This window comes from Plodia interpunctella, chromosome 11 (assembly GCF_027563975.2).
Source record: "Plodia interpunctella isolate USDA-ARS_2022_Savannah chromosome 11, ilPloInte3.2, whole genome shotgun sequence".
Lineage (NCBI taxonomy): Eukaryota > Metazoa > Arthropoda > Insecta > Lepidoptera > Pyralidae > Plodia > Plodia interpunctella.
The window spans coordinates 1,455,338-1,742,470 of NC_071304.1; the positions used below are offsets into that span (position 1 = coordinate 1,455,338).

Consider the following 287,133-nt stretch of genomic DNA (forward strand, 5'->3'; position numbering starts at 1 on the left):
ATTTGTTCGGGAGGTCTAGATAATTATTTTCGAATGATTATTAATTTAAAATGCTAAAGGCTTCGTTTGCCATTGTTTTATCGTGACGGCCGTTTTATAAACTACCTACTACAAGACCTAACTACCTACTACTAGATAACAATAGCATCTCCAAAGAGGATTGACGTCAGGCGACCAGTTGTAAAAGCATAGCCAACATTTCATGGGTGATTTTTTAAATAATCCCTGGGCGTCGGAGCGTCACAACTCCCAATGAAACCTAACACGCGAGAATGAGAAAGAGAGATTTCACAAAACCTTCCCATTAATCGCCTACCTACTAAGGTAGTTAGTTAGTTAATAAACTTAGTAGTTTATTCCCAAAAGACAGATTATCATGGAATTAGTAGGTACTACGGATTACCTGGATTCAAAGCAGATTATACTATACGTATACTTATATACACGTGACAGCAGACACTTATTTAACCTTGTCCACAAAGCACGGAACGTCATTCTTGCTCGGAATTGGTCTGGGTGAAATGGTCTCAGTATAGGAGGACTGTTCACTCGTCTGGTACTCGTCCAGGCGTCCCCAAAACTAATAATAACCTTGTCATAAGGGCTGTAAGTACAAACTTCGCACCAAAGACATAATTCCCTGAAGGGTTTTCCTCGAAGTTACATACGAGTACCGCCTGTCATGTGTGAGAATATACAGATTATTTTCAGGGTTTACTTGTGGTTACTGTGTATTTAATATAATGTAATTTTTATGTTACAATACTCTTTATGGCTTAATGAAAAAATAATTAATTACATGGATATTTCTGTCCTCGAAAACTATTCATTATTTACATTAAATTTAATATACGTAAATTAAATACAAGCAAAACTGACATGCACACACTCTCCGTTCATTTTCGCACTTTATCTACTCATGACACAAGGAAACTTCTTAAAATTACGCATATAGGTATGGTATATATACTTGATATAAGTCTGTCGGTCCATAGTGTGCTTTTTAGAGTGGTTCTCGTAGCAAAATCACGCGGACCAAGCCGCAGGCAAACTCTAGATAATTGGATTGGATTAAACCACACGAGGTTGAGGATTGAAAATGCGTATTTTATAAATCAATCATAATTTTATTCCCTTCGCGCCGTCACTAGGTTGACAGACAAAGAATACAGGATCCCCGCGATACTTCGATAGTATCAGCTTCTTTAAATTGTCCACTTGGTCTTTCTTCACCTGAAACAAGAATTCATTACAATAACAACAGTTCTAACAGCTGACTGTGTAGTTCTCCCATACATATTTTTTACTAATTGCGCCCCGGGTCTACGCTTCCGTTAGTTAAACGATACAAAAAAATGAGATTGAAAAAAAATTTTTTTTTTTTTTCAAACTATTTTTTTTATGTCTTTCCTATACAGATATACCTGGCCTATCGTACCATAAACAAAGAACATATAATATAATGGATAACCCGATATTATGTGGCATTTATCGGGCCAAAGCCAACATAGAGCCTTTTTAATGTCATTATTAATCATTATAGTTTTAAACAAATTTGGACTTTCTCAGCGGGACGTATAAAAAGACCAGGCTTACCAAAGTAACAACACAGCCACCGAAACCGCCGCCAGTCATCCTGGCACCGAGCACTCCTGGCGCCGGCCTAATAATTCTCACCAGCTCGTCCAGCTCGGGACACGAGATTTCCATCAATTTGCTCATGGACTCGTGTGACTCGTAGAACAGTCTGCCCACCTGAAATATGGAAATTATGGTAAACTAGCTTCGCCCCGGGGCTTCGGTCCCGTGGGAATTTCGGAATAAAGGGTACCCTGTGAGTTATTCCTGGTTATACTCTACCCGTGTACCAAATTTTATAACAATCCGTCCAGTAGATTTTGCATGAAAGAGTAACAAACATAGACATTCGCATACATCCTCACAAACTTTCGCATTTATAATATTACTAGGAAGTAGCATAGGATGGGAAAGATAGTCTTTATTAGGCTACCATGAAACATAAAACACGTAGCACGTTTCGTGGTAGGCCTACTGTTAGTCCGGGGCTAAGTTGACCGAAGCAAACGGAACGTGGAGAAATTTAGTTATAGCATGGGTGCTGTGTGTGGATATAGTCCCGGCACAAATGCGGTTGGCGTTGGCATCGTGTGGTTTTAGTGGGTTCAAGTCCCACACACCTGGCCGGCTTCCCGTGGCCGGATGGACGGGACGAGGGTCTTTCCACACGTTAAAAAAAAATGGGTGCTGTGTGTGGATGGTTGGTAGGCGTAACAGTCACGTCAGATAAGACGTGGAATAAAATCTGATACCAGTGTTAGCTTTAACACATTCGATAAGAAAGAAAACACGGATGCTGCCTTCCGTATTAAACTTAAAATGAAAAAATGATATCCTACTGTTATTCTTCTCTCCAAAAAGTGAGACAGAGAGAGAAAAAGTGGACACGTGAAAAATTCATGAAATGTAATGAATCCCTTTCTGAAAATAGGTTAAGCATAGCTCATATACATATTGGAGAAATAAGTATTGACATAATTAAAGAACATTGATGACAAGTAGGAAGTTACTTACAAGTAAAAGCCGTACTTGTATGGATCTAATACCGTTTCAGACATAGAGTGATATTATAATAGATACAATTACTTGTATTAGAATATGGTATGTGGTCCCACCATAGAATAGAACCATGCAATTTAAAATGTTTCTATTGATATTCAAAGAGAAAACGCAGCAAGCGTTATGGACGCCCTCGGTCTCAGGTACGATTCGGGTTTTTTTAATTTTAATTTACTACCTATCTACCCCGATCATGTGTTGGAATAAATAATTCTTTTTACCAAAAAAGGTCTAATTAAGCTTGTGTTAATTCAAGGTAATGACGATGGGATAGGTTAACTGAAATTTGCAGTTAGTAATAAATCCGTATCAACAACTACTAGTGGAACTTACTTTGAACTTTAGTGTGTGCAGTGTTTTTTGAACGTTTTCGATATTGCAACAAAGAGAATGACAAACAAGAACTTATATGTACTTAGTAGATATCAAAATAAGGTATTAAATTATTCAGATAGTTATATATTTATATAACTATCATAGATAGTTATATAATTTTTCATTCAAAGCCTCTTTGCCAATTAAAATGAGACTATAGGCGTGAAAAACTGACATGCTACGTACCATAATATTTTATGGTAATGCGGTATCTAGCCTGTTATCAATCTAAGGTTTCAGCAATGTATTTGTGTGATTTATTCATCAAAAGGCAAAGATGAAAGCAATCTCTACTTTAAATATTTTTTAAAGAAATTCGAATCAAATTATCAGAATGATATTCTTATCAGATGAATCTGAAAATTTTTCAATATACCTTTTGAACTTTTAACATGGAACAGGATATTAAATAACCTAATGACCTAATTGATTTTATCAAAAGCGTCTCATATAAAACGAGCGCATCAAAAACCATTCAATTGAGGGGATGCGACATTTAATTACATAAGTATCTAAATTAATTAGTATCTGTCCCATTCGTCTTTTTTTATTGTTTCTGCGTCTTAATCAGCAAAAAGAACTCTCATAAAAACGTTGTTCGTCTAGTATTATATTAACACTTACACTAACTGCGCCCCGGGGCTTCGCTCCCTTTGGAATGTCGGGATAAAAAGTACCCTATGTGTTATTCCAGGTTATATACCACACGTGTACCAAATTTCATAACAATCCGTCTAGTACTTTTTGCGTGAAAGAGTAACAAACATACATCCTGAAACTTTCGCATTTATAATTTTAGTAGAATAGTACCATATAGTGGGATTGTCACACGTAATGGAATCACATCCCCTAGTACCTATACGGCATTCCCCATTGGCCTATAAATATAGAATCCGGCAAAAAGCAATTTCTTAAAGCTCAAGGTAAAGGGACAAGTAAGTACTGAACCCTCAATCACCGAAAAGGTGTTATAGCCGAACGAAAGCGAGTTTTGTTTTCGGCTGATTTCCTGAGAGAAACCAGGTATCGGCTACCTGCAAAATTTACACCTTGGTAAGTAATAATCTTCAATTACATTACATTTTCAGGTAATCCTAATATTATAAACTAGCACATCGTCTCGGCTTCGCTCGGGTAAAACCTTAATAAAAAAATGGCCTTGGTTACTCATAAATGTCGGTTTCGTTTGCCTAAGTTAATTCGGTTTCATTTGCCTAAGTTAATGAAAATTGATCCAGTAGTTTTTAAGTTTATTAAAATGTATACATTTTTTTTCTCTATAATATAAATATACAAGCGGCCCGCCCCGGCTTTGCTCGGATAAAACCATAATAAATTAAACACCTAAACCTTACTCAGGAATCTATTGATGAAAACCAAACAAAAATCCGTCCGGTATTTTTGAGTTTATCACATTCATAAAGACAGACAGACGCGAAAGGGGACTTCTTTTTATACTAATATGTAAGTAAGTGATTTTATACTAGTATGCGAGCATCGATGTGAGTAATTTATTACTACGCAAATTTCGATGAAATTTGGTACACGGGTAGAATATAAGTTGGAATAGATATAGGATTAATTTAATATAAAATATGTTCTTTTTAAGCATACCTTATGTTAGAAAAAATGTCAGTAACTGCAATCCACTGTCGACTAGAATTTTTAAAATTCTTACCCTTTCTAGATCATTCTCTCGGAAACTCTTGGCGACCTGCTGCGTCCTCTCTATCTCTTCTATCACGTGCTGAGCTCTTCTCAACACTAATTCATCACAGTTCATCTGTTTCAATCCTGAAATCAATTTACATCTTGTAATTTGTAGCTAAAATCCCGCCACAAAAACCTATTAACATAAATAATCTTGTTTCTTTGCAAATTGTAGCCGGCCCATAATTAAATACAGACAAATAAGCTATTGTTTATTATATTTAATCTAAGGAAATTACCAATTAACAAAACATTCCCCAAGGATTTCTATAAATTATAACGTTTGCGTTTGCTATGCTCGAGTGCCGCAGACGGTAGTTGCTGAAATAATTCCGCAAATAGGCACAGTCTAGCCTCCGTAAGAATGTATATTTGTCTGTTCGTGAGCGATAGTAAAAGTAGCTTCGACATGGCGATATAATTACGTTATTACACGACGATAAGTTTACTCAACTGTTACTTAACTGTATACTATTTTGAAGCGGTGGTGGCCCAGTGTGTAAGACGGTCGTATGGTCTCAGTTTCGAATCTTACTTATGCCATATGAGTTTGTATACCAATCTGACTCATGTATAGTAGTTTTCATGTATCGATCACCACTTGTTTTCGGTGAAGGAAAACATCGTGAGGAAACCTGCACACTGGTGAACAGTTCAATTCACTAGTGTGTATGCGACTACTTGCCACTAGATGGCGGTAAGCAGTCGTAAAAGTCGTGTCGGATGCCTTTAAAAGACTTGAATAAAATACCAATGGCTGACCTCAGCGATAGACATTGGTTAGTCTGCGGACCAGATCCAGCTACAACCTTTTCGTGCTGTGTTTCGAGTGTACCCACTTGAAGCACGAAGAACGTACCAGTTAAGTAGGTCAAGATGAAAACTTACTTTCCAAATCAGCTGTCTTAGCCGACCTCAGCGAAGGTAGACCGAGCCGGGAGGCCGCTTCCTCACACTGTGCACGTCTCTGAGGGTACTCGCTGCCAGTCAGCTTGTGCTTGACATTGGAGTTCGTCACCAGAACTACATAGTCTCCTGTCTTCATTGGGACGTGGGTGGAGCCGAATGATCTGAGTGAGGCAGACACAGCATCACGTCTTTATCCGTCACGTCAAAAGATGAATATTGAAACCTTATATAAGATCTGTCTGTCTGTCAAGGCCCGTTTCTCATGTACGTGATATTAATATCAAATAAATACTAGATGTCTTTTAGCTGGGTAAAAATCAAACTTGTAAGTCAACTTAATAGATCAAAAGATATGAAAATGTATGTCCCATATTTTGCGATTTCACAAGGGAATAAAATACCTTTTGGATTACGTCTACCTACTCAGATAGAATCATGAAATCTGTCAAGAAGTAAGGGTTTATCCTAATATTATAAAGATGAAAGATTTGTATTTTTGTTTGTAATTAATAAACTCTAAAACTACTTGATCGTTTTAGATTAAATTTGGCTCAGACGAAACTACTCATCAGGATTAAAAAGACTAAGGTAAAAGCACCTAATTCCGCGGTGTTTTCCTCCAAAGTTAAATGAACGTCAAAATTTAAGTATTTAGTGTACCTTTTTGTAGAATTGGCCATTATTATCAGCAGTGACATTTATCTTAGTTTTAAAATATACCTAAAGTTTGATAGTAAACAAATTTTATAAATGTAAAATTATTTAAAAACATAAATGAGTCCGAGGGCCCTTATTCCGATTTAAAAATCTTAATTCCGACTCATATTGATCCTAAATCCGAGTGTACGAAATATATGTTCAAAAATCAAGTGTATTTTTTGTCTTTGGATTTTAAATAAATCTTACCTATTCTCTTTGTACTTTATTTACAAATTATATTTTTTACTTTTTTGTTTTATCACGTTTATCTGTCAATGTAGTTTCTGGAATATTATATTGTCGAGAATCTTTATAAACGCTACTGCTAATAATGGCTATTATTAATTGCTATGATAGCATTTTGAAGATCTTCTTTTGTGTATTTCTTCTTGGGTTCATTATTTTACAGCAAACAGTAAATTGTAAGTGATTGTAATTGTGCGTAGATAAATCTGAGTAGGTACATCGGATAAGAAAACTTAAGTATTTTAAATGTTTCAAAGGTATTACACTTAATAACTGAAACTATGTGAAATAAGTGCGTGAGAAAATGAACACCCTGTATTTTGCTGTATCAATACCACAGAATTAGGTATTCATATAATCTTTTTCCGTCTTAAATACATCGGAATTGCGTTTTCTAACTCTCTGGCAATTCTTTTATTCCGAGTAATAAAAAATGAAACATTTGTCAATATACTGTAAGTAAATTAAACCTAAATTTCAATACCTTTCGAAACATATACAAAACATACCAGGAATTAGATCAGAACATATCAATAATTTAATTTTTCGTCTTTACTTTTCAATTCAATGAATCAATAAAGTACATAAATAAATATTCTTTAACCTATTATAACTAATAAATGCGACGCTGAAGTGTACCTCGGAAATACATTTTTACGTGTATTGGTTATTCAAGTAATCAGTACTAAAATACTAAATTCCTAATCATAATAATGCATCGAATTGCAAACACACTAAAACAATCCTTTGCTCACATAAACATGATTAAATAAATTATTTACCGTATAACATATTTTGCGAACAAAAATAACTTGTTAATTAAATAAAAACACCGCTTTTCTAAATACATCGTAATATGGTGCCAGTTTTGGAACCCCTCGTAATTGAGTGCCTTTACCTTATTTTTTTTATTATGGTTTTATTCAAAGCCGGGATGGACCGCTAGTAATAATACCTATGTATATTGGGGGAAAAAAACGGTTTTTGTAGTAGTTGGCTACTTGTATATGTGCTTACACTAGTTACATACATATATTCTGTACAATAAGGCTTAATCACACTTAACTGAGATAATAAGTTCATTACTAAAGACATTTACATTGACGACCTCGGTGGCGCAGTGGTAAAGTGCTTGCCTCTGAACCGAGAGGTCCCGGGTTCGAGCCCCGGTCGGGTTATGATGGAAAATGATCTTATTCTGATTGGCCCGGGTCTTGGATGTTTATCTATATATGTATTTGTTATAAAATATAGTATCGTTGAGTTAGTATCCCATAAAACAAGTCTCGAACATACTTTGGGGTTAGCTCAATCTGTGTGAATTGTCCTAATAATATATATTTATAAATACGATATATATATAGCGATCTTACAAATACGTAGCAACGACCCAACTGCGTTCATTTTTCTTGAGCTTCCACATTAATTAAGTATAAATAACTGGCCTATAAAATGTGCCCGACATAGATCCTATGAAATTGATAACAGGTTCCGTATATTTACTTACTTATTTATTTATATACACAGCATAACAGTGTAAATATAAAACGCACAAAATATAGGAAACTAAGTACTACTTATTTCCATAGAAATATCTTCCAGTGGACCCGCGAAAGAATAATGCAAGAAGAGAGACATATCCGATCATATAAAAATCATGACCGCGCAGTAATCTCTTTAGGAGTTCCGTCGTCGAAAGCCGTTTCTGGGGTACACCATCAAGGCATGCTTATCATAATAACGCATTGTCATCCAAACTAAACGTATTTGCATAATGTCAGCTCAATCGATTCAAGATGTCTGCTTCAAAATAGCGTTACAAGATTCTAAAATCAAAAAATCAAAATCAAATCATTTATCAGGCCTTCACAGGCACTTTTTCACGTCATATTCTAAATTAAATGATGTTTATCAAAGCTACAAACTATTAACATTTCGGAACGACCACTGCTGAGAAAAAACGCCGAAAGAAACTCATTCAAACAGTGTTGGTCCCTATTATGCCAGAAAGGCTTACCATTTTTTAAATATAAATTTATGTATAATTTTTTATCAGTAATATAACAATGCTCTCTAATCTATCTGAACATCATCACCCTTGACAACCTTATTTGTCCTACTGGGAATAATATACATACATACATTGCAAGTTAATTAATTTATAATAAAATAATGAAATTCAAACATGTAACACGCTGTATATATGTATAAGACCTACATTTGTTAATTGACGTCTTTGGAGAAAAGACCGCGGTGAAGTTTGTTGCGCCGCTTCTTCTTCACCTGCGCTTAAGTAAATTTTTGACGAATAAAGAATTTTGAATTTGAATTTTCTGTCAAAAATGTATGAAATTATCTTACAAAAAGTCTTCATATCTCAACTTTGGGCGCGCATTGTACGATCTGTCTAAATCCAACTTCGGTTTAATTTTCTTCGACTGCAGAACCCTAAAAAATGTTATTATAAGGCTATTGACCTAACCTATTAAAAGACGGAACACTCTTTCCTATTTGTAGAAGCATATACATTATGCATGCAAATAGGAACTGGGGCAATTTAAAATAACCGAGTGATTTTACAATGCAAATAGATAAATAAACTGGAAGAAATTGCATGACCGTTCTCTCGGGGTCTTTTGGTGCTGTGGTATACAGTCAACAGAAAATCGACATATTCAAAATTGTTACAAATTCACCAGCTACACCACCGCATAAGGTTCCAAGTCGACAGGAACAGTGATCAATTACAACAATGCAATCTAGACGTAGGTATTAAGAAAGCATGAACAATTGTTCAATTGAATTTCGCGTTAAATCGACATCTCAGTCGCTAGAAATTTTACTTTTTCACTTTTTTCCACAAGAGAAGCCACCGTTAACTGCTTATTATAAAATAAAATATAATATTCTGAAATTTGGGTGAAAAGTATTCAAATTCTATTTAATAGAAAAGACAAATAAAGATATAAATTTTAGTCCAAGAGAAAATAATTAGTTATTTAGTAATTACACTCATTTGATTCTTACCCAGATATAATGTATAATGGTATCTTTAATTTAAAAAGAAACGATTTTTTAATACTTCAAACGATCTGGTAACAAGCTCCTTTTACTGTAAATAAAAAATTATTCCAATGTATAATATAAAATAAAGCTATCCTTTTTAACGCCAAGACCAAAATCCATTAACGATTTAATTTATATTTCGAAGTAAATCAATATGGGTATTGTCGATATTGTTAAGCGTAGTAAAAACAGTTCCTTTATTACATTTAATTGAGATGTCAAAACTCGGGCTTTCACTCAATGCCAACAAGTCTCAAGTTAATAATCGACAGTCAGCATTACGTTGCTAAAAATAAATCCTCTCCTACCCTTTATGTAAAACTAGATCATAAAATTACTCCCTTCACTTCTACTGTCAAAAACCTAGGAGTGCATCTGTGACGAAGTCCTTTTTTGTGTTCCCCAAGTCAACAAGGTCAGTTGTAAAGATTTTATGTGGCTTTCTTTCTCTACTTATTCCTATTTTTACAAAATTTTATTTATTGTCTCCTGTCCGTAATCAAATCTTACATGTTAGATTCTCCTACACTTACTTCATAGTCGTATCCGAGGGTCGGTCGTGGTCATTACGTGGAATGAGACAAACACAACAACTTTCTTGGCGTTATTAATAGAGTGGTTTGCCATTGCCTTCTCCATTTCACACACAAGTTAATAATAATCAACCAGTGTGCATGTTTCCTCACGATGTTTTCCTTCACCGGAAGCAAGTGGTGGTCGATTAAAATTACTATACATGAGTCATACAAACTCATGTGACACGAGTAGGATTCGAACCTGGGACCTTTCGATCCACAGGCTTAACCATTACACCACCACCGCTTATACAGTTGACCTACACAGTTGAAATTTCCCACGTCGCTTCAGTTTCCATGACAATGCTTATTATGATAAGCATGGCTTAATGATGCTGATCGTCTCCAAACGAGGGAACTCCTCAACCGTTTATAACACGGACATGGGTTTTATGTCAGGTGTTAAATGCCATAAGATCTCTCCGATGACAATAAAAGCTTGTGTCAAAAATGACATTTTTGTAAAGAAACTTGTTGAAATTCCGTAGATGTTACTGCGCCATTGAGCTCCTATTTTGTAAGAAATATTAAATACAGTCCCATTAATTTATAAAATTCACACTAAAATGGAAAGCTTGAGATGAATAATTATCTCCTTGTGTGAATGATGAAGCACCCACCCGCTTTTTTAACGTCTGGACTGCTTAAGGACGTTATTTTTAAGTTTTGTTTCTGATACCAAGAAGAACTGAAAATAAATATAACAATAACATGATTTTTCCTCAAACAGATGCCTGGAACTATTAATCCGACTCGAAAAATTTTTTCCTTAAACGAGTGGGAAAGAAATTTCAAGAAATATGTATAATATACGTAGGCTGTAGGTGTTCTTAGAAGTAATAAGTGGGAACTGTACATAAAAGAGATTCCAAAGCATACTTTAAACTAAAGTATGTTTTGCCCCTTTCTGTCTATACTTAGTTTTGTAAAGTGTAATGGTAACAAAACATAGCTAGACTAGGCTATATTGCTTCCACACACAAACAAAGCTAACATAATATTAATCTTATTTAAACGATTTATCTGTCACAAAATGGAAGTAAAATCTGGAAGCAAACATTAATCGCTACATCGTGCAACAATTTAAAAGTGACCTCATCCAAAACGTATGTATACTTTAAAATTTTCTAAGTTAAATACATGACATTAATAAATTCCTGTGAATGAAAATGTATTGTAGTAATGTGGAGCCCACAAACAGTTTGAGTAGAAACAACGCGACGCGACGCGCGCTCCGTTCAGCGCGCTCCCCACCACCGCGCGAGTTGTGCCGTGATGCGAATTACGTGTGCAGTATCAATGTTGTACTATATGTGAATATTGTAAAATAAATTATTCTACTTCCATTCTTCTCATTGGCATTTTATTTCGAGTAGTCTAAGCACACTACAGTAGTTTTTATTGAAATGAACAATTGTTAAGTAAGGTAATTTAAATTGTTAAAGTGGTGTTATTGAGAGAGAGAGGACGAAAGGCTTACCGACAGTCGATAAGCAGAGCGGTGTCCTTCTTCGCCATAGAGACGATATACTGGTCCATGACGCCGCACGGGACGCCAGGAAACTCGTGTTCCGCACTCTGGCACAGCCTCGCCTTCTCCACAGGACTATGAGAAAAATATAGGGTTTTTTTTACAAGTTTTTATTTAGTTTCACCTGTCCCGTTGTCTGTCTGTAATTATATCTTGCAAGTTAGATTTATATGTACTACTTCCAGTTGTCGTACAGAGTTGAAGTTTTCCACGTCGCTTCAGTTTCCATTACAAAGCGATGAATCTTTGCAACTAAATTTTAAAGCAGCTGTTCGACGACATTGTGGAGCCGGCGTTAGATTGCAGGGTTGAATGACCTTGCTAAAATTTTCATAAAACGTAAATTGCAAGGACAAAATACTTAAACATTTTGAAGATTTAAGGTCCGGTTACATCAGTCAATTTCGACGTTAACGGTAAAGTACGTCGCCATTTGTCTAAGCAACCGCGGTGCGCAGGTTAAAGTCAACGTCAAATTTGACTGGTGGAACCCACTCTAAATGTTTGCCAATAAAAAAACAAAATCAAAATGCCGATAACAATGTGTTTTTATGAATAACAATTTGTATTTTCCTCACCTTGGGAATTATGGGGATTAAAAGCGTCTAGACGCGAAATCGTTTTTTTATTGGAGATTTATTTTGTATATTTTAACATGATTTAACACGGACAGAGCAGTGCATTGACCAAGTCGTCCAACTATTACACAACACGAAAACAAAACGAGGATTAGTTGGTATTTAGTGTATTGTGTATCTAATATATATCTGTACTAATTATTATAAAGAGATAAGCGTTTGTGAGTTTGTATGTTTGATGCGGGTAATCTCCGAAACTACCGAACCGATTTCAAAAATTCTATCACCATTAAAAAGGGACATTATTTAATATGGCTATATTATATCTCCCACGAGAGCGAAGCCCCGGGCAACATCTAGTTTTGTATATTTAAACACGGACAGAGCAGTGCAGTGACCAAGTTGTCTATTATTGGGATAATAAACTGTCACTGCACTTCGGGACTGTTGTGTTCTGGGGAACAAATACAAAAGGAGGATTCATTGGTATTTAGTGTATTGTGTATCTAATTTAAAATAAATTAAAGAGAAATTTAAAATGAGCAATATGATAAAACTTGATTGGAAATTAATGTGTAGGTAAATTTACAACACCAAAAGAAGATAATTATTTAGACTAGTTGCGCCACAGATATTCGCCGCTCCCGTGGTAATTTCGGAATGAAAAGTACCCTATGTTTTATTCCACATTATATTTTACCCGGGTACCAAATTTCATAATAATCCGTCCAGTAGATTTTGCGTGAAACAGTATCAAACACACACACATATATACTCACAAACTTACGCATTTAGATTTAGAAGATTTAATTTCTGAATAAATGTTTTGATATTAAGAAGAAGAAGAAACTCATACGTACTCAACTGTCAGTCCAGTTAGTACCTCCAGGAATGTACAGACTGCCACCTCGAGAGACGCGCTGCTCGACAACCCAGCTCCCATGGGCACATCTGACGTAATAGCCATATTGAATCCTTGCACTGGCTCTGTGGGGGAAAACATTTATGGTTACCTGCATCTAAATTTCCATTGGGATAGATAAATACATTATAAACATAAAGGTACAAATCACACAGATTGAGCTAGCCCCAAAGAAAGCGAGATTTATGTTAAGGGATACTAACACAACGAAACTATATTCAAATTCACATCCAAGAGCCAGCTCAATCTGAAAAAGATAATTTTCTATGTTGACTTGACAGGGAATCAAACCCAGGACTTCCAGTGTAGCAGTCTGGCATGATGACCATTAGGCCACGAAGGTTGTTAAAAGATAAAATCCTGGGTGGAGGTCCCGGGTTCGATCCCCGGACAGGCCAACATGGAAAATTATCTTTTTCAGATTGACCTGCGTCTCTTGGATGTTATGTAATATAGACGATCCATGGGCAATTTTATTTGCCTGTGGTTCTATCAGTCGGACTATTCTATCACACGTCGCTAGTACTATTGTATAAATAGGAAATGGCATTAAGCGGCTATATTTTATGTCGAAGCCGCTGACATTTCGGAGAAATGACCTCTGCAAAAAAAATACCCCAATTATATTAAAAGGTCTGATTATGTTTACACTCTCGCCCTGTCGCCATTTCTGGGTAGAATAAAATAAAATAAAAATATCCTTTTGCGCACAAAATGACACGTGGTGTTGTTGTTCCGCCCTAAAATTGGCTACATATCCTAACATGGCTGCCGTACGAGGCGACTATGAAACAGCGTTTGCAGCTGAATAGACAACAATCGCATTCCCAAAGAAGGTAATCTTTATGTAGGCGGCAAATATTCAGGCTAAAATTACAATTTTCTTACTTGGAAACTTTGATACCGTTCCTTTCACATAGTTCGCCCAGGCGGGCTCACCGGGCGTCAGCTTGGCAACGCTGGTTGCGGGAAAGGCCGTGCTGACCACGTCCCCATTGGCTAAGACTGAGATCACGTGACATTCGTCAGTGTCGTTATAGCCGCCCACCACTACTGTCACGAAGGGAATCGCCTGCAAAGAAAAATTAGAATTCAGAATAAGGCACAACATTATCGCGTTCTTTTAAATTGAAATCTTATTAACACGAACGAAATTAATTTTCTTGTGAAATAAATAATGTTAATTATTACTAGCTCTTGACCGCGGCTTCAACCGCGTCATTTCGTGAGACCGCTCTTAACTTGTTATTGTCACTATATCGGGTTCTATATTTTTCACGTATCGCGATAAAATCTATACAAGATTTTAAGTTAGACCATCCGCTATACACTAATTTACTAATTATTTAATTTTACCTAAATTAGCAATAAATTTGCTGTGTATTTTAACATAGCAAACTTCAATGAGGTCGCGACGCGCGCTGCCTAAGTTCGCGGCGAACAACTAGACACTTGGTTTTAGCCATAGCTAATTCAAACCACATATGATTTGAATAATGGACTGAATTACTAGTTTGGTCATGGAGTGTTATGGAGTGAGATCTCTACATCTACATTCAAATTAGTCCGGCCTAGTTTGAGTCGCCAGGACTACAAGAAATTGTTGTGTATCCTTATATTGTTGTATTGTGTTTGAAATTGTGTATACTTGTGGAGTAAAGAATTGTGTAATATCTCACAACAAATTTAGTTTATCATAATCTACAGCCATTTAATCGTACCTATTGCTAGGGCACAGGCCTTTCGGATGAAGAAGGAGTAGGTATGGGCCATCACATAACAGTTAAAACCCTCAATGTGCCCGCGTGGTGGGTCATGGCCCACACACATTTAAATAATAATAATAATAAAGCACCCAACACTTTAGCACTGCGCCATCGAGATCGTCAAATTATTATTTAGTTATTATTAAAAATAATATGAGCTAAATTTTATCATAAACATCCACAATAAATGATACGAAGCTGATTTATTTAGCGTGAAAACATTCGGAATGTCTCCGAAATCGCTGTTATGTTCCCATTTTACGAGTTTTACGCTTTACGCTCAGATAAGTGTTGCGACTCCAGGGGTCTTCTATGCACAGATTTATAACAAGCTAGATACCGCAAACGCGCTCATGTTTTTTTTGACAATGAGAAATATGACACAGTCTTGACGCAGCTTACAAATTTTGAAATTGATTAGCCGTTCCTCTTCTGAACGTTTTCCCGATTTTTCCTCAAGTGTTAAGCATCAGAGCATATATATAACCATATGGAGATACAATTTGGTCTTTCGTTTTTATGATGCGTTCTATCTGTGTTAGTTAACATAGTTTTAAATTCACTTACTAATTGTTGTTGTGGGTCATCATCATCATCATGAAATATACGACTTAAGGACTTGAAGATAACTCTTCCCGTGTACACAGAAATAATGTTAATTTCATTCATTTTGTTGTGTCACTGTTTCACTTCACACGACACTCCCTATCTGAACACCCAGTCCACTTCTCTACGAGTATTCCATGAGTATTGACTCAATGTGGGTGTGATATTGAAATCGTTACAAAATGTAAGTTATTTCTTTGTTGAAATTAATGCTTATTTTAAGGTAAGTCTTATTCAGATAGGTTGTAAGAATTTAAACCATGAGGTTTTAATACGCACCGTTGCGTTTGCCATTGTGTAATCTGGTTGTTACGAGTACAAGCGACATGCGTTTTCTAGGTTTTATAAATCTGTGTTTCTATTATTCGTTTATATTTCTGTTTATAGTGCTTCCCAATAGATAGCGATAAGGCTGCCTTGGACGCAGAGAATATTTATCTTCCTTATATATATTTATATATGTTTTGACAATGTAATAAATACATGTAAACTGAGGGTTTGTGTTCCTTTTGTAATAAATAATGCCGAAGAGATATTTGATCACATTTTGTTGACTTGATCGCGGATTATACGGACGGATATTGTTTGGTGCTCTGATTTTATATATACAGATTAAGTTTCACGCAGTCAAGACCCTATAAGGGTCACCCTTACGGGGTAGACAGAGGCAGCCAAGAGTAATGAAACTAGGAAGAAGAATTTCTTCATTTATTTTGGCACATAACAGCAGTTATTATACAAATGAACATTATTTAGGTTTTTTATTACAAAGAGATTTTAATCGACAGTGTTCTTAGCCTATATTTGGGAAAATGTGCGTTCGACCGGATTGGAAACAGTCAGCACTTGTCTAGCAAGTGGGAGGAAGCCATTAACGCGGAGATGGTTTCATAAATTTTCAATTTAGTTTTCTAAATAATTGCTTGTTTATTGAATAAATTCGAATCTGGGACTTGCTCGACTCGGGCTTCAAAGGCTATTTATAAATAAAACTTTCTGAAATTTGAAAGTTCATCGAAATTGATTTTAATTATTGTCAAAGTTTGGATAAGAACACCATCTGAGCTCGTTTTATCGGCTATTCTCAATTTCTTCCTTAGCAATTTATCTTGATCTTATTAATCCGATTCCAAATTGCCGTAATCGGTATCGATTATTGAACATCACATCAAAAGTAAAGTTAGTGATTATGAAAGAAAGTGCCAGCTGTTTTCAAAGTCAGCGTCGATATTAAAAGTAGGTAATGATACTGATATGGTAATGATACACTGCGTTTAATATGATGTGTGGATCCGCCCTAAAATAGGACCACTTCACACTCCAGAGAGAGAAAACGCTGCGTGTTATAAAATGAAACAAACTCTGTATTTCTGTTGAGATATTCTGAAAAATACAGATTAAATGAGCTCAGTTAATACAACTGCAGAAGGAAAAGACGACCAAACAGAAGATGGCGGAACAATTTTTCATAAAAATGGCCAGATTTTGCCATCTACGGATAAAATGTTTGTCCTACATAATCTATATAGGCTAATAAAACATTATACTATAGTATCCTAAAATCTATGAAATACAAACATACCATAGACACTTTTTTAACAGGATAGCATACCTACAGATAACATCCAATTGATTGCTGTTTTCCATCACACAAAACTTGTTAACTTTGTAAAAATCGCAATCTATTTTCACGGGAGTGGAAAATTCATTTCTATGGAGTGTAAAATTTTCCAACAGTAATTTTAAATTAGCAGATTATTTCTTGACGTCATCTAGACGACGTTAATTTCAAAAAGCGCCGCCAGTTAATTTCATTAAACTGTCATTTGGAACGCTTGCGAAATTTTAAAATAACATTTTCAAATTCAATCAATCCAGTGTAATTAATATTGTTTTCCTTTTCGAGTGTGTTTCAAGTCGCCTTGGTATCACATGACTTTTACTTTACTCTTGTACATATATATATTATAACCACATACATATTAGTGAACTTAAACTGTCAGTGTGTTCACGATGTTTTCCTTCGCCGGAAACAAGTGATGGTCAGTGAAAATTAGTATACATTAGTCAGATTGGTAAACAAATTCATGTGGCACGAGTAGGATTCTAACCTGGGATCTTTCGCTCACAGGGAGACATTTTAGATCGTCTTAACGTCGAAGTTGACTGTTGCAATCCAACCGCACAATTGCCAACGTATTCTGTAAGCACTAACAATTTATTCTCTCATGATAATGACAAATTGAATTATTTAAATTGTGAAGCACAACATCTTTAGAAACAAGTTAATTTACTCGTCGTAATTAAGAAGTTCTAAGATTTCTTCGTGTTTTGCATAATTAATATCGTTTGAACGAAACTTATATTTGAATAGGATAGGATGAGTATCATTAGCCGACAGTAAATTTTATCTTCCTAACTAAATTACTTACGTATTTTACAAAACACATTTTTGAATGCGTTATAAACCTGTGTTATTTTATTTGGTGGATTGAAGACTCGAAGCCGAAGAAGCAAGATTATTCTACAAGCTTACATCCCTTTTGCTACGGTTATCAGAATAACATTAAATATATGCGCTTTTCTAATCTAGAAATTTCCAGTTCTGCCCAACCACAATAAAAAATCCGTCTGTTGATCAAAGAAACAAAAATGAACATCATACTAACCTAGCATTATTACGAAGCATGATTCCAATTAATATTATTACGGTACATGTCAAACTTGTTATTGTCAAAATTTGTATTGCACCCACGTTTGTCTTGTGATTCAGTCGCAAACCCTCCCATCAAACCCACGCCAGTTCGAATCCTACAGGACACCCCCATGGTTGTTTCAAAATAGCTAATTTTGCAATGTTAAGAGCACTTTCGTCTCTTTTGAGTGGTAATTCCATCTAATCCTGTTTACTGAATTTCTACTCTTATTTTTAGTATAAATTAATTTCGTACTTTATACCAGCATATGTACCTACAAAAGTGTGTGTCTGGGACTCCAAATTAATGGTAAGTATTTGTCGAGTTACCTATTTAATATGAACTACGTAGTCGAAGACGCGACGAGATGTTTGTCGCAAGGCTTTCGCAACTAAGTTAGGTACTCTTTAACCCCCAACTCAAAAAGAGGGGTGTTATAAGTTTGACCGCTGAGTGTGTCTGTTTTTCTGTGTACGTGGAACCGTACCGTGGTGGCAACGTGTGAACCGATTTGTTTTTTTTTTTTTGTTAGTTGAGACCCAATGAAGTCTGATATTTGTTACAAGTCAATCGCAACTTGTATTTACTTACCACAGGTAATACGTATCCTTCACAATAGTCGACATGCTCGCCAATGAGGTTGACGCGGCCAGGCGCGCTCGACGCTGCGACTGCCGCGCGACCGAATGAAGACTGATATTTGTCGCAAGCCTGTTGCAGCAATGTCGCTTCGCCGACTGGGACCGCGTCGTGGCTCATCTGTTTGATGACAAACAGACAGTTGTACATAAAAACAATATATATTATCCTGTTAATATCCCTCCCTACGTATTATAAAAATAAGTCCCCTATTCTCGTCGTCTGTCTGTATGAACACGATAAACTAAACCACGTTTTATGTTTACAGGATACACAGGATTGTAGCCTAGTGTGCAGCCACTGGTTTTGTGTAACCATATATAATAATATGTGTACATAATTATATTATATAATGTAATAGAAACATTAAATAAATTTTAAGTATTAGAGCATTCGTGTAAAAAAAATATTAGGTAGACGTTTTTCGCGCCTTCGTACCTATACTTAATAACTATTTAATGTAATTATTTAACGCAAATGAACGTACTATCACACGACTATGGTATAATTTGAAGCGTAATCTGTAATTAGATAACCCACAGCCACAGTTCATTAGTGGCCTATTCAGATTCACGTCATGTCATCGTAGAGTTTAGGTACGCGAGAGTGTTGAAGATATTTTTTTTTATTATTTATTAAAATATTCCGACCAATAGTTAATGAGACGACCTGCTGCGGTTTCGCCCAACACTCCTTCCAAGCCTTTCTATCCGATTCCTGATCCAAGTATTTCTTCCTAAAGCTTCGCAGATCATCTGTCCAACGCTTCCTTGGTCTACAAACTACCACCTTTCCTCTTTCCATAACTTTTCCTTTAGATTGTTTATTTAATATTTTCAGATAGTATTTCCATTTTGATGGTAGGAAAGCGGACCCTGGGCTCAGATGCTCAACAACTGAGAAGGAGGAACAGGGAAAAGATTATTAATTATTTGAGTCGATAACGCGTGAGGAGTTACAAACCAATGAACAAACTTACTTCCACATTTATAATATTATAGTTTTTATTGGGATATAAAATATACAAAATACGTTTTTAGGTGATAAACAAATTCAATTTAATTCAATTCAAATTATTTATTGCATCCTTAATGTACAGTATACAGGTCATAATTATCAAAATAAAGGAACAATTAAGGACCCTGTCGGGCGCTTTAAAAATAATTCAAATACCTATCAAAAGTATACTAACTTAAAAATTATAAAGTCACGCTTTGTGTCCATGCATCATATCTGATTTTGTGAAAGAAAACCTTTATTGACCTCAATCAATCATCACCGCGATATAAAGCATTATTGGAAGGAACTTTTATTCATTACTATCTTGGATGACTTGCATCAATCTTCCATTTAAATAATTGAGCCGGCCTTGAACTTGTGTTTCGCCTTGTGTTTCGCCATGTTACAGCTTTATATTTCATAGTAAACTAGGTTTTACGGGATGATAAGCGTGAACTAAAGCTATTGTTCCGGAAAAGTCCTTATGTTTTACTTCGCACTTGAAACTACGTGCACCTATGCAAAATTTCAAGAAGATTCGTGTGAGTAAATAAAGCGTGAAGTGATAAAAAACCAACTTATTTTCGCATTTATATACTAGGATTAGTTAGGATTAGGATAAGGTAGGATTAAGATAAATTAAAATTATAAAAAATTATAAAATAGGATTAAGATTAATTAAATTATATAAGCCCAGGAGTCCCACACTCAGTGCGTAACAAGCATTCCCCTGGGTAAACAAAAAAAAAAGGATTAAGATAAATTACATTTTAAAAATATCAACTACGTTTTCGTTTCTCTATATTATGATGTGTTAACGGTGACTAAGGGTCAAATGTTTATAATATTTGAGTGGATTTTATCGATGTTAAATTAACATCGATAAATACAATAACTTTAAACCTCTCCTAAATAAAACTGTTGAACCTGCTGACCTGTAAAGGCATGGATTTTGTCAAATGTGATAATGAAATAATCTGATAAGTACCCACGCACTGAATCCATTAGCGAGGGTTATCCAACACGTGACTATAGAATACAAACAAAACATCTACAACGTCTCATTTTGTCTTATTTTGAGACTGAAAGAAAACCATATTGCTAAAAGGTTTACGCTAAAAGTTAAAGTCAAATATATCCGGAATAGAAAAAACCAAAGAAAAGACAAGAGGTTAGTTGATGGCGTTCAAGAAAGTATGAACTCAAACTCAAACTCAAACATCTTTATTGCAGTAACTGTGTAGTACAAGGTGTGGCACATACAATACATATAGTTTCAACAGTTTACCCTTTCAGGCATGCAATATTAGCGTTATGTTACACTTATAACACATACTATATTTCTATATATGGATAAGTACGTGCATATATGGATAAGTATGTACATGAATATACATATATAATACTTATACTATACAGAGGAAGTTAAGTGAAATGAAGAACACAAGAATACAACAACACCCAACGGCCCACAACACGCACGGACAGAAAAACACAAACATAACTCACCACCATTAGCGGTAATTAAAAATAGGTAGGTAGTTACGTAGATGAAAGTCGAACATAATTTCTTTGTACAAATCACTTTTTACGATCGCGTGCGTGCCATGGCCATAAACTGGTAAGACTTGAAAAAACAATTCTAGACTTTTTAATCATGCTTACCTTATATCAGCTGATATTCTGTTCCCACTTAATACAATAAACTGCGTTAAAATCACGGAATTTTCATTAGCAAACTTAGCTACCTAGGTAGGTACCTACATTAAATAGTCACATACATTCATTTGAGGCAGCATTCATTTGATAACTTCTTAAAACAAAATAAAATCCAAGAATTCATCGTTACACGTAAGTTTCGTTTCTAAGTTATTTAAGATGGCCGCTCACCTCTAATCACCTGGAGACCAGAACACAATTATAACCTCAAACACAAATAATATTCTTCAGAATGAGAACAGAAACGCGTCGACTCGTCTCATTAGCTAGCAAGCTGTTGTTCAACATAAATTTATCGTCATTAAGCCGAGTGCTCATGATACGACGATAAATAAATTTACTGTGAGATGCTGGCTTGTTGATTCAATTAATTCCACGGTCTGCGGGATATTCGGGCTCCTTGTTTACCCACATATAACTAAATATGTTTCAACAAAATTATGTAACATATTGTTTTCATTTTATTGTCCTGAACAAGTTCAACCCCCGTAGAACTGCGGCTGCCATTCCTAACCATTTTTGTCATTTTCGAATAGCTATTTTAAATGCTATTAGCAAAAATTAAAAAAAAATGTACTCAATCAAATCAAAATCAAATCATTTATTCAGAAATTAGGCCTTCACAGGCACTTTTTCACGTCATATTCTAAATTAAATGATGTTTACTAAAGCTACAAACTACTAGCAATTCGGAACGACTGCTGAGAAGAAATGCCCAAAGAAACTCATTCAAACAGTGTTGGTCCCTATTATGCCAAAAGGGCTTACCATTTTTTCAATATTATTTATGTATAATTTTTTATCAGTGTAAGTATAACAATGTAAGTACACAATAAAGTACATGGTCAAAAGGTATACTGAAACATATTATGATTGTGATCAAGTGCTGATGAAAGGAAAAAATATATATATACTACTATACTTGTAAAACTATATTACTTAATTATTAATACATAACGGTAATAGGTACACCAAGTCTAAAGGTGTTACTCGCGACGGTGGTCGGATTACGACTGAGGTCCATTTGTCCATGGGATACACCCGCAAGGGACGCGTATACACAAGCTAACCGTGTGAGTTTACATTCGTTTGATATTCATTATATGACATTTTGGGATAAAATCTAACTACCCACTTAGATTTTATCCCAAAAAGTACTACCCACTCACTTATCCTATGTACCTTATCCTATCCATATCTTTAGGTCTATTCTGTTTGAAGTGTGTGTAACAATTAGTTGTTAACACTGGTGTTGTTCAGTGTCGCCTAAAGGCACGACATTACTTTAAAACAATTGAAATTGAATGAGACAGAAGATAAAGAAAGGGAAAGCAATACATACAATGCATCATCGGCCTAAGGACTGAGTTGTAAATGTTATCAAGCGGTCAACGAATATTGTTTTATTGAGTGTTGTTGATATGTTATCTGGCATTGTAAAACGCAACGATATTACAGTCATAAAAATACTCCTTTCGGATTTAATTATACGCGAAGATAGTACACAAACAACCAGATCATATTATAGATCTCACTGTTAGTAGTTAAACATTTTATAGTCATTTGTCAACGCTGGCTTGGACCTGGATCTTGAGAGAAGGGCGTGTGACATCCAATAATTTCATTCTATCCATACTAATATTATAAAGAGAAAAGATTTGTTCTTTTGTTAATAATGAACAAACTCAAAACTACTGCACCGGTTTTTGATGAATTGGCACTGGCTGACACAGAGATAGACAAAACCTTGCGACCATTTTACCATTAAATATTACATAGCCTTTTTTATGTAGCTGTCAGGTCCCACTGCTGGACAAAATGGTTGGAAAGAGAAAGTGGAAGCTTCCACTTTCTGTTTCCAACCACTTACATCCCTCGCCAGTTTTTTTTTTATTTTTTATTTATTTTTCATAGAATCAACAGCACTTGAACAAAAATTACATTTTATCTTACAGGGTTAAACTTAATGCCAATTACAGATTCTTGTTTTGCAAATTAAAAAGTTATAAACAGCTCAGAACAGAAAGGGAAGAAAAACAATAGACAAACATGCATGTTGCCTAGTGTGAGACCAATTGTATAAGCAATGTAGCAAAGTTTTGTTTATTTAATAAATATCATTTCATTTTATTTCAAACAGGGACGCATCACGTTATGTGTGTAATGGGTATAGGCTATCACATTATATGTGTGTAATAGATATACTAATTAATTAGACCAATGAAGTTATCTGTTACATAGGATGGAAGAAATAAGTTTTTTAAATGCCGCTTTGGAATGAAAGAAAATGTCAACAGATGATGATATATTATTATAATTATCTGAAGTGCGTAAAATAGTTGAATGACTTGCGTAACTACAGTGGCAGATAGGAACATAGGAAAGATTGGTTTTTCTTGTGCGTTTTACGGATGTTCCAAATTGTAGGAATAAAGTTACCAATTCTTGTGAGTCAATATTATTGTTGCAAACATCATGTATGAATAACATTTGAAGTAGCTCACGCCTGTCTGATAAGGCCATTAAGCCTTGATGTTTACAGAAATCCTCATAAGTAGACTGTTGTACTGTGGATCTGGTACGATAATTTAAAACATTGACGAACTTCCTTTGAATCTTTTCTATTTCTTGAATATAACACAAATAACTAGGACTCCGCACAATACAACAATACTCCAGAATACTTCGTACATAAGAGAAATATAACACTTTAATGCACTCAATATCAGAAAAAGGAGGACTGGTACGCAAAACAAAGCCTAGATTCTTATAAGCTTTGGACACTGCTGCATAAACATGATCTGATAATAACATTTTAGAATCAAGAAGAACTTCTAAATCTTTAACAATGGTTGTCCTATCCAGGTGAACATTGTCCAGTTCGTATTGAAATGTTACTTTATTTATTTTACGCGTAAAAGTAATTTGGACACATTTAGAAACATTAACACTAATGCGGTTCTCCTTGTAGTAATTGCACAACTTATTAAGATCACATTGTAGTTTACGCGCATCGTCTTCATCTTTAATTTGACCGTATATTTTAGTATCGTCTGCATACATTGGAAATTTGCATATTTAAAACAATTACTAATATCATATAAGTATGCTACGTATAATAAAGGTCCTAATATAGAGCCTTGTGGGACTCCTGAAGGAATATGCACAAGATTAGAACGATGTCCTGCTACTACGACTGCTTGCGAGCGATTTCGTAAGTATGACTCCATTCACCGGAGGAGATTACCACGAATTCCTAGCTCCTGAAGCTTACGCAAAAGTATTATATGATCAACGCGATCAAACGCCTTCTCAAAATCTGTGTATATGGCATCTATTTGAACATTTCTATCCATGCCATGAAGAACGTCATTAAGAAAAATAACGAAGTATTAGTTGAGCGACCTCGAACAAAACCATGTTATTGTTGAGGAAGACATCGAACTATGTGTTGATAAATGTGGTTATGAACTACTCTTTCCATTAGCTTACTCAGCACGTTTAGAATAGATATTCCCCTGTAGTTAGCAATTTCCGTCTTAGATCCTTTTTTATGAATGGGAACGATGTTAGCCGTCTTCCAAATATCAGGAAAAAATCCCTCTCTAAAACAAAATATAGACAAGGGTGCCACCAATGAGTCTGCAGATTTGACGAAGAAGTAAGGTTTCATCGCAACCCGCGCCTTTATTACAATCAAGGTTCTTGATAAGTTTCAACATTTCATCCTCTGAGATGTTAATATCACTAATAACATTACCTGATATGTAACGTTCTGAAACATTCCGTATATTGTTGCATCGGCGCAGGCTGGCTGAAATTTCTACAGAAAAAAGTATTAAAGGCATTACAGATGTCACGCTCACCAGTGACAATGGCTTGGTCCAGTTGCATTGTATGAGGATATTCCGTCTTGTTTTTTCTTTTTGATTTAATATAGGTCCATAAAAATTTGGGTGTAGTTTTAATTTTCTCCTGTGCAAACCTAATATAGGATGCATAACATTCCCTTTCCAGAGTTCTAACGCGCGATCTCAATAAGGAAAAAGAATCATAACCGTTGGGGTTCTTGAATTTTTTCCAAAGCCTATGAAATTTCACCTTTTTTAATCATCTTAATTAAAGCTTTAGTGTACCAGACTGGGTATGAATATGTGTGTGAGACAATTTTTTGAGGTATATATTTTTTAACTACCATATTTTAATATTTCATAAAATTTGTCGATGCAAACCAGTAGGTTCTCAGAAATCAGAAAAGACCAATCAGTACTTAACAACTCATTGTTTATACCAAGTTAATCGCCTTTTCTAAATTGATACATTTTCTTAACGGGAACAGATTTAGTGGGATGCATAATATACAGCTGTTGCCATCCCATCATTAAAGGACTACAGTGCGTCGTACTATCGTATTTTCGACTTGCCTTGCGATCTTTTCCCATCAGTTCGCTATTGTAATATTTTTTTGTTTTTATTTAGAACTTTTTCGTGCGTCCACTCGTAAATTCTTATTGTCAATATCTCAGATTCTAAGCAACGTAGGATGAAACGTACGAGATTTTAAGTTAGATTATCCGTTACACAAATATGAAAACGCCATCCAATTCCATCCAGTAGTTTTTGCGTGATGCGCGAACAAACATACAACCAGAAAGACAAAAATTTTAAAAAAATATTTTGGCTTGTATTAGTAACATTATAAATATTTTTTCTTCAATATCTCCTATGAGAGACATAGCCCAGTTACGGTTTTATTATATGTATAAAACATAAATACAATGTTTTTCTACCTTAGTAATTCAGAACAATATAAATAATATGTATATTCTAAGTTCTAATTCTAATTTTAGAAGTAAATTTTTATACGTATAAGTCGATGGACTGAGTTTCAAAGAGCTCTGTGTAATCTAACGGTCATATTGCATTAGACAGAGTCTCCTCTGACGGCAATAATGCACAATGCTAAGTTATTGTAGAATAAAACTGGCCAAGTGCGAGTCTGACTCGCGTACAAAGGTTTCCGTACCATTATATATCTAAAATAAAAGGGTAAAAATAATGTCTGTTATATGTATAGGAGCCCCTATTTAAATATAATTCTATTGTTTTCTAATATTTATTGTTATGACAGCATTCTAACAAAAATACATAATCTGAGAAAATATCCACTTTCTAACTTATTACAGTTCATGAGATAAGCCTGGTGACGTACATACCGTTTTACCCTTTGGGTAAGGAACCCTAAAAATCAGGGGCTTGTTAAAACTATCGTATATGAAATTATCATCTTTTGTATACACGTACACAGTTTTGCAAGAAATGTTTTTGACTTCCATTTCAGTATGTCCAACCAGCTGTAATCTTCTCATAAACATCATATTTACAATTATATAATAATAGGTAATTGTATTTTATAAATATTAACTCTAAAACAAGGAAAAAGTTTACCCTCAAATAAATTATTTATAAGATCCAGAATGAATTGACACAAGACCTTCAAAGGGCAAACATAGGTACGCTACGATGAAAATACTTGCTCATATCGGTCGATGAACCGTGGTGCATTGGGATGAAATAAATGTGCATAATGTGTCTGACAAGTTGAAGCAAGATTGCCGTCGATTGCTTATACAGTGTTACAGGTATCAAACGCAAAACCTTCAATAGATTACTTGGGTACATCAAAACTTATTTTACTCTACGACTTTTCTTAATTCGTAGTTTTTTTTTTTTTCATGTAAAAAAAAATACAATCTAATTTGCGATTCTACACATCTTAACTCTATGTAATAGCCAAGCGGTGGTGGTGTAAATGGTAATACAAATCTGACTCATGTATAGTAGTTTTCATCGACCACCACTTGCTTCCGGTGAAGGAGAACATCGCGAGGAAACCTGCACACGTGATTGATCATTATTAACTTGTGTGTGAAATGGAGAAGGCAATGGCAAACCACTCCATTAATACCTAATGCGAGGAAAGTTGTTGTGTGTGTTTCATGTGAATGCGCCTTTGGAAGGTTAATGCGTTTGATACCAGTAACCCTGTATAATTACTCGCTGGCGGCAAAATACTTACAATATATAAATTCAAATTCAAATCATTTATTCAGAAATTAGACCTTCACAGGCACTTTTTCTCGTCAATCTTTATATTTATTTCTCACAAGCTACAAACTACTGGCATTTCGGAACGACCACTGCTGAGAAGAAATGCCGAAAGAAACTCATTTGAACAGTGTTGGTCCCTATCATGCCAGATCGGCTTACCATTATTGTTTCTTACAATGTTTTTTTTCTTTCTAATAATATATAAAAGTACATAATGTACATAGTCAAAAGGTATATCAAAACAGGTTATGATTGTGATCCGATGGCTGATTATATATATATATATATATTTAGCAGCTTTTATATATCTTGTACTTAGGTAGATATAAGAAGTTCAGTCGCAATCTAGAGAACATACCTAACCATCATCATCAAGTCATTTTTATGACGTTCGTAAAAATTCACGATTGTTATTTTGTTATTACAGTTCGTTTCGAAAACAGATGTTACGGGAGTCAGTAGGTAATTGGGAAAGGGAGTGAGTTTGATAGCATAGGGATCACTCCCAGAAACATTATAGGTATGTAAGTAGGTACCTACCTAATGCTTGAATGATCTCACCGTACATTTGGATTTCATAATAAATTAGGTATTCCTAAAGATTCAAATCATTAGGTATTCCTAATATCCTGACATATTATTAAAAGAAGACCCCCTGTTATGTCTGTCTGTATGTGCGCGACGAACTCTTAAACTACCGGACGGATTTTTGTACAGTTTGCGCCGATATATAGGTAAGTATAGTGTGTTTCCAAAGGAAACCTTTATCCAAACGAACTAAAGGTGCTCATTACGCCCCCTTTAGTTCGTACATATTAATAATGTTCACAACCTAGGCATTTGCCGGAGCGAATTAGTTTAGTTTTTTACATAAATTATACTTATCTAGATCATCATCTGCAGCCCTCCGTGTGACCCACTGCTGGGCATAGGCCTCCTTCCGTCTCCGCCAACCATCTCTGTCCTGGGCCATCCCCATGTTGTTGCCAGCAATTTCCTTTACATTGTCGACCCATCTAGCCGCCGGATGTCCTACGCTCCATTTTCCAGTTCTGGGGTCCCACTCATTCACAGCTTTACTCCACCTTCCATCATTCCTTCTGGCCCAGCCCAATTCCATTTTAAAGTCGCGACTCTGGAGACCACGTCTTGAACTTTCGTTCGACGACGTATCTCCAGGTTGCGAACTCGATGTTGTAATTTGATGCCGAGCATGGCTCTATATTACTTATCTAGATATAATTAAACAATTTATCTTATCAATTGTTTAGTTTATGAAACTAAACTAAACAATTATTATGAAACTAAACAATTGATAAAATATGTATAAGTATTTTACTTTAAATGGATTTGTTATACATGTCACACATGCTATTTTATTTTAGTTTCATAAACTAATATACTTACCTACTAATTAATATTGTACCTAAATACAAAAGTACACGGCTAAACCGCTGGCGCTGCGTCGATTTTCATGTAAGTTATAGCTAAATTAGATACCTAAACCCAATCATAGGCCAATTGCAGTCAACAGCTATATACGGTATCACGTCTGTATCCCTTACGAGGTAGACAGAGCCAACAGTCGCGAAACAAACCACGTTTAGCTGTGTGGTGAGGTTATTAGAAGAATTAAATATAAATAGTGGCAGGTTGCTACCTCATCGTCTAAAGGACGAATCTCCAGATTATCTTTTCTTTTGACTGACTTTTACAATCTTCACGGAAAGAGAAACCAGCTACTTTCTATCATTGTATTTCCAGACCAACAAAAAAAGTTAAATATTTCATTAAAATAGTTCCGTCGCCATTTTCTCACGACATCAATCCACGAACTACGCCACGCAGAGCGCAATAAAACGAACCGAGTGAGATAAACAGGTAAATATTGCAAGGGCGACTGTTTATTTATCTCCAACGGGTAAACACAATTTGAATTTTCCCAATGATCCGCACCAATCCTGTCGGAAAAAGTTTTATGAGTGTATTTAAGTATTTGTTGGTATGTTTTTCACGTGTTTGCCTTACTACATATAGTGCGTCGCAGACATGAAAGTATATTTATAACTATTCTAAAGTAAATATCTGTTTACGGAATCGGTTTGTATTGCGTGAGTTTTTTTTATTTCTTCACAGATATAAAAACATTGGGTTTCTTTATATAGCCAAGCCATGTATATCTATCGTTATATCTATTTACATCTCAGCGATGTACTCACAAAATTAAAATAAAAACAGATTTATACAGAAATATAATTTGATACAACTCACTACGACAATGAATGTGTCAGTGAATAAATAAAATTATGTGGTTTTATCACAAAAAAATAATTATACTGAATGTCTGTGGGTTTATTTTCTTGTTTTAGTAAATTGCTCTGCTAATTCCCCTTGAGGAAACAAATATGTACTAATGTCACTGTCATGTCATGTGTGTCGTTTCGGATAAATAGGTAGTCGAGGTTTTGTGATTTCTGTTGTATTTGTATAGGTAATTGCGGTTTTTATCTAAATTAATTAATTTACTTACAGGAAATTTAGACATAACATCACATTTTATTTTGAAGTCGCATAATGTCTTTGAACACTAAGGATGTGGTGCTCAAAGAGGATAGACCCAAAACATTGTTATTACAAAAACACTCTGACTACTTAGCTCAATACGGACTAAACAAGGATGACTATGAATTTTGTATGACGGAATATCTCAGGATGTCTGGAATATATTGGAGTTTAACAGCTATGGAACTTATGGGACAATCATCAAGGTAAATCATCTAATAGATACTTAATCAAAGTAATTATTTTGTCTTCAAAATTAACTGATCCAATCTAGCACAAGTTGATGCAATAGGTGCTCATCACTGCATATTATAATATAATCAGCTTCGTGAATAGATTTGCAAAACTGATTATTCGTAGATATATTAAGTGTAAACTGAAAGTAAAGTTCTTAAAATAGGTAACAAAACAGTGACTACAACCCACAAAGATTATGGTTGTTTTTTCAGAATGCAGAAGGAAGAAATCATAGAGTTCATCAGTTCGTGTCAGGACAGTGAGAGTGGAGGGATCTCAGCCAGCATTGGACATGATCCTCATATGCTGTACACACTCAGTGCTGTACAAGTGAGTACATTACACAACAATTCTAGTTAGATGTCGCCAATGTTCACACGTCCCTTGCACATTCTAAGCCGTAATTATTTCCTGTTCGGGGACGCCAGCACGGGGATTGGTCCTCCCATTGACCATTTCACATATACACAATATCTAACATAGGCACTAAAGCACAAGATTCTAGAAGGCATCATGGGATAATGAACAATGAAGAAACTAATTTTTTAAATGTTGTCTGTAGGTTCTAGCTATGTACGACCGTTTGGATGCTATTGATGTGGAAGGAGTTGTCCGATTTGTTTCCACTCTGCAGCAAGAAGATGGAAGCTTTTTTGGTAATACAATGTACAAATAATTTGAAATTCTCTCTTAAAAGCAATTGATAAATGATGTGTATTTTTGTGTACTAGGTGACAAATGGGGGGAAGTGGACACTCGTTTCTCGTTCTGCGCCGTCATGTGCCTTTCTCTGCTCCATCGTATGGATGCAATTGATGTTAGCAAAGCAGTGGACTTTGTGCTCAGCTGTATGAACTTTGATGGTGGTTTTGGGTCCAAACCGGGCTCTGAGAGTCATGCAGGTCAGTGACATGCTTGGGAGAACATTACATTCCCTTGTTTTTTAATAATAACTATTGTATGAAAAGTGAAATATAATTTAATACAAGAAAAATCATGTACAACAAATGGATTATCGACATTAATCGCACATCGAACTTATCCCATGGAGAAATCTGTAAAGTCAAACAGTGAGTTAAAAGTCCTATTATAATGATTAGTATACAGTGAGCAACAAGTGACTGGATTCCTATGGATTGACTATGCATAAAAAAATACAAAGACAATTATTTAAATGTAATAAATTGAGAGTTGCAAAATCAAAATCAAATCATTTATTCAGAAATTAGGCCTTCACAGGCACTTTTTCACGTCATATTCTAAATTAAATGATGTTTACCAAAGCTACAAACTACTAGCATTTCGGAACGACCACTGCTGAGAAGAAATGCCGAAAGAAACTCATTCAAACAGTGTTGGTCCCTATTATGCCAGAAGGGCTTATCATTTTTAAATGTTAATTTATGTATAATTTTTTATCAATAATAGTAATATGTAAGTACACAATAAGAAGTACACAAAGAGAAGTACCTACTGGCAAAAGCCCTTCTCTGTGTGTGTATGTGTCTTAACAAACAATAAAGTTGATTATATTTCTATACATATACTATACAGGGCTAATATTCTGCTGTGTGGGTACGCTATCTATCTGCAATCGCATGGATGCTCTGAAGGCCGACGAGCTGGCGTGGTGGCTGTGTGAGCGACAGTTGCCCAGTGGTGGGCTTAATGGGAGACCGGAGAAATTGCCGGACCTGTGCTATTCTTGGTAAGGAACTTTAGATTTTCTTCCAAATGTCTCTCTCTTGTATGTTTCCGACTGCATTTGGGCGTCCCTTTTCAAATGTCTTCATCAACAGCCATTTAAACATCCCCACTGCTGGGGCACTGACCTTTCTTACGGATTGATAAGGAGTTTGGGCCATGACCCACCACGCGGGCCCATTGCGGATTGGCGGGTTTTAACGACTGCAAATACAACCGTAACCAACTGCTTTGCGTGCCTTCCGCAGCTCGGAGGAGCTCAAGATAATTTAGGTCACCAATCCAATAACCGACCATTGTGAGAGTGTCTTAACCGCCACTATCACAGGCCGAACACGCTAACCATGGTTGATTTAGAACAAAATTTATCTGTTTCTAAAAAATATTTCGATGAATTCGAAGTCCTCCTTTTTAAAAGTAGTTTAAAAATAATAGTATAGAAAGGTTTATTGTTTACATAAACTTAGTCAAACAGACTTCTGAAGGTCATCGCTATGGATATGGGGTGCTGTGATGGGCCACCTTATTAAAATTACATTATCTTTAGTTAAATATATACACTAACATAGAATAATTTGTACTAACACGATGGATCTTGGTTGTCTGAATAAATGATTTTTCACATATCATAATGTGAATAAAAAAAATATTTTTATTTTGTTTTAAGGTGGGTAATGTCATCCCTGTCAATGCTAAACAGGATACACTGGGTGGACAAGAAGAATCTGGAACAATTCATCCTAGCCTGCCAAGATCCAGAAACTGGAGGTTTCAGTGATCGACCCGGAGATATCACTGACCCATTCCACACCCTGTTTGGCTTAGCAGGCCTTTCCCTCCTAGGAAACACCAGTATCAAACTAGTAAATCCTACTTATTGTATGCCCCAAGAAACAATTGATAGGTTAAGATTGAAACCACAGATATTAAATGTTTAAGAATTAATTTATGGACAATTTTGTATATTTTATTTTTGTTATTAAAGTTTATTTATGACAATGTTTTAAGTATTTTCCTTTAATAGATAGCGAGTAATCTAAAAGGTAATGAGAATTATACACATTTTATGGGATGTTGCAGTTTTGTGCATTACAGGCGTAATGCACAAAACTGCAACACATACTTTAAATAATGTAACATAGGCACGTTGCATTATTTAAAGTAGAGAAACTATTTTATTATTCTACGTGGATTTTGTTGATATAATGATCCATATCATAAGATAATGGTGGGTTCCATTCCATTTTTTAATTATGTATCTACCTAGGTACTTTTTAAGAATATACTCGAGACATTTTTCTACATTATCCAAAATTAATTGTTGGCTTTTTATAGCTCGAAATTTGTATCATAGTGGACATTATTATATCTACTTCATCATATTTCTTTTTAGACTAGTCACTTAACTCGAACTTATTTTAGATAGTATGAGGCTGTAGAAATTCTGACACTGCAGACCAAATAAAAATAAAGTTTTAGAATCTGTCAATATCAATAGTGTCAAATTCATATCAAACAAAACTTCGAATGTAAACATAACCTAAAATGTGTATTTTAATTTTGCCGTTTTTAAGATTTTGTCACTATTTTGTAAGAATTTAATAAAATAATGGCACTTGTTCATTGTTTTCAGTTTTTCTTACTGAGTGTATGCATTAATTCCTTTACGATATTCATGTACGTGATTTATTACGGTGATTTACTGTGGACTTCGTACAATCAGAATGTTGAAGAGGAATATGACTATATCATTGGTAAGACACCCTATTAGCTTATTATTAAAGGTTTCACTATATCTCAGGCTACAAAATCAGCTATCGTCACTACAGTCTGTTACGAACATAATAAATTACAAAAACATCGATTTGGTAGTCTCATTACTAGGCAACATGATTCCTACCTACTTACCTATTCCAACACTTTAAATAAATATTGAAACAACACTTACTTCTTCAGTTTCATGGGACTGTCGGTTCATGGGCCTTTCTTCTCAGCAGTGGTACAAATGGAACAAGTGGAAATGCTAGTAGTTTGTAGCTTAGAGAGAATATAATAAATTTAAATTTAATGTGAAAAAGTCCTATACATAGATAAATGCTTTATATACCATCCTGTATCACCTAAGTTCTCTGTTATAGTTCACCCAGATATAAGAGCATTGATAAATTACACATATATTTTTCAGTTGGCTCTGGAACAGCAGGATCAGTAATAGCCCAAAGGCTGGCTACAGAGACATCATTCACCTTTGTAGTACTGGAAGCTGGTGGAAATGGCAACTTTCTGTATGATGTTCCTGTCCTCGGGCCTTTGCTGCATGGGTCTATGTACGACTGGCAGTATGAAACTGTGCCACAAGAAAATGCTTGCTATGCAATGGAAAATAAGGTACAAATTAGATTCTGATTTAAATGTCACTCAAATTTACATTGCAGTTTTACATTTACTGCTATAATGATAACTGCTGCATTATATCAAAAAATACTTTAAATGATTATGAATATGTTTGTCTTAGTTTTATACAACTATTATTGTTCAATTTTGATTAACATTTGAAGAAAAATATTATGAATCAGGTTTATATAATAGTTTTCATAGAAGATGAAAGAGATATTTAGCTAAAATCTCTATTTTGACTTATCAACCTCATATAATAGAACAATTTATTTCATATCCAAATGATTTCATTTTTTCAGAAGTGCCAATTGTTTCAAGGCAAAATAATTGGGGGTTCCTCCAAGCTCAACAATATGGTGCATGTACGAGGTAACATCTCCCATTATCTTGATTGGTTCCATGGCAAATATGATGAGGAATTCATCAAAAGACAGTTTGAGTTTGTGGAAGAAAATGTTATGAGTCTGGACGAAATTAGATTCCACAGTGAATTAGCTGACGCCATATTGGAAGCTGCTGAAGAACTAGGATATTATACCATCAATGTTGAATTCGAACAGGGTTTTAGAAAAAGTAAAGTGTCACAAAAGAACGGCAAAAGATGGTCGTCATGTAATAATCTAGACAGTAAATATGTTAAAAGTGATGCTCTAGTCGAAAAAGTTTTAATTAGGAATAACATGGCATATGGAGTTAAAGTCTTAGTTTCAGATAAGGAGAAAATATTACGAGCGAGACAGGGAGTTATATTATCAGCAGGGTCATTAAACACACCAAAAATTCTTCAACTCTCAGGGATAGGTCCCTCAGAGTTGTTAGAATCTTTAAATATTCCCATTGTCAAAGATTTACCTGTTGGTAAAAATTTGCAAGACCATATAGGCACGGGTTTAGATCTTATCATGTTTAACAAATCCCTATCAATAAGCGCGATTGATATGCTAAATTTGTATTATGCAACACAATATTTTATGTACGGGAAGGGGCCATTCACAACGCCAGGATGTGAGGTTGTCGGTTTCATTTCTACAAAAAATGAAACAACTCCAGATCTACAATTTATGGTCTTACCAGTTGGAATATCATCGGATAGGGGAACTAGATTACGGACTAGTTTAGCCATTAGTGATTCCACATGGTATAATTATTTCGCTAAATCATTTGAAAAACACACTGCAACTATACTTCCTCTAATATTACATCCTAGAAGTAAAGGAGACGTTAGAATAAAGAATACAGATCCTAAAGCAGCTCCATTGATTGATCCAAAATATTTGTCAAAACGGGACGATGTAGATACATTGATTAGGGGTCTAAAATTAATTGTGAAGTTTGTAGACACACATGCAATGAGAAAAATCGGTGCACATATAAACCCAGTCCCGTTTCCTGGTTGTGAGAGATACGTGATATTTTCAGATCAGTATTGGGAGTGTTATATCAGACATTTGACATTGACGAGTTACCATCCTGTAGGGACTTGTGCTATGGGGCTCCCAACTTCGAAAGACAGTGTTGTTGATACGTCATTTAGGGTTTTAGGAATTACGAGCTTGTTTGTAGCTGACGGCTCTGTTTTGCCCACATTACCTAGTGGTAATATTAATGCTGCTATAACAATGATGGCAAGTGTGTTCTTTGAAGCTAATTTTATTGCAAAACCAAAGTTTCGTACAAAGCTTGCGTGTTTTAAGGATGATTATGTCAATGAGTGTTTATTAAAAGTCTGTATATTAACATGAATTGTTGTGATATTAGTTCTAGATCAATTACTAATAGTACAATAATATAGTTTTAAATTTTAAGTACAAATGTTTGCAAATAAAGCTGAGTTACAGAGTAGGTACTCACAAGTAGTTGTCCAAGTTGAAATGCAGTGGTGGTAGATAAAACATAGCCTATAACAATCTAGGATAATGAACTTTTCTAATGGAGAAAGAATTTTTGAAATCGGTTAGGTAGTTTCGGAGATTATCCACCTCAAACATACAAACTGACATACGCTTACCTATTTTATAATAATAGTATAGATATATCCTTATTCTTACATATTGTAAAACAAAGTCCACTGCCACATCTGTCTGTCTGTTCGCGATAAACTCAAAAACTGATGCATGGATTTTCATGTGGTTTTCACCAATAGATAGTGTGATTGCAGAGGAAGGTTTAGGTGTATAATTTATGCGAAACCTGGACGGGCTGCTAGTGTTATATACACACTATCATCATAAATCCCAAAGTCTGTTTGTTACGGTTGAACCACTGAGCCGATTTTGATGAAACTTGGAATAGATATAGATAATGGCCCGAGGGGGCAGCTACCGCAGGCGAAATTGCAGGCCAACTAGTAATACTATTATACTACTAAATGTTAAACTATTTATAGGTATTTACGTATAAGGGTTGCCACTGGAAAAAATGTTTTAATGTTTAACACTTTATTGAAAGTAGTAAGGACACTTCTAAACATGAAATATTGTGTACAGGACAATTTGAGCTCTGTTATCGGTACAACCATTTCATGTATCACGAATACTAACTAATGTTAAGGTAAAATATATGTATAATACGGTTAGTGACTATTTACCAAATGCCTGAACACACTATGAAATTACATGAAAACCTACTATATTCTAAATTGCTTATGGTTTTTCTTTTAACATTAAATAGTATGAAATACAGGCTACTCGACTCAAGAACAACCATTTTATACATACTTGATGAAATGAGATCATTTGTCCGACCAGAATAATTTTCACGGCAATAGTAGCCAGTAAATTTGAAAATGTAATTTATTTTTATAAACATATTTATATCTCACTTGGTTTGCTACACTGCATAAATCGTGCACAGATCTGTGAAACACCACTGCAATTTTATTTTTGTTGTTAAAAACACATTTTTTACAAATACGTAAACAGATTTTACAAGTACATTGTTTTTCAAAATTATGAAAGCACTTTTGTTGATGACATTACCTTACATAAAAATTAACGTGCTAATTTGTGCACATCAGATTGAGTCGTATAATAAATACATGGTACTTATTATTTTATTGATTAAGATGTACTCCGTAGCGAAAGTAATTTACAACAATTAAAAATAATAATTAAGTATTGTGAGAGAGTACCGTGTACGGTACTCTCTATGAAACTATGTATAGTTTCACTGCGATTCGAAATAGTCATATATAAAATCAATTACTTACTGTTAACTTATTAAAAGATTCTCTACTATCTACTACACTTATTAAAAACACCACGACTAGTATTTGGTATTATATTTAATAGATGACTTTGTTCTTTCGAAGTGTTACATATTGTTATTAGAAAAAATATTTTTACTTATAACTATCATTATATAATATAGAAATGTGACTGATAATCAGCTACTGACTGTCAGCTAATAGTACTTAGGGTTGGTAGTAATCCCCATTTTCCTTTTTGCACAATCAATTGTCAATTGTGCATACCAGTTAGTCAAAAAGGAAAATGTCATTAGGACTATATTTTTAAAAAATTAATCGCATAAGCTCAACTAGCCAATTTCCAATTAATTTTACTATCCAAAAACATATTTAACGCATTTTTATCAGGCATTTTTTTTTTATTATTATTACATGTAATTTATATTGATCATCTAAAATTATATCGTCTTAGTAGAATAGTCTCGACAAAAAGAAAAGATAATTTTGAAATTAATTACAATTTAGTACAGTAGTCAGTTATTGCTGTTAAATTCTAATTAGCATTAGTTATTAAGTATAATAAAATATTAACTTACACTTCACTGTTTCTTTATTATCAAATTATTTCAATAACCAACTAACCAACCATTCGGCTGTTTTATATTAACAAACACTTCGCTGTTTCTTTATTATCAAATTATATCAATAAGCTAACCAACCATTCGGCTGTTTTACCATTAAGACACTCATGGACGGAAGATAAAAAGACTCCTATACTGCCTAAACACCATTTTTTTCGATTTCGTAAATCGAGTTTTGTGCTCTAACAAATATACACCAAAACATTTATTTATAAATATGTATATACACTTCGTGCTGAGCAAAATTTATTCATAATGCAGCTACTGCACATAATTATAATACTGGACGGATTCCTGATAATTCGATATTATACAATATTTAATTTTTGAAATATATTGCCACACTTACAAAAAATACGTAAACACTTTCGTACGCAATAATACTGAGCGGTAAAACGTCATTTATATACAACTTACTATTATAAAACAAATCAAACATCCTTAAATCTAATTTGTCAATTTTGGACGGAAACGTAATTAATTTAAATTTAACAAAAGTTTTCAAACTTCATTAAGTTATTTAAAATTTATTTGTATAATTTATGAAGATTTCCTTTAGATATTTTAAACTAAGGAAAGTTGTTAAAAAGCTTTAATTTTCGTCATAAAATAATTATCAATTTTAATGACTTTCGTATATTCAAATTAATTGTCTGATAATACTGAGCTTTTCATTTTGTTGAGCAACACTATTACTGTGTGAGCTGAAGTATTTGATACTTTTCTATTCGTGTATACACAAGCTTATTTTCCTTAATATTAGTTGTGCAAGGTCGACTACAAATTGTAATTCGTAAAAATTTAATTCTCTATTTATAAAAAATCCACTCTTTCGCATGAGCCGTTGACTAGACTATTTTTATTAACGTTATTACTAATATAATTAATTATTTTATTCAATAACTGTATTTACTTGTGTCGTAAACGCATTACATAATTTTCTACTTTCGAAAATTGAAATCTATTAAACGTAATAACAGTTTGCATACAAATTCAAAATCCAATTAACCAACGCAATAAAACACAACACTTGAGTTCAACTCAAAGCAATAAAAGTCTTACTTGAAACACGAATCCAAGTAGTTATCAAGCATGTCCAGTTGCAGGTCATCCCAATCTGTAGGGTTTAGAAGTAAAGAGGATAAGTCATCTTCTTGAATAAGTGGAGGAGGCGCCACTGGTTCCACAATCACGTTAGCTCCTATATTTGTTTCCAAATCTATATCAGATATAGGTTGTATGCCATTTAGTGTAAACTCGGGAAGATGTAGTGTAACTGCATTATCTGTGGCCATTTCTTCAACAAATTCAACTTGAGGGATATTGGACACTGCAACACTTTCTTCAGATACTTTAGGTTCGTTTGTGTCAGAATGCTTTTTCTTCTTATGTGGTCTGTTCGATATGCGCTTGGTCCCTTCCAAATGCGCTAAATCCAGTTTCCAGAAGCCACCTTTGCCGGGTTCGTGCTTCGACCTTGCTACTTTTACAAACACTTTGTTTAGAGACAAGTTGTGTCGTATTGAATTCTGAAACAAAATAATTTCGTTAGTAGGTATCCATCGACCAGGCTACACTGGTGAATCGAAGAAAATTCTCCTGGCATAAAGAAATATATTTGAAATGAATGAATTTTTTCAGACAACGTGCAGTTCGGATGACGAAGAACAAATAAATACCACAATGTTTAAAACTCATAAGGCTTACTTTATGTAGGTATAAAAAATAATAGCGCCAAATAACATTCTGCACAATTTTATGCTGATTGCTTATCCTATAGCCCGGTTTCGGTACTCGAGCCGGTCCCCGTAGGCAATTAGTTGTTATCTAATCAACGATCACTATTTGATTTAACGTTTATTAAATAAGCCCCCAGTGTTCACTACCGCTGAATTGATCGTTATTGAAACATAATGTACAAACTCACAAATATGAAACGACTTCAAAAAGGAGCTATTCAACTCTACCTTCACGAACGTTCACGACACGAAAATTTTGATGCTAAAAATTCAAATTTTGCACCATGAAAAGCGCGTGTTGTGCATAAATCGCAAGAAGTCTCACCTGCCAAGTGGGATCGGCGTTCCTGTAATATTTGAAGTTTTCGCGGATCCACGAGTAGATCGCTGAGAGCGTCATCTTATCGTTGTTATATCTCATGGCCATACAAATCAACGTACTGTACGAATACGGTGGCTTCTTCTCGCTGTCGTTCTGATATTGTTCCTTGTTTTCAGTAAAATCTCTTTGACATTTAGCAATAGTTTGGTTGAACTTCTGTAGCCTCGTGTTTTGCGGCTGCGTCTTCACTTGGGGATTCGGTGACATAGGTGGGATCGGAAACTGTGGCACCGCCATTATATTCGTTATATTTTGAAGCCATGTTAAATTTGTTAAGTCCGTCTCTGTATCATCTATCGGCTGAGGCTTGTGCTTGCTTTTGATCTTTTTGGTGAAACTATCGTCTTTTGTTTTAAAATTTTGTATTTTCACTGTGTCTTCTTTAAGTGCAACATCTGGTTGTTCGTACACGTATTCTATTTCTACCGTATGCGAAGATTCTGGAACCGCGTGGTCTATCTGAAAAGAGGTGCCACAGTCTCCGGAATCACCATAGAAATTTAAAGTGGATGTGTCGAGCATCTCTCCTGAAGCCGGCGATAGTCCTGAGGTGATATGCATATTGTACTACATAGCTTGACCTCCTGAAATGACAAAGAAAACGATGACTCACGACTTTATGATTCATTAGTTTAAATGTCAAAGTTATTGGATTGCAATAGTCAAAGTTGTTTCGAATAAAATTGTTTTTCTATTTAAACTTTTAAACAATAATACTAATACTTTTTACTCATAAAATTTTTGCAACGGTTTTCCAAACTTAGATGAAGTCGCAAAATAAGATTGTAATTTTGTAATTTTAAAGTATTTTAAAACTCTTAATTTATTATTTAATCACATATACATACATCAACTAGTTATATACATACATACACTGTTCAAAACCTAAAAGAATCAGTCCTAAAATATAATTTCTAAAGACTTACCGGTGTGAAAGAATGGTGGTGTCCAGCCAAGATGCCGGACTATCGATCCGCGCAATGACGTGGTGGCGGTCAGCGTCGTGGTGGTGGGTCTGTGCGTATGTGCGCCCGTGCCGACTGCTCCGCTCGTATTGGGCAGGTGCGCGAACCCCATTCCGAACAGGTGTGTGGTACGATCGATATTTTTCCGCCCGCTAGGAACCCGCATACGATAGTAAAGGACAATTAACCACGGTTGTCGAAGATGGGGGTACTTCCGGTTCAATGGTGGTGATAAATCTGGAGGCGTTTATGTCTTTCGCTCGTGCTAAGGATGATGGCTTAAGTACAACATGACCTACGACAAGGCTTTTAAAAAAATGGGAGAAACGTGGAACGTAGGAAACTTCATACATTTCAGACAATATTATTATTTTTTTTTTTCTTTTCATTAATTTTTTCCTCTAAAACCTCAGCAGCATTAATGAGAATCGTTAATTTATTAGATATCCTAAAGTATACCTAGAACTAATAAACGTTCGTATTTATAAACATATCCAAGTATTGTTTATTAGGAATAATATCCAATTTAGGTCTAGTCTCTATTCATACTTATATTGATAGTATATTAGATTTGGTAGATTAACAGAGAATGAAGAAATCTTGTCTAGATAAGAAATAGGAGATTTCTAAATCTGTTAAGAATAAAAAAGGTACTATCAAGTATCACCATTAATTTGTAGACAAATTGATGAAGTAGCAACACACGGCACTCTCCTAAAGCATAGTTTACACAGACCATGTTTTCCCAAGTCCCCTTTATTTGTCCAAGACGAATGGCGCTTCAATTAGTTTGGTTGGGGCCATTATCGCGGGAAAACTTCCAATTACTTAAGGATATTGGGAGGTGCAAGTGCTTGTCAAGTTCGTGCGAAGTGTCACCTTGACTTTATTGCGAGGTTTTTGTTACTTCTTCGTGTAAAGGATCGAAAAAGCAATTACCTACAAGCAACTTTATTAGGTACAGAAACGAATTGCAAACAGCGACATATTTTGGGCAACTATTAGTGCTGTGTGCAATATTTTAAAATTGAACATTACTTTTGTATTTTCTATTCGTCATTATTATATAGAAGATAATAAGATAAACATATTTAAACACACAGAGTAAAGCTCTGCTTTGTGTGAATAAATAGGCACACATAAAATATTTTTCCAGTCATAATACAATATAGTTACGTTAACTAGTATTATATAAAAAAAATATCCACTTTTCCATTCGAGTGTACCTCGATCTTGATTTTTATTAAATAGTTTCTAACTCTGGTCGCAAAAATTTAAAGCCTGAAGCATTTGAACTATTGCTTTTCTGTCAGCATTGGATCTCTACATTACATGGGCTAAAGAAAAATATAGTTCAAAATGTAGAATAGAAGTCTTGTCTAGCCGATAATGACAAAATACAATGCGCGCAACGACCTTTGAATAATGATGTGAATAATTAGCCCGAAGTTAATAGGTTCCGTGGTAAGGGTGGTCGACCTCAGCCCAACAAACTTAAGTTCTAAATAAACATATTCTACTAGCTTTTGACCGTGGCTTCGCCTGCGTTAAATTCTCTGCGAAAGCCCCCCATAATAGTTATTCTATGAAATATTTTGGAAGAAAATTTTATTATACTAGATTTATCGTTATGTCAATCGATTCAGATTCATTCAGTAATTTCAATAAAGTTTTTAGTTTTAGAGGAAATAAAATATGGAACCCTCGCATTTAAAACAGCTGCAAGCTAAACAAAAAAACAATGATTTCATCAATGTTGCAATTAGAATAGTATAATAACAAGGGCTGCATGGAGTCGGGAGCGGACCGCCTGGCACTGGCGCCCGCTTGGGGACGCAACAAAACGCAACGTCAGTGTAAAAACGCGGGAATTTTTTATCGTTTTTCGGCAAACATGTGACGTTGCCGGAAGGGGTTTGGGATTTTATTCTGGGAATTAAAAATCGTTGTTTATTTTCCGTGTGACGATTTCAAGTGTCAAATGAGAAATGTAAAATTATGTACTCGTGTGCTATTTATCAATATCACGACTTGATAATTTTGTTTCAAATAACGCCGAAAAGGGGACAGATGGATCTACCGTAGATCGATAAAAGTTGTCATTGGACCTTTTGGACATTTTGGATCCATTTTCGGGTTCCATTACCTACCATACCGGAACTATAGATGTCTATAGTTCCGCGTAGAAGCACAAAATAACATAGAGTAATGACAAACAGTAGTGCAAACAAATATCGCCCCTATTTTCGCGCCATTAAATGGTGCATGAAATCGCCCTTGTAGACATGACAGTCTGAAGCCGTATCCCTTCATATGCCCTATAGCTTTCAATTCCCTCGAGTGCAGTCAATATAAATTTTCCACTTCACTCCCTAATTAATTGTTGAAACAATTGTCCAGTGTCCAGGTAACACCAGCTCGTTCTATACCTTCATAATGATAGAAGGGTAATGTTACATGGAGTGATACAAACGTTAGACGAACAACGATAGATGACGTAACTAATTAATTTATAAATCTTTTTTTTGTTTATTAATTGTAATTTATATACAAGTATGTAATGAAATTGGTATATTTTTATTCCATTAGTTTTAAATAGTTTTGATAATAGGTACATGCTTTTGAACCACATTTTTTAACTAAATTTGAAAATAGAACCCATGGAATTAGTAGATATTCCATACAACGGAGTAGTACCTACTAATTCCATGATTCTTCCATTGATGTATTGATTTTTTGTTTACGCTTTGGCATTTCATTTCTCTCACTATTTTTTTTTTCACTTGCGTTTGTTGTCACAAGGGTTTGAGAAGTTATTCCTTTGCCATATTTATCAGAATTTTCTTGAAATACTAGAGAACTATATCATAAAGTTACTACTTACAATAACTAGGATGAAATTCACATGTTAGAAAAGAAGACTACCTATTGCGGCTCTTATTTCTTACTTTACCTGCCGCTTTAAAAGTCGGCAATTGAGCTTTATATCCTTGACGATGTGGCGACATCTATCACGTCATATCGATATGGTCAGGGTAGTACGAAAATTTACTGTCCATCTGCTAAATTCTCTATCAATGGCAAGGGACACATGTCGCGCGCACCTGTCCTGTCTGACCGCCCCACTAATCTACCATTTGCTCAAACCGTATCATTTTACGTTCTTTATTGTTCATTAGTATATCAGACTGACACTTTGTTCTTTCTACGAAATGGTCTAAATAAGTACATTCATTTTTTGTAGAACTTGTTAATGGAGGTCATTGCAAATTGATTTTAAAATATTTTTTTTATTGTTTCAACTGAAGTAGTATATTTTCTGACTAGCTGTTGTCCGCAACTCTGTTCGATCCCGTGTCTTAGCGGATTTAACTATGTCTATTCCATATTTCGTCAAAATCGGCCCAGCGCTAATGTCATTGCTCCGTCTTTACGTGAGTGATGGACATACAAATAATACTTTTATGTATTAACTATGGATTTACTCTATATACCATTTACTAGTACTAGGGGTAAATAACAAGATCACGCGTGTCCAATATATATAAACACTTTATTACAAAATAAAAAATGTAACATTACACTAATAACAACTTTGATTGCTTTACGAATCTAACAGTTTTCTTGAGCAAGATTTGAACAATTATTTCTTAATAAAGAAATGCAAGTTTACAATAGGAACACTAATTAACAATTATTATGCCGGCTCCACACTATCGCGGAACAGTTCGCCGAACTTCGCGGATTCGGTATACATTGCTGGTTTTTCATTGCGGTAAATAAAAGCACTCATACTAACTACGCAAAGTTCATGCATTCGCGTCGGCATGTGTCCGAGTTCGGCGAACAGTGTGTAGCCTAAAATATATTCTTTAGGTGTTATAGATTCTTTGATGGAGTCCTGCTATGGGGGAACTCAACATTAATAAATCAATTTTTTATCGCACAAAAAAAATGCGTTCGTGCTATAAGTAAGGCGTATCCATTGGATTCATGAAGACCCTTGTTTAAAAAATTAAGTATACTAACGCTTACATCTTTATACATATTAGAAGCAGGAATATTTGCAAAAAGACACCCAATACTGTTTAGGAAAGCTAATGAGAACAGAAGGTATTTATCTAGAGATCCAACTAAACTGTATTATCCAATTACCCACTCAACATTATATCAAAAAAAATGTTATGTTATGGTTATAAAAATATTCAACAAGATTCCAAAATATCATACGCAAATTGCCATTAAATCATTTTAAAAGACAATTAAATAACACAATCAAAGATTTTTTGGATTGCAATGACATTAATTAACATACATGTAGGTTGGAAGTGACATTTTATCTTAATTTAATCTGATGTCATTTTATAGTTTTTTGAATATGCCATTATTAAAATTTGCACGCTATTGACAACGGCTAAATAGGCTTGTTCTAAACCATTATGTGGATATTGTATTAACCTACACTATTTAAGCAAATAAAAATGATTTGATTTGATTTGATTTGATTTGATACGGCTGGTACCGCATTATGACAACAAGTATTGGGTACATTTAGAGCTTGTTTCTACAACTTTCTGGTAAAATATGATATTGTAATCTGACAGATGAACTAACTGATAGATAAATCTATTGGAAATGATTGGTCAATTCGCCCTATTCAATACTTTTGAAACACAATCAGCAAGCGGCGAAACAGGTTCTTGGGCATAAAAATATATTTATGTGCATGTCCAATTTATCGTAGTATCGGTTTGATGTTACACAAAACATTATTTCAAATTTATAACAAAATATATTACATAACATACAACATTCTTAGACGTGACGTTCCACAAGAAAAGGTCAGTCTCTTACGATCTATTATCCAAAACACTACATAGAATAAAACATAGTCGCTTCCCACTGTCTGTCTGTCGCTATGTATGCTTAGATCTTCAGCATCAGCACTACGCAACGGATTTTGATTCCGGTTTTTAATAGTGAATTAAGAGGAAGATATAAGTGTATAATTGTTTACGGTTTTACCCGAGCGGGACGTGCTAATATTATAAATGCGAAAGTTTGTGAGGATGTATGTATGTCTGTTACTTTTTCAAACGAAATCTACTGGATGGTTTGTTATGAAATTTGTTACACGGGTAGAATATAACCTGGGAGTTATTCCAGGTTATATTCTATCCTATGTACCCTACCCTAGTGTTAACATAATGGTACTTTTTATCCCGAAATTCCCATGGGAGCGTAGTCCCGGGGCGCAGCTATGCCCTATAGCTTTCAATTCCCTCGAGTGCAGTCAATATAAATTTTCCACTTCACTCCCTAATTAATTGTTGAAACAATTGTCCAGTGTCCAGGTAACACCAGCTCGTTCTATACCTTCATAAAGATAGAAGGGTAATGTTACATAGAGTGATACAAACGTTAGACGAACAACGATAGATGACGTAACTAATTAATTTATAAATCTTTTTTTTGTTTATTAACTGTAATTTATATACAAGTATGTAATGAAATTGGAATATTTTTATTCCATTAGTTTTAAATAGTTTTGTTAATAGGTACATGCTTTTGAACCACATTTTTTAACTAAATTTGAAAAAGGGACCCATGGAATTAGTAGATATTCCATACAACGGAGTAGTACCTACTAATTCCATGATTCTTCCATTGATGTATTGATTTTTTGTTTACGCTTTGGCATTTCATTTCTCTCACTATTTTTTTTTTTCACTTGCGTTTGTTTTCTCAAACCCTTGTGACAAACAAGGGTTTGAGAAGTTATTCCTTTGCCATATTTATCAGAATTTTCTTGAAATACTAGAGAACTATATCATAAAGTTACTACTTACAATAACTAGGATGAAATTGACATGTTAGAAAAGAAGACTACCTATTGCGGCTCTTATTTCTTACTTTACCTGTCGCTTTAAAAGTCGGCAATTAAGCTTTATATCCTTGATGATGTGGCGACATCTATCACGTCATATCGATATGGTCAGGGTAGTACGAAAATTTACTGTCTATCTGCTAAATTCTCTATCAATGGCAAGGGACACATGTCGCGCGCACCTGTCCTGTCTGACCGCCCCACTAATCTACCACTTGCTCAAACCGTATCATTTTACGTTCTTTATTGCTCATTAGTATATCAGACTGACACTTTGTTCTTTCTACGAAATGGTCTAAATAAGTACATTCATTTTTTGTAGAACTTGTTAATGAAGGTCATTGCAAATTGATTTTAAAATAATTTTTTTATCGTTTCAACTGAAGTAGTATATTTTCTGACTAGCTGTTGTCCGCAACTCTGTTTGATCCCGTGTCTTAGCGGATTTAACTATGTCTATTTCATATTTCGTCAAAATCGGCCCAGCGCTAATGTCATTGTTCCGTCTTTACGTGAGTGATGGACATACAAATAATACTTTTATGTATTAACTATGGATTTACTCTATATACCATTTACTAGTACTAGGGGTAAATAACAAGATCACGCGTGTCCAATATATATAAACACTTTATTACAAAATAAAAAATGTAACATTACACTAATAACAACTTTGATTGCTTTACGAATCTAACAGTTTTCTTGAGCAAGATTTGAACAATTATTTCTTAATAAAGAAATGCAAGTTTACAATAGGAACACTAATTAACAATTATTATGCCGGCTCCACACTATCGCGGAACAGTTCGCCGAACTTCGCGGATTCGGTATACATTGCTGGTTTTTCATTGCGGTAAATAAAAGCACTCATACTAACTACGCAAAGTTCATGCATTCGCGTCGGCATGTGTCCGAGTTCGGCGAACAGTGTGTAGCCTAAAATATATTCTTTAGGTGTTATAGATTCTTTGATGGAGTCCTGCTATGGGGGAACTCAACATTAATAAATCAATTTTTTATCGCACAAAAAAAATGCGTTCGTGCTATAAGTAAGGCGTATCCATTGGATTCATGAAGACCCTTGTTTAAAAAATTAAGTATACTAACGCTTACATCTTTATACATATTAGAAGCAGGAATATTTGCAAAAAGACACCCAATACTGTTTAGGAAAGCTAATGAGAACAGAAGGTATTTATCTAGAGATCCAACTAAACTGTATTATCCAATTACCCACTCAACATTATATCAAAAAAAATGTTATGTTATGGTTATAAAAATATTCAACAAGATTCCAAAATATCATACGCAAATTGCCATTAAATCATTTTAAAAGACAATTAAATAACACAATCAAAGATTTTTTGGATTGCAATGACATTAATTAACATACATGTAGGTTGGAAGTGACATTTTATCTTAATTTAATCTGATGTCATTTTATAGTTTTTTGAATATGCCATTATTAAAATTTGCACGCTATTGACAACGGCTAAATAGGCTTGTTCTAAACCATTATGTGGATATTGTATTAACCTACACTATTTAAGCAAATAAAAATGATTTGATTTGATTTGATTTGATTTGATACGGCTGGTACCGCATTATGACAACAAGTATTGGGTACATTTAGAGCTTGTTTCTACAACTTTCTGGTAAAATATGATATTGTAATCTGACAGATGAACTAACTGATAGATAAATCTATTGGAAATGATTGGTCAATTCGCCCTATTCAATACTTTTGAAACACAATCAGCAAGCGGCGAAACAGGTTCTTGGGCATAAAAATATATTTATGTGCATGTCCAATTTATCGTAGTATCGGTTTGATGTTACACAAAACATTATTTCAAATTTATAACAAAATATATTACATAAGATACAACATTCTTAGACGTGACGTTCCACAAGAAAAGGTCAGTCTCTTACGATCTATTATCCAAAACACTACATAGAATAAAACATAGTCGCTTCCCACTGTCTGTCTGTCGCTATGTATGCTTAGATCTTCAGCATCAGCACTACGCAACGGATTTTGATTCCGGTTTTTAATAGTGAATTAAGAGGAAGATGTAAGTGTATAATTGTTTACGGTTTTACCCGAGCGGGACGTGCTTGTCCTGCTAATATTATAAATGCGAAAGTTTGTGAGGATGTATGTATGTCTGTTACTTTTTCACACGAAATCTACTGGATGGTTTGTTATGAAATTTGTTACACGGGTAGAATATAACCTGGGAGTTATTCCAGCTTATATTCTATCCTATGTTACCCTAGTGTTAACATAATGGTACTTTTTATCCCGAAATTCCCATGGGAGCTTAGCCCCGGGGCGCAGCTAGTCTATACTAAAAATCAGCAAGTGAAACTTCTTAATCGACTTCCCTTCATAAGGTGCCTGTTCTCGTGGGACGTTAAATACGCAGCTTTTAAACGTAACGAGTGTTTCACAGAGCGTTTCGCCCGCTGCGGCCGCGCTTTCATTACGATCCGTCAATTTTCATGAGGAAGGAATCATTTCCGAAATCAATCATTCACAAAATTGACATTACCGCATTCTTTAAAGTCGGATCGTGAAACTATTTCTTGTCTCTGTTGACATTTGACAAATTATAATGACAGCGCGGACACGGCATTCGTAACGCTCTGAGAAACACCCTAACACGAGTAAATCTTATAGGTTTAGGGGAAATGCTGCAGGAACCAATGCATGCCGTTGATCAGGTTATCCATTTCAGCTGCTGGCGAAGACAGGGAGTGGTTATCGTCGTACATGTATACCCTGGAGATTAGATATAGTAGTCATCACATTTTACAACTCTTTATAGGCCTTTATTTTATTTAAGTATACATATATATCCTCAAATATTTCTATAAATATATGTCTGTTCGCAATAAGGAAGAGTGAGGTGTATAATTTTTTACACAACAACTTCGCATGTGACTAATAATCAGTTTCCCGTGGGAATTTTAGGAAATCCCTTCGTAGTGCTCCCCTACACTCTCCTAGGAACCTAAACACCAAATTTCAGCTTTCTACGCAAAGTAGTTTCGGCTGTGCATTGTCTGTTAATTAAGTCACTCAGTAACGCAAGTGTTATATATATATATATATATATATATATAGATTTTCTCGAAAATTTCCTTTTAATTCCTGCAGATTTCCAAGAGAAATTCTCATTCTAAATTTCATAGAAAATTCCCGGGAATATCCGAGAATTTTCCACGGCTGTGTCCGTGCATGCCCACGAGGCACAGCTGATCCTCCATATATAAGGAAGACGAGCTAACATTGGGTACATCAAAATAGCTGGTGACTTACCTAGTGGCGACCCCATTAGCCTTCAGTCTCCTAGCATACTCCAGTCCCTGATAGTGCGGCACCCGTTTGTCCCCAGAGCCCAACATGAGCGCAGTCGGGGCCTTCACCTTGTGCACATGAGCGAGAGGGGAACATCTCCTCATGGCTAGCAACTCTTCTTCGGAAACTGGACCTGATTCTTTGAATTCGAAGCCCGCTTCTACGGCGCACCTGTAAGTTTTATATCTATTCGACTGTTGGAAGTATGGAGTGTAGTATTTCTCAAGGTTAAATTTTATTATAAACAACATGTAAATTGACCACAAGCCTGAGGCTTCTACCAATCAACAAAGAACATTTTTTTCATGTATGGTTCATCCTTATTTCAGTAACAAAAAGCACGAATCATAATGCTGAACATAAAAATATTTCACATCTAAACCCATTACCAGATAAGGATGTATGAGGCTTCACTAGATTCCATATTTAGCATCAAATAATGACGTTATTTGATGTGACATGACAATATCACAATACCACGACGTATCGAACAGAAAAAGGCGAATACATAATAATATATTAATGCTATTGTAAAACATATATTGAAACTATTATGAAAGCAATTTTTAAGTTTCACTTGAAAAAGTTGTAATTATTTGCATAACAAATTTAATGAAAAACCTAAAGTTCAGAGCTTTATCAGAGATTTCTTCACATATAAATATTTATTTACCCATCAGAATTATCAGCATAGTGCCCCTTCGAAGCTAAATCTATCAGGGGATTTCTCAACACAACAGCTTTAAATTTATCCGGATATCTTCCCGCCAAATGCGCGTTGATAAACCCACCATAACTCCCGCCATAGAGAAACACTCTAGAATTGTCTATGGCCTCTTCTAGGGAGGTTATGGTTAATAGGCAATCGTCTACATCTATGGTCCCAGATTTTCCGAGTAGGCTTCGTAAATTTCTATCGCCGTGGCCCACGGAGCCTCTGTAGTTTATTCTGACGGAAGCCAGGCCTAAGACGGAAAGGAAATTTAATTTAAAAATAAATAAAATTATGATTTATTACACAGTTCAATAAAATATATACATATATTTAAATCAATAAAAAATAATACTACTTATTCAGTAATCGAGTTATGCGTTATAATTAATAATATATATATACATTTTACTCGAATATCAAACAACCATAGTTAATAAAAATAAGATTAAATGTGCTTCGTAATTTAGCTCAGGTCAGGCCTCCGCAGAAAGTAACTTACCTAGCGAAAAATAGGCAGGTCGATAGTTTAGCAGTTTTTTTTTCTTAGTATAATTATATGCAGGTAGCAAGACAGTGACTGCACCATATCGGGGAATTTAATAATTTTTAAACGTTGTTTTTCTCTCTAAATTTATTTATAACCTCATGCAAATTTGTTTCTCAATATGGCTTCCGTCACTTTTTGTAAGTTTACAGCTTAATCCTTAAAACATACTTACTTTTAGAAAACTTCTACGGAGGACCAGGTTTTTGTGTCGAATGTAAAGTTCGTGTAACAAACTTACCTTAGTTAGCGCTAGTTAGACTGAGGAGAGAAACAGGTAAACCCTTCGCTTTGTGAGAGAGAAAGACATATTCTCCACAAACAATGGCTCGTCTCTCAACCATCTGCACTCAAGGCTGGCCTGATCGCAGCCACAAATTAAGCCACTAAAGTAGCTCATTTTTGGAAAGATATTTGACCTTATCTCGTCATCAAATGCCATCGACACGCAAAGAGATATGTAACTAAACTTACCAATCAGCAATGTCCGTCGAATTAAACATACTAGCGACATCTATCACGGGGTTTCTCGTAACAACTGCTTTATACGTCTCCGGGTATTGTCCGCTCAAATGTGTGACAAGGAACCCTCCGTGGGACCCACCAGTGAGTCCCACACGATTGGGGTCCAAAGGGTACCGACTTAGGGCGGTGTCGGTGGCGAGCTTGCAGTCTTTTACATCGAAATCACCCACTTTTTTTGGGAGGGAAAGTAAGGAGGCCTGACCAGCGCCGGTTGAGCCGCGGTAGTTGATTTGGAGGGATGCGAAGCCTGCAAGATTTTTTTTTATTTGTTTGTACATAAATTAAACGTAATAAAGTTACATATATAAAGGCTGATTCATCCCATGTAGAGATACAGTCAACCGGAGCACGGTTGAGTGGACATGTATACAAGAGCAGGCTAGTTCGAAGTAAGAACGTACGAAAGGAAAACTATATAAAACTAGAAACAAATACATACATAGGTACTTATAGAATAAACATAGTTATAGTTTACGTTTGCACAAATATACATAGTTATAGTTTGCATCAAAAGACGAAATCTTATGTTATTTACGCAGATAACTTACGCGTTAAATACATTAGTCAAATCCTTTTATTCCGAAGTCTCGTAAGCTCTGTCATTTTGTTACGTTCAATAAAATCAATTCATTAAAAAATATATATATGAGCTTAAATAAAAAAAAGACTAACATACTGGCCACTAATTGAAACCATAAAAAAGAAATCTCACCCAACATGGCGTGCATCGCCGCCTCAATAGAGAAGGCGTTCACGAACCCCGAGTGTGGTCCTCCGTGCGGCCACACGATCAGAGGCAGTTTCTTATCGGATACTGGCGCGAAATATATCGCTGTGAATGATTCTAAAAGAAAAAGTTAATTCTTTTAAAATTCGAATTTTAGAATTCGAATATATCATGAGCCATGATTCAAGAAATAAGCGCATTTGTTATTCTATTATTAGATTATTAACTTGATTCTGGTCCCGACACAATGACCTTTTGTTACCGTAGCATAAGGAATATGGGAACAGAAATAGATTTAACCGAATTGGTTACATAAGTCGAACTGGGTTGTTTTAACTAAATAGTATTTCTCAAAAAGCTACAAACTATTACCCAGTTTTACAAGACCCAATCTGCCGTTTCCGTATGAGATAGCCGGGAAGTTATACACCATATATTTTTAATTATGCCAAAACATAAAATGGGGCTATCAGTACCTATTACTGATAATATGTGCAGTCAAAACATAAAAAATCGAAATCCAAAATTTATCGAAAAAAAACCTACAAAAATTGGTTATAATACTTAAAGTGTGCCACCTGACTACTACGCTTCATAGTAAAGGTAGGTTCAGCGCAGCGGTTCACACAAAGTCGATTTTCATTGAAAAATTCTGACAATTCTTTTTTATTTATTTATTTTCTGCCTATGCCAGGGTCATTGCACGCGAAAGCGAGAGAACACGGTAATGAATTGGAATAATTGAAGTTTCAAACTACGTCCATAAATTCATTGAAATTTTGGGATAAACGCAAACCTTGATAACTTTGGTGATAAACGATAATATTAAATTTTGATTATTCACATATATTAATAGGGTCTTTGATAAGTCTTTAATCTTTTGACATAATTAAAAAAATATGGTGTATACAAATCTTTCATCAAATCAAATCATTTTGGCACGCCAGCCAATCGAATTTTATTTGTCTATATGAGAGACACTTACTGACGTCATCCTTAGAGTCCTTGTGTTCGAGCTCCAAATATTCTACTTTAGCTTTTGAGACAGATTCAGGCGCCGCGGTGGGTTGGCTGATTCTTATCCATTCTACTCTGGACTCTTGACCCGCAGCGGGTAACTTTGCCGTGTACAACTGCGAAAATAATTGGATTTTAACGAATTCACTTCAAATCAAATAGCAATATTTTTTAAAATTAACTTTGCCATAGAAAAATCGTGGGAATTTCGGTAAGGAACTATATACATATATGTCATTCGTTTAACTATAAAATTTGTATTAAATTTATTTGCATGCCACACAGGTCTCGGGTTTGATCTCTTTGACCTAGATTGACCTAGGTGTTACTATTATGTAGACATTAAAAAACCCGTATTCATACTAATATTATAAATGCGAAAGGCCGTCTGTCTGTCTACTCTGTCTGTCTGTTCCGCTTTCATAGCTAAACCGCTGGACCGATTATGATGAAGTTTGGTATGTTAAAGGCTCCCGTTAAAACACAGATAATTTTTTTTATCAAAAATCAAACCCCAATTGACTTTAATGGAGAATGAAAGTGTTCCGCTTTTGAAGAATAAATGACGCGGGCGAAACCGCGGGCTAAAGCTACTTGTACATAAATCAAAAACTTTGAGACTAACTCAATCTGTGTTTTGTTCCTATCTATTGGGACTGATGATTGAAAAGCACAAAGATCAAGCATTGCATGTTTTCTCCGTACTGAGATATAATTACCTGTGGCGGAGTGTTGAGGTCTGAGCACACAGCCAGCAGCTGGCACCCGCGCACGTCCAACAAGCTCGTCGAGCCCGTGCGGTTGGAAATATCCACTATTCTACCACCGTCTGACAAAACGTTAATCAAAATATATGCCTTTTTAAATAATTTTGAAAATGTAACATGTAAAAGAATCTAAAATCGGGTAACGCTTGGACGTAAAAACCAAAACCAACTTTATTCCAACACCATAAGGATCAAATTAGCATGATTTTAGATTGAAAGATATATTTATATACAGACACACATTGACATAACTTTTTTCATATACATTTATCATGATTCACATACATTTATCATATACATTTTTTTTATATATATACACGTTGTAAATGGCTATGTATTTGGCACTTATGCGAAATACATTTTATTAGACATACCAGGATCAGAGATATAACTCCTAATCTCATTTTTCTGTGGCGTAGAGAATACGATTCTACCGTCACTGGTAAAACAGCGACTTGGTAACGCTTGGCAGTATAGACCGTAGAACTGTTGGTTTTCACCTATCTTCATATCAGAGTCCACTATTGGAATGACAGTTGTTATTCCAGTCTAGAAATGAAGAAAATCTTATTACAAAACATCTTATTTACTTAGGTATTAGATAAAGAAGTATAATCATAAAATAAACTTAAAAATCACAACATACTTTATTTGTAAAATCATTGTTTAGTGATTGAAAAAACGTGGAAGATTTTTACAAAAATGTTTTTTTTTTTATTTGCCTTCAGAAAGATCTTGATGCATTAAATCATGTATGTGCAGTAAACCGGATATAAAGAAAAAGAGTTCCCTCGTTGGGAGACGATGCATTATCAAACGACGTTGAAAATTTCAACTCTGTAGAACAGATTGACATCGGGACAGGTGAAACTAAGAACGGCTACACACGCTCCGGTCTAAAGGACTACAGAAAGGGATGCAGGTATTTAAAAGAAAGAGATATAGGAGGACCTGCCTTTTCTATTAAATACGTGCATTTCCTTCTTTAGACCCTGGATTGCCTCTGGGCAGGTGATGTTAACAAGATTTAGAGAATCGAAATAGTGTAGTAATTGTAATCTACAGGAACGAGGCAGAATATTACCTCTCCTTTCCTCTTGAGCTCATGGCAAGCGTGGTGGGGCCCGCCACTGCTCCGCTGCAGCCAGAACAAGTCTCCGTTCGCATTGAATCGTGGCGACCTCACAGATAAGCCATCCGCTGATACTTTAGCTGAAAATAGTTTTAGAATTTCTAACTGTTGCTCAAAGCTCCACCTGCGGGAGTCTATGTTTGAACTAGGGTTATTAATTATATCTATTCCAAATTTTATCAGAATCGTCCTATCCTAATCATTTAGAATATTAGTAGGGATTTAAAACATTCATTACATTACATTACATTACAAACTTCAATCTTTTTTCTTATCCCACCGCTGCCACCAAAATGTAATTAAAATGTTGTATTCGTTTATTTACTACTAGATGTTGCCCGGGGCTTCGCACCCGTGAGAATTTTGAGATAAAATAGCCTATAACAATCTTGGATAATATACCTTTCTAATGGTGAAAGAATTTTTGAAATCGGTTCGGTAGTTTCGGAGATTACCCGACTCTAACATACGCGACTCACAAACGCTTATCTCTTTATAATAATAGTATAGATTAATTATTACATTTCATAAATATAATACAGAACGACATAGTTCACTATTCAGTATTGGTGACGATTGTGATTTGTAATCGTATTTATTTAATAACATTAGTATTATTAGGCTTAAATAACAGTTTAGTAAGTTCATCATTAGTTAGTTCAGGTGTAATGGTTAAGACCTCCCCGCCTGTGGATCGAAGGGTTCCAGGTTCGAATCCTACTCGTGCCACATGAGTTTGTATACCAATCTGACTCATGTATAGTTTTCATCGTGAGGAAACCTGCACACTTGTTGATTATTAATTTGTGTGTGAAATGTAGAAGGCCTTGGCATTAATAATGCCAAGAAAGTTGTTAAGTGTGTTTCATTCCATGTAATGACCACGACCTTCAGTCATGAGGAATAAGACTATAAGGAAGAAGAAGTTCATCAGTTACACATACTCAGATTGCCGTCGAGGGTCAAGCTGAATATCACAGAAGGTCGGTTGGTGCAGAATATGAGGCCCAATCTTCTGGGCTCAGTCTCCCATGCGACGCCGAAGACACTCTTGCCATCCGGGGCGAAACGCACCTATATTGATTATAATCATTAAATTTAAATTAGATTATAAGCATTACAATTAAAAAATAAAGAAACTCGCAATTCGAGGCTCGCGATTTGAGCACGAAAATGTTTGTCGAATTAACGCGAGGTTCATCATGAAAGGGTAATGTTACCTGCCCCGGGCACCAAGACTCAGGCAAGCCCTCCAACACAGTGACCTTTTCGGTCTGCAGCTCGCAGACCACTATCACCGAGAGGTACTTCCCCACCAACTGTTCTCCCCAATCTTGGCGGTAGAGGAATTCTTCACCCTGCCAGCAAATATTTAATTAGTCTCAATTTTTCAAGTGTTTTCTCAGTTTATTCCCCAGTCTGTAAGGAGCCCAGTGTCCACTTCCTACTTGTTATGAAAATCTTGCGAAAAGAAGCAGAGGTAGTGTAATGATTAAGACGCCCTGGAACCTTTGGATCAACTTTCTTGGCATTATTAATGGAGTGGTTTGCCATTGCCTTCTCCATTTCACACACAAGTTAATAATCAACCAGTGTGCAGGTTTCCTCACGATATTTTTCCTTCACCAGGCGGGGGTCTTAACCATTACACCTGAACTCACTAATGATGAACTTACAAAACTGTTATTTAAGCCTAATAATAAGACGCCTGTGGATCGAAAGGTCCCAGGTTCGAATCCTACTCGTGCCACATGAGTTTATATACCAATCTGACTCATGTATAGTAGTTTTCATCGACCACCACTTGCTTCCGGTGAAGGAAAAACATCGTGAGGAAACCTGCACACTGGTTGATTATATTAACTTGTGTGTGGAATGGAGAAGGCAATGGCAAACCACTCCATTACTAATGCCAATAATTAGATTTTTTTCTCGTATCACGCTTCACCTTTTTATTAAATAAACATACAACAAACAGCTACTTTTCCGGGATGAAAGGTACACACTTCTTCTTCTACATACTTCAAACTACATGTATGCAAAATTTCAAGAAGATTGATTGAGTAGATAGAGCGTGAAGAGGTTAACTTTCGCATTTATAATTTAGTATTTGGGATTCGATCAAGTCATTCACCTTCCTCGGCGCATCCTTAGCCTCCCCGCTGCCGTCAGTCTTGGATTTGTCTTCGTTCTTCCTCTTGATGTACGGCTCGAACTTGGGAAGCTTGCGCTCGGCGACGTACACAACGGCCGACTCGTCGGACGACCAGTTCAGTCCGCCGAATTCCGCTGTGAATACAATGTTTTGTTTACCCATTTATTCAAATACACACCTCTTCTTTGTAGAGTGTTTTATAGGTGCTAACATTGATGTCAGATTTTATTTAAGTCACCGAAATGTTCAGCACACTTTTTAGTTCTAACGCACCATATGGGTTCATTGAAAATTGAGATTTAAAGCTCAATTCCTCACGTCCTCTGTGGACATACTTTACAATGACAAGACCAGAGCTGACAGCAAGCCGCTGCGATCTGCTTTCGCAGAAAGAATCAAGCGGCGAAAGCCGCGGGCGAAATCTAGTGTGACGTGAAAAAGTGCTTGTAAAGGTCTAATTTCAGAATAATTACTTTGGACTTTAATAAATAACTTACAATCAGCATACACATCGCCGTGAATATCCAAAGCGGTGAGATCTATAGAGTGCTCCAAGTTGTTCCTGCTCCACACCTCCAGGTACTGCTTTTTGGCATCCTTCTTATCTTTCTCCTCGCGAATCACAGCTCTGTATGTCTCCAGTGGCGATATTGATGACAGCAATCTTTACAATATAAAACCGCCTTTTTAAGATGTGTGGTTCCACCCTAGAATAGGAACACTCCAAATTCTCCTGTGGATGTCAACTGAGGGTCATATAGCCTTGGTAGCTGATAGGCAACAACCACATTCCCAAAAAGGCATGTTGTCATTCAATTTTAAGAAATTAAGGTTTAATTTTACATAAACCTGGGCTTTGGGCGCCACCGCCCTGAATGCAACTAGAAACAAGCGAAAATGAAAGAGACAATAGAAAAACTATTGTAAATACTTTAAAAACATAACATACAGTTACAAACTGGAAAATGGACGACATTATATAATACTGGAGAAAACATTTTAATGTCATCTGGGCTAAAACAATTGAGTTACATTAACACTTACTCATTACTGACATCTGTACCAAAGGCACTCTGAGCGACCACCTTCAGATTGTCATCCAGGAAATATTCCAAGTTGTACTTTGTAGTTTTGCTTTTATCCAAGTTCCTGATGGACCATTTCGATATTACTCTCTTCCCATTATTGGTCAACCTACCGCTGACTACGGACGGGATCTTCGCTAAGGTCTTGTATGCATTTATAATAGTCTCCAACTAAAAATTTAACAATATCTCTATTATTTTAATCTGATCAACTGAATACAAATATGTATGAATGAAGAATAAAATCATGGAGATTTAAAATTTAATTAATTAAAAATAAGTTTTCTGTTAGATAGGTCTTATAAAGTGAGTCAAAATGAATATTCTGTAAGAACATAATGAAACTGCAAGACAAAAATTGAAATACATACCTGTGATGACATATTTTCAAAGTAGGTAGTCTTATTTTTTCCTCTCTGAAAAACAGTTTATGTACGTCTAGAAATAAAAGAACAGAAGGAACATACTACTTCACTCTAAACGACAGCATACAGATAAGACAATTAAATAAAAACCATAACCACATAAAACTATTTGCTGTTCCTATCCTATCATTGATAAGAGTAAAAACTAAGCACATTTTATGATAAATATAAATACTTGATTACAGTTCAACTATTTTATTTATGTTCATTGTTTACACAAATCTGATAAGACAACAACTGTGTATGAGATTAATTTTTGCATTATATTTCTGTATTTAAAAGCCAACCCTATAATTTTTCTGTGTACTTACTGAACTGAGTGATGGAAGTGATGGATTCTTATAAATGTGAGTGATCTGAGGTAAATTGTAATGTTCCCAAAGTGATCAAAAATAATCGTTTCTCTCTCTAGTCTGCATCTGTGGGCTTGAAATTTGAATTGTCAGCTGATTTGATTGAAGCATGATGACAGATGATGACATTGTTTTTATGTATGGCATGTCAATGAGGTCGACGAAAGTGCACAGCACACCGTAATATACAGGCAGGCTCTATGCTATGATTGCTATTGCTACTATGCAAACAAAGAAGCCTTCAAAAAATATTATTTATCTGTCACTGTCAATTCAACCAATGTCACTTTTGGTTGACGATTGAACGATGCTGATTGTTTTTGAATTACAAGCTTTGCAAGTTTTATTTCAATTTATTTTGCAAATTATTACCTACCTATATATTTTTGCCAGTTGGTAAGTATCTTATCTATTCTCAATATCTATACATACTTTGACTGGTGATTCAGCTGGAAATTGGATACCAAAACGGAAAAACTTTTTAGTGCCCATACTATGTTGTAAGTAACAAATATTTACCACTATATCATTTTTCTGGTATGTATCTTAAGTATTTCATATAGTTTGGTATAGATGGTCCCAACTTGTTTCCAGTACGTTAAAACTGATAGTTTGACTCTTCAGTTGAATTCTATAAATATGGTTTATTTCTTAACTTTGTGTTGCAGAAAAAGCGACAATGGAAGTGGATGAGACAAATCAGGTTCCGAAGGTGAGTCGTATAATAACTAAACACTCAAGACATAATAGATATATACATCGACATAATTTTGAAAGGAATAATGATACTATAATGTTGATAATTTGATATTGTGACTGTATTCTTTGTAGCAATGGTCCTAAAGCCTCTCCTTTCTCTTTCCAACCACATCCACTCACCGAGACGAACTGTAGTTCGTCTTACCATCTCTTTCTCTTATTTCCTCTCTTTCGTCATACCAATAATCATTAAGTAGTTAAAGAGGGTGTTATTGGTATTTCCAAAAATATCATGAGATCCTCATTTGGTCTCTTTTTTATTGTGAATAAATATAATTAATTTACAGTGGTGCTTCTTCATACTATGTACAAGTTTCTTACGGCATTTCTTTGGACAGTCCATAAAGCCTATAAATTGTAGCCCTGAAACCATGATGTTATTTTAAAAGTGTTTTAATGAACATGAAAAATAATTGCTATATTTTGGATTAATTAAAGTCGGTACCATTTATTGTTTTTGTGTTTTGATATGAAATAATATAAATTTATATACTACATTTAATACATGCAGGATTGTAAAAAAATATATGATTTAAATTCATACCGTCTCCTGTAACTGGCTTCTCTTGCTATGTGTCCCCTGCCAATTTTATCCTGAATCCAATCCCATTACCTACAATGTGTACCTTATTTTCGAATCGAAACAGCAGACAAATTATATTAATTTAGACCAGTACAGACATTGACCACATTAAGGTCTTCTATGGAGCGGGAGGAGGGACAGTTTGGACAACATATGAGCCATGGATTCAACTGCCCCACTGTTAGCATTTGATACTGTTCATTTAAACTTCTCTAAATGTACTAGATTTTAAATTTTCTGATTTCAGTCATTGAATCCGTATGTTAAATTGTATAAGCTGAATATGGACCTACAAAAAAGTTTAAAGGAACAAAAATATCTGGATGATGGGCAATTTACTAGGGAAAACCTATCTAATCGTCTGATCGAAGATGTAAGTCCCAATTTGGTATAAATTAATTTTAGTGAACACTTGTTGTACCTTAGTACTTAATTTCTTATTTGTTTGTTGTATTTTGCCACATTATAAATATTTATAATGTACCTAATTATTTTGTTTTTAATGTTTCAGACACAGACTATGCGTGTAGAGTTGGAAAGAATCACAGTGTATGAATGCAACGAATGTTACTTTTGTTATACTACAGAAAGAGACTACAAACTACATGTGCTGAAGCATGTCAAACCTATTGTGTTAGTATTAAACTTTTTTCTTTACAATTATGATAGCTGTACCTACCATAACCATATCTCTATCATTATTTTATGCATCTGAACCCAATGCTTCTTCTCCACTTCAAATGTTACGACGTCCTTTGTAGTCCAACCATCGCGTGCATCTTAAAAAATATGGACTTTCACCCATACAGTTGCAATATTATCTTTTTGTTACAGGAAAACGGAATTTACACAAGAAAGGTATGGTAATTTCGTTAAAAACTTCAAATGTGAAGACTGTAATATGAGATTCGTGGCCGAAAGTACCTTGGTGGCCCACTCCGTGGTCCACCTCCCGTTCCCCCACCAATGCCACTGCGGCATCGGCTACAACAAGCGTGACGATCTCATATCACACAAAAAACTTGTGCACCCCGAAATGGAACAAGAAAATGTCTGGCAACCTACAACGTCATACACGGGGAAAAAAATAAAATCCGAACACTGCATTAAATCCGAATATGTTGTACTACAGAACAACACCATCAAGACAAAATTAGGAGTATACAAAGTAAAGCCTAAGCCAAAAGTGAAGAATGCAAAGAAAGTGAAAACCGAGAGAAACAGATATTTAACTGGAGTGACACTTCCTCACGTGACAGAGTACAATAAGATTAACGTTGATGGAAGAACTAAATATGTATGTTTAACATGCTCTAAGGTAATCGCATCATACAATGGTCTACAATTCCATAATCTAACACATACGGGAGAAAAACCATACATATGTGACTTGTGTGACAAAGGTTTTGCCCAGCACGGAGCCTTGAAGGTGCATAAATTATGGCATGCTGGTGTCAAATTTGAATGTCCTGTTTGTAAGAAGCTTTTGTGTAAGAAGGCCGCATTGAGTTTGCATATGCGTACACACACAGGCGAAAAGCCGTACCATTGCGACTTTTGTGAAAAGGACTTTGCTGACCCGAGTGCGTTCGGGCGCCATATCCGGACGCACACTGGCGACAAGCGTTACAAGTGTCCCCAGTGTCCTATGAGCTTCACTGACGCCAGCGCCCTTATCGTTCACAAGCTACGGCACACCGGTATTAGGAAACACAAATGTGACATTTGCGAAAAGAGATTCTACCTTATAAGCGATCTAAAAAATCACGTGCACAATGTACACGTGCGTCGATATGACTTCGAATGTGACTCGTGTGGAAAACGTTTTTCCAATAAAAACTATTTGAAAAGTCATTTAGAGAGATCTGGCGTCCACTCGGGGTTCAATTGTGAATTATGTTCTAGAGTATTCTTTAATGTGCATCAATTAAAAAAGCATATGAATATACATAGGAAGTTTGAGTTTGATGATTACGTGTGCGACTCATGCGGGGAATCCTTCGACAGGAAAGCGTCCATTGTTAAACATTTAAAAATGGAACATGATGCATAAAATTGTTAATAGTGTCCCACACAGAGATGGCGCGAAATATAATTTTTATATTTATATTGTTATAATTATTATGTAATTACGTACTTTTGCCCGTTATATAACAAAATGTCATGGATGTTTGTTCTGTGTAGCATAGTCCCAAGCTGACATTCCGCCAAAATACTGCCTTAACTTGTTGTTTCGTTATAAATGAGGGATGAATTACTTTCTAAAGTTAATTTTAGTTTATATAATATTAACAAAGAGATTAAAATGTAATTTTAGTTAAACCATAGTTTCGTGTTCCAAGAGCCAAAAATATGTGATCAATTTATTAATTAATCTTAAGTTTGGCATAAATTGTATGACTAGATTATTTGTCAATGTTATATTTCCAATAATGTTTATGATTGATATTAAATGCACCTGTTAGAATAAATATTTTTTGTACAGCGGATTCTTTTTTTCATTGCTTTCTTGTTAATCTAGACACACGGGCCATAGCCAAGTGTGCATAGGGAAAATCAAGTGATTGTATTCAATTTTCTGGTGAGGCGACAAGTATTTAAAATGACGGCCTTTTGGAGAAGGAAAATAGGTTTTTTGATTAACATTCAGTAAATGACGATTCGGCTCCATACAGAAATCTCTGGATGTTTGACTGACAGGGAATGTCTTAAGGTATGACTGAATTTCGTGTATTTCTGTTCACTACTTTGATCTGAAGCGATTTCAAAGCAAAGCTTTTTTGTAGGTTTGGTCGGAAATGATAACTAAATATTATTTTTTACATAAAAATTCTGAAGGTTTTTCTCGTGGATAATTGAATTTGAATTTCACTAACAAGCTCGCCGTATAGCTAAATAAGTGGTCTTCGAATTTTGCTACTCGACTCTGTCTATCCCATTAGCGATAAACACCTATATGTATAAGTTTTAAACTCGCACTATGGTCCAAAAAGAATATAAACACTATGTGTAAGGTCTACCTGGGTTATTTTTTTTTATACTCCTGAGTAAACAAGTATGCGACCTACCTGATGGGAAGTGGTTACCGCAATCTATGGAGGCAAGCAACACCAGGCCGCTAGTTGCAAATTGTATTGTGGTATTAGCTAGAGAATTAGCTAATATCTGATTGGGTCAATTATCATCATCAAAAGCCATTAAAACGTCCCCACTGCTGGGGCACAGTGGACAGGTCATGGTGGAAAATGATCTTTTTCTGATTGGCTCAGGTCTTGGATGTTTATCTATATATGTATTTGTTATAAAATATAGTATCATTGAGTTATAGTATCCCATAACCCATGGTGGGTGGTAACACGGGTCAATAAAATTTATACAAAAGAAGGTAAAACTAAATAATACAAGCGCATTGTTTCCAGATTGTTATTTTAGTCCTCAGTCGTTTCTATGCCTTCGAAGTCACATTCGTCATCGAACGGTATACCCATCTGTGAGCCGAACTCCGCTTCGTACAGAACCTGAAAATAATTATATCTCTTATGAGACTGTGCGCAATAAGAAAACAATATAAAAATGTGTGCAGATATGCGCCCTCTTAAAATTTCAAATATAAAGTTCCTTTTGACTTGGAGAGTACTTAAACAGGTTATAATTTTTTGGCGCGAAAACCATTTTAATGTTTTACGTACTGACATTGTATTATCAACTATTGCTTGCTGATTTGACTGTGAATTTACAATCGGCCGTCTTTCTAACGCCAACCCTCCTTGGGAATGCTTTTAATGCCTATCAGCTGCTAAAGCTATGTCCCTTCACCTCATACGACATCCACTGGATAATATATACTATTCTATCTGACGGAACCACACAATTGCCGAATTTATACGAACCTGTTGAATCTTGAGGCGCGCTCTCGCGTTTTGTTTCGCGTTAACCCGTTTCAAAATCGGCGCGCAACTGAGCAGGAACAACTCATCCGGGTCTGTCCTCTCCTTGCATAGACTGCAAGGGCCTTCCTCGTCAGTGGAGTTGAGACGGGCTTTCTTCGGCGACGGCGCGGAGTCCTCGTCGAATTTGTCGTCATCGAATTTGTCTGTGAATGAGATGTCTGGTAAAGCTTGTATCGCCCGCTGGCGCATCAGTTCTTCTTCCGCGTCCGAATCTTCTTCTTTCTCTTGCTCTTTATCTTTCTCGTGTCGCCTGTTTTTTGATGACCTGCAATTACAATTGGTTGATCGGATCTTAGCGGCCATAGATCATCAGATATCGAGCTTTCCTATTTTCAAGCACGGTCTTCCGCAACCTATCTTCTCAGCAGTGGTCGTTCCGAAATGCTAGTAGTTTGTAGCTTTAAAGATTATTTAATTTAGAATATGACGTGAAAATGTGCCGTGACCAATTTCTGAAGGAATTATTTAATTTTGATTTACTTATTTGTCATTTGTGAGACGTGTTACTTACCCAATTTCAGCTTTAGGTTCCACATGAGGCAGCAGGAACTTCATGGCCTGGTGGTAGGGCCACCTCGTGCGGCCCCCATGCGTGCGCTGCAGCTTTATAAAGGAGTCGCGGAGTGATCGCCAACGCTTCTTGCATTCCGTCTCTAAAACAAAAAGGTTCAATTATTCTTTTTATTTTTTATTTTTTAATGTTTTGTCATTATCGCACTTTATAATAGGTATTTCAAATTGATACAAAGCGACAAAACATACTTTAGCTTAAAGTATGCTTTAAGTTTTTTATGAATAACATGCGATATGCTTTATTTCACAAAAATGCAATTTGTTAAAGTACAATAGGAGGACATAATTCTAATTGTTTTGTGTAACAGTCAAGTTTTGGACTTTACTCTGAGTTTTGTGTAGCGGTCGCTGCCTTACGGCTCCGATGCCTTACGGCTGTCTCAGAGACATAATTATTTGTTATTCATATACTATTAGATACTGAATATAACTTGAATATCCGGCTCGAAGGATTAATACTCATATATTCGTTAGTACTTGTAGCCTTTTAGAAGTTGAAATGAGTTTATAGATGCTGAGTTGCTGACAGAATCTTGAATCAGCTGAAGTGTTTGAAGTTTCATACGTACATCATAATAAAAATAAGTTAGTGAAAGTGACAGACTAAAAAAAAATTGATTGTATACAGTTGAGCCGGAAAAGTCTTAAAGTACTTAGACACAAAGTAACTTTTCGTGTGGCCGAATTATGAACTAGAGTTTGTGCTTGTATAACTGTCAGATGCATCAAATAAAGCGCCATCATTCGCGCGCAGTTACCGATGTCCACTTAGTTGTTAGTCCTTACCTGAAACATTCAGAGAGTCTTGTACTTCCTTCCAAGCATCGTCTCTAAGTTTAGTTTTATTAAATCCAACAACGAACTTATCGTACAAAATAGGTCTCTTTTCAACTTCTCTTATTAAATCTATTTCGTTCATTCTTCTTTCTGTTGGTTGATTCGAACTTTCCTTTTGCTCTTGCGCGGGATCTTGGACGTCTAATAATAATAACTGCCAGAATGCCAGTCTGACGTTATTTCGCTGCCAAAGGCAGCCGCACCGCGTTTATCCTAAATATTACTTTCCTTTATTGCTATATAGGATAGAAGTAGTAAATCGCGAATTTAGTTACTTATTGCAACAATTATTGATTAGTAACTTTTTGTTAAAAAAAAAAAAACAAATATTTTTGTTACACGCCAAAATTTAAAAGTAATCGAATTTGAATTAGGAACGAGGGGTCGGCCGGGGTACGACAGCGAACTGGCTGGAGAGATGATGCGGTGCCGGGGTTGCCGCACGGTACGCGCGCGCCGTACGTATTGAGCGGCGCGGCGCGGCGAATCGACGCGTTTGCCGTATTCCGGCACAATTCGGCTTCCAAATACTAAACTAGGACGAAACTAATCAATACTTTATTTGTTAGGCTTTTGTAATCTTTGCATAAGGATAGTGCACTTTCGTTGATATAGCTGGAGAAGTGCTATTTATGTGTCCTTTTTTACAATAATACTGGCTCAATGTATAGTATGCTAATGTATGCAGTTAACTAATAAATTGTAAGGATATTATAACGAAAATATTCATAGATATACGTATATTTACTAATTATAAGTTCATATATAAATGTATGATAAATGTCAACTGTGTGTAGGTACTAGGTGCAAAACGGAAATCAGAATAATCTGCTCAAATATTGAAAAATAAACATTTTAAAAAAATAGAGATCCAAGCGGGCGCCAAAATAACACAGTAAAACAACAAATGTACAAAAAGATGACAGCATATCAAGGAAGTTACCCTAGACCTGTATACTTCGGTAATAGTGGCGAATTTACTTTGTGCTTGGGTTGATTGATGTGCTGTTGACTGTGGTTATAGTTATAGCTAATTGAAAATTAAATTGCTGTCCAGAGTTCTAAGCGGTTTATGTCATGGGGCGCATATAAAAAAAGACTATATATCTCGGACAATACATATAGATATATCGTATATCGGAAGACACGCAGAATCACGCCACCCAAGAGAAACTATGTTCGATCATAGCCGACTTAACTGGAAAGCGAAAGTAATGCTTTTAATGAGACGATTAAATCGCACCTTCGTAAGTAGTAGGTATTATTGATCTAGCATTGTATGTACCTACCATACAACCGAACAAAACCCTAAAAATAAACTAAACTCATCGTTCGTCATTAAGCTACGGTGGCGATTAAACACGTATAAAATCTATCTATCACGTATAAATCAAATCAGATTCGGAAATTAAGCCTTCACAGGCATGTTTTCACGTCATATTCTAAATTAAATAATATTAACCAAAGCTACAAACTACTAGATTTTCGGAACGACCACTGGTCAGAATAGAAATACCGAGAGAAACTCATTTAAGTTTAGGTCCGTTTAACTCCAAAAGGCTTTATCATACTTACTTATATAAATTCACATATGGATCGAATCTGAGATAAATGACTAATATAATAATAAAGAAAATTGAATAACCATCTGATCTTGTTACTATTAAATCCACAATTAAGTATTCCGTTTATCAAGCACGACTCATAAAATGAATCATTTTGTAATATTCAATGTGATCGCTTTTCCTGTAACTATATCGCTGTTGTTTGATTGTTAAAATAACTGCTTATGTTTTGTTCGCGACTTCTTTCAAGTAAACGTGTCTCAGTGGGTCCTTTATTAAATAAGCAATTTTTAGGGTGCCGTATCTCAAAAGCGTTATGCGTCTGTCAAGACCTTTTTCTCAGTAGCTTAGATATACATATGGAGTTGAAATTTATATCTACTCGAACAAATAACCGTCGGTCATTAGTCTGCGATCTTTCATCTGAGAAAAATCAATCATGTCACAATGCGATCAAAAGATACGACCATATATGGTCGTATCTTGAATGTCGATTTGTTGAGGAGTATAAATTATTATGTTGTAAATAAAGAATATATATTGAATAACGCCAATAAAATTTAATATGCATATGCCTGTGGACCCTGTTGTATCTACACTGCTATTATATTTGTATAGATCTAATATATTTACAACGTTCTCGTGGCCGATCACCCACAAGATGGACAGATCTCATTAAAACATCGACGAAGGGTTCCCTAACGGAGTGTACACGTAGTGCCATGAATAGGGAGAATTGGAGAAATATCACAAAAGCCGCAACAAGAATAACGGATGATCCATAACCACGACCACAGGAGTGTACGACTGAGAAGAAAAGAATATATTTACTTCATGAGTATCCTGTTCTCATCGGAAAGACGATGATTGAACATAAGAGCAATTGGGCAAATGTAATAATGAAACTGACGCTAATATGGAACAATATTGACAATGAGATAAGTAAAGGTCAAGGAGGTTAAACGAAACGGAAATAAACCCTATATAATACTCATAGCAACTGCCTACTTCTACATTCCATTTAAACAAAGTTTTTCCTTTGTTTTTGAATTTCAATGAAAATTAATTATAAATTCTTCTCACGAAGATCCCTTCATTATTTCCTATATTTTATGTTTCGCATTGTGATGTATGAATTGTGGTCGAGTGTTTTTAATGTCCCTGATATGAATCCCACTCGTTTCTCGTATCAGTCGTTTTGATCGAATGATACAAACTTTAGATGTTGATCGGGAATATTAATAATATTATAATAATAAGTGCATACAAACTTTGTATGTTGATCTGGAATGTTATAAAGTGCATAAATTACCTATGGCATTCTTTAAAAAATATATAAATATCTAGTTCATAGTAAATACATGAGACATAATTCTCTGATTAGTTCTATTATTACCATCAACGTGCCAACTATAAAATTATACATAATATATATATAATACTTAGATGATTATGGTAGATAAGCCTTTCAAAGCATTCGAGCTGCATTGGAATCTTAGTAATTGGAATATTATTATTAATTTCTCATCGAGATTTACTCGGAATATAGTGATGTCTGAGTAGCGTGTCGGAGATTGGACATTGGACCTTTAGATGTTCTAGTGAAGAATGTTGTTGTGTACAAAATTTTACACTAGTACTATATACTATATAACTAGTTTATATATACCGAGTGGGTGCCCTTTGACTCGTTAGAATAAAATTCCAATCGATTAACATATTAAAATAATTTATTACGTGTCATCGCTGCAATGTAAGCATTCGCACGCCATTTAAACAAACAACAAGTGTCACATTTCGCTTAAAACAAGTATAAATAAATTTCTATTAACAATACTAAATAATTATGCCTACTTGGTATACTTTTATATAAATTTGTATATTCACTTTTTAATAAAATATCACTATTACAGTCTAAGATTAAATTTGTTGCACGCAAGGGCCAGACGCGGCATTCATGTCGTCATCTAAAGTTATATCTTTTCCGTATCTACTCAAGAGCTCCAGGACTACGCCGTTGGTCCATCCAAACCCATCTTGAACTAAATATTCGCCGCCGGTCCCTTCTTGCCCTGGGTGCAATACACTGTACTTCTCGAACATTTTCTGCCACGTGCTGTAGCCTATGTAATTCGCCCGCAGCCACAACTTTGCTTGTTCCTTCGCCAATTTCTTGGCCCCCTCGTCGCCGCTCTTATCTAAACCAAATATCAGTATCGATTGCAGCGGCGGCCACGCATTAGGATAGTCCCATTGCTCCCCTGAGTTCAGTATCGATGTCGGCACGCCACCCGGGAAATCCAATGCTCCAGACTTGAGCAAATATTTAACTATTTGTGCGCCATATTTCGGAGCTAACTCAACGTCTACCGCCCCAGCCCATAATGGCGCAATAAAGCTAGGATAAAAGTGTTTTCTTAGCGACTTCGCGTCCATATCATAATCGTACCAAACCCCGTCCGCCGAATCCCACAGGACTTTGGCGATCGCATTTCGCCAATACTTGGCAAGGCTCCACCATTTCAGCGCTTCGCGGCGATGTTTCAGGTGACTTCGGAAGTCCCCGACAAGTTCAAGGGCACCGGCGAAAATAGCGTTAAGATCAACAGGCAGGATTGACGTCGTTCTGAGATCCGTCAGAGTGCCCAGCTCGCTGTTCGTCGCCGACACAAACCATCGCGAGGAAAAGTCCCAGCCGCTCTCTGCCGCGCTTTTTATTTGCAAATAGAAATTTTCTCGCTTTTCCTCCCGCATTTTCAGAGAATTTGTGTAGTCTTCGTAGTACGACTCCGGACGCGGCTCTTTCCTGTTGCCATCGGCAACATATCTCAGAAGAACATATTCTGTTTCATCTACAATAACATTCATTCTTTTATTATCGAGCCAGTATTGCAATTCTTTCTCTACTGTTGTAATGTGTTTTTCTATAAAAGCTATATCGCCAGTGGCTTCGAAATATCTTGCGACCATAGCAGTAAGCAGTGGTGGGTGACTTCTGCCAAAATAATAAATCCGGCCACCATTTGGCATGTAGCCAATTTTTTCCACTAAATACAGCAAGTTCTCAATCATGCCTTTAGCAGTTTCGACCATGTTGCTCAACAAAAGTCCTCGCACCATCCAATAGGAATCCCAATAATATAGCTCCTTGAATCGTCCTCCAGGAACAATAAATCCATTTGGCACGTAAAGCAGACTAGATCGTTCTGGGTGTTCAGCGACATCAGGATCCACTGTTCTCCCGAGCTTAGCCCAAATTTGAATAACGTCTTTTGCAAATTCTCGTAATTTGGGATCAGAAATTTGTTCTAAAATCGGTGGTTTAGGGTTAAAATCTGGTGGGTTCCAGTGCAGAAGCTGATTTCCATCAACAAAATGATTATCTACAAACTTGAGCAGCTGTTCGTGTGACGGATTTTGGTTGGTATCGTGCATCAGTTTCGCGAAGTCAGCCAGCGTTTCGTTTTCGGGAAATTTGAGTTTCAAATCTACGAAAGTCTTCGAGTCGGGATACAGCCGGGCGAGTTGGACTCTGTGGAGGAGTTCCCCGGAGCAGTATATGGAGGAATTGCACACCGATACCTTAGCGACGGCGTGCACACACGCGCCCAGTAATCCCAGGAAGGGGTAGATCCGTTTTATAGTGGGCATGTTTGCTTATCGAATTTCGCGGAGTGTGACGGATGTGGAGAGATAAACATAACATAGGCGCGCGTGACGCGGCGGCCAACGACGCGAGACGAGTGGCGGGTTGGGCCAGCGACCCGCGATATAAACAGACACATCGCGATTCATTACTGCCTCACTGTGGTGCATGTGCATCCCATGTCGACTGATGCAGCGGCGATCCCCCGCTTTCGCTGCCGCACTAGACTATGCGCACGCAACTAGGGCAGTCAAGGCCCTGACCCCAAAATACTGTTGAGTGAAATGAATAAACACTGTAAACACAACACACGTGCTCCGTGCGGAGTTTCGGAGCGAACTGTCTGTCACCAACAACGAGTGTCAAACTGACGTGACGTTTATCGCGCCGTGCCGTTGCCTATGGACGTTACTGCCAAAGAGTAATAAAGCAAGGTCAATGAACGGACTAAAGGAAAATATTCACAAAATTCACGTGCTATCTTTACTGTGATTAGAAATTAATTTATTAAATCCAATATGTTACCATTGGTTCTGATTTATTTTCATAACATCATCCGCTCAAACTTGTCTATAAACTTCATATTATACCTATATAGACTTTCGTGAGCTGAAACGTTATCAATTGAGCTGTAAAGAGCTGTATAGGTATAGATAAAATGTAAAACAATACTCGGCATGTTTTGCGTTGACTTTAAATTATTCCCAGATCGAACAGCCAACAGCACGGCGAGCCAAATTCATTGCAAATTCACCGCTGTTACCGGGGCACCATCAAAATTATGCTATCCTTATTAATACAACATTCCTTATCCAACCTTATTGTAAAACACAAGTCCTATTTCGCGTCTGTCTGTTGGCGATAAACTCATTAACTACTGCACGGATTTTCATGCGGTTTTCGCGAATTTATAGTGAGAATCCTGCGGAAGGTTCAGGTATATTATTTTTTACCGGGACAGGACTTCATACGTCTAAGCACTCCTGACAGACGGACAGACAGGCTTGTAACGAAGTGTTCTGTTTTTACTTTTTGAGATACGGAATGAAAGGAAAAATGTCTTAAATAAGAAGGTAGGTTACTAGTTTTGGATCATAGAACAGAATACTGTTCTACTACAGATTAATAAATCTGGCATTGAAAATAGAATTAACAGGCAGTAATTAAACACTTTGTAAGACACAGCCTTTTATTGTACATCCATAATACTTTAATAGGTAAAATAAGAGCAACAAATGTGATTTAAAAGCATACTTAAATATAATGTACAGTTTTATTACTTATAGATCACAGCGCAACGCAGAAAATTAGCAGCTTTTAATAGGAAATATTATATATATAAGTCATAGAATATTTCAGATAGTTTGTTTTGCTGTTGATAGGGATTAAATTAGCTAGGTATGACAGCTTCTTTCGTTTTATAAAAAGGACGACAATAAACTTGCAATCAATTCGGGCAACTTTGAATTTTAGCTGCATATTACATTTAAGAAGAATAAAATATGATTTGTAGAATATGATTACACAAAAATTCATAGTATTTTCACAAAATCCACTTATGATAAATTATTGTATAATATAATTGGAAATATAGAATTGAATAATTACAATACCTAGTATTTCACTTATTTACTACTTGGTAACATTTTAAAACTTGGTTTTACAAAATACATAATTTGAACTATATAAAAATAAAAATGCAAAAATTAATCGTTATACGATTCATTTAGGTAAATACCCTATATAAATTCTATAAAAGAGCTCAAAATCGATATCGGAACAAGACTAAATATTACACACTAATTATTTATTTAATTTACGTTTTTTGTTTAATATCTCCAAAATGAAGTAATTAAGCACATCTTTTGTATATAATACTGCTTGTAGCTATCGCCATAAGGATTTATTTACTCTACTTATATTCACTAACCTTCAAATAATTCGGTACGATCTAATATTGTCTTTATCTATATCCTATGGCACTTTAGGTGGTTCTCAGAGCGTTTACCGCGAGAGACCGCTGCGGCCGAGCTGTTATTACGATCGGTCAATTTTCTTGAGGAAGAAACGATGTTCAAAATAAAATCATTCAATCAATCAATAATAAAATTTGCATTAGTACAGATAAATTAAGTACCTAATTTAAAGACAGACAGTAATTCTTGTCTTTGTTAAAATTAAAATATATATATATATAAAGACAGCACGGCTGCAGCGGTCGAAACTCACTAAGAACCACCTGTATAATATTAACCCACAACCATAATAACTTTTACTTATGTATTTTTAACAAATCGATAGCACGGATTTTAAATCCTTGTGGAAACAGCATTTTGTACTTAAATAGGTACCTTCTAATTTAATGAAATAAATTTAATTAGAATTGGTAGTTAATTTTCTTTTAAAAATGTATATTACGATTAATATATATTTATATGTACATGTGTATATAACAACAAAAATCATCTATATAGGTAAATATTATATGAAAAACATTTAAGTTAATATTAATGTAAATAAAATAGAAATAAAATGAAACGTCTTATATCTTCTTATATTATAAGACGGTATATATATATGTATGTATATATATATATATATGTACCTTTGTACATTAATATTACAATATTTAACTGTGCAGTTAACTAACCAGAGCTGATAGTTCAATAAACAATATTTTTTAAACAGAGCTCAATCAAAGGAGTGTCATTACATAAGTACATGAAGTAAATAAATATACTTGAATATGTAATTTTGTGCATTTTCCAGCTACTTTATCTTCTCTTCTGTGTCCACTTACTCATAATTAATATTACATAAGATCTACCTGTGTATACATATATCTAACTTTATTATTTTACGGGTCGAACATGTACTTGTCTGCTTGTTACAATATCTTCAAATATCTGCACAGTCTGGAATCATTTAATCTATATAATTGTTTATAAATATATTGTTCATGTTTTACAAAAAAAGCAAAGAAAAACAATGTCCTTTTTATAGAACTTTTTCATGTTTTTCAATCTTCGTCTTAATGCTGACGTACTATTGGAATAACAAGTTTTCCATTATAGTCACTCTCGTTACTCTTAACATCTTCAGGATAATTGACCTCACTGGCGCTATTTCTTAAAGGATCCTTAGCCGTTAGCACACTGCCGTATTTCTTTAAAAACTCGAGGACAACTCCGTTCGACCAGCCGAACCCGAATTGCAAAGTATACTCTCCGCCATCACCGAAACCGCCAGGCGTTTGAACATCATATTTCTCAAACATTTGTTTATGCTCTGTAAACCCTTTGTGGCAAGCGCGGACCCAGGTTTGAGCGACGTCAAAGGCCAGTTTCTGGGCTTCCTCTGTGCCGATCATCTCTAGGGCATTCACTACAATGCTTACCAGCGGGGGCCAAGCATTAGGGAAGTCCCATTGCTCTTTAGTATAGTTCAACGAAGCGGGAATGCCTCCAGGATAGTCCAGACCTTTGGAGTTACGCAAGTACTTTACCACACGGTGAGCGTGCTTTTCTAAGAAGCTGTCTTCGATGGCTCCCATCCACAAAGGCGCAATGTTACTAGCGAAGAAATATTTACGGTGCTTCTTGTGACTCATGTCGTAATCAAACCACACCCCGCCCTCTTCGTCCCACAAAACATCCTCAATAGAACTCCTCCACTGCCTAGCTAAGTAACCCCAGTGTGCTGCTTCGTTAGGCCTTTTCAACACAGCTTTGAAATACGCCATGTTGTTTAGAGCGTTAGCGAAAATCGCATTCAAGTCGACAGGAATCAAATCTTTTGTGTGGATCATGGTTAAGTCACCATCATTGCTGCCATCTTGTTCAATGAACCAACGAGATGAGAAGTCCCAACCGCTTTCCGCAGCACTTTTTAGATCGACGTAAAATTCTCTTTTTCTATCTTCTGTTTCGAATTTTTGCGCGTTCGTATAATCTTCGTAATAGGATTCTGGTCGTGGACCCTCACTCGGAGCGTAATATCTGAGCAATGTATAGGTTCTGCCATCTTTTTCAAAGGCGACAATTTGTGTATCAAGCCAATATTTTATTTCCTTTTCGAGAATATCAATTTTATTTGCTAAGAATTCAGTATCACTTGTTTGTTCGAAATATGCGGCCACCATGGCTGTGAGTAGAGGGGGCTGACTTCTTTGCTGATAGTACCATCTGCTCCCGTTAGGGATATGTCCAACCTTCTCCACCAATTCCATAAGATTTTCTATGACATTTTTAACAGTATCAGTCATGCCGCTTACCAGCAGACCTTCAATGATCCAATACGTGTCCCAGTAATAAAGTTCCTTGAATCTCCCTCCAGGGATGATGAATCCGTGACTGACTGGTATCAAGCTGTGTCTGTCAGGATTCTCGAAAACCTTTGCCGTAACTTTCTTTCCGAGTATAGGCCATATATCATTGATATCTTTCCCGAATTTCCTTAGATCTTCATCAGCAATGCTGTTAAGAAACTCAGGGTTTTCGGTGTAGTCAGTCGGCATCCAGTTTTCCAATTCGGTAGTAGTGTCATTATTGAAGTACATATCAACGAATTGTCTCAATTGATCTCGATCGGGTTTGTCGTTGGTGTCCTTGAGTAGTTGATCGAATGCGGCCAGAGTCGTTTCTTGATCGTATCTCATCTCGTAATCGACGAAAGTCTTGGAATCAGAGAAGACTCGCGCCATTTGGACATGGTGGAGTAGGGCGCTGTCGCAGTAGACTGGTCGGTCGCATGAGGGGGGGAGGTCGCTGGCGGTCGCCAGCGCCAGGAAAAGTAACTGCCACATCTGAAACGATACATATTAATTGTTAGAAATTTTTCATTTAAGCCCCGATGCAAAATACGGGTATACGTAATGTATCTGGTGTGTTTACTAAACTTCCAAGTAGATATATAGATTTTTTATCACTCTTTGTCCGTAGATACTTAGTCAAAAATTTGCAGAAGTCAATTTTAGGATTAGTCATATTAAAATTATGGGGATTGTCTGGGTAGAACTGTTAATCTATTTATATACTGTACGCTGTATTACAAGTTATTATACTATTGTGGATGGAGACAATATACTAAGCCATGTTACAGGTACATAAAAGATCGATAAATCAATACAATCACTGTTCTATAGTATTTTTTAATTCTATTATAATTTCATGAACATTCTAAGATGGAACTATATAATTCATTTATAGAGATATAAAAAAGAATAACAAAGTTTCTAAAATTAAAATTAGTACAAATTACATATGATCTCTTTCTAAGTTTAAAACATATAGGTACCTATTAAGTACTTACAGCTAAATTTTTTGTCTATTTTGCAAATCGAAACTACTACACGTATCGACTAATGCTCACAAAAAAATAGACATCTGCGAATATAGAATAATTAAAATAATAAATTATTGAACGCTTGATTACCTAAATAAATGACCTTAGATAGACTGGTTTGGATGTTAATACAGACAGGCTAAAAGAAACAGGATATTAGTTTTTATTGGTCTTAATAGCCTGAGATTTTACCTAAGAAATGAAGGTGGCATTAGCTTTATTCTTAGGGGTTCTGTATCTCAATCAGAATCAGTCACAGAATCCGTGACACCTCGGAGCCCAATAAAAATCTAGTCGAAACTTCACACACAACTTTAATACGAATTTAGTCATTGAGCGAGTGAGTACAACCATCAAAATGCGATTCTTTAAAAATAATAAAGTCGCCTACTACGAACCTGACTCGCCCTTGAAAGGTTCCGTAGTACAAGCTTAGATTAAAATTTAAACCAATTTTCGTTTTTGTTGAATCGCGTCATTCAATAAACGAGCTAGTCATTCAATCAAATAGCAGATTCAACCAGACGACTTCGACATATATATAGTTGATGAAGTATATTTATAGTGTACCTACCTAGTCTTAATAGTTGCGGTATAAGTGCCTGTGACATACAGTCCGACAGTGTGACATACAATCTTTAAGGATTTCTATTTTTGTTTTACGGCTACGGAATCCTAAAATACTTATTACCTTTTTGGCAGTCGCGTAAGAAAATGTCTAGAGCGGCGACACGCCTTATCGCAGTCTTGCTAAATACATCTGTCATCTACTTATCAGTTTTTTTCTACTGACTCGCCTTGACCTATTAGCTATAATATTTTGGCACTGATGTGCAAAATACTTCAAATAAGAATAGGCTCAGACAAACCGTAATAAAAAATGATTTTCAGATTGCTAAGATAACTTAGACGTGGTCGGAAGTCTTTGATGAGAAAGTAGTCTTTGGAATTACGGAGAATCAATAAAAATAGGTTTTTATTGATTCTCCCCAATTCCAAAGGTAATCAAGGAATAGCATTTTCAAATCATTTTGTGCATATTTTGGACTAGACGCAGCCTTCGTATGCTACCCAATCCAACTTACAGTAATTATTCCATATTTTTTTCACCAAAATCATTGGGTAATTTATTAATTGATTTATATACACAACATATACGTATATAGGTATATCCCTGGCCGTTTTTCAGCTATGGTGACTGCCCACTACCGTTTCGGCGTTGTCTAAGGCTTCGTTGATGTGCCTTAAAATGGCTGAAGTATCCTATTTTGACCCTAAATAAATGAAAATGAAATGAATGAAAATGAAAACTAGTACAAAGGTACAGTAGCAAACATTTTCGATAATGCATGCTCGGAAACGATCAGGAATTTATACTTAGATATTATTCCCGAATATTTTTTCAGATCATTCCCGTGTTTCCGATAAGAATTATCTTGAAAATCTTCGGGAATCTTCAGAGAACAAAAAAATTCTCAGTAGCACTAGGTACAGGTAAAGTCTCCTGACAATCAGACGCAAGGTCGTCCCTCGTGACATTTTTCAAAAGAAACATGAATAAAAAGAGAGAACGTGTTTTATGTTTCAGAAATAATTTAACAAATTATTTCTGAAACATAAAACACGTTCTCTCTTTTCTTTACACAAAAAGGGGAGAAGAGACAGCATGTGACATTAGTAACGGTACGGATTTGTATGTATGGTTCGTGGTAGGCTTTCTGTACATTTCCAAGTCTCCAATGCTCGTATACCTACAAAAATCTCTTAGATGGTTAACGGCCTTGTGTTTTATCCGAGTAAAAAAAACCGGTCAAGTGCGTGTTGGAACGCGTACCGAGGGTTCCGTCAATTTCTTTTTCAAAGTTTTTTTATTATTATATAGGTACTTAAAACGGATAATATTTTCTTTTTAAAAATGAAGGCCAACTGCAACATTAAAATATCTAAATTAAACATAGACGGTTAGCAAAGCAGCCAATTAATGATTAAAAAGTTTATTTTTATCGCATTGACTTAAAATTTTAATTTTTCCCGGCTAAAAGAAAGTGAAGGCTTCGCTCCCGTAGGAATTTCGTTATAAAAAGTACCCTATATTATTCCAGGTTACATTCTCCTAATCCTCTCCTAATTCTTTCCATCCTCCAAATTTCCTAACAATCCATCCAGTAGATTTAGCGTGAAAGAGTAACAAACATACATAACATAGATACATACATTCTCACAAACTTTCACATTTATAGTATTAGTTGGGATTAATAGGATACTTAAAAACAGATACGGATATTTTGAGGAACGGATCCGAACCCTAAACAGCAAAATAATGAGATGATTTACCAGACAAATGAAGTGGAACTGGCTTGTAATGCTTTGCTAATCTCTTACAAACAAATTACACAATAGAATTACTTACAGTTTAGGTAACTAACACTGAATAACCAACAATACACACCATCGACGAACTCGGACAGATGTCGACGCGAGTGCACGAACATTGCGTAATTTGTATGAGAGCTTCCATTAACTGAAATTAATAACCAGCAATGTTCGCCGATTCCGTCGAAGTTCGGCGTAATGTACCGTGATTTGTATACGTGTGCTACAATAAAACTAAAGTAGGTAGCAACTGTTGTATATAGGAGGTATTTAAGAAAAAATATAATAGGCACATAGTTGAGTTTATTTGTCTCACTTTACGCACCCCCGCAGGTTTGCCCGCGGTAATTTCTTACGGAATTAGCCCTTTTTCCGGACCGATAAGTTTGAATCTTCAATTTTAATTAGTTTTGTAAATTTCCGTCTGCCTTGATCAGCTGTTAAGCAACAACAACATTCTCAAGAAGAGTAGAGCAGGCGGCGGGTAATAAAATCACAGCCAGTAAATTTAAAGTTTAGTTTTTACGGTAACGCCGTGATTCGCGGCGTCTCCAATACACACACGAAGGCGAAAGAATGAGATTATATGGTTTATAATTTCTTCGGCTAGACCAAAGTGTAGCCACCTGCGACCGGCTTCACCTGAGTCTAGCCGGAATGATAACGGCTAAACCTAGTTCTAGCCCAAGACAATTAGGCTATATATCCCTAAGTGTAACCCACTGAGACCGGCTGTACCTAGCAAAGGAATCATATTGTTTGGGATGAAAGGAGAAATTTATTAGTGGGACAAAATTCAGTGGTGACCATAACATATACAGACTCAAATATGAAGACGGGACAAAGCACTAGTCTATAATTAACTAAGCCTTCAAAGTCATCATCGACCCTGCCAATATCGATATGAGTTATATTCGTTTTCCTTGCCCGCATGGACACAGATAAAAAAGCAAGGTTAAGGTCCCTGGCCTTGCATTTTTTATCTGTGGCCGTTCGCGGCGTTAGCATTGCATTACAATGCACCACAGATTTCTGCGAAATCATAAATAAATAAATAAATAAAATAAATATATTAGGACAAATCACACAGATTGAGCTAGTCCCAAAGTAAGTTCGAGACTTGTGTTATGGGATGCTGACTCAACGATACTATATTTTATAACAAATACATATATAGATAAACATCCAAGACTCGGGCCAATCAGAAAAAGATCATTTTCCATCATGACCCGACCGGGGTTCGAACCCGGGACCTCTCGGTTCAGTGGCAAGAACCTTACCACTGCGCCACCGAGGTCGTCTCATAATATTATATAACAATAATGCGAAAGTTTGTGAGGATGTATGTATGATTGTTACTCTTACACATAAAATCTATTGGACGGATCATTATAAAATTACTAAATTAAATTTTGGTACACGGGTAGAACATAACCTGGAATAACATATAGGGTACTTTTTATCCCGAAATTACCATGGGAGCGAGGCCTCGGGGCGCAGCTAGTAATACATTAAACACAGCCTTATCGTCCAGTCTAGAGATGTTTTAAATATTACGGCTACACACTCTTTCATACTCGTATTTATTATAGACGCAAAACAAAGGGGTTTGACATATATTTTTCTTTTATCTATGGGTTTGACCAAGGATTAATTACCCGCCATTAATTATAAAACCATTATAAAACCTAAACATGGACCAATGAGAGCACAGATTTAGAAAGGTGCCCCGCGCTTGACTAACTGAGACTGAGAATAAAATTAAAAAAAAAAAACTTCTTCAAATTATCCATCCAAATTATCCATTATCTATTATGAATAGAATTATTTATGAGTGTAGAGGTAGAAGAGAAGAAGCACAGGTTTTGGAAGAAACGAGCGATCATGAATTTTCCAGGAGATGAATTCCTATATACATACGCGTATGGAACTGAAAAACAATCTGTGAGGACTCTATAAAAATATTAAGTCACATGGAAATCTCTGCTTATTCCCATGGGAAGAAAACAATATTGTAAGCAGTACCTATGTAGTGTTATAATAACTTTTCCTGAGACGTGACAAAAGTATTTAATGTAATTACTTTTCATAACTACATAACATGTCTGATAAAAATTTATTGGTCGCTTGTTGATAAAAACAAGAACTTTATTATCTCTTCATGAACTGTTTCTTTTTTAGTACTGTATAGAGTTTCTAGTACAGTCAACAGCACATCAAGTGACCCCGCATGAACCTCTATGGCGCGGTAATAGCAGCGATTTGGGTAGATTGATGTGCTGTTGACTGTACGTACATCTAGCTATTAAATTTTCTTGTGACACTTTGTTTGAATTTCTCAATTTGATACTTTTGTGTTACCTGTCGAGACTTTTAATTGGCACTCTGTTTCCTACTGTCGTTTCTACATATTTGTTACTTATAGCGGTAATTCTTCCTAAATAATAAAAAATATATATTGCGCAAAGTACATTAGAAAGTAACTGCATAATTTTTCCATGAAATACGTAATATTTATTTTTCATAAGGAAAATACTAGGAACTTACCTACGTGATCTAGTATATATTATCTATACTATTATTATAAAGAGGTAAGCGTGTGTGAGTTTGTGACTTTGAGAGTTTGTATGTTTGAGGCAGGTAATCTCCGAAAATACCGAACCGATTTCAAAAATTCTTTCACCATTTGAAAGGTACATTATCCAAGATTGCTAAGGCTATATTTTATCTTAAAATTCCTACAGGAGCAAAGCCCCGGGCAACATCTAGTATATTATATTATTAAAAGAGGTAAGCGTTTGTGAGTTTGTATGTTTGAGGCGGGTAATCTCCGAAACTACCGAACCGATTTCAAAAATTCTTTAATAAATAATAAATATATTAGGACAAATCACACAGATTAATATCACACATAGCTAGCCCCAAAGTAAGTTCGAGACTTGTGTTATGGGATACTAACTCAACGTTACTATATTTTATAACATATACATTTATAGATAAACATCCAAGACCCGGGCCAATCAGAAAAAGATCATTTTCCATCATGACCCGACCGGGGACTGAACCCGGGACCTCTCGGTTCAGAGGCAAGCACTTTACCACTGCTCCACCGAGGTCATCAATTTAGATATTATAATTATACCTGTGAATGTTCTCTTATACTCTTTTACTACTCTTATAGTCTTTTAATCCTGGGTTATCGCTATCTATAACTATCTATATATATATATATCGCTATATATATATATATATATATATATATATATATATATATATATATATATATATCTTTTGACAGGCATAAGTTGTATTGTATACCTATTGCTAAATAGACCTTCCGTAGAATCCTTGACGTTACATCTACGTGACATCCTACGAATTCGCTCACTTTATCCAGCATTCAGACTCATCAATTATGGTTCATGGCTATTATCTTATTACTTTTAAGTCACACAATAGGACATAAGACATAAACAAGAATCTATTGTTTTGAATTCATTCCTATTTAACCCAATGAACGTTACCGAAGTACGGGAAATTTTTGCCAAGGATTTTAACTAGGCAGGCGGTAAAATCATAGCAAAATCCTTACAAATGTTAAGTTTTTTTAAGCTAACATAGGGCTTCGCGGCGCCCGTATGGAACTGAAGACGCAGTGGATGAAGTAATATTTTGACAACTTAACATATAAATAGAAAAGGAAATATTAGACCTAGTAAATGAAAAAAGTACGTTATTAAAGGTTATATATTAATATGAGGCGTGGAAAAAAAATCTTACATGCATAATCTGTATCTGTTTAAAAACGTATCTGTTTTATACTGTACTGTACTGTGTGTTGTTGTGTACTGTATCTGTTTTAATGTAAAACTAAACCTAGCTATGTCTCACAAATAAATATTCTTATTCTTATTCTTAACCTACTTAATAGAAGGCAAAATAGCAGCGAAAGAAGAAAAGAAAAGCCAAGAAAGGCTTATTGTAAAATTGATGTCGTACAAGGAGGTTAAAACCACGGCTGAGGATAGAGAGAGATGGAAGAAACGCCGCCGACAAGAACGACGTTCTTATACAATGAATGAAACACGCGCATAAATAGAAATATAAGTACATTGCAAATCAAATAAAGGGGACAAACAATGATTTTTCCAGATACACTTTGTGACTGAACTAGGTATTTATTTATCATTTGATATCCTTATCACAGGATCCATTGAGAGATAAGAATCTTGATAACTGTGCCTAGTAAACACCACTTTCGGGAAGTACCTTCGAGTGTGTGCCTACAAGTGTCATAGTTTTCGCAATAATCAATTGTGTGGTTAAGTCCAAGTGGTTTGTTTGTGATTTTTTAAGGGCCGGGTTCTTAAGGCCTAGAGCAGCCGAAGGGCAGGGCCCACCACGAAAATTTATATAAATTTCATCTAGAAAAATAAATCAAAACTTAAGCTTCAGTATTTTTATATGACTTAATTTCAACCACTTTTTTTTTCAAGTCAAAAGTTCCATCCCAAGATTTATGCTATCTCTATGTTAAATTCCATCAAAGCCGGTGCTGTTATTTTTAGGTTATTCGTTACAAACAAAAATACAAATCTTTCCTATATTTAAGGCATTTTTATTATTTTTTTTTTGTTCTTGGCGAAAATTAAAAAATATATTAACCGTTAAAGTTAAATGTTACGGCTTGTTTATATATAACGAAATCAAAAAAAAAGACACCTAAATTGGCTTTATAAGTTTACGAGTAAACGACAAACTGCCGGCACGTGCATAACCCGCCACGCACTGGGCCCGTTATTAAAAACTGCGCTTATATTACACCTTACGCAAAACCCTTATTTTTATTGCGCATTTATAATAAGTACAACCGAAACTAATATGGCTGTAAGTAGTACAGACAACAGCACATCTTTACGCAAATTCCTTGCATTCTCGCCACTATTACTTACCGTCGCATAGAGGTAACTCGATACAAGTCCATGCAGAATAAATTGTCAGCCATATTTTGGTCAAACCTATCATGCCATGCTATCATTATATCTAGCTGTTCACATTGGTCAAATCAATGCTTCACTTTTCTTCACACCACTCCATAATTAAATATTCTATGACATCATCCTATATGCCTTTTATCCTCCTAAATGTGATGAGCCATAGAAGGATGATGGCTTGTGGCAAATGACGCACGAGTACCAGAGTACCAGATCCTGAAGGTCTCGACGAAAAACAGTTTTTCCGGATGTAGGGTACGTGCTGTCACGTCCATGCGAATGTCTTTGAGGAAAATATGACCTTTGCGGCGTGTTACTAGCATTACAGTTTCAATTTTTATAGTGGAAAATTATAGGTTAGGCCTTGGATGGAAACAACAGCTTAGTAAGTAATTTTGTTTGTTTAGGTTGATTTTTATAATGATCTGGTATGTGGATATTTTGATTTCAATTTCCTTCGATCCTGGAGATATTAAAAACAATTGTGCAACTATAGGATCGCGTCAGATCGGGCCGCGCGGGAATTGTATATATATATATAGACGAACCTGGTAATAATACATAGATTTGAATAATCGCTCTTCCAATTTGAACCATTAACTACAAATCGTTTAATTCTTCAGACATTTTTATGGATTGTTAAACACGAATTTTGTAAATTGCACTAAATAATAACATAATGTATTTATTTTGTGACAGTAACATTTTATAAACATCTGTTCAAATTTGCAAGACTACAATAACTTCGAATATATTTTATACAATGGCAAACTGTTTGTAAAAACTTAAGTTAATTATTACTCAAAACAACAATAGGACCTGACTTGTTCCCAACAAACTTTATAATACTATTTCTATCATATCTACTACTTGATGTTGCCCGGGGCTTCGCTCCCGTGGGAGCGAAGTGTTGAGATAAAATATAGCCTATAACAATCTTAGATAATGTACCTTTGTAATGGTGAAAGAATTTTTGAAATCGGTTCGGTAGTTTCAGAGATTAACCCGCCTCAAAGATACAAACTCACAAACGCTTACCTCTTTATAATTACATGTTGTCTGGTTTCCAACATATGCAATTAGGCTGAAATTTAAAGTAGTAATGGTTTAAATAAAAACAAAGACATGCATACAGAGAAAATAGTAACATTAGAACATTGTCTTTGTACCTATCTCGCATTCACATAATGCCCGGGGCCTGTGTTGGTCACAAGTCAGTGTCGCTCTTCGGGGGATTGTATTATAACATTTTGGTATTTCACATACACTCATTTTCGTTTCGTTATTTTATATCTCTACCTTTTATAAGCTGTTCTGTAATTTTAAATGCGAAATAATATTATAAAAGTTTGTTTGTTACTTCTTCACGCTCTGTCTAAGCACTCAACCTTGTTGAAATTTTGCATACAGCACCTTGAAGTGTGGAGAAGGACATGGGTACCATTCATCCTGGAAAATTAACGCGGGCGAAGTTGGGGGCAAAAGCTAGTAAAAATATATCCATAATTACGCGTTTGACCAACGTGTTATTGATTTTTGGTGTGATTTTAAAAGTAAAGAATGTGAAAAATTCATGTATAAAAAGTTTTGGTTTTTTATATAAGTGCATGTATTATTATATATATATCTTATCTGCAAACTTGACCTACTTTATTTTGTTATATAATAAGGAAATTGATCCCTATTCTTTCAAATCCGAAACCAGATCACTAGCTAAACGCGCGCGCTCGGCACGCTATCAAAAATTATACAGCACACGAATTTATTTTGTAACTTCGCTTTTATTTCTAAGGTGTTAGAGTTAGAGTTGGTTAGGTGCAACATGTTGACTGTACAGGATTACACTCATATTCTACTAACATGTACGTGTAGTTGATCGTACTAGCAAAATTATCTATTTGAAATAATATGAAAACTATTTTTTTATATTAATTTACGATTAAGTTTTTTTTGACTTAATAGTTATTTTAGAACAAGACCTCCACAAAATATTTACGCTGAAAATTTTATACTTACTCGTTAATTTAACATTTTCACCAAGTAATAAATTTTAACCATAAATTCCATACGTCCTTAAATAAACTGCCTCACTAAGAGTTGAAAAATGCGCGAAAATTCCCATTTTTAAGGTTAAGTGTAAATACATAAATTCCGAAGGTTTTTTTCCACAATATTTCATTGCAATAAACTAATAAAACGGTAAAAATACCGACAAAAAGTATGTTTCTTTCGGAATTTTCAGCGCTACCACGATTACGACTTGGCCAAAATAATTTCCCCAGATCTTCACACTATACATAGTGTGTAAGAAAGAGTTACGGACCGGATCAATTTAATAATGATAATACGTAATACCAATTTGAATGAGCATGTCAGGTTAGTTACTGAATAGAACTTTTGATAACCTTCGTGGCACAGTGATCACCTGATCACCGCGCCGCGCCGCGCCGCGCGATATCTAGAGGTCCTGGGTTCGATACCCAAAGCAAGTAAATAGGTACGTGGCTTCAACTAAGTCGGGTTCAACTAGATAGTGTTTCATGTACCAAATAAGTTTATCGACTACTTAATTAACCTGTGCGACTAATGACTAATTTTAGCGAAAAACAACCCATAAATTATAATGTTTAGCCATTTTTAGGCGATTTAAATGCCTTGAGAATTCGAGATTGTATTTGGTTCAAGTTCTGAATATATGTAGCGAAGTTTAGTTAATAATGACGATTGCCAGCAAATATACGAAGTTAGTCGTACTAAGATACATTATAATATTAAGATTATTATTGCACTATGTTCGTTGACAATTAAAACAATATTTTAGGCAAAATATTCTATAACGTAAATAAGCAGTGATTATCAATTAGGGCAAGATATCTTGTAAATGTACTAGACAAGATCAAAGAGAGAAGAACGTTATTGAAAGCAATAGAGACAAGAAGGGGACAGATGTTTGGCCACCTTATACGACACGACAACTTTATGAAATATCTGATTGAAGGAAAAATCGAAGCAAGAAGAGGAAAAGAAAAGCCAAGAAGGGCATTCCTAGATGAAATAAAAAATTCATAAGTAGAAAATCTTGGAGAAAAGAAAATTTCCAGTAAATTGTATTATTGTGCCATCTCTCGTGTATAAACAGAGTTAAGTACTGTTTTCATAATACCTGATGCTGGCTACAAACTATCGCCAAACTCAGACTGAGCCGACGCGACGCTTATTTACTGCAATTCGCTAAAATATGGGAAATAGACATATGGGGCCCGATTCTCACGCAATCGATCTTCACTTCATCAGATTTTTCTGAAGGTAGCAGATGCTACTGTTTCTGCATTTAGAAAAATCAACCAATCAAAAAAAATCGATCGAAGATTTTCGTTAGTAAATTTGCATAAAACGATCGAAAATAATTGAGGAAAATTGATGAAGTGAACTTCGATTATGTGAGAATCGGGCTCCAGATATCTGGGTATAAAATAAAATGTATAAATGCGTTCACATAATGAAACACGACAATCAAATGTCATTTTAATTGATCAATTTTATTCAGTAACATTAAATATTTTTTTGTTCTCATTAAAGTATATATAAATAATAATTAAAACGCTTTTTGACTCCAACATTTGTGACGTCACATGTGTCATATATATTTTTATAATAAACAAATGATTAAAAGTGTATCACTTGATTGCAACTACCCTTTTGTCACAGACCATTTAGCCTAAAAATGGTCTGTGTCTATATTGTTTTCCGATAGTGTATGACCGGCATAAAGATATGTTCATTGCTTGCTCTACTTTTGAGATACAATATAATAAGCACTCGCACCTAACACACGATAAACACATGATTTGCAACACATACACGACTTTCACTGCGATATGTAGGCTGATGGTCGGATAAAGTCAATCAAATTGACTGTGGCTACCCCATGCCTTCCCCGGCGATGCAAGAGGTGTCAAAATTGCAATTGACCCGGCACTAAAATGTTATTAATTATAATTGGCCGTGGCATAATTTTATTTACGGTGAAGTTTGTACAATAAATGAATACTAGGTACATCATAATTAAGGCATCCATCTTGTAGCAAACTCACATATTTATTGTTGAAAACCACATGAAAACCGTACAAACATCCTTACTTTGATAGATAATATACGAGTACAGGGTTACTGGTATCAAACGCAAAACCTCCTAAATACTACTTAGGTATATCATAACAAGCAACTTTTATTCTACGACTTTTCGTGATTTGTGTGTTTATTTTTTTCATATAAAAAAAAATACAATCTAATTTGCGATTCTACACATAAATAAATAAATATATTAGGACAAATCACACAGATTGAGCTAGCCCCAAAGTAAGTTCGAGACTTGTGTTATGGGATACTAACTAAACGATACTATATTTTATGACAAATACATATATAGATAAACATCCAAGACCCGGGCCAATCAGAAAAAGATCATTTTCCATCATGACCCGACCGGGGATCGAACCCGGGACCTCTCGGTTCAGTGGCTAGAACCTTACCACTGCGCCACCGAGGTCGCCCTACACATCTTAAGTAATATCCAAGCTCGAGACAGTGCGTATATCGTTATCAGAATCGAACATTTTATAGAAACAACAACTAAAAAGAAAAGGAAAATTTTTGTATTTATTTATTACGTGTAGACAAAAGTCGTAGAACAAAATATATTAGTCTCTATGTACTTTATGCGCCTTTGGAAGTTTATGCGTTAGATACCAGTAAGTCCCTGTATATACCCTGATAATCTATGTTTTTTTTTAATATGTAAGGTTAAGGTTAATATTATCCTAGTCTCCTTGTCTGTATGAAGTTTGAACGAGATAAACTAAAAAAAAATATAAATCCTGTGCTATAAAACTACCGGACAGTTTTTTTTCGGTTTCACCAATAGATAGTGACATTCCTGAAGAACGTTTAGGTATTTAGTTTATATTGGTTTTACCTGAACAAAGCCTGGACAGGCCACTAGTACGTATAATATAAATTACACTCGTGTAAAACAGAAGAATATGACAGAAATTATCTAGACTTTATGTGACCCATTCACCTACAATATTACCGCATTATGGTAATTAAAAAAAATTAAAAAGCGATGCGAATAAATTAAAAAATTGATTTTGAACATTGGCTAAACATTACCTAACCGCACATTCAAAGAACATTAAAATAAATCTGTCTTGATATCTGGTTTTTGCTCGACGTGGTTTTTTTCTTGCTGTAATTATGAAGCCACAGTATTATCATCAAATCTTAACATTAATTTATACAATTAAATCCGGTCACTACTAATTAGACGAAATAATATAGGTAGGTGCCTAACTATATAAATTTTATACTTAGATCTAACTGCACGCACACTACGCCGACCTACAAACGCCGCAGACGGGAATTATCGTACATTGCGTAGTGTGTATGAGAGCTTTTATTTACCGCTAGTAAAACCAACACTGTATATCAAAACCGCAAAATTTGGCGAACAGTTTGCTGATTGTATATAGCCGGCACTGTGTTCATCACATGTCAGGTTTACTTGTAATTCTTTCTTTGATAACGATGTTGAGAATCAAGTAACAAAGTATCTATGTACTAATTAAATAAATATAATTAAGTATATTTTCTTTCATCTTTTTCTGTCATAATCTCTACTAACCGAAGGTTGAAGATGGAAGCCTGCTTATTTGTTGTAATGTTGTGGTTTTTATGGGCAATAATGTATTGTATTATATATTTTCTATCACCTACCGCCCGCGAAAAAAGGCGCGGCGCGGCGGCGGCGGTATTTATTTCCCAGTTTTTTTAAAGTTTTTTCTTTAAGTTCCTAATTATTGCCAAAGATTGTGTGCCATATTAATTTCTTGTACTACATAAAACATATATAAATGACTGTGTGTTTTGTTTCTGTTCTTGTGTTGGTTTTTCTGTAGTTTAACCTCAAAGCTTAAAGCCATATACCCACCTTGTACCCTAGTCAAGATTTGTCAAGCCAATTAAGCAACAGTGTAATCTACTCAAAAGAAAGAAATAGCTGGCAAAAATGTGCTTTAATTATTTTGATAAATTCAGCCGCATCGCGTTCATTATTGGATCGATCCAATAAGTGACCATCATTACCCGACCTTGTTGCACGCCATTATTAATTGCATAAGGAAATATATCTCCGCAATTTAAGTATCTTTCTATTCTAGCATAATTTTCAACTCAATATTCGAAAGACCGGTTTGGTGTTTGTTTTTCATTTAGACGAAAATTTATAGTCTAAGAATAAAAGCTAAATAATAAGATATCTTGAGGATATCTAGATATTTTTATTATAAAAAATTACGACGCTGCAAATATACTTAATCCAAAAATAATTTGATAATCTACCTGAATATTGAAATTAGATAATGAATAGCTTGTTATTTTTTTTTCTAGTATACAATACAACTAGGTATACAATATATATATCTATACAATATTTGTTTGAAATTTAAAAAAACTTACCATAAAGCAGATTTTTTTCTCAACTTGTTAGATATCAAAACTTCAAATTTGGAATAACGTTTATTCCGTCATATATTTTTAAATGCACGCACTGGCCGTCGAGATTAGTTAGTGATGTGATAAGATTTATCGGAACATTATTCGAATGGAGTCGACACGTGTGTTTTATTCGAATGATGACAACTTACTGTGGGCTTCGCGGATAGCGACCGGCTAAACTTTGGAAGGCCGCACGCGCACTGTTTATAAACCTACTGAACAGCTGATAAATCGAGAGCCGAGCTCTGTATCGATTAGCAATTAGTGTCTTCATTGTTAATTAAAAGTTTTCTATTGATAGGGCGAAATTTGTAAGGTTAATACCAATATATGTTATCAATTGCAACGTTTTATATGCATGTAAGTATATATATACGCTAGCAAAAAGGTTCGTATTTCGCAAAATCTTTTTAACGATATCATGACCTGGAATAACAAATAGGATACTTTTTATCCCAAAATTCACACATAAGGGATAAAGACGTGTAATGAATACTTTATCTATATCTTTCAAATAATTTCCTGTTGTTAGATACTGTTATCTATAGGTGAAGTAAACTATGCAAAGTATAGTAAAAAATAATACAAAGCAATCCATGTAATTTATTGTCACATATTTTTCTCGTCCATTGTGTGTACTGCGTACGCGCATGGCCACATGTTTTCTAGCTGGCTGCTGGTCTTATCTCCTTTGAATGCCACAGGTGTGTCCTCAGCATTATCGAGTCCCGCAAGCCTAGCATGAGCCTAGTACAGGAGTACAGATTGCCGCCAAAAGTTAATTAAAATTTTGCCGCCCTTTCTTATCGGCGGGGAAAATAAAGTTTGCAAACTCCGTTTTTTTTTTTACAAATCTTAATATTAAATTCTCAATAAAATTAAAATAGACTAGAATAGGGATTAACTTTCGTGGTAAATAAATGTATAACTTTAGAACATTAGGATTACTGGTATTAAACGCAAAACCTCCTAAAGACTTTCTTCATATAAAAAAAAATACAATCTAATTTGTGATTACACATTTTAACACTATGCAATAGCCGAGCAACACCAGACAGTACAGTAGCGTTATGTAGAAGAATCGAAAAAAAGGAAAAATTTTGTAAGTATTTATTACGTTTAGACAAAAGTCGTAGAACAACCTTTTGCGCCTTTGGAAGGTTATGCGTTAGATACCAGTAACCCTGTATAATATTTCATTTATTTTTAAACAAAATTAAACAAGATTAGTTCACATTATACTTACATACCTACCTATATCTCGTTAGATACACAGAGTTGTAGTTCCTATGTGACGACACGTAGCATTGCAGTCAGTCACATTATACTTAGTCAGTCAGTGGTTTTTTCCTAAGCTAAACCAATTTTTTTTGGAAAGCCCCGGACAGCATACAACACTAACATTACCTAACGGATACAATCAGGTAAAAGTTTTTTTTTTTACTTTTATCTGTTATTCATCAAATGCTTGAACCACACTTGAGCTGAAATTTTCGTAAGAATGGAGTTTGCTAAGTAGTTCTGTAACTTAATGTCGAAGTAAGTCCAGAAAACTTTTGAATTTTGTTTTTTTTTTATACAGAGCATTGGAAATACATTTCCACAAAAATATGGTTACAAAAGTCATACAAACTACTCAATACATCGCAAAAAAAGTCAACGTGTTTTATTCCACGCAATAGCCACGTACCTACGGCATTATGAATCTTAAATCGCAATAGAATAGGACCTGTGCACACAGTAGGTACAATGTAGAGCCAACGTTTTCTACATTGGAGTATAATATCCTGTGCACAGATCCCACGATTGTCCATGAACAAAATATCTACTTAATTACTTACAATAAATATGCCCCACATGATGCAAAAACCCTTTACAAAGAAATTTCCACACGCCTGGTCGATGTCTCTGGGAGCCCAAGGGCTGGTGACCATTTTGGCCATCGCCTTCTGGGAACTTTACCGCACGACGACGGGGATTTAGTGTCAATTTTTTATTTAAATTAATTTAGTATTTATTCTTTTAGTTTTAATTTTAACTTTTAACCAATAAATATTTATTCATACTTGCACCACATTGATTACCTTCACAGCATGTGGATAACCTCTATTTGGATAATTAAATGAAACTAGATAAGTGTATAAAGTTGTGTTTTCTTTTTAAATAAACGACCTTTGATAAGCAATCGCGAGTAAGTTTTTCAGGTTTCCTTATTTACTTACGACATTTTGTTCCGGACCGAAAAAGCAAGTGCTACCATAAAATTTAATGCACGTAGCACGTGATTACGTCCACGCGTCCCCTTTTTAACCCGATGCGTACACGATATGGTACTTGATATACATAATGAGACATAAGTATTTATATTTGCGGTTTTTGAAAATGTGCCAAGCATATATACCTACATATAAAAGCCTGTGAAAAACTGCCGGCCGATAGACATAATGAGAAAGAGACACTTTAAGAAAACACATTTTTTTGCCCAGAAAAAAATTTACGACGCGTCGAAAATGTCAGGCGTCGAAACGTCTTATTTTGGCACAGAGCTCTTTAAGGACCTGTAAAACATATCACATTTGTGCCACGTTGTCATTTCCATGTTGACACATCAGCGCTGTATTTTCATTCGGATCATATCGTAAACAAGATAAGGTTGATCCGACATCAATCACAATGAATTGGTGTTTCTAAAATTATCTAGTTCAAGATAATTGTATCTTTCTTAAAGTCATTTTTTGGTCTTGTTGGTGACTGTTCGCAGGAGACAGTTATATCTTCTTCATCTAATCTTTTATATCCTTTAAAAATAAACTGAATAAACTGGATTGCTTTTATTGCTAAGCCCTCACTAAACAGCTGAACAAAATATTTAAATTTTGCCACTATGAAGTTTTGAAAGTAATAATGAAATGAAAAAATCTGGAATCGAACATTCCTATCTACTTGTATGAAGTTACAGATGTTACTCGCGGCTCCATCCGTGGCAGAAATTTACCTGTAACTCTCCAGCTCTCCAACTACCTGCACACCACAAATCACCTCAATCCAATGCGCCATTTTGACGTAAAAGAAGAATAAACATACTTTCACGTTTATAAAATTAGTTTATTCGACATTATAAGGGCGACATTCCACTTATCAATTTATTTGGCCAATATTACCGCTGAGTACATATATTATTCGTAATTATACTTCAGATTAAAGGCATAATAATAGTAAACTAATATATATGGATTTCTGAGACATTATAATTATCAAAAATAAGATGAAAGTTCAAAATTAATGACGACATGAAAGAAGTGATTGAACTTTCGAGAAAAAATTGTTTCTAACAATGTAGATTGGTACTTACGTGTGAAGTGGTAGTAGATTAAAGGGATTTTCGTTTTATTTATTAGATGGGATGAGTTCGGGATTGACTTTTTGGGTATAAGTTGGGAAAATAATGGGCGTAAACCCATCTAGAGTTTTTCTTTGACCTTGCCTCAAAAATATGAAGGCATTCATAATAGACACCTATACATTATTATTCACGTATTCGGTCGTGGCTACGCTTCGATTTGTAACAGATTTAAAAACAAAATAATTTATAATACGCCACTGTCTTTGTATACAATGTACGCATGTATTTGCGTGGACCATGAAATACAACTTAAATGAAGTCACATTTGATACAGATTCGCTTAGTTGTTTTTAAACTAAAGTCATTTATACTCAAATAATAACAACATAGGATACACTATTATATATATAATGATAATCTCCTCGGTCTAGGATTTATTGGAATAAAACCGCATGTTTCTGTGAAAAATCAAGAAACAACATTAACCTATTCCAAAGATTGTTTAACTAATTTGTAACAATAATTCCAAAGATTGTTTAACTAATTTGTAACAATAATATATAATCTAACAAAAATAAATTCAGATTCTCCTTCATGACATGTATATCTGACAGTGTCAGTACAATTTTTAAATTAAAGAAAATCTTATAACCATAAAGGTTTTCTTTACATATAAACAAAAAAGCCTCCATACATATCTATACTTACTATTATTATTAAAGAGGTAAGCGTTTGTGAGTTTGTATGTTTGAGGCGGGTACCTAATCACCGAAACTACCAAACCGATTTCAAAAATTCATTCACCATTAGAAAGGTACATAAAATAATTTTATTTCAGGTAACTTAAGGCCATAATATCTCCTTAAAAAAATCTCTGTATACTCATCAATCTTTTCATACACGCTTACCAGTTATGGGTTATCCTAATATCAAAATGGCAATGTTAATAGTTGCCAAATATCCAATGAACTTGTACTAGAATTCTATATACCTACATAACTTTACCGGTAGCTACTTTACAGATAAATGAGACCGTTTATCTAATATGAAAACTGTTTCCTCAAAAATACAAGGAAAAATTTGAATCAAAGATGAGTCGAGCGAGCGAATAAGAATTTAAGATATGATTACAAATAAGTAATACATAATGATTTTGTTTGCTTTGTTCTCATTTTGTTGTTCTTGTATAATTCAAATTAAAATTCAAATCATTTATTCAGAAATTAGACCTTCACAGGCACTTTTTCTCGTCAATCTTTATATTTATAGTTATTTCTCACAAGCTACAAACTACTGGCATTTCGGAACGACCACTGCTGAGAAGAAATGCCGAAAGAAACTCATTTGAACAGTGTTGGTCCCTATCATGCCAGATCGGCTTACCATTATTGTTTCTTACAATGTTTTTTTTTTCTTTCTAATAATATATAAAAGTACATAATGTACATAGTCAAAAGGTATATCAAAACAGGTTATGATTGTGATCCGAGTGCTGATTAAACACAATTAACTTACATGAAAATATATGAGAAAGTATAAGTAATATTAATGTAGAATGTATTTCAATATGACCCAATACTGAAATGACATATAGTAATTGTCAACCATAAATATAAAAATACATACCTACTACTACTACTAGTATTTTTATATTAATGGTTAACAATTGCCGTAAGCGAGAAACCTATGCTGCTACAATGTAATTAAAATACTTTATTTACAATCTAATTACGATTTAACGCATTCAATGTTGTAATTTATAAAAAAACTCACATTCAATACCGTCAATAACGTCATAGAGAACGAATGTTTGGCTATGCCGCTTCCCCCTGGCTACTGGGGTATTATTTAATCTGTGCCCTGGCCCTGGCAGAAGGGGCAAACCCAAGAAGTTCTGGCTTGATGTCGTCAACGACGTTATGCGCGCCAATGGTCTGACAACCTTAGGCCGTAAAGACCATGCAAACTGGATGAGAAAATGTTGGAAAGCAGATCCTGTCTCCGTAGCTCACCGGCAGCAAAAACGCTCAGATGAAAGAGATAACTTATTAATAATTATTTTATTATCAATATTACTCCCTACAATCGTTATGTTTGTTCTTGTTTTCTTCTATCCTGTGTTGACGTCACCTCTGTAAGGAGGCGGTTCGTTGTCGTATCCCAGTTTTCTCAGATCCTTAGATATCATCGACATATTTACTGTAACACTGCCATACGATTCTGTTCTTAATACTGAAACAATATAATTTATTCAATACTCAGTTACAAATTTACTAAAAGCAAAAAGTGTCCCTGGGAAACGAACCCACGACCTCAACTTGGCACGGTAGCCACGTAAATGTTGAAGATAGTGGTGCCGAGAAACTTTCTTTTCTGAATTTTTCTAAAAAAAATTCTCGAGATTTTTGAGTTGGTACTATTTCCATGCAATCTCGAAAATTTCGAGAGAGTGAAGCGAAGTCTCTGTCGGAGTGATATAATACCTGTTATAGACTATCGGCAAACAGGCCTTGAGGTTAAAACAGGTCACATGCAAACTATACTTACAATGCGTAAAACTATACATTCGCGTCTGAGTTGACTGTGTCAGGAGAAGGCAGTGGCAAACCACTCCATCAATAGTGTCCAGAAAGTTGATGTGTGTGTTTCATTCCACGTAATGACTACGATCATCAGCCATGAGGAAATACGATACATTTTGAAAGCGACATCAACAATACATTGTTTTATTCAATACTTACAATAGTTTTCCTTCCCGCTCGCAAGCATTTTCGGGTCAGCCAGCTCCGGACACCTCCCAGTGAGCCACGACAACCACTCGCCGAGCATCGTGGCTGCTAGAGGCCTGACCAACGGGGCCGTAGTGACCCGGAGCCCCGGGGCTGGGGGCATCAGGACAACAGCATATCCGCGCAGAGAGTCCCCACTAATCGTATTGTGGGCTCTCACAGTTATTATCATTTGAGGCCCTGTAAACATTAAAATTTTTTTTCCAATTCTACCTTAACGCCATGCTATTATTTTTTTAACGGAAGTATTTTTTTACCATAACTATGTTTAAGTTTCAGCAATTTAGTTCCTATGTATGTTATTAAAGATTTGAAGTTTAATAAATGTTAAAAAATTTAAATGAATGTTTTAATTCTATATGATTGTTTTTTTTTAATATAATCATTAAAAAACAATAAATTATGTCCTTATGTACAAAAACATGATTAGAAAACAAGTGAGGACGGCGTGAGCTCGCGAAATACTCTATACGCGAGAACTCGTGTAACTTTCAAGGGCGCGAGTTCTCCCGGGTTAAAGATAGTATGACACTCAATTATCACGTGAGTAGCACGAATATGCTGGGCTTATAACTGGGTGTTGATTCGTTTCTACATTTTAAATCCGCGGTATCGATTCAGTTTATGTTACGAATAAATTCGTATCTTGATTTCGACGTAACATAAAGAGAAACACAGATTAAATCATAATCGTGTTTCAATGAACTTCCAATTAAGTACATAATATTATACTATTAATACCATTGAAATACTATGATTATGATTGATTACTATGACTATGATTCAATCGATTTTTCTGCTGTTACCTACGTCAAAATCATGTCGCAGAGATTTTATATTTGAATACTTTTTTATATGGAGACACTATGTTAGTTATAACATTAACAGAATAGACACCCTGGTCGGGTAATGTAGGTGTTTCTATGAATGACATTTTGAGTTTACTTACAACCAAATATATTGGTGCTTCCAAAGACTATATCTATGGGCATATTAAAAACTACTCGTTCAGGATCACTGCCAGAGGAAGCCATCTGGCTAGTCCCTGTGGTGAGTCCTGCGACCGGCTCCCAATCTGGGCCCCATACAACTTCGTATTGAATGTACAGATGGTTGTCAAAAACACCTGCCGGAAACAAAACATATTCTATCTGACCAGTAAAAGACACAAGAAACTTTGTTATATTATTCCCTTTCATTGAGGATTACGTCCGTATTTCGATATTTCAGTAAGATTTTTCCATTACGATTTTACGATAGTAGGTACGCTAGACAACCGCATGACGAAAACAAAACATTCAGTTGCTATAGTTACGCAAGTGTTGCCATTTCAAAATATATGAGAATCGATTTGATAAGAATATAGAGATCGATTGCGGTGAACATTGATAACAAAAATATAAGTAACAAATACAACAAACACCTTTATTGCCGAATATTTATTATTTAAAAAAAATTCTGATTGTTTTAATATTATTTTAATACCTACTATATTTTCTTTTTTTTTCACTTCCTACCCATAGAGTAGCACATGCTTCCGGTTTGGAGGACTGTTTTACCGACCTCTTTGATTCCTAAAGTGAGCCGCAAGATGCCGCTACGTGTGCTTTCAAAATCCCAATCGGCCACCATTGTTGAAGGCGATTCCATTCTATAGTTTGATGAATTTTACAATTTTTGAGACATATACTGGTGAAATATTACTTACTCACTAGTAAGATACAGTGAACAATATTCTGAAAATCGTTTTATAAACTTTTAACGCTGTTACAGTGCTTATTTTCAAAACCTAAATGCGTTCAAAATGTCACGCGAAGTGAGCATCGGATTCGAGAACACCATACCATGCACGAAATAAATGTAGTTTTCTTTTGAAAAAGTGTTTATTTAACTATTAAAAGTGCTGATCTCTGTTTGTATTCTTTGTGGTGATGCATTGGATCATCGAACTTTAACGTGCACACATGAAAACGTTTCAGAAGATTCTGTACACGTCGTAAGGGAGCGCAGTTACGCGGGCGAAGGCTCCTAAGTTGCCGGCATCATTATGGTGGACTGAGAGAGTGTTTGTTGACGAATCAGTGTTGATTACAAGTTGTAAACAGTGCAGCGAAGGCTCCGCGCACAATGTCTGGTGGTTCGCAGCACAATCCCAACGGGCGGCAATCACAAATGGGCCCCAGTTGGAGCCCCTTGCAGGTGGTGCTTATTTTTCCAATTTTTTTTTACATCACATCCGTAAGTCAATATTTTAAAGATCTCGTGAAATCTGAGACATTTCCTTTTTATTATTATTAGGTAGGGTCATATTAAACAAGGTAAACATCTTTTTATACATATAAAGTATTTTTAAATTTCATAATTTCAGTCTACTATTATTATTACAAGTCAATTAGTAGCTACTCACTAATAATCAGAATTGATTATGAATATGATTATTACCTGCAAACTATTGTCTTTGTTTACTGCATGTGTAGTAGTGTGTAGCATCAGCTGTTTACAATGATAACCTGCATTTTCTAGTTTTTACAAGATTTTTTCCATTCCTGTAAGATTTTCTTATGTAATTAGTGTAGATGTAATAAGCATTCTTATAATTTTGTATTATTTTGCCCTAAAATTGCATGTATAAATTAATTTCCAAAAACAATTTACATCAAAATAATGTCCTTGGAAAAGCTTTGTTTTGTTTGTTATAGGTAGATTTGATTAATTTTTCTTTTTTCTTCTGTTAAATAAACCTTGAATTATTAAACTGGACTAAATAAAAACAACCTTGAATTATTCACCTTTTCATTAATTATTGTCATGTAATCTTAATAAGTGAACATTAGTAACATACAGTTTAACATTAAATAAATTAATTAATTAATTAAAAAAAAAGTGAAGTGGTGAATAAAATGTTATATTTATATATCAATCAATTAATAATGGTACATAATATATTAAAACATTGCATAGTTATGAATATAAATGCTTTGTAATGTAGGTATACTAAAAACAAAACTTGTCATGTCACTGTGCCATATTCACTTCATTAAACATATTTTAGTCTTGCTTTGTCTAATCTATTTTATCCAGTCAACCATTATACAAAAACCACGAAATTTAAATGCAATACTAATAAATAAAATTACAAAAAGTCTACCGTCATAATTTGAGTATGAATTTTGATTCTATTGGTCCCTAGCACTCGAAGCATTTAAATGAATTTTGATTGTTGGACAACATTTTTTATTTGGAACTTGATTATTATTCATCATCTTATGCTATGGCCAGACTAAGTAATCACAAAGACCTAGGTGAGCCATATTGATAGTTGAATAGAGTAGATAAATTTATCCTATTAATAGAAATATTTTGTAGTGTCATGCTTGAATATTTACATATTAACAAGCAACATTTTATGCTTGTAATTATCAGACCTTGGGTTTGCTAAAGTTTGGTAATGTGAGAAACAGATCAATATATATGATAAAACAGTAGAAAATTTTACTTTAAAATGTATAAGTTTGAACTAACATGTGATTTTTAACAAAATTCAACACTTATTGTGAAGTTAGACAAGAACTTCCATGCAGGTCTGGGATGAAAGAAAGTCATAAAATGTATTAGCAGGCAGGTCAGGCAATTTGTGAAAGCCAATCAAGGGCTTTAAATTTGAGATTCTTTTTATATGCTGTGAGCTAACAACCTGTCACTATTTAAGATTCAGATTTTATTGCAAGTCACAAGTTATAAAGGATGATTACATGTCCTCTCAACCTATCGACTGTAAGAGATCCCTACATGGGATAAGTCCGCCGTTGTACAATGTATCTTGTATTAATTTTGATTAATTTACTTATTTTCATGCAAAGTTATTACAAACAAACAAGTTGATATTACAAATGACACCCTGCAAGGGCACAGCAAACATACAGGGAAATTTTATCTCAGTTCCAACAATGAGCCCAACATTCAGCTAAATGTGGCCTTCAAGTTTCACAACTCTTGTATCTGTGAAGATTGTTCAATAAATCTACAGCTGCATCCTCTCAGTTACAGATGGCGAACTTGCTCGCGCGCGCGCCGCAAGCTCACATGGCATCAGAGAGGGGAGTCACTTGGCACACCCCGACGCCTCCGCCCCATCTCTATCACGTGCCAGCGCCTTCGCCTCCAGACCCACTTCAGGTAACATTTGTTTTCTTTTTTTAATTTTTGTTTCCATGAGCAGAAATATCATGGGACTTCACTCTGTTATGAAAAAAACACCAGACCCGCTAAAAGACCTCTCTCTTTTGAGTATTTTGTTGTTTCTTCTTACCCCTTTCCTACTTATATAGCAAAATACTTGATCTTGTTTGAAATGTTTGATCTTGTTTTTTGAGTAACAAGGAACTTTTACTTTTATCTATTTGAGCTAAAATTCATTGATGATTTGAATTGGTAATTAATATTGAAGGTTATGAATGAAAGATTTGAGAACTTTGAACTAGTGGTTAGCAGGGAGAGATTGCTTGTAGCAAGGTCGCTATTTTTTAAATAAATATGTTTTAACTTGGAACAATAAAGTTTCATAAATAAATAAAACATTTATAAATTGATTGCTACAAACTACTTGGCTTTTGAGAAGAAGATCTTTGACAGATTATAAATTTATTTATAATATTCTTTAGTAAGAATTTTTAGTGACGAAGGCTGGAGAGAGAGTTTTATGGTGGAAGAAATAGAAGTACTATGTCAGAAGATGATTCTATACACATAAAAATATATAGTTTATTCAAATTACAGTTGCCTTTGTTCGTTTATATAGTGATACATAGACATATGTATAACCAAGTTTACTTTAAGTACATGCGGATAAAGTTCTTTTTTTGTTATTGGACCATAATAATGATATACACATCAGTTACAAAGTAACATTTTACGTAAAAATAGCATTTCACTTATATCGGGTATATATAGGGTTTAATTGCGTAGTTTATACGTCGATCTCCGGAACTATGTTAAGCTTACTCCTAAACCTAAAACTAAAAGCATTTGAGTAGGTGTTGCCCGTGGCTTCGCTCCCGTGGGAATTTTGAGATAAAATACAGCCTATAGCAATCCGTTTTAATGGTGAAATAATTTTTGAAATCGGTTCAGTAGTTTCGGAGATTACCCGCCTCAGACATACAAACTCACAAACGCTTACATCTTTATAATAATAGTATAGATGAGTGTTGAGAAACGCTGATCACTTTAACTAGATTCGCCCCGGGGCTTGGTTCCCGTAGGAATTTCAGGATAAAAAGTAGGTACCATATGTGCTATTCCACAGTAAATTCTGCCCGTGCACCAAATTTCAGCGAAATCAGTAAATAAATAAATATATTAGGACAAATCACACAGATTGAGCTATCCCCAAAGTAAGTTCGAGACTTGTGTTATGGGATACTAACTCAACGATACTATATTTTATAACAAATACATATACAATAGATAAACATCCAAAACCCGGACCAACCAGAAAAAGATCATTTTCCATCATGTCCCGACCGAGGATCGACGGTTCATAGGCAAGCACTTGTCAAACAGCGCAGTAGATTTAGCGTGATTGAGTGAGAAACATCGTCACACACATTAAATCTTTTGCATTGATAATATTAGTGAGATATAGGTATATTTTTTGACTGAGCAAGCAAATAGGCTTGCGGCCCACCTGATGGAAAGTGGTCACCACAGTATATAAACGCCTGCAACACTAGGGGGTTTCACACGCGTGTTTATTGTTAGGAAGTAGGTTTAATAGGATCCACGTTTATGGTGGTACCTACTTGAAAAGTAGTTGATAGAAATTAAATCCTTATCTTTATTTAATCATTTTTATGTACACTTGTAAGAAATTGAAATCTTTTCCGGTTGATTCGAAATTTTTCATGACAATCTGATGACACAGCAATAATATTATGATATGGAACAGATAAAAAATACAATTCGAGTTGGACTCTTGCACTGCGGTACATAGTACTCGATCATACTGTGACTCAGGTTGGCCAGGCTGTGAAATCACTTATTTTATGGTGTACATACAATGTAGGTACATAGATATTTAGGATTTTCAGATTTATACACACTGTAAGACAAAGCGTTTGCTAAGTTTTATGATTCTAACTTGATTCTTATACCTACATAGCCTATAACTTCTAACTTGATTCTTATACCTATATACCTAGTGTACATACAATGTAGGTACATAGATATTTAGGATTTTCAGATTTATACACACTGTAAGACAAAGCGTTTGCTAAGTTTTATGAATCTAACTTGATTCTTATACCTAGTGTACCTTTTCACAAATGTTAACCTATGTTATCTGTGTTTACAAAATATTTTTTTTTATTGTGTTAACGGATATAATAATATACCTAACCGATATGACCATCGTAGGGTCTATTGCAATTGCAGGCGATGAAAAACGCGGGAAACTCTGTGTTCAGACACACGGCGACCCCGCCCGAACTCTACCGACACACGCCGACGCCGCCCGACAAACATCACATGAGGTAATATAATAAAACTGTTAGTAGATAGGTAGGTATGTCTGTACGAGGAGATTTTTTTTTAGAAGCTATAACATCCTTCTGCTGGGCAAAAGCCTCCCCTCTGTCTTTCCAAGTGTTCCTTTCTTTGGCCTTCTCCATCCAATGTCTGTCGAATGCCCTAAGCTCATCCGACCATCAAGTGCTAGGTCTACCTCGCTTTCTGTACCTGAGGAGATATTAAAGAAAAATAAATATGGTCGGTCGTTATGGGACTAATAGAAGACTTTCAAATAAAAAAGCTAGACCAAAATCGGTACAGCCGTTTGGCTGATACGATCCACGGACACGATACAGATACGCAGACACGTATAAAACTTATAAATCCCCTCCTTCTGACGTCATAATATCAATTTTCCTGAGCAACTGTATTACCAAAGATAATTTAAGAATCGCACATCCATATCTGCATACATAAACGCTTTTTTTGGCCATTCATGAAAAAATATTCAACACTATGGAACACAGTTCTGTCACGAAGGATAATACCTACCTCTTTTTAAATAATTTGCGATCTAATATATATTTGATAAAATATACTTTTTTGCCTTTGTTCTTCCAGACATACTCCGTCACCTGGAGATGTGAAAGGTGGTTCCACGCTGCCTCCAGCTGAATTGTACGCACATTTGGGACCGGGAAGAGGTAAGATAAATATATAAGCATCACTCAACAGCCTACCTTAAGCACTAAGTCGACACAAACACTGAAACGAGCACAACACCAAGAAACGCTGACAAATATCTGTGTAAACATGTGTACTATTCACCCGCGCTGAGAATTGAGCCCACGACTTTCAGATAACAAATGGGTGCATTTAAATCAAGTGAACATATCATACTTAAACAATTAACAAATGCACGCTGTCACATACGCCGAATTTTTAAACGATAGTGTATTTCTACCGTTAGCATCACATAACATTAACAAAAAAAGGAATATTTATTTTTTTTCGTAGACAAACTGCGCCCGGAAGAGCTTCTAAGCTACGCCCGCGTCGGGGTCGACCTCTCAGTCGGCTCCCGCTCAGCCAGCAACGGCTCAGCCAACTCGCTCTCAATCAGAGACGCGCCCACCATCAACAACTCTTCACTCAATAGCCCATCGCTCTCCGTTCGCGACGCGTCTTCTATCAACAACTCATCGCTGCTAAACCCTCTAACAGTGCGCGACACCACGATGAACAGTTCGCCGATAACAGTGCGGGACACGACGTCGATAAACAGTGCGCCTTCCTTAACAGTGCGGGATACAACATCGATAAACAGTGCAGTGCGCGATTCGATAAACAGTGCGTCGTTGACAGTGCGTGATACGTCATCGATAAACAGTGCTCCGTCGTTATCAGTGAGGGATGCCCCGACTATAAACAGTTTGATAGCTAGGGCTGCGCCCCGGCCTCCGCATGCGAGGGTGGACGCGTTGTTGGAGAGGCTGGTACCGTCTCCGGTGTCGCCACATTCTGTTATAGTGCATTCTAGGGCGCAGCCCACGCCGTCGCCGCCGTCGTCTAATGAGGTGAGATTACTACCATTTCATAGCGTATTTAATTTTAAATGATGCAATGATAACTCATAACTTAAACTTATTATTTGTTATTCACAGTACTTACCAAAAATCCATTAAAATCACTAACCAGCAACGAGAAAATAATTAATTTTTTTTTCTTACTGGGGAATAAATGATCACATCATTTATTCAGCAATTAGACCTTCGCAGTCCTTTTTCACGGCAAATTGTATCATCATAACAGCTACAAACTACTGGTACTGACAGACGGCCTAGCGCCTCAATAGCTGCCACAACTTATAAAACAATATAAAGTTGGTCAAACAGTAGTGTTAACAATCACTTTTCCAGGACTCTGCGGACTCATGCGGCGCCGCGCCCGGCTCCAAGCGGAAGCGGAAACCGGAACGCACCATCCGCGTGCCGTCCGTGCCCCCCTCCGCGCCCCCCTCCGTGCCCCCCTGCGCGCCCCCCTCCGCGCCGACGCCCCCGCCCCCCGCCGCCCGAGTGTCCCCGCAAGAAGTACAGAAGCCGTTAGAGAATGGAGATATTCACGCGCAGAGAAATGGACCTGAAGACCACCCGCCTACGCCACCGCAGAAGGAACACCAGCAGGTGGGTTCATTGACAAGTAATGTGTTTTATAGTTATGATAGTAAAGATTAATATTTTAGATCGATTTGTTTTCTCTTTAATTATCATCTACAGATGATAATAGATTTTTGATATTCCCTTTTAATCAAGAACTACTTAGAAACACAAAAGATTGGTTTTTGTTAAGTGCCTATAGTTGGACCAAGGGTTGGAAGGGGGAGCTTGTACTATTTAGCAGTTTAAAGTGGTCTCTTGCTTTTGCCCTAGAAGAGCCTTTTGTTTCGTACAAGATGGCAGCAAAAGCATTCCCACGGAGGGTTGACGTCAGTCACCCGGTCGGATGAAAAATCACAGCTGTATCTTCAAAACTTATTTATTTACTTACCTTTTGCCCACAACTTCGTATGTGAGTAAAATTCCGTTTCCCATGGAAATTTCAGGAAATCCCTTCTTAGTGCTCCCCTACACTGTCCTAGAAAACTACACACCAAATTTCAGCTTTCTACGCCCAGTAGTTTCGGCTGTGCGTTGTGTGTCAGTCAGTCACATTGTACGCTGACGTGGGCATATAATATATCGAAATATTCAATGTAACACAGTAAAAAAGGGGAGTACCATAAGTTGATAAGAAATGAAAGTAACAGTTATATATTAGTAGTTTGATGTAAAACAACTAAAAGTATACTGTGTACAATGACATAGAAGCCGGAGAGGCCGCTGCCCCCCGCGGAGACTCCGCCCCCGACGCGCAGAAAATCCCGCTCGGGCTCCGCCGAGACCATCGCCGACATCGCGGCTATGATCGCCAGCACCACCAGCGCCGCCGCGCGGCAGACGCCCACCAAAACTGACGACTTCGCGAGGGACGCCAACCCCGTGACCAATCCTGCTACTATTGGTAACTTTATTATATAGTACTAGATGTTGCCCGGGACTTCGCTCGTGGGAATTTTGAGATAAAATGTAGCCTATAGATAATGGGTATGATATCTTGGATAATGTACCTTTCTAATGGTGAAAAGAATTTTTCAAATCGGTTCGTTAGTTTCGGCGATTATCCGCCTCAAACATACATGTATAGGTTTGAACTAATATTTAATTTGTTGTATACAAAATCAACAATAAATACTGTGAAGATTATTTACATGTAGAAGAAAAAACGGACTATATGTATGCGAAAATCCAAAACTAGTTGAGTACATGAAAAATGAGCTAACATACTTTTGAATTTATAATATTAGTTGGGATTTTATTTTGTTGATCTCCATCGTAAACAGAGGGGTGTTAAAAATCTTACTTGGTATGTAAATTCTGTCACAAGTTTAAAGATTAAATATAATCACTTCAATATTATTATAGCGCCCAAAAAATAATCTAAAATCTATGTCACTTCACAGACACCCTAAAGAGCGTCCTGGCCAGTCCGGAAGCCAAAAAGCAAGAGTCCGAGACAGAAGTAAAAAAATCTCCACCGAAATCCGATGAGAATCCTTCCGAAGCGCCTCCAGTCGAGACAGCGGCTGCCCCGAGACGAAGAAGCGCTAGGACTTCCAACACCGAAGCTACCAACGTACCCATAGAGTCCCCATCGGAAGCAAAGCCTGCGGAACCGGAAACAAGTGGAACGAAAAGTGCTGAGCCAACCGCAGCCAGCTTCGTTGAGGTGGAGAAGCAGTTGGAGAACATGTTTGCCGGGCTGGAGGAGAGTAATAATGAAAGTGAGAAGCAGACGAAAGCGAGGAAGCGGAGAAAATCGGCGCCGACCAAAGGTTAGTTTTTGTTAGGTCCTATTTGTGTTATATATCTTATCGATATTATATAATATTGAATAACCACTATTTTTTGTGACAATTTTCTAATTTATGATTTTGTGAGAACAAAACTTTTGCTTGGTTTTCTATTCCATTTCTACACTAACCTACCTACATTAATGTTATAAAAAGGAAATGTTTGTAAGTATGTTTGTATGTCATTTCTAAATCTTTATTTATTGAATAATATAGAAGCAGCTTTTTACAACTTAAGCGTCTGTATCAGGCAGATTTTGTGAGTTATTGTTAATTTTTTTTTTACGTATATAAGTGATGTATATCATCCTAAATTGAATAAATAATTTTGAATTGAATTTGCATGCCAGCTGTCAAGGCTTTTCATCTCTTAATCGCCTCGTGCGACATCAACAAGAGGTTAAGGAGTGATCCTTTAAAATGTTAAATATTGTCTTGCTTTTCAATCAATCAATATATTTATTTGCATAAAATGTAGGTACAGAAAGGTGTTGCAAAATTATACCTTCAGTGATGACTAAACGTATTATACCTACCCACATAAATGTTTCTTTCTTTTCATAATGACCAAATGATGCTGGGGGAAGCGTTGTGGCTTCTTGACAATGGGAATTAATGAATGATTTTATTGTGTTAAACAGTGACGCAATAAAATACATTCATTCATTCCTCCACCGTTAAAAAAGTCTGAATGAGTCTATCTGTAATTGCAGGAGAGCGCAAAGAAAGGAAAGCTAGACGATCCAGCCGCGCGTCAGAGGGAGACGACACTCCGCGGAAGAAGATGGCGCGGAAACGGTCTGACGTCAGCCGCGGGAAGAAGAAGGATGTATCTGTCAGAGATGCCTATGACTCCGGCAGCAACGCTAGCTCCAGCCGGTCTAGGGGACCTTACATACAGGTAATTAGTCTATTTTGTAATTATATTGATTATACATATGTTGAAAGGTTAAAATATTCCGTACAGGATGGTAAGGAAACGATTCGATTTCAACAGTGAGAATGGTATGGTATAATATTATGTAATGAAATAAATAATTTGTATTTGAAAATGTCCAGTATCTTAAAGAGTTTAGTGTCTCATTTTGGTATATGTTTTTTTATTGTACACGTTATTATTGCTTTTTTAATAATGTATTTTCTTTTGATATTCTTGAAGAAGGGGTTGTCAATAAAGTAAAGTATTTCATCTTAAATTAAATGAAGACTTTTGAATATGTGCAATAAAACAACCATCTAGTCTGAGAATATCTAATATAACATATCCTAGTTACCAATCCAGTTTCCGTAACCGTCAACGATCCTTGTAAAAATTTTTTTCACCCAAAGACGATCCGAAACAGTCATGTCGATTTTTTTAATCGACGTAACCGTGACACCCGGCAGATCCGCGGGCCGCGCGACTCGCCGCTGTCGGTGTCGGTGATGAACGCGTGCGCGGAGGAGGACGCGGACAGGAGACAGGAGTACCGCGTGCGCACGCGCGGGCTTCACGTGAGCACGCTGGGGCTGCGCTACGACGCGGCGGCGGCCGACCGCAGCTGGCTGTGCGCCTTCTGCGGCCGCGGGCCCCACAGCGACGCGCTCGGCGATCTCTTCGGGCCCTACGCGCTCGACGACGACACAGAACAGTACGGGTCGACATTACACTACTTCCTACTTTTTGAGTTAAACATAATTTCAGTTTTATCTTAGTTGGTAAATAATGTGTTGCTGACATTAAGTGTTTGATTCAGATTGACATAATATATTGTATATTTTTTATTTTACTTTTTTTACTTTCACTTTTGAGCATAGACCTTTGGTTTTCATAGGTTTTTGGCTATAAAAAGTACTTTTATATTTTACGTGTGCCCGCCTTATTATTTCTCATAAATATCAATTAAAAGTATTCGCGAACAGTCTTATATTTCAACACTGACATCGACGTGCCGTGCGTTCCATCACACGCCTCATTATCGTGTCATTCTCAACCTCGATATTGTTCTTTTTTACCCATCATAAAAAGTGTACAAGACGAGGCCGCTAAAGAAGTTTTCATTTTTTTTTAATCGTATAATCGTATGAAAAGAACCGTGCGATTGATCGCAGAGAGATGGAGTCGCAGCCGGCGTGGCTGCACGCGGCGTGCGGCGTGTGGACGCCGGGCGTGCTGGCCGCGGGCGCGCGCGTGCGCGGGCTCGGGCACGCCGTGCGCGTCGCGCGCGCTGTGCGCTGTCTGCTCTGCTGCAAGCCCGGTACTGCGACACACTCACCTCGCTCTCATTCACATAGTTCATTCAATAAACTCCATTCGATTTTGAATATACAACTGACCAAGTTTCGCTTGACGAAGGACCTACACGAGGCCAACGTTAAAGACGTAACCCGTAGCCACAAATTGATCGAAAATTATATAATAGCCATTCCGACTCAACAAGAATAATATAAACTCCATTAAATTTAAAAAAGCCTCCATTAATAACATATAATGAATGTTTTTTTTACCCGAGCGAAGCCGTGTCGGGCCGCTAGTACAATATATACCTGTGTTCCAGGCGCGACGCTGGCGTGCAGTGCACGCGGCTGCCGCGCGCGAGGCCACGTGCCGTGCGCGCGCGCCGCGCGCTGGGATCTGCAGGAGGAGACCTTCCGCGTGCGCTGTCCCGCTCACACCACATAGCGGCTTACAGAGCTCCTCACTCGAATCTCACGTCTCGATCTTACTCTCAACACTCGGTGAATTGTGAAGTGTTCGCTGGTGGACTCCGGAATATCAATAGTCCTGTCCGGACTCGTGAAATTGTGTGACTGTGAAAGAGGTTGTAGCCCTAGTTGTGGTGAAATACATAGCTGGATTGTGAATTGTTTGCTCGTGTCTAAAAAGAGTTGTGATGACAGTCTTCTTTGAAGTTAATATATAAATGAACAACACTCAATGGTCAACACTAAGCTTACATGCAAATGGACACAAACTCAGAAACAGATTTAACACGAACTTCTAATAATAATGTTATCACAAAAAGTTTATTATTATCAAACTGAACATTTTTAAGATTATGTGTTGATCATCAAATGTAAATCAATAAGTATGATAAAATTATTAAATTTACTTTTATCTAAACACTGGATAACTATGACCAAAAACCTATAATGAAACACAATAAACATATTGATGATACTACTTAGCAGCCAATCAAGGCATGCAGCTCATTTGATGGTCCACGGTCACCGTGGTGTCACATGCACAATGCTGACCCCGAATCATTGTTTAAACTTATTATATTTCATTATTGAATTTATAAATATTTCTAATAAACTCATCATTAGTGTGAGAATCGCAATATATACTTTATGTTCCGTTCATAGATGATTGACACATACATACTTGACAGCTAAAAATCCTTCAAAATTATATATTACCTATTATTATAATAGTATTTATTTAAGCTTAATTGCACAAATATACAATTTCTAATAGTACATTAAGCTGACTTAGTGCTAAAAGCATTATATAACAGTCAACCTTTGGGTCATACATAAAAGTAATCTAACAACTACACCTGAATCTTGCACCTTATTGCTATCATTTTTTGAGCAGCAAACTGGTGATCAGTCCTTCAGTACTGGGACTATTTCACCCAGATCTTGAACCTTATAGAAGCTATTATAAATCAACTGGTCTGAAAAAATCACTTGAAACAAAGAAGGCTGTCATTTTTAACAGCGGAACAGATTTACTTTTCACAAGTTTTGATGCGAAATATTAAAATTCCAACGAATCGACACAGCCCGTATAGAAAGTATAATGTTAATGTGGAAACAAGAGTAGCCTTTAAAAAAAATAGAAGCCTTGGAAATAGCAGCCTTTGATACAAGCAAAATAAACAATAGATAACTTTTATTTTTGATAAATAAATTAGAATAATAATTGCTACAAATTGTGGCAGTATTATTTTTGTCATATGAATTAGATATATGAATTCCCTTTGAACTTTGCTGTGTACTTTTTGTGGTGCACCCACATCTATCTCTGAGGTATCGCGTAATAAAAGAAAGGGCATAATAGCATGTAATATGCACTGTTGCATCCTTTCTTTTACATAGCAAACAAAAGAGATAGCTATAATTCGTCGTACCACGAAGTCTTGTCGAACACATCACAACTTCACGGATATACGCATATCTGGCCGTGTATTCGTGAAGTTGCGATGTGTTTGACAAGACTTCTCCATCATACATTTTGTTGTTTATTTTGATCTTTCCCCATGTCAAAATTATTTTTTGATGGAACAGCTGTAATATCCGATGTTAGAAGCACACTAGCATACTTAGTACAGTAATGTTAAAGACCCATTCATTGTTTATATATTCTCAAAAATACAGTAATTTATTATTTTGCATAATCATTTTAAAGCAAAATTTTATTTACTTATTAATAATATCAATTCTGATATATTTTAATTCAAAACATATTTTTCCGAAGTTATTTAGAAACAGAGTATATTTAAAACTATATATTCATATTTATTATAATGAATTACAAAATTCGTTTGCAAGCGTGCTTCTAGCCAGATTAAATCCAACTCAGTATCTCAGTATGGCGCATACTTCAAATAAATTTCCTTGGAGTTCGAACTTTCCAAAGAAAAAAAAACTTAATTTCCATTTCAAATTCTTCTATTAACGCTTCGCCCCTCTCTAGATGTCTTATGTAATATAGAGTGTAGATACAAAATGTTAACTTAGATCTAATTTATTACTGCCCGAACCTCTGTTCCGATTACATAATGTACAGAATATTTTACGAATACGTTTAATTTAGTGGTGAATAGTTGAAATTAGAATTTATTTATGTAAATATAGATTTAGTGTACATAGTTCATCCATGGGACACCATTTTTTTAAGTGTAACATACATAATAGAATAATCAAATGGATACAGTATTTCGTAGCATACTTGTGATGTTGGTCGCGTAGCTCGTTCGGATGGTCTCGAAATTCTGATTATGATAGTTAAAGTGAAAATATGAACGCCCACAATATTTCTACAAAATGTACTTATAAAAAAATATATATTTAAAAAGAATATGGAGCACATCCGAACAGTTTTGAAGCGAAAGTATACAATGAGTAAATAAAACCTGTGCATTTTTTTATTCTTCCAATTTAAGGCTATCACAATGTACTCTGTATAAAAATATCTTTTTACAAAGTAGTGTAAATAGATTTTAAAAACTATCTTTTTTTTTAACAATCTATGTAATGTACACATTTGCATAATTCCTTGTAAATATGATGCTTTACTCATTGTAAACTCGAAAATGTCTCGTTTTCGACGACATATTATTGTTTAGTAAACTTCGTTTCTAAGGCTGACGGTAAAACGGACAAAGAAGGAAGATATTGTCTCTGTCGCTCAAAGATATTTTGCCAATACATCACAAGGGCGTTGTCTGAACGGAATGACGAAATTACAGAGTGACAGGGACATGTAATCCGTTATTCCGACGGCCCTAGGACCAAACTTTATTTGGTAACAATGCAGTGATATTAAAAGTAATAATGTTTACTTGATGTAATAATAATATTTTATGTGAACCAATCAACTGTTCAGTTGCCATTTTGAATGAGAAACTAGTCTAATTAATAGTGTCTTGTGATTTTTAAAATTTATAAAATCGTTTGGGTCTATTAAAATTTACAATTAAAAATTTAGCTTGTGAATATAAATGAGGCGACTGCATTGTTATAGGAGAGAGTGTATCATCTAGCGAACTTAATGTAATACCAGAATTTTACGCTTAATATTTAAGGATGCCACGTACAAGGAGCTTATAGCCACATTGTAGAATTTCTAAACATGTGTTCACGTTTATCTCTCACTGAATGGGAAGCTTTGTACATGGACAGACATTACAATAATACGAGTTGTAAATTCATTTTACTTCACAAAATGAAAAAAACACCGTGCCTCTACTGTCATATTTTATCTTCCAGTTCACAATTATGCCGTGTGTTTATAAGCTTCTTGACTTTATGCAATTCTATGGAATACAATGAACAAATCTAATAGTTACGAAAAAAAACTTAATCTTACAAACGACACTGTATACAGATAACAGGAAAAAAAATGCATAAAAATGTCGTGGCGTCCGTCGATTGTATTGTGCCGCAGGTTTTGCTGTACGCTGTGAAATGAATAATCGTGTACTTTAATTCCAGTGAATAGATGATAGAATTTATCTAGAGAATATAAGGTACAAATTTATAGTAGGGAGAATCGGGCCAGTTTCGTATTTTTAAACTAAAACTTAGTACATTTGGACGAGCATGAACAGAAATTAAGAAAGAATCCCAAAGCCTTCATATTGTAAATGGTGTAAGAATTTTTTTATCACATACAGCAAATGATTACTTTATTAAGTATGTAATTGTTATAAATTATATTTATCATGACATTATAAGCAAATTTAAATACAACATGTTTAAAATGAGGCAAAGTGGTTTTATTTAGTTGTTTAACATTTAATTATTTATACAGCAATTTGGCTTAGTTAATTCACTAATATGCAGCCTACAGTCGTAAAAAGAACACGTAGCGATCAACGAGTCTCCATTATGCTTCCAATCAGCTCCATAAGCGATGCTCTCGTGTTCCATATATTCCGAAACCACGTCTACCCTCGTGCCTTCCACGGTCAGTATACGGAAGCCACCGTACATGCAAGCCGCTAAAACTGTGTTGTTCTCGCAAGGATGCCATTTAAGTCGCCACACTCCCCCGTTAACGTCACGTTCGGAGACACATCTTTTCAGAGTTCTTGCGTCCCACAATCTTACTTTTTCGTCATAGCTGAAATGGGGTAATTAGTAATCTCATTAGATTAGAAAAGACCATTTTAGGTACTGTCAAAAGCGATACCCGAAATGATAGCAAATTCGGCGGCGCTATTGCGGCAGTAAAGATGTAGGGTAACATGACGTGCGGGTGACTACATAGGTACCTACTTCATGAAACTAGGTACTGCACAAATAAAACCACTAAAACTAAAAGCAAATGCTTAGGTACTTTCAAAAAACATGGTTTGTTATCACAGAGTTACACCGGAATATCTACAAATTCCATGCAGAAGTCAATTTATTTAACCCAGTTAAGATAATAATAAATAAAGTTTGAAGATAATAATGACATGAGAAGGTTCAGTGTTGTATTTTTCATCTCATTATTATTTTCAAAAATATAAATTACTGTTTTCACACAGACCTCCCAGTCAGCAGCTGGTGTTCCACCTGGACATGACTCCTGATGGCTGTGACGCCCGCCCCGTGCGCCTTGTTCGATGACACCGGCAGGTCTGGAATTCTCGTGTCGTAGCATTTGAAACTGCAGTCGTCACCACCTGCAACATTTGAAATGCTGCGTTATGCCGGTCGCACACTATCGGCAAATAGTTCTCTAAACTTTGGCGGATTAGTCATACATTGCTGGTTGTTCATTGCGGTAAATAAAAGCTCTCATACAAACTTCGTCTGTTCATTTATTCCATCGGCATTTATCTGAGTACGGCGATAGTTTATTGTGGTAACGCAAGGAAAAAAAACCAGCAATGTACGTCGAAACCGCCAAGATTGGCGAACTTCGCGAATAGTGTAGGGCCGGCATAACACACACCACTTTCAGCCTTTTAATCATGCAAGTTCGCGGAATTCGCGTATAATTATGTAATAGTAAATTACCTGAATAAAATACGGCTGGGTTCCAATAATTGAAACCAACAATCCAAGCTTCATAATCATGGGCTTTCCAAACTCCGACCTTCTGGATTTCATCCTCTGCTAACATCAACACAGTCACATGTCCAGAGGAATCGCTAACCACCAGGCAAACTTCACCAGAATTCATTTTATTCGTCGACCAATCCAAAGACAGGACGAGAATATCTTGATCAAGTTTGTAAGAAACCCATAACTTTAAGCTGTATATTTCCTCTATGTATAATCTATAGAGCGCCAAGTCCCCTTCAGAAGTGACTGCGGCTAGTATTGGGTAGTTTTGGACGAGATGGCAGCACCACTTTTGGTCTAGTATGCCTGATGTGTCGATAGTTTGAATGGGAGATAGTTCGGTAGTGGCGCTGTCGATGTTGAAAAGGTATATTCTCCCCAGACGCTTCTGCTTCGTTGCTTGTTCAACTGAAACATGCGTTATCTAATTTTTGATACAAGCTTTTATAGAGTAGCAGGCAGAAGCTCGTCCATTTCGCTCACCGTCCCTCTTTCTGAGTGGATGGAAAATTCACAAATGGACAAATCACTAAGATTGAGTTAACCCCAAAGCAAGTACGAGATTCGTGTAACGATAGTGTGAGCTAACTCAGTTATATAATAGAAATATACAATTATAGATAGGTAAGTGTTAGTTACCCCCTTCGTCCTTCTTGTCAAGCTGATAGGTCCCGCACACGAGCACATTTCTGTAGCCCTCGACAGGGCACCACTCCACGGAGTCCGCACTGTACCCCGTGTCCCACCTCCATTTGGTGTTCCAACGCACTTCCATCTCTAGTTAGAAACAAATACAATAACTATTTCAGTATGATATCTAGGAGTTTCGGTATAAGATAGATACGGGCGGCAGAGAGATATATTGGAGCTTGTTTACTTCAGAACCTTAAAAAAACGAAGACGTGCCTGCGTAACAGCCCGCCCCGGCTTCGTTCGAGTAAAAACAATATAAAATAATCGCCGAAACCTTCCTCAGGAATCTCACTATTTTTTGGTGAAAACTGCACAAAAAACCCGTGCAATTTTTGAGTTTATAGCGACCAGCAAGACGTGGCGTGACTTTGTTTTATAGTATGTAAGGGTAATGCAACCCGAAACCGTAAAATTAGGTAAAAGATACATACATATAATAAATCTAGTTTGATTTTGTATAAGATAGCCACAACATTTATGAGGAAATAAGGGCGTGTGTTGGCTTTAGGCCATACTCCACCATCTAAACTATACGAACACTGGAAACATTACACCTTTTCTGGCCATTATAAAGGTTTATTTGTCTAAAATTGTTATTTGACTTTGGAAAATGTATTTTTCACTCGTAGAATATAGGTAAGTACTTAATTATGTTAACATTAGTGTTCTGTTTGTTCTATTATTCTGATTCTCACATATATATGTAAGTATATCTATATATTAAGTTTAGAAGTAGCCAATGCGATGAATGTTAAATAAAACAGTAACAGTTAAAGTCAAACGAAGGTTTCTAGTTTAGACCCATTTATTTATAATAATAAAAATATGTCCATACATGAATAAATACAGCAAAGTAGCTCAATCGTCACACTTTAATGTTATATTCTCTAAATTTGTACTGTTCATGGTTCGCCACTTACACGTTAAGTTAGGACACTTACTTGACCTTGATAGGTAGCCTTGCATTATATGGAATCCACAACATAAGAAAATGGAAAAAAGGTGCAATACAAAGCGCATATTCTCAAAAATGTAAAATGTGGAATTTAATAAAATTTTATAAGATTTTATCTTTCTATAAAGATTTTCCATTGAAGTGTCGTTACACCCAAGCAGACGATGTAACAAAAACTGTATAAAAGCAACAAAAACTGCATAATATTGAGCTAAGCAACCAACCCTACTAAATGATCTAGCGCTATATGTCTTTGACATTTTTCGTATACATTCTAATCCTTAATTAGATTTCTGAATTTAGTGTAATAAGTTGCTCGGGTTGGCGTGTTCCAACATTATTGTCTTGCAAAGAGATGGGATTTACGGAGCCCGATTCCCACGTAATCGAAGTTCACTTCATCAATTCTCTCCGAATATTTATTAACGGTTTTAAGAAAATTTGCAAAAGAAAAAGTTCGATCGATCGATGTGTTCACTCGAACTTTTTGTCGGTCATGTTTTGTAAATGCAAACACAGTGCTGGACCTTCAGAAAAAATGTTGAAAACTGATGAAGGGAACTTTTAGTATTTTCTTAGTTCTTTCCAAACCGTCCGGCGCAAACATCTCCTGTTGGGGCGTTGCGCCCGACTTTTTGGAACTAGGAAAGTACTGGGAGTATGCTTGTAACAGATTTTCCCCCACAGCCATTCAGATATATTTTCCAGTATTCTGTGAAAATCAATAAATCGGTCGATATTTCTGAGAAATTGTGTCAATTAACCCTGTACACTAACTCGAGGGAAAGAGGTAAGCTCGAAAAGATTGATTATGGATGTAGAGAATAATCTGTCGATTGGAAATTTGTCCTATGTCTGTTGATTAAACTGACCATCAAGTAATTATAACAAACCAGGAAAAACATTTACTAACTATTGATGAAAACTATTTTCCACAGAATATTGTAAATCGGAATTAATAATATATAAAAATATCAACTGCAATGGACAAACTACAAATATTAACATTCATGTAAGTACTTTATTTAACTAATTTATGGTAACTTATTTAATGTTAAACTATTTCGTATTTCTCCTTAACGCTATCTACACTAAAGTATACTTTGCGGCAGTTGGACCAAACTTTAGATAGGTGATTAAGAAAACAGAATTGATATAAAATGGAAATCATAACTAAACGACCAATACTAAAAATACCTTTAGTTGAGAATAATTGTAGTCTTGATAATATTTTATGCCTAATATAGCCGCAGAGATGGGTTTGCGCTCGGACGCAAGATTTCGCCCGGGCATAAATCCACCTCTGTTTTTTTAACTCCAATATTTTGTTTGCAGAATCTTGCTAGTGAGTAAAAAGTGAAAGTAGATTATATAATCATGAAAATATCATGTAGGTATTTCAAAAAAATATTTAAAATCCACTTCCGAATGTGGATATTTCAATTGAGGACCAATTTCGATTTAAAATTATTTATAGCCAAGAGTAATCAAATCAAAATAAATTCATAATATCGTGCTAATATTCCAAAACTGTTTTGTTCATAAAGAATTACTAAATTATATATACAACTTATAGCTACGTAAAAGGGAAATTATAGAAAAAAATATCAATGAGCATGTTTCTTATATCTATGCCGTACACATCTATACTGAGGTCACATAATTACTTGACTTGAGTCCGATAGCTAAGCTCACAGTAAGCTAACATTAAAAACAAACCTAAAAATTGATTGCAAATTCTGGACAGAGATCATTTATGCCTTCATTGCAACCGAAATCTGTGAGCATAGCCAAGCCCAACGTATAATATCAACCAAATATTGCTGCTTGACTTCTCTCAATCTTTACAACGTTCATATAATTTTTACATATTTTTAGATACCAATGATTTTTTTTTATATTTTCTGTGACACGGCAAATCCACAAAATAAATATTTTATAAACAATAAAATATTGTTACATTCTCATGGAATACACACTCGTTCTACGGCACTCGATGTGTTCTATAAACAGCTGATGTTACAAAGACCGATACAAAATTACAAATATTAATATACACAGTTTGTTGTATGAGGTAGATGGTCACAATAAATGTTGCAATCACAGCCCGCATTAGTCAGGACACATATCTGTTCATTGCAATATATTTCTCCATTAAAATCTATATAATTGAATTCACAACTGCCAGACTTACTAATATTACTGCTTAAATCTATTAAATATATGATTTCCCATTGAAAACTTTGTCTATCTGTAACAATGTATTATATCTTTGGAAATATGTTCATATTTCATAAAATAATTAGTATGCATTCGAACACTGGTCACAAATTCCACAGTTAAAGACTTAATATAGCATTAACTCATGTGTTCATTTCAATATAAAATTAATATTTAAAAGAGATGTGATTTAAAATATTTTTGAAACCTTACAATTTAAGTCTAAGTACCCTGAATTATATATTTAAATTCTAATAATATGATGTTCTCATGAATAACATTTAAAATCTTCTTGAATTATACAATAATTTTATGAGTTCATGTTAATATCTAATCACATTGTTATAAAATAATTGTAAATATTCACCCAAATATAAACAATTTATATGGCTTGAGGCAAGGGCAACACACTATAAATATTACGATGATTATGATCTAGTTAGCATAGGATAGATGACAAGGTCAGAAAATGTAAAAAAAATGTATGCTCTAGATAAAAAAAAAATTTATGATCATTATGATAATTCATAAACTTTTTGGGTTATTATACGAAGATTTAGAGTGTTGGAAAGTCCATTTAAAAAATAATAAAATTATAAAAATAAACTCAACCACAACTCAACTTAATATAAAGGGCTTTGAATAGTCATAAAAAAAATTGTCATCTACCCCTATTACATTTTATTATAACCTCTAGCTGTAATGTTGGGCAAGTGTCTAGCCTAAGTTAGGTTCAAATGTTAAGTGTCAATTATAGACATTGCTAATTTATATTTGTACTAGTATGGCCTATGGTGTAATTTATTATGATAGAGATTTAACACAGAATTTGATAAATGGACTAATAAATGGCAAAGCTCCATCTTGTTTTATAGCAATGTTGAGGAAAGCTAGTCTATTATCTAACTATTAATCAATCCAAAATTACATCTAGAGGAAAAATGAGATGCTAAATAAGATAAATTATCATAATTTATCTTCTTCACAGATAAATGTAACATTTAATACAGTGTCTTATGTGTAATGGTAACAGTTTAAAAACTGGCAGTCATTCAAACTTTCCATGTAAAGCAAATCTGAAAAACTAACAAATTGACTGTGGAATTGCTGATCCCACAAAGAGTGGTCTAGAATCCTGACTTTTTCCTTAGTCCCTATTTTACATAACTTCTGTTTATATATCTTTATTATATCAGGATTTTAACAACTATATGAACCCTTCAAACATTAAGTAGTTCCATAACTTCATTATCTTCTATCATTGTCTTCATTGAAGGATATAATGTAAATTCTTTTGGATAAATTAACTAAATAAATGATGTGGATGTGATATTTTCACACCAAAAAATGTTTACCATTTGTTAAGGTGCAGAATTCTATACCTCCGCCTGTGCAACTAGCACCATAAAAACTTTAGGGCTCCTTACTGCCGCGCAGACCTCTCAGTCTCAATGAGGCATTCTCTGACGAGAATGCGAGCATGAACAATGCCTCTCTTCAAGCGCTCAGCTGAGCTGCGGCTGCCTGAGTAGCTTGGCCGAACTTCCTTACCCATCTCCTCAATAACGGCCAGCAGCTGGGCGTACTTTGACGTCCCGTTATCTTTATCCTTCCCAATCGATGAAGGAGATGCAGCCGGTACGGTAGAAATGGTGGCGTGGCTGTTACCGCCGTGCCCCATGTCCTTATGAACGTTTTTCCCACTCATTGGTATAGCCGTCACAGTCACGTCGCTCAGTTTCGACTCCACAGCCTGAATATCCATCGCCTCCATCACTGAAAACATTCGCGGTTTTACCATAACAAAAGATGCCGATAAAATCAACAATGAAACGCAAAACTTACCTAGCTAACAACTGATATTTCACGGGTAAAATCACGTAAAAGTAAACGCGCGACGCAAATTGTAAGTATATAGTAATAAAAAAATACTAAGGTAATGTAGGACATACCTCCTAATTCGATCACCCCCTTCGGTCTCAAGAAGTTGACTTGACTGTAGGTGTCGGATTTGCGTAAAAATAATAGCAAATGAAAATCCTGGAATGTGTTATGTTTTCTGTAAATGCAAATGAGTTTCCTAAATAAAACCCATATACATAATTTTAATAACAAACAAGTCCGCAAATCACCACATTACATTGACAAGAATGTAGGTACCTACCTACGTATTTATGGTATGTACTACCATGTCGCTTTTTTTCAATGCTTTTTTTTTATAGGCATTCATTGACAAATGGACTATGGTTGTCACTCAACTTAATTTAGTTGACTCGTTTACGAATCGATTACCTTAATGAATAATAAAAAATAATAAGTAAATAACTAAAAAATTCTCCGTTGTGAAACAAAAGTATAGTATAAGATACAGTACAGCATTTCTACAAATAAACCCATTATTTTATTTTTTTAAACAGTAAGTATACGAAATCATGTTCTTTTATTCGATTCTCGTCTCTATTCCTTAGATTGTGATAAAAAAGCTTTAGCTTCCAAAAAAGCTTACTATTATCTTCTTGTAACGCATCATAGACAAAGGCAAGGCTATATCCACAGAGTACTTTCTATTTATAATGAAAGTTATAGTTCTATACCTAGCATGGAATTAGTAGAGGTACTCCATACCTAGTATTTTGCGTTTTGTTATACCTATCAATGTAAATCTGTCAAAACAGAAAGGTAAAACAAAACTCAAGAAACGTCATGTACATTTTAACTAGAAAATTGCTTCAATTGCTTGGGAGCATTCGTCGTTTCGTTTCATTATTCTTCCTCTTCATCGGAAGTTTTTCCTTTTTTTTCTTAATAATCTATTTTGAGGAAGTCAAAACAATACTTACGTGATTTGCCTGTTCTAAATTCCACTGTCGAAATAATTTAAATCATGCTTTGGCAGCCAGACGACCGATCGCTATTATAGTCGGAGTAGGTCTAAATTGATCAAATGAATGTAAATAATAAAACAATAAGAGCTCGGTGTCAAGCGATTTCTCCGCCCACTGCACCGAGTATCATTATGCGCTTAACGATACAGCAGGCTCGGCGGTCCGCGTGAGATAGTAGTTGTGTGCAGTGAATTAGAATGTCTTTTGTTTGGTAACGATGTCTGGTGAAGGAGACCGGGCGTCGCGGCCGAACTCGCTGCTGCTGGAGGTGCCTCCGCCAGAGCGGGAGCCCCTTCGCTTCGACGTCCAGTTGGTTGGGGCGCCGCCAGAAGTCGAGCAGCTTGTCAACAATATTAAACAAGTCGCTGAAGACTTCCTGTACCATTGGAAAACTTTTCCCATTGGTAAGAAGGCTATTTTTTATTTAATTTCTGTTTATATTTTGAATTTAGGTATAAGTTGTGTTACTTTGTGGTAAAATGTTTAACTCTTTTGATTTAATAATTATATGACAGTATCCACAGTTCCAAACTATAGGATATCAATTACCTACATTGCTGTGACAGGTTGTATCCATGCCATACCACTACCATAATATCTTCCAAATCCATCCAGAATCTTTCTTTCTGAACTGAATTTTTAAACAAATTTCTAAACTTTGAAACATAAACTTTAATGTTGTCTTAAAATGAATAATATGTACTAGGATATATTTTGAGGAAGATAATTATGTTGATACTCTCTAATATAGTCTCTGCTTTCTCAAAAATTTCAGGATCAAACCTATTGTTTATTTGATATATTATTCTTCCTTACAGCTGTCCAGTTACCAGGATTAATTTTGTGTTTCTAATTTTGGTGTGTGAGCTAAATATGAATAGCTTATGCCCATGGTGTCTCCCGCTGAATTCCCCACAGTTAGGAATTTCGAATATATATGTCCTATTCCATACTCCTGATTTTATGTATTATATATATTTTTTTATTTTATATTCCTAGTTTCAAGACATTGGTTTTGATATTGGTTCAAGAATTGAATATTCAAGCTTAACAAGGTAACAAATAAACTTACCACATCATAATACTTGGATCGAAACCCCAGAGAGAGTTCTTAGAATTGTTTAATAATTGGAAATCTTGAATATTTCACATGATCATTAAAAGAAAATGTGAACGGTAATCACTGCACATTGAATGAAAGTGATTCAAGAATGTTGTAATGATTGTTTTGCTTTGTTTTTATAACTGGCTCATTCTTCAGACATGTGCAGTCTATGTGACAGTGAATAGAACCTTATTTACACTTACAATTTCAATTTAATGGCATTGTAGTGTTGCTGCTTATGACATAATATTTTGTCATACACAGTACTGGTACGGATTGTGTAGCCATGTTTGCTTATGAAAATATAAACTAGTATATAAAAGTAATGCTATGTATAGCTTTAAGGCCTTTGTAAACCGTAGTTTGCAAATATATGACATTGTTGAGATACATAATACAATTTTTGACTCACTAAAAAGCTCCTTAGGAAGTTGAGATTCATGATAGAAAGACATACATTTTAGTATTTATAAGTCTACTGCAATACATGTCTAAATGCATTTCAGTATACTGAATTGAGTAATATGTACAAATTCACAATCTTATAATTAAAATCTGTCTCAAGAAAATATCACGTCTTTTGGGCGTGCGTGGCAATGGAACGAATCACCCGTTTGGTGTTTGCACTAACATCCCCAAAAACAAAGAATAATTACTAATAAAAAGTCGCTCCCTGCGTCTGTCTGTTACTAAGTTTTCGCCATTTAAAACACGCAACGGATTTTTCTGCAGTTTCCACTGTTGTTTCTAAACAATTTAGAAACAAAAACGAAGCCGGGCCCAGTGGCTATTAATTGCATAGTTTAGAACACGTTGGTCTTGCCCCACAGTGCTCCCGCAGTCGCGTTTCACCGGCCCGGGCAATAGGCCTTCGGACATCATCGCAGCGCCCCCGTGCGACGAGCTCGACGCGGCCGCTCTCGACGCCGGCATCGAACCTCATCCTCTGTCGCCGAAGCAGCTACATGCCATCAGGGAAAAAGGGTGAGGGAAAAAGGACGTCCATTTCGCAATACGTTGAAACATTTTTATGTTTCCTACAATTACAAACATTTACATTCTTATTTAATTACATTTGTTTAAATACATTTAATTACATTCTTATAAAATATTAGCGACTTGTATCAGCCCCATTTAAAGCCCCAAATATACTCGCGACGTAGTATTCACGCGAATTATAATTAAAAATACTTCTATACATTATGTATATTCTACACTATTGACTTACGGTGTTCTCGGAAGTCTTTTTGGACCTTAATAGATAGGTATAATAAGAATAAATTATTTATTTCGTACACAACAAAAATCACATATTGAAGTTATGGTAATTTTTAGTATTTACTTTAATTATGCTGTGGGTAAATTTTGCCAGACTAATTTCGACAACACAAAGATTCGTGTTGGCGATCAGTCACTAGTATGTGTCCAATAATTCGTCATTTAGTATAAAAATGACGCGCTTCAAATGCAAGAGCCTATTTTTCATGCAGTCTTGTAATGTTACTACGGCGAGTACCAAGTTTTATTGCGAAAAAACAAAAACGAAAATGCTTACAAATTAGCCTATGTATGTATTGTTAAAAGAGTGTGTTGTAATGAATAACCTCTATTACATCAAATTATTCTACTAGTCTACACTAGGTACTTACATCAAATTATTTTTCTTTGTAATCAATTTGATTTGAAGTACATTACTCATCAATGCCCATTTAGTAAAAGTTAAAAATCTTTGCTCAAAACTTCAACTACGTACTAACGTTTCGGAATAATAATTCCTGACAAGAAACGCCGTAATAACTCATTAAACGGTACCCTTATCATGCTGAAAAACAATTTTTTCTATAGCAATTATTATTATATTTAGCAAGCCAATTTTTATTTATTTATTTAATTCGTGTCTATTTCTGAATAAAATTGCTTTAGATCATAATTCTAAACTAGCTAATTGCTAAGAAGTATAATAATTAAATAATATATGTATATCTATGTAATATTATTCAATTAATATGCTTCTTATGTGCATAGCTGGCCATCATAAAATTAAACATAAGTTGCACCAGTCAATTTTTAACCTGCGCACAACAACTCATTGTTCGATTCACAAATGCGGCGAGCAGATTAAAGTTAAACTTGACTGATGCAACTAAGTCTTCGGATTAATTCACTTAATTCATTTTAACCTGCGCGTCACTTACGTTTATACAAAATGTCGTACTTTGCGTTTTTCTACGTAGGTTAAAGTTAACTTCAAAGTTGAATGGTGCAACCCACTGTTAGTCTGATCAACTCGACAGTGTTCGTCTAGACGGAGCGCACAGGTTGGGTTACAGGATTGTATTTCGTTTGAGACGGATTGCTGAATCAATATCATGTCGCGACTTTCTTGCTATAGTGTATGTCAGGTAGGTATGCTTGTAATGCAACATGTCTCCACTGCAAGAAATAATTACGTGGCATTATTATATGTGTGGCATAATGTGATAACTCCCTCTCAATCATTCCACTGGTTTGTCGAGCACCACAATCGAATTCTGGACAGTTTCTATCTGTGAATAAAAATTTAATTACTAAGTAGCTACTAGCTAATCCGCAGCTTCGCCCGCGTAAATTTCCCGCGAGAAATGTTATTTTACGGGACGAAATGTAACCCTATGTCCCTCTCCATACTTAAAACCACATGTAGCTATCCAAAATTTCAAGAAGATTGGTCGAGTAGATAGAGCGTGAAGAGGTAACAAACAAATAAACAAACAAACTTATATACTTTCGCATTTACAATATAAATTAGGATTAGGATAAATTTTCGAAATAGAAAACGGACAGGTTTTTCAAAATGTTATATATTTTCCCGGTATGATTACCAGCTGTTTCGTTAGCAAACGGTCGAAAAAGTTTAGAATTGCTTTCCTAATTGGTCACACGTCCGAGGCTCGCCATTACGCGAATTTAATGCTGTGTAGCGTGCTATCAGATCATTACTTCGTTGTTTCACTGTCCTGATGGAAGCACAACGGTCTCATACTTGACGATTTTAAATGTAGATACCAAAACCAGATTTCTATAACAATTCGATGGAGGACCAAGCGTAGATAGATAAAACAATGAATCTGTATTGTGGTAACGTCGATTTTATAATTGATTGATTATGGAAATTATTCCTTTCTCGAGAAAATTAACGGATCGTAATGACAGCGCGGCCGCAGCGGTCGAAACGCTCTGAGATAGCACCGCGTAATAATTACACGTCGACCTTGCATTGGTTGCATGCAATAATATTGTAACCTCTAAAGCTAAGTGCAGACTAATGATTGTCTCTCTCATCTTCGCGTCTTGGGTAACTTTCGGGGCCATGACGCCGACAATGAAAAATAAACCATAGAATTGAAGGTTCAGATTTGACTTTATAAGCCACCTGCCTAATGTTAACCCTCCTTGAGAATGCTGTTGTTGTTTGCCAGCTGACAAGCCTCGATGATTAAGAACAGCGATCTCAAAGTGGGTCGGTAAAATAAAAACACAGTCAAATCTTGAGGTTTATTTTTACGCGTTTGATGGGCTTGAATGATACCAAGAAGAAGCTAAAATCTGTAAACATTTCGGAATACACGATGGAAGAAACATCAAATATAGTAACGAAAGATACTGTGAATATCTTTTTTCTATTTTTTATTTAAATTTAATCTAGATGTTTAAAGTATGTTTCTCTTTCTTGTACATATCGATTTTATATTTCTACATATGTATTGATTTCACGCACCTTATTTAAGTCTACATTCAAGTATACTCTACCACGAAAATGTGATGTTCTGTTAATTGGTCGCTACAGAACAATATTAATGAACAGTGAAAAAAAATGTACGGGCGCAATCCATTGTCAACCATCAAGGGACAAAGCGAGCCGTTCCCTGCAAAGGACATAGGGTGACCATTAAATTTAAAACGTAGTGGATATTAATTAAAATTACAAATAGATTCTTATCTTTTTTTTTAATCATGCACGTTGTAGCCAGGATAATTTGGTTTGGTTGGGGATAATTTAGATTGGAACGTATGTAACTATAGTGTATCGATTTATCAAATTAAAGTAGCAATTGATTTTTCCAGTTTTCCAATTTTTTGTATATGGGTCGCACCGGCAATACATTTTTTGCTGCTTTTTTTTTATTCAGTGAATTTTAGAGAAAAAGGTTGTAGTTTCATTACAAGTACAGTCAACAGCACATCACAAGCTATCTTAATTCATGTCAATTCGGACGCATCTACGTTTCAGTATCTTGACAAGCGATTGACAGTACAATGTTTTTGGCAACGCATTAGCACTCGCTGGTGATCCAACTCCGCAAGTTTGTCATATAGAAAGATATGGTTCACAATATGGTAACTCTATGTGCGCTCCCTAAACTGTGTCATGAACTCGAAGTTCAATTGTTTAAGTACATTGTGCCTCTTGCAATTGTATTTATAGTGCTTATCCGCTGTTCAGCCCGTAATTTGTGGCTATTGTACAGACGAGCTAAAAATAGATTCAATCCACGTCTTAAAACTTTTAATCACATCATCACGTCTTAAAATGTTAATCTCTTTATAATATAAAAACATATTACACTCTGTGATGCGTGTATTTTATATATAACTAAGCTATTGCTAAAGATACTCATGTCACTCTCACCCTTCCATCTCATTCAAATCTCATTCGTTCTAATTCCCGATGTAATCTCCGTCCGTCCGCAAAAATCCGTTCTATAGTTTTTGAGTTTAGAGCATACAGATAGACAGTCGCGACAGGGGGACTTCTTTTTATAATATACTAACAGCCTGTCCCGGCTTCGCACGTGTAAAAACATAACAAATTATACAACTAAACCTTCCTATCTATTGGTGAAAACCGCATGAAAATCCATGCATCAATTTATGAGTTTATCGCGAACAGACAGATAGACGTGGCAATAGGCTTTGTTTTATAATATGTAAGGATTAATATTGATTAATTCACTTCAATTTCATCAATTAATTCATCCATCCACATCAATACGTGGATGGATTATGAGATTTATTGTGAAACACTGAAACACTACCCTCTTAATTAAGTTGTGTGCTTGTTGTGAAGTGTATTAAATTTATATTATGTAAAGTTCTTTATGACTCACACACATGACGCACATCGATTATATTTGGTGTACTCTATACGAGCGATGATGAACTCTAAAACCAATCAACAAACAGCCTACTATCATATAGTGATGTTACATCATTATTGCTAACCATTGTTCCAGCAGTTATGATTGATTTATGTCACTACTAATTGGTCAAATATAAATGAATTATTAGCAAATATGATGATGATGTCTTTAAAATATCATATTTATGTACACAATGGACAGTGATCGTGGCGAATTGAAGTATATTACATAGTTGGACTTCTCTCTATCTCTCTCTCCTGAGCGTTTTCCCGGATTCTTCACACAGCGTCGGAGCCCAAGGTCCGCTTTCCTACTTCGCACGGTTTTCGACATCCTTGGTTGTCAGACCGCTGGCACGCATAGGTATAATCCTTGACGACATCAAGACAGTATCCCTTGGTCATTTGACCCTTCTGTCGGGACCAGGCGGAAGCGGCATAGCCAGACATTTGTTCGTAATTTGCTGGTTTATACAGACTGGTAGACCTCTATGTCCTGGAAATAGCTTCTAAATTGCAATGAGCATAACTTAGTTTACTTTTCGACGAGATTCTGAGCACATGTGACAATCCACATGTGGTGGATATTAAAGTATGTAACTAATAAAAATCCATTGTTACGACAAGTTTCAAGGGATGTCTGCCATGAACGCGCTTATTTCAATTTGTTTTCTTTGTCTATTGTATTTACTTGGCGGTAGTCAAGTTGATTAAGACGCCCGTCTGAGATAGAAAGGTCCCAGGTTCGTATCTTGATTTTGTATACCAATTTGACTCGTGTAGTTGTCATTGACCATTGTTTCCAATGAAGGAAAACGTAATGAGAAAACATTCGATTTTAATATTATTGAAGGCATTATCGCTATCAAGTTGCGTCGCGTGCGTATGCGCATATTAGTTACCTCACACGTGCGCTAGTGAGCGTGACCGATCATACATTAACTATTTGTATAGAATTATAATATTAATTTTTATGTTTATTCGGAAAATTTGGATTTTACAAAACAAAGATAATAATAGGAGCAAGTTGAAACAAACATGTTTTTACAATAAGAATAGGTAAATAAGTCGTAGAATACACAATGAGGCAAAAACAAAATTATTAATAAACAAGAAGAAGATTTTCCTCGCCTGATTTGAAACAGAATTTAGTTTTTCAGTCATTTAATACCATGAATAAATTATACATTTTCAAAAATTTTGCCTGGGCGTTGATGAGTTAATGATATACATATAGGATTTTCTAATAATACTTAATATATATGTACGACCGTACCTTCTTATTTAAACACACTCATATACTTACAGATAGGTCAATTAAAAGACATTTCTTAAAAAATTGGCATTTTTTGCGTCAAATTTTGATATTTTCTAAAAGCTGAACTAGATATGTTCCTAGAATTAATGACATTTCACATTTCTACAAGATCATCAACAACACCTAGAGCTTATATAAAGACAGGTTCAGACCGAGTGCAGACCGATACAGGACAAGACGTATCGTATGCGTAACCGTGCGCGTACCAGTGACGTTGTGTTGTATGGAACTATACGGCCGCGTTGCGTACGCGTGCACGCAACGTGTACGTGACGACCTCTCTTTCAGTCACCGTCTGAATCAACTTTAAGGCCCTATTTAGCCGCTCACTAGCGCCACCCTTAAATATTTATCAAAATCATTTTATTTCCTTGCGAAAAATTAAAAATCGTGTTAAATATTACCTTGTCAAATTATGTCACAAATTATGATAAACAATTTTATTTGAAACTATTATAATTTTCCGTTTCATTTTTTAGTTTTAGGAAGTTTACTAAATCTCAAACATCGAAATCGGTTTAGTCCATTGCAACTACAATTTTTGTCAAGATCATTTTATATTTTTTCGCTAAAAAATAAAAGAAATTGATAAAAATGTGATGGTGGCGGTATTTTTCGGTTACAATAGGTTAGAACACTGATGATACCCATTAGCAATCATCATACGCTAGTACATATCTGGAGCTTTATATAGCAAGTGCCACATGCGAAAAGAATTTATGGTTTTCTACAATAACTTATTAACTATTGTAATGATTTGACTGTTTTTGTGACTTTGTTTTTTAAGACCAAGTAAAATTCTTTCTGGGTTGTGGCAGACTTTAGTAAATTCGCCTTTGTCATCCGATATTAGGCGATATTTAGATATTTTTTATTACCATTTATATAAAAAAAAAACGTTTAATTTTCATGGGCTATTGGACTAATGGAATTTTTTGAAATTTGTGAAAGTATGCATTGCTACTTATATCGTCTGTCAGTATTATTATACTTGAATACTATAGGGCTGCGCCCTCACTATCGCGTGATGCTACAAATCTTCCTGCTAACTGTCGAAATTTTGTACACGAATTATTAGAAGGATACGCGACAGTTGGCAGTACATAAGCTATGCGTTGCCTATTGAGTGACAAGTGTGGGCGCAGCATTATAGAAATATTAATACAGATTTGTTCATAGAAGTTTCAGTTCAACACCCAAAAGCAGTTTGATCATATATTTTATAACTTGATAGAGAATCAATGTATTTATATCGTGCTTGATATTAAGAAAGTAAAAAAAGATTGTTTTTTTCGTAAAGCTTGCACAAGGACAGGGTGTTTAAGCCGAAGAGACTAAATGTTAAGCAATTGGAATCAATACGGGAATGGGGGTATGTCGCCCTGTATCCTCTGTATATCTATGTTATACTATATGTGTACTGGAATGTTGATGCCAACATTTACAAATGTTTGCTCCAAATCACACGTCATTGTTGTTTCCTATTATTTGTCATACTCGAGTATGTCTGCGGCTGTCAGCGTTCGAGTTTATTTTTCTATTTTTGTTTTATTGTTTGCCTTTAAGGGTGGTTTTCAGAACTCAGAACGTTTCGACCATTTGGACGCGCTGTCATAACAAGTCGTCAAATCAAATAACTTATTCAGAAATTAGACCTTCACAGGCACTTTTACACGTCAAATTTTATATTATATAGTAATTTCTCAAAAAGCTAAAAACTACAGGCATTTCGCTGGCAACGACCACTGCTGAAAAGAAATGCCAGAAGAAACTCATAACAGTAAATTTTTCATTAATAAAATTTATATTGCCACAGTACAGATTAATTATCTTTAAATCAGATAATAAAACTAATACTTGTATGAGTTAAAATTTGAATTTTGATTTTAACTGCTAGAAATAAAGGTATTATAAGTAGATAGCTAGTAAAAAAAAATGAACCTTGATTACATTGTAATAAAGTTATTTTTATATTGATGACAATCGTAAACAATGTGGAACTCTCAAACAATAACGTGTGGTTCAGTCGTTGTTTTAAAGTGCGACTTTACATTGACATCAACATGGCCCCAGCTCGACGCATGATCCACTCACTACAGTCCATCTTTCCTTACGAGGCTTAACATGTAAACAATCCTCAAAATACATCAAATAGAAGCTCAATCCTGTACACTCTATAGTAAAACATTTATTGACCACGAAAGTAATTTCGTGAAAAGTCTATTTTAATTTATATTGCTGTATAATCATAAAAAGACGTGGTAAAATTGTTTACATAGTAAGACTTGTAGGAAAAAACTGAATTTATACATATTGCCTATCTCTTTCCTATTAGTACTTGTCCATCTTTCAGCATTGTTACGGTAGTCAGTTAGTCACACTATATTTTAGGTATTTGAAAAAAGCATGATTGTACAGTAGAGTGCAGATAAACCTTACTCCATGTAGTAATAAGTTAGGCAGGGAGTTGGTTTAACTGTCCCCCACATTACAGTCAATCGCATATCACGATGTACACTGCTTGCTGTAATATCTACGATTTTGCAATGTATTTGGGTCGTTTGATATGCTGTCGACTGTACTATATGTCCGTATTAGTGTACCGTATACGGAATCATATATTTGTTACTTCTTTTATATAATAAACAATCTAATGAATAAACTTCAAATAGTTTGCTGTGAAGAATTACATTTAAAGATTTTATTAACATTAATTATAAGATAATTATTTAAAATAAATATAAACGAAGTAATGAACTTTAAAAATACTATATAGAGATATATATTAATGAATGGCACAGTTTTAATGTTTAAAACTTTCTTCTTTTTGAGACGTTATGGTACGGCTATTTGTATAATATGAGACTAGTCGTGTATAAATCTTATTGGATTTGGAGAAATAAACAGTTTAGTCCGATTTGATGATAGATAAAGAAATTTAAATGCACATTATAAAATAAACCCGATTATTACAAAAAGTATATCGCCAATAAGCCACATGTGGAATTTTAATATCAGTTATTTCTCCACAGATAGCATTAAATTTATTGCAAACTTTAAAATAAAATTGTCAATTTAAAATGTCCCACAGGGAGTTCGAAGTCCCATCACGCCACTTTCCCGGTCAGACGCACGTGTGGCGAGTCGCACCATGGCTGCAACGCGGGCGGGTCAGAGCGAGAGAGGAGCTGTATTGCCATCTCGCTCGCGCACTGTCATTGGTGGTGGTGGTGGCGAGGGATCGGCTGTTAAGGGATGAACCGTTTTCGGTTATATCTGGTGTCAAGTCTTTACTTTTGGGACTCGAGAGGTGAGCCATTATAATGATCCTTACATATTATAAAACAAAGTCCTGTAACGCGTCTGACTCAAACTCTGTACGGATTTTCATGCGGTTTTCACCAATAGAGAGTGTGATTCCTGAGGAAGGTTTAGGTGTATAATTTATTGTGTTTTTACCTGAGCGAAGTCGGGACGGGCCGCTAGTGCTATATATAAAAACTTTATTTAGCAGTATGGTACAAAGATCGGACTAAATTAAATACTGAAAGCATTATCTACCAATCAATCTTCAAGAAAAACTGAAATATATGATTTTACCACCATTCGTGCTTATTTATTACTAGCTGTTTTTCGCAGCTCTGCCCGCGGTAGCTTATATATTTGACTCTGTGTAACTATATCTATCCAAAATCGGCCCATCGATTTAGCCATCGAAGCACGATAGGCGAACTAATATTTTTAACGTATAACCGACTGTGATGCATCGAGATCTATCAAGATGATAAAACCTATGCCGAAGATAATCACATCACCTAGGTTTATTCGAAGGTATAAAGGCTTAAGAGATGATAGTAATAGTCTCCATGTCTGATGTATTACGTTGTTTTGTTTTGGTGGTATGATAGATAGCAAGTTTTTTTTTTAAACCACATAGTGAAAAAAATGTAAACCCGTGTTTTTGCAAATAAGTAATCTTTGTCTAAGTTTTGCCACAATATATTTGAGTCCGAATTACTCCTTCAGATTACTAGACCTGGTGATCGGTATGCCGTCGCTGGAAGCCCAAGACCTCGAGAAGAAGATCAGGGACGAACGGTCGCGGTATTTAGTTGCTGAGCTGATATGTAAGGTAAGAAGGTCATATAGTTCATTGTAAATTGAGCTTTAGAGCGGTACCTGTAAATATATTTTGCGTTGACAACCAGAGAACCGAAAGGAAACTTGTAGCAAGCTGTCTGCTAGTTTGCTGTTATTGTAAAGTACATCTAAAGTGGACGTTTTAAAGCTCACATTTCAATGTACATAAATTAGCTGGGTAGGAGCGGTAACCGTACAAATAGGTTTAATTAATGATTTTAGAGATTTCAAAAGAAAGTCATTTATTTAACACTACCTAAAGTTCTTAGTTTACAGTTTTTACCATAGTAAGTGAACTTAATACACACACATGTGAACTAAATAGTCCCCCACTGTGCATATTTCCTTACGATGTTTTCCTTCATCGGATGCAAATAGTGTTAATAGAAAAGTAAAATGCTCCGGAAAAATAGTAAAGTCTCCATCTAATCAGCTTGTAAGTGGCCAGTAATTTAATTAGCCAAGATATGAAGTATTTGTCAATTTCCTCGCAATCGTAGTGAAAAGCAGAGTATACACCTTAAGACTTAATCGACATTTCCGCCCGCAACTGCATCCTCTTCTAAAACGCTTCGCTTTACTATCTTGTCATATAATCTACTTATTTACAGACAAACTAACTTTGTATGTCTATTTTTAATAATTGTTCGCCGCGAACTTACTTTGACTTCGCGAGCAAACTTTGCAACTTCGCAAACTTTTGATGAGTTTTTACAAAATTGTGAATATTTCAAAAACTAGTTGACCGATTGTGTTGCCCCACGAACTTAAAAATTCTATTGACATATCCTACATTACATACCTTTTAAATTTAATCAAAATTTAACCGACGACGGTTCGAAACATACATACATACATACAAAAAAAAATATTTTGCCCCAAGTTGATTTGTAGACCTCGGTCGCTTCGCTAGCTCGCTCAATCGATTTTTAATTTAATATTCCAAGCCCGAACATCAAGAAGACATATCAGTGCTGGCTGCGTGGGTGACGCGGCAGATGAGACGGGCGGCCTCGGAGAAGACAGACGCGCGGGAGTCTCGCACCATGCCCCGAGTGCCGTGCGTCTACACCACGCCGCAGCGGACGCAGGTCAGTGCACCGGCACACCCTGGTCGAGGGTTTTTCTTCTTCTAGCCTGTAGTTGTGTCCCATTGATGGTCTAAGGTCTGTATATACTTCTTCCAAAGTCGGTTATACTATCGTGAAAAGTTCTTGAACTGTGACTAGACATCGACTAATCTTGGAGATGTAAGTCTCCGGAATACAACATTTTTATATATCTCTCTCTTTCTCTCAAGCTCGTAGTGTCCGCTTTCCTACTATTTGTTTCCCCTTTCCAAGGTCTTTAGCATCCTTAGTGGCCAGGAAATTGGCACGTATATCTTCTACTAGCGGCTCGCCCCGGCTTTGCTCGGGTAAAATCAAAATAAAATATAGCCTATGTAATTCCTGAAGGTTACGCCTATCTCTGTACCGAATTTCATCAGAATCCGCCCAGTAGTTTTGAGTTTATCTATTACAAACAAAAATACAAATATTTTCTCTTTATAATATTAGTATGGATGACAATGTCAGGCCAACACAATTTTTGTATTTTCTTTGCACTCAATCTCTGTTTCGAACTGAGAAATATTTCAAAAAGTTGAAATACAAAACAGTAATGTCAACAAGCAGAGATAACAAGAAATATCTAGTGACGTCAGCCCTTGTTACGAGGGTCAGAGTAGATGATTGGAGAAGCGAAGAAGAAAAAGAAGATGTCGTGAAATATAAATAAAATAATAATCTTCCAGGTGGACCTTCGCCTATACCGGCGCGATATCCTACGTAAAGCCGCGCACACACTGCAAGCGATATTAGAGCGCGAATCGCGCGGTTGGTTCCTACATTTTAGGGAGCGAAGAGCCGCTATGTTGGCCAGTCAGAAGATGCCCGTCAAGGAAATTGAGGAGGTGAGTATTGAGTATCTGTGAACTAAGAAAAAAAAAGCTGAATTTAAAAAGTAAAACACAGAAAAATAATACCAAAATTGATAAATAAATAATAAATATATTATGACAAATCACGCAGGTTGAGCGGGCCCCAAAGTAAGTTCGAAACTTGTGTTATGGGATAATAACTCAATGATACAATATTTTATAACAAATACATATATAGATAAACATCCAAGACCCGGGTCAATCAGAAAAAGGTCATTTTCCATCAAGACCCGGGGATCGAACCCGGGACCTTTCTGTTCAGAGCCAAGCACTTTACCACTGCGCCACCGAGGTCGCCACGGAGGAGTAGGAAACTGAGAGCCAAAGTCTCCACAGGTAACATAAAAGTAAGAAATTGTGAAATCCATGCAACGGGACGAGAGTGTCAGGATGAACAAGAAAATACGTTATATAATAAACTTTATTTCCTATTTTACCCTCAACTAGTTGTATTAAATGTTAACTTTCGAAAATACATTTTTAGCATATGATAGTCAATTTAAAATTTCACACACCAGGACGTGAAAGCGGCGGCCTCTCGTGAATACGTGAACAGAGTTTGCAACGCAGTACTGAACAGCGAACAGCTACTCGCATTGGGCCCAGACGTGCCAGCACTATTACAGGATCAGTTGAGGGCTTATCACATTCTTGACAGGTATGAAGACACGAACATTTCGATTTAATGTGCTACTTTTGGATAGTGAGAAAGTGACAGAAGACTGTCGCTCTCAATATGAAGAGATTGCTTAGCAATAAGTCCGCCATTGCTCCATATATATACATTGTTATATTATTTTGTAATGTTTAAAGATATTTTGTTTGATATATTGTATTGTTTGTTTCTGTAAAATCAAAAGTGATACTCTTCCAAATGTAATTATCCATCCATTTTTAAAAGCTTTTATTTAACTTGTAATGTTTGTTTGTTCGGGTGGAATCTTGCTACTCAATTTTGAAGCAGATATCTTCATATGACCGGAAAAAGTGCCTGTGAAGGCCTAATTTCTGAATAAATGATTTGAAAGTTAAAATTTTAAAGGAAAATTTTATTTTCTTCTTTTTGGAGCATTTAAATAAAAGCTTTTCTAAAAAAACGATTTTTTTTTTTCTTTTAATTTATTATATATTACGTGCTATGATATTTTTTGTTGTTACTATATTTTCATGTTGGACGGACGGTGTATTTTCTAAATGTTTAATTTTGTTCTGAAAAGCTACGGCATTCAGCGCATTAACAGAATGGCGGGAAAACTCAATTGAGAGTTATGCAGAAAGTGGAGGCTTTTGACCAGCAGCTGGACATAAAACAGGCTTTTTTTTCTATGTTTCTAGCGTCAAGTTTTGTAAATTTGCATTGGACCAAACGTTTGCTAAACTATCCATTTATAAGAGAAGCTAATACAGCAGACGTTGACGGCTCGATTTTCTGTTGATTTAAATTTATTTTGCAAATATTAAAACAATTTATTTATTGTTATTAAAATGGCGTCCGCAGAGCGGAGGACAATATCCGTCGGAAACTGGAAGCAGGTCTGTCGCGAGCCGAAGCGAAGATAATCGCAGCGCACCCCATACTGTCCCGCGCCGACAGCTGGAGAGCCGAGAAAGTCTCCAAAGCCGCCGAAAAGTAAGTGGTATGCGGGCTCGGAGTACAAAACCAGTCAAAAAAATCAGTTTTTTTTTTTCATAAATTTTCACGGGAAAATGTCTACTTCTTGCACCGAACCGAATACGCACGAATATTTTGCAAATAATTTTCAATTCTGGCATACGTTATATACCTATGTAAATGGTGTAAAACAAAGAGTTCATGTAATAATTCCATATATATATATCCTGACGACCTTCGTGGCCTCGTCTTAGTGCAAATGTCCTTTCTCATAATGTCCTCTTCCCAACATGTCCTATCTCAGAATGTCCTTTTCTCAATATGTCCTTTTAATAAAAAAACTGTAACACTTTTAATTCTAAAAAAAATAGAAAAGGACATTCTGAGAAAGGATATTTCGAGAAAAGGACATTTTGCCCCAAGACGCCCGTGGCCTAATGCTCATCACGCCGGACTGCTAAACTGGAGGTCCCGGGTTCGATCCCCGGTCAGGTCAACATGGAAAATTAACTTTTTCAGATTGACCTGGGTCTTGGACGTTTATCTATATATGTATATGTTATAGAATATAGTATCGCAACTTGCTTTGGGGCTAGCTCAATCTGTGTGATTTTGTCCGTAATTATATAACCTATATTGTAGGTTACAATTGGAGTTACGTTGGGCGGCGCGCGAGGACGCGGCGGCGGCGCTGCAAGCGCACAAGCTGCTGCAGCACAGGTACTTCCTGCTGCGGGACCTGGCCTTCCTCAGGGACCGGGAGCCGCTGCTGCTCAAGGTTGGTCACTAGAATTCCTTCCATACATATCGTACTTAAATACCTCCTTACAAAATACAGCCTTCATTAATTTATTGTAAAAGCTAACAGCACTTGGAGTTTCTCAACCAGGTGAGCCAAGGAACATAACTTCTTACTAGACAAAAACATAATACATCCACTAATAAAATTATTTCATCATTTAAAAAAAATGTTAATATTAGACAGATGAGCAAACAAGGCAATTGAGTAGTGACAGCGCGATTGGTCCTTAACCTTATTACAAGAAAGTAAAGGATATCCAATCAACAGCACATACCTTCTCTCTAGAATTTTTATTAATAACAAGTTACTGTGTCAACCATCTATAATACGTCTCTAAGTCGAATCAATTGTATGACAGTAGCAAGAGTGACTTCACAAGTGTTGGAGTGTAGAGTGTGTGGAGTTTAATTGTACTATAACAAGAACAAAAAGATACTTAATATTACTCGTGAACTTACTACTTAATTATCAACTCGTGAACGGGTGCTGCCGGGGGAACTGGTCAGCTCGATCTTTTATTAAAAGTTTTTTTTTGTTTGGTTAATTATACATATATATATATAGGTATATATATTTTCCTTTCATCAGCACTTGATCACAATCATAATATGTTTCAGTATACCTTTTGACCATGTACTTTATTGTGTACTTACAATTATACATAAATTAATATTTAAAAAATGGTAAGCCCTTCTGGCATAATAGGGACCAACACTGTTTGAATGAGTTTCTTTCGGCATTTCTTCTCAGCAGTGGTCGTTGCGAAATGCTAGTAGTTTGTAGCTTTGGTAAACATCATTTAATTTAGAATATGACGTGAAAAAGTGCCTGTGAAGGCCTAATTTCTGAATAAATGATTTGATTTTTATTTTGATTTGATTTACTATCTTCGTTATGTGAATTCATTTATATAATTTATTTTATACACGGGCTACTTGATTTGTCAAAAAGTAATATCGTAGAAAAATGCATGCAGTATTGAACCTTATCACCAGGAATTAAAGGCGGCGAAGTCACCAACACGCACGTTCTCCTGGGCCACTCGCATCTGGTTGCCGCAGCACTGGGTCGTGACCCGCCACTTCCGGGGCCGCAGCGAGAGGATCCCCACAGTGCTGAGCACGCGGGCCACCTCCATAGTGACCCCCAGGAGCGACCCCTCGCAGCCGGTGTTCTTGGTAGACAGGGAGGTCGTGAGGTCCACCACTACGAGGTGGCCGGGCTGGAGGCTGCTGAACTTGGCGCATCGGTGAGTGGTTTTTGATTTTTTATTTTTAATTTGCGACGAAAATATATTGGACTTTTTTTTATATGGATTTTTTGAAGAATATATAATTGGCAAGATACCTAAGTATTTAATTGAAAAAACTTTAGCTTATAAATAGTTAGTAATTACCACAAAATTAGGCTTTAACTTTTTCTCGCTGTTTCGTCCGCATGAGTTTTTCACTGGTTACTCGTTACTGCTTATCAAACACCCCTTTAAAACAAATACTAATGAAAAATCGCAATGACAACTGTGAACTTATCCTGTCTGACAACTGAACTTATCTAGTCAACCGGTAAGCGAAGGAAGAAATATATAATTATACTGTGCTTGTCAGTTATTCTTTTTGTGTGAATATGGGTCCTGTAACCTGAAATAAATTAAAAGTGCACAAGTAATGAATAACCTCTTGCCGGAAAAAAAAAATGATATTTCATTATCCCTCAGGCATGTGTCGTATAAAGCACAATGTATCTATCACTCGGAAAAAAGTACGATCCTCGAACTCGGGTGATTAACGCCCTCGACTACGTCCCAGGCTTAACATGTCACCCTCTTGTTCTTGCCTCGGTGAACAATATTTTTTTATTTATGAAGCAGAGGGTAATGTTGTTGTGTTGTTGTTGTCAACAGCACATGGTGTTGGAGTTGGAACATGATGTTTCTGCTGGGTATATTGATTCCCTGGTGTTCCCCGCTGTCTTTACGAACTCTCATCTGCGTGAAGCCAATAGTGCCAGAGTTAGAGCTCTCACAGGTAACCCTACTTATATACAACTAGCGGCCCGTCCCAGCTTTGCTCGGGTGAAACAATAATAAAAAATGTTGCCTATGTTACTCCTGAAGGTTTCGTCTGTCTCTGTGCCAAATTTCATCAAAATCGGCCCAATAGTTTTTGAGTTTATCCATTACAAAAAAAAAATACAAATATTTTCTCTTTATTATATTAGTATGGATAAAATATCCTACATAATACAGTTCATGAAAGCACAATATAATAAACGCCCATGTTCCTTTTATACGGACATCTTTGGATTTTTGTTTACTGGTTATGTGGCAAATTAAGTCCATTGTATTGTAGGCCATAATGGAATATACTTAGAATTCAAAATTCAAATCACGTGGTGCATATCTGGTGAAAATAATCGTAATTCGCGTAACTACCTCATCTCATCAGATTAAGAGCCAGGCTCTTGTTGTTGGAGTTCCATTCGTTTGTTTCTTGCAATTGTCAACTGTTTCATTTCTTCATAAGAAACGACACTATTTTTCCTTCGTTTTGTATAGCCTTCCTGACCCCTTCTTCCTTTTACCTTTGAACGACGTTTCTTAAAGTCTTCGCGTCGTATATAGTGACGTATATCTTTTTTATTTAGCTCTCAGGGCCCACTGCTGGGCAAAAGCCTCCCCTCTTTGTTTCCAACCGCTTGTATTCCCCGCCAGCTGTTGCCATTCCTTATCGAGGGCCGACAGTTCGTCGGACCATCGCACCTTCGGCTTGCCTTGCGATCTTTTACCATCAGTCGGGACCCAAGTAGTCACTCTACTGTCATATACGTATCATACGATGCGACTACCTTCCACTAGTTGGCGGTAAATAGTCGTAAAAGTCATGCCATATGCCTTTAGGCGACTTGAATAAATTCTAACACCAGTGTCAGCTATAACACACTCGATATGATGATGACTAGCTCTTAAGTTACAAAATATATTTTTAAGATGGGATTTCATCCTCTAAAGTGTCGCTTTTGTTTAACCTTAGGTGAACGGCACACTATTCCCGAAGCGAAGCAGCGAAACACAAACTATGTGGTCGCGACTGCTCACACTATGGCGACATGTATCTAAACAGCGCACTAAGTTTGAAACTGAGCCGGATACGGGTGAGCGATGTTATTTACTTTTATTTATTTGTTTAATTTTATTGCAAAATCATGTAACAGGCAGACTTTAAGACTGAGCCTTCGACCAATAGGTGATATGAGAATTTTCTCTAGTTTTGTATTCGTTACACTAATTGTAACGAATACAAAACTAGAGAAAATTCTAGTATAACAATATCATATGTATTTCTTGATATTAAGACTAGTAATAAATTCACTTTCGCTTTTTTATAATAGGAAACATTTCCGAACTGAAGAACTAAAGAAACAAACTCGACTGCAGCAGCATTTTCTCCAATGTCCAATAGTTTTAAGTAGCAGGTTACATGATATGACTAAATATCGGATAATAAGTTAACTTTACCCGTGGAACTTCACATTTTGTTTGTTTGTAAACTCTTTATTGTTCAACTTATGTATATATACTTACACGACTAAACAACTAACAATAAAATTGCAGCATATTCTCCAAAGACAAGTACCAAACAAATATGAGTAACTTAAATGATAGATAGGTAGATAAATTGTTTATTCAACTGTTACAGACACAAAATAATAAATAAATAATAAAATAAATATATTAGGACAAATCACACAGATTGAGCTAGCCCCAAAGTAAGTTCGAGACTTGTGTTATGGGATACTAACTCAACGATACCATATTTTATAACAAATACATATATAGATAAACATCCAAGACCCGGGCCAATCAGAAAAAGATCATTTTCCATCATGACCCGACCGGGAATCGAACCCGGGACCTCTCGGTTCAGAGGCAAGCACTTTACCACTGCGCCACCGAGGTCATCAATAACAGAATAAAAAGAAGATTAGATCTATAAAAGCACAATACGAACATTCGTATGCTGCAGCAGTCAAAATGGTCATAACTCAGCTTACTACTAAAACGCTGATTTTCAGGTGCCGATGTTTAGGCCTTTGGCTGTATTACTTTAGTGTCACCGGCTAACTTTTTAATTTTCTCAAATGTCAGGGCTGTCAAAGTCAAGTCATTTTTTTTACTTTGTCTTCTAAAAATTTGGCGCGCCTACTTACGTACTTTTTTCACTGTATGTTAAAAACTCATGAATACAAATAATTTAAAAGGAATTATTGAGTTATCATTGGCTCCGGTGTGTCGGCGAAGACATATTTTATCAAATAGGTGCGAGCACTAAAAATAGAAAAGATAATAATCGACTATATAGTTCATTGACCCGTGTTTTGATGTAACTTCTATATAAAATCGACAATTAAATATTTCAAGTTCCCTCTAGCCGCACTAAGTGTGGTCGTGTTGTCTGAAGCTGGTGTCATTATGGCTGACGGGCTTGGCAGTTTAATATCCCTGAAATATTTTTGTTCAAATAGACAATAAATAGCTGCAATAGGCAAACACTTCCGAAACGCGAATGCAGAAGAAGCGACGCGTTTTCCATTGGGCATTTTCACCAATGACGAGTACCAAACTCCATATATTCGCTATATTTTATGTAACTTCTTTATATAAATAATATTAAAAATGTTTCCATTAAAGGTCTCCTCGGCAAAGGGTTGAGCCGGCAAGCGAACTGCATATGGAATTATGGTGTCATCGGTGGCCTCGGATCACTATGTCTCCTGCTGGTGTTCCCTCTAGCAGCACTAAGTGTGGTCGTGCTGTCTGCAGCTGCTGCCGTCAGCGTGCCGCTGTGGATGCCTGTCTTCACTGTCGGCGCTCATGCCGCGTTTGCGCTGCTCTATGACGTTGATAGTCCGAGGAAGAAGGACAATAGGTGAATTCATCATCATATCACTGGTGTCAGATTTTATTCAAGTCGCCTAAAGGCATCTGACATGACTTACGATTACCTACCGCCGACTCGTGGCAAGTAGTCGCATACGCACTAGTGAACTGAACTGTTCACCAGTGTGCAGGTTTCCTCAAGATGTTTTCCTTCTTATGTCCGAGGAAGAAGAAGCTTATTATTTATTTATTCATTCATTTATTATTTATTCGTGTCACTCAAATAAGATAGAGATGTGCGTATTAGAAATACATGAGAAGAAACGAGACAGAGTGCTGGCTTTAGACCTTCATCACGTGTCCGACCCAGTCTGCTACTTTGTATAAGACCAGCAGGATGCACGTATTTAAAAGAAAGAGATGTAGGACGACCTTCTTTTTCTATTAAATTATTTACGTGCATTTCCTTCTTTAGACCCTAGATTGCCGCTGGACAGGTGTGTGAGTTGCCTGCCTAAGACTGATTAGATTTCACTCGTCCGTTGTCTATAAAGTTCTTGGTCTTTGTTCCAGATGGTTTGTTCTATTCGAAGTGTTGTTATGGAGGATAGCAGTGTTAGGCGTACTGCAGCCTATATGCGCATGCGTCGTGGCTATAGTGATATGTCCATTGTGCTCTCTCATTATGTTAATCGGTGAGCTATGTGATTTTGATACAATTTTGTATTGTGATTTATTTTATCTAGATTTAGTTTCGGTTTATTCCTGCTGCCCGCGGCTTCGCTCGCGTGAATTTCTCTGCGAGAGCGGATCAGACATAATTTTCATAGAAACTTTCACCCGCCATTATAGTAATTATATAGCATGCATAGCAAATTCTGTATTCGGCGGTTTATCCGAAAAGCGGAACAGACAGACAGATGACGGTATGGGCATTCCAGCGTGCGCGTCGTGGTGGACGGCGCGCGGCGCGTGGGAGCGCGCGCTGTGGCACGGCGTGCTCGCGCGCGGCGCACGCGTGCCCGCGCACGACTCGCGCTACTGCGCGCGCGTGCGCGGGCCCGGCCTGCACTGCCGCACTTACTACCAGATCGAGTGAGTTCTATACTTTTTCTAGACATTTTTTCGCTTATGTGAGGTCGGCACAGTGTGTTGTACCTTTACAGTTCTTATAATATTTTCACTTAAATATTAGTTTACTTTACACTTTATAATATTAGTTTAGTTTAAACATTATGGAGGCGTGTGGTCCCTGCCTTAGAATAGGACCATTTCACGTACTCCTGTGGAATGCGTACGAATCGACTAAGGGACACAAACATTAAAAAGTAATAGGCAACAAAATCATTCCCAAAGAAGATTGATGCCAAGAAGACGGCCGGGTGTAAATTCATAGCCGAATCTTCAAAATATATTCTTAATGGCTTTGGAGCGTCACAGCTCCGAATGGGAACGCGTTAAGTTAAGAAAGAATCTATTAACATAATCATGCAATGCAATAAATAAATAAAATGTGGAGAAATGATTATATTAAATACTAACTTTTGACCGCGGCTTCGCCCGCGTGAATTTCCCATGAGAAAAGTTATTTTTCTGGGATTGAAAGGTACCTTATGTCCTTCACCATACTTCAAACTACATGTGTGCAAAATTTCAAGAAATTTTTTTGAGCAAACTGAGCGTGAAGAGGTAACAGACAAACTTATTTTCGCCATTATAATATTAGTTAGGATACAAGTTTATTTGTTACACAAATTAAAAAACCCCCGACAACTTTCGATACAACTTTTGAACAGCTTAGCAGATTTTGATCAAACATATCTAAGAAGCACCGCACAAAAATTAGCTATCAAATAAAAAACCCTCATCTAACACACACATGTGTACACCCGTTGATGAGCTAGTGTCACGTACGCAGACAGACACACTTACCGGTAAAACTTATAACACCCCTTTTTGCGTCGGGGGATGAAAAACAACATTAAAAGGACAATATTGAATACAGTTCAGCGCAAGCGTTGGCAGCAGTAACAGCGAGAGGGGAGGTGGAGGCGCTAGCGGCGTGGGTGGGGGAGCTGGAGCAGGCGATCGAGCGGCCGCTGCGCGACTACCGCCACTTCGTCGAAGCCTGCTTCGGCCCCTTCTCTGTGCAGATCGCTAGGGTAATTCTCGTGGTGTAACTCGACCCTATAGCATGACATAACTAAATAAATAAATATAAACTTCTCCACAACAATATAGGTTTCTAAACTACACTTTAGTTATAACTAAAACATTGTAATTGATCTGCTGTGGAGAACTTGTGCCAGAACTAGGTATACAATGGAACCTGTCGTACAGGACACCAGGCCTCCCCTCAGAAAGAATACAAACAAGAGACAGAGATGTAGATAGCCTGACTTAGGTTGTTGAGGGAATTTATACAAAAATAGTGCTTGAATCTAAATCCTTAACTGGAAAATTAAAATGTTATTTTTTATTATATTAAACTCGTTTCACGAGCGATGTAATCCGAATCGTTTATTAAATTGTACCATATACAGTAATCAATTTCATTATCCTATTTTATAAAAAAGCATAGTACTAAGTCAATTTTATAAATGTTCAATTTGGAAAAAATTATTCTTTATTAAAAAAAATGTCGGACACGTATAAAACATATTAACAGTTTTATGTTTTGCTCGTATTATAATGTAATTTTTTTATTTAACCGTAGACGGGGTCGTACAGACAACTAGAGAAGGAGTGCGGTGAGCTGACAGCCTCGTTGCGGGAGAAGGTGTCCGCGCGGAGACAGGAGCTGGCGCTAGGTCTCAGCGACGCCGCGCGGGCGAGGGTGCGAATGACAGCTCACGATCTGAGGGTAAAGGGCTAATAAAACATGTTTTTTTAACAGTTGGGCATTAATTGACAACACTCATAGTCATACACTTTAACAAACAAATGCATTAAGCACTAAGCTTGTATCGTGAGACAAACGAGCGCAGCACGCGCGGTAGTTCAAGATCATATACCTGCAGGGCCAATCTAGGGTCTAAAAAAAGGGTACATCCCTTTCTGGTACAATGTACCTGACTTTTGAAAGGTATATCTCACTACATTTTTCTGTAAAAAAATAGAAGTTTATGTAAAATAATATATTCATGTATTACGATAAATATATGTAATGTACTTTAACTGCAGTGATAAATCACGAAAAAATATATCTATAATTCTGCTTCTGCCATTATCAAAATGTTGCTAACTTAGTCTAATTTTACTAATTTTGACGACCAAAATGCGAATTAGTAGCGTGTGGTTCCTTGAACAGGATATAATCCACACTATATCCTCCCGTGAACCGGTGGTGGTGTAATAGTTAAGACGCCCGTCTGTAGATCGAAAGGTCCCAGGTTCGAATCCTACTCGTGCCACACGAGTTTGTATACCAATCTGACTCATGTATAGTAGTTTTCATCGACCACCACTTGCTTCCGGTGAAGGAAAACATCGTGAGGAAACCTGCACACTGGTTGATTCTTATTAACTTGCGTGTGAAATGGAGAAGGCAATGGCAAACCACTCCATTAAGAATGCCAAGAAAGTTGTTGTGTGTGTTTCATTCCACGTAATAACTACGACTCTCAGCCATGAGGAAAATACGACTATGAAAGAATATCCTCCCGTGGATGTCGTACGAGGCGACTAAGGGACGCGAAGCCTAGGCAGCTCATAGCCAACAACAGTATTCCCAAGGAGGGTTGACGTCAGGCAGGCGGTCGGTCGTAAAATTACAGCTGAATTCTCAAAATTCTAAAGTTATTTTTACGATGACGGCTTCGCGGCGTCACAGTCCCGAACACAAACGGGAACATGCGAAGATGAAAGAGTTTAGATGTTTGTTGTCTATAAAACTCACGTGTAGAGTTTTCAATGAGTATTAGTTTGTCTATTTGTCAGCGTGCCGTCCAAGCGTCAGCGGTGGAGTTGTCGCGAGTGTTCAGCAACATGTCGCGCAACGAAGAATGGTGGACGGCCAGGGGGCTGGAAGTTGGTGATTGGCACGCGTTGGCCGCCAACACGCTGGTCGAGGTGATTGGTTAAAAACAAGGCGATTACTCCTCGCACACTAGCGTCACCGTCAGCATTTTTATTAATTTCTTAGCGAATATAAAAAAAATATTTTAACTGATTATGCCACATAAAGAATTTTAGAAGAAAGTTTATTAGTTTTCTATAATATAATGTACACTGTAGATTAAAAGGAGTTTAGTGACCACCTTTGTCGATTTAGTCAACTGTGACTACATTATGCAGTGGAAATCTATAATAATTGTTTCTACTTCTTTATACTGTGGTTTAATCTGTTTAAATATTTTTTTAATTTTCGCCAAGAAATAAAGGAAATTAATAAAACGTGAAAGTGGTGGCGCTAGTGTGCAAGGAGAAATCGCTTTAAGGGATAGACCTTCTAGATACAGTAATAATAATTGTACATTATGGGATAACCTTCTAGACTGAGCTATCTCACATTTAGATTAAATTTGCGGCCCGTCCTGGTTTCGCTCGGGTAAAATCAGAATAAATTATACACCTAAACCTGCCTCAGAAATCCCACTATCTATTGGTAAAAATCGATCAAAAATCCGTCATATAGTTTTTGAGTTTATTGCGTTCATCAGACGCGACGGGGATACATATTTTTCTATTAATTAGGAATGTAAAAAAAATAAATTTCAGATTTTTTTATACCACCAAGCAGGCAAACAGTCCTGATGGTCAGCGGTCAGCTTTTGGACACATGCGACACCGTTTTTTTTTTTGTATAGACGAAATAGAAGATACTTTATCTCTATCTACTACCTACTGTTTCTTTTTCTTAGGTGTTCGACGCTGAAGTACTAATAGCGTTAGAAGAGAACGAAGCGAGGCTGTCTCTGTCTAGCGGCGCCGCGCTGCGGACGTGGGCCGCGCGCTGCGGACGCGACGACGCGCCGCCCGACGTCCTCGCGGAGAGGGACGACTGGCGCAGAGATACTATGGGTATGGTAGCTTTTTCTACTATTATGGTAGTTTTTGTAGAAACGGTGTGCTTCATGTTCTGGCTGAGAGGGACGACTGGCACGGAAATTGTTTTGATATGGTAGCTTTTTCTACCAATATGGTAGATTTTGTAGATGCTGTGTGCTTTATGGTCTAGCGGAAAGAGATGCTTGGCGGATAGACAGTATGGGTGTGGTAGGTTTTTCTACCATTTATGGTAATTTTTGTAGATATGGTGCGTACGTATAGTCTATAGATTTTGAGTGATTAAGTAACAAACGTCAAAATCAAAGATCCATATCACTGATATGCCAACTTCCGCTTTTATATGGCAGGATTGTTTCGCGTGCGCATTGACGCCGTTTTACGCTTCATACATAAATACGTTATAGTAAATAATAAGATAAGGTGTAACGTTGTCAGGCGCGTGGAGCGAGTGGGGCTCCGGGTCGGCGGTGCGGGTGCCGGCGCCGGCGCTGGAGGTGTCCGCGTTTAGCCCGCGTGCCCCGCTCATGCCGCCCGTGCCCAGTCAGGCGGTCTGTGCGCTGGTGCTCCACAACAGGTTCCTTTGTTTGAGACAACTTTATTGCACGCAACGATATTAAAAAAGTTCATAAAGGGCATTGAGGTGATGCCGAAAACGGGTGTATTCCGAAATTAAAAAAAAATTACTAATCTGAGCGATATTTCCTTGTTGCCAACATTAATCTAGCTGCCATCTTGATTGGTCTGGCAAGAATACGTCACTAGCGTCAAGTTTTCGCGCCATTTGTGTTGAATCATAATATCCCAAAGATAGTTCGTAACTTCCCCTATATGGAAAAATATGATTCGACATTTTAAATGCTTGTTTTGAAAAACCTAATAACATATTTAAGTTCTTCTTCATAGTCGTATTCCTCATGGCTGAGGGTCGTCGTCATTACATGAAATGAAACATACGTAATAACTTGGCGTTATTAATGGAGTGGTTTGCCATTGCCTTCTCCGTTTCACACACAAGTTAATAATCAACCAGTGTGCAGGTTTCCTCACGATGTTTTTCCTTCACCGGAAGCAAGTGGTGGTCGATGAAAACTACTATACATGAGTTATATTGGTATACAAACTCATATGGCACGAGTAGGATTCGAACCTGGGACCTTTCGATCCACAGGCGGGCGTCTTAACCATTACACCGCCACCACTTTCGATTTGGAAGACCACAAATTATGCCAATGTATAGGAAATCACCCTGTATAAATAAATATATTAGGACAAATCACACAGATTGAGCTAGCCCCAAAGTAAGGTCGATACTTGTGTTATGGGATACTAACTCAACGATACTATATTTTATAACATATACATACAATACAATAATTATTTATTGCACAAATTAATTACATAGTATACTTAAGTACAAAATGTATAATCACACATAGCTTGACATTACGATATAGATACATTATGCAAAAGGCGGCCTTATCGCTGTAGGTCATTTTCCATCACGACCCGACCGGGGATCGAACCCGGGACCCCTCGGTTCAGAGGCAAGCGCTTTACCACAGCACCACCGAGGTCGTCACAACGTATAAACGTGTGTTTGCAGGGAGTCTGACAACCCCGTGCCGCTGGACTCGGAGCTCTGCGCCGAGATACTGAAGACCCTCGACGATGCGCCCGACTCTGATGACACCAGAGGTCACTACACTATTACGTTCAATTATTTAATTATAAACTTAGATAAAATCTGAAAATATTCAATTATTTGTTTAATCCATAGACTTAGATAAAATAGAAAAATATTGTACAGTCAACAGTACATCAAGCTACCCTGCGTGAACCACTTTTTTTTTTCACGCTACAATATTTTTTTATATTATCCACAGCGTATCCGTAACACTAGGAGAGTCACGCGTGCGTTGCCCACTTGTAATCACACCGCCTCTCTCACCCTTCAAAACCGGAACACGTCAATCCAAGCGCTGCTGTTTTGCAGTTACAATAGTTTGTAGCTTGTGAGAAATAATTATTTAATGTAAAAATTGACGTGAAAAAGTGCCTGTGAAGGTCCAATTTCTGAATAAATGATTTTAATTTGCTAAAATAGACGCGAGTGAGGTTAAACCCATGAAGACATTTTTACCAAGGTCTACCTCTGCATCTACCAAGGTCAATGAAACTTGTGGCAAAAATGATTTTCATTAAGAACTTGTTCTGCCAGCAGAGTGTGTGTCGCGGTACCGCGGCGGCGCATCGTCCTCCTCCAGCTCGGCCGCCAGCGAGGGCTCGGCCGACGCTGACCTGGACGACCAGCCGGACCCGATGTGCAGGTATACTCTACTGCTATACATTCCTTGCTATTCCTTGCTAATTCCATTGTATTCAACAAAAAACGGACAATACAATAGGCAAGCTGATGTGAATTTCCTGATGATGAGAATTTTCGCGCATAAGAACAGTACGTTACGTGACAATGAACGCACAATACTTTGCGCGCGCATCTAGATCATAGAGCAAGTTTGCCACCAATGAAAATGCGGGATTTTGACAACCTATTTGTTTCACCACAGAGTATGTAATGTCAAAGATGAAAATACTGTCATGGCCGCCTGTGTTTCGACTTTCTGTCCACTAAGAATAGACATTTGGAATTTATTTTTAGAATATAAAATTAATATTTCTGTTTATATAATGTATGAAAGGTTAATAGCACATTTTTTATTTACATTGAAACTATCATTCCATACTTTATTACGATATCGGTCAATTAGCCAATTCGTAATATGACATGAAATCCGTAATTGGGTGAATTTCACGACGGTTTGAACGCGGCGTGTAGCGTTTCATTAGTGTCGCACATTTTTTTTGAATAAAGAATCATTATTTTTTTATTAAACATTTATAAAATTAACATTGTACCTGTACTTTACTTATTTATAAAATAGGATAACGGAATTGATTACTGTGTATGGTACAATTTAATAAACACTAATGATAGCCCGCGGCCGCGTTCAACACGCTCGTGAAATTTAGCCAATAGCGTTGAGTGTTGACACTGCAGCGTGTCGCGGGCGGCGTGTCGCTGGACGCTGACCGGGCGCGGCGTGCGCTTGCGCGCGGACCTCGCCAGCCCCGAGGACGTCACGCTGGACGACAGGGCGGGGACCTCCGTATGATGTGAGATACTCCACATACTCCAACGAGATTAAGTTTGCGGGCATCATTGATGATTTTTAACCCCCGACGCAAAAAGTGGGGTATTATAAGTTTAACATGTCTCTCTGTGGCATCGTAGCTTCCAGACGGAAGTTTTTTTTGTGTCATAGATAATTTAATCCCGAGTGTTCTTAGTCATGTTTAATGAAAATCGATTCAGTCGTTCAAAAGTTGTGCGAAATGAGTATTGAAAGTCTGTTTTTTTTTTAAATTGTCTAACAAATAATTATATACTACTGAGCGAGCGAACAGGCGTGCGATCCACCTGATGGGAAGTAGTCGCCGCAGCCTGTGGAGTCTGTAACACCTACAGCATGACACTAGCGTTGCTGGCCCCTAAAATTATCGAAGTTATCTCAATGTGTCTTAACTCTGTCCGCGTCAAAATAGTGCACAACTGAAAGTTCGCTTAATTTAAGTTCGAATTTAGAACGCCTCAGCATAGAGGTCGATACAATCCGTACCAATATTATAAAAGCAAAAGTCTGTCTGTTAGTTTGGCACGCGTTTACGGCTTAATCGATGTAATTATTTTGATGAAATTTGAAATAGTTAATTATCTGAAGATATAAGCTGCTGCGGGCGAAGCTTTGGTCAATCGAACTATGTGATACAATAGGGTAACAAATAAAAACTATTCTGGTGTAGACTCTGGTATAGAAGCGGTGGTGGTTTAATGGTTAACACCTAAGCCTGTGGATCGAAGGCGAATCCTACTCGTGCCACATGAGTTTGTATACCAATCTGACTCATGTATAGTAGTTTTCATCGTCCACCACTTGCTTCCGGTGAAGGAAAACATCGTGAGGAAACCTGCACACTGGTTGGTTCTTTGTGTGTGAAATGGAGAAGGCAATAATGCAAACCACTCCATTAATTATGCCAAGAAAGATGTTGTGTATATTTCATTCCACGTAATAACCACGACGCTCAGCCATGAGGAATACGACTATGAAGAAGAATAGACTTGTTAGTTTTATACATACATAATGTAAATGTGTTTTCAGACGTCGCTGTAGAATAGAAGTGGAAAGCTGCATCAGGGATAAAGTGTAGTCGTTGCGACGCTTACGTCATTGTGATGGTAGGGTTACGCTATAGTATAGTTGTTAGGGAGAGCGTGCACTGTACTCGTACCACTGACAGTGAATGAACGAATGAATGAAAGAATGAATTTGCAGGCAAACATGGCAGAAGTACGTCAATAAAATTATGTCTAGATTCAGCTGAACAAGCGTGCAATAACCCATTTATAGCTGCTTTTTAAATTTCCATCTAGGATACTCAGTTTGAAGCGGTGGTGGTGTAATGGTAAAGACTGACTGCGAACCGAAAGATCCCAGGTTCGAATCCTACTCATGCCACATGAGTTTGTGCACTAATCTCACTCATGTGTAGTAGTTTTCATCGACCACCACTTGCTTCCGGTGAAGGAAAACATCGTGAGGGAACCTGCACACTGGTTGAGAAAGCAATGGCCAACCACTCCATTAATAGTACCAAGAAAGTCGTTATGTGTGTTTAATTTCAAGTAATGACCCTCAGCCATGAGGAATGCGACCATGACGAAGAGAAGGCTACACAGTATCCCTTCTTTACTTGAATATGAACGAATGAATGAATTTATCAACTTCCAGTAAAAGTAGAAGCAAATATATTCATGCGCATAGAAGGAAAGAAAGAAACAAGGCTGAAAATGTTAAAATCACGGCTTTACACCTAAAATATAACTATAAAAATAAAACTGTAGACAATTTGAGGAGATTTTTAATGAGACTTACATATTTAAACTATAATCCCATAAAACTCCAAACTTCTATAACTCAATTAATACAGCGTTCTCCATTTACATTGCGTAATTTGCGTTTCATTCCACGTAATGACTACTATAAGGGTGTGACGTAGTCAGGTAAATGAAACGAGTGAATGCTCGAATAATACTACTATATTTGAAGGAATAACACAATTATATAGGTGGTACAAAGATTAACATAATAGAAGATTAAATAGGTACTTAGTCTAACCTCACATCACCGCACTTATTGAAAAAAAAAATGAATTTATATAATATATTTTTTTTTTACAGTCAAATTGATAAAATATAATCTATTTTTTACGTTTTATAATAAGGTTTTGTACGGTTTCTATGTACAATGTCTATTTTACCATACTTATTTATTATCTCTACGTTTGGTGGTATGTCCTTAATAACTTTATAAGGGCCTAAATATATATTATCTAATTTATTACTAGGTGTATTATTTTTTACTAAAATTAAATCATTTTCCTTATAGCTTACAGGATTAATATTTTTGTCATACACATACTTTCTATTTATCTTACTTCTTAACAAATTATTTCTAGCCTCTTTTTGAGAAAGTTGCAAACGGTATTTCAATTCATGTGGATAGCTCTCATAATTATAAAGAGGTTCTACATCATTTGTCAGATTACTAGGGAGAGAACATTTCTTACCAAACACCAACTCGTACGGGGTGAAATCTGTTTCAGTATGAACTCCTGTATTGTAAGAGAAACACCAAAAAGGAATCCACTTACTCCACATCTCCGGGTGATTCTCTGTTTGAATACGTAGAAACGCATTCAAATGTTTGTGAGTGACTTCCAGAGCTCCTATGGACTCGTGATGGTGGGCTGTTGAGTTGAGTTGTTTAATATTTAATAATTTACATACCTCTTGAAAAATTTCTGATAAAAACTCCTTCCCTCTATCTGTAGCTATACATTTTGGCACACCATACCTGAGAATAAAATTATTAACAAACGATCTTGCTACTTCATCAGCTTTTTTGGAAATTAAGGGATAACCTTCTACATATTTTGTCAGTTCGCATTGACACGTTAGTATATAAGAATAATTATCATTATCTCTTTCCAAAGGACCAACAAGATCTAAGAATACTTTTTCAAATGCAGTATGCGCTGTACTAGTAATTTCCATTGGTTCTTTCTTTGGTATTGAATGTTTTTGACGTTGACAACTGTCGCAACGTTTTACAAATTCTCTAACATCTTTATCAATACCAGGCCAGAAATAATATTTCTTTATGTTGTTTGACATTCTTCTCATACCAGCATGGCCACTGCTAGGCAAGAGATGAAAATCATTTAAAATTATTTTTCTATCATGTTTATTCTCAATTCTTTTTACATTACTTAAAATACATATACGCGGTCCGGACCTATTCTTATCGTTTTTTATTTTATCTAATAATTTTTCTATAAAAATTTCATTATCTTTACTCTTTAATATGTATATTTCTTCTAACTTTAATAAATTACAAAAATTATCTAAATCTCTCACAAATTCGCCTCGCGTCATTTGTGATTGAGAATCTAGAAATTTCACATAAATTGTTCTTTTACTTTCAATATAGCATAATATTTTATTTTCTTTTGTGATAATTCCCTCTTTTTTAAATTGTTTTAGTCCCTTAATATCAATAAGTTTTAATTCTACTGATTCTTTCGGTCTTATATGGGTACTTACGACCTTTGGTTGATCAGGCCTCAAGTCTAAAGCATCCATATCTACCGATGAATCTAGTTTATTTAATTTTCTTGCGCCCGCTCTTGTCATAACATTAATAACACTTTCGTGCATTTCTTTTAAATCATTTAATGTGATTCTAGACAATGCATCTGCAGCTGCATTTTCAGAACCTTTAACATATTCTACTTCAAAATTATATTCCTCTAATATGATTCTAAATTTCATGAGCCTACTCGAAGGATCTCTCATATTGAACAAGTATACTAGTGGTTTATGGTCTGTCAGTATTTTAAATGGGCGTCCATATAAATATGGACGAAAATACTTCACAGCCCATACTATTGCTAGCAATTCTTTTTCTATCACTGGATAATTCTTTTCACCTTTATTTAAGCTCCTACTAGCATAAGCTATTGGTCGTCCATTTTTGTTTGATAAAATTGCTCCTATAGCATTATTTGAAGCATCAGTTTGTACTATAAATTTATTTTGTTCCGAAAAATCGGGATACTGTAACACAGGTGGGCTTATTAGTAGTTCTTTTAGTTTTTCAAAAGAGTTTTGACTTTCGGTATTCCATTCAAATGGTACGCCTTTTCTAGTTAATTTATTTAAAGGATATGCGATTTCTGCAAATTTTGGTATGAATTTTCTATAGTAATTCGTGAAAGCTACAAATCTTTTTACTTCGTCTGAATTTGTAGGAACTGGATAATTTTGTACTGCAGATATTTTTGCAGGATCCGGCATTATACCTTCATTAGAAATCACATGACCTAAATACAAAATTTCTTTTTTAAGAAAATCGCATTTTACTGGGTTCAATTTTAAATTGACCTGACGTAATCTTTCAAAAACATCTTGTAAATTTTTATTATGAATTGTTAAATTACGGCCAAAAACAATTAAGTCATCTAAATAAATTAGACATTTTTCATAATTTAGACCAGCCATTGCCAATGTAATCATTCTGGAAAATGAACTTGGGCTAGTTTTAAGTCCCATTGGCATACGTGTCATCTGATACTGTCCTGAATGGAAAGCTGTAAATTTTCTACTGTTTTCATCTAAATTAACATTATAGTATCCTTGATGCAAGTCTAAATGTGTGAAATAAATGCTACCTGACAACGAGTCCAGAATTTCAGTAATATCTGGTAGTGGGAATTTATCGTCTTCAATCTGATTATTCAATTTCCTATAATCTACGACAAGCCTCCATTTTTTGTCTCCTGTTGAATCTGATTTTTTAGGTACTAACAGTATTGGACTAGACCAATCGCTCTTGCTAGGTTCAATTATCCCTTCCTCTAACATTTTATCAATTTGGCGTTTAATTTCGTCCTTTTGAGAGTATGGCAAACGATATTGTTTTGAAAAGATTGGATTTGTATTAGGTTTGACAGAAATAGTATGTGTGTATACATCAGTAGTACTTAATTTATCACCAGGGAGGTAAAATATATCTGAATATTTAGCGCAAATGTTCTCAATAGTTTTTTGTTCCTCAATATTTAAATGTTGCAATTTCATTAATGAGAAAAGTTTTTTCACTCTATTTGAATCGGTCGTTGACTTTTCAAATTCACAAATATTATAGTTACTAACTTTATCAATTTTTGGATTTATTTCTGTGAGTTGAACATCATTTTCAGTAACATTAAGTATTCTAACAGGAATCAATCCATCTTTTGGTGAACATATGGAACTTGCTAAAAATATACCATGTTTTATTTCTTGAGATAATATGACACAATCTTCATTAATGTCCGTATGTATAAAATGTATTGACTCGCTTCTAGCTGGGATCTCAAAAATATCATTACATGTATTTATTAAAGGTAAAGTAATTTTCGAATTAATAAATAATGTCAAAGTATTTTTACTGAAGTCTAATTGAGCTTTGCATCTATTTAAAAAATCACGGCCTAAAATTCCACTTCCTTTAATTGGTAAATTTTGAAAAACAAAAAACTTATGATTGAATGTTTCATTATTAAAAGTTAATGGTAAAAATAAGTATCCTATTGCTTGTACACTTCCACCTAAACCGTTGACTGTTACATTCTCCTTATGGATTGGAATGTTACATTCTATAGCATGTTTATACGTACATGCCGATATTGATGCTCCAGAATCTACTAAAAAATATTTTTTGTTATAATTATTACATGATGATGAAAGTAAAGAAATATAACAATTACTATCACTGGCTAAAATAAATTTTTCACTATTCCTCACGAAAAAACTGATTCAAAGAAAGTTCTGACTCTTCAAATTTTTCGAAATTATTATTATCATTATCATGCATTAAATGAATATTACGATTATTACGCATCCCTTGATTTCCTCTAGTTGAATTAAAAAATTTACCTCTCTGCTGTGGACCTCCGCTACTTCCTCGCGTGTACTGACCTCGTGACCCTTGTCCTCGAGAAGCTAGATGAGCTGCTTGCTGTCCTCGAGCTCTTCCTCTATGTACAGGATAGCGGCAACGTCCTCCACGCCAGCTTCTATAATAATTTGAACCATTGTTGAAATATTTATTATGGTATGGTTTCTTGTACATACCCATGATTTCTCCAGATGTTGAAGGAATTGATACTTCTTCATCTTGGGCTGCCTGTACAGCATCTTTAAGTGAACTATAATTCCTGGCAGAAATAATCGTACTAAGTCGACGATTACGCAAGCCGTCAGCAAATTGCTTAACAGCCATTTTTTCATTAATAGGTTTTAATATTTTATAGCATTGATCATTCCCGTCAGCTTGCGTTATCGTTAAATCAACAAATAGTTCCGTTATTTCTTTACCATAGTCAGCAATTGACAAGTCATTTTGTCTAATTTTTTGTAATTTATTTTGTATTGCCGTTGCAGCTTTCTTACACAATAATACATTTCTCATATCAATAATTAACTCATTAACTGATTCATATTTTGATTTTAATTTTAACTTAGCTTCAGGAGAAAGCCTACTTTTTAATACGAAATTAATTAAATTTTGTTTACATGTATCTTCTTTCAATAAAGTATTATAATATTCAATGTTATCAATCAACTGTTTTGTATTCGACTCCTCATTTGTCATAATAGGTAAAAGATTTAACGCCGTTTTTAAATCAAAAGAATTCATGTTGAACGATGACTTCGGCTTATCACTATTACACAACACTAAAATATTTTCATGTAACTCTAAAAATCGACTACAATAATGTTTGATTAATATAATATCATCCGAACTATAATATTTTCTCTTAAGTTTTTCTTCAAAACCTATCAGCCACGTCTCATATTTCTCATAGATTGCATTAATCTCATTTAATTTGTTTACTAACACTTTTTCCGTTCTTCGACTGGCTCCTAATTTAATTAAATATACTCTAATTTTCTTTAATTCCTCATACAATGATATAATAGTTTCCATTAGTCACTTACCACCATAACGTAGAGTAAAATATTCTTGTACCTGTGCACATAAAGAACATAACACATTAAAAAATAAATAAAAATAGACTTTAAAATATAATCGCGATTACAATTAACACTATCAAGTCCAAAGTTCAGTCACAGTGCATCATCCGTCCGTCCGTATATGGAAAGTCGCTGCATTCTCGTACATAAAATTATTATTAGGATATTTGATTATATATTTAAGATACTTTTTTTTTTTTTTAAGTAGATTATTGTATTTTATTATTTTCACTTTTTTTTTTTTTTTTTAATATTTATTTTTATATAATAAATTTTCACTTTTGAAATATATTTATGCACTTTTATTTTTATTTATTTTTTACACCATTTCTTTTGAATAGATTTTTTGGGGTGGGTTAAGGTCTTCCAACTGTCGCCGGAAAAGTGATCTTCTTATAGTCGCCCGATTTATCTCCTTAACAATCCATTTTCTATGGCATTTTCTATATAGTCGATATATGAAGAACAGCACGCCACACAGTATAATTAACAGGATAACACACAGGATAATATTTGTGGTGCTCATATGAAAGCGAATTTGTTCTGTAGTTGCTTTATTATCGCCAGCCGCAGCATTCTGGATGACCAGGGTTTCTTCTTTAGACTGTGGGGAGCCCATTATTTTTGTGAAATTTTTTATTCACGTGTACACTAGCGTTTAGTCCGAAACAAAGATAGAACTGGTACTTTTCCATTGTCCTTATTAACGATTACACGAGTAACGTCTCAAATTCGCGGCGCGGTGGAAGATTCCATAGGCAGGGTCGCCATATAAGGGTGTGACGTAGTCAGGTAAATGAAACGAGTGAATGCTCGAATAATACTACTATATTTGAAGGAATAACACAATTATATAGGTGGTACAAAGATTAACATAATAGAAGATTAAATAGGTACTTAGTCTAACCTCACACTACGACCCTCAGTCATGAGGAATACGATAATAATGAGGAGTATATTAGCTTCCAAATAAAAAAAAAAATCACTATTGATTTAAAAGTTTGTTGTGTTTTTGTGTGTGAGTGTTTCACATAAAGTTTTATTACTTAAAAATTTTATTTAACTAATTTTAATTTCGAAATATGTTATCACAAAATACATACGTTGTATATAAAATGTACAGTGCACGCTAAGCCTTAAAGATATCACTATGAAGTTTCAACGTCTGTCAATCCAAATTGAACTTTAAGTATTAGAAGTGAGAGCTCAATTAACATGACATCGTAATTTCAAAGTGACTATGGTATGCTAAGTTTGTGTTGCTATTAACGGAGTCTATTAATTGTAATGTTGAGATTATTATTGAAAGGGTTACCATAAAATCTTCTTTCAGGTTTTGTGAGAAATACATTAATATTGTAGCGCGGCAAGGTTACGTATGTGTTGTGGCCTGTACAGTTACGTGCGAGGATGGAGCACCCATCCTCGCACGTAACTGTACAGTCCACAACACATCAACCTACCTAAAATGATTGCAATATAAGCTCATGGTAACCCTATTAAGTAGAGCGTTTATTGTTTTGACAATAAGCTATAGATTGAACACGATGCTTGGGTTATATTTGTGTAATAAAATATTTTCGATCGACCGCCGAAAAAGAATATGTTTTTAAGGAGTCTTTGTTGACATAATGTGATTTTTTTCAATACTCTGAGTAAGAGAAAGGCAGTTGTGGCTTCTTTGAAGAAATGTTGGGATTTTGACAATTTTTGCCGTTAACTTATGAGATGAATAAAGTATTGAATAAATGTATGAAATTAAAAAGACTCTCATCGCTATGGATAAGAATATTTATAGCACCGCTTTTTATCGCAAATATTTTTATTGCAATGTGAACGAACAGCGGTTCGTTTGACTAAAAGGTTGGAAGTCGAGTGAATCTGATAAAAAGTCGCCAACATCAGGGCTTCTCTTACGCCTATGCGAATATTGTTCGTAAAGTGTAATGAATAAAAATTAATAAAAATAATAAATATTATATCAATAGGTGCATAAATATAACCCATCCATCCTAATCATCGCTCTTTAAAATAAGTCTTTAATGCTGAGCGTGTAAAGTTTAAAATCGCGTAGACTGTAGAAAACTGAGTTAGGGGATAGCGCGGAATTGAAAGACTTGGTCAAATACCTCGGAATAAGTGCACTTGTCTCAAACAACGATAGTGCGTATGCTTAAAATAATAAGGTTGATATTTCTGTAGCAATATATCAATTGAATCTGTAAAAAATATCCGTACTTTTAAATATAATATTACAATAACCTCGTAGTGTAAAAAATCAAGAATATTTTCTTTTGCGGATTCAGTTGGCATAGACTATAAAATATAATTTTTTAAATTTTTGGTCGTCGCATTTATCATAATCTCTTCCGTTGTGTACAAAATTTAGATTCTGTAGCACAAAAGCTGTTTTAATATAATGTAGTGTATGTAGATTTATTGACCAAAAACTGCGGCATTTATTTTTTATACGTAATTATATCTATGGGCTGATTTCTTTTCTGTGCCATTTTATATCTATTGTTTAAAATGGGGCGTCATTCGTAAGTTTTTTAAATTGAAAAAAAAAATGTTACATGGGGCTATTTGCCTTATCTAAAACTATCAGATCTGAATGTCAGTCTCTCTGAACAAAACATTTTTTTTTTCATGAACGTTTGTGTATAATGCTTATTTTAAAGCATTGAATTAAAATAATATTTTTATACAATTATTTTCGAAATGATTACTCGAAATGTGAAATAATTTAAAAATTATTATATTGTTTATAATAACGTTGGCCAATCATAACATAATGAATTCAAACAAATTTTCTATTGGACGCAGACCCTCAATTAACAGGCGTCACACGCGTAACTACCGTATTTACGACGTAACTACCGTATGAAATTGATTCCTAATAAGTAATAAAGCTTAGAAATTCGCGAGAGTAAGGAGATGCACTTAAACCAAGATAGAGAAAACTAAAGATGACGGGCTAACGTAACCAAATGAGATAGAAGATTTTCATACAACTTCCCAGCTCAATACGGTAGTCTCATACAAATTGGCATAATGGGCCTTGTAAAACTGAGCACACGGTGAGGGATGAGATATTAGCTCTGTCCCGTTTCTTCTCTAGTAATTCTAATACGTAAATACGTACGTACTCTTTCTTGAATGAGCGAAACAAAAGATATAACAAATTCTGTAGTTTTCTCTGTCTACGCACTTAGATATAGATGAGCACTGAAATGCCTTGTTGAAATCTGGGTTTGGTGTCGAAACTTGCACGGTATTGTCACTATATTTTCTTCATTTCGTCCTGATTTTTTTTTATATACTACCAAACAGACAAATAGGCATGCGGCCCACACAGTCACTTGCCTGTGGATGCTACAACACGAGGAGAGTCACGCGTGCGTTGCCCACTTTGTGTTCTAGGTCTTTTGCCACAGTAACCTGTAATCACACGCCTCTCTCACCCTTCAAGCCGGAACACAACAATGCAAGCACTGTTGTTTGGCGACAGAAACAGTTGAGAGTGAAGTACCCATACAGACGACGTTCGTACCGTCCTAACAAATCAGAGATAGGTCTATCTGGAATACTTATTTGAGTGATAAACATAAAATATACTTAATTACATTGACATTAAACTATAAATAATACCAATGGTCAGATAGCGCATTAATATCTGTACACAATACAAATCAAAAATCATTTATTGCATATAATTTTTGTTACGCATTTTAAAAAGTATACGTCGGTTCTCATTCCGATTACAGCCTAGTATTAAATTACAGAATTCTCTTATTAACAGGCCTCTTATTAACAGAAGCGGTGGTGGTGTAATGGTTAAGACGCCCGCATGTGGATCGAAAGGTCCCAGGTTCGAATCCTACTCGTGCCACATGAGTTTGTATACAAATCTGACTCATATATAGTAGTTTTCATCGACCACCACTTGCTTCCGGCGAAGGAAAACATCGTGAGGAAACCTGCACACTAGTTGGTTCTTTGTGTGTGAAATGGAGAAGGCAATAATGCAAACCACTCCATTAATAATGCCAAGAAAGATGTTGTGTATATTTCATTCCACGTAATAACCACGACGCTCAGCCGTGAGGAATACGACTATGAAGAAGAATAGACTTGTTAGTTTTATACATACATAATGTAAATGTGTTTTCAGACGTCGCTGTAGAATAGAAGTGGAAGCTGCATCAGGGATAAAGTGTAGTCGTTGCGACGCTTACGTCATTGTGATGGTAGGGTTACGCTATAGTATAGTTGTTAGGGAGAGCGTGCACTGTACTCGTACCACTGACAGTGAATGAACGAATGAATGAAAGAATGAATTTGCAGGCAAACATGGCAGAAGTACGTCAATAAAATTATGTCTAGATTCAGCTGAACAAGCGTGCAATAACCCATTTATAGCTGATTTTTAAATTTCCATCTAGGATACTCAGTTTGAAGCGGTTGTGGTGTAATGGTAAAGACTGACTGTGAACCGAAAGATCCCAGGTTCGAATCCTACTCATGCCACATGAGTTTGTGCACTAATCTCACTCATGTGTAGTAGTTTTCATCGACCACCACTTGCTTCCGGTGAAGGAAAACATCGTGAGGGAACCTGCACACTGGCTGAGAAAGCAATTCCCAACCACTCCATTAATAGTACCAAGAAAGTCGTTATGTGTGTTTAATTTCAAGTAATGACCCTCAGCCATGAGGAATGCGACCATGACGAAGAGAAGGCTACACAGTATCCCTTCTTTACTTGAATATGAACGAATGAATGAATTTATCAACTTCCAGTAAAAGTAGAAGTAAATATATTCATGCGCATAGAAAGAAAGAAAGAAAGAAAGAAAGAAACAAGGCTGAAAATGATAAAATCACGGCTTTACACCTACAATAATACTGTAGACAATTTGAGGAGATTTTTAATGAGACTTACATATTTAAACTATAATCCCATAAAACTCCAAACTTCTATAACTCAATTAATACAGCGTTCTCCATTTACATTGCGTAATTTGCGTTTCATTCCACGTAATGACTACGACCCTCAGTCATGAGGAATACGATAATAATGAGGAGTATATTAGCTTCCAAAGAAAAAAAAATCACTATTGATTTAAAAGTTTGTTGTGTTTTTGTGTGTGAGTGTTTCACATAAAGTTTTATTACTTAGTATAAATTTTATTTAACTAATTTTAATTTCGGAATATGTAATCACAAAATACATACGTTGTATATAAAATGTACAGTGCACGCTAAGCCTTAAAGATATCACTATGAAGTTTCAACGTCTGTCAATCCAAATTGAACTTTAAGTATTAGAAGTGAGAGCTCAATTAACATGACATCGTAATTTCAGAGTGACTATGGTATGCTAAGTTTGTGTTGCTATTAACGGAGTCTATTATTTGTAATGTTGAGATTATTATTGAAAGGGTTACCATAAAATCTTCTTTCAGGTTTTGTGAGAAATACATTAATATTGTAGCGCGGCAAGGTCACGTATGTGTTGTGGCCTGTACAGTTACGTGCGAGGATGGAGCACCCATCTGTACAGTCCACAACACATCAACCTACCTAAAATGATTGCAATATGAGCTCATGGTAACCCTATTAAGTAGAGCGTTTATTGTTTTGACAATAAGCTATAGATTGAACACGATGCTTGGGTTATATTTGTGTAATAAAATATTTTCGATCGACCGCCGAAAAAGAATATGTTTTTAAGGAGTCTTTGTTGACATAATGTGATATTTTTCAATACTCTGAGTAAGAGAAAGGAAGTTGTGGCTTCTTTTAAGAAATGTTGGGATTTTGACCATTTTTGCCGTTAACTTATGAGATGAATAAAGTATTGAATAAATGTATGAAATTAAAAAGACTCTCATCGCTATGGATAAGAATATTTATAGCACCGCTTTTTATCGCAAATATTTTTATTGCAATGTGAACGAACAGCGGTTCGTTTGACTAAAAGGTTGGAAGTCGAGTGTCACTTATATTGAATCTGATAAAAAGTCGCCAACATCAGGGCTTCTCTTACGCCAATGCGAATATTGTTCGTAAAGTGTAATTAATAAAAATTAATAAAAATAATAAATATTATATATATAATAGGTGCATAAATATAACCCATCCATCCTAATCATCGCTCTTTAAAATAAGTCTTTAATGCTGAGCGTGTAAAGTTTAAAATCGCGTAGACTGTAGAAAACTGAGTTAGGGGATAGCGCGGAATTGAAAGACTTGGTCAAATACCTCGGAATAAGTGCACTTGTCTCAAACAACGATAGTGCGTATGCTTAAAATAATAAGGTTGATATTTCTGTAGCAATATATCAATTGAATCTGTAAAAAATATCCGTACTTTTAAATATAATATTACAATAACCTCGTAGTGTAAAAAATCAAGAATATTTTCTTTTGCGGATTCAGTTGGCATAGACTATAAAATATAATTTTTTAAATTTTTGGTCGTCGTATTTATTATAATCTCTTCCGTTGTGTACAAAATTTAGATTCTGTAGCACAAAAGCTGTTTTAATATAATGTAGTGTATGTAGATTTATTGACCAAAAACTGCGGCATTTATTTTTTATACGTAATTATATCTATGGGCTGGTTTCTTTTCTGTGCCATTTTATATCTATTGTTTAAAATGGGGCGTCATTCGTAAGTTTTTTAAATTGAAAAAAAAATGTTACATGGGGCTATTTGCCTTATCTAAAACTATCAGATCGGAATGTCAGTCTCTCTGAACAAAACATTTTTTTTTCATGAACGTTTGTGTATAATGCTTATTTTAAAGCATTGAATTAAAATAATATTTTTATACAATTATTTTCGAAATGATTACTCGAAATGTGAAATAATTAAAAAAATATTATATTGTTTATAATAACGTTGGCCAATCATAACATAATGAATTCAAACAAATTTTCTATTGGACGCAGACCCTCAATTAACAGACGTCACACGCGTAACTACCGTATTTACGACGTAACTACCGTATGAAATTGATTCCTAATAAGTAATAAAGCTTAGAAATTCGCGAGAGTAAGGAGATGCACTTAAACCAAGATAAAGAAAACTAAAGATGACGGGCTAACGTAACCAAATGAGATAGAAGATTTTCATACAACTTCCCAGCTCAATACGGTAGTCTCATACAAATCGGCATAATGGGCCTTGTAAAACTGAGCACACGGTGAGGGATAAGATATTAGCTATTACGTACTCTTTCTTGAATGAGCGAAACAAAAGATATAACAAATTCTGTAGTTTTCTCTGTCTACGCACTTAGATATAGATGAGCACTGAAATGCCTTGTTGAAATCTGGGTTGGGTGTCGAAACTTGCACGGTATTGTCACTATATTTTCTTCATTTCGTCCTGATTTTTTTTTATATACTACCAAACAGACAAATAGGCATGCGGCCCACACAGTCACTTGCCTGTGGATGCTACAACACGAGGAGAGTCACGCGTGCGTTGCCCACTTTGTGTTCTAGGTCTTTTGCCACAGTAACCTGTAATCACACGCCTCTCTCACCCTTCAAGCCGGAACACAACAATGCAAGCACTGTTGTTTGGCGACAGATATAGTTGAGAGTGAAGTACCCATACAGACGACGTTCGTACCGTCCTAAGAAATCAGAGATAGGTCTATCTGGAATACTTATTTGAGTGATAAACATAAAATATACTTCATTACATTGACATTAAACTATAAATAATACCAATGGTCAGATAGCGCATTAATATCTGTACACAATACAAATCAAAAATCATTTATTGCATATAATTTTTGTTACGCATTTTAAAAAGTATACGTCGGTTCTTATTCCGATTACAGCCTAGTATTAAATTACAGAATTCTCTTATTAACAGGCCTCTTATTAGCAGAAGCGGTGGTGGTGTAATGGTTAAGACGCCCGCATGTGGATCGAAAGGTCCCAGGTTCGAATCCTACTCGTGCCACATGAGTTTGTATACAAATCTGACTCATAATATAGTAGTTTTCATCGACCACCACTTGCTTCCGGCGAAGGAAAACATCGTGAGGAAACCTGCACACTGGTTGATTATTAACTTGTGTGTGAAATGGAGAAGGCAATGGCAAACCACTCCATTATTAATGCCAAGAAAGTTGTTGTGTGTGTTTAATTCCACGTAATGACCACGACCCTCAGCCATGAGGAATACGACGATGAATCTGGTCTGGATTCACAGAAACAAATTAAAATCGTGACAATATCTTGCAAATTTAGTAAACACCGACCCAGTACGTAGATATTTTTCTTATAGTGTAATTATTAATCTATACTTTTTTATTTCTTATTTATAACTAGCTATCCTATGAACGTAGCGCTAATATAAAATTAAAATCCATAATATTAACAATACAGGTTGAATTTATATAAAAATACAAGGTTTTAAATTGACGAGCGTTGCCGATTTTGCACCATCTAACATGCGATTTTAATTGTTCCCTTTAAATAGCGTATTATGGCTATAATGTATGTCATCATCAATTAATTTAAGATTTAGGTTTCTGTCGTTGGAGCACTTTGCCATCGATCGTTTTGCCTCCCTACACGACATGACAACTGCCCTTGTCTTTTATGTCATCTGTGTAAATTATAATGTATGCAAAGATGTGCAAATACGAGATATAAAAATATATATTAAACTGGTATTTGCGCATCTATATAGCATGTAACAAACCTCAATACTGCCATTTTCACATTAAATGTGTGTAATTATATTAGAACTAAAAATACATGACCTCTTAAATAAATAGTCACAATGCTTATTTCCTTATTCATAATAAAATATGAATATGTGCACTGTCCATCCCGCTAGCGATAGTGTCGTAACAAATAACAGAAATGATTACAGCCTATTAACAAATTCGGTGAAACCGGCTAACGAATCTTCATTGTTATCACTAAAATGCATTTTTAGAATAGATTTATGTCGTATTCGCGTAGAATATGTCGCAATAAGAGACCATGACACTAAGCTTTAGCTAGAATTACGTAGATTTTATTATGCTATGCGATACGAATTCAACTTTAATACTTATAATAATATCTAATTTGTAAATATAAGATTTAATTTGTCATTGTGAAAAAAAAAATTAAAAAGCATGTGTTTTGTTTATGAAATGAAATTAATCTAATTTACTTTACATTGTGTAATTTTATGATGTAATTAATTAATGGAATGATTTTAGTAAAAAATATTTAAATAGCTGTGAAGCCAACTGTAGGGTTGAGCCAAAGTTGTTCGAGTGAACAGTTTACATGACATGTTGCTCTCCTAGAATAATACCAAATGAAGTATAAAATGAAAATGATAAATATTATATTGTAATATACAAAATATTTCCTGGTTTTAGCGTAGTAAACTAGTAAACATTTGGCCTAATCGTGAATACCAGTTTGATCTTACGAGCACACGTGAAGGCAAAGTTCAGAATACAAACTTTGTAATATTAGTACAATCAACAAGATAAAATTCCAACTCATATGACTATGGTTACGCAAATAAAAAATTGTAAGAACTTATGTTATTGACTGTACCTGTAGTAGTTGCTTTCATCATAAGACTATACCACGAAAGGAGTCCGTGGCAATATAAGTAACTATCAATATGTCTTATGTCTATAAGCCACGTTTTTGTTTTCAGCGACAGTAGCGCCACATCTGCGGAACTTATTTCATGGTATGGACTCTGCATGTATCATTCACATGCGTTTGATACATTCTTGACAGATGAAGCCTATTTTAAAAAGCCTGAGAACTGTTAATGGCCTTTCACATTTGCTCATGTAATGTAGCTAGTCTTAAGAATCACAAAATATTTTATGTTTGTTAATTTTATGTTGAATACACTTATCTATACACTTACAAATTGTGTAGATGATACCAATAAATAGTCTAACAGTGCAAGATATTTGTTGACTTAAACGCGGTAAAATCTAAGCCTCTTTGGATTCAGTGGGGATTAAAAGCGAGAGAGATAAAAAATACCTCTGTGATACCAAAATCTACTTTTTACGATTTCGTTGCAGATCGCTTACTTTGTTAATTAAGACCATTGTCTAACAATGTCCGTCCTTGTACACTTTGTTTTTGGTGAAATTAATCCGAAATATAAATGTTCCTACCTTATGTTATGGATGTGCGTGGCAGGTACCCTATCGCGATTACACGTACTACAATTGAAAGTAAATGAGAAACAGGACTATTGACTACTTATAAAAATATACCACATACTCGCATCTCTTGCGGACGCTCACTCGTCTGCCTCAGCCCTGAGTATCATCACAAAAGTTTTGCGTCTCCTTTTTGTTTTATGAGCCCACACATCCGATGACGTTGGTATCGTGTCTATTTAGACATTCTAAACGCAATTATTTTACCAATATGTAGGTAAGAAAGCTGAAAAAAAATTATATAAATACATGTATGGTTTAATATATTATTATGTAACTATGACGCTTTTACTATATTTTTTATTGGAAGTGTATTTTTTTAATCACTATGTTCTTAAAAATGGCGAAAATATACGTGTTTTGGAATCAAATGAGATTATATTAATTTTCTTTTCGCTGTGTAATTGTAAGTAAAATGCCACCGGCTAGAACGATGCAATATTGTGGAACCTTTTATGTATTAAACAATTGAGATTTTAAATCTACCAGTGTTTAACTTGAATATGCCGCGCACCATTTTATTTATCTTTATAGTGTTTAAATTCCTATATTTTATAATTACTTATATTTTTTTTTGTGTGAAGAGGGGTTAATACATACGTACTCCTATGAGGATAGACAGCGACTAGGGGGATATGACACGATCCTGAAAATCACTCGCATAAAATGTATGGCGTTATTGTTTCGCTCATAGTTGGATTTTATAGATTACTGTTTTATTTTTGCAAATGTTCGAACACTATGTAAACATGTTACATTAACATAATAATAAAAAGACTTATATAACTCTTGAGGTAATATCGTTTCAAACCACGTATTATTGTGATTAAAATAATGTAATAGATCTGGCCGAAGGAATACTATGGGGCGTAAGAAATAAAACAATCATTTGTTATTGAATGGAATTTAAAATTTATTAAACCTACCTATCTAGTAATAATTATAATCTTCACATCTCTGTTACACGTTTGGATCACATGGATTTGAAAATTATGTTGTTTATAAAATACCTACTATGATATTAATATAGAAAGCTTGAATGCATATTCTGTTAAAACAAAAATAATTATTAAAAACAATTCATTTTGATCTGTACGAGCGATGCTGTCGCGTCATTGGTTTCTACTACAACATTATCTATTTCTAATTTAACAATAATAATTTGAAAGAATTTGTTGAACCTACCTACCTAAAGATAAATAAAATGAAAGAAAAAATATTAATAAAAATATAAAAAAATGTTATTATGCGTACGCGGATACCTAGAAGCTTTAAAACAAAATTGATCCTAATCAAAATAACATAATTAACGCAAACTGTAAAATGGATTACAAACATACGGGTACAATGATTCTTAAATCAGTAAAAGTAAATGATAACAACAAGAACCACACAGCGCCTATCGGGTCAAGAACGACAGATTGCATTCGATACAGACATTTTATTCGAGTGTGACAAAGGGAATCGAAATGTGAAAATTACCATCTAAATTATTAAATCCAGGAATATTTCTTTTTATAAAATATAAAATAAACACATTCCTATGTCACTTACCGAATAAAACTTAAAACTTTAACTGCTACATACCAATAAGTGTCGCATATTTCAATAAAATATATCAACAAAATTTCCAAAGGCTCTATATATAAAAATAAATATACTCTAATACGATATCTAATTTATAAATAATTAAAACACTAGCAAGCTATATAATATGCAATGGCCACACAGTACATTTTGTTTCGAGACTCGAGCGATTAAATTTTGAGACTACACACACTTAATTTTGTGACAATCAAATATAATACTTATCGCACACGTGGGTTTGCTTGTTTTTGTTATATATAAGAACCATTTCCCACACTTAGAAAAGTCTCTCTTCGATGTAGGAAAAACCTGGTACTTAGCTTCTTTTACATAATGATTACAAGTTTCCAAAGTATGCTTTTTGAGATTATTTATGAAAGCAAACAGAACACTATGCCAAAAATTAGCCTTAAGACTATAAATTATTTTTGATTCAGCTCCTAATGTTCAGAAAACAACAATGCGTAAGCAGTTTCGTTATTATAATAATGTAGTTGGGACATTAGGGCCGTTATAAAGTTCCCAATTGGCTCCAAAGATCATAAATCTAATATCACCGTTTTTTTTCAAAAACGTGTCTACGCATGTTGTTAACTCTATCGCATAAAATACATCTGTGGGGCTAGCAAGAGATTTTGAGAAAATTTAATCGACACAATTTATATGGAAAACGGACAGCGCCTCTATCGAACGTAAAACGAACTATTTAATCCGAAACGATCCATAGAAACTTTGAAATTGTCGATTTGATTATGTTCCCGGAAATATTCGTGCTAGTCGCACAGGGTGCTACAGAACTGTCACCTCTTGACTTTCCAAATAATGCAACCTACCAACACAAAATGCGCCGTGTAGACAAAGGCGGTCATCCACTGCGTCACGTATGCATTCAATGATCATGATTTTACGTTTCATTAATAAAAAAAATTATAATATAGTAACCTCTTTTCGAGTGACAACTTGAACAAGCAAGATGGCGCTAACCGATAGCGATTTTTCTTTGTGGATAAATTAATTTGGTGTTAGTGAATGTGAGACCAACATTGACGCCGTACATTGCATAATTTAATGTAAGCTACCGATAGATCTAGAACCATCGAAAGCCAGATGTTCGTTATGGCATAAAAGCCAAGTCAAGAACTATTTGCAGAAATCTAGTCTAGGTCATGTTTGGTTTATGAGATAAATACGGATTTTTACGTCTAACTTTCAGACTCCTGCGCAGGTTTATGATATGAAATATAGCTGTGCAATGTGACGTTATTCCACAAGAACACCAAAGCCAAACCGTATGAAGAGCAGGCATCACATGATGCTAAACATTTATCTTTAGTCAGAAAATGGATTAAATATGAGCAATGGACGACCAACTCGTAAATCAATCTGTGTATTGAGTAAAAGGCGGCTGTGGTCATATTGCTTATTACGATACATCGATGAGACTACACTCTTAAAAATATGTCCATTACAATTTGAAAACGCTACTTACAACTAATTTATATCATATCTTAGTTAAATTTGTTATTACTATCCTTTATTATATACCGATACAAAAAAACTTTCAAGATTTTCAAAATATATAAATAGGTATTGTTATTTTTAAAATATTTAGTATAATTGAAATAAAATTTATATAAAATGCCTTCGTATAAATGTTCTTACATAATTCCAAATGCCTAATAGCGTGATAAATGATTGTAAACATTACAGATATTGACCCAAAAGATGGTACTCGTAAAGCGAATACAAAACTAGTAATAAAAAAAGACTCTGAATTAGGGACAAGGGAAATGTGTACACGAAGTTAATTTTACTAAAGATTTTGAACAAAAAAAAAAAACATGACATTAAATACTTACGACAAATAAATTTGTAAGTCGTGTTATTGATTGGATTTGAATATACGCAAAATTTATCTAATGTTGAGAAATCGTCAAAATTAGTTACTTATTCAAGTACATATTTAGGAAACGCTACGTGTATATATTTTCCTTGTCTGACGCTAACTTCACTACTTGTGAAATGCCCACGGGCAACATTCTACTTCTATCCACAAAATTCTAATGTGGTATTTTATGTGAACGTTACTGTGATTGTCGTTAGACAGGTTAATCAACAAATGTTGCCCGTCCATCTACGCTTTTATTAATATATTGTAAAATTAAAACTAAATGCAATTTGTATAATGCACACCCACACCAAGTGAAAAAAAATAAACATCGCTACTCGGGAATGTTAACTTAAAATGCTCTAAGGCCTACGATCGCCTAGTACCGCCGTTTGCATCAATATTACGACGAAACACCGAGTATTTTTTCCGGGCTCAAAATTCCGGTTCGTCTTAAGGCTATCGCACAAGACTGTATAACGCGTGCACTTTTTTGTATGGAATCGTGGCTGGCTGCGAAGACGCGCTAGTTAAAATTACATACAAATAAAGTATATGCGTTTCGCAGGCTGTGTGCCGTATCAGGTCTTTATGTCAATTCAAAATGCCAACCGATTTCTGACTCATTTCTTATCACCACCACTATATGTGTGTATTATATTAATTGTAACTTTAAAATAGCAATATTGCCAAAATTCGCAAAATGTCAACATTTATTTTATAAAAAATGTAGGAAATCAATTGACAATCTTGATAGTTGTATGAATGAATAAATAAATAAATAAATCTAAGACGTGGTGAATTAGCGACCGGTAGACATTTTGAGAAGTTGACCTAAAGAGATGGTTTTTTTTAGTCGTATGATCATTATAACCACATCACTTCCACATAGATTCATTAAAACGTTTAAATACATACTTTCGAATTCTGTAGACACAATTTTAGCATAGAAACTATAACTCCAGCCACTACCTATAAAGCATATCGAGAGAATATATATTTCTACGAGGGAGTGATGTCGTGTAGGGTAGCTACGGACCATAGACAGCAGTTAAAAAGTCAAAACAATTCCAAAAATACAGACTTCCAAATCAGCTTACAAATTGCCCAAAACGGGGGAAAAGCACAAAAATGGGGATCCGTCACTTACGATATTCGATATATTTATATTGGTCCTTAGTGTACTCGACGCGAAAACGAAATACATATTGTGCATAGAAAACAACTGAAGGAAGTATGCCAGTCACTTTTCCCTAAGATTAAGCTTCATTAAAAAATGTAAAAAACGTAACAACAACAATATCTGATTAAATTGTGATTATATATGTTATAATCCGTTCATGCAGTTCGAATATCAATACAAAACTAAGACTACGTTATATTAATGATACAAGTCCTGCTTCCACACCGGCGCGTGAACAAACATTATGATAACATTCAAATAATCACGTTTATTGAAAGCACGACCACGCAGGAAAGACTTCATATGTTGTATAAATAGCTATACTTTAATATATCGAGAAAGCAACAAACAACTACACCACGAGCGAGTTGGCAAATCACCGGAGGTCAATGATCTCTTATCTCTCCTTCTCTTTCAAACATCCTAAGGCTGATTTACACCAATATCGGGGGAATTCTCATTCTAGCCTCATTCTGGTGGTCCACCAATGCCTGGCCACAGGCTATGGCCAGCCATTTTGAAAGGATAGAATGAGCATTCGCTCGCACGGTATACACGCACCTTTAGACATAGATTCACATTCAGGATATCGTTCAAAACACGCGCAAATGATACAGTATTTTCAATACACAATATTGGCATGTCTGTAAGTTGGAATGTACACTGCAAATATAATATTTTTTGCATATTAAAAATTATTCTGTAAATCAGAAATTACACTATTTTTAATATGCAAAGATATTCATTTCTCAAGTGTATATTTCAACACAGAGACATTTGATAAGACTGCTAATCTTTTTTAGTACCTATACAAACGGTGCAGGTCAAAATTGTCAATTGACGCGCCAACACACCCGTGTCGTAGCAGACTAATTCAATCAAACCAAATAACATCAAAAGCACAGTAATCTTGTATAAGATAAAACTTCTAAAGTTTAACCATGCACTAAATATATCTGATTTATATGAAAATATCCAATACATAGTATATAATCACGTGTATAATGTATATTTTGTGTCGATAAACAATATTGCTGCGTTGGTGTTAGGATTTATATTATTATACTTTATCGAATACTAAAAGCTATTCTTTCGAAAGTCCCATTGTTCCATTTCGTAATACTACATAGTAAATATAGCGATTGTATACAAAAGTTTCTATATCTACGTCTCTAGTAGTATGAAGTCATTAGTTCGTTAGGTTATAGGCATAGGTATTTCAACTATTTATTAATTCAAAAAAATTTGCAAAGTTATCAACTCCCATAATTTGTTAATATTGGAAATCTGTAAGTAAATTCTATCTTAGACTATAAATGACAGTGGCAGTTAATTCGAAAATTCCTATATGATGCTTTTAATTTCATCCAATATTTTACCAGAATAAGTCTTGCTCTTTACTAAAATTAAATATCCTACAATTATTATCAAGTTATATATCCCCATTAGACCCCATTTTGCCCCTATATAAAAATATCAAGGAAAAGTATGTATTTTGTTTTGGATTAATAGCCCGAAACACAGCGTGACTCGACAACTACATCTGTAGAGAGCAACTACCACACGAGACGCGGGGGCGTCGCGACGCCACGAGCTGACGCGGTACTGGAGCCCGCACTCATTACAACTTGATGATGCAAGGAATATATTTCTTTTTACCTTCTTTTGTGTTTAAAGGTTACCGTTACTGTATGTTTTGTAATACATGAGAGAGTGAAAAGGAAAGCAATATATGTATATTACTTACATAAAAAAAATCTTAGTAGTGCTGGCTCTAGTATTACCAAAATCGTCATAGCCACGTCACGGCGCGACGCGCCCCGCGCGGCACACGACACGACAACCCGATACTAAACCACATCACGAGCACGACACGCAACAACATAACGCAACGTCATCCTACTGGTGGTGCTGCACCGGCGTCTGGCAGTAGGGGCACTCGTCCGCGGAGGCGGCGCAGCCCTCGCACAGCACGTAGTGGTTGCAGGGCGCCAGCGTGACGCTGCGCGGCTGCTCCTCACACACCATGCACTTGGTGGCCGTTTCCAGGTACAGCGCCTTCTCGATGTCCTCCAGTTCGCGGCGCGCCTGCGTCTGCAGCGCCTTGAGCGCCGGCAGCGGGAGCCCGCGCAGCTCGCGGCGACCGCGGCCTGCGTCCAGCTCCCGCCGCAGCGACCCCGCCAGCCCCAGCGCGTCGTCCCGCTGCCGCTCCGCCAGCGCCGCCTTGCGCTGCGCCTCGTCCGCCTCGCGCTGCCACGCCTCGCACGCCGCGCGCGCCTGCGCGATGCGCTCGTCCCAGCGCGCGGCGGCCGCGCGCGACAGCACGAGCTCCTCGCGCAGGCGCGACAGCTCCGCGCCGAAGCCCTCGAAGGGCCCCGCCGGCGCCGCGCCGAAGCTACCGGCCTTCATCTGGGAGCCGAACAGCCGCTCGGGCTCGTTCTGAGCGTAGCGCAGGAACGGCGCCAGCGGGGAGCCGCCGGGCGGCGGGCTGAAGCCGCGCAGAGGCCGCGGCTGCGGGATCTTGACGGGCGCGGAGCCGCCCAGCAGCCCCTCGCCGTCCGCCAGGTCGCGGTCCAGCGCCGCCACGAGATTCAGGGGGTCCTCCAGGTGCAGGTCGTCGAGCGCGTTGCCGACCACCTCCTGCAGCACGGTCGCGTCGAAGGTGGAGGCGCGCTGCGACCACACCGACTGCGAGGGCGGAGGCGCCTTGCGCTCCTCCTGTTCGCCGAAGGCCGACAGCGGGAGCAGCGTGCGCGGCTGCGAGCCCGGGGCGCGGCCGCCGCTGGAGCCCCCGCTGGAGGTGGAGGCGCACTCGGAGCCCTCGCCGCTGCCGTTGGTCTGCAGCAGGTTGCTGGGCGACAGCGGCCGCACGCGCTCCAAGTTGAGCGCGTTGCCTAGCAAGCTGACACTGTTGTCGTTGCTCTTCTTGTCCGGGGGCAGCGCCGATGATAATAGATCCGCTAAATTTGTTCCACATTCTAAAGGAGCAGCTAGCTCACGAGCCGCTGATAAATCTTCGGCTGGAAAATAAATTTAGATTTTATTATTTCGGTAAAACAAAAGGTTTTAAAAATTAAAAAGCCTAGTTCCTCATCCACATTCTTGAAATTAAATTTTAGTTTTTACTAAATTCATGTTGATTATTGATATTTTATTCATCAACCAGCCAGTATTTCATATTAGATTTGCAACTAGCCAACACTTGAGACATAAAAGAGGTTTGATTGTTATAGCAGGCATGCCGCCAAAAACGTATCAAATACAATATTACAATCAAACCTAAAATTCCAACCACAACTGATTACTAAAAAACTCACGTTCTACATGTGCGAATGCACAGAACAGTCCCCTGGGGCAGTACCCTGCTTGCTGTACATCATTACATTTCGTAGACTTGTAGATCTCCGGGTGGAACTGTTGCTCAGTGCGCGTATGACAGTACCCACAAGCGTCCCCCGCCTCACAATTACTAGGCTCCCCCCACTCCTCGCCGTGCTTCACATTGGGACATGGAGTACTACGATATTTATATTTTCTTGGAGACCTACGTTTATCCTAAAAAAGAATAGCAACATTGGGATAAATTATTATTTTATATCAGAAAATATTTGAGACTTTATTAAATATATACTTGAAACAGATTTACTTAACTTACAGCTAGGTATATTATAAAAACATATAAGTTAAAAATTTTGAAGTATATAAATCTGATAAGAAGCAATAATCATTAAGTTTTAACTTACTTTACTATTGTGATATTGTGGGCAAGCATACCCTTGTCTACATAACCTAGGTGGTCTTTTACACGGCTCCGTTTTATATGATGATAATACATAGGTTGTATCTGCAACAAAAGGAAATTATGTATACTATTGCCCGCGGATCCGACCGCGGCAAAAAAGTAGCTTATTTCACTCACCACCATTACATGACATCAAAAAAATCACATCAATTTATTGCGCCGTTTTGATGTGAAACAAGGACAAACAAACAAACACAAAACAAAGAAATAAAACAGATATTAATTAGATACAATAAAAAAAACTGTACTTAAAACTTCAGTTATGTTGAATAAGAGAAACCCAAGATACCCAACAACCAAGACTATTTTAAGCCATAGTGCAAAACATAAGTCATCAACAACACAAACCTTGCCATTTGGGGTCCTCATTCATCAAATTCCTCTCCTTATCCAAAGCGTTGGGCGCCGCGCAGTCCCCGTCCGCCCCGTCCGGGTTCTCCAGCGCCTGGAGCTCCCGCACGTCCAGCACCGGGGGCCGCAGGTCCGGGGCTCCGTGCGCGAACGCACAGTGCGCCCCGTTCTTGGTACAGAGCCCCCGCGCGTCCGTATCATGCACACACATGCAAGTTTTGTAGTAGCGGAGGTGATACCGTCGCTCTGTGTCGCCCGCGGTGCGGTGGAGGTATGGGCAACTGAAATGGGAATAAACATGTTACTAAATCTGTCAAAATTTCCTTTTTGGGATAATGTTTCCACAATTGTTTATAGCTTCAAACCTATAATGGATAGTCCACCATTGGTAGTACTTTTTCTGTTTCTTCTGTATTGTGTTTTCTTATGAATCAAACAATCAATAATGATAAAAAACATTTTATCATTATTGATTATTATGTTCAACAGAACATAAAGGGTGAACAAGGGATGCAAAAGAGAGTAAATGAAGGAGCTAGGAGTGAACGTGAGTAAGACAAAAAATAGATGTGAAGAAAACAGATTGTTCCAACCCCAGAACAATGGGAAATAAGATGATGGTTATGTCTAATTTATTAAGTTGATATTCAAATTAATTTATATGCCAAGTGTACAATGGTTTTAAGTTCTCTGTGAACTTGCATTTAAGATTTCCACAGGAAAAATATATGTTTAGCCAGTGAGGAAATAATATTAACAGAAACATGAGGAAATTAAATATAATTCCTGTGTAACACTGAGGTATGATTTACCTATCAATTACAATAATTAACCAAAATGTTTTACTGCAAATAGAAGTTGTGCGGATAATTAATGTTCCATATTGAAAGATATAATCATAATCAAAACCCATATTTCATATTACATTTACTACGCTAAGTGGAATATGACTAGTGGACGAGTCAAATCAATTTAAAAATAAACATGTACATAAAACTTACATTTACGACAGAGACAGATTTTATTACGTAAAAACATACGAAACATACATTTTTATGTTTTTTATGATATAAAATCTATTTGCTATAATTTTTAAGTAATTTTATCTAGTCCAGGTCTAAATAAATGATTTTATTATGGAAGGGTCTTCATGTTGTTCATGTTGTAAAAACTAACTATAATTGGCAGCTGTACATAACTTGTTTGAAATTAAACAGTATGTTTACCTTTACTACACCTATTAAAAATATTTTGTAATAACATTCTTTAACATAGTAAACTTTGTAATTTGGTTGTAATTAGTATGTGGGTACGTACCCACACTAACTAACTTAAAACTAGATGACATACAGAAACTTCACATTGTGGGTAGTAAACAATAAAAATGTGAATCCATGATTCTTGTTGTAGCTGAATTAACAACAAGCAATATTAAGACAACTTCAATTAATGTACCACATGAAAGAGTAAACATTAGGTCATATTATAAAGAAAGCAACACAAAATGTAAATTATTAAACTAGTGGAAAAAGATATTTTATACAACTGAATCAATAATCAGTAATGGAAGGCAAAATAATAATTATTTGTCGAAAATTGATAAATTAACTGGAACACTAAGTAAACACAAAAGAACAATGGGCTACAATACTATTAAGGTGTACAGATTAGTAAGCTTCACCTAAACAAAACAACCTTCCTGTCACTATACACACCGAATTTGGTTGGATTATACTCACTTTGCTAGTAAACAAAATATTTTTCAAATAGGCATAGGAGCTAACTAGAAAGCAAATACAGGAATACTGTGCTAATGACTGTTGATTGTCCATTAAACAACTATGTTAGTTGATTAACTACAAGATAATATGTCTTGATGTTCATGCTGAATAGGTACCAAACAAAATACTCACTCGTCACCATCCTCGCATATACCAGACGTCTCATTATATTTGGTACAGTAGTTATCAGCGCTATAATTGAAAGATCCATCTCTTTTTCTAACAGGTCTTCGTCTTCTTTGATTATTAAAATGCCAATGAAAACATGTGAAAGGCCTATGTTGGGTACATTTGTGTTGTAAGAACGACGGACACTGCTCCACTCGGAATTCCTTTAGATATCTGTAACACACGAACGCGAAACTCAAAACAATGAACGCCACATAAAATATGATTACCACAGTAAACACTTTCACAAAATACAACTTTCAGGCTAAATTATTACTTGTAATGATTGGGTTTTTCTGTTTGAGCTGCCAACAAAGGTTTAGATTCCGACGGCATTTTGGAAAACTATTATTGCGCCTCTTGCGTCGCGCAGGGCACGCTCACCGACGACCAATTAAAATTCAATATACGATCACGTGACACAAAATATTTTAGAAAGGTAAAAAATGTAAATAGAGTCCGAAATAAGTTGAATTTATCGCAAAAGCACACCACATTTTAGATAAAAATGACCTTGAACTTAAAAATAAATCATGTCCCAATCAAGTCAAGCCAAATCTAAAAGTTGGACAGAAAAATACAAAAAATTGCATTGCCACCAATGACAGATCTGTCACGTATGTTTTCTGTCTGTCTCTTTTTCACAAAACTCAAACTCAAATATCTTTATTGCAGTAACTGTGTAGTACAAGGTGTGGCACATACAATACATATAGTTTCAACAGTTTACCCTTTCAGGCATGCAATATTAGCGTTATGTTACACTTATAACACATACTATATTTCTATATATGGATAAGTACGTGCAGTACTTACAAATTAAACTGTTTGAACAACTTATAAGTAAGTTACATACGATATAATTATTTATGGAATACATACCAATTTATTCTCGTAAGTTACGAGTATTATACTCATAGTATTCATCCAAATTATAAAACACATGGTCTAATAACCAAGCCTTAAGCTTCAGTTTGAATAAGTGACTATTTTGGATACATTTGATATTTACAGGTAAATGGTTAAGTACATTTATTCCAGAAATATAAGCACTTTTTTTATACACTTCATTATTTACAATGGGAATACTTATACACATCCAATACTTTGTTCATGCTGGACAGAGTAAAAAAGTAGGACGTTTTTTTTTATTAGGTATGTTTTTGTTATTGAAATTTTGTTTTGTTCACTTTCATCCCTTTCATCGCTTCATTTTGTAGATCTTGTCCAACAAAGAAAACTTTTTTAGAAACTTTTGTCGGCGTTATTACTATGTATATAAGATAAAAAACGTTAAATATGAGGGAAAATTCACAAATTAGAAATAATAAAATGTAATAAACATTAAAAATATGCAATAGGTTTAGGTTCATCTAGAATGATTTTTGATTCACAACCTACCTATTCAACAAAATTCAGAGTCAGCTGTACAAAGGCAATGGTAGGTACCTATTTTAATTATATAAATAAATCATTGTCCATGAAATATAATTTAACTAGAATTATTGAGAAAGAAGTACAAAACACTTATGTATGCCTTTCTGAAAAAACAAGTAATGAAATAAATAGTATAGTTATACTTTCGTAAAACATTATGTCGATCGATATTGAATGTGTTTTATTTTTAAAATTTATATAGAAGTTTTTATTTATTATTTATTTGATTCTAGCAACACAAAATATCCCTACGTTTCTTGCCCTTGACCAATCAAGCAACATATTGCATCAAAACGCATACTACTGCGGACCAATAGAAAGTCTCGAATTAATCACCAATAGTAGTTGTCAAAACTCAAAGTGTTTGTCCAATCAGGAACAAGTATAGTGGCGTCACTGATCGCCCGCCATTCTCTTCGACGCCATCTTGAGCATATGATCATTGTGGTTGTTGTGAACCTCTGCACAATTTTGTGTTTTTGAATTCGACAAATTACTTGAATTTCATCAAAAGGTGTGTTATTTATGGTCTATTACAAAGGTCTTACTTTAGTATAATAATTATCGGTGTAATTGATCATTGTTTAAAGTAATGGAGAAAATAAATTGGCGGGGTTTGTGTTGCAAGTTTTTATTGTTATGATGTTCTTGCGTGTTCTAGATTCTAATTGTTTTCTCTTTTTTAGCTAAAAATGGCACGTACGAAGCAGACTGCACGTAAATCAACTGGAGGTAAAGCTCCCCGTAAACAGTTGGCCACAAAGGCGGCCCGTAAATCAGCACCTAGCACTGGTGGAGTAAAGAAGCCCCATCGTTACCGTCCTGGTACCGTGGCTCTGCGAGAAATCCGTCGTTATCAGAAATCGACTGAATTGCTCATTCGTAAGCTGCCATTCCAACGGTTGGTCAGAGAAATCGCCCAAGATTTCAAAACTGATCTGCGTTTCCAGTCTGCAGCTATTGGTGCTCTGCAGGTGGGTATTTTTAAAACATGTGTTAGTTAGATACCTATTTTAAAAATTTAATTATAAAAGAGATCCTTAATAAATTTCCAATTTTTTTTCATATTAGGGAAACAATTATTGATAATATTTATTTTACTTTCTTTTCATTTGCAGGAAGCCAGTGAGGCCTACCTTGTGGGTCTCTTTGAAGACACCAACTTGTGCGCTATCCATGCTAAGCGTGTAACCATCATGCCTAAAGACATTCAGCTGGCTCGGCGAATTCGTGGAGAACGTGCTTAAGTTAGCTTTAGTGAACTTTATCATAAATTATTTGTAATTCAAATAGAAGATAATTCCATAACATTTTTTATAATGTCTCATTTAATTCATATTAACATTGTAATCGTTATTGTAAGGAGGCAGCAGAACTGATTTTTTTTATAAATGTGTTCTTTGGTAAGATTGCTATGCATTTGCATAGGATGCTGTAATTTATGTTTGTGACTTAAGTTTCTTTGATTTTATTTCTAAAACAATGCAGTGTCCCATGTAAGGACATAGTGTACTTTAGTGACTTGTGGTATGAATTATGTCTAGGTAGGATCATTGTCAGCCACATGTGTGAGAATTCTGTACGTGGGAGTATTTTCTGCACTTGAAAATGTGTATTGATAAATTGGTGTTAAATAAATATAATCTAGAATATCCATAACTTTTATTTCTCTCTTTCACCATTTTGAATAGTACCTAGTTACCAATAAATTGTATGATAATGACATTTTGGTAAATTGTACTACTATATTGATCTGGGTGGTTGTTTATGTGAAAGAAACTGGGCAACACATTCTGTTGCACTGTCCTATCTCAGCTTTGCTATGTAGGTAAGTACATATTATAATAAAACCACCAGCTTATAATGGGCTTAGAGAAACTAGTAGTTCCCAAGTTGTTCTTGTTACTACTACATTGGCTGTGTGATAGACACAGTTGTAAAATACAAAACTGCTCATGTGTGTGTACTTGAGGGAACGTCCCAATTTCACACTTGGGACGGGAATGGAGTTATTAAACGATAAAGTAAGGATTAACAAATAGTGATTAATTTATTAACAATCTACAAATAACACAACATATTGCTACTTATTCTACTATGGCCTTGGTTTCCTCTGCTTCTATTTCTTTTAGTCTCTTTTCAATATCAGCGGTAGGTTTGCCATTTTCTTTATTGAATCTGTAGGACTGTATAAGTTGCTCCTTCTCCAGTCCTTTTATTCTTTCATATAAAGTTTTATTGAATTCAAGATCTAAGTCACTTTCTTCACGAAAAACACAGAAGTATAAAAGAAATATAGTAATACTGCCAACTACAGAATATGGCTGATACCAAGGCATATTGCCAGTTTTCCTTATAACAGGTACAACAGTTTTACGTGCTGCAAGACTTGTTGAAAACTTAATTGGTGCATTTTCATTAACTTCCATCTTGCTACAGAAATTTCTGCAAAGTCTAATTGAGCGGAAGCATGTCCTGAAAACAAACATTGATGACTCACATACTATTAAATATGGATGAAGTCATTTAAAAGTTGTGAAATATGCTAGCAATATTTTCATTATTAATTACATATATGAGGCCACAGATACTGCTGTATCGGTGGTGTCTTTCTGGTTTTCATAAATATGATTCACCGAGTGAACCTACTAAAAAGAAGAACATCACTATGTGAACAAATTTATACATATAGTGAAATAAAGATAAAGTTTTGACCATAATACATAGGTACCTACCTACATGACTTATAATATTTGTTTGATGATTGAATGTTCACAATAATATTTAAATGAGCATTATTTAAGTTTTTAATCAATCGACTGAATTTTTAGTCTTTTTAATCAAGAAAGCTTTTAGTATATAATAATTTTGCTAGATATACAATTTACACAGATACATATGAATATTGGTTAAAGATTTTGTAAGCCATTTAACAACTTGGAAAAAGGACTAAAAATATTGAAATGAATATTTACCTTAATATATTAACATTTCTAGTCATTTTTTCATTAAATTATTGATATATTTGTGTTATCCTTTATATTAAAATAGATCCAAAATCCAAAAATGTTTAAATTAACTGAGTGACACTCGTCAGAGTGACAGTGGCAGACATGACCAAAGGTAGAAAAATAGATAACAGACATGGATATAACATTAATATGATATAACTTTTTTTACTTGCTTTCTTCCAACGAACTAGTATTCAATTTTGTAAATTAGAAGTCATTTCCAAGGAATATCTTAAAGCGTTTTTTATTCTATAAAAGGAAAAAAATATCACAATACAATACATAGAAATGAACAAAACTCACAGATATAAAAACATTACATTTTTTAAATCCGTGACCAAACTAGAAAATGATGTACAGATATAAATCTGTGATATAAAATAACTTACTAACAAAAATAAACTAAAAAACGTACCGAACAAATTCTTCTCCAGCATCAGGTTCAGCCAAGAGACGATCCCTCTCGGCCCGAACACTATCCCGTTTTTCCAATGCATTTTTTAGCCTCTCCTCATTGACCAACTTTGGTTCAACAAAATCTGTTTTTTTAATAATACGGGGAATATCAGTGCAAGTTGGTCGTACGAGTAAAGCCCAAACGTCACACGCATCGGACACCTTTTGGACAGTGTCGCAAAGAGACGAACGCATCTCCCAAACCTTTGAGATACCTTGATCCTGACAAACAGTGACAATTTAAAAAACTACCTACCTACCTATCCTGTGCGCTATACTATGATTAATATGTTTGTCATGTACTAGCACTTGACCGCGGGTCGTCCGCCCGTGTGAATTTCCTACGGGAACATTTTTTTTACCCTATGTTCATCTCAATACTGTTTACTACAACGTAGGTACCTTACATACATGAGAAATATTGGTTCAGTAGAAAATGTTTGAAGAGTTAGTACTTAAATAAATAAACTTATATTAAAGTCCCAAATGGTATAGAAATCTGTCCAGAAGGTTTTGTTGTGCGTCGTTGAGAACAAAGATTTACTTACATCCACAGTTTTGCATTACAATATCTAAATATATAATAGTCGATGTGAACATTTTGAATAGTTATGTAGGTGTACAACGAATTTGAAAACTTACTGATTTAATCCTTGATTTTTCGAGCTCTTTTTGAATTGCTTTCAACTGAGCAAGGAAAGCATCTCGTCGTACTCTGGCCACTTCCAGCTCTGCTTTCATTCTATGAATTTTCGTGAGTATTTCGTTTTCCTCCTTAATCAATTTTTCTGTATGTTGTAATGTATCTCGAACAGCTCGACTTAGTGAAACCAGTGTCATTTCGACTGTGGAATAATAATGAGCAGCTCAACAGGCTTTGAATGACTATTTTTGTTCATCTATGGGATGGCTAAAGGAAAGCTAGGAACCCACATGAAAATAGCAAAAAAATACGTAATTATTTTTTGTTCTCTGATGCATTTTTAACGTCTGATCAGCCCCAGCCTATTTCCGTATGGAAAGACGAAACATAGAAATAGGTATCTAGGTACCTAAGTAATTTTCTAATTACCTACTACCTAATTACTCACTTTCACGTTTTTCTTTCAATTTAGCTTCCTTTTCTTGTTCTTGTAATTTGATCATCTCAATGGTGGAACTTATAGTGTTGTCCATTTTTTATTTAAGTATTATCAAATTCAATAAAATGAGATTTCAAACTGTAATAAATTCACAAAATTTTACTCGAGAAAACAACCGTACACTAGTAGGAGATACGTTTTGGCGGGCATCAGACAGGAAGGAAACCTCTCTATTTACATACCATTGTACGCATTCGATGTTTGATTTTTTGTCGAACAAACAGATAATTTACCTTGTTAATGGAACGTGCATTGTTAAATCAATTTCGTTGCCCGGGCTCTTCAAAAATAACAGTAGCTTTTGTTGCACTTTTAATTTCTGTTCTTATACCTACTAAAATATTAAATTAAAAATTCATTATAATCGTTATTAATTAGCATTTTCTTGCTAAGATGGAGAAGCCTGATGCAAATGGGTTTGTCAATGTGGTTTGGCCCAGTAAAACTATCCCACATGGAGGTGTTTTCCATACTCGTGTTGTGGAACCCTCAACTAATCAACAACAGTTCCTTAAAGGTATGTGTGATAGGTATAATCGTGATGATTCAAAGGTTATAAGAGGCTTACTTATAGCTGGTTTTGCAGTTTTCAAGTTTTCATATAGATACGTAATTATTATAAAGACTGTTGCATCAGTTTGTATGAAGCGATAAACACAAAAACGACTGGACGGATTTTTGTATGGTTTTGACCAATACATAGTGTCATTCCTGAAGAAGATTTGGGTATATAATTTGTTATGGTTTTCTCTTAGCGAAGACGGGACGGGCCGCTAATCAAATTATAATTCGCAGGAACCTACCAGTCATATCCAATTCTTCCGCTATTTTCAGTGCTTTTAGAGGAATCTAAGCTTGACATTGCTCTGCGACGAAAATCTGCTCTAGCGTTGCGTCAAGCTCAAGAAGAAGAGAAGCGTCAAAGATCTAGATATCAAATGCAGGTGCCTCTGGTGCGCCCGCGCACTTCAAAAAGGCGATCGCTTTCGGCCATCAGGGAATCTGGTATTTTTGAAATGGATCCGTAAGTTGAGAGTAACAGGATTCTTAAGTTTTCGAACTGAGTATGTTATTGATGTATAATAATTGTTGTTTTAATGTAGTCTTTCATTTCTATGGTTAAACCGCAACCGTAAATATATCAGCGGTAAACGTAAGTGCTCGTACTTGTCGAGCGACAATGTTCTTTATGTGCAATTTAAATGTATAGCGTTGATTTGACCTTGACAACATCAGCATTCCCAAAGAGCGTTGACGACAGGCAGGCAGCCAGTTAAATCAGTCGAATCTTCGAATTTAAAAGGTTTATTTTTTACCCGTGCCCTGGATTTCGAGCGTCACAGCCGTGAATGTAACTACGTGAGGATGAAAGAGAGAAGTAATACCCAGTAGCTTTTTTTCCAGCTATTGTCCATTGAAGCGAGGGGAAGACCGGGAGAAGCTAAAGGAACGTTTGGCCCGCACTATGGAATATGGTGAAGCACCAGAACAGACTGAAGCGTTACCTCCCCGGGCGCTGCTGAAGGAACCGCCCAAACTGCCCTCCAATAAAGAGATGTGGAATGATAGTAAGATTTAAAAAAAAAACAATTTTAGCTTGGAAACGGTTTCTATACAAAGGGTAGATTTAAGCATCGGGATGCTGTACATTTTAGGGTTGGATACATGGAAGGTATTAAGCATTTGTGGTCATGAAAGTAGCATACCTACTTCACTGAAAAGTATACGCATCGCAATTCCTATACGCATCGCGGTTTAATACCTATAGAAACAAATGTCTTAATTTTTGAGAAACTCCCAAATGGGATAGAAGTTAAGTCATATTGTTTATTTTTTAGTCGTCACCCAAATACGCGAGCGCGCTGAATGGCTGGCGGAGATGGAGTACCTTGGGCAGGCTGGCCCTCACAGAGACATCATCAAGGATCAGATCGCAGAGAGGATGCGTGCTCTGGATGCTCTCGGCGTGGAGAGCACGTGTGTCTCAGCGCGGTCGTCCGCCTCTGGGTTCAGCACCACACGTAGCAAGGAACCAAAGACCGTGAGGAGTCAAGAGAGCGCTAAATCAGGTTTAACTTACAACTATTTTTGACAACCTCGGTGGCGCAGTGGTAAGGTTCTTGCCACTGAACCGAGAGGTCCCGGGTTCGATCCCCGGTCGGGTCATGATGGAAAATGATCTTTTTCTGATTGGCCCGGGTCTTGGATGTTTATTTATATATGTATTTATTATAAAATATAGTATCGTTGAGTTAGTATCCCATAACACAAGTCTCGAACTTACTTTGGGACTAGCTCAATCTGTGTGATTTGTCCCAATATATATTATAATATATTTAGTAGGCAAATAGCTTTCTAAATGGAAAACGATAAATGCACGTATTGCCAACCATTCTAGTATTATTTTTCACATAATTTCTTCTTTTTGTATGCCTAGTAATGTGCGCCGACATTACTAGGCATACAACGTCACCCTTTCACACGACCCAATTTTACGCCCAATTTGATTACATTGACAATCAAATTGGGTCGTGTGGACGCAATATGAAATTCAAGGTGGTCGGTATCGCCCGATTTGAGATTGCTCAGTCAAATACTGAAATTGGCGATTTAGTTGTGTAAGTGGACGATCAGATTGTATCCAATTCAATTGGCAATAAAATTGGGCAATCAGATTGTGTCTTGTGGAAAGGGTTTTAATAGCGGATCATCATTGGATGAGGGAGTTCGATCTGACGATATTTTGATAAATCGTATTTGCCGCTTATACAACAAACAGAGCTTTATTAGCTCAAGAAATGTAAGTAAAGGATTTTAAGCAAATTGTTTGATCAAACGTCATTTTAGGTTTCCATTAGTGTCCGGGATATATATATGGTCGAATTTTGTAAAAAAAAATAATTTCAGGTCAATCTAACCGGTCGAAGGATTCAAAGAAACAGACAACGAGGTCATCTCCAAAAGGCGTGAAACCAAAAGAAGAGAATGTTTCTTCTTATAATAGCGTTATGTCCCCTTTGCAATATTCCCCGCGAAGACGTCAATAGTTAGATACATTTTTAATTGGGTTTGTTCACTTGAACCTTTTTTCTTCATTATATTAAAATATTCAAAATGAAAATATTCAAATACATGTGATGAATTTTATTTATTAGTTTCAATCATCATCATCTATAATGATTGGTTTTGACTTTTTAGATTTCTTTGCACTTATATCTGGGCTTGATTCTTTAGATTTCCTTTTCTTCAATTTACTTTCCTTAGACTCCATACAAAGTTCAGCATCTGTGATCACAGGTGAATTAAAATGATTGGGGGCTTTTTCTTGCAATTCAAATGATGAGTACTTCCTTATAGGCATCATTAATTCAGAAGTGTTATCCATATTAGGTCCATTCTTTATATAACTAATGGTGGAGTATGCTGTATAATGGAAATCTTCCATAAGGTAACTTTCTGTAAGCAAAAAAGCTATCACATCTTCACCTATATTCCTAGAAAAACTAGGCTCCTTGCCCTTATTCCTAAGGTTAACAGGACCTTTTAAAAACCAAGCATCCAACAGCTTCTGTGCCGTCAACTTTGTATCTAGTTTCTCAGCATTTTCAAGAATACTAGATAATGTTTTGCAGTGTGGTACCAAGTTTATATCTCTTACATTACTAATAGGATGACTGCAAACATCACACATCTTGTTGCAGTCAGCAGTTCCCCAGTCCTCATCAAAGTGCTGAGCTATTAACTGCCTCCTGCACAAAGTACCATTCAGACAGTATTTTACCATTCCATACAAATGGTCTAGACTTCCAACAGATGAGAAAACCATAGTGCTTACTTTGAATAGGTCTTGCATTCCATACAATGTCACACACTCTGCTCTCTTCCCATCCCGACCAGCTCTTCCACTCTCTTGGTAATAGTTCTCCATAGATTTACTAATAGTATGGTGGATGACAAACCTCACATCCGGTTTATCAATCCCCATTCCGAAAGCTACTGTGGCCACTATTGCTTGGTAATGTTTATCATGCCATTTGGAATGAACACTAGACCTTGCACTGGCTTCCATATTGGCATGATAGCATCCAACTTTCAAGCCTCTTTTTCGTAACCCTTCAGTAATATCTTCAGCATCCTTTATACTGTGTGTGTAAATAATACCACTCTCACCATTATATCTGTATTTCAATAATTTCTCCAGAATTTTAAGGCATTCTTCTTGTGACGTTGGCTTTTCGAGTATTTTGTAATATAAATTGGGTCTATTAAAAGTGGATTTTATAATAAGACAGCCAGGAATGTTCAAAATTTTTTGAACATCATTTAATACATGGGATGTAGCAGTTGCTGTTAATCCTAGTAAAGGTATATTTGGGAACAAATTGGTCAATACACCAAGGTATTTATAGTCAGGTCTGAAATCATGGCCCCACTGAGAGCAGCAGTGTACTTCATCTATAGCAATTCTCTGCAAACGACCTTCAGAATGGCACTTCTGCAAATTTGACATAAATCTCTTACTTTTAGCTAATCTTTCTGGAGTTACATACAGCAACTGAATTGGGCAGTTTTTATCCTTCAACATGTTCAGAGCTGCCATAGTTTCTTCCTTTGTACTGGTGCTAGTCATGAGTTTTGCAGGGATATTCTTTTTGGAAAGAGATCTGACTTGGTCTTCCATTAATGACACAAGGGGAGAAATGACTACAGTGAGCCCAGGCTTGATTAAAGCAGGTAGCTGATAACAAAGGCTTTTACCTGCCCCAGTAGGCATAACAACAATTGCATGCTGTCCCGACAGTGTAGAATTAATAGCACTCAACTGTTTCGGCCTAAACGACGGTATTTTAAATGATTCCTGTAAAATATTCTTGACTTTTTCAGACCATTCGTATTCTGTGCCGGCCCAGTCCACGCTCGCTAAATTATTAGATTTCACTGTGTTGATAGAATTGATCAACTCTGTTTTTCTCTCATGAAGATGTTGTTGTCTTTTTCTCCATTTATATAGCTCAACATCGACTTGTTTAATTTCTTTTTCGACTTCCCTGAGTTTATTTTCAAGTTCTTTTATAGTGCTCATGTTTGCGATGTTATTCTGTACCTAAATACGTCAGGAAACTTTTTCTATACAATATAGGTACTGGAGAGACAAAAATACACACACAAAATTAAATTAAAGTACATAGCTACATATGTAATTTATTATATCTAGCATTTTCCACTCGAAGATTTTTGTCTTGTCTGTCTTGTAGGTACCTACTCAATGTACTCTTGCTTGTCTGTCATTGAAGTCATTTTAGACAAGACATTGGAGGGAGCGAGCACGCACTACATAACTACTAGATCGTTGATATCTAAGGCTTATATAGGCAGAATGCAGATGCACGAAATTTGACAGTTGATGGTGAACGTTTTGCTAGCCCTCCCTCTTAGCTAGTGAATTTGACTTTGAACATGTTTGTATTTTTATTTTATGAACTTTATTTTGAAATATAAAATATTTTAATCAAATCAAAAAACCTATTTAAAACTAACTACAATACCTACCTACAATAACAAAAATATCTTTCGTAAAAAGTTCACACTCGACAAGAAGTTAGAGACACATTTTGTATGGAAAAAATCGTGGTGAAGGTAGGTGAGCAATAATAAAGTGTCTTGGATAATTTGAATTATCTATACCTACCTAAGTACAATGGTCTGAGAAAAACCGTATAATTTACTAATTACATATTATGCTGCCACACCCTGAGCCCAGGGCTTGCTACGCCCGCCCATGTATCAAGGGCACTAATAAATACGAGAAATTCAAGTTGATCTTCGTATTACACCTATCAAACATCTATTGAATAGCGGAAGTGGTGACAATGAGGGGATATCGTTTGTGTGTCATTCGCTGCGTTAGATAAAAGATAGGAGACGGAGGTCAAGAATTAAGTGATTGAGAAAACATGTGGAGCTTGATTCTCGTGTTGTTTACGATGTAAGTGCACATTGATTTTTAAGTACCTAAATAAATAACGATAAACCTATCAGTTATAACGTTTGGACTTTATGTAGAGTTGTACTCTGATGAGATAATCACCTATTAACGTCTGGCAAGTGTCGAAAGTATTAGTTTACCGTTGGAAAATGTGAAACTAGTGCAAACGATCTTCTGAGATGTTATAAAAATGTTTATCGTCATATTATATAAGCATGATTGTTTCTTGGTTTTAGCAGCCCATGGTGTTACGGAGATCCAGCCGTGTTGATACTTGCTCGTGGAGGATCGAAAGGAATCCGGTTGAAAAATCTACAAGCCGTTGGTGGCATATCTCTTCTTAGGCGAGCCATACAAACTGCACACAGGGCTGGTCTTCATGACGTATCAGTTTCAACTGATCACCCCCTTATAGCTTTTGAAGCAACACAAAGTTTGTTCATAGTTTAGTTACTAGAAAAGCACAGATAAGCTGTTATACCTACCATTGGCTCAGTATAATATGACAAGGCCAATTGACCACATGTCAGGTTATCCTAAATTAACCTCTATGTGGCGGTAACAACGTTCAATTTGCAATGACTTTGAAAAGGTTGATGTGCTATCGACTGTGCTGCTTTTTCCATGTAGATGGTGGTCGTGTCGTGCTTATACTTAGCCAATACCTACTTATCTATGACAGCAGACTCAGATCTGCCTTTGAAATAGAAATACAGATGTGTTATTTTAAATCAATATTTAGATGGCGCAGCAATATTTCATAGAAGTCGGATAACCGCTACAGATTGGGCACCATCGATTTGGGGAGCAGCAGAATTCCTGAGTAATCGTCGTGATGTAGATGTTTTGGTTTTGATCCAAACCACATCTCCATTCACACGCCCAGAACAAATTCGACAGGCTTTAGAAAAAATAGACAAACCTCGTGCTTATGACTGTGTTTTTTCAGTATCAAGGTTCGTTTATTATTGTACCTATTCGTCGATACTGTAAAGTGAGTGGAATATTTTACTGCCAAAAAGAAATCATTATTATATATTTCAGAAGTTACAAATTGCGATGGAAAATAGAAACAAATAATTATTTAATTCCGATAAATTTTTGCTCTGATGCTAGGCCTCGACGACAGGACTGGTCCGGGGAATTGATAGAAACGGGAGCATTTTACATATCAAGGAGAATTTTAATAGAATCTGGACGATTTCAAAACGATAAGTAAGTAAAATTGAAAACTCGAAAATAAAATAATTTTGTTTCGTATTCGCCTGCAAAAACTATTTTTTTATAAACGGGTCTGCGGGCGAAATATAGAAATCAAATGTCAAATGGATCTGTCAGTGTCAGTCAGTAATTTCAGCTGTTTTTGTGCTGTATGGTTGCGTATGCTTTCGTTTCATAGTAAAATTAGTTGAAAAAATAGTTTAAATCAAGAAATGATGTATAAATGATCAATAATCATAATAATAATAATACCTACATACATATTTTGTGTATGATTTGATTGTGTGAATCTCCTTTGCAGCTGTAGTGTTTACGAAACGTCACCCACGGAAAGTTTAGAAGTTGATTCGTATCACGATCTGCAACTTGCGGACGTCCTACTTAGTTCTAACTTTGTGTAAACATAGAAAAAGATAAGGTAAAACATCATTATTTTTTATCGTAGTTATACATATTTGATTGATATTAGAACTTTGTTAGTGTATAGCGTAATAACAAGTTATTACGAAAGTAATTGGAGAATCCGAATTAAATTACCCCGTTCTGTAAGTTAAGGATAATTTATTTCAAATATGTAATAGTGTTTAATTAAAACAGATATGTTAAGAATGTATTTTTATGTATAGAGATGAGAGATTGAAGCACTGGCGTGTGATCTGTAGCGCCGTAGCGCCATTATCACGTAATCCATGAGATGAGAGAGCCTCACTGGCGTGTGCCATGGTTACTTAATAGATGAAAATATTTTTTCCTGGTTTTCCCAAGTTTGTAATCTTTATAATACATTGTTTTTGCTTATAACCCACATTGTTTAGTTGGAAAATAGATTTGATTATAAATACCCATTGTATGCGTCTTTTTAGCCTTATATAACTTTGCTATGAATAATATAGTAGTAGTATTTGTTGAATTAAAATTACTTAATACTCAAAGGTTTACATTATAATTTATACTACTAATTTATACCTCATCATTAGAACTAAAAAAAAAATTCACTTTCCAATACTATAATATCTTCCTTACAATCAATGCTAATAAACTTAATAAAGCTTTTATGCTGTTGTTTTATAATAATATTGTGAAGCTTTTGTTTTTTCTTACAGTGTAGTGGGCAAAGTAGCTTGCGGGTTGTCTGATGGCAAGCAAACTCCGGTCCCATGAACGCCATCAACATGATGCAGATCATCAATGTGTCTATTTTGATAGATTGTCTGATTCATAGAGTTCAAAAAAACTATTCAAATTTGTTTATAAGTGAATCTTTTTTTAGTGATAATGTCAAATAGCCTGGACATAATAACATTTGAAGACTTGGAAGCAACTGACGTAATATCAGTAGAACTAGTTCCAGAGCGCAAGGGCCTAATATTGAAGCACTGTGAATACTTTGTCAGCTCCCGCAGACACGGCACAACCGTGACACGGAGATATAATGAATTTGTACAACTATATGATGTGCTGTATGCTAAATATCCTTACCGGTAAGTTGTTTTCATTTTCAAAGTCAAAAGATTCATTCAGAAATTGCACCTGCTTATGCACTTTTTATATAAAACTTTGAATTATAATAGTGTTTCTTAAAAGCTTTGGAATTACCGTTGTTGAGAAGTGCCAAATCATTTGAACATATATAACATACATAAACTTAATAAAGGTAGTGTTGTGTGGTCCCTATCATGTCACATACAATTTTTTATTTACTAGATAAAAGTGCAACAAGATTGACTGTCTTTTTGCAATGTATGGCTTTATAATAAGTCAAGTTCGATACCTACTTTTGTAATTGTCAATAATAATAATTTACATAGAATTTCTATCACAGTAATTTTGTGGATTTTATTATTACGGATTAATGTCCCTGCCTCAGTAACGTGGGGGCGTTACAGTAAGTAGGTACCTATCTATTTACGTCGATTGGTAGAGTGCGCGCCAGATAAGTCTGCGCGTGACAATATTAGGAAATATCAATAACACATAGGCCACATCGTTGTCTGGAGCGACAGTAGCGCCACAACTGCGGGACTACTTTCGTGGTACGGACTCTACAAACAATGCAATAAAATGACGATAATGTGGCTAATATTGAGGGTCTGAGAGGGGGATATACATATTATAAAAAATATTAAATATTCATAACTACATACTCTGTAAAAAACGTAATAATTTATACACTTAACCTCTGAATCACAACTACCTACCTAATCTATTGGTGAAAACCGCATAGAATTGTTTGTAGTAGTAGTTTTTGAGTTTACCGCGAACAGACAGACAGATATGTGTCAGAGGACTTTTGTTTTATTATTATTAGAATGAAAGGATAAATATATTCATATTTTATAAAGCATTCATAAAATTTTAGGTAGGTATTTAGTGTACTGAATGACTTACCCACCTACTTATTGATACAAGTGTTCATTGCACGTCCAAAAATTTTTTTTGTAAGTATATTATTTAAATAAATATTAACCGCAGCTTCGCAGACAATTAATACATCTTGATTTTCTGTATGAACCGTATGTTAGGAACCACTTGAAAAATAACAGATTAAACCATCATCACCATTCGGAAAGATATCTTATTTAGAACTAGCGACCCGTCCCTGCTTCGCTCGTGTAAAAGCATAATAAATTATATACCTAAACCTTCCTCTTCAATCACTTTAACTATTAACAAAACCAGCATCAAATCATCCGTTGCGTAGTTTTAAATATCTAAGCTACATAGGGACAGACAGACAGCAGGAAACGCCTTTGTTTTATACTATGTATGTAGTGATGATCTAGTGTAGATACGTCACGCTGCCGCTGCTAGAGACATCTAGTACCTACGTCTCTTATCTGAGGGTGTTCTGAAGTTTTCATTTGATGATTACCTATCTAAAACTGGAGCCTAGATATAATAGTTGTTGAATGACCACAACATTTTGATTTACAATGAATAATTGATGTCAGGAGACATGCATTACCTCAGGTCGCAGTGTTAACGATTCTCAAGCTTCAATACAATACACACAAAATAATACCTATTGTTTACTCAGAGACCGACGCGAATGAGCCAACATTGCGCTGTTTATGTGAGAGCTTTTATTTACCTCAATGAAAATCCCGCCATATATTTAAAAGCGGGCAAAGCTGCGTGCACAAGCTAGTCTCAAATAAGTATTGTATTAGTTGTAGGAACTATTTTACGATTTATAAAGTCAATTTACCAAACACACCAAACCTTATCATACAATGCGATTTCCGATTGCAACATGTTCTGCGTTAATTCCTGTGTCTTTATTTATCTGAAGCTGTTACGTCTGATATGTAAAGTATAAATTAATGACTATATTTGAAGCGACGATGGTCCAGCGGTTAAGATGCTGTGATCGAAAGTTCTCTGGTTTAAATCTTATTCGTCTCGTATTTGTGTACAAATTTGACTCATGTAGGTATATAGTGTATTTTTCAATGATGATGAGGTATTAGTAAAAGTCATGTAAGATGCCTTTCAGCGACATCAATAAAATCTGAGATTAGTAACACTTATTATTTTTTTCTATAAATTACTCATACAAGTTACACATATCTTTGTTGGAATATTGCCCGTTTTAGGGTTCCAGGTACCCAAAGTGTGAAACCTTATGACTAAAACTCCGCTGTCCGTCCGTCTGTCTGTCACCAGGCTGTATCTCATAAACCGTAATAGTTAGTTGAATTTTTCACAGATGACCTTCTGTTGCCGCTTTACAACAAATACTAAAAACAGAATAAAAATAATATTTAAGGGGCTCCAATAAAACAAACGTTATTATACTGTTGTATAAATGGTAAGGAACCTTTTCGTGCGCGAGTCCGACTCGCACTTGTCCGGTTTTAATTACCATTCAATTTGAGATTCTGCTCGACAAATGGCAGTCGTGAGAAAAGTTGTGAAACTCTCGCTATGTGATATTCCAGATTTCATTCCATCCGTGAAACAGATTGATATCCACTTATTATCGAAATCAGATCATACTTACATCCATTCTCATAAACTTTTCTAGTTATAATTATAATATGGGTAGGAAGTGATGGATTGTTTTTAAAAATATTTCTAGTGGCGTCTTCGCGATTCTATTCAGTGGGTGTTTTGTATATCTTTCCATATTATAGTTATAGATACTACATTAAAGAAATACAATATATTGTAATATTGACTTCACAAAACATCATAATTATGTCATATATTGTCGGCTATAATAAACTTGGATGATCTTCGGAATCTCTTTTATCCTCGATTTTGAAGTCTTCATTGGTAGTAATCAATAAATAGATTACTGAATATTTGGAGTCTGTTTTAGAGCCATTACGTTATAACATAGCCAATAGGATAGTTGCCTGTGTATAAAATAAAATGTATAAATGTATTTACATAATAAAACACGATATGTAATCAAATGTCACTTTATTTAATAAATTGTATTTACCATTTTGTATTTTCGTTCTCGTCAAAGTAAAATTAAGCCTTCGATATTGGAGTTAATAAAAACAATGGAACAATAAATAGGATCGCAATCTGAGCATCTTTTGGTGTAACCTTAAAACTTGCCGCTGTTCTTGCGTCATTTACAAGTTTGAGTATGCCTATATTTAGATTTCCTATGTAAATAACAAATCCATGTTTTCCAGTTCTGTCTGTCGTTTGCCCCCAAAACGCGTGGTCGTCGGCGGTGGCAGCCCCCGCTTCCTGCAGCGGCGCCGTGCAGCGCTACAGCGGTGGCTGACCATCATATCCAGGCATCCAGTACTAGCCCACGACGCCGACCTGAGGACGTTCCTCTGCGAAGCCACGATGAGGTTAGAGAAGCCCAAACATGATGAGTTCGTGCTTGCCGGAAGCCAGGAGGACACACCTGTAAGTAGTTCGCGCTTAGTCTAGTGAAAGTGAGAAACAAAGTACGTAACTATTACCCGCTCGATTCCAGAATGGGTTTTGTCTCATTATTATTCTCAAAAATAAGTTGTGACATGTGTGACATGTATAATAAATCCATTAAAAAAGTATGTATTACGTTATAAAATAATAACGAACTAGCCTTAAGCCCGCGGCTTCGCCTGCATAAATTTCCCACGGGAGCAGTTATGTTTCCGGGATGAAAGTGTACCCTATGTCCTTCTCCACATTTCTAACTACATGTACTAACTACATTTTCGCATTTATAATATTAGTTAGGATGGCTCCTAAATTGAACTGAGTTTGAGCATTGGAATCGTTCTGTAAAAGTTGAGGGTAGGCCTACAGTTGTGAACTGTTATATGAATATCAAACTGATACTGTGGTGTATTTATGATTCTCCGCAATCTCTCAAACTTGGCGTAACACTGAGCCGTTACCTATTGTGACGTTCACACACTTTTTCATATCTATTTCATTTTAAATATAAAAAAGGTGTACCTTTGTCACTACCTCACAATACATCAAATCACTATTACAACGATTATAAATATCGTTTCATGCAATCAGAGCTGAGAACCGTAAGTAACATTTACTACAATTTAATATTAATTTAATAGTGAACAAAAGTCGGTCAAGGCGACAGGTTTGTTTGACATTCGCACATTGTGTTTACCGCGCAGTGCAAGGTAACGAGGTGGTAAACATGTTTACAGAGAAGCATGCCAACAGACGCGATGCAAGCAGCGTTTGTGACCGAACAGGAGCAATTGAGACTCGTTCATCTTGGTTTGGGGAGGCTGTACCAGATTTGCGAGAGAGGTACTGAAAAGATTTTGTTTCATTCAATCAGGTTCTTTAAGTACAGATTACAGATTGAAAGTAGCTAGTAGTTTTTAACTTTGATAATTTTTTAAAAGTGTTTAATTTAGAGTATTACGCGAAAAAGTGCCTGTGAAGGCCTAATTTCTGAATAAATGATTTGATTTTGAAAAACCTACCCAAATTGATTGCGAAATTGTAAGGATTGAGGGTAACTTGACTGTACGTACATTATGTGGCGACTTGAATAAAACCTTACACTACAGTGTTAGTAATAATAACACACTTGATAAGAAACCTTCAAAATAGATTAAGAACGGAGCGGTATATCCATACTGCCATACTAATATTCGCTGAAGAGAAAATATTTGTGTTTATTTATTTTTTGGTTGTAACAATCTCTAAACTGATTTAAATAGATTTTGGCACAGAAATAGTATACCTACTAGGAATAACATAGCCTTTTATTCACCATGGGTCGGGCATAGCGCTAGTTATTGATATTTTCCGCAGTGGAGAGCCGTAGCGAAGCTGAGAGGGCGGACATTAGGGAGCTGGGCGCTGGACTAAGTTCTCTCTCAGCTCCCAGCACCGCAGATTCCGCGCGCTGGATCTGTGTCAAGGAGGCGCTGAGGGTCGCTGCTGAGTAAATAACAATTCTATGTATATTTCTAATGGAAACGAAAACGATTTTTTTCATCACTTAAAGTGATGAAGTACTTATGTCAAAGTCGGACACGAATTTTTCACAGGCGCATTTCTTAATAGAGTTAACGAAACAAGCTACTAGCATATCGGAACAACCACAGCTGAGAAAGATGTCCCATGACACATGCGTTTACTATCCGCATGTTGTATCATAGCGCTTCGCTTCGCGTCGCGCGTAAATCTCCCAACATTTGCACAATTTTTTTTTTCCTTTAAATAACATATTTATATAACTATTTTTACTTGACTGATTCAGAAACCTTTTTTGAAATGCCTTGGTAAAATACTCGATTATTCATTAACTTTAAGTAATTTTATTCATGAATTTATTCAGATTCTTATCTGAGTATTTATAGTAAAAAGTATTTACAACATAAAGTACTATAACTTAAAATTAAAATTAAATTATAAACACAATTTGCACAATTGTGCCTGAATGTACTATTACGAGTTAATTTTCCAGCTTAGCGACAGAAATGGGCGAGGCGCCGATCGAGGACGGTGACTTTACAGAAGAGGGTCCAGGAGGCAGGGTGTTGCTAGCGTTGGACGCTCTAGGGGCTTACCGGGAGCTGTGCGGTCGATTGACCCGGGGGTTGCACGGGGAAAGGGCATTGGCCGCGGCGAATGCCCCCCATTCTGCTGCTTCGCAAGTGCTGAGGCAGAGGCATTGGTACGCGCTGAAAAGCTCTTTGGAGGTTAGTTGTCAGTTTATTTTTCTATCAAATACTTATTCTAGTACAGCCAGTCGCTATTCGAACTTCTCGCCTTTAAACAGGCCTGGCACTTAGAGGGACACACGAGGAAATTTGCCGCCAAAATCGTAATAAAATAATAATTAATTGCGCGGTCGCCAGTCACTTACGTGCTTAGTTAATTCGTTATGTCAAGTAAAGTTTATAGGTGCAAATATAACCGAGGGGACATAGCGCCTACATTTATTTTCTCTTTATAAAAATGATATTGTATGTATATGATGCTACAACATAAACATTACAAACCAACAAACCCAGGTCAATCTGAAACAGATAATTTTTCCATCATGACCTGACCGGGCATCGAACCTGGGACCTCCAGTGTAGCAGTCCATACAGAGGTTACAGAGGCCTATTTCATCTATCGTCAACGTCTTTGCCGCTTTTATACGCACAGTCTGTCAAGAAAGAAAAGAAAACGGATTTTGAACGAACTAAATTTTTTTACCATTGCAATACCAAATAGAATGGTCAAGATTGGTTGATAAACACCCAGTGTTGCCAGCCAACGGGAGACAGCGCACTCATTAGTTTTATTAGTTTTCTCCACTCGACAGACTGTAGCTTAAATACAAAACTATTTCCAGGAAGCGAAACTGGGCCGCGCTTACGCATTAGCAGCGTTAGAATCTCTGCCTGAACTGTTCCGCCGACACGGCAGTACGCATGCGCGCGCCGCCGCGTTGTGGGCTCAGCTGCATCCTGCTCTAAGACACACACACAACTGACATTAGACAGAGAAAGCTATAGACGCCGCCATATCCATTCATATGTATAGCATGCTATAACATAGTCAATTTTGAAATTAGAAATGAGTAGAAACGAAGCTTCACAATTTGCCACTTGTATGAGATTAGCCGGATAAGTTGTATGGTAATCTTTCGATTGGAATCTCATTTACACTCGTCGTGTAGTTTTATTAGTCTTTGAATATAACGGATTCTCTCTCTCTCTCATCTTCATATTCTGCGTTGAAGCGAGGGCACTGACTGGGTCGGCATTAAAAAATAAATGCTCGAACGTCATCCAAGGATATACGTATTAATTGGTTTAAATACATACTTGACGACCGCGGTGGCGCAGTGGTAAAGTGTTTGCCTCTGAACCGAGAGGTCCAGGGTTCGATCCCCGGTCGGGTCATGATGGAAAATGATATTTTTCTGATCGGCCCGGGTCTTGGATGTTTATCCCATATCCCATGACACAAGACTCGAACTTACTTTGGGGCTAGCTCAATCTGCCTCAAACAAGCCCTTAAATGCGAAAGTCTGTCTGTTGCGCTTCCACGTCTTAACCGCCGCGCGCCACGTCTTAACGGCTTTTATCATTTTAATCTATGTCGTACATAAAATACCTACATAAAATACGAAAAATCATTTATATAAATCTCGAATTGAAGTAAGTGCTCAAAATAACAGATATTATTACAAGTAAATAAAAACCATTTCGGCCTATAATTTTTGAGAGTTATTGCTAATAATGGTATGGCCTATTTAATAACCCTATTATTAAAGTGATATGGTTTATATTCGTCTCTCACGTTTAACAATTTTATAATCTCTTGTTGACTTAATTTAGGTAGTCCAATATATGTTGATTTCATAATAAATGTATAGTTTTTCGCAATATACAATTTGTTGTAAGATTTATAAATACCTACCCTGTAATTCACTTTAAGCTAAAGCATGTTTTGTCTCTTTCTGTCAATGTCAAATATTATAAAGTTTGATAGTAAACAATCATACTTTAGCATAAAATTGATATAACTTTTTTATGAATAACGGGGCAAGTTGATATTATAATAAATATTTTATACATTCCTTAGATTGTAGAATAAAAATGTATTGGATCAGATCAAAATTAGAAAATAAATTGGAATATATTTTTATTTTTTATGTGAAGCTGCTCAATAAAAATTGATTTAAACACTGCAAATTAAAAAAAATCTCTAATTCTAATGCTTTTATTTAATTATATTTTAGATAATTTATATAACATATGATGTACAAATGTGACCAAACATTGAAAACACCATAGACACTGTGATATAGAAAATAATAGCAGCTTTTTAAAATTTGCTATTGGTTTAGTTTATTTCTCAGCTATGAGTGAAAAAGGGCAATAACCCGACCCGATTAACATAGCGCTGTCACTCTTCCATTATAATGCCATCGCGTTCAAACGGTGGCCTTGTGTGTGTAATATTTATGTAAAAAGACGCAGAAATTATTTAAAAAAATATATGTAATCTAACCATAGATTAAGAAACTACGCCTAGATAAAATATTATTTTTGTAATTTGAAATAGTATTGTGCAATCAGATGTCTATTTTGAAATGGTAGTCAATAAGTACCTTTAAATGACACATTCCATTATGCTATGTTGTATAAGTATTATTAATTTTAATAAATGTTAAGTTTAAATGTTGTGACAATATTAAAGTACATATATATTTATGAATGGAATTTGTTTGATTTTACCAATGGTGTAGTGTATTTTTACAATACGAAGTTAAAATCTGGGATCTAAATTTTTTTTTTCGTTTCAGGGCAGAATGAATAATTTTGAACATAGACATAATTTTATAGGTATAATTTTGTCTTATAATTTTAAATATTGCATACGAAGGGAAACTGTAGCTACATTGCAACTACACAGTTATCGCAAAAAATATTTTGGACTTTGATAAGTATTGGTATCTTTATCTTGCAACACTTGTGTTAGGTTTTATTGAAGTCTAAAAGAATACGACTTTTTGACCTTCCGCCATCGCATCTAGTAACTTCGCTTACACAGTGAAAGCTAGAGTGCAGGTTTTCTTACGATATTTTCCTTACTAAGTAACTAGTAGCCTATGACTATGAAGATACATTAAATTGATATGTAAACGCACGTGGCACTAGTAGAATTTGAACCTGGAACTTTCTGCCACTTCTCGTCTTTAGGGTTCTATACCATTAAGGTAAAATAAAAAGGAACCCTATTACTATATCCTTTCGACGTGTGTCGCTCATTCGGAAGGCTCTTTATTGAACTATAATATGTACTTTGAATTTTTCATAAAAATACGTATACCAAGCAGTAGGTATACGTAATAAGGTCCTAAAAACAAGTAATATCGTTGTTTTGCTTATTTTAGTGTTATTTTTGATTTTGTGAAAAGTAAATACGGTATTAGGCACCTAAAGGCAACAAACTTTCTATATTTTATACTGGTAGTGAAAATCAAGAATCAACTACAAACGTTGGTCAAGTGTGAGCCTGACTTGCTTATCTAGAGACAGCTGAAATGCGAGTGCCCGTATTCGAATTCGATAAATGCAAAAATATGTGTTTTGGTACTTCCACAAGTATATTTTTACGTAAAGGTGATGAAATGTCATGCAGAAAATATTTTTATTCCAAAACCTTGCGGGACTGGTTTCCATAAATATGTGGTGCCTACCTAATTTTCAATGTAGCATTTTATTCCTACACAATCTACTTGCATTGCATGTTGAGACTTTGGCTACCCGTAGCTATTTTATTTTATATTTTATTCTATTCAGTTATCTGTTATTCTACTACATGAGATCACCATTCTCACGATACATACGATTGTTTACAATACATCTTACTAGAACTTGTATTGCGCAATCCATGAAAAGTGTGTTTACCGTGGTCTTGCAAAACATTTATTGTTCCTATATATCATAATAATCCAGTTCCGTCATTCAGTGTCCGATTATCTTCTAGGATGGCAGTCAACGATTAGCTCCTAGGATGGAAGCACCTGTGTTAATGTTCTGGTTGACGGTGATCATAGCAACGTGCTGCTGCGACCAAGCCAACATCGACGAGTTCAAGGAACAAAACAAAGTTCTAAGATACACCTACAGGAAGAAATATCGTCCGGCATTTCATATTTCAGCGCCATTGGGCTGGCTCAACGCACCCGCTGGGTTCGTACACTACAAAAAACAATTCCACATCTTCTATCAATACTATCCCTACAATGGTGCGTGGGGCCCGATGCGCTGGGGACACGTCGTCAGCAGAAACCTCATCGATTGGTATTACTCTGCACCCGCGTTAGTGCCTAGAGAATATTACGAGTTGCACGGCTGTTTCGCCGGCAGTGCCGTCGTCCATAACGAATATCTCACGCTCTTCTACACCGGAGTAAAAATAATGCTCAACAGGACATCTCGGACGCAAAACATCGCCGTAAGTACCGATGGTTTCTATTTCGAGAAACATCTCTACAATCCAGTTATAAAAAAGTCACCTGAAGATGCTAGAAATCCGAAAGTTTGGAAATTTCGAAACCTCTGGTACATGGTGCTCACATCGTCGAACGAAGCTGGGAAACCTAAGATAACTATGTACAACTCTGAAGATTTATTCAATTGGACTTATAATGGCACCATATTGGAATCCTTGGGAGATATGGGCAGTTTGTGGGAACATCCAGACTTTTTCGAATTGGATGGTCAGTATGTGCTGTTGTTCACTGCTAACGGCTTGGCACCGGATTTGGACAGATACAGGAATCTCTATCAAACGGGCTATGTTCTTGGAAAGTTTGATTACATGTTTTCGAGGTTCGAGGACGTGGAGGTTTCGTTGTCTACTTTCAACGAGCTGGATTATGGTCATGACTTTTACGGTGCGCAGACTATGCACGCGAAGGACGGCAGACGACTGCTGATTGGCTGGTTGGGAATGTGGCAGAGCGACTTTGAAGAGCTGAGAGACGGTTGGGCCGGCATGCTGACGCTCATAAGAGAATTGACTCTGGGCAAAAGCGATCGGCTGTTGATGCAGCCGTTGAGGGAAATAGTGAACTTGCGTGCGGAACTTTTGGAGAGCGCGTATTACCATCCCGGCGAAGGGTTTCGAGCCGGCACGAAGTACTTCGAATTGATGATAAATGGCTCAAATACGATTCATGACATGAGTATTACGTTCGAGTGGGGCGGAGATAGGCAGTTTCATATAAAGTACCTTGCCGGTCGAGGGCACGTCATGATAGATCGGGGCGGACCGGATGGCATAAGGAGGGCCGAGTGGATGCCACAAAGACAAGTCTTCTGGCGCATATTCATGGATTCGAGTTCTATTGAACTTTACTGTGGCGAAGGGGAAGTGGTGTTTACTACCCGGATTTATCCGAAAAAGGGAATGTTTATTAGAATAGAAGGTGAACAGTCAGTGCATATACTTCAGTACAGGCTCCGTCGGAGTGTGGCTTACAGTGAGCACTTGAGAGAGCATCTCAGGGAACTGCACGAGTTAGCGGTCGACAGCAATCGTAACGTAAAACGATCACCATATTGTCCACATGATTAAGTATTGACTGTAACCTGTGTGAACCCGATTTTTCTGCTAATAATAAGAACTGTATGAAACTTCCTGTTTTACACTGATACCACAAAACATGAAGATACATCAATTCGTGATTCTCATATACCGATGAAAGGGATAGCAATACATGTACTTTGGATCTAAAAGCTCCTGGGAGTACTGGCTCCATTTCTCTTATCTTCTCAGTTTTATCTATAGCTTCATGATTATAATAATATCTATAACATTTATTTTTTAGTAGATCGGGCAATTAACGATTAACTTTTTTATATACCTAATTGCAACTGCTCTGTTTCCTGACCTGCCTAAAAAAAAGTTTACGTATATACCTAGGCTCTGATGAAATGTTTTTTTAGTAATTAAGTAAGCACTATACTTCTTACTTAACTAATTATTTACCTACTTATATTTTTTAATCGTGTAAAACTTGATTTGTTTGAAATATTTTAGCTATTCTATATGATAGCTTTATTTTGTTTTAAAAGCTTTTCATTAAAAATACAATATCGAATCATAATACTTTTTTATTCCACTTATTACCTGTACACCCATAGGTAGTATGCATGCTCGCACCACGAAGTATATAACCGTGGCTCGCGCATATTCCCTACTATCGACATCCCGGACTCCACTCTCTCATTTCATCATGGGAACTCAATCGGAACCAGCTGCCTAGGCTGTGTCCTTTACTCACTTCGTACCGGAAGTTACTTGTAGAGTGATCTTATCCTGGCGCTTCACTATATGCCGAATACTCCCAGTCACAGAGTCATTATTGGTACTTAGTTTTGTCAAAGATTCCCATCGGTGTGCGAACGCGCGACAGCAGAATCCTTACACCACAGCCTTACACATTATACGTTAGTTACGAATAAATGTCTGGAAAGAAGGGAGATCCTAGGTTTGAGTCCTACTTAACCGAAACCTAGTTGGATGCTGCCAACTTATCATATGGCGCCTCTTCCTACGGTTTAGTCTAAGGCCTATAGATTATGTCCCAACTAGCAACTAGGTTATGTGTGCTTCTAAAAGAAAGAAAGAAATCATTTATTCGGCAAACACATAAAATCCAAACATACAAAAGAGTAACAAATATATATCGAATAAAATATGTAAGCCGAAATGGCGACCAGCTCAGCATGGTGCCAAGGTATCAAGCCAAGGCGCTGATTTTCAGCTGGAACCAAGTACAAAAGTAGGTATGGTGGTAAAATAAACAAGTTAATATGTACGGAAACAGAAACAAACAACAGCAAACAATAGGATTAAACATATGACTTAGGAAAAAATGTAAAAAAAGGAATAAGGATAAATTACATGGAAGCTATGGAAAATATATATATATATATATATAAAGTATAAATATGAACCTAAAAATAATTCAATGTATTGCCCTCAATTTGCCGCAATAAAGTAAACTCTTTGATGCGTTACGGAATATTGTGACAGATGACTTCTCAAGTAACTATACATGCGTAGACCAGATTAGACCACACATCGAATTTAGAATACTCGTACTCTTACATTCACAGTCCCTCGGAATATTCCCATTAAATTCATAATTAATTTAGTTTGCTTTAGCAAATTGTAAAACTATAACTGTTTCGTAGAAAATATATTTTTATACTTGCAATACATGTTAAAATATCTGTCAGTTATAAAGTCAATGTCACTGTCATTAACATCAACATACCTATGTCAAGCAACTCAAAAAAAATAATCAGTCGTAAAAAGAGGAAGGACGGGAGTGGTGCGTTTTAGTAAGACTAGTCCAAAATTATTTCCGTAACAAGTGAAATTTACTTTATTTTCATTCATTTAATTTTTGTTCTAGTGTAGCATATGTTTAATTTTGCATTCGTTCACAAAATCAAAGAAGAAGAATCACTAAACAAGGACATAACCTATTTTAAATTTTGTTAAAATGTTCACATATATTGCTGCTTTTATTTTATGTGTTTCGGCAGTGAACAGTGATGGTGCTCTAAAGTTCTACCAAGAAAAGGTATAGTATCTATTATCTAAAATTAGTTTCCGTCTATGAAGGCTACGTACGATCATTTAGAAAGTACCTGTAGCTTTACTGTAACATGACCTCATACAGTCAATGTCTCCCCATGTTTTATTCTCATAAATAAATTTTACTATTCTAATAGGATTGCTGTGAGCCTAGAAAAATGACTTTGTTCAATTACTATAATATAAAATTGAGCAGAGTTTTGTTAGCTAATTTTATCAATTTCATGGTCCAATTAATCAATCTTTTCCTAGTTAGGTAAAGTATGAACCAAATGAACAAGAAAATAATGTTTCTTTTCTGATTGTCAACCACTAATAAATGGAATGTTATAAATATTATACCTACTAATAAGGTATCAATATAATGTATTAATTCTATTTAAATGAAATTAAAATTTATTATTTTGTTTAAATAATAGTACTAATTGCACAATGTACATGTATTATATAATCTTGAAAAACTAAATTTTGATCTGGACACAGAAAATTTGGATTACTGAAGAATATAAAAAAAATCTTCAATTCTATATACATTGTTTATCTTTATGATCCGTGCATAAAAAATATATCAGACAATTTTTTTTGTAGAACTTCCATGAGGCACATGAATTAAGCGAAAATGATGTGATTGCTTTAGCAAACCTGTCTGACATGACAAACTTCAAAGCAATACTTGACGAAATCTTAATACCAAGGGTGGTTGGTACTCCAAACCATGAAAAAGTTGGGAACTACATCTCGAATCAAATGCGCGGCCTCGGTTGGGATGTCACTGAGAATGTATTCCCAGATAATACACCCATATTTGGGACATTGAACTTTAAGAATATAATAGCAAAGTTGAACCCCGATGCAGACAGATATTTGGTCCTCGCTTGCCATTATGACAGTAAATATACTCGTGAACATGTATTTGTGGGTAAGTGTCATTTTATACAGCTTTTCTGACTCGACAATAAATTCTTAAGCAGCTAGATGGTTACCTCTTCATAGTCGTATTTCTCATGGCTGAGGGTCGTGGTTATTACGTGGAATGAAACAAGGTTAAGGTTTACCAACATTTGTTTACACCTATACTTAATTTTAGATTTTTACACAAAGCAGTTTACTAAATGTAACAAATACTTATAGGTAAACACGACTATTTTTCTAGCTCTAATCTTGATGAACAGATATTCGAAAATCACATTAGTTCCATCTAATTACATTGTATTTACGTAAGCTTGCATTGTAGGTTTAAGAGCTACAAAAAATACTGGTTCAAAAAGGCTTAAGTAGGCCACAATACAAATTCCTACTGACGTCAAAATATTGTTGCAAAATAAATACAAATTTTCATGTAAAATTGTAACTGCAATTATCTTCGACAGCCCTTTCATATCCCCGTGGCTTTTCATTGCGGATATGATTTTGTAATTACATTGCAACATTGATAACGCTCTGAACGGCGCGCCACAGGGAACCATGTAAATTAATCTTTTATAAAGATATTATTTTGCTGAAGCACTAGAAAATTACTTTCCACGATGAAGTGAAACGTATAATCTTTTGTAGTTTTACGCTTTATGACGCATGCATTTATTATTACATCGGTAGAGATTAGCGCATTCAGATAAACAAGCATACACATTTTTAAGCTTCATTAAATAACCAGCTGCGCCCCGTACCCTATGTGTTATTCAAGGTTATATTCTACCCATGTACCAAATTTCATAAAATTCCGTTCAGTAGATTTTTGTAACAAACGTACCTACATACATATATCTTCACAAAATTTCGCAGGGTAGGATTACGATCTTGTCGCCCTCCTAATGTTGGCGCCCGGGGCGATCACACCCCAAAGCCCCTCTAACGCTACGTCATAATCATCTAATCTAAGAGCGTTTTTCGTTTATTTGCCTGATACAGGTGCCACAGATTCGGCGGTGCCGTGCGCCATGATGATCAACCTTGCGAAGGTGATGTCCAAACAACTTGACAAGCTGAAGAAGGACCGGCTGAGCCTCATGTTCATATTCTTTGATGGAGAAGAGGCCTTCCTGCAGTGGGGCCCTAAAGACTCCATATATGGCGCGCGCCACCTAGCGGAGAAGTGGGAAGGCACGCCGTACAAAGATGGAGCTAATCATCTTCAGAGAATGGTGAGTTATAGTTATAATAATCTAGTTTTTGCCCACAACTTCGTATGTGAGTAAAAATCCGTTTCGCGTGATAATTTCAGGAAATCCCTTCTTAGTGCTCCCCTACACTGTCCTAGGAATCTACCAAATTTCAGCTTTCCACGCCCAGTAGTTTCGGCTGTGCTTTGTCTGTCAGTCAGTCACTCAGTAACGCAAAACGCAAGAGTTTTATATATATATATACATATATCTTCACAAAATTTCGCAGGGTAGGATTACGATCTTGCCGCCCTCCTAATGTTGGCGCCAGGGACGATCACCCCCCCCCCCCCCCAGCCCCCCCTAACGCTACGTCATAATCATCTAATCTAAGAGCGTTTTTCGTTTATTTGCCTGATGCAACTCCCTCATACAGTCGCCAGGACGAGTAGGATGGAATCCTACTCGTGCCACATGAATTTGTACACCAATCAGACTAATGTCACAATCAGACTAATGTGACAATTCTAATAAACAATCACATAGTAATTCTATTGCCGGCTCCACACTAGTCTGATTGGTGTACAAATTCATGTGGCACGAGTAGGATTCCATCCTACTCGTCCTGGGACCTTTCGATCACATATTATATGTACATTCCCACGGGCAACATGTTTGTTAATTATATTGTACATGTATGTTATGATATGAGTTCTTAACACAGGCATTCAATATTCTATTTATTTTTAAAAACATCCACCGATTTGTTATAACACAATAGGTATACAACATTTGTTGTAGTAAAAATGTTTACAATTTGGGCTGTTTTTTTTTTTTATTAATCTCATTTATTCAACACTAATAATATTTTTTTTTTTTTGGTTAAATGTAAACTTTTCAAAATAATTTTTAAAGCGTGTCGTGTAGTGTTCGTGTGTTCAATGTTGTTTAAGACAATGGTTCAATGCAAATAATTGTTTTGCCTCAGTTTTCCGATAGTATCCTACTTTTGTTATGTTGTGTTCAGTCTAGTGCAAAAGGTCACTGAACGCTACTATCCATCATTGCCATATTAGACTATGTTTAATATCCAATATAATAAAATATTCCAATACAAAACAACGGCAATAAAGAGCTAAGTGCTAGTCGCCATAAGGTCCCTTTTGATTAGGACGACCACATATGTTTATGACATGTCAGTAGGTATGATCGAAAGAATGGGCAAAGAAAATGAATTATCCGTCTATTTGTGGCGATGTGGTCCCTACGAGAGTAATATAATTAATTTTCACCACCCACTACGCTGACCGCGTTTCAGAGTCGTGGGTGTGGCATAGTGTGTGTTGTATTTGTATATATATCAAGCAATCATAGCTACGTGCATTGTATTTTAGCTGTTTACCTGCGACTTCGTCAGCGTAGAATATAGTTACTTTTGACAGCATAATTATATTTTTTGTGATTAATGTGTTAACCTATGCCAGATTACTAATTTCTAGGACCAATATTTTTGTGCTAATTAAGTCTTCTTTGGTCGTTATTTCAACATGATTTTCACACAAACTTTCACCCCTATTATAGTCTTTTGGGGGTTGAATCTTGAAAGAAAAAGTAGCCTATGTGCGTACAGACCTCCGTACGCACATATGCTACTTTTTCTTTCAACATGCATTTTATACATGCATACCAAATTTCATCAAAATCAATCCAGCAGTTTAGCCGAGAAAGCGGAACAGAGTTGGTTTTTTTATAACATTCCACGCGTACACTCATTTGGGGACACAGATATAAGAACATTTCAGTTCTTTCGAGTCTGTCGCTTTTTGGAAAAAAAAATGTTGTCTATGTTTAAACGAGGGTCTTTAAAGACTAACTTCTATGGTCTTTAACTACTATGATGCATACCAAAGAGATCAGAAGGTAGCTGAAGATACAGAGGTGTGAAGCGAGATGCAGCGTGTTAAACTATTTTTTTTTTATAAGTAATTTGACTCTTATTTTCATTCACTTCTTTATTAGCTGTAAATTATTTAATAATATAACGTTTGTCGTTATTTTTGTAATTTGTTCGTGCAATTATATTACTTGATAGGTATTATTTTATCGTGAGTTATCGCAAGTTCACCAAACTTGTGTCATTTGTCTAAATAAAGAAATAGTAAATAACATGCAAACGGAATTTATCAAATTTCTATACAATACTTACTAATATTATAAAGAGAAATGATTTGTATTTTCGTTTGTAACGAATAAACGCAAAAACCACTGGCTCGATTTTGATAAAATTTGACACAACAATAGACCATATGTTACACATAATGTTACTTTTTATCGCAAAAAGTATAAACGCGTACGAACTCGTCGGCGGCCACTAGTTTAATAAATAACTGACGGAACTCTCATACATAACTCAGACAGATGCCAACGCGAATAAACCTACAATGCGTAGTTTGTATGGGAGCATTTATGTAAGGAAAACCAGCCATGTATCTTGTAACCAAAAATTAACCACTGTTTGCCGACTGCGTTATATATGTATGTATAATTTCAGCCTTTTTGTGCTGATAAACATAGGCCTCTTCTAGTAATTTATGTCCTAAAAGTGGCATAGTTATTACGTATTTTTAATATTTATCACAGCTAGTTTCGTGGGAGTACCTACTGTTCATTTTACAACGCCCACGAGCGACGACTTCACGTAGGCGACGTAGTTTACAATGTAAAGAGAGCTTCTGTCTTATTTCTCTTGTGCAAACCTTTTTGACGGCCCGCCCACGGCTTCCCGAAGGCAAAATGCGTAGGTAGGGACACAGGATTATATGTCGGTCGTCCAAATCAAAAGGGACCTTAAGGCCCCCCGCACTTACGCCATTATTGCCGTTGTTTTGTATTCGAACAACGGCACTGGGTGCCAGCCGCCATAAGGTCCCTTTTGATTTGGACGGCCACATAATACTTCCAATAGTAGGGTATTCTTTTACTGCGATACTACAGATATATACCTAAATAGAAAACTTCAGAGAAAATTCTTTTGTATTCTGAGTGTAGAGGTAACTAAACATACAAGAGATTTTTCTTTCGCTGTGTCCAGGATTTAAATAACAATAAAATAACTGCACTGGCCACCAAAATTGTATTAGAGAAATAAGTTGACAACGTTATTCTAATTTCAAATATTTTTCACTGTCTAGAAAATTGCCGCCGATAGTTGTGTTGTATTTTTGGTTTCCAATATATATTTACATTTTAATTGCCACTACACAAGAGTTTCATTTATTACGACCATAGATATTGTTCACGCTGTTTGGTAACTAGTTGAGGAAAAAGATATTTTTCCATTTTCTTAGGTCAATTTGTTTCCATATTTGTAACTCGTCGTCGGCCCAAAGTAACTTACTTTCATACCTTGTATCTTAGTCAATTTAGTTATCGTGGGTCCGATGGACACAAACCGCAGGCAAATATTTATGATAGGATTAGGTACAAATATTTTCCCGCGCTGGGATGCGAACCCAGGACACCTAGATTGTGGGTGAGTGTGGTGACGTTACAACACCGAGGTGATAAGACATGGAATGGACTCTGAACTCATACACGCTCAACTGAAAAAAAATCCATTCGGATTTGAATTTAATGTCGCTGAAAAAGGATATACAATTAAACTGGGTATCTATTAAAAAAACCCCTTCAAAATCCGTTGAAGATCTAAGCATGTATAGGGACAGACAGATAGCATGAAGCGACTATGTTTTGTGCTGTTTTATTATGTGATAACAAAATCAACAAAAAGTCCAATCGACGGAAATGTCTTTTATATTTTTCTCAACATTGTAATTTCTGTCCCATTATTTCTTTTAGAGGTCCATTCGAAACCCTTTGGGACAAGACATAAGGTATATTTTATATTTTCTTCTGTCTCCGTTTATAATAATTTCCCTGCACAGAATTCGTTTGGGAATTCCGATATCAAAGGTCCCTTATTCTGTCTCAGAATTTTCACATAAATGAATGTCACGTTTTGGGAGATGTCGATTGCAAATGGAAGCTGCTCTGTTATAGGTATTTCGTTTTCCAAGTTTCCTTATTCATCCATGTGGCCTGGCCTGTATGCAGGGACCGGACCGCTATCCCTTTCACGGGTTTTGAAGGGGTTTTAGAATGGGTTTGCTTTCGAAAGCCGTTCGGTGCTGTAACCCGTTCAATTTGCTTTGGTAAGCGCTATATCAACGACTACAAAACCCTTTCTTTGAGGTAAGTCATACGAAGGGGTTACCCGTTCAAATAGCAGGCTAATTTATGCTTTAAGCTCAGGCCATACGGTCTTAATTTAAATAAATTGCAACGCACAACAAATACCTACTATAAGCGTGTGCGGTAAAGCGGTGCGTTATAATTTACACGATTCAATGTGTTGTTTCGTGTCTTTTAGGCTCTTTACACACGGAGCTATGCAAATTTGCACAGGAGCGGGGTGTGATGAAAACTACACCCCTCACCCCCCGCATGCATTTAAGGGGAAAGCCAAACAGGGTAAGCGCTATAACGAACGGGTTACCCCTTCGAAAGAGTTAGCCATATCATATGGGAAATCCTTTGAGAGGGTTAGCCTCACCATATGGGATAGTCATTGGATTGGGTTAGCCATTGAACAGGTTACACAAGAATATGGGAAAGCTTTTCAAAGGATTAAGCAAACGAACGGCTTGTCCGGTCCCTGCCTGTATGTATATTGACGACTTCGGTGGCGCAGTAGTAAAAGTGCTTGCCTCCGAACCGAGAGGTCCCTGGTTCGATCTCGGGTCATGATGGAAAATGATCTTTTCTGATTAGCTCGGGTCTTATATGTTAATCTACATATGTATTTGTTATAAAATATAGTATCGTTGAGTTAGTATCCCATACCACAAGTCTCGAACTTACTTTGGGGCTAGCTCAATCTGTGTGATTTGTCCCAATATATATATTTATTTATAAGTTTGCATAGCACACTAAGCACACGCACTCAATACAACTGAACATAAGGGCTTATGTCACTGACTCAAAAAATTGTTCCACTATAACTCCAAAGCAAAAATAATAATAACTAGCGTATCGCCCCGGCTTCGCTCGGGTAAAACCATAATAAAAAGTAGCCTATGTGGCTCCAGAAGGTTTCGCCTATCTCTGTGTCAAATTTCATCAAAATTGGCCCAGTAGTTTTTGAATTTATTACAAACAAAAATACAAATATTTCCTCTTTATAATATCAGAACGGGTAATGATAGGACGCTCTTTGAGACAGCTCAAGCTTATCTATACTTTTCTCTCTCAAATCTTCGTATGCTTTTGGTTGCATTTGGGGCTGTGACGCTGCGAACTTTGATGTTTTTGCTGTGATTTTACAGGCTGTCTGACGTCAAACAATCTTGGAAGCCCAAGGAGTTCGTTGCCTAAGCCGCCAAGGCTAATTATGTCCTTTAGTCGCCTCGTACGACCTCCACGGGGGGTAGTCCTATTCCAGGGCGAAACCACAGGACATTGTTGTTTATATATTTTTATTATTTCAGGATGTGCTGGTCCTCTTAGACCTTTTGGGTACTCCCGACCCGGTCTTCTACAGTTACTTCAAGTCGACAGAGAAGTGGTACATTCGGCTGGCGAACGCGGAGCAGAGATTGGCCGAATTGAACCTTATGCAGCAGTACTCAAGGGGCAAAGTCGAACAAACATACTTCAGGCTGAGGAGTTCCGGTGCCTTGATCGAGGACGACCATATACCTTTTTGGAAGAGAAGTAAGTTTTTTTATATATTCTTCTCTTCTCACCTTGAAAGGTTGATGATTCGGCTGGATTTTATGCCTGTCTACGACCCTTTTATTGGGGCATGCTGTTGTTACCTTATGCGCCTCATATGACATTCACAGGAGGATATCGAGTGCTCGTATTTTAGGGCGGAACCACACGCCGCTTCGCTTAATAGATTATGCCCCGGTGTAAACAAATCAATAGCGTTCGTGATTTGTTTGCGCCCGGGCGAAAACCATCACTAATCTTATCAGTAGCAGGATAACCACGCGTCACCTATAAAATTAGGACACGCTTTTTGAGTGATCGGTGTTGTAAAACCTTGACAAAGAACCCTTATCTATTCGCTTGAGACGTATCGTCAGTTGCTTTGCGATTGCAACAATCATAAATTATATTGATTGCACATGTAGAGCTTTATAATTAAACTAGTCATTTATATACATAAATATATACTTGAGTATATACGGGAATAAATTGAGAAAACTTCATCGATATTCGTTGCGTTGTTTAAAAGAAGAAAGCTAATATTATTATCAGAAAGTGGTGAAACGGGAGCTAAGTTATATTAATCCACAAGTTATAGGTATGTTTCTGTTCACTTGATTGTCTGTAATTCACCATGTAAAATGTACAAGTATATGTCTTATCATACTTGTATGATTTTTAAATGCGATATCACGAATGTCGATTCACGGATGTCAGTTTCGCATTTAAAAATCGATACTAAATGCAGTATCGATTTTTAAATAAGAAACCTTACAAATATCTGACAAAATACCATTGTATTTCTTATTATCTACCGGTCGGTAATTAAAAAGTAGATAGCAATTAAATTACTTCGAAATATATTTTGGGTGTAAATTTATTTATTTACCTCATACCTACTTCCCGTAATTCCCACGGGACCGAAGCCCCGGGGCGCAGCTACATAATATTAACATATGGAAATTAAACCTAATCTAATCTGACTTGCTTTCGATGAGTAAACGTTATCTCTTGTTTAATATTTATCAACGAATAATGGAATGGAGGAATAAATGGATAAGCCTTATCGAAAACAGGTGAATTGTTTAGAGAGGTGGATTAAGTAAATTCTGGAGAAAGGCTGGCGCCTAACGACTTCGCAGAATAGAGGGATATTTACATGGATAAGTTGAGAATAGAGGGATACCTATTGACATGGATAAGTTAAGAATAGAGGGATACCTATTGACATGGATAAGTTAAGAATAGAGGGATACCTATTTACATGGATAAGTTAAGAATAGAGGGATACCTATTTACATGGATAAGTTAAGAATAGAGGGATACCTATTGACATGGATAAGTTAAGAATAGAGGGATACCTATTGACATGGATAAGTTAAGAATAGAGGGATATCTATTGACATGGATAAGTTAAGAATAGAGGGATACCTATTGACATGGATAAGTTAAGAATAGAGGGATACCTATTGCGCATGCAAAAACGAAATAAGTGCTGTTTTAGCTTATTTAATAAATTCGTCAATGGAAACAGGTGTTTTTCCAGACAAACTAAAATTATCTGTTGTAAAACCATTGCATAAAAAAGGTGAAAAAACGAAATTCAGTAATTATAGGCCTATAACACTAATCCCTATTTTTTCAAAAATATACGAGAAAGTTATGCACGATAAGATAATGGCATTTTTCAATAAATATAATGTACTAAATAGTAACCAGTACGGTTTTCAGAAAAATAAATCCACTACCCTGGCAGCTTTTGATTTAATACAAACTGTTTTACAAGGGGTAAATGAGAAAAAATACACAACGGTTCTCTTTTTTGACATGTCAACAGCGTTTGACTTAGTTTGCCATCCGTTGCTGTTAAATAAACTTGAATGTCACGGTATCAGGGGTAAAGCTTTGAACTGGATTGCATCTTATTTAAAAAATAGAGTGCAAAGTGTTGAAATAACGCAGCTAGAAAAGAGTAGATTTACAAATAAATTCAGATCAGATTACAAGGAAAATAAATTTGGTGTCCCACAGGGAAGCGTACTCGGTCCACTACTCTTCCTTGTCTATATAAATGACTTGCCCAACACAATAAAGCATAAAAGCATCCTATTTGCTGATGATATATCAGTTATTGTAACTACCGATAACAATAAAACAATCGAAGAACATGAATTTGACATTAATATTACATTAATTACTATAATTGATTGGATGGTAAACAATAATCTAAAAATTAATATAAATAAGACATTTTTTATGAATTTTAATAATTTTACTCATACATTTAATATACGGCATAATGATCAGAAAATAAATAATTTAAGTAATGGCAAGTTCTTGGGTTTAATCATTGATAATAGACTGGACTGGAAACTACAGATCGCAAAGGTTTGCAATGCAATTAATAGATTTTCATTTGCTCTTTATAAATTAGCCAAGACAACATCTAAAAATACAGCCCTAACGGCATACTATGCCTATGTTGAATCTGTATTACGCTATGGACTTATCATCTGGGGAAATAGTACTGACGTACAGCAAGCATTTGTTGCGCAAAAAAGGTGTATTAGAGCCATATGTGGAGTCAAACCTGATACGTCATGTAGGCCTTTATTTAAACTGTTAAAAATTCTTCCTCTCCCTAGTCTGTATATCTTTGAAATGGCAAAATTTGTTAAATTAAATCATAAATTGTTTAAGACGGCTAAAGACTTGTATCCTAGAAATACCAGACGTGGCGATAGACTGGTATTAGATATAGTTCCAAAAAGTGCGAAATTTAAAAAGAACTCCTACTGTATGTGTATAGCTATATACAATAAAATACCTGAACATATTAAAAAACTCACATTTAATTTATTCAAGAAAACCTTATTTAATTGGCTGAATGAGCGTGGTTTTTACACAATACAAGAGTTTCTCAATTTCAAATAAATACAATTTTACTTAACATTTTACCTAATCTTATTTTGACATTGAAGAGTTGATTAATAATTAAAACAGTTTAAGACTTTATACTTTGTTTAATAGCTAACTTTGACAATTGTACTGGTTTGAAAATTTGCATGCTATAATTCAATGGCTGTATGGGAGGAAAAATATTGTCTACCACCTTCTGTATACTTACCCTGTACAAAAGCAAATAAATAAATATTCTATTCTATTCTATTCTATTTACATGGATAAGTTAAGAATAGAGGGATATCTATTGACATGGATAAGTTAAGAATAGAGGGATACCTATTGACATGGATAAGTTAAGAATAGAGGGATACCTATTTACATGGATAAGTTAAGAATAGAGGGATACCTATTTACATGGATAAGTTAAGAATAGAGAGATACCTAATGACATGGATAATTTGGAAGTCCAAATTTAGAAATTGAAATATATTTGTACTATATAATTAGTAAGTAATTTTTACATAAGTACCTTTTATACATTACATGCGAAATTAGGAAGATATTAATTAAGTCTGCTATAAAAAGGTTTCAGCTCAGGAAGGGCCATTATGATTCCGCATCTGATGCGTATCAATGGCGCTGATTTCAGTCAATTTTTTTTGTATATTTTTTGTTTTGGCTTCCAGATGTCGTGTCTCGATGTTATATGCTGTTATAGTTAATACGTTATTTACTAAGTCAATTATAGTCAATGTGCGTCAGTTCAAGGTGTAATTAATTTTGATAGAGTATGGATATCTATACGGGGGTAATAGCCACGAATTTACAATTAATTTAGGTAGCTTGATGTGCGTCATTTTCCTTTTTATCGATCGTGTTACTCACGTCACCAGTATTAGTAAATACTGGTGACGTGAGTTTTGTTCAAGTCGCCTAAAGGCTTGATGTGTTGTCGACTGTACATAACAGGCGTATCCGTAAACAGCTTTTCATTGTAAACAAAAATCAATTTCCACAGTCATTTGTCTGCGTGTATTGTTGTTACGCAGAGTTATTAACGTGACCAATATGGAATAGCAGAGGTTCTCAAACTTTAAAGACTGACTGAACTATTTTAGAAACCTAAGCATTTGATGGATCCTAAAATTAGAAACTGTAATCCTTATATTTACATATTATAAAACAAAGTCCTCTACCGCTTCTGTCTGTCTGTTCGCGATAAACACAAAAACTACTGCAGGGATTTTCATGCAGTTTTCACCTATAGATAGTGTGGTTCCTGAGGAAGGTTTAGGTGTATAATTTATTATGTTTTTACCCGAGCGAAGCCGGGGCGGGCCGCTGATCTGATTTTAATATTAGGAAGTTAGGATAGGATTAGGATTGACAGCTGACACTTTAACTTGAAGTATGCTTTATATTTTTTATGAATAACAGGAATTTACTTTAACGCAGCCCTAGGGCTCCGCAGAGCACAGTGATACATCACTTATTTACGACAAATATTTAATTAAAACTATAACGATATACATATTATCCTAGGTTTAATAAAGAATTTTGGAATTTAGTTGACGCCTAAATTCAAAATTCTAGGGGTAAGGTAAACATTCATGTTGAGTCGAACGGCACACATTTTTTTTGTAATCTTTATGCTGAACATGTTTGAAAATAAATGAATTATGCATTGCTAATTCTGAACGGATACGCGGAAACACTCGATTATTACGCGCGGGCAAATCGGACAGAGCTAGTATATTAATGTAAGTTGGATATTCATTCGTTCAATGTGAACATTGCCTAAGCATGTGTTTAGTGAGTCTGGGAGTAGACAAAAGGAGACCTTGCTTACAACCATAACTGTTGTGTTATGGATACGACACATATTTTTTGTATCCTTACATATTATAAAACAAAGTCCACTGCCGTCTTGTCTGTCGGTTCGCGATAAACTTAAAAACTGACGCATAGATTTTCATGCGGTTTCCGCCAATAGATAGTGTGATTCCCACACACGTCTTTTGTTGAAAACTGTATCCGTTTTTATAATAAATTGGATTCTTGATATGCCGGACAAAAAATTTAGAAATTATATAAAAGAAGTATTTTGTAAAAAGGCATATTACAAGTCTGATTATTATGTGAACGACAATAATGTTTGGCCCAAGCATGGTGCAGTATCCTCATAACATATGTAATTGATTTATGACATTATTACGTACGTTTTGTACATTTAGCTTTTTATTTATATTATTTTTTGTGTGACAATTTTAAATAATTTTATTGGAAGTACAACATTTTTATTATTTTATTTATTCATTCAAATTTTGACATTTTTAGTGATTATGTAAATTCGTCCTCCTAATTTTTAATATATGTATAAGACTTATATTTGTTAATTGACGTCCTTGGAGAAAAGGCTGCGGTGAAGTTTGATGCGCAGTAGACTTAGTTTAAGTAATTTTTTGACGTCAATAAGTGATGTATATCATCCTATATTGAATAAATAATTTTGAATTTGAATACGTTGCGTTACTCCACACCGCTCTTTGAACTGTCCAAATGATGTTATATTTGTAAAGCGTCTATCTCCGAATAGGGGGCACTTATTCCGATGACGTAATGTATCATTTCAATTAGGTACAATAGCGTTTAACAACAATAGTTCTGGCGTGATTTCTATTTGATGACTAGAAATGAAAGGGTACCGTATTAATTGATGATAGGAATGTTTTTCTTAATTCCTTTGTTAATGGTGAAATGATAACTCAAAATGATCGGGTGATTCGTACGCATTTCGTAGGTTGTTGTAGACGTCTGGTATCATTCGGTCTACGAATCACTCTTTAATTATACAATATTTAACCGAGATGAATAAGATAAGATAATTTTTTATTGCATTAAATAGTGTACAATATGGTGTTAATAATACAATTTAGAGATCCTTGACCTTTTTAGCCATTAACAACACAGCATGCAAAAACTTAGTCATTTTTACATTTTAAATTTACATTCTTGTCCATTTTGGCAAATAAAATTAAACTATGCGTCACTGTTATTAAAAAATTCACCCAAAGAATAAAAACATTTCTCCTGTTTATATTGTGATTGATAAATAAATAATAATACAATAAATAGATAAATAAATTATTGTTACCTGACTAGTCTAGTATATCGAGATGTAGTCGCTGAAGCTTCTAACTCCCTTTATTTTTCAGACGTGGACATTCTCCACTTGATACCCACTCCGTTCCCGTCCGTGTGGCACACGGAGCACGATACGCGTTCGGCGCTCGACTTCACCACGATCGAGAACCTCAACAAGATCCTGCGAGTGTTCGTCGCGGAGTACCTCCACCTGAAGCCCTAGCGACGCCGCTGGCGGCTCGAGGCTATCCTGATCCCGAGCGGTAATAGACTGTGACGATATTTAAATAAGCATACAGCTAATCGGTATAATGACATTGTTACATTAAAATTGGAATCTTAACATCATCATATGGCGTTTTTAGTTAGTTTTGCCATTTCTCTAATAAAAAGGTTTGTGTAGATACGCGGGGTTGAGGCAGACGAGTGGGGAAGCGTATCCGCATAACTTTATACATCGCGTCCTCTATATTTTGTCCGTGCTATTTTGTTAATTAAGATTGCTTTAAATATATGAACATACGTACATTCCTTCTGAGTAAAGTGTAAATGTACTTAAATGTAAAAAAAAGGTATTACGGCAATTCTTAATACTGATTCTAATTTGAATCTATGTATTGTGATCGTTAATTAACTAGATGGATAATTTTTGCGAAATTCTTTTCACAAAACGAATTCAAAATTCTTTTTTCAACTTGGGATGACTCAGGTGAAGAAGAAGAAATATCAACTAACTTTTAGTTTCTCTATATCGATGTGATTTTATTATTTCAAGAAGAAAGTAATGTGTACAGTGATATTATTAAGCTTAAATTTTGGTGCTTATTTTGTATAAATAACCTAAATATTGAAGAATATTTATTTTCATAGAAAATATATGCCGCGCTTATAACAACGATGTTCAATTTATAAATTATACAGACACTTAATATTTATATACTAGTTATTATATTAATATTTATAGTAATCTTTTTGAACATAAATTTATAAATGGGTGATAAAAAAAGATTTGATGTGACTATTTCAAGTGTGTTGACCTTTTCCTAATAATATCCAATAACACATTAATTTACATACCTGGCAGTTGCCAGTCTAAACTTAAACTAGTAGTTTTTACTACCACAAAAAAACATAACTTATTGTTTTTATTGCCCATATTTTTTTCTGCTCGAGATTATACACACTATACAAAAAACAAAATCCATGCCAGCCAATATTTTATGACGAATCCTAGGTTCCAACGCTTTGTAGCTGGGGAATTAACCTGGAATGCGCTCAGATGGGAAAGAGAGCCAATATTTTACTGGCAAAGTTGATAATTTATGTTCAGACCTGCATACAAGCATTGTTCCTAAATTGGTTGTGTGCATGATATATTAAAATATATTGTATTTTCAGAAATCATATTGTACGTGTTACTGCTGTAAATAATATTAAAAAAAAACTGCTATATATATTATAAGATTTTATTGTATAAACCACGTTCCATATGTACTTAAATTAATATTTGCTTATGAATAGTTACAAAACAACTATTTTATGTATAAATGGAAGTTGATATAGGTACTTGGAGATTTCGGTCAACTATAGTCGACATTCAACGATTAACAATTCGTTGCCTATACAAGTATCTACATGCTCATACACAGGGTTACTCGTAAAATACCTGAAACTTCACAAGAGTAGACAGCTAACATCGTAAACAATGTTTGTTCTAGTTTTGACAATTAACTTTCATACACAAATATTAATAGCTTTTATATAATTTTCCCTTTCAATGCTCAATGCGTGTCGCGCGCGAATGTGGGGTTTGGAGAGGCGCGGGGCGGTGCTAACGTCCTATCATCCAATAATAATGTAACTCAACACTGGCAAAAATAAGCTCTATTGAAGAAGTTTGATTGCTGCAAAGAAAAGAAAAAAAAAGGCGCAAACGTAGATATGAATGTCACACTCACATTCATTGCGCCTTTTTTTTTACAATAAAAACTTGAAAAATATTTGTTTCTTTTGTGTCAAATCTCGTCAAACAAAATGCCCCTGCGTTCACTAAAAGTTGTTTAAGATGCCAATCACTGGTGTGTGTGGGTGTTTTACGTAATGTATGTAACCCTGTATAGTGCGATGAATATTTTTTTATTCGTATCACCGTATATTTGGTGAGATGAAAGTTAGCGCAGACCAAAGAGATTATTAATTGCACAAACAAAACACGAATTTGAGAAAGAGAAAGAAAGAGAGAGGTAGAGAGAAAGAAAGAGTATAAATACGCGCCACGAAATGTGACAAGAGTATGGTTTGACTGCGCAATAGTAGAATGGACTATATTACACATCGTCTACTGCGCAGGCAAACCATATGCCGGCTAATACACTATCGGTAAACAGTTCGCCAAGTGGCGGTTTCGACATACATTGCGCGGTTACCTTGGGGTCATATAAAAGATCTCATACCAACTATGTAATTTGCAACGTTATATCGCGTCGGCGCCTTTTGGCGATAGTGTATAGATACATCATTCGTCGCGTGCATTGTAACAATTTGTTTTTAATATTTTCTGACTTCTTTCTGATCTGCGCTAAATAATTTTTTCTATGTAAATATGTATTTTATTTTATTTATGTACAAATATGTATAGACGTTGTAATTACAGTTTTATCAACACAACTAAAAATTGATGATTTATAGAAATTTTATTTAAAAGACGTGTAGATTTTTACTTACATTCCAATGTTGTGTGATGAGAAAAATATGATTCAATGTTTTACAAATTATACAAATAAATGTATGAGATTAAATAAATTTATGAAATGTAACAGTCTCACAGCGTTTTATTGTATTTAGCCATTCGTCTGATTAACCCATGTATTGTTTTAATTAATATATTTTATCGATACATTGAAAAGCTGAGATTAACGGCCATTCCCGTTCGTCATCCCCTTTGTACCGCCCTCTGGTGAGTAGGAATTTTTTTTAATAATCCTTTTTCATGTTTATTGTTATAGTGGTGATGACTAGGATATACCTACTATATTTTTTATGTGAAATTGCCAGTCGTCGTCACCGGCGGGAACAAAGCTGAGGGTGACAAACGTGAACGACCAGAGATTATAGTGGAGAGCAGATAATAAATAAATATAATATTTTTTTCTACCCCCCAACTGTACATTACATTCTCCATATCACTGCACCTTTTACATTATTCGTAATAAAAAATCTTAGCTAGATTGGTGTATTTGTTTAGTTTTCTATTTGGTAATTCACAAATGACGGATTTATGGAAGACGAAAGAGGCGGTTATTGCCCAACAGTGGGACACGAACCCAAGAAAAATACCATCAAAAAAAATATATGATGATACTGGAAGTATCATTTAAATAATTTTGTTTGATGTGTCATAAAACCACGTTTGCACTAGGGAACATATGACGTGCAACATATCGTCTTTCCCTTTTTATTACAATTTACATGAGTGAGATCGACGATGTTCTATTTCACTCTATATTTCGAGCGTAATAGAACATCGTCAATGAAAAAACGTGATGTTTTGCGCGATAAATGCTGCCCAGAAAAATTGTGGGTTTACAAACTGCCTTAAAATTGTATATCTACAGATTCGTTCAATGTTTTTGTTTTTTATCATTATATTTAAAAAAGTGCTACACAAGCGACAGGAACGCTTCGTCGCAAAATGTCCCCTGGTCACATGGTATCCATTTCGTATGATGTCTTTTTCGGAAATTGTCACTCTCGCAAAATGTGTGTGGTAACAAATTAATGTTTCGTCCAAGATATATAAAAATGACAGTATTTATATAGATATATATAAATCCCGTTTTAGGTTTTCTAAATACCGTCATGATAGAATATATAAATATGATATTGAAAAAGGCCAAAATTATACACATTTTGCGACGAAACGTCAATTTGTTACCAGGGGACATACGGCGACGAAGTGGACACGAATAGTAACTATCACATTCTAAAATATCCTATCTAATAATGATCCTTTGAACTTTTTCAAAGCCATTTCCTCCCATTTGGAATCTAAATCATCAGCTTTTGCTACTTGCTTTTCAGGATCATTTTCTATTTTAGTATTGTCTTCTTTGAATTTCATATTATTTTCTGTATGAGTTTCCACCGATTCTAATTTACCATCTATTAAACTATCAACTGTATTACAGAGAGCTAAATCATTATGGACAGATACATCAGACTTTTTTACATCAATATTTGCATTAAGACCATTCTCTACATTGTTTGCATCACTGTTATCTGCTTTATTTTCATCAGCATTTGCAAAATCGTTTTCTTTAAAATGTAAATTATTATTATCTACTTCATTGTCTTGTGTTTCAAGACCATAAGCATCGTCTGAGTTTTCATCAGAATAATTTAATTTCATAGCAGTATCGCTGTCTGAGGCATCGAGTTTAGCTTCAGCGACGTCCATCTTGCTTGTGTGCGACATTTTTTCATCCAAATCAGGGAAATCAATTGATTCATCAATTTTTAGAGGTTCTTGGTCTCTGATGAAACTCTCGACTCGATCGTAACCATTATTACTTACTTCTAATTTAGAATTACAAATATCGATGTTAGTATTCCCATTGCTATGATCACTGGGTACTGAAACCTTTTTATTGGGTATGTCAGTATTGTCCACTTCAAATTTTCTTTTTGTGCGTTTTATTTTGGTCCCCGTGGCGTCTTTGTTTTTTCTTGTAATTCTTCTCGGTTCCTGAAATTAACATCAACTTTTGAGTTATTTTTAAAACGGGTAACCTCTAATCCAATTGGCAGAACTCCGTGCAGAACAGAAGATTATGGCGTTCTCTCGTTTCGGAGGCCAAGATCCACTTTGGGATCACTGAGCCAGCGTAGTAAGTAAGTAAGTAACCTCTAATCCATACTTCCATACATTCATATCTCTACTAATATTATAAATGTAAAAGTTGTTCTTCTTGTACATCTATTATCACATCAATAACAAAATAAACGTTTAGGCGTGTGATGTTAAAAGCGCAAAAATATTGTTCTTTTTGTGTATATTGGTATTCATTCATTCACCAACCAATTGTTAAAAAGTTTTAAAATAATGACAATAGTGCTATAAGCACTATTAAGTTTAGTCATCTACTATATTATAGTATTAATAGATTAATAGATAGTAACAAACCTTTGGTACTTCTCTGTATGTATTGTCTGCTATTCGTATGAGTGAACTGGCGTTTCTTATTAGCATGTCTTCAACAAACGCCCCGAACCATATCCGTTTCTGGAGGATATCACTGATAGTGTCTGTGTTAGGCTTAAAGTTGTTTACATCTATTTTCTTATCCGGGTACAACCATCTGTATATTTGTGAGAATTTGTGCAGATTTTCCTAGAAATAAAATAAATTTCCTAGAAATAAAGTAGCTTTCCACTGTCTGTCTAGGGACAACTGTATGTTTAGATCATTAAAACTACGTAACGGATTTTAATGCAGGTTATTTTAATAGATAGTGTGATTCCTGAGGAAGGTTTTGATGTATAATTAATTACGGTTTTACCCGAGCGAAGCCGGACCAGGCCGCTAGTATGCAATAAAGGGATAAAATTGTGACACTGAAGATAATGTATCTTTTCTTGCAAGTTGTCTATTTAAAATATTCCTAAGATCTGTTTAAGTCCTTTGTTTAACATCACTACATAGTATAAAACATTTTCGTTTCGTTAGTTTCTTCAAAAAGAACACACGGTAGCACACATACCATTTGTTTATTTACTAAAAAAAATTCCTATGAACAGGATTATTAGCCTCATAGCGCAGTTGGTAGAAAGGGGGCTGATGATTTCTAAACAATATAAGAAGATAATTATTAAAAACTCACTCTCAAATCGTCAGCCGTGATGAATATTTTGAAATCGACTTTGAATTCGCTCGGCGTCAGTTTGTATTGCAGGAAACTGTCGTCGTCGACCACCAGCGCGTCCCACTCGCGGCGGTGGTAACTCTCGAGACGGTCCGTGGTCGCAACGTACACGGACTTCTTGGAGCTAGGCTTGGGCCAGTCGATCGCCACCTCTGGAATAAAATGTTTAATTTCATATAAGGTTGGGGGTAGATAAACGTGACCTCTCTGTGATAGTAAGTTACGTAGTCACTTTAGGAAGTAAGTTAGGTAGGTTCAGGTTTATCTGTCCTAGACTGTAATATTTTCAAATGGCTAACGTTTTATCCCTTATTAGCACAAGTGAAAAACGCTATGACTATAACAGTGGATAGTTAAGAAGTTGTGGTAGGCAAGGCCTAAAGAGAGACTGGGGTATTATGGAAAACATACATTTTATGATGACCCAGAAGAAAAAAAAAGTATATTATAAACAACAGTACAAGGAAACATAATAAAACAATGTACCATCAAAATCTGGCATCCACTTCATCAGGCAATCATTCCAGATTGGTACTTTGTCCGGTTCACACAGAATAAGTACAGTTTTAATGTGTTTGTCTGGCCTATTGCGGGTTCCATTCAGAAATAATGCCACTTGAGTTTCCTGGTCATAATCGGCTGGATCATTGAGTATCACGCCCGGTTTTTCCTGATAGAATGTAATTATTGTTTAAATTAACGCTCATAAATAAAGTAAAACAATGCTCATACGAAATCAAATTATTGAAAAATGTTGATGTTTAATGGTGTTTAAAAATCTATCTTATGATAGAAAGAATATACTTCATTAAAGCTAAATTGAAAATCTTAAATCTAGATAGATCTAACAAAGAATCACATTGTCATAAACTAAAACATAGAATAGTTTGCACAATATTTAATATATTTTTTGGTACCAAATAGGAAATAGTTTTTCTTTCTTTCTTCATTTCTCTAACAGAAGTGAAAGAAAGACTTCTTCAATATATAAATGTACAGCATGAACCTCTACTTTATACATAGTGGGGGTTGAGAGAATCAAGCGATTCAAGCATAGCCAAACTCGAAAGCCAAAAATTATATGTTTTCGTATAATGCAGTATTTATTATTTACTATTTTAATGAATTAATAATTAATTTTTACCTACTAAATTTTTAATTACCTTAACAAATTGTTTATAGATGAATCGTACACCATTGATCACATGTTTTGGGATATCCTCTTTTATGTATACATTCACATTTGGAGACAGACATAAATTCATTGAAATATGGCTCCGTGTTGCCATATTTGAATTTTATATAGCAGCTTCTGTAAAAAATGATTAAGAATTTATTTTTAAATGGATTTATGAGGGGAAAATGTGATAAAATAATTTTTGTGTTGTGCAAAATTTTGTAATAATTTTAAGAAAAATATACTTTGGTTTCTTTTTGAACTAAGTTTTCTTCAGTTGGTGTAAGCTTTGGCTCAGCATAATAACATATCTAACCTATTTCCTTAAAAAATCATGATTATGTGTAAATCATAATTTCAGCTTCCTTCCACCCACTGCTGATTTAACAATTACAAATATAAATAATGTACAGTTATTATATGGCACACATTCCAGTTGTAAACACAAATTAGTTGTTATGATATTATATTCATATAAATAACTTCATTCAGATTCTATTTTGAAAATGTGTTTATTGCAATTAGTACCTACATGTCATAGCTACAATATAACTATTGAAAACTACTTCATTCACAATGAATATTGTGAAAATATAGAAAACTTTTATGGAAATTAGGAAGCAATTGATTGGCTGTGGTTATAATGATTGAATTGGGTATGTATTTCTGAAAAGGTCATGTATGTTTTGAATGTCAATTAAGGAAAACTATGAGACAGGATTAATAATTGAACAAAACAAACTTGTTACAACACCGAGGGATTAGTTTCTGCTCAAAATACTTACAAGTTGTTATGAAGTTAAGTTCTGATTCAACCTGTTGAGAATGGATAGCGTCATGATAAGAATATACAACATTTCTAAGTAAAATAGAGCTACAAAAACGGATACACTGGTTTTATGTACTTCTATGTCTTCAAATTCTTGCATGATATGTCTGCGGTGATAAACATGATCCCAAAACAACATTGAAGCAGTTTAAATAATACGAACTCAAATAAACACAGGAAGACTATATTCCACAGAACTTGGCACTGTGCTACTTTGGCCCGTTTCGCATGGTGATTAGTAGAATCCACTGTATATTAATTAATTATTTAATGATTATAAACTCTCGCCACACACCAGCGTTTCCTCAGGAACTTAACTATTTAGGTAATATGGATAAAATAAAATGTCATTGAAATTTTGCAAATAGTTTTGAGAACTACATGTGTTTGTATTTTGCCGGATTATAATTCAAATTTGACAATGACAGCTCAGGCTTGTTTTTCTTATAAAAGTAAAACGAATTGTTCTCAAACAATATAACTAAACACAGTAGAGTGAACAAAGTTATAAAAAGGAATTCCTAAAATGTTCTCATTATATTTTGTAATACACATTACATTAGTTATCTTATATCAATGGTAAAATGTAACTTGACCGAAATGAGAGCGACAGAGACATAGGTACTATTTTCATACTATTTGACATATGTCTTCAGTATCGTACCCGTGGATTTAATAAGTATTATTCCATGATCGTAACATCCATGTACCTTTCAGATGGGGTGGGGTATAGATATAAGAACATTACACTGTTCTAATATCTGTGGGTAGGGTGGAGTTCTATGTCATACAGAAACAAAACACAAATACAAGAAAATAACAGTATAATTAAATGAGTAAAAATGTTAAAACAGTTGGTATAAAAATTGGAATAAATTCTGATTGCACTTTTCCTTAACTAAGTTTTATATAAATTCAGTTGAGTGATTATTGGGAAAATACTATTCGTTCTTGAAGTTGGGTGGCCTCTTCTCTACAAATGCTGTCATGCCCTCTTTGCGGTCCTCCTGCAATGAAAACAATTGTTATAGATGAGTACAGATCCTACCAACAGAATGGGACGCACGTATTTTATAGAAAAGGAAATCCGCCATGCTTTCATCCTACTTCTCTTTCTTTTTTATGCATCTCTTTTTGTCGGTCCAACCTAGTTAGCTCGTCTGAGAGTTTTAATAGGGGTAACTGATCTGTTTTAATTAATTACGTTTTTTCATATAACAAAAAGATTTGCAAGAAACACAAAATCAAATTATAGGTATCCATAAGGGAATAACATTAAACAAATCCAAGTGAAATTAAAATTATTTTGAAGCTAACCTGGATTTACCTTTTTGTGTCAAGACGATAATGTTAAGATATTTTTTTGTCTAAGTATGTCATTTATAATAATAATATTTTTGTTCTATTGAAATAAATAGGTGTTGAACTCTTGAGTCGAAACTTTTTCTAGAAATGCATGATGAATGAGAAAAAAGAACTCACAGTAGCGAAGGTTCCATAGAAGATCGACTTCTCAAACTGTAGGCCAGCCTTCAGGTTCGTCTCGTAGGCCTGGTTGACGGCTTGTTTAGCCATCTTCACGATCAAGGGAGAGTGGGTTCCGATTCTTTCCGCCAATTTGATGGTTTCTTCCAGGAGTTTGTCCGCGGGGAATACTCTACTGACTAGACCTGTGAAGTAGAATATAAAAAATATAATCAATATAATCGTGGCACAGGACGAGATGGTCGGATGACATCAAAACATTCGACAAAGAATAGCAAGAGAACACAAAGGATAGGAATGCGTGGAGGAAGTTAGGGGAGGCTTTTGTCCAGCAGTGGGACTTAAACAGCTAATAAAACAATATATAAGGTAAGGTCACCAAATAAGGCCTACCTTATTTTTTTTATTTCTTAACTAGCAGGTTTATAATAAAAACGCACTGGTTATTTGAAAAACTTATATTTATTGATTAAACTTTGTAATAAATGAAACAAAATTGCTTTAAAAACGAAAATCACACTTTTGTGAACATAAATATCTAAAAAGTCACTTTGGCCTTATTGGGAACCCTGTGTCTTAATAAAGCCTTATTAAAACAAGTGAGCATTCAACTTCTTAATTAATACAAAACATTATCAATACTTGTATTAAATCTAATGAGATCCTATTAATTACTTTTGGTCATTTTAGATCAGACTTAACGAGTTTCTCATCATGTAAAAGTACTTAATTAATCAGCCTTTTTCAACTTTTTTTTTAAACAATCTCCAGAACAGTAAAATATTTTATCAGTTGATGTGAGTCCAACACACAGCTCATGATACCAAACGCCACAAGTAAGACATTGTCGCATATCATCAACTCGATCTTCTTTACAAGCTGGACAGTACCAAGAAGATTTCTTATCGTGACGTTTTGGTTTTGATCCCGTAAGCTTATCTGCTGTCAAAGAAGCGGTCCTCGTTGCAGCGACTGCAGTTTGTGCAGATGTACGGCCAGTGACTGACGTTGATTTTGGTGTCTTTGTGTCAATCATTATCATTGAAGAAGTGCCCGGAACAGCTTCTGCTCTTGACGATGGTACAGTAGTCTGTGGTGTGGAATTCGTAGCTTTGTCACCAAACAAATCTTTTGTTACCTCTTGAGCCCTGTAATTCAGAGACTTCTTGCGTGGAGCAGTCGCTTTAACTTTAAACTTAGGAGTTGGTAAAAATTCATGAATTTCACACGTGGTGGATTGATTGTCTATCTTATGTGGAGTTTCAGCATTCAGGTTATTTTTAAAGAGCAAGGACAGTGGCAAATTTTCAGTATCTGTGCCTGAGCCATCTGAATCTTCCACATTTGCAGTTGAAATCTCTTGTTCTCCCGTTTGTCTTGCTTCATCGGATAAGACAGCCATATTCTCACTGTTTGTAGGTATTGGAAGTTCTGACAACGCAGAGGGCGCAAACGCCTCTTCAGGTACAGCATCTGGGTTATATGGATACAACCCTGTAGCGCGAAACCCATTCGAGATATTGGTAATAGTCATACATTTCGGCCATACTTGTGAGAGAATAACATTGAAGCTTGTCTTGTTAACGGTTCGTTCGGGATGCTGACTGACGTATTTAATCAACTCTTGGTCCCAATGGTGCTCAAAAGAACGATAAACGGATTTATCCATGGGCTGTAATTCGTGAGTGGTATTTGACGGAAGACAATATAAAGTGATGCCACATTTCTCAGCTTCCTCGACAATAGTAAAGTCCAAGTGGCATTTTGCACCATCAAATATAAGGAGACATGGCCCTGATGTTCTGTATTTATTCAAATGATTAATAAACTCTATGAATGTTTCTGTTGTCATACTTCCTTTTGGCGTCATCTTCACCAGAGATCCTGGTGGTAAATTATCTTGGTATTCTGGCTTTAGTCGCTTGCCTTTAAATAGTATCATTGGCGGAATAGCCGATCCTATAGCATTTCCGCAGCCTACCACAGTCACACTTTCAGCATGCTCATTCGCTATTTGATGAACTCTCTTTCTCCCTTTGGCTGTCAGAACTTCCTGCTGATGGTGCAAAGATATGCGACAATTTTTCTCATCAATGTTGTAAATGCTTTCAGGTTTATGTTCCATTCCAAGTTTATCCAGCACGCTTTTGTATTTGGAAAAGTGATCTCTAACAATATCTTTATTTAGTTTTTGAGCACGAGCTGGATTCATCATCTGTGCTTTACGACGTGCTAATTCAGGGTGTCGTTTGAGGAATAATCTCAACCATTTTTTCCCCGCTGCATTTTTGGCATCATTGAAAGTGTTTGGAATTTTCTTAATTTTACAGAATGAGAAAGCCTGTACGCGCAACATTTTTGAAGTCATCGGTACTCCAACATCAGCCAAACGAATTATTCTTCTGACAAGTCCAGCTTCTTGTTCTGTAGTCAATATAGTCGACCGACCTAGTTTTCGTGTAGTCGAACCACTCTTTAGATGGTTGCGTAGGGTTCTTCTTGGGATGTTGTATCTAGCTGCAGCAGCATATGTAGATAATATACCCCTTTCTACCATTTTTACAGCGTTTTCCATCTGTTGCGAAGTCCACTGAGCCCTTTTTTTCTTTGTGGTAGTAGCTGGTGATTCGTTTTCCATGATGTTACTGAAAACAAGGGTTTACTATTGTACTGTGATACTTTTCTAATTGACATTAAACAGTTTCCTAATAAGGCCTGTACCTGTACCGTAATAAGGCCTATACATTTTTTTTATAGGCTTTATTAGGGCATAACATATGGTATAATAAAACAACAATTATACGGAATACACCCATATTACAACTTTTTGACTTATGTGAGGAGATGGCTTAACTTATAATTAACCTATAGACAAAACACAGCACACCGTGTACGAGTAAAAATAGAAATACTTACTGTTTACTCTTCCAGAATTTTATAAAAACAAGCGTGCGCTCCGCGTCGTGGTTGTTTTCGACTGCAGGTTCCAACACGCTCGCGGCACCGGCCCCTTGCTGTGCTTGTATGCGTTAGTTAATGTACATGCACACTTCTACAAACATTTGGCGGTCATTTGAAATCGTAAAGCGGGAAATTTAAAAACTAGGCCTTTTTTGGACATAGGCTTTATTTGGGTCACCCACCTTACATAAAGATTTAGGAATCTAGTAAAAGTGTCGAGGAACAAATTTATATGGGTAGGCCGTCGTGGGAAATTGTCGCGAGCGAAGCAGAGGGAAAAAGCTACTTTTATTACAAGTAGGTAAGTAAAACACTTTATTGCACCAAAAATAAGATATAAAATACAAATTTGAACAAGACTACGAGATAGGTTTACAACAGGCGGCCTTATCGCTGTTGCAATCTCACCCAGGCTAATTTGAGGAAAGAATATAATATGAAAGGTGGTGCCAAGAGGAATGACATGATGCCAGATGACAGACCATGATTGACCGAGTAAGCGAAGCGAGCGAAGTCTACAAATCATCTTGGGGGTGAATCTCCGAGAGTTTCGAACGCTGTGGCTGCGCGTCATTAACAATTTTTCAAATTTTAACAAAGATGGTTTTACTATCCGACTTTAAAATCATTAATCTGTACTGTGGTCAATGTAAATTTTATGAATGATTGATTTTGGAAATGATTCCTGCCCCAGGAAAATTGACGGAACTTAATGACGGCGCGGTCGCAGCGGTCTAAACGCTCGGAGATTCATCCTTGGGCAAATTATTTTTTTTTTGTATGTATGTTTGTACACAATACGTGTACGCAATAACTTTCGAACCGTGTTGGTCTGATTTTGATGAAATTCGTATGGTGCGTAGGATCTGTCAATAGAATTTTCAAGTTCGCGGGGCAACAAAACGGGTTAAGTAGTTTTTGAGATATACGGAATTTTGTAAAAACTCATCAAAAATTTGTTTGTGTAATTTCTTTCCACTAGTGCCGTAATAGGCAGTAGACAGTTTAAGTAATTTTTTGACGTCAATAAATGATGTATATCATCCTAAATTAAATAATATAAAAAATAAATAAATTAGGCCGATTGAGCTGGATCAGCCCAATGTTCTTCTTGGTGCCAACCACATCGATCTTGATGTTCTCGTATGTGGGTGCTGTGGATTTGAGATATCAATGTGTTATTTTAATAGACATGCAGTGATTATTTTTCTCACAATGTTTAGGCTTGTTTCATATAGTTGTCTGTCTATACATATGTATGAACACAGAAAATTTGTTTGTGTAATTTCGCGGCGAACAACTAGTGTTACAATATCAACATACCCATTTTCTCGGCCTCGTGCGCATCAATGAAGTTGCCGGTGAGCACGATCTCCATCGCCTTGGACTTGCCGACGTAGCGCGGCAGCCGCTGCGTGCCGCCCGCGCCGGGGATCGTGCCGATGTTGATCTCCGGCTGACCGAACTTGGCCTTCTCCCCCGCGTAGATTATGTCGCACAACATTGCCAGCTCGCACCCACCGCCCAGCTAGGACACAACACGTCTACGCTCAACGCCCATTCACAGTGGAAAACTCAACGCTATACTTTGTTTATCAGTTCATTTTTGGTTCGTTTTCAATAATTTTATTGGAAATACAACTTTTATTTTATTTATTTATTCAAATTTTGACATTTTTAATAATGATGTAAATTCGTCCTCCTAATTTTTAATATATGTATAAGATCTATATTTGTTAATTGACGTCCTTGGAGAAAAGGCTGCGGTGAAGTTTGTTGCGCCGCTTCTTCTTCACCTGCGCTTTGGAAGCCGGCAGTAGACTTAATTTAAATAATTTTTTAGACGTCAATAAGTGAAGTATATCATCCTAAATTGAATAAAGAATTTTGAATTTGAATTTGAATAAATATTATTGTATTTTTGTTTAAATATTTTTAAGAAAACGCGCGTTCACTTATCTCTTTATCTATATACATATAATAAAACTGTAAGTGGGCTATGTTTGTTCGCGCAAAACGTAAAAACCTTAAGGATGACATTTGATGCGATTTTCTCAGTTGATGATGGTCTAACTAAAAATCTTTAATACGTATTGCGTTTGTATGAGAGCTTTTATTTCACGCAATGAAAAACCAGCAATGTATGCCGCACACGACAAAGTTTGCCCGATAGTATATAGCCAACTTAAACCACTAGTGCCGTAATAGGCAGTAGACAGTTTAAGTAATTTTTTGACGTCAATAAATGATGTATATCATCCTAAATTAAATAATATAAAAAATAAATAAATACTAACCGCAAATCCGTTGACAGCAGCGATGACGGGTTTCCCGCAGTTGCTGACGTCCTCCCACTCGCGGAGGAATCCCTGTTTCTGGTTGTTGCTGTACGTGTTGTTCTGCATCTCCTTGATGTCAGCGCCCGCCGCGAACGCTTTCTCATTGCCTGCAATTATTACAATAGATAGTTGTAATAGTTATAATAATAGATAGTTAGGTAAATAAATAGAAATGTTTATTTGAATATTATGCCATTGATGTGAAATTTCATGCTTATTTGCAAGCTGTCCAATGCAATTTACTTATTTGGGTGTTACAAAGATTGTTTTTTTAATAATATGAAATTTATTGAATTACTTAAATTATCTTACAAAATAACATTATAAATTAAAAATAAAATCGCGAACAGACAGACAGACAGACGCGGCAGTGGACTATGTTTAAATAATATGTAAGGATCACCGGTGATTATAATAGCAGCAATGCTGTTATCATTGTCGAAGTCCACTACAGCTTTGCCGAGCTCCACGAACAGCGGATTGCAGAGGGCGTTCAGGGCTTTAGGCCGATTGAGCTGGATCAGCCCAATGTTCTTCTTGGTGCCAACCACATCGATCTTGATGTTCTCGTATGTGGGTGCTGTGGATTTGAGATATCAATGTGTTATTTTAATAGACATGCAGTGATTATTTTTCTCACAATGTTTAGGCTTGTTTCATATAGTTGTCTGTCTATACATATGTATGAACACAGAAACAGTTCAAGCTAAGAAAGAAAGAAACAAAGTTTATTGGCAAAAAATTACAAACTGTTAATAATTAGTTATATAATAAAATAATTAGTTGATAGAATTATCCAGCTCGAAGGACCAAACTGTAGGATCTTGTCTGAGTATATATTATAAATAATTATACTCGGTATTTGACAAAAATTGTTTATTTAGGGCTGGTAAATAATATATACTCAGTATTTGACAAAGATTGTTTATTTAGGGCTGGTAAATCACGAGCAATAGATTTAAAATGCCAACAGCTAAAAAATCGAGTCGATGACAGCATTTGTTTTTTAAAGAAAAGAAACATCGCGCAGGCGCGAACTCGTCGTCACAGCGCATGCGCGTAGACACTGTGACACAATGGGTATATCGTGGCTCAACCTATATGTATAACAGTTTCTTTGACTGCAGAACAGAGATTTGTGTAAACATAATTCATTTAGTTACTTAGTAGAAATAATAATAAACTATTTTAAAAAATTCTGATAATATCTTCTCAAGAATTACATGTAATATTTTATCAATGTGTGACTTAAGATTCGAAATGTTATCTCATATTCTTGGTCAATGTTACAAGACTTTGTTATCAGTAGAGGATGATAAGACCCCACACCTCTATTATTTGTCATATCACCGAAATTAATTAATTTAAATTTCAGTACAACTATTCACTTATGTAACATTTAGATGATTTCACTGATTAAGTGATATGCTATCATTGTTTAGAATAATGTGATGTAAAACTAATTCAAATAGGTTTCTAGGATTGGCCTATAAGCCAATTAAATGAATCTTTAAAAAACCGACATGCCATTTTAAATTAAATTTTACAATTATTTTTTCAATTTTGAATATTCAATTTGATTTAAATTGTGATTGTGAACTAAAATTTATTGCAAATAATTTGTTTCTTTTGTCAAAAGTAGCATCTGAACACAATTTTCTAATATATCTGTGCATCTGAAATAAATTATTGTAATTTTTTTTATTTCTGATGTTACTTAACATTATTTGGTATCACTGATAATCAGTGTCATGACCCGCATCATGGCACATACTGAACTGATACCTTTTAGTGGCTTTGTTGTTATAATATGTAATATATACTAGAATTATTCATAAAAAATATATATTTCACTGTATATAACTTACATTTGATAATTTAGAAATGAACACCGAAGTTATCTTTATTAATTAAGGGCATTTTGTCTACAAGACATGTCAGTCCCATCGGTCATCATAATATCATTCATAAGTACCACTGATTAGTACCTCAATAATTAATTGTAATATATACAATATGTAATATATACAAGCAGGCACAAGGTACCAGTTTTCCAGTGCTTCACATCCAAAATGTTCAGAAGAGACAAAAAAAGATGCAAAATTGACACTTCACATTGGGAAACCTTTGCTGCAAAGAGACCCGAGTGGAGAAAATTGGTACACTACAGGATTTTGAGAAACACAAGAGAGAAGCTCAATACAATACAATTAAGTATATTAATGGTATCTGTATCCTTATATGTCCTCACTGCACATTCAGTCATGTCAATCTGTTTGACGGTATTTGTGATTATCTTGAGACATTCCACGCTTTGCATATTCCGACTTCAGAGTAACACTAAAATTAAATTGTTACAAAATCCCGACCCCGAATAGATGCGTTTAGCCACCACATAATCATGATTTTAAAATATATAATTTTAATTGCAAGGCAAGCTTATCACGGTAAATTAATAATAATTCAGAAAGAAAATTATATTTACCAGCACTGTAAAATTTCACTAATTTGGTATTAGCAGCTGTTGTAAGACGGCCGTTGAGAACGTTCTTTCCTAATAAACGAATGATATACGACGCCGAAGCCATTTTATAAAGTTTCTAGAGAAGATTCAAAGCAGATTTGTCAACTGGTTTCGTAAAAAGCAACTTGGTAAAGAAGTGAACTTTGAAACCGGCAGGCAGCGTTGATAATAAAATGACGTAAAGTGATAACAATAACAAGTAAAGATTCATTCCAAAAAGCGAAATTTGTAATAGCACATTTAAGAAATATGATATATTTAGTTACTTCAGGTATGTACATACGTATTAAGTACAAAAATAGATAAAATTGGTAGGTAATTAAATATATTGGTACAGCTATTTATTACATACAATATTCCAAGTAAAAATTTTAAAAATCCTCTTACGAATGCAGCCTGTCATTGTCTGTCAATGTCAGCACCGTCAGCTGTGTTTATTTTTGTTTTGGTCTTAGAGAACAGATTAAAGAGCAGCGGCCGGCAGCTTAGAACCATCAACGAAGTTAGAGTTTATATAAAATTTTTGCAGTGTTTCGTTCGAATAAAAAATATAACTAAGATGGCTAACACAAAGTTCAAGTACTTCATCCTCACGGGAGATCCTGGTTAGGTATCCTAGGTGAAAATATAATTTAAAAACTCGTAATTTAATTTGACTCGATAACTTTCATAAAAAGCTTTTCAGGCGTAGGAAAGACTACATTGACGAAGAAAATAGCGTCTTGCTTGCGGGAAACAGGAATTTCTACATCTGGTTTTTACACTGAAGAAGTTAGGAGGAACAGAGTTAGAGAAGGGTTTGACGTGGTCACTTTAGATGGAGACAGAGGGAGATTAGCACGAGAAGAATCCCTTTTGAATAGCCCTGTGAAGCACAGAGTTGGAAAGTATGGAGTCACAATACAAGAATTTGAGAATTTAGCCTTGCCATCATTAGAAAAGGTATTTTTGAAGTTTATTTTTTCATTTAAATTCATGTTTGCTGGCTGCAATAACTAAGGGATCTGTTTTATTAGAGATTGTTTAATGTTTCTAATCTACACGTTTCTATAGTTTCATACTTTTGTGTGATGTAGAATAGAGAATTAATTTGTGGTTTAATTTTTAAATTTGATGTTGTTTCTAGGTTAACACATGCAGTCCACATTTGTTGGTGATTGATGAAATCGGTAAAATGGAGTTCTACAGTCAATTATTCAAAACTAAAATTAAAGATATTTTCAGTGACACATCAAACAGTGTTGTTTTAGCCAGTATACCAATGAGAAAGAGTGATGCTGTTATTGAAGCCATAAGGAACCACAAGAATGCCAAAGTTTTTGTGGTAAAGCATTTGAACATAATATGTTCCAATCTAAAATAATGTTTGTTGGAAAGTGAGCTTTAGAGCGTGTGTGTGTTACTCCAGCTAGAAAGTATCTACTACAGAAATATGAATAGAGCCTGTAATTAGTGCCCAATCAGCTATCTATGTGCCCGGTATAAAACATTTGTGCCTGTCAAAGTTTCTTTTTTAAATGGAAAAAACATTTTCTGCTGGAGTAACATTCGTTTACTTCCTTTTTGATGCCATATATATCTATAAAAAGTTTCAAATGTATATTCTGAACTTTTCGTCTATCGCTGTGCCAAAATTTTATTAATATCGGCCTGGTAGTTTTTGAGTTTATTAATTACAAACAAAAAATAAACATTTCTCTTTATAATTAAAAAAAAAGCAATGTTGTCAATGTCTTCAATTCTGTATTTTTTCCAAAAATGTGTTGAATGCAAAGCATCACAAAAAAAATATAAAAATATGTCCTGAATTGAATACAGATACAAGAAATGTTTAAGTCATTTACAAATAATACATAATTTATATAAATATTTTACAGGTAACAAGAGAAAATAGGAATACAATTGACAAGGCAATCATGGAGGAAATGAAGAGGACACTGAATGTTATATGAAATAATCAAGTATTTTTAGATAAGTACTCATTCTTCTATGATTGTCATTACTACTGCAGTGATAATATAAACTACTATTATATTTTCACATGTTTATTGATAGGTTGTTCAATAAAATTATTGATTTTTTATTTTAGACTTTTTTTTGTCAGGCATGCAAATATCATTCAGTAAATACAACTAGGAGCCATTCCCCATTGATCCGTTGCGCTCCGTCGTCTTCCGTCATGTTGTCGCTCATTGACGGATCAACACAGAAGATCATGGAGTTTCGAAGTAAATCAATACACATCAATGTCATAAACTATATTTCTATAGTTTACAAAGCACGACGGAGTTGTAACGTCGCAACAGAGCGTAACGTAGCAATGAGGCATGGCTCTAAGGTTATTTGTTCCATTTGCTTATTTACTAAAGGTCAGTGCAGACCAAATGCAGTATGTGAATGCAACCTTGCATACATTGTGTGATGATGAGTGCTGCATTATGCATTTTCTGTGCACCAGCCTTAAATTGTTTTATAGATGGCAATTTTGGTCTCTATCTCCGTCTACTAATTCTATTAATTCTAAATCCACCAATGTCCTAAGGTAGATCATGATTACAAACTTAACAACATATTCACATTCATAACAAATTCACGGTAAATTTTATGGAAATAGACAATGTATAAAGAAAAAAACAATGTGTCTATGCCCCGTTTGTTTATGTAAATGCACACAATTTTACAATGTCTATCGAAATATAATTAAAAATAACTAATTACATCATTCATTATTAATATAATTAAATTAATTTTATAAAAGTACCAATATATTGATTTTAATAGAAAAAGTTATATCAAGATTGTTTTATTAACAAACTAGCTTTTGCCCGCGGCTTCGCCCGCGTACATTTCCCACGGTAACATTTAATTTAAGAGATGAAACCCTAAAGCATGACCGTTTCAGATGTACTTCTGCAACCTTCTATGTTTCCCAATGAAAAATTAATGCTAATTATTGGGCTGGAAGCTAGAAGTGCCTTGATCTGTATCCATGACTGTATGAATGGATAAATAAAGCAATGCAATTTTGCAGAGTAATTCCTAGCAAATTCCACAGGAATAATACTTTTCAGTTGCCCTTTCTCGTACTCATGCGACTGATATGTGAAATTTCAAGATTTGTTAAGTAAATAAAGTGTGAAGAGGTACAAAGTACCAAACAAACGTACTTTTTAGATGGTCAACAAATATAGAAGAAAACCAAGAAATGCATCATGGGACGAGAAAACAATGAAATTGGCAATGGAGGAATCTAAAAAAAACATCAGTAAATGCAGTTGCCAAGAAATATGGTATCAATTTGTCGACACTGCAGAGACACCTAAAAAAAAGGATCAGCGAAAAAATTCCTTGGAAGATTTGTACCAGTCTTTACTAAAGCTCAGGAGTTTGAGCTGGTGAATTATTTTTCATACGGATAGTCTATTTTATGGGCTGACGAGAAAAAAGAATTTTTGGAATTAATTTTTCAGTATGCTGAAAAAACTCTGACAATAATCTTTTTAAAATGTTATGACATCAATATTTCTTATTATTGTATCGTTTTTCGAGTTTTTGCCAACAGAAATCGTAGTTCGACTCTGACACTGGAATATGTCGAACAAGTTGCTCTGCTTCGCCACTTAAGCATCCTTGTAGATAATGTAGCCTTTGAACATTGTCTAACAACTTATTATTATGAATCATAGTGACAACAAGAACAACAGTGTACTTTCCAGTGAAGGTTGGTATATTAATCTTCGGCAACTTGTCATGGCTAGGTTTTGCAACTGATCTATCTGTATACATTGGGTTAATGTTAGGACTGAAACTCTTTGACAACATCAATAATTGACATCTATGATCTGTATATATCTGTTCTGTTGTATCATGTTTTTGCACTCTTACTGGCCAGTATGGCGGGCGTACCTTTACTTTTTTAAAGACTTGCACTAACAATTAGATAAAAAATAAATAAATATATTAGGACAAATCACTCAGATTGTGCTAGCCCCAAAGTAAGTTCTAGACTTGTGTTATGGGATACTAACTCAACGATACTATATTTTATAACAAATAAATATATAGATAAACATCCAAGACCCGGGCCTATCAGAAAAAGATCATTTTACATCATGACCCGACCGGGGATCGAATCCGGGACCTCTCGGTTCAGAGGCAAGAACTTTACCACTGCGCCACCGAGGTAGTCAAATCGATCGTCGTCGATCGTTTTCGAGAAGGGATAGTTTTGATACCTTTAAGGCAAAAGAAAAAGGTATTGTTTTATTCGTATTGAAAATCCAAAAGCTCCTATGTGTGTACGTATTTCGAGTTTGATAAATATAATTTCCCGGCGGACATTCGAATCGACATTAATTTTTTTATTACCTTGTGGCGCCATCTTGTATCAGATTAAAATTGAAGCGAGTCAGCTTCTATATTCAATGGTGAAAGTTCGATGGCGAGAGTAAAATAAACTGTATTTTTTTCTAACAAAAATACAATTTAATGGGAACTATAATTATTATATATTTGACGATTTTATTTTCAATTTTATGAGTTCACATGTGGCGCCATCTATTATCACGTAGTAAAACTAATTGTCCGTATTTTTATAGAATTTTTAACTAAAATTTTTGAAATGAATACTTACAATAAATAATAACAAACTTGTTTTTGAAACTTCAACCTAAAGATGAACGTAAATCTAAAATTGTACGTGTCTCACTTCAAAGATAACAAAAGTTTAATATTAACTTCTACTCCCTATTTCTCACCTTTCGGGATAGAATTTCGGGATACAATGTAGCCTATATTAGAATATAGGCTACATTGTATGTCGAAATCTAATCTATCTAATCCAGGCCACATTTCCAGATCCGTTCAGTAGATTTCGTGTGATGCGCGTACAAACATACAGACAGACAGACAAAAAATCTAAAAAAAATAGTTTTGGCTTCTATTGATCCTAAATAGTCCTCTCCTATTTATTTTTCGTAAATATCTCCTATGTACAGACATAGTCCAGTTACAGTTTTATTATAAGTATAGATGGAGTATAGTTTTGCTGCTGTTATATAATCGAGTATAATCATAAAGTATCAGCTGTCATCATCAGAATAGTCATCAAATTGCCCTTCTTCCTCCACACACACCTTGGGATTACATTTATTCTGATATTTCACCAATTCCATAATCGGCTCTGTATGGGCATCGACTGGACAGAAGTTTCCTTCAGCCATTTTCTGCTTGATATAGTACATCCATGGTGAGACAGGTGGGGAGGCACAGTGGGGCAAGACAAGGGTGAAGCAAGGCACCCAGTATTCGTCCGAGTCCCAATCTTCAGGGGAGCTTGGAGGATCATATTGTTGGCAGTCTGGGAATTAAAACATAATTCTGTTATTGTATGGACTTCATATACACTATTCACAGTTCTCAAACATTTCTGATTTTTTTTCAAACCCTGGAAGGCTAATTAGATAGAGGCCTAAATTCAAACTTATATGAATTGAATGTAATTGGCTAAGTTCACACTTTGCTTTGAATATCAAATTCAAATTTCAAATCATTTATTCAGAAATTAGGCCTTCACAGGCACTTTTTCTCGTCAATTGTCATATCTAATGGATTTAAATAATGACTTCAAAATTAGTTTTTCTCCAATTAATCTTTAGCGTTTTCATGGTATAGATGGAGACTATTTTCAGCCGCCTAAAAAAAGCCACCATATAACCACTTTCGGCGCCATTTTTAGTCAATATAAAAATAATATTTAAAAAGGGACAGCGAAAGACACGGGCACTAGATCACTGGCGCCAAAAAAATAGGCGCGTATTCTATTCGGTGCCAGCGCTGGTATGCCGCGAAAAAACGGCGCCGAAAGTGTTTATATGGTGCCTTTTTTAGGCGCCGTAATTTAACCTACCTTAAGGTTTTCTTCTCAACTTTCACAATTTTGTCGTCCTATGAAATTTATGGATATGATGATTTTTCTTGATACATTTATGATATAAATATACATGTAGTGTGAATGTTAAGTACATTGAAGCAAATTAATTTACCTTTGGCTTTATTTTCTTCTATGCTCTTTAGGAATTCCTCATCATCATCAGTGCTACAATAAGAATGTTCACTGTCAGGTCTCTCTTGTTCTACTTTCCTGAAATTATGTATATAAAATATTGTACATTTTTTAAATTATAATATCTTAGAATATAACATTCTTTTCATTTTACAGAGAATGCTAATAAAATTAACACACCTTCCATTATATCGGTCCGTGGCATTTATTCTGATAATTTCTTTCTTTTGTAAATACTCTTCGTCCTCTGGTTCATCAAAGAAATTCTGTGCCAAATCCAACTCATTAACATTTAAAATTACTTCAGGTACTTCATAAAGACCATTATTGTACAAGTCAACATATTTAAGACTCTCACATTCAAATACACTCTCTGGCAACACACAAAGCTCATTATTATCTAAGTGTAGCTGCCTCAACTTCTTCAGCTTGAAAATCTCTTCAGGTAAATATAGTAAACGATTGAAAGACAAAACACATATTTCCAACTTCTCTAAGTTACAAAATTCTTGAGGTAGCTCCCCTATGTCATTCATTGATAGATTGATTTCAACAAGGTTTTTAAATATATCTATGTTTTTCTTAATATTAAATATCTGAGTGTTACTAAGATTCAGCCTTTCTATATCACAACATTTATCTAAACCTATGCATGGTACTTCTTCAAGTCTGTTTGAGAAGCTGCTTATACTAGAGATGCCGACTTCTAGTGATTTCACTCCTGTAAATGTACTCAGGATTTCTACATAATTTCGAAGCTGGCAATTTGCGATTTTAATAGTTTTTGCTTTAACTGAATATTTCAAGAACTCGTCAAGGTAAATGTTAACCAATGATTCAGTTATGTTTATGTTACAATTCAAGTTCAATTCAACTAGATTTTTTGGGGAATTCACCCAAATCCAATACGGAGGACTAGCTAAATGGTTGTATGCTAGGTTGAGTGTTTCAATAGTATGGCAGAAACTGGGAGTGTCATCGAAATATGTTATATTGTTGTAAGACAGATCTAAATTCTTCAGTTTATCAAGTTTCAATACAACATTAGGTACTTCAATAAATAAGTTATGAGATAAATTCAGATTATACACATTTGGTGGAAATTGAACGTTGTCTGGCAAACACTTCAAATTTTTGTTACTTATATCAATATCTGTGATATGTTCTGCCCATTGTAGAAAGGTTGTGTCAATTTTCTTGGCGATTCCATTACAATGTCTATTTTTCTTACTATTTGGTTTGCCGTCGGTTGTCTCCATTTAGTCCACAAAATTTGTACTGAATCAATAAAATTAAATAACGTGGACATCAATCAGTAATTTTAATATCGAAATTGTTTTAATAATACGGTACCACATAGGTATGCGGTTTTATTTTTTATAGTCGTTCGGTAGCCTCATATAAAGTATTCTGTGGATAGCTTGTTGTCACTTTGTAATACAAACCCTACAGTCTGTAAACAAAGTTCTATCTTAGTTCCGTATTTCTGACCTGGTTACGGTTTCTAAAGGCAACCGTCAACATCATAGTAATCATCGCAAATAAATTAATATAACCTACAAGACACTTTGCCACAAAAAATCTATTGTTTTTCCACTATATTATTTACCAATTTTGGCATATATCATTGTCATAGTTTCCCTTGTCTTGTCATTTTCAGTGTTGCCATTACTGATCGATAGGCCCATTGAACGACTATCAATTCTCAATAGGGGATATTACGCAAAGCTCAGCGCAGATGACACTACTGGTACAACTAAGCTATACAAACATTGCCAATGGAGGCCGCCAATTTTCAATATTGTTGCAGATTTACGACCAAAAATACCTTCTACCCAATCGCGGTGCGAAGGAAAGGAAGGAATTTAAAGGAAAAAGGAAGGATTTAGTGGATGATTGAATAGGCTTTCAGAACACAAAGTGTTCTGAAAAGAATTGTTCAAACAGGGATCACGGACGGACAAGCCGTTCGTTTGCTTAATCCTTTGAAAAACTTTCCCATATTCTTGTGTAACCTGTTCAATGGCTAACCCAATCCAATGACTATCTCATATGGTGAGGCTAACCCTTCCAAAAGATTTCCCATATGATATGGCTAACTCGTTCGAAGGGGTAACCCGTTCGTTATAGCGCTTACCCTGTTTGGCTTTCCCCTTCAATGCCTGCGGGGGGAAAGGGGTGTAGTTTTCATCACACCCCGCTCCTATGCAAATTTGCGTAGCTCCGTGTGTGAAGAGCCTAAAAGACACAAAACGACACATTGAATCGTGTAAATAATAACGCACCGCTGTACCGCACGCGCTTAGTAGGTATTTATTGTGCATTCTAATATGTTCAAATTAAGACCGTATGGCCTGAGCTTAAAGCATAAATTAGCCTACTACCTGAACGGGTAACCCCTTCGTATGACTTACCTCAAAGAAAGGGTTTTGTAGTCGTTGATATAGCGCTTACCAAAGCAAATTGAACGGGTTACAGCACCGAACGGCCTTCGAAAGCAAACCCATTCCAAAAACCCCTTCAAAACCCGTGAAAGGGATAGCGGTCCGGTCCCTGGTTCAAAATACAAAGAAGAATTTGCTAAATGATTCAAGTCCATTGCCTTTATTATAATTTTTGAACACTATTGATATCACATTGTACTATTTGTTGGATTGGGATATATATACCTATTATTTTCGACCATCAGTTCACTTTGATAAACACAAAAAACCGTCTATAGGGTTTTATACGAGGACACATATTATTTGATTTTTAGCTTCACGTTTAGCAGCTCATTGTCGCCTTTGAGTACACTTTTAAGACTTCGGTTTTAGACCATGTGAAAATAGAAGGGCGGTTAACTGGTTCTGAAAATAATGACACCATTTTATGTTATGTTCTGCATTATTTGGTCAACTGTGGTGATAAACTGATAAAATAGAATTTTGACTGAAAGCCTTACCTTTATGAAGTCCATATTTTCATAAGTCGTTAGGTGTGAAGTGTTCCGAGCATATTTTTGAGTATTTTTGACCGTTTACTGGCTCGAAAATTTTGCAGCATGTGACGGTTTCCCATAGTTTTCGAAGTTTTATCTTTTGGAAAATGCTTTCTTGCTTTGCTTCCCATTATTTCGGCACCCGAATATGCAACACTGTTGTATATTTTCACAAACGAATGGTTACATAATGATAGGATTAAAAAAGTATTCTAAAATAAACATTTTTAATTGACATAGCATAATTTTTGTGTACCTAACATACAGTGCTGTACTCTGGCGGGATAAATGTAGTAACTAGTGTGGAAGTATTACTATACTTCCTATTGAGTATTGTGATCGAGTGTTGTTGGAAAAAAAAGATGTATGTTGCGTTTGAGTTTATGATGTGTTGTTGTCTGTGCTTATATTTATATATATATATATATATATATATATATATATATATATATATATATATATATATATATATATATATATATATATATATATATATATATATATATATATATATATATATATATATATATATATATATATTATAGCATATTTTTGAGTATTTTTGACCGTTTACTGGCTCGAAAATTTTGCAGCATGTGACGGTTTCCCATAGTTTTCGAAGTTTTATCTTTTGGAAAATGCTTTCTTGCTTTGCTTCCCATTATTTCGGCACCCGAATATGCAACACTGTTGTATATTTTCACAAACGAATGGTTACATAATGATAGGATTAAAAAAGTATTCTAAAATAAACATTTTTAATTGACATAGCATAATTTTTGTGTACCTAACATACAGTGCTGTACTCTGGCGGGATAAATGTAGTAACTAGTGTGGAAGTATTACTATACTTCCTATTGAGTATTGTGATCGAGTGTTGTTGGAAAAAAAAGATGTATGTTGCGTTTGAGTTTATGATGTGTTGTTGTCTGTGCTTATATTTATATATATATATATAATCTGACAAAGTTTGGGGAACCTTCGCGGATAGTATGGAGTGCCGACTCCATTATTAGCCATTCCGACTGGACAACAACAAGAAGGATACTGTACTGAAAACAATCAGTACATTTAAGTACTTAATGCTTTGATATATTTTCCCCTATGTTTCCTACGGCAGTAATCTGGTCGCATTATAAAATATCCACTGCGCCCCGGGATCTCGCTCCCTTGGGAATATCGGGATAAAAATTATGCTATGTGTTATTCCAGCTTATATTCTACCCTTGTATCACATTTCATAACAATCGGTCCTGCGTGAAAGAGTAACAAACAAACATACATACACACATCCTCACAAACTTTCGCATTTATAATACTAGCTTCACCCCGTTGCTTCGCTCCCGTGGGAATTTCGGGATAAAAGGTACCCTATGTCGTATTCCAGGTTATAATTTATCTACCCGTGTACCAAATTTCATAACAATACGTCGTCCAGTAAATTTTGCGTGAAAGAGTAACATACAGATAGAATTCTCATATCACAGTTCTCTGTGATTGAAAATTCTATATATCCTTATTCTTACAAGGAAATAATTGGACAGCTCCTCGGTGGCGCAGTGGTAAAGTGCTTGCCTCTGAACCGAGAGGTCCCGGGTTCGATTCCCGGTCGGGTCTTGGATGTTTATCTATATAGGTATGTATTTGTTATAAAATATAGTATCGTTGAGTTAGTACCTATCCCATAACACAAGTCTCGAACTTACTTTGGGGCTAGCTCAATCTGTGTGATTTGTCCTAATATATTTATTTATTTCTTTATTTTATTTAATATATTACAAAAATACGAAAAATCTTGCAAAACAATTATTTCGGGATTTGTAATGAAACACGTGATCCATCGTCTACATAAAATTTGTTACCACATTAATACACTGCCTTTCCGTCCTTATCAACTGTTTTAATAAACATGAACTGACGTAATCAACGCTTAGTAGCTACTTGTATACTTTATGAGTCCTGTTTATCAAACTTTGGAGAAAATACAAGCACATTAAATTTTCCTTTCCACACAGCCGTATTCAGTGCCAGACTTGACAGAATGATTGCAAAGAAATGTTGGTTTATTTGTGTGGTGGTCGTCTTTAGTTCGTTAGTATATGTAGTTACCGCGGCTTCTGATGAGGCTAAAAATGAGAAACGGAACAGAGGAAAAAGCAAAATGAGTAGGTATAACTGATTGAAGTAATTAAAAGTTATAATTACTTAGCAAAGATTATGTTTCACACAGGTTTGTTGTAGGGAATTTGTGCGCTGGATTATTTTTTTATAGTGCAATCTGGGTTTGCCTGATGGTAAGAGTCAGGACTGAACTCCAGTAACCCGAGTAGAGTTATCTTTGCTTTTATGTAATTTAATATAATAAAATATACTTTTTAAGAAAGCGATGATTATGATATCGAATCGATTTTTTCTTTGAGTTTCCAATTTGGAACTTTTTTTAAATAGTGGAAATCGCAATTATTTGTTTATTTTTTTGGTTTCATCCTCAGCAACAAAGCGTCGGTGACTCTTTTCTGTATATAGATTATTAGATTATACAGATTTATTTATTTCTTAAGAAAACTTACAGCTATTGAACAAGTTTATAAGCACTAACATAAATAACTGTAAAGCCATTTACAAGTTTTCACTGTTAAATTTCGTAATTACATGTTCCAGATACAAACAAAAAACATAGCATACCTATTTATTTCCACCGATGAGTGTATGTATGTACTGATTTAAATGTTATTATTCAGTTGATAAGACTCAAACGGGAACTCTTTCGAACGTGATCGCTGCCATCCAGAACATGCCCACGATGGACCTCGGCAAGAAGTTCAGGACGCCTTGCAAGACCGGCAACAGATGTGGAAAGGTTAGTTCTTTTTAGTAATATTTAATCGTAGCATAAAATATGTGGAGACAGATAAAGCTTGTGACCTTGGGTCTATTCTGACTTTCGACAAAATTGGCTAGAGAAACTGAGGTCCCCCTGGCGTAGCTCGGGTATAACCGTATTAATAAAATTGTTTATGTTACTCCTGAGGGTTTCGTCTGCATCTGTGCCAAATTGCATCAAAACAAGCTCAGTACTTTGATTTTATTCATTACAAACAAATATACAAATATTTTCTGTTTATAATATTAGTTTGCAAGTGTGGACAGTATGATTACTTTCCTTTCCACAGGTAATAAAGAGACTGATGGTGTCCAAACTGGCACAACTGGAGAACACGATAATGGGCATAATGAAAGAGCTCGCGAAACTTCCGCCGGGCTCACGTCTCCCGGACAAGTTCACCAAGACAGAGCCTGCCAAGCTGCTCCTCGACCAGAACTATAAGTATGTGTTAATTATTTTTTTCGTGGAAATGGTCTCAGAAAAATATCTTAAAAGTTGAACTTAAGTTGACAAACATTCAGGACTTGAACGGGATTCGGAATCCCAAAATTTATTTATAAATAAACAACCGACCCGACCGGGCGTCGTTCGGTAAAACCATAATAAATTATACATCTACCTTCGGTCGGATTCACACTATCTAGAAAAAGCCCGCATCAAAATCAGTTGGGTAATTTTAAAGGTCTAGTTTGAGGCGGGTAATCTCCGAAACTACCGAACCGATTTCAAAAATTCTTTCACCATTGGAAAGGTACATTATCCAAGATTGCTATAGGCTATATTTTATCTCAAAATTCTCACGGGAGCGAAGTCCCGGGCAACATCTAGTACTATATAAGTATATATATGTACTGATAGTGAAGCTAAATTCCTACGATTTGCTCATAGCTTCGATATTTCATTCCACCAATGTTAACAGAGAAGACGTCTGCATGGACAAGCTAGAGTCGTGTCTGAAGGAAGACAAGCGGAGGAAGAGGATCCTTAAGAAGCTCTTCTTCAAGAAGTATAACTCCCTTCGTCAAGAGCTGATCGGATATGGAGGACGCCGGCTATGGGGTGGTGAAGGGAACTTATTCTATAAGTGATTTTCAGTCTTTATGTAGTTTTAATTAATATATTTTTAGTTTAACAATGTTCGTTTTAATCAATGTTCTATATCTATCCCGTGGTTCCTAATTAGGGACACGAAAATACGCCGTAATGGTTTCAGAAAATAAGTTTTTCTCTATTGTCACAAGTTCTTTTTGTTTGTTTGTAAACTCTTTATTGCACGAAGAAAACACATACAAAGAAAGCAGTGAAATAAAGAAAGAACGCGTACAAAGGCGGACTTATCCCAGAAAGGGATTTCTTCCAGTCAACCAAGTATTTGAAAGGAAAAAATTCAACACACAAAGTAAGGTAGCGTAAGATAAACGTGCAAAGTGAAGAAAAAAGAAGTACACGAAACATCAAGTATCAACAAGCAATGAAAACTTAAATAAGTATACTTTAAAACTACACACAATAAGTACAAAAACAAAATAATAAAAATATAATAAAACCATATATAAATACTAATATAAATAATTAATTATAACACTCAAATATCTGAGGCCTGTTAAAAGTGTCCCTTCAGCTGGGATTTAAAAGAGGCAAGTGAGGGAGCCACCTTTATTTCAAGAGGAAGACTGTTCCACAGTTTCGCAGCACGCACAGAGAATGAGAGAGCAAAGGTCCGAGATGCACAAGAAGGAATTTGTAACTTAGGAACATTACATGACCGTAAGCGGCTATCAACATCTTTTTTGTCATCAGAGAGATCTTATGGCATTTAACGTCTGATAAAAAACCCATGTCCGTGCTCTAAATGGTAGAGGAGTTCCCTCGTTTGGAGCCGACCCGGGCTGCACCATCAGGTCATGCTTATCATAGTAATGTATTGTCATGGAAACTGAAGCGACGTGGGAAATTTCAATTCTGTAGGTCAATAATTGGGAGTAGGAGAAAACTAACTTGCAAAATTTGATTATAGACATCGGGACAGGTGAAACTGAATACAAGTTTGTAAAGATGGTACGGCAGTTTTTGCTTTACCTGAATTTGGAGCATGTCCGTTTACTTAACCCAAATTAAGTACCTTGATTTTCTCAATTCTTCCGCAGCAATTTGGACTAAACATAGAAAATGGAATATACTTGTATGCCTACGTAAAAAACACGTTTATAATTTTTTAATAGGACGGCCAAAGTAAAAATGAATCTGAGCTGGGAAACTATCCGGCAACGGTACTGTACTAAGTGGGTATCACATGTGGTAGCCAGGAATCCCGGGTGCCTGGATTACAACGCCGGCGCCTGCGCCCGTGGGACTTTGCCATGTCCTTATGTGGGCGGGAAGAAAAACTGAATGCGTGCGAGTTAGTAACGCACTTGGAGTTCCGTACATTACTTAGTTGCAATGGGTAGCGAATAAAATATTATTCCTTAAAAAAATGAAAAAAAATTCTTTTTGTGATTTAACATTGTGTCTTTTTTAAGCAACAGCATTTGAAACGTTATAGTAAAGTAATCTTACAACACAGATTCTTATGTATTTAATAGATTTTTATAGCTTAGAACTTCAGTTAATGTTATTTCGATACTATAAGATACGTTATTTAGTTAAAAGTATGTATATGTGTATAGATATGTAAAGTGTATACACTCCGTGGATTCGCTTTTGCAGAAGTTTTGACACAAAAAGTACCGTTAGTATGTGTTATAAAAAGTTTCCTCCTACCCGTTCACCAAATTTCATATAAGTCAGTCCAGCAGATTTGTTATGGTAAAAAAAACAAACATAAATCAAAATTGTATATAGGTAAGTAATTAATATAATTTTAGAAATTCTTTTAAAAAGCGAAGGGAACCCTGTAATCCTTGACGCATACCTCGCTGTTGCTATGTAACTACAAATGTCACAATGACAGAACGGCTGTTTTTTAGTCTGTATCGGTGATTGATATTGTGTGGCGCTAGAAGTCTAGATTTCTCAGGGCGATGTGCTGCGAACACAAATTGATTGATGAACTATGTGTGTTTTCAATTTTCCGAGATCTGTGGTCTTATCCATGACACACTATAGATTAGCCAATATAAATAGGTATATAGGTTTCTAATTAGCTCCATCCTATTTCGTACATGTATTTTTAATATCTTCAAAAATATATGTATTGTTACGAGATAATCATTAGTTAATCAACAGCTTTTCAATTTATTGATTTAACAACAATTTGTGTCTGATAATAGGTGCTTATTAATTCCAATAAAAAAAAAATTAAGAAACAAAATATAATTATGTGTTATATATTACATATTCATTGAAAAAAAAATTAAATACGAAGGACATCACAAACTTACAAGCCTCACAAAGTAAACTTGTCAATAAGAAACAAACTTATTTTAAATCACTTATGGAAATCCTCAATTTCATATAAATTTCTTTCTATGAGATATTTTTTAAATTTGTTTTAAGCTCAGAAAATTTAAGGTTACAAATATACTTCAGACTATTCAATGAATATAACTTTGAATAGCTTAAGCGGTACTTTGTGTCCTGAAATTTCGACAACAGTAAAGCTTTGGCGTACAATTATAAATATGGGAATATCTGTCTCCTGTATGTCTCCTTTCCTGCCTAAACTGCTATACGTTGAATGGATTTAATGATGTCAAAAAAGGGCCCATACGTGATATTAAATGGCACTGACTTTAGTTTAGGGACTTGCACAAGCCCATTTTGACGTTGACTTTAATCTACGCAGAAAAAACGCAAAATACGCCTTTTTGTCTAAACGAAGGCTGCGCGCAGCTTATAGTTAACGTTAAAGTTGACTGGTACATCGAAAAGTACGTTTGATCAGTATAGGAGATGCGGAGTCCTACCCCCCTCCCCCCTCAATTATGGAACAATGGAAGTAATGGAAAACACGGGAAGTGAATTTCAAAAACAGAAGTAACTGAATTTAAAAAAGAAAATACTTCATGCTATACTGATATTGTTACTTTATAAACAGCCAGTGTCCGTTTTTGCCAGATTGTTGATTTTCGAATGTCTATAAAAGTTTGTATTTTTGTATTTACTAAATTGACAAACTCCCATCTGAGAGATATCACGATGTGCCTACTTTTTCTTTTCCACGTCTCTGTCTTCTACTCTGCCTCTGATACTAACGGTCCCAAAGCACTAGATTACATAAGTGTGGCTAACCAAACATCATCGAAAAACTTATTCATTGCAGGCTTTAGCAATCTTTATATTGGAATTTTTATAGCCTTGTATTTCGGTGTGACAGACTGACAGGCGAATTCTATCATCGATATTACGTGGGACCAAATATTATGGGCGGATATGGAATACAACGCTAAAACCTGTACATGTTTGGCAAAAGGTTTGCTTAAAGCCGTTTTGTTGTCGGCTGACTCACGTGTACATTCGTCTATTACATAATTTTATTTGATGGAAACTAGTACAGAACAATGCCTCATTTTCAAAATAAAGTCGTATTTTTCAAACTTCGACTTCAAACGGAAGTTTGTGTTAGATTTAAACCCAATTTTTTCGTAGTGTTTGGCTGACTTAGCAAGTGGATTTACTGAATTTAAAAATTACCAATTACAATACACTTTTGCAGAATAAGATCAAATATCTAATTAATGTTTTGGATTTGGCAAATTTTGAAGTTGGTGGTCGCAGGAGTTGTTCTTTTTATTGACGCTGTGTTTTTAATTTTGTAAATTAATATAGTGTCAATCAGACTGAGAGCAAAATGTGCGAAACGAATTTGAAAGTACACATAACTTTAATAGTTTTGTGTATAACATTGAGAGGATTATATGCCATAGATGACTGTAAGTGTGTTTTGTGTTTCCGACAGAAAAATACAATAGTTAGACTCACTTAAAAAACTTGCTCATATTCGATTGGTATACATTTAGTAGTACAGTTCATCAATTGTTCTGCTATTTCCCATTGACTTATATTTTACTAAGCTTATGTAAACTGTATGTGTTTATATCGCTATCTTCCCTCTCTCTCGAAATCGATAGAAATTAATATGTAAGTATAAGTATATGGATAAATCACACAGATTGAGTTAGCCACAAAGTAAGTTCGATACTTGGTAATGGTATACTAACTCAAAGATCGAGTATCGAGTATGTATATCTTATAATATGTATTTTTTTTAACTACGACTTTCGAATTGTCATGGAGTTAAAAAAAAATGTATACCTATTGTTTTCTGCTGCAAATTTTGTGCGATGATGAGGAGGATGCTATACAAATTGGACACAATTTTTTGCAACATGCTTTTAGTTAAAATTGTGTATTTGGGAATAGCCAAACAGTGAAACAAAACTAAGGCCAATTAAAGATAAGACATACAGATAGACCATGATACTAAGGTTCTATATGGCTGTGCTTGCATTCCTGTGTTTCGGTTTGAATGGGTAGAAATAACAGGGTACTGTGGCACAATAATTGGTGGTCTAAAAAAAACTGATTCGGCTGTTCTTTTCTCCATGAATCGAGCCACTAAGACGTAAACACGAGAACGATGCATGAAATCGATAACAATCGATATATATTTATTTCAGCGGTTCTTTTCTCCGTAACTCGAGCCCCTCGTTACTTCGGCATCCTGCAAGACCACCGCGGCCAGCCGCTTTCAGTTGAAGTGTCTGAAGAGTACATGGACCAGGATTACATAGCTACCAACAGGTATCACCAAGCGGAGCGTAGTTCTCGCTTCTCGCCTTGAAATATCACACCACATATTTCCGAGGATCTTGAATGAAGCATCTAAGAGAAAAAAAAGCCTTACCGGCTACGCAACAACAGCATTTCAAAAGATGGTTAACGTCCGTATTAAAGAGTGGCCGTATTAAATAAAAATAGGGTTAATTTTTCAAACGTACCGTAGGCTTTGGGGGGTGACAGTCGAAAATGTTACTATGGGCACGCTCGCGCATGTAATCTCACTAGACCTACTATGGATTTGTACAATGAACCTGCTTTGGTGTATAGATATCAGAGTTTTATGAGCTTTAAAATTTATAGCCATTTGCTCATGTTTTTCGGATCAATTAATATATTTTTTTATGTTTAAATTTCTTACAGGAAAAGGCACAAAATTGACTGGAATAAGTGAGTATTCTTTATTTAAGTATGAGCTATAGAATATAAAGCTTTAAGGCGTCCACAGTAGACATATATTGGCAACAAATGAGCGGACAGTTCTCGTCTTGTCATTGTAAAGTACAATTTACATTGAGCGTTTTGCTTTTCAATGAACGTCACCTTGCCGGGTGGGAGCGGTGTGGTAGACGTTGGGCGAGCTATTAGAATATTGAATATGTCCAATATTATGATATGTCTGTGAGGGAAATCTGTTTAGACTTTAATTATACTCGCAATCCTACTAATATTACAAATGCGATCGTATGTGAGGATGTTTGTATGTATGTTTGTTACTATTTCACGCAAAATTTACTGGACGGATTGTTATGAAATTTGGTACACGGGTGGGACATAACCTAGAATTACACATAGGGTACTATTAATCCCCAAATTCCCACGGAAGCCCCGGCGCAGTAGTCTGGTACAGATAATGCAATAATTACTTTTAATTTTCTTTTAATTACTAAAAGCTGCCAAAGCTTAAACTTAGGTACGCGATACGACTTTAATTTATTGACGACTTACATTCTACTTGGGGCAAAAATACATTTTTTGTATGTATGTATGTTTGTTCGTTTGTAACGCGATAACTTTCGAACTGTTTTTTGATGAAATTTAAAAATTTTATTGGCATATCCTATATACCTTATATAGGATATGCCAATAGAATTTTTAAGTTCGTGGGGTTTTTGAAATATTCACCATTTTGTAAACGTTTATTCAATTCGCAAGGTCTAAGTTCGCTGCGAACAACTAGTATACTTCATTTACCTTATACAATTGTGAAACCAAAAACATCCCATACAGTTAAATAGAATCTGATAGTTTTAAAACTAATTATTTTTTCCAGAAACCCTCTGGACATGGATGACTTTGACGACGACGACACAGAGGAGATCTTTGACGAGAAAGACAAGGATGTCAAAGTCCCAAACAAGTTCAATTTACAAGCTGGTCCTGTGTAGATGCAACTATTAAGTTTGAAGATTAATTAGATATTTCATAGGGGCTTTTTGTTAACTGAATTAGATAATAAACTGATATTTAAAGAATTTGTGTTTGTGAAACTTGTCGGTGACAACCCTGCCTGTGTGGTGTCTCTTTATAGTCGTATTCCTCATGGCTGAGGGTCGTGGTCGTTACGTGGAATTAAACACACATATCAATTTTCTTATCATTAGTAATGGAGTGGTTTGCCATTGCCTTCGCCATTTCACACACAAGTTAACAGTCAACCAGTGTGCAGGTTTCCTCACGATGTTTTCTTTCACCGGAAGCAAGTGGTGGTGATCAAAACTACTATACATGAGTCAGATTGGTATATAAACTCATGTGGCACGAGTAGGATTAGAATCTGGGACCTTACGATCCACAGGCGGGCGTCCGGCCAACCGGGTCATCATTAACTACGGAGAGGTCACAACTCAAGAGGAGACCGACTATCTCATAAACCCGAAGACACCCAATGTCTTCACGGACGGGAGTAAACAGGATAACGGCGACACCGGTGCGGCATTTGTGGCCATAATGGAGGGACTGCCGGGAGGTGCCTTGACCCGGAAGTTTAAATTATGCAGGACGGCTACGGTATTCATGGCCGAGCTTTATGCCATAGTCCAAGCCTTGGAGTGGCTTCGCGCCCGAAACCACTCCTTGGTCAAATTATTCACAGACTCACTTTCCGCCCTCAAGGCTATCCAAGACCGCAGCATCTGGTGAATCTCATCCATAGGGATCTCTCCCTGCTGCGGTCGAGGAACTAGGTGGTGGACTTTGTGTGGTCGAAGGCTCACGTCGGGATAGTGGGGAACGAGATCGCAGACGCGGCAGCCAAAGCGGCAGCCTCCAAAAAGGTCGCGTCTGAGGTCAATTTCTTCCCACTGTCCCTAGCCAAGCGACTCTTTTAAGGCGGAAACGCTAGTAGCTTAGCAGGCGGAGTACGATTCGGCCGCAGAAGGAGCCACCATCAAAGCCTTCTTCCCCCTAATTTCCGACATATATTCTGTCCTCAGCGTCTTCCCCATCTCCTTCTCTCTCACCCAAATTCTTACTGGCCATGGCCATATAGCGTACGTGCATAGATTCCATATTTTAGACGACGACCGATGCCCGTGCGATGACATCACGCCCCCAACCATAGAACACCTCCTACACGACTGTCAAATTTTTGCGAAGGCACGCTACGACTATGTCGTGGCGTGCCAAAGCAACAAAACGGAGGAATTCAATCTTCTACAGACCTCACAAAAAGAAGAAACGACAATAACGTTCCTTAAATTTATAAACCACATCGTATCTATAGTCTTAAGAAGATTAATGGAAGTTAATCTCTTCTCCACTATCTCCATTCCCAGATAAAAAATGAGATAGACACATGCTGTTACTGTATACAATAGCAGAAAAGCAGCATATGTGTCTACAATATTCTTAAATGTTACAGTTTCTATCCAAATTATCATACAAAGTTTGTGCCAATTGGAAAAAAAACCATTACACCGGGTAGGTGGTGCAATAAGTGTTTTTACAAGCTATTTGGTATTAAGTTGCACCCGTTCCAGTTGATCTTACAGTCCAGCTTAACATTTAACTGTACAAGCTTAAAACTTTCAACTTAACACTTTCGCGGACACACGGTTGCTATAGAAGTTATAACAATAAAACTTATTTTGTGTCTCGTCGAGTGTCCGCGAGTGTTAATCGAATGTTACAAGTTAACTTTCATCTATTTTCGCTTATGGTACAGATATAACATATTCCTTCAGTTTCCACGACAATGAATTCTTATGATAAGCATGATCATTGCAAACTTGTCGAAGAACTATCATTTTACAATAATTTAAATAATGATCCTAGGTAGGCAGTAATCTTTACGCAATATTTATTAATGAGAAAGCTAATTTGTTCGTTATTCTTTGGACTTTATGTACACAACGAAAAAGAACATTTGGTAAGTGCCAGACCATCTTGGAAAAAGTAACTAATCCCGCGGGAAACAGTGGGCGAAGCTGCAATAGCTAATTTTATTGTAAAACGACGTAGTGTTAATGAAAAGCATCACGTTTTTTTATAAAAAAATATTTAATAATGTGTAATAACTTAGTATGAAACTAGAAAAAGTACAAACAAACATAACAGATTTCACTCCAGGTCGCTGTAGATCTCCGCTAATCTCGCCTCGACTTCCTTCTCATCCTTCTCGGGGAGCAGGGGCATTCTGAAACATTAATTCAGTAGTAATTTCTCTATTAATTGTCCATTGTTGGATAGTTAGTTTTACATTGTGAGATAGTTGAAGAAAAATGATAATGTAATATATTTCTGGTGGTTTGGTGAATACTAAATAGTGATTTAATTCTAGGAAAATGTCTAGTATTTGGGTTTAGACTGAGTTCAAAATATATAAAAATAGTTGATAGGAATTTAAAAAAAAAGGCTTTTTCGTCGGCGGAATAGTTTTCACAGTTTGAGGTCGTTATTCACGACCACTCTGAGAGAATTATTTTCAAATGTATTTAATTTATTTTAATGTATTTTATTGTAATGTTATTTTAAAATTAGTTATTGGCAAGTTCTGAAAAATAATTCAAAAGTGAAAAGTAATTCGAAAATACAGTCACTGTCACTGGTCGAAAAAAAAAATGCACGGAACCAAATGAAAATTGTAAAATTGTCTACTGATTTCGAAAAAAAAAAATTCTACATTACCTGGCGACCTCCAATGATTCGTCAGAATAGTCTGTGGTATCATCAGAATATAAATCGGCGAGATGATCTTGGTATATCTTCTCGCATTCTGGAGGATGCTCGTTCTTCGGCGTGCTGGGGTGGTAGCCGATGGCTTCTATCAGCCCCACGGTGAAATATGGCACAGGAGTGGTGATTTCGAAGTGCTTGTCTGAAAGCGATGATGCAAGTCAATCTGGCCCTTGTTAGTTTCAAAATATACAAAAGGTAACGCCTCACTGTTACACTGAGCTAAAATGCCCAGCGCTTATTTTCAATCGTAACCACAGAGTTTCTCGTACAAACATTAATTATAAGTGAAGTTACGACAAATTAATATAAAAACACTAGGTATTGAAATAATCTATTTAATATAAATCGAATATAATTATAATTAGCAATTATTTATTTCAAACATATAGATGATAACACAGAAAATTGTAATAGATTTATAATAGTTAACTAAATATAAAATATATAGTCTCTGACAGCCTCAACGTCGGAGTTTATTAGCTAATGCTCTCTGACGAACGTCTCCTGTTTTGTGTGTAATAAAATATTTTAAATTTTGAATTTTGACGAGCAAACTTAAAAAAATAATGACTCACGATCGATATGGTCGGGGAAAATTATGGTCGCGACAGTCTTCGCCACAGCATCATCGTAATAGTCCCCAAATATACCCACATGGGCTCCCTCATACACCACTTCTTTTGGACTTTTTGGTGTACAATCGTCCGGGTCTACGTCCAAATGTCTTCTAGCTGGAGGTCGAAAGGTCGGTATCGTGGGAGGGGGGATTTCAGTCAGGGGGATGAAACTCTTCTTGAGATTATCGCCCACGGGTCTGACTTTCACCAATCTGTGTTGAAATGGAATTTAAAAAATGAGTAATATGCGGCAACTAGCGAGCGTAGATTGAAAAGGGGTGCGTTTCAAAATCAGACCAATGTATCAGTCAAAAGAGGGTCTCAGTTAGTTATAGTTATCCTATTAAGTTCATATAGACCTGGAAATATAGATGTGGATATGGATAAAGGAGAGAGCAAAAGTGTCGTACAGGGAGGTCAGAATGAAGGCTGAAGATAGAAAGAGATGGAAGAACTCTACCGACAAGAACGTTGTTCTAGTGTTGAATGAATGAAATACTGGGAAATAATAGCGTTTAAAGGGAGGTCTTGACCCCTAAGCAAAACAAATTGGTAATATTTGGTAAACTCCGGTTCAACCTGGAATACGAGTTGGTATCGTGCCCTGTGTTTGGTACCTGTTAAAGTGATGCAGATAAATTTACGTTTTCAGATTGATTGCTCCTAACAGAGCGTTGCGTTTCCAAGAAGTAGAATAAATTAAATACCCAACCACATTTATTTACCTATATAAAGTAAAAACGGTACCCATATATCACATCATATTTATCTGAAATTTCTATGAAAGGTCACGGGACTAAAATTAGGGAAATTTTACTCACTTGTTCATCAACGGGCTGCCGCCGATTTCGGCGGTTGCGTATCCAATGGCAAGCACGATTAATCCAAAGAACAGCATTTTGACCAACTATTCACAGTGACATAGTATATCTTATACTGTCCAGGCGTGGTAGGGCAGGTCTTTTAAACAAGATTACAAGATAATCCTAACAATGCCAGAATCGACCATTGTTTTCCACAATGCAACAGGTGGTATAATTTTTTTATTTCTCCGGGCAATCTTGGTCGTGGCATCGTAACATTGCAATGGTAATCACGGCTTAATTGTTATGGTTTCTGTACTGTTCGAGGAACGTTACGTGATATTCAATTCATCCGATGCGGCGAGGCAAGGCTCGAGTCATGAGGTGATTTTTTTAATTTTATTCCTTAATAGATTGCAATGATACCTTTACAAATATTATATTATTTGCGAATGGTTTAATTTCCCATACAACACAAATTGGGACTAAAAATCGAGAGGCAAGCCATCAATCCATTTTTGGACAACATTGTCGGCTTCGTGGATCCTGACAATGCCGCCTTCTATAGAGCATAATGGGCAGAGGTCAGTGACGTGCCGCATAATCTGGACCTCCCCGCAGGTACACAGAGGACTGTCCGAGAAGTTCCATCTGCACAGCAAGTCGGAGCATCTTCCTTGCGAAGTTCGGCATCTATTTATTTGCGTCCAGTATTTTCGCGGAAGATCAAAACCAGGATCTGGCAAGTTGGGGTCGGAGATAAGAGTTTTGTTAACCACTTTTGTAATCCATCTATCCAACCATTGCTCATTAGGGATCTTTTTAGCCGTAAATCAGATTACAAATAATATATCTATATTAGGTATTACATTATGAACTAAAAAATAAATTAAATTTAAAACTACAATGTATATTTTTTTACGAAAATGCCATTGACGTAGAGTGTCCAGCATCATTCCCATGTTGTATGGAATTTTATTATGTTTTCCATAATTAATTAATTCCAGATTTTTTTAATAATGAAGCAAGCAGAAGCTTGATCATTGCACTTCTCTACTTTTATGTTTAATACATAAATGTGCAAGATTATTAATCTATCTTTCGTTTTGTTTTTTGTATAGATTTCGATCGATTTTGATACACGGATATTACGTAAGCGCGAATATTACATTAGTGCCCACTATGTCACTATGTATGCTATGTACGTCCAATCTAGGTAGATCAAGTAGTTTACGGGTGTACTTAACACTTCATAATAATTTCAAGCAATTGGTAGCATAGCAACACGCTAACTTTATGATAATACTAGCCACCCGCCCAGGCTTCACTCGGTTAAAACGATAATGAAAAAGTAGCATATGCCACTCTTGAAGGTTTCGTCTATCTCTGTACCAAATTTTTAAAAAAATTTGCCCAGTAGTGTTTGAGTTTATTCATTACAAACAAAAAAACGAATATACAAATATTTTCTCTTTATATAATATAAGGATTTTAGCACATTTCTGGTGCTCTGAGTGGAAACTCAAGGAACGGCTAGTCAAGCAAACAATCGTGACGTCACATCTTGCACTCGGAAGCCATAAATGGAGGCCGCGATAGATTACGTTTGAAGCGTGAAGTGTGGTTGTAATGCAAAGCTATCTACTCGATGGCAGCTCGACTGCGGCACTCCTGTTTAACACCACCTAGTTAGTATACTATGGACAACACTCAACGGCCCACATGGCATTTAACTTGTTACATGGATTCGATGGAGACAAACGGGGGAATTAAACCCAGGCCTCCCAGATAGCGGACGGATGTGGTGACCACCACAGTTGTCGTTGTTGGTTAGTGCTCATAAACTTATCTATACTAATATTGTAAAGAGGTAAGCGTTTGTATGTGGCTTTGTGAGTTTGTATGTAATCTCCGAAACTACCGAACCGATTTCAAAAATTCTTTCAGCATTAGAAAGTTACATTATCCAAGACGGTATATTTTATCTCAAAATTCCTACGGGAGCGAAGCCCCGAGCCACATCAAGTATTCAATAAACGTGTATAAGTAGTATATTTCTGTGGCAGATTTTGTTTTCGGGTTGTATCATCATCATGACACGAATTTAAATAGAATTCGCAAAGTGAGTATAAGACTTTTAAGATTAATAAATTTAAAACACTACATGGATTTAGTTGCAATAATATTTAATAATATTTCCAATTACAAAAGATAAAATTTTAAATCCAAGAGTGCTATAGGTTATATTTTATCTCAAAATTCTCACGGGAGCGAAGCCCCGGGCAACATCTAGTATCTAATACTTTACCTCATCGTTACTTGAGAAAAAAATGTAGGACCTAAGCCTGGAAAGAATATTACATTTGATTTTACTTAGATGTTTATTACTTGAGATTTCTGATCATCACGAAAAGTTGAACTTGATAGCAAAACTTGAAAAACTAACAATAGGTACCTAGACTAATAATTAAGGCATTCTCCGCCAGTCAAGTTTTTCAGATCGAACAGAAATAGGAAAAAAGAAAACAGATTGCACTCCGGCAGTGAAATCTTGAATATTAATACGTTGTGCATTGTTGACGAATTTTCGATCAGGTCACGTATCGTAATAAATAAATATAATGTAAATGTTTACTGTTACATTTGATTTAAGATCTATGTAAATCTTGAGAATAAATGATTCTATTCTATTCTATTCTATTCTGACGCGATTTCAAGATTTTTTACCCATCACAAAGAGTGCACAGCGCCGCTAAAGAAGTTTTCACTTCAAAATTGTAATAAAAATTACATCTGTACAGAGAAAAGATAAATTATGTAGTAGGTAATCTTATTGTATTTTGAACAGTTGTTTCTAATACAACCTCCAAGTAAACAAACCTTCACGGATACAAGTCCGATGAATCATAGTTTCCATTTCAAAATAGTTTGTATTGTTAATTGCCATAATCTGTCCACTACGTGTATTACTTAATTTGAGTGAACCTATTGTTAATTAAACGTACAGATTGTTTATATCTGTTTATATCTATCTGTTTCTATGGAATTTCATAATTGTATTTTCGGTAGTAAGCTGTTTTGTTGCCGATAGTTTCCATTTACGGAATGGAGCAGTTAGGCAAATAAATTAATTTGTCATATAACAAAATTTCGGCAAATCCGTTAGGTCTATGTGGGGGGAAACACAGTTTACTCGGCATTTCTTCTCAGTAGTAGTTGTTCCGAAATGACAGTAGCCTGTTGCTTATTGAGAAATTACTTTGTCATTACACATAGATAACAAACTTTGTCGTTGAACAATAGATCAACAAAAGTAAAAAAAAATCCAGAAGTACCTAATTCACTTATCATAAACGTTATCTACTATGAAAATCGCAAAATATTTTTAAATTCTCGGAATTGTTGACATATAATTATTGTCATACATTTTACAAATATTACTGTACAATGCAACATTCTTGTTAATAAAAGCTATAAACGTAATTATTTTAACATAATTTTAATAGGGTATCGAAAATACATATTATTTCAGGAGTTTATAACATGGTCATAGATCATGCAATAGCAATACGCCGTAGGACTCTGCATATCCTCTCGTCGATGTCGTACGAGGTGACTAAGGGATAAAAAGCCAAATAAAGTGCAACTACAGAATTTCTAATAAAATAATTAAGTGGATCCCGGACTTCCAGATGTCATAGCTGTGAATGGAACCGGGGTCTCGAGCTTAGTTAGCTAGCTATTTCGGAGAAACCAATTACAAGCAAACCAATTACAAGAATATATAATAATATTCGTTGGCAGTACATCCTAACTGTACCTAATCCAAGATTTTAATTGATTACAACAGATACATCATACATAACACTAGATCCTAACTAATATTATAAATGCGAAAGTAAGTTTGTTTCTTTATTTGTTACTTGACGCTTTATCTACTTAATCAATGTTCTTGAAATTTGCATACATGTGTTTTTTTTTACATTGCTTTTGTTAGGATCTTGTCAAATTCCAAAGACTGCTGTTTATAATGTACCTATTTTATTTTTATATTAATTGGGACACACTTATGACAGAGTTCGTAGCCGAAGATTTTCTTTTTAGAATAACAACCTTATAAAAAAAAACTACTTGTGTTGACAGCAACAGCTTTTTATAAAAAAAAATAACACCATCATAAATAAATTCGGATTCGAATTCACAAAGATCTTGTCTTACAAGGATAAAACCAAATCATTTAGTATGGAACAGAACGTCAGACTAATTTAATGACCCAATCACCTATTTGGGATCCATGTTTACCTTTTAATTATATTGTGTACGTAAGGAACGTAGGTACCTGAGTAACATATACAACATATGTATGTATTTACATATATTTGTAATGTATTTACAACAGATTACATTATACAAAAACAATTATAACAATTTACAAATATAGTCGTGACAGCCCTAGATGTAGATAACTATAATTTATAAGTTATATATAAGCGTAAGGACTTATTTGCATTGTACTCTTCACTCACAAAGACCATAACAAAACACAATGTTAGTGGTAACATTTGTCCTGTATTTTGGACTAGCACGAGCAGATCTTCCCCATCCACTGTCCGATGAATATATACAAATTATCAACAGCAATCAGAATTCATGGATCGCTGGCAGAAATTACCCGGAAGACACTCCGCTTGAACATTTGAAAGGACGTCTCGGTGCGTTTTTAGGGAGAGATAGTGATTTTCCAATAATAACTCATGAATCAGATTTCATTGCCTCGCTCCCTGAAAACTTTGATCCTAGAGAGAAATGGCTAAACTGTCCATCTTTGCACGAAATCAGAGACCAGGGAATCTGCGGAAGCTGTTGGGCTCACGGTGCTGTGGAGGCAATGACTGACAGATGGTGCATTCACTCAAATGGCTCTCAGTTCCATTTCTCTTCACAGGACATGGTGGGCTGTTGCAGTAAAGACAACGGCTGTCATGGTGGATGGCCTGGTGACGCTTGGAATTTCTGGAAAAATAGTGGCCTGGTTTCAGGAGGTAACTATAAATCGAATGAAGGCTGCCAACCATACACAATACCTGAGTGTATACACGGACATGATTCCAATTCTAACTGCACTTATGATGGTATCGTACCGTGTGTTAAGGAATGTCGAGATGGCTATGGGAAGTCTTATCAGGACGACAAACGATTTGGATTAAAGCCTTACCATGTAGTCGGTGAAGATAATATCAAAGCTGAGTTATACAAGAATGGACCTCTAGAGGTTGACTTCACTTGTTGTCCAGATCTATTTCACTACAAAAAGGGTGTGTATAGATTAAGTGTTCCTATAAATCATGAGTGTGGAGGACATGCTGTCAAGCTTCTGGGTTGGGGAGTAGAAAATGGTACTAAATACTGGTTACTAGCTAACTCGTGGAACACGTACTGGGGAGAGCTCGGAGGATTTTTTAAGTTTCTACGAGGTGAAAATCACTTGGGTATAGAAGAAGACGTCTTTGGAGGCCTACCGAAATTACAATAAGTGTATATATTTTTTGACTCTGATATCACGATATCAATTTTCGTACTTTCCATTCAGATGATCAGACAATTTGTATCACGACCTTTGATATTAAATTATATTAATCATCCGTATCTACTGACAAAATTTGTGTAATTTTGAAAAAAAAAAAAAATTAAATTTAATAAAGAATTTTGAATTTGAATTCATACGCTTTTATAACGTGTCGCTGTTTCCCGAACAGCTCAATGGATGAGCGAGTTTTCAAAATTGTTGTACATTGCGTTTCTTGGAAATCATCTTAAATGTTTCTTATATAACTCGAAACATTTATAAGGAAGTTATAACAAAATAATATCAGACTCTTGTTTATTTCTGATTGGTGTACGTACATTCTCTATATCTTTTCAATCAATCTATAAGTTAGAGTGTTCAACATTCGAGTATTTGTTGTTAAAACCACTCACATCATAATCTAGCTGTTCTAAAAGGTACAAATTAGTCACTTATTTTGCTGTTGCTAAATTGCGAAATGTTAAAATATGAACTTGTGTACCAAATTTAATCAAAATCTATCCAGTAGATAGGTAATAACTTTAACAATAGCACGTCTTTATTGTCTTATGTGGTAAACAGAGACAAACATAGTGCTCATTACGTCTTGTTTGATTAACATTACAAACATTCAGATATCAATTTGTATGTGCATAGCAGGTAAAAAGTCATCAAGAGATTAGCGATACGTATTACAGATATGTACAAAGATCAGATCAATCTATAGATTGTAATAAATCAATTTTGAGAAATAAATTTTAAGATATTGATCTGCAGATTCTAATATATCAATTTCTAGAAATCAATTTACGAGGTAGGATTTCATGGGTACTGGCAATAAAGAATTGGTAGAAAATTCTGCGTCAGTCAATGGGAACGATGTTAGTACTAGAATATCGGGTAACAAAGAAGTATTATTACGAACTAGAATGGAACCCAATAAAACAACGAAACCGCGGCGCTATGTGGAGAGGATTGCGTACTTAAAAGACCACAATGTGTGTCCATGGAACTAGTAGGTACGTTGTACGGTACAGTACTACTAATTCCATGTGTGTGTCTAAGTGAAACGACTTGTCAGATCCCGAGACAGATCTGCTGTAGAGCTGATATATTGAAAAACCTGGTAGTTTTCCTAACCTAAACTTGGTAGGTATTTTGCGCCACTTCTTGGCACCTTGACTGTCGCAGAATATGGAAAAGTGTATTCTAGCGAGATCTTGAATAGTGTAACTTAACGCTAAATATTGATTACCTGTAAGGGTAAACTGTTGAAACTATTGTATTGTATTGTATGTGCCACCTACACCTTGTACTACACAGTTACTGCAATAAAGATATTTGAGTTTCTCAAAACTCAGAGTTTGTGAGCGTCGTGAGTACGATTAAAGTTTCAATACCTAGTCATTGTGCGAACATACTTTGAATCCAACATCAAGTACAACATCGTCAGTAAAACAATTGGCAATTAGAACTCGATATTGGAGCTCTAATTGGGCCATGAAAGTCTCCAAATTGGCAGTTGGGGTTTTGTAGCCGGTGAGATGAGGGCCGTGTGGCTTGTCTGTTTGTTTGTTTGCGGCTATGTTGGCCGCAGCGGGGGGTATTTTGTCGGTGCCGGGCGTAAGTCATAATTTTCTTATATTATCTATATTACTTCCATATTGTTTTAATTTGAGGAACTCCTGGACCGCTGGTGTTGCAGGCTTGCTGTGGTGACCGCTTACAATAAGGCGATCCGCATGCCTGTTTGACTGTTTGGTAGTATATAATAATCTATCGATAAGAACTTCGCTCTAACATTAGATCACTGTTTTGACAGACATAAAGATATTTTTATTTGAGAACAAAAATAGAATGTACGTGTAATGTGTAAGTTCTCGCCTATTTACATCTCAACACAATCTCATCTTAAACTCTCAGTTTCACTAATAAATCTGTTATACTAAATGTTGTACATAATTTTCGTGAGTGGATGCTTTAATTCAAAGCCCTAAAGATGTAATCAGCACATTGCATTGTTATTATTAACATATCAACTTGATTGTATGACAAGTAAATAAAAAGTCACTAAAAAGATTAGCGATACGATAAGTATTACAGATATACACAAAGATCATATCGATTTGCAGAATCTGACATATAATTACGAGAAATAAAATTTACGGGGCACGATTTCATGGCACTGTCAATCTATATAAGAAAGAAGACACTCTGGACTGACATATTAATGCACAGCCCAAACCGCTGGGTCTAGAAATTAGAAATTTAGCGTAGGTTTCTTATGTGGTGTAGGGATGCAATAAGAAAGGATTTTTCAAAATTCATTCTCTAAGTGTGTAAGAAGGGGTTTCAAATTTTGTATGGGGTATCACGCGGGCGAAGCCGCGGGCAAGAGCTAGTGAACTGTACGATTCTGCAGCGCATCAACATCGGCATTAATGGATAACAGATTTTATTCACGTAATAATACTTAATCTTCACTTACGAAGTGATACTGATCTTAAAAATTACTTTTTGCGTAAGTCGGTAGTTTATATAAAACTCGCTATAATCAGCAGCGATAATATTAATATCCTTTTGTAAACGAGTATACTCTCGTTGAAAAGTTATTGTGATTTACAATTTGAGATAGCTATAAGTGCTTGGAGCCGCTTGAAGGGAGCCATTTGTTCGTTTATGAAAATAATGGTCAACTCCTTGTCTTGACTTGAGTGTTTGCGCAAGCGCAAATGCCGCATTTGTGATAAGAAACGCGTAATAGCTCAATCTGCTGACGAAATGTCGAATTTGTGAAATAGACGATTTTCAATTATTGACGGCAATGTTTTTACTACAAAGTCTACTCATGTGTCCTTGTTTTATTCTCTGCCGTAACGATCTCAAAATCCGCGTAAAAAATAAACCTCTTACATTTTGAAAGTTGCATTTTGACGATAGGTTGAGAGGACAAATCGCAACCGAAATAATAATGTGATTTCAATCTTAATTATCATCAGAATCACGTAACTGTCTATAAATCATATCTTGCTAGTTGAACCCTATGTAGGTATGTTATGCTGTTCCACATACCCATGTACCAAATTTCATAACAATCCGTCGAGTAGATTTTGCTTGAAAGAGTAACAAACATACATACACACATACATCTTCACAAACTTTGGCATTAATAATATTACTATTCCTTTCAAGAGACCTTTGGCCAGCCGTGGGACGGAACAAATAAAAAAATATAACCTACAAATTTCGCAGTGAACGTGCGCTTCGCCCAAATGCTGTACACCGACAGTAAATATCAGGCCCTGCGCGAGGAGATGGTCAAAGCTAACACCAGGAACCTTGTGTACCACTGCCGAGCAGACAAGAGTGATTGCGACGCCGCCCTAGCCAAGATGAGGTGGTTGCTCTTTTGTTTTTTGTTATTAATAGTGCTCATTTATGGTCACGCGTATCTGGGTGTGTTGTGTCGTGTTTTGAATTTTTTTTCTAACATTTAACGTGTTTATACAAGTTTTTATTTAACTTGCAATGTAACCACGTATGTCCTATGTCTATTCGGGTGGAATATTGCAATTTAATTTTGAAGCTGATATCTACAAACGATTGAGCTGAAATTTTGTATTCACACACGTTTAGTTTGAATTATCATGTAATATAATGATAAGCATGATCTGATGATGCACCCAGGACGGCTCCAAACGTGGGAATTAAAAAAAAAACATATGTGTGTTTTTTGTCACACATGGAATCAAAAATAAAAGCTTGTGTCAAAAATTAAAATTTTGTAAAAAACTTATTTTAACATTAATTTTGTTGTTGTTTACACGTTTTTGTAACTTATACATAGTGAAATAGTTCATAAATAGTATTACATAGATGTGTTACATAGAAACACGGGATTAGCTTAGAATATCTAGTCACTAGTAAAAACTTGGCAGGAGGAAAACCCGAGAAATGCAGGCTTGATGGCGTCAGGTATGATATGCAAGATTTGTTCTGACAATTAAGAAGAAGCACATAGAGAAGAACTAAATATAGCCATAACATTTCTGCTCTTTAGGTATGGACTTGTCGTCTACCGCGATTGTGACTTGCTAGCTGTTAATCAATAATTTCTTTGCAGATATAAAGCCAGCAAACACTTCTATGCCCTGTCCAGGGCTGTTGTAGACTACGTTAAGAATAAGCGACAGGCGCGGCCTACTGGTTATGTTGGTAAGGATTCCATTGATATTTTTAGACTGTGGTTAAAAAAAATGAATGTGCGAAATACGATAGGAAACTGTTAAAAATGGGAACGATTTTGTTTCGTGTGTGGAAATAAGGAAACTTGTGATGTGTGTGGAGGAAGTAACAGTGATCTGTGAGGATAGTGAATTTTTAATATATATAAATACCTCATTTGCAATCAGATGGTAGTCATGATACAACTACTAATTCATTATGATAGCACTAGAGAATTTTCACCTTGTGAGATGCGATGTATTTGTACTATTTATTTGGTGTCTTTTTGGGTAAATTTAATAAACTTTTTACATAACATTTTTAATCCATGTCTTTTAGTGTGTTGGTCATTCTTTTTACACAATACCAATACCATACGTGGCTTTGTGTAAAGATAAGAAAATTACTTTTCAAAATATTTCCAATTTTGGTAGTTGGGTCAAGTCCCCTGAATTCACCCCATACATATGAAACATCAAAAGTAGATTTAACGACTATATTCATCATATTTATGAAACTATAATAGGAACGGCAACTTTCTGCCAAGACAACACGTGCATCCCGGACATGGACCCGCCCGTGGTGCTGGGAGGGTGCTACGCCCTCATCTCCTGCGGGGGCAACATGACCTGGCATCTGGACGCCGTCGTCTACAAGAAGAAGAAGAGCAGATACTTCTAGATATATTAAACGTATGTTTACAAAAAAGTGTGTTTAATTTTTTAGTCATACATGTTGGGGATGTATGTAAATGGAGGCAACTCCACCGACAAGAACAACGTTATTTAATGATTAATGAAGATGACATGTAGAACTCTAAGAGTTCTTAAGAGTTCTTCTTAGATTTTCTTTCTTTAACTGTCGCGGTGAAGAAAATATGTTTATTCTACAAAAAAATACATAAACTTACAACTGATAATTCGACTTGAATAACAATTAAGTACATAAGTTTCCGTGGAAAAGGCGACCAGCTCAGCATGTTGCTGAGGCAGAAGCCATAGCGCTGATTTTCAGCTGGCACCAAGAGGCATAGGCATGGCATACGGTGGCTAGTGAACAAAGCGTTAAAAAAAAAGTACAGTGCTGTATTTATGCCGTGTGGTTTGGTTTAGATAGTTTGATATCGTCAACATTAACTTATAGGGTAATGAACTAGTGTATTAACTAGTGAAAATTACCACTGGATCAGCCAGGGATATTTGCTTTATTTCATTTCTCTCGAAAGTATAGTTAGACATAACAATTAATTAAGTATTGCCAATTATACCAAAAATATATTCCTGCAATCGTGCCTACGCACTAATTGTTGTACATAATAATACGTCGTGCAAGCTTATCTTGTTCCGTGCGCCCGCGCCGGCGCCCAGTCCAAATTAATTGATTGTAAATCCTATTGTGTTCGCGTTCCTTGGCCATCGTGTAATGGACGTGTACAAATTCAAAGATTAACTCTAAATGGTTATAGTTCCATGAGATTATGGTCTTGACAGATATCTAGACATAATTCGATGTTTCTCTGCTCATGACGTCACACGATCTTCAACCAATCATAGAGCGTTCTCATCACAGACGGGTATCACGGTTTTCATTCCCTTCGCTTCGTATGATATCTACGGGAGCATATCAAGAGGTTCTATTCTGAGCGGGAACCACTCGCCTCTTACAAATAAGTATAATACGGTCGTGGTCATCTATATTGACAGACGAACAGACATACAATAGTTGTAGCAGGTGGATTTATGCTTACGATAACCGTTGAGCTTGTTTCTTGTTGGATTTCTACCACCTATATGTTCATACATCATTACAGTAAATTAGCGAAAACTTACTTTATTCTTTACATGGTAAAGTTGAAGTAATTTTTCGCAGCTGTAATGGTACTTTGGCCGGGAAATATGCTTGAAATAGGGTGGTCACGTCTATATTTGATTTTATTAGTGAAATAATAAGCATTGATTTATAATATGTTGAAGAATAACCGACCGAGTGAGTAAGAGCATATCTGGATAATTTGGTTTCGTAATTTAGTCACATTATACCAATGTGAGGCTGAGATTTTGTATAGTTATCATTATCATTAATATAATAATATAGAGAAAATATATTTATCGAGATTGTTCAAAAGAAAACGAACGAATGACGTGAAAAAGTGCCTGTGAAGGCCTAATTTCTGAATAAATGATTTGATTTTGAAAAAATATAGAACTGTAAAAAGTGATTACATTTTAGTTTCATGTGTTCTGTACTATTCTCATATTCTCCTATTTAATATTTTATCTCTTGTAATTGGAAATATTATTAAATATTATTCCAACTAAATCCATATAGTATTTTAAATGTATTAAATCTTAAAAGTCTTATACTCACTTTGCGAATTCTATTTAAATTCGTGTCATGATGATGATACAACCCGAAAACAAAATCTGCCACAGAAATATGACTACTTATACACTTTTATTGAATACTTGATGTTGCTCGGGGCTTCGCTCCCGTAGGAATTTTGATATAGCATCATTCGGTAGTTTCGGAGATTACCCGCCGCAAACATACAAACTCACAAAACACCTCTTTATAATAATATTACTCTTTATAGAAGTAATAGATATAGATTTATCGATATAATTTTTCAAATCAAATCTCCACTACTTTATAAGGTAAGCTTGCATCTTAGTACAATGTTAACGTTAATTATAATAAATGCATTTAACTATTCGACGGTCGTCGTTAATATTTTCTAATAAGGTGCGATGGTTATTTTGTCATTGCTACCAATAAGGAGAAAACATGCATAATTCTCATGAGTTCAGAATTATCGCGTGTTATCTATATCAATATATCTTTTAGAATTTGGTTTGGTCGTTTAACTTTAACTTAAACTAGCTGTTGCCGCAGCTTTGCTTAAGTGGGAATTGTCCTTTTAATTACATTTTGAAATTCCTTGGAGTCGAAAAAATAATCTAAGTGATTTCCCAAAATCTATCAACTGTGCTAGAAATAATTTAATTGGGGTTGTCCGTTACAGCCGTTCGTGAATCGACAATAAATGCTTCGTAAATTACCACAGAAATCTGAAAATGATATAGAAGTTATTGAAAAAGTATTATATAGTTATTGACTTGACTGGCTCCCCATTCGACTTCGCCGTAACATGCATATTGTATCTATACTTTTTTCAGTGTTGTTTAACCCTTATTTCCCTCCATATCTTTAGGACCGCTTAAAATTTCTAAGTGATGATAGTAGCTCTTCTCGTAGTCTGCGTAGCACAGTTACACTGAGACTTAGATTTCCTAACCACAATTCAAAATTTTTCTCTAAATCTTTCTCTGTTCAAACTGTTCGACTTTGGAATGCTCTACCCCTTGATATCCGTAATGCACGAACTCTGTCCAAATTTAAACTACTTGTCAAGTCACATCATCTTTCCACTATCTCCTAATTTGTACCTACTTTTTCTTATTTATTTGTATGTTTAGGTATTTTTTTACAAATTTGTATATATATTTTTTATATTATACCTATATTCGGTAAAACATGTAGGTTTAATTCATTTTAACATCAATTTGTTTGTTCTCATGTTTTTAGCAAATATTTTTTTCTGTCTTTCCTATTTGGTCTATGTTATTTCTCAAGAAAACTTACAGCTATTGAACAGAACAGTTAATAAGCACTTATTTATGTATAATAACTATAAAGCCATTTAAATGTTTTCACTGTTAAATTTCGTTATTACACGTTCCAGACACAAACAAAAAAAACATAATTTCTTTTAATTAAAGCTCGAATTCGACACCATTGTTGAAATCACATAGATATTACAAACTACTTAATTAATGATTTTCAGAATCGACACGCCTAATCGTTAAGTCACTGGTCGCAAACATGTCAAGGGTAGTCGTTTAATAGATGATTATATTGCCTACTTGCTCTGCAAATAAAAGAGTTATATGCCGCTTCTATCTCACTTTAAATGAATATTCCAATTTCTCTGCCTCTTACCGTTTGGGATGCCACAGAAATTGTTCCGGTGCATTTCTACTGCTGGCCTAAGTGCGGCACGACTCCCTTTACTGCCTATAAATTGTGGCTATCCTAATGAAAAATAGCTGCTGTGTTTCTACTTTTAGAGTAGGTACAACTCCAGAGACCTACTTAGAGACCGTACCACGTTAAAAGTACCGTGGAAGTATGAGGAACTAAACACGGAATATTAAACTTCACATTATATTTCCGTGGAAAGATAGGCCGCGTTGTTGTTTTTAGAGACTGTAGCGCCACATCTGCGGAACTTTTCTCATGGTACAGACTCTGTATAAGTCAAGAAATACTTAAAAAATGATAGTGCGTTGGTTGGGATTTTTTCCCCATCGTCTTTAGACTGGCGTCAAGAATCAGTGTGAAGTTCGGTAAGTTGTGGAATTTATTATTATTTGTCACCATAAAACTCCATCCTGTTTTGTATTGACAATAAATAAAAAAATGGGACATTTTCGCTTTTATAAATTTGAAAGTCAGATATACCCAAAAACTTTGTAACGCACATAAACAAATCAAAATGTTAATTTTCCTGTACTAATCGCCAAATCAATTTTGGATTGATAACTTTGATTTTAATAAATTTACTCTTCAGAGGTTTTGTGTCGGTGTCTTTGTTATTGTACCTACTGTATGATCCTAGAGTACGGATCCCTTTATCGATTTCTAATATTGTCTTTGGTACGATGTAATTAAAACGTGAACAATATATTTGTTTCTGATGTTTACAATTGTTTAAGTAGGAAGTACTCTGGTATATTACGATAAAATTAAAAAGATAATGAGCACTGTTCTACACAAATCATTAAAATAAAAATTAAATAAATATTTATAACAAAATTAATCAATCCTGAATGGTACCCGGTGCCCGTCTCGCTCGCTGCGTTACCTCTTTGAACGACAATGGGCTTTAAACCAGATACAATCCACAGTCGAAACCTTATTGAAACTGACTATTAGTTTGTTGGGTTACTGGTCTGTTTATATGAAAGGACTAACAACGCGCTAACACTTACGTGCGCGCGGAAATTTTAGTTTTTGTTAACATTTCCCGTAGGAACTTCGGGGAAAGTAAGTTAAGATAGGTTGTGCTAATTACTAATCAAATCATTTGTCATAACTATAAATTTCGTGCTCCGGCAGGCACGATAAGCCTTTGGTCTCTGCAAATACAACCGTGTTTGCAGTCGATAAAACCTGCCAATACGCAATATGCCCGCGTGGGTCTTGCCCCGTACTCCTTATCCATCCATAAGGAAGGCCAGTGCCCCAGGAGTGGGGACGTTTAAATGGCTAAATGATGATGATTAAAATTCGAACCATTATATTAAAAAAGATCTTAAATCTATGGTTCGATTTCTAAATTCGAATTCGTCACGTCAAAGCGTTGAAACTATCGTCTACCTGCTTTCGTGAAATCGTAACTAAGCATTAAAATCATTAATAAATCCGATTTATGATAGACAGTTGCGAAGTATGGGCGTCAATTCAATTAATTTTGTAATAGACGCGGAAGTAATGCTTTGATATGATTATGATGATGATAAAATGGTCAATTCGATTTTAGTAATATAGCTAGCTTCGCCCAACTGGATCCTCGGCTCCGACTCACCATGGCTAAGGAAGTAACCGGAAATACGCTCAGGTGTGAGAGAGAGTGAGAATTTTGAAATGTTAGTTGTAATGTAATGAATTTTGTTTATGTTAGTTGTATAATTTATAATGTTTTTATCCGAGCGAAGCCGGGACGGCTCGCTAGGTTTCGTATATAAAAGGTATTAGCTATTATGCATTAATATTGGTTTGTCGAATTTCATCGTAATCTGGTCAGCCATTATTGTGTTAACTCGCGAAAATACGACAAAGAGAGAGAGCCACACTTAAATTGCCCAGAGCCATATATATAAAGCGAGATTAAACGGTACATTCATGTGAGCAAAGCCCTCGTTTATTTCTATTTTGAGGTTATAAAGCAACCATAGACAAGCAGCAATTGTAATATGACCGCGGGCCATGTTAGCACTATACCGTAGGTCAGATGTTCTCAAAGTGGATGCGCGGAACTCCTATGTTCCGCTATTTGGAATATAAAGGCTCCTACAGACAATTATGGAAATAATTATTGTCAGCTCTGTGCATATTTTAAGTAGTTAAATTCTACTTGTCTATGTTGTCTCATCTTTACTGGGGCCGATCGGTGCTGGGTTGTCAGATTAGGTCATTGTCATTCGTCGTTTATTTACGCTAAAAAAGAAGTTGGGTCTTAATTCGTTATATTACTTATGTACAAATCCAAGTATTTCTTTCATTTTTAATTTGGTTTTTAATTTAAAAATATCATTAAAACTACGGCCCTATTTACATAGTACAAATAGTCATGCGTATGCCGTGTGATTCCTTGTTCTGCCTAGATATGATCACTGTATAATATTCTCTTGAGTTAGGGAAGAAGCCTGAACAGCTGATAGTCACCAGGAAGCCGATGGTTGTAAAACTATTTCTTCGAAATTTAAACATTTATTTTTTATTTTCACCTAGGAATTTTTGGCGTTGGTTGGTGAATGAAAACTTTGAGAACCACTCCCATAGACAATACTGTATCTACGCTGACACACCACTAGCTATTTTATGATCGGTTCTAATCAATTGCTTTATGGGCGACTATATTCTCGGTGAGTTTATTATCTATGAATATTGTAATAAATATAGGTCGTTCTTGATCCTTATTACAATTTTGTAGGTTTTATTTAAAATCTTTCTTCAGTTGTAGGATTATTAATGTTGGGGCTAACTCAATCTGTGTGATTTATCCCTATATATTTTTTTATTTATCTCCAAAATTTGACAATTTACGTAAGCACTACGTACTTAACAGAAATACGTTTAAAACATATTCCGTCGTCAGTTCCGGAATGTCAGTAGTTTGAAGTTTTACGACACTGTATTGCAACATATAAGGATGGCTATTAGCATCAGCTACAAAGACGACGAATTATCATTTCTATAATAAAATTATTACTTACTAGATAGGATAATATAATTAATTAGGTACCTACATTAAACTGTCTTTAAACATTAATTACTAAATATAAGAATGGTAACGGACTTTCTTTTCACCAATAGTTTATTGTCAGATGTAATTTTAATGCGGGTTAGTATCGTTGTAAAGACTCCAAATGTGTCCCAATGCCATATACAAAATACCCAATTGTGGTCTTAACATTACTCCCGGCCTGGACTAAGTTATTGGGGTCACAGTAAGTTATCGTGAACACTATTGTCTTGCCTGTAAATCTATATTTGTTCAATGCTTATACCCACTTTCTATCTTCAGTTTCTGTAACAAAGACAAAGAAGAAAACTAAAAACGATGTTGCGTATCGAAATGAGATTCAAATTCAAATCATTTATTCAGAAATTAGACCTTCATAGGCAGTTTGTCAATTTTTATATTAAATAGTAATTTCTCACAAGCTACAAAATACTGGCATTTCGGAACGACCACTGCTGAGAAGAAATGCCGAAAGAAACTCATATCAAAATAGGTTATGATTGTAATCTGAGTGCTGTATATATATATATATATATAGATAGAAGTAAAACACAATTCATTATACAAAAATATATGAGAGATATATGAGAAACGAGCTGACCAGTTCCCTCTGGCAGCACACGTTCACGAGTTGACGCATTGGTCAGCCGTCGCGTAGCTCAACCATAATAGAGGGAACCTCACGACCCGGCTCACGATAGAAAAATTTCACGTATCTTCTCGGCTCAAGGGACAAAATATATTATCACTATGTTTTGATCTGTCCGTTTGATTTTAAGTATGAGCATTTCTGTATTGTATGATACGAAAGATAGGATGAAGTATATAATTTTTCTTGTCTACTTTCTAAAATAGTTTTTCAAAGGTGTTCGTTTCCATTGTAGTCGACTAAAGCTTTGACAGTTGGGCAACAACAGTACTCTTGTGGGTTGACGTCAGGCAGGCGGCAGATCATAAAACAGAGCCAAATTTTCAAAATCTATAGAAAAAAATTTTTATACGCGGACCTCGGGTTTCCGGATAGGCGAGTGGGATGACGAGAAAAAGTTTTTGATGATATTTATCAAGGCGTATCAGGAAAGATAGTAAGAAAGAATAAAGTTGTTTTATCAACATCTATGTTTCTGCCGTATCAAACAAGAAAGTAGACGTAATTTATCAACTGCATCAAGCTTCTATCTCCCGGTTAGAAGAGTAGCATTCACTCCCCTTTTTTTATCTGTCTGATAAGTAATATCTGAGGCAGTCACCGGCTGTCTTTTACAAATGGGCGCACGCGCACAAATCCTTGCTGTATTTTACCATCGTGCCATTCTTTATCTGGTGGTCCATATCTAAAAATAAAAGCGATTATGCTTACTAATATTATAAATGTGAAAGTCTGCCTGTCACGCTTTGACTGCTAAACTACCTAGAATGATTTTGAAAAAAAAATGGAATATAGTTTTCTTCATAGTCGTATTCCTCATGGCTGAGGGTCGTGGTCGTTACGTGGAATGAAACACACACAACAATTTTCTTGGCATTATTAATGGAGTGGTTTGCCATTGCCTTCTCCATTTCACACACAAGTTAATAAGAATCAACCAGTGTGCAGGTTTTCCTTCACCGGAAGCAAGTAGTGGACGATGAAAACTACTATACATGAGTCAGATTGGTATACAAACTCATGTGGCACGAGGAGTAGGATTCGAACCTGGGACCTTTCGATCCACAGGCGGGCGTCTTAACCATTACACCACCACCGCTGGTGCTCTTTCATGGGATTGATATCTTTATTACACGTCTTTTTGTGTTCATTGCCAACACTAGTGACAGATTTATTAAAAGGCATTTGACATGACTTTTACTTAGTGTCTAGTGGCAAGTGATCGCATACACGGAGCCGGCACACGAGTAGGTTTTTAACTTGTGCCAAACGAATCGCCAGTAAGCAGTAAATTGCCATCTGGGTGTTCCCGTGGCTCATTAATAACTCTTTGCTTTTATTTGGTCTGTAATGTTCTCGTAACAACTCATTCGATAGTTTAAATAGTTAATAAGTTACTAGCAACCCGTCCATGCTTCGCTCGGGAACCATAATAAATATTACATATAAACCTTCCTCAGGAATCATACTATTTATTGGTAAAAGCCGCACAAAAATTGTTTTTGAGACGTAGACACAGATAGACGTTACGGATGACTTTGTTTTATACGTACATATTATAAATATATAGGTTATAGATAGGTTTTTAATATAATATTAGTAGTTCATCTTTTCGTCTATTATTTTCTTCATCAATGACATTTCAACCCGAAAAAAGTACTATTAGGAAAGCCACGTAAAGAAGCTAGGAAAATGAATACTACACTCACTATACTATACCTACCATATTTAACTGTACATTTAACTAGAACATTGTTTAAAGGTTAATTTTATCATTATTTTTACTCACAACTTCTGTTAATGTGAAAAAAAATATTTACATACAAACAGATGGAAAGTCAAGTGAAGGTAATATAATTAACCTTATATTCAGTATATTTGTTTGCGCATCACTCAAAAACTACTGAATGGAATTTGATGCGGTTTTACAGTTATATATCGGATGGTCTAACTTAAAATATGGTATAAGTTTCATCGCGATAAGTTGCTTATTACCTGAGATATTGACAAAAATAAGTTATGAGCGGACGCAAGTATAACACGCGAGCCAAGCCGCGAGCAAAAGTTAGTTTAAGTATAATAAAAAGACCACAAAACTGTATTTTTGAATACTAATTTTATTTTCTCGGTCGGTATCCACTATCAGATATTGCTTTAATTGTTACTGCCGATGCCTGATACCAGATAAGTTGACCTATACTGTGTTAAAGGTTGTAATATTCCATTGTTTCCATACAACAGGTGGACTTGAAGCTGTTTTGGATATGATAAAAGCAATGGATATGATAAAATTCGTTTTGTTGGTCGGTTCTTGTTTAACTTTCTATCTAAATATTATTTGATAAGTACTTAAATTATTAATTGCTTCGTTATTTAAAATTTCTCCTTAATTAATTTCTTATTAACATTTAAAAACTGCTAGCAAGAAATACAAAATTTTTCACCGTTTTACTTATTCTATGGAATGGTCACGCTCATACATAATGACGGCAGTGGTTGTTCCGAAATGCCAGTAGTTTGTAGCTGTAGGTAAAACCTTTAAATATTTAAATTTAAAAATAAAGTCGCATTATCTTTGTTATATATTCTAAGCTCGTTAGTGTGTTATATTTTTAATGCATCGTATTTTTAATGATCCCATTGACATTCATTAATTTTATACGCGTCCAGTATTTCTGATATGAGAGATCGTGTGATGACATTTGATAATAATTATATTAATAACATAAGCTCATAAAAATTCACGCAATGTGAAAAGAACGTTTTTTTTTCTAATTATATTTTGTCATACTTTCTGACATAATAAATGAAACAGCTGTAATACAAATAATTGGCTTATTTTGCTAATCTGGGTAAATTTGGTTGGACCTATCAATATAGGTCTCGGCTCTAATATGTTGAATGTAAAATATAAAATATTATTATAGCGGACTGTAGATTTGGCTGGTAAAATAAAAATCCAGGAGCTACGGAGAAACGTGACCGTTTAGAGAGAGAACGAACAAGAGGGTCGGATTGAGATAGTGTTGCCGTAAACAAAAAAAAAAAACATTTTATCGTTGGTGTTCCAACATCTATATATTGTAAAAACTCACAATATTCTGCATACATATAGTTCTAGGTATGGAGAAGGAAAATATATAAATGAATAAATGAATATAAATAAATATATTAGGACAAATCACACTGATTGAGCTAGCCCCAAAGTAAGTTCGAGACTTGTGTTATGGGATACTAACTCAACGATATACTATATTTTATAACACATATATTTTATAATACATATATAGATAAACATCATCAACCAGAAAAAGATCATTTTCCATCATGACCCGACCGGGGATCGAACCCGGGACCTCTTGGGTCAGTGGCAAGAACTTTACCACTGCGCCACCGAGGTCGTCAAACATCGCTGAAAAATTACGGTTCCCGTGGGAAATCCAAAAGCACGAAAATTACAATTCTCAATGTGTAAACTAAGTAGCTTTGAAAGGTCTACTACTGATAATTCAGAAAGAGACAACTAGTTTGGTATGATACTGCATTCCATGTATAGTGAACTGTACCTGAAGTTGCCCCGTATAAAATAAATGTATGCGACGGGAACAGCGGCGAATTTGCAATGATTATATGTGTGGTTGACGATACTTAGAGCATGTTGCTAATATTTAGCAGATGTTAAAAAAATACCCTGCACCCAAACCAGACAACGCAGAAATTGTATGAAGTTTCGACGTACGTCAACGGACATCAATGTCAAAACCCATAGAAAACAATGGAGCCGCGACGCACTGCGTCGTTGCATCGGAGCACGACTGAGCAATGGGGCATGGCTCTCAGACAAAACCTCCGTTACATTACTCCGCAACATTCTTGTATTCCAAAGAGCAAACAGATATTAGATCTCTTGAGCGATAGAGGTCTGCCGATACATCGCCTCTAGGATCAAATACCGCTGTTTACATCCAGCCCGCGGGAGTCTGCAACCTGCACTGCCAGATGGCGGTCCCGGTGATATGGACTAGTGATGGGTAGTGCTCGTGTTATGTAATTTGTCGAACGCTATTTTAATGCGGTCTATACATCATCGGAAAAAATCAATCAGTCAATCAGTTTCGAAGTACATTGCTGGTTTACCTGTCAGAGTTCGGCGATAGTGTGTAGCCGCTATAAGACTGGAGACTTTATTTGAAACTTTACTTTAAAAACATCGGTGCGTTCTGGTTTCAGTTACAATCCAGCTGTAAGTAGTTATAAGTGCAATTGCCGCGTCCCTAGATCTATCACTCGAGTAACAACTGTAGACAGTAGACAGTTGTTACTCGAGTGACAACTGTAGACGGTTGTTACTCGAGTGACAGATCTAGGTATGCATAAATCTAGGTAATATGAATAAAGAACTCTCTGAAAAAGAAAAATTCTCTGGGAAAACTGGACAACTTTCCAAACGGAAGAATTTTTTTTGTGGTCTGTTTTAAGTCCTGAAAATGTTATTCGATATATTCGTAATTTGCGATTTCTTTCTCATGAAGCAAAACTAAAGAAAGATATGAACGAAAGTTACAAATAAGATTCTTTAATCTTAAATGGATGCCTTTGCATCCATAATAATATAAAATCTAAGGACTATTTTCCGCACCCGTATTTTTACATATTGTATTTAGTGCAATAAACTTTACATAAATAAATAGACTTGACTTAAAATAATTTAAAACAAAGTTATTGAAAAAACTTTACTTATTTTTCCGAGACCATAGATTAAAATTAAACTGCCGTCTCGAATTGGGCTAGATTTTGGACAACACTATGCGGGATTGAGAGATTAACATTTTGCGCATATATGGCGGGATCGAGATAATCAGCTGTTGGTTTATGAATGAGAGTTATGGAGAGGTTACGAGGTCAGACAGTGATAGCATCTGCTTTATTATTGATTGGACTTGTGATCGAAATGTTTCTGTTTCCGTATGACGGTGGGATGTAGGAATTTTTGCGAGTTTTAATATGAGCTCCAACAACGTACTATTTAATATAAGTAATTCGTTTAATCTATCTAATCTTCGTGTGATCTCGTTAGCAACCTAATGTCAAATGTCTTTAGAAATGTCATCAGCATTCAATCCTACTATAATACTACTATAAATGCGAAAGTTTGTGAGGATGTATGGGTTTGTGTATGTTTGTTACTCTTTCACGCAAAATCTACAGGACGGATTGTTATGAAATTTGGTACACGGGTAGATTATAACCTGGATTAATACATAGGGTACCTACATTTTATCCAAAAATTTCCATGGGAATAAAGCCCCGGGGCGCAGTTAGGAAATACATATATGGACATATGACACAGATCGAGTTAGCCCCAAAGTAGGTTCGGGATTTGTGATGATGGATACCATAATCATACTATATTTTATAACATCTAAGAGCCATTTGAAAAATATCATTCCCATCTTGACCTGACCGGAAATCGAAATCAAGACGTGTATAGTCCGGCATTATTACCATCAGGCTGCAGAGGTCGCATTACAACGACGGAAGTATGTAGAGTGGACCTAATCTAGGGCGGGAGCCACACGCCAGGAACTTTAACCTTTGGTACATTCTGTGCAATAATTATCTGAATTACTAGATGTTGCTCGGGGCTTTGCTCCCGTGGTAATTTTGAGATAAAATATAGCCTAAAGCAATCTTGGATACTGTGCCTTTTAAATGGTGAAAGAATTTTTGAAATTGGTTTTGTAGTTTCGGAGATTACCAAGCTCAAAAATACAAACTCACAAACGCTTACCTCTTTATAATAATAGTATAGATTTGTTACTAGAACGATGGGAGAGGAGATTTTTTAAAATCAATTCTAGATACCATTTCTACACGGCGGACGTTTGTTTATGGCATAACTACCTATTTATGGCTGCTCTTGTCTCAAGACTGCGCGTGGAGTCCCACTTATACAATCAAAACGAGTGGTTTATTCAACAATACCGCCTATTACCGACTTACCTTATCAAACGCCATCCTTTGCGGGTGGCATACTTCCACAAACTACCGTTTACTACCACAAAACTACCAAAGATACCATAAACAATAACAATAAAGCTCATAATCCCGTGCGTTTGCGCTCTGTTACGGGAAGTGTTAACTTTGGTTTGTGAATAGTGATGCATACGATATTGAACTACAATGACTATTGGACATGTCAAACAATTGAAGAATTCCTTATGCAGCAAAGGCGGGATTTGCCTGAATATTTTCAGAATTTTCGCGTAAGTTTAAAGGTGGGAAGTGATGTTGTGCAAGAGAAAACGGACCTTGTGGAGTGGACGAGGCAGATAGAATGTGTTGGACTAACGAAGTGGCGATAGGTAGGTAATGGACGGTCTTCACGCCACAGATGTCATCTGCGAACAAAAATGGATGGAACCGCCATAAACATTGATTTAAATTTCATACTGAGTTTTTTGAAATAGGCTTAGGTACCTACACTATACGTTTTTTAACCTTACAAGCTAATTCTCGTTTGAAGCCGTTGAAAATATGTCCCTATTTAAATGCAATCGTAACCATGTTTTGATTAGATACTGGTAATTGTTTTCTAAATCAATTTAAGAATTCGAAGTAGTGCCTGTTTTATAAACTAATTAACTGCAATCAATTCGAGTTCCATTTTAGCCTAGTCTAGCCTATAACATTTTAAATGAAGCTGTATTTTTGATGCGTTTTCTCTACAACTATACCTTAGTATTTTTTTTCTTGAAATTTAACATACATCTTTTTAGCCTACTTATAAAAATAGAACATTCACGAAGCGTTTTAATTTTGATTGATAATAATTTAACTACATTTCTGTTACTAGTTTGGAAATAAAGAAATTTTGGTTAGTAACTATAAATACAAAATATTACTCAGTTATTATAAACTTGCCAAAAAGCAAAAATCTTATTCAAGTATTATAATATAAAAAAGGAACTCCACAGTTTTCTAATTTCGCCGGCACAAGGAATGGCCTTCGCGTTAACCGCCAGGTTCATTACGTTAGAATCCGTATACAAATTGTATGTAAACCGGATATCTATCTTATTTGTCAAACTTACTCTCAGTTTTAAAGGCAGCTCCTTTGTCAGGCAATTAACTAAGTATTTTCACAAAGATTTATTGTCAATATAGTTTTGTTTAAATACCTGAATTTATTTTTCCAGTAGCAAAATATAGAGGTTAGGCTTATTGAGGCTATTTAAATTAAAAGATTGAAATATTTGTCTAGAATTGACGTTGTTTTTTTTAAATAATAATGTATATTCTTTTAATGTGCAACAATTATAATAAAAAGTTCATTTTGATTTAGTATCTAGTAATAAATTGCCAACATAAAATTTTATTAATTTAAACTAAAAACTACCTATCTTAATAATAACTTTTAAATGCTTATGAATTAAAAATATTTAAAGAAGGCCTCATAAGCAAGGTGCCCATCACACACGTATAATTGTTTTGTAGGTCCTGAAGTTTCTAGAAAACTCCATGT

General features: G+C 35.6%; 30 protein-coding genes across 52 annotated transcripts; 14 read left to right on the plus strand and 16 right to left on the minus strand.

Moving 5' to 3' along the window:
* Positions 1-1,106: 1,106 nt before the first annotated feature.
* Positions 1,107-22,068, minus strand: LOC128673712 (galactokinase-like). 3 transcript variants are annotated; one of them, XM_053751747.1, is made up of 9 exons: positions 21,845-22,068; positions 18,908-19,075; positions 14,137-14,320; positions 13,187-13,313; positions 11,698-11,823; positions 5,611-5,792; positions 4,691-4,806; positions 1,597-1,755; positions 1,107-1,233 (listed from the first exon to the last, which is right to left on the minus strand). In XM_053751747.1, the coding sequence occupies exons 2-9, from the start codon at positions 19,073-19,075 to the stop codon at positions 1,120-1,122; spliced, it is 1,176 nt and encodes a 391-aa protein (XP_053607722.1). In that variant the 5' UTR covers positions 21,845-22,068; the 3' UTR covers positions 1,107-1,119. The 3 variants fall into 3 exon arrangements, with proteins under 3 accessions (XP_053607722.1, XP_053607723.1, XP_053607721.1); XM_053751748.1 differs by lacking the exon at positions 21,845-22,068 and adding an exon at positions 21,620-21,821; XM_053751746.1 differs by lacking the exon at positions 21,845-22,068 and adding an exon at positions 21,464-21,484.
* Positions 22,069-30,222: 8,154 nt separating this feature from the next.
* RabGGTb (Rab geranylgeranyltransferase subunit beta) lies at positions 30,223-33,292 on the plus strand. Its single transcript, XM_053751909.2, has 6 exons — positions 30,223-30,552; positions 30,796-30,913; positions 31,146-31,239; positions 31,315-31,485; positions 32,138-32,291; positions 32,955-33,292. Exons 1-6 carry the CDS (start codon positions 30,359-30,361, stop codon positions 33,223-33,225), a joined length of 1,002 nt encoding a protein of 333 aa, XP_053607884.1. The 5' UTR covers positions 30,223-30,358; the 3' UTR covers positions 33,226-33,292.
* Positions 33,293-33,794: 502 nt separating this feature from the next.
* LOC128673355 (zinc finger protein 85-like) lies at positions 33,795-63,833 on the plus strand. The gene is made up of 7 exons (XM_053751124.2): positions 33,795-34,041; positions 34,473-34,675; positions 34,984-35,053; positions 60,963-61,006; positions 61,884-62,009; positions 62,148-62,269; positions 62,471-63,833. The coding sequence occupies exons 1-7, from the start codon at positions 33,897-33,899 to the stop codon at positions 63,687-63,689; spliced, it is 1,929 nt and encodes a 642-aa protein (XP_053607099.1). The 5' UTR covers positions 33,795-33,896; the 3' UTR covers positions 63,690-63,833.
* LOC128673356 (fork head domain transcription factor slp2-like) lies at positions 39,426-41,701 on the minus strand. Its single transcript, XM_053751125.2, has 3 exons — positions 41,560-41,701; positions 40,577-41,217; positions 39,426-40,041 (listed from the first exon to the last, which is right to left on the minus strand). Exons 2-3 carry the CDS (start codon positions 41,192-41,194, stop codon positions 39,571-39,573), a joined length of 1,089 nt encoding a protein of 362 aa, XP_053607100.1. The 5' UTR covers positions 41,195-41,217; positions 41,560-41,701; the 3' UTR covers positions 39,426-39,570.
* On the minus strand, positions 48,098-60,390 carry LOC128673354 (acylamino-acid-releasing enzyme-like). 3 transcript variants are annotated; one of them, XM_053751122.2, is made up of 15 exons: positions 60,253-60,390; positions 59,888-59,932; positions 59,476-59,687; positions 58,929-59,095; positions 58,411-58,565; positions 57,497-57,634; positions 57,221-57,350; positions 56,229-56,356; positions 55,519-55,693; positions 55,097-55,206; positions 54,346-54,493; positions 53,346-53,477; positions 51,523-51,814; positions 50,811-51,020; positions 48,098-50,270 (listed from the first exon to the last, which is right to left on the minus strand). In XM_053751122.2, exons 2-15 carry the CDS (start codon positions 59,897-59,899, stop codon positions 50,171-50,173), a joined length of 2,109 nt encoding a protein of 702 aa, XP_053607097.1. In that variant the 5' UTR covers positions 59,900-59,932; positions 60,253-60,390; the 3' UTR covers positions 48,098-50,170. The 3 variants fall into 3 exon arrangements, with proteins under 3 accessions (XP_053607097.1, XP_053607095.1, XP_053607098.1); XM_053751120.2 differs by lacking the exon at positions 51,523-51,814 and adding an exon at positions 52,583-52,880; XM_053751123.2 differs by lacking the exons at positions 48,098-50,270; positions 50,811-51,020 and adding an exon at positions 52,583-52,880 and having other exon boundaries at positions 51,622-51,814.
* A 1,212-nt stretch (positions 63,834-65,045) lies between the features above and the next one.
* On the minus strand, positions 65,046-67,458 carry LOC128673877 (uncharacterized). The gene is made up of 4 exons (XM_053752033.2): positions 66,946-67,458; positions 66,098-66,239; positions 65,527-65,851; positions 65,046-65,154 (listed from the first exon to the last, which is right to left on the minus strand). The coding sequence occupies exons 1-4, from the start codon at positions 67,076-67,078 to the stop codon at positions 65,065-65,067; spliced, it is 690 nt and encodes a 229-aa protein (XP_053608008.1). The 5' UTR covers positions 67,079-67,458; the 3' UTR covers positions 65,046-65,064.
* A 2,815-nt stretch (positions 67,459-70,273) lies between these two features.
* LOC128673501 (uncharacterized) lies at positions 70,274-91,655 on the minus strand. The gene is made up of 3 exons (XM_064436226.1): positions 91,434-91,655; positions 75,250-77,011; positions 70,274-72,217 (listed from the first exon to the last, which is right to left on the minus strand). Exons 1-3 carry the CDS (start codon positions 91,434-91,436, stop codon positions 70,482-70,484), a joined length of 3,501 nt encoding a protein of 1,166 aa, XP_064292296.1. The 5' UTR covers positions 91,437-91,655; the 3' UTR covers positions 70,274-70,481.
* Positions 91,656-94,564: 2,909 nt separating this feature from the next.
* Positions 94,565-98,894, minus strand: LOC128673838 (B9 domain-containing protein 1-like). Its single transcript, XM_053751970.2, has 3 exons — positions 98,554-98,894; positions 97,557-97,784; positions 94,565-97,047 (listed from the first exon to the last, which is right to left on the minus strand). The coding sequence occupies exons 1-3, from the start codon at positions 98,801-98,803 to the stop codon at positions 96,926-96,928; spliced, it is 600 nt and encodes a 199-aa protein (XP_053607945.1). The 5' UTR covers positions 98,804-98,894; the 3' UTR covers positions 94,565-96,925.
* Positions 98,895-99,187: 293 nt separating this feature from the next.
* Positions 99,188-114,542, plus strand: LOC128673517 (uncharacterized protein CG5098-like). 7 transcript variants are annotated; one of them, XM_053751414.2, is made up of 13 exons: positions 99,188-99,464; positions 99,584-99,806; positions 101,646-101,780; positions 104,019-104,134; positions 104,733-104,815; positions 105,129-105,688; positions 106,031-106,294; positions 106,976-107,171; positions 107,671-108,042; positions 108,774-108,961; positions 109,447-109,691; positions 110,152-110,297; positions 110,598-114,542. In XM_053751414.2, exons 2-13 carry the CDS (start codon positions 99,732-99,734, stop codon positions 110,720-110,722), a joined length of 2,505 nt encoding a protein of 834 aa, XP_053607389.1. In that variant the 5' UTR covers positions 99,188-99,464; positions 99,584-99,731; the 3' UTR covers positions 110,723-114,542. The 7 variants fall into 7 exon arrangements, with proteins under 7 accessions (XP_053607389.1, XP_064292289.1, XP_053607394.1 ...); XM_064436219.1 differs by having other exon boundaries at positions 99,188-99,806; XM_053751419.1 differs by having other exon boundaries at positions 99,188-99,806; positions 104,037-104,134.
* LOC128673520 (uncharacterized protein) lies at positions 114,527-124,076 on the minus strand. Of its 5 annotated transcripts, XM_053751427.2 has the most exons (7): positions 121,648-121,891; positions 121,282-121,471; position 120,105; positions 116,467-116,602; positions 115,780-116,235; positions 115,307-115,442; positions 114,527-114,895 (listed from the first exon to the last, which is right to left on the minus strand). In XM_053751427.2, exons 2-7 carry the CDS (start codon positions 121,467-121,469, stop codon positions 114,568-114,570), a joined length of 1,245 nt encoding a protein of 414 aa, XP_053607402.1. In that variant the 5' UTR covers positions 121,470-121,471; positions 121,648-121,891; the 3' UTR covers positions 114,527-114,567. The 5 variants fall into 5 exon arrangements, with proteins under 5 accessions (XP_053607402.1, XP_053607400.1, XP_053607399.1 ...); XM_053751425.2 differs by lacking the exons at position 120,105; positions 121,282-121,471; positions 121,648-121,891 and adding an exon at positions 123,653-124,076 and having other exon boundaries at positions 116,467-116,604; XM_053751424.1 differs by lacking the exons at position 120,105; positions 121,282-121,471; positions 121,648-121,891 and adding an exon at positions 122,536-122,674 and having other exon boundaries at positions 116,467-116,604.
* On the plus strand, positions 122,798-170,551 carry LOC128673516 (uncharacterized protein). Of its 4 annotated transcripts, XR_008405091.1 has the most exons (25): positions 122,798-122,984; positions 124,516-124,669; positions 133,274-133,492; positions 134,209-134,314; positions 135,270-135,413; positions 136,118-136,276; positions 136,822-136,961; positions 137,802-137,933; positions 138,558-138,693; positions 139,713-139,966; positions 140,618-140,741; positions 141,747-141,867; positions 143,405-143,642; positions 144,167-144,288; positions 144,535-144,688; positions 145,599-145,755; positions 146,310-146,456; positions 147,533-147,664; positions 148,456-148,615; positions 149,039-149,177; positions 150,207-150,298; positions 150,822-150,930; positions 151,662-151,777; positions 152,824-152,900; positions 162,979-170,551. XR_008405091.1 is itself a non-coding variant. In XM_053751411.1 (24 exons), exons 1-23 carry the CDS (start codon positions 122,798-122,800, stop codon positions 151,774-151,776), a joined length of 3,441 nt encoding a protein of 1,146 aa, XP_053607386.1. In that variant the 3' UTR covers position 151,777; positions 162,979-170,551. The 4 variants fall into 4 exon arrangements, 3 of the variants coding, with proteins under 3 accessions (XP_053607386.1, XP_053607387.1, XP_053607388.1); XM_053751411.1 differs by lacking the exon at positions 152,824-152,900; XM_053751412.2 differs by lacking the exon at positions 162,979-170,551 and having other exon boundaries at positions 150,825-150,930; positions 152,824-153,719.
* On the minus strand, positions 153,744-158,973 carry LOC128673519 (uncharacterized). The gene has a single exon (XM_053751422.2). It carries the CDS (start codon positions 158,755-158,757, stop codon positions 157,561-157,563), a length of 1,197 nt encoding a protein of 398 aa, XP_053607397.1. The 5' UTR covers positions 158,758-158,973; the 3' UTR covers positions 153,744-157,560.
* On the minus strand, positions 169,924-180,399 carry unk (unkempt). The gene is made up of 6 exons (XM_053751421.2): positions 180,073-180,399; positions 179,760-179,969; positions 177,844-178,127; positions 177,437-177,537; positions 177,011-177,248; positions 169,924-176,713 (listed from the first exon to the last, which is right to left on the minus strand). The coding sequence occupies exons 1-6, from the start codon at positions 180,129-180,131 to the stop codon at positions 175,593-175,595; spliced, it is 2,013 nt and encodes a 670-aa protein (XP_053607396.1). The 5' UTR covers positions 180,132-180,399; the 3' UTR covers positions 169,924-175,592.
* Positions 180,400-181,598: 1,199 nt separating this feature from the next.
* Positions 181,599-182,884, plus strand: LOC128673454 (histone H3.3A). Its single transcript, XM_053751296.1, has 3 exons — positions 181,599-181,746; positions 181,919-182,206; positions 182,351-182,884. Exons 2-3 carry the CDS (start codon positions 181,925-181,927, stop codon positions 182,477-182,479), a joined length of 411 nt encoding a protein of 136 aa, XP_053607271.1. The 5' UTR covers positions 181,599-181,746; positions 181,919-181,924; the 3' UTR covers positions 182,480-182,884.
* A 1,351-nt stretch (positions 182,885-184,235) lies between these two features.
* Positions 184,236-185,991, minus strand: LOC128673452 (uncharacterized). The gene is made up of 4 exons (XM_053751294.2): positions 185,791-185,991; positions 185,342-185,544; positions 184,659-184,921; positions 184,236-184,492 (listed from the first exon to the last, which is right to left on the minus strand). Exons 1-4 carry the CDS (start codon positions 185,873-185,875, stop codon positions 184,438-184,440), a joined length of 606 nt encoding a protein of 201 aa, XP_053607269.1. The 5' UTR covers positions 185,876-185,991; the 3' UTR covers positions 184,236-184,437.
* Positions 185,992-186,110: 119 nt separating this feature from the next.
* On the plus strand, positions 186,111-188,988 carry LOC128673451 (uncharacterized protein). Its single transcript, XM_053751293.1, has 5 exons — positions 186,111-186,358; positions 186,676-186,865; positions 187,246-187,409; positions 187,680-187,910; positions 188,749-188,988. Exons 1-5 carry the CDS (start codon positions 186,235-186,237, stop codon positions 188,886-188,888), a joined length of 849 nt encoding a protein of 282 aa, XP_053607268.1. The 5' UTR covers positions 186,111-186,234; the 3' UTR covers positions 188,889-188,988.
* LOC128673449 (ATP-dependent DNA helicase Q1-like) lies at positions 188,974-191,157 on the minus strand. The gene has a single exon (XM_053751288.2). It carries the CDS (start codon positions 190,922-190,924, stop codon positions 188,999-189,001), a length of 1,926 nt encoding a protein of 641 aa, XP_053607263.1. The 5' UTR covers positions 190,925-191,157; the 3' UTR covers positions 188,974-188,998.
* Positions 191,158-193,165: 2,008 nt separating this feature from the next.
* Positions 193,166-202,711, plus strand: LOC128673450 (sorting nexin-8-like). Of its 3 annotated transcripts, XM_053751290.2 has the most exons (8): positions 193,476-193,812; positions 194,152-194,238; positions 194,319-194,529; positions 197,701-197,926; positions 198,682-198,787; positions 199,301-199,433; positions 199,959-200,193; positions 200,838-202,711. In XM_053751290.2, the coding sequence occupies exons 2-8, from the start codon at positions 194,184-194,186 to the stop codon at positions 200,976-200,978; spliced, it is 1,107 nt and encodes a 368-aa protein (XP_053607265.1). In that variant the 5' UTR covers positions 193,476-193,812; positions 194,152-194,183; the 3' UTR covers positions 200,979-202,711. The 3 variants fall into 3 exon arrangements, with proteins under 3 accessions (XP_053607267.1, XP_053607265.1, XP_053607266.1); XM_053751292.2 differs by lacking the exons at positions 193,476-193,812; positions 194,152-194,238 and adding an exon at positions 193,166-193,466; XM_053751291.2 differs by having other exon boundaries at positions 194,152-194,529.
* A 1,242-nt stretch (positions 202,712-203,953) lies between these two features.
* On the plus strand, positions 203,954-206,108 carry LOC128673904 (sucrose-6-phosphate hydrolase-like). The gene has a single exon (XM_053752070.1). The coding sequence runs from the start codon at positions 204,014-204,016 to the stop codon at positions 205,580-205,582; it is 1,569 nt and encodes a 522-aa protein (XP_053608045.1). The 5' UTR covers positions 203,954-204,013; the 3' UTR covers positions 205,583-206,108.
* A 1,206-nt stretch (positions 206,109-207,314) lies between these two features.
* Positions 207,315-224,356, plus strand: LOC128673908 (glutaminyl-peptide cyclotransferase-like). The gene is made up of 5 exons (XM_053752074.2): positions 207,315-207,602; positions 208,205-208,535; positions 209,525-209,757; positions 215,262-215,487; positions 221,607-224,356. Exons 1-5 carry the CDS (start codon positions 207,522-207,524, stop codon positions 221,756-221,758), a joined length of 1,023 nt encoding a protein of 340 aa, XP_053608049.1. The 5' UTR covers positions 207,315-207,521; the 3' UTR covers positions 221,759-224,356.
* Positions 222,988-229,796, minus strand: LOC128673905 (uncharacterized). Of its 2 annotated transcripts, XM_053752071.2 has the most exons (7): positions 229,626-229,796; positions 229,419-229,449; positions 228,620-228,768; positions 227,943-228,126; positions 227,415-227,608; positions 226,718-226,924; positions 222,988-226,279 (listed from the first exon to the last, which is right to left on the minus strand). In XM_053752071.2, the coding sequence occupies exons 3-7, from the start codon at positions 228,743-228,745 to the stop codon at positions 225,518-225,520; spliced, it is 1,473 nt and encodes a 490-aa protein (XP_053608046.1). In that variant the 5' UTR covers positions 228,746-228,768; positions 229,419-229,449; positions 229,626-229,796; the 3' UTR covers positions 222,988-225,517. The 2 variants fall into 2 exon arrangements, with proteins under 2 accessions (XP_053608046.1, XP_053608047.1); XM_053752072.2 differs by lacking the exon at positions 229,419-229,449.
* Positions 229,797-230,269: 473 nt separating this feature from the next.
* Echs1 (Enoyl-CoA hydratase, short chain 1) lies at positions 230,270-238,930 on the minus strand. Its single transcript, XM_053752075.1, has 6 exons — positions 238,733-238,930; positions 236,651-236,827; positions 236,206-236,354; positions 235,232-235,436; positions 230,945-231,132; positions 230,270-230,469 (listed from the first exon to the last, which is right to left on the minus strand). The coding sequence occupies exons 1-6, from the start codon at positions 238,833-238,835 to the stop codon at positions 230,404-230,406; spliced, it is 888 nt and encodes a 295-aa protein (XP_053608050.1). The 5' UTR covers positions 238,836-238,930; the 3' UTR covers positions 230,270-230,403.
* Positions 231,436-234,045, minus strand: LOC135309819 (uncharacterized). The gene has a single exon (XM_064436251.1). The coding sequence runs from the start codon at positions 233,583-233,585 to the stop codon at positions 231,678-231,680; it is 1,908 nt and encodes a 635-aa protein (XP_064292321.1). The 5' UTR covers positions 233,586-234,045; the 3' UTR covers positions 231,436-231,677.
* A 238-nt stretch (positions 238,931-239,168) lies between the features above and the next one.
* On the plus strand, positions 239,169-240,854 carry LOC128673910 (uncharacterized protein). 2 transcript variants are annotated; one of them, XM_053752077.1, is made up of 4 exons: positions 239,169-239,376; positions 239,457-239,713; positions 239,898-239,940; positions 240,649-240,854. In XM_053752077.1, the coding sequence occupies exons 1-4, from the start codon at positions 239,184-239,186 to the stop codon at positions 240,663-240,665; spliced, it is 510 nt and encodes a 169-aa protein (XP_053608052.1). In that variant the 5' UTR covers positions 239,169-239,183; the 3' UTR covers positions 240,666-240,854. The 2 variants fall into 2 exon arrangements, with proteins under 2 accessions (XP_053608052.1, XP_053608051.1); XM_053752076.2 differs by having other exon boundaries at positions 239,219-239,376; positions 239,898-240,095.
* Positions 240,648-248,121, minus strand: LOC128673906 (leucine-rich repeat protein SHOC-2-like). Its single transcript, XM_053752073.2, has 7 exons — positions 247,780-248,121; positions 247,505-247,684; positions 247,250-247,388; positions 246,973-247,073; positions 245,016-246,288; positions 244,816-244,913; positions 240,648-244,130 (listed from the first exon to the last, which is right to left on the minus strand). Exons 5-7 carry the CDS (start codon positions 246,092-246,094, stop codon positions 243,853-243,855), a joined length of 1,455 nt encoding a protein of 484 aa, XP_053608048.1. The 5' UTR covers positions 246,095-246,288; positions 246,973-247,073; positions 247,250-247,388; positions 247,505-247,684; positions 247,780-248,121; the 3' UTR covers positions 240,648-243,852.
* Positions 248,122-249,814: 1,693 nt separating this feature from the next.
* Positions 249,815-251,837, plus strand: LOC128673888 (uncharacterized). Its single transcript, XM_053752042.2, has 4 exons — positions 249,815-249,980; positions 250,557-250,675; positions 250,989-251,143; positions 251,622-251,837. The coding sequence occupies exons 1-4, from the start codon at positions 249,857-249,859 to the stop codon at positions 251,788-251,790; spliced, it is 567 nt and encodes a 188-aa protein (XP_053608017.1). The 5' UTR covers positions 249,815-249,856; the 3' UTR covers positions 251,791-251,837.
* Positions 251,838-255,219: 3,382 nt separating this feature from the next.
* On the plus strand, positions 255,220-257,958 carry LOC128673873 (uncharacterized). The gene is made up of 4 exons (XM_053752028.1): positions 255,220-255,576; positions 256,324-256,447; positions 256,847-256,873; positions 257,757-257,958. The coding sequence occupies exons 1-4, from the start codon at positions 255,495-255,497 to the stop codon at positions 257,869-257,871; spliced, it is 348 nt and encodes a 115-aa protein (XP_053608003.1). The 5' UTR covers positions 255,220-255,494; the 3' UTR covers positions 257,872-257,958.
* Positions 257,959-259,965: 2,007 nt separating this feature from the next.
* Positions 259,966-262,256, minus strand: LOC128673786 (uncharacterized). Its single transcript, XM_053751875.1, has 4 exons — positions 262,101-262,256; positions 261,238-261,491; positions 260,612-260,801; positions 259,966-260,120 (listed from the first exon to the last, which is right to left on the minus strand). Exons 1-4 carry the CDS (start codon positions 262,175-262,177, stop codon positions 260,045-260,047), a joined length of 597 nt encoding a protein of 198 aa, XP_053607850.1. The 5' UTR covers positions 262,178-262,256; the 3' UTR covers positions 259,966-260,044.
* A 191-nt stretch (positions 262,257-262,447) lies between these two features.
* On the plus strand, positions 262,448-272,574 carry LOC128673787 (uncharacterized). Of its 2 annotated transcripts, none has more exons than XM_064436248.1 (4): positions 262,448-262,466; positions 270,901-271,045; positions 271,772-271,863; positions 272,399-272,574. In XM_064436248.1, the coding sequence occupies exons 2-4, from the start codon at positions 270,921-270,923 to the stop codon at positions 272,551-272,553; spliced, it is 372 nt and encodes a 123-aa protein (XP_064292318.1). In that variant the 5' UTR covers positions 262,448-262,466; positions 270,901-270,920; the 3' UTR covers positions 272,554-272,574. The 2 variants fall into 2 exon arrangements, with proteins under 2 accessions (XP_064292318.1, XP_053607851.1); XM_053751876.1 differs by lacking the exon at positions 262,448-262,466 and adding an exon at positions 269,131-269,271.
* LOC128673785 (cathepsin B-like) lies at positions 266,582-267,799 on the plus strand. The gene has a single exon (XM_053751874.2). It carries the CDS (start codon positions 266,629-266,631, stop codon positions 267,613-267,615), a length of 987 nt encoding a protein of 328 aa, XP_053607849.1. The 5' UTR covers positions 266,582-266,628; the 3' UTR covers positions 267,616-267,799.
* Positions 272,575-287,133: the final 14,559 nt, after the last annotated feature.

What these genes read in the sequence shown, in the direction of transcription:
- unk (XM_053751421.2), bottom strand. Translation starts at nt 180,131, where the DNA reads ATGCCGTCGGAATCTAAACCTTTGTTGGCAGCTCAAACAGAAAAACCC. An exon ending in TGAGGACCCCAAATGGCAAG is followed by an intron (nt 177,538 to 177,843) that starts GTTTGTGTTGTT and finishes CTTTTGTTGCAG; the next exon opens with ATACAACCTATGTATTATCA. An exon ending in TGCATTCGCACATGTAGAAC is followed by an intron (nt 176,714 to 177,010) that starts GTGAGTTTTTTA and finishes TTTATTTTCCAG; the next exon opens with CCGAAGATTTATCAGCGGCT.
- LOC128673354 (XM_053751120.2), bottom strand. An exon ending in GACCCTCGACGGCAATCTGA is followed by an intron (nt 56,357 to 57,220) that starts GTATGTGTAACT and finishes AACTATTTTCAG; the next exon opens with CTAAAGTATCAGCGGATGGC. An exon ending in GGACTCTAAGGATGACGTCA is followed by an intron (nt 53,478 to 54,345) that starts GTAAGTGTCTCT and finishes TTTTTCTTTTAG; the next exon opens with AATCATTCACAGCGATATAT.
- LOC128673873 (XM_053752028.1), top strand. Translation starts at nt 255,495, where the DNA reads ATGTGCGAAACGAATTTGAAAGTACACATAACTTTAATAGTTTTGTGT. An exon ending in ATTATATGCCATAGATGACT is followed by an intron (nt 255,577 to 256,323) that starts GTAAGTGTGTTT and finishes TATTTATTTCAG; the next exon opens with CGGTTCTTTTCTCCGTAACT. An exon ending in CACAAAATTGACTGGAATAA is followed by an intron (nt 256,874 to 257,756) that starts GTGAGTATTCTT and finishes TATTTTTTCCAG; the next exon opens with AAACCCTCTGGACATGGATG.
- LOC128673520 (XM_053751427.2), bottom strand. Translation starts at nt 121,469, where the DNA reads ATGGAGGCGATGGATATTCAGGCTGTGGAGTCGAAACTGAGCGACGTG. An exon ending in TGACAAGAAGGACGAAGGGG is followed by an intron (nt 116,236 to 116,466) that starts GTAACTAACACT and finishes CGCATGTTTCAG; the next exon opens with TTGAACAAGCAACGAAGCAG. An exon ending in CACCAGCTGCTGACTGGGAG is followed by an intron (nt 114,896 to 115,306) that starts GTCTGTGTGAAA and finishes ACCCCATTTCAG; the next exon opens with CTATGACGAAAAAGTAAGAT.
- LOC128673450 (XM_053751290.2), top strand. Translation starts at nt 194,184, where the DNA reads ATGGCAAGCAAACTCCGGTCCCATGAACGCCATCAACATGATGCAGAT. An exon ending in ACATGATGCAGATCATCAAT is followed by an intron (nt 194,239 to 194,318) that starts GTGTCTATTTTG and finishes ATCTTTTTTTAG; the next exon opens with TGATAATGTCAAATAGCCTG. An exon ending in GCGCTGAGGGTCGCTGCTGA is followed by an intron (nt 199,434 to 199,958) that starts GTAAATAACAAT and finishes TTAATTTTCCAG; the next exon opens with CTTAGCGACAGAAATGGGCG.
- LOC128673454 (XM_053751296.1), top strand. Translation starts at nt 181,925, where the DNA reads ATGGCACGTACGAAGCAGACTGCACGTAAATCAACTGGAGGTAAAGCT. An exon ending in CAGCTATTGGTGCTCTGCAG is followed by an intron (nt 182,207 to 182,350) that starts GTGGGTATTTTT and finishes TTTCATTTGCAG; the next exon opens with GAAGCCAGTGAGGCCTACCT.
- LOC128673516 (XM_053751411.1), top strand. Translation starts at nt 122,798, where the DNA reads ATGTCTGGTGAAGGAGACCGGGCGTCGCGGCCGAACTCGCTGCTGCTG. An exon ending in CATGCCATCAGGGAAAAAGG is followed by an intron (nt 124,670 to 133,273) that starts GTGAGGGAAAAA and finishes AATGTCCCACAG; the next exon opens with GGAGTTCGAAGTCCCATCAC. An exon ending in CCGTCAAGGAAATTGAGGAG is followed by an intron (nt 136,277 to 136,821) that starts GTGAGTATTGAG and finishes TTCACACACCAG; the next exon opens with GACGTGAAAGCGGCGGCCTC.
- LOC135309819 (XM_064436251.1), bottom strand. Translation starts at nt 233,585, where the DNA reads ATGGAAAACGAATCACCAGCTACTACCACAAAGAAAAAAAGGGCTCAG.
- LOC128673910 (XM_053752076.2), top strand. Translation starts at nt 239,331, where the DNA reads ATGGCTAACACAAAGTTCAAGTACTTCATCCTCACGGGAGATCCTG. An exon ending in CATCCTCACGGGAGATCCTG is followed by an intron (nt 239,377 to 239,456) that starts GTTAGGTATCCT and finishes AAAGCTTTTCAG; the next exon opens with GCGTAGGAAAGACTACATTG. An exon ending in AGAATGCCAAAGTTTTTGTG is followed by an intron (nt 240,096 to 240,648) that starts GTAAAGCATTTG and finishes AATATTTTACAG; the next exon opens with GTAACAAGAGAAAATAGGAA.
- LOC128673712 (XM_053751746.1), bottom strand. An exon ending in AACGGTATCAAAGTTTCCAA is followed by an intron (nt 13,314 to 14,136) that starts GTAAGAAAATTG and finishes TTTCCCCCACAG; the next exon opens with AGCCAGTGCAAGGATTCAAT. An exon ending in GAGAGAATGATCTAGAAAGG is followed by an intron (nt 1,756 to 4,690) that starts GTAAGAATTTTA and finishes TCCATATTTCAG; the next exon opens with GTGGGCAGACTGTTCTACGA.
- LOC128673904 (XM_053752070.1), top strand. Translation starts at nt 204,014, where the DNA reads ATGGAAGCACCTGTGTTAATGTTCTGGTTGACGGTGATCATAGCAACG.
- LOC128673501 (XM_064436226.1), bottom strand. An exon ending in ACTTGTTATTCCAATAGTAC is followed by an intron (nt 72,218 to 75,249) that starts GTCAGCATTAAG and finishes AAATTCGATAAG; the next exon opens with CAAACATGCCCACTATAAAA.
- LOC128673517 (XM_064436219.1), top strand. Translation starts at nt 99,732, where the DNA reads ATGTCTGGTGGTTCGCAGCACAATCCCAACGGGCGGCAATCACAAATG. An exon ending in CCCGACAAACATCACATGAG is followed by an intron (nt 104,135 to 104,732) that starts GTAATATAATAA and finishes TTGTTCTTCCAG; the next exon opens with ACATACTCCGTCACCTGGAG. An exon ending in GACCAATCCTGCTACTATTG is followed by an intron (nt 107,172 to 107,670) that starts GTAACTTTATTA and finishes GTCACTTCACAG; the next exon opens with ACACCCTAAAGAGCGTCCTG.
- LOC128673451 (XM_053751293.1), top strand. Translation starts at nt 186,235, where the DNA reads ATGGAGAAGCCTGATGCAAATGGGTTTGTCAATGTGGTTTGGCCCAGT. An exon ending in TAAAGAGATGTGGAATGATA is followed by an intron (nt 187,410 to 187,679) that starts GTAAGATTTAAA and finishes TTTATTTTTTAG; the next exon opens with TCGTCACCCAAATACGCGAG. An exon ending in TCAAGAGAGCGCTAAATCAG is followed by an intron (nt 187,911 to 188,748) that starts GTTTAACTTACA and finishes AAATAATTTCAG; the next exon opens with GTCAATCTAACCGGTCGAAG.
- LOC128673452 (XM_053751294.2), bottom strand. Translation starts at nt 185,875, where the DNA reads ATGGACAACACTATAAGTTCCACCATTGAGATGATCAAATTACAAGAA. An exon ending in ATTGAAAGAAAAACGTGAAA is followed by an intron (nt 185,545 to 185,790) that starts GTGAGTAATTAG and finishes ATTATTCCACAG; the next exon opens with TCGAAATGACACTGGTTTCA. An exon ending in AAAAATCAAGGATTAAATCA is followed by an intron (nt 184,922 to 185,341) that starts GTAAGTTTTCAA and finishes ACTGTTTGTCAG; the next exon opens with GATCAAGGTATCTCAAAGGT.
- LOC128673355 (XM_053751124.2), top strand. Translation starts at nt 33,897, where the DNA reads ATGGCACTTGTTCATTGTTTTCAGTTTTTCTTACTGAGTGTATGCATT. An exon ending in CAATATGGTGCATGTACGAG is followed by an intron (nt 35,054 to 60,962) that starts GTAACATCTCCC and finishes TTTGTGTTGCAG; the next exon opens with AAAAAGCGACAATGGAAGTG. An exon ending in AGACAAATCAGGTTCCGAAG is followed by an intron (nt 61,007 to 61,883) that starts GTGAGTCGTATA and finishes TTCTGATTTCAG; the next exon opens with TCATTGAATCCGTATGTTAA.
- LOC128673785 (XM_053751874.2), top strand. Translation starts at nt 266,629, where the DNA reads ATGTTAGTGGTAACATTTGTCCTGTATTTTGGACTAGCACGAGCAGAT.
- LOC128673356 (XM_053751125.2), bottom strand. Translation starts at nt 41,194, where the DNA reads ATGCATATCACCTCAGGACTATCGCCGGCTTCAGGAGAGATGCTCGAC. An exon ending in ACGCCGATCCCACTTGGCAG is followed by an intron (nt 40,042 to 40,576) that starts GTGAGACTTCTT and finishes ATTTTGTTTCAG; the next exon opens with AATTCAATACGACACAACTT.
- LOC128673906 (XM_053752073.2), bottom strand. Translation starts at nt 246,094, where the DNA reads ATGGAGACAACCGACGGCAAACCAAATAGTAAGAAAAATAGACATTGT. An exon ending in ACGGACCGATATAATGGAAG is followed by an intron (nt 244,914 to 245,015) that starts GTGTGTTAATTT and finishes ACATAATTTCAG; the next exon opens with GAAAGTAGAACAAGAGAGAC. An exon ending in AGAAGAAAATAAAGCCAAAG is followed by an intron (nt 244,131 to 244,815) that starts GTAAATTAATTT and finishes TTTAATTCCCAG; the next exon opens with ACTGCCAACAATATGATCCT.
- LOC128673905 (XM_053752072.2), bottom strand. Translation starts at nt 228,745, where the DNA reads ATGGCAACACGGAGCCATATTTCAATGAATTTATGTCTGTCTCCAAAT. An exon ending in TCACGGCTGACGATTTGAGA is followed by an intron (nt 226,925 to 227,414) that starts GTGAGTTTTTAA and finishes TTTTATTTCTAG; the next exon opens with GAAAATCTGCACAAATTCTC. An exon ending in CATACAGAGAAGTACCAAAG is followed by an intron (nt 226,280 to 226,717) that starts GTTTGTTACTAT and finishes TGTTAATTTCAG; the next exon opens with GAACCGAGAAGAATTACAAG.
- LOC128673888 (XM_053752042.2), top strand. Translation starts at nt 249,857, where the DNA reads ATGATTGCAAAGAAATGTTGGTTTATTTGTGTGGTGGTCGTCTTTAGT. An exon ending in CCGGCAACAGATGTGGAAAG is followed by an intron (nt 250,676 to 250,988) that starts GTTAGTTCTTTT and finishes TCCTTTCCACAG; the next exon opens with GTAATAAAGAGACTGATGGT. An exon ending in CTCCTCGACCAGAACTATAA is followed by an intron (nt 251,144 to 251,621) that starts GTATGTGTTAAT and finishes CAATGTTAACAG; the next exon opens with AGAAGACGTCTGCATGGACA.
- LOC128673908 (XM_053752074.2), top strand. Translation starts at nt 207,522, where the DNA reads ATGTTCACATATATTGCTGCTTTTATTTTATGTGTTTCGGCAGTGAAC. An exon ending in TAAAGTTCTACCAAGAAAAG is followed by an intron (nt 207,603 to 208,204) that starts GTATAGTATCTA and finishes TTTTTTTTGTAG; the next exon opens with AACTTCCATGAGGCACATGA. An exon ending in TCGTGAACATGTATTTGTGG is followed by an intron (nt 208,536 to 209,524) that starts GTAAGTGTCATT and finishes TGCCTGATACAG; the next exon opens with GTGCCACAGATTCGGCGGTG.
- LOC128673877 (XM_053752033.2), bottom strand. Translation starts at nt 67,078, where the DNA reads ATGAACGAAATAGATTTAATAAGAGAAGTTGAAAAGAGACCTATTTTG. An exon ending in GAACCTAAAGCTGAAATTGG is followed by an intron (nt 65,852 to 66,097) that starts GTAAGTAACACG and finishes TTGTAATTGCAG; the next exon opens with GTCATCAAAAAACAGGCGAC. An exon ending in CGCGCCTCAAGATTCAACAG is followed by an intron (nt 65,155 to 65,526) that starts GTTCGTATAAAT and finishes AATTATTTTCAG; the next exon opens with GTTCTGTACGAAGCGGAGTT.
- Echs1 (XM_053752075.1), bottom strand. Translation starts at nt 238,835, where the DNA reads ATGGCTTCGGCGTCGTATATCATTCGTTTATTAGGAAAGAACGTTCTC. An exon ending in AGTGAAATTTTACAGTGCTG is followed by an intron (nt 236,828 to 238,732) that starts GTAAATATAATT and finishes TCAAATCCACAG; the next exon opens with CACCCACATACGAGAACATC. An exon ending in TGCTGCTATTATAATCACCG is followed by an intron (nt 236,355 to 236,650) that starts GTGATCCTTACA and finishes TAATAATTGCAG; the next exon opens with GCAATGAGAAAGCGTTCGCG.
- RabGGTb (XM_053751909.2), top strand. Translation starts at nt 30,359, where the DNA reads ATGTCTTTGAACACTAAGGATGTGGTGCTCAAAGAGGATAGACCCAAA. An exon ending in ACACACTCAGTGCTGTACAA is followed by an intron (nt 30,914 to 31,145) that starts GTGAGTACATTA and finishes TGTTGTCTGTAG; the next exon opens with GTTCTAGCTATGTACGACCG. An exon ending in GGGCTCTGAGAGTCATGCAG is followed by an intron (nt 31,486 to 32,137) that starts GTCAGTGACATG and finishes TATACTATACAG; the next exon opens with GGCTAATATTCTGCTGTGTG.
- LOC128673449 (XM_053751288.2), bottom strand. Translation starts at nt 190,924, where the DNA reads ATGAGCACTATAAAAGAACTTGAAAATAAACTCAGGGAAGTCGAAAAA.
- LOC128673838 (XM_053751970.2), bottom strand. Translation starts at nt 98,803, where the DNA reads ATGAAAGGGAATAATATAACAAAGTTTCTTGTGTCTTTTACTGGTCAG. An exon ending in AAGCACCAATATATTTGGTT is followed by an intron (nt 97,785 to 98,553) that starts GTAAGTAAACTC and finishes TAATGTTTACAG; the next exon opens with GGCCTCAAATGATAATAACT. An exon ending in GAGCGGGAAGGAAAACTATT is followed by an intron (nt 97,048 to 97,556) that starts GTAAGTATTGAA and finishes ATATTGTTTCAG; the next exon opens with TATTAAGAACAGAATCGTAT.
- LOC128673787 (XM_053751876.1), top strand. Translation starts at nt 269,193, where the DNA reads ATGAGGGCCGTGTGGCTTGTCTGTTTGTTTGTTTGCGGCTATGTTGGC. An exon ending in GCCGCCCTAGCCAAGATGAG is followed by an intron (nt 271,046 to 271,771) that starts GTGGTTGCTCTT and finishes ATTTCTTTGCAG; the next exon opens with ATATAAAGCCAGCAAACACT. An exon ending in GCGGCCTACTGGTTATGTTG is followed by an intron (nt 271,864 to 272,398) that starts GTAAGGATTCCA and finishes AAACTATAATAG; the next exon opens with GAACGGCAACTTTCTGCCAA.
- LOC128673519 (XM_053751422.2), bottom strand. Translation starts at nt 158,757, where the DNA reads ATGGAAACTATTATATCATTGTATGAGGAATTAAAGAAAATTAGAGTA.
- LOC128673786 (XM_053751875.1), bottom strand. Translation starts at nt 262,177, where the DNA reads ATGCTGTTCTTTGGATTAATCGTGCTTGCCATTGGATACGCAACCGCC. An exon ending in TTTCCCCGACCATATCGATC is followed by an intron (nt 260,802 to 261,237) that starts GTGAGTCATTAT and finishes CATCGCTTTCAG; the next exon opens with ACAAGCACTTCGAAATCACC. An exon ending in GAATCATTGGAGGTCGCCAG is followed by an intron (nt 260,121 to 260,611) that starts GTAATGTAGAAT and finishes TTAATGTTTCAG; the next exon opens with AATGCCCCTGCTCCCCGAGA.